The 288,358-nt window shown below is 40.9% G+C and overlaps 9 protein-coding genes, 1 long non-coding RNA gene and 1 pseudogene across 12 annotated transcripts; 5 read left to right on the top strand and 6 right to left on the bottom strand.

The window, feature by feature from the left end:
• Positions 1–5,936: 5,936 nt before the first annotated feature.
• On the bottom strand, positions 5,937–16,385 carry LOC117554358 (P2Y purinoceptor 14-like). Its single transcript, XM_034228763.1, has 3 exons — positions 16,302–16,385; positions 14,995–15,412; positions 5,937–6,910 (listed from the first exon to the last, which is right to left on the bottom strand). Exons 2-3 carry the CDS (start codon positions 15,408–15,410, stop codon positions 6,235–6,237), a joined length of 1,092 nt encoding a protein of 363 aa, XP_034084654.1. The 5' UTR covers positions 15,411–15,412; positions 16,302–16,385; the 3' UTR covers positions 5,937–6,234.
• A 9,307-nt stretch (positions 16,386–25,692) lies between these two features.
• Positions 25,693–28,527, top strand: LOC117554337. 2 transcript variants are annotated; one of them, XM_034228729.1, is made up of 4 exons: positions 25,693–26,242; positions 26,336–26,470; positions 27,449–27,653; positions 28,079–28,527. In XM_034228729.1, the coding sequence occupies exons 2-4, from the start codon at positions 26,378–26,380 to the stop codon at positions 28,381–28,383; spliced, it is 603 nt and encodes a 200-aa protein (XP_034084620.1). In that variant the 5' UTR covers positions 25,693–26,242; positions 26,336–26,377; the 3' UTR covers positions 28,384–28,527. The 2 variants fall into 2 exon arrangements, with proteins under 2 accessions (XP_034084620.1, XP_034084621.1); XM_034228730.1 differs by lacking the exons at positions 25,693–26,242; positions 26,336–26,470 and adding an exon at positions 26,630–27,000.
• Positions 28,528–50,028: 21,501 nt separating this feature from the next.
• On the bottom strand, positions 50,029–53,756 carry LOC117554232. Its single transcript, XM_034228557.1, has 2 exons — positions 50,548–53,756; positions 50,029–50,370 (listed from the first exon to the last, which is right to left on the bottom strand). Exons 1-2 carry the CDS (start codon positions 53,220–53,222, stop codon positions 50,094–50,096), a joined length of 2,952 nt encoding a protein of 983 aa, XP_034084448.1. The 5' UTR covers positions 53,223–53,756; the 3' UTR covers positions 50,029–50,093.
• Positions 53,757–60,590: 6,834 nt separating this feature from the next.
• Positions 60,591–121,244, bottom strand: LOC117554236. The gene is made up of 6 exons (XM_034228560.1): positions 120,317–121,244; positions 119,198–119,347; positions 118,608–118,688; positions 61,510–61,631; positions 61,127–61,318; positions 60,591–60,653 (listed from the first exon to the last, which is right to left on the bottom strand). The coding sequence occupies exons 1-6, from the start codon at positions 121,242–121,244 to the stop codon at positions 60,591–60,593; spliced, it is 1,536 nt and encodes a 511-aa protein (XP_034084451.1).
• Positions 121,245–124,970: 3,726 nt separating this feature from the next.
• On the top strand, positions 124,971–169,051 carry vsnl1a (visinin-like 1a). Its single transcript, XM_034228743.1, has 4 exons — positions 124,971–125,236; positions 134,820–134,986; positions 162,919–163,134; positions 166,916–169,051. The coding sequence occupies exons 2-4, from the start codon at positions 134,825–134,827 to the stop codon at positions 167,111–167,113; spliced, it is 576 nt and encodes a 191-aa protein (XP_034084634.1). The 5' UTR covers positions 124,971–125,236; positions 134,820–134,824; the 3' UTR covers positions 167,114–169,051.
• A 3,803-nt stretch (positions 169,052–172,854) lies between these two features.
• On the top strand, positions 172,855–173,234 carry LOC117554175 (annotated as a pseudogene).
• A 1,373-nt stretch (positions 173,235–174,607) lies between these two features.
• Positions 174,608–180,963, bottom strand: sf3b6 (splicing factor 3b, subunit 6). Its single transcript, XM_034228439.1, has 4 exons — positions 180,762–180,963; positions 179,692–179,810; positions 177,205–177,343; positions 174,608–175,152 (listed from the first exon to the last, which is right to left on the bottom strand). Exons 1-4 carry the CDS (start codon positions 180,789–180,791, stop codon positions 175,063–175,065), a joined length of 378 nt encoding a protein of 125 aa, XP_034084330.1. The 5' UTR covers positions 180,792–180,963; the 3' UTR covers positions 174,608–175,062.
• A 6,695-nt stretch (positions 180,964–187,658) lies between these two features.
• On the top strand, positions 187,659–191,865 carry LOC117554234 (ubiquitin carboxyl-terminal hydrolase 37-like). The gene is made up of 11 exons (XM_034228559.1): positions 187,659–187,703; positions 188,577–188,866; positions 189,855–189,923; positions 190,013–190,144; positions 190,392–190,515; positions 190,612–190,763; positions 190,893–190,992; positions 191,085–191,161; positions 191,293–191,401; positions 191,612–191,722; positions 191,860–191,865. The coding sequence occupies exons 1-11, from the start codon at positions 187,659–187,661 to the stop codon at positions 191,863–191,865; spliced, it is 1,215 nt and encodes a 404-aa protein (XP_034084450.1).
• A 9,847-nt stretch (positions 191,866–201,712) lies between these two features.
• tdrd6 (tudor domain containing 6) lies at positions 201,713–255,985 on the top strand. 2 transcript variants are annotated; one of them, XM_034228575.1, is made up of 18 exons: positions 201,713–202,046; positions 226,224–231,628; positions 231,728–231,804; positions 232,035–232,115; positions 232,219–232,264; positions 232,630–232,712; positions 237,785–237,839; positions 242,632–242,696; positions 242,788–242,851; positions 242,966–243,045; positions 245,196–245,250; positions 245,829–245,887; positions 246,029–246,080; positions 246,192–246,244; positions 246,328–246,391; positions 246,941–247,017; positions 251,477–251,534; positions 255,509–255,985. In XM_034228575.1, exons 2-18 carry the CDS (start codon positions 226,240–226,242, stop codon positions 255,592–255,594), a joined length of 6,444 nt encoding a protein of 2,147 aa, XP_034084466.1. In that variant the 5' UTR covers positions 201,713–202,046; positions 226,224–226,239; the 3' UTR covers positions 255,595–255,985. The 2 variants fall into 2 exon arrangements, with proteins under 2 accessions (XP_034084466.1, XP_034084467.1); XM_034228576.1 differs by lacking the exon at positions 232,035–232,115.
• On the bottom strand, positions 214,829–215,890 carry LOC117554249. Its single transcript, XR_004570249.1, has 2 exons — positions 215,702–215,890; positions 214,829–215,238 (listed from the first exon to the last, which is right to left on the bottom strand). It is a non-coding gene; the product is annotated as an uncharacterized LOC117554249 (long non-coding RNA).
• A 29,550-nt stretch (positions 255,986–285,535) lies between the features above and the next one.
• Positions 285,536–287,898, bottom strand: LOC117554233 (platelet-activating factor acetylhydrolase-like). The gene is made up of 3 exons (XM_034228558.1): positions 287,768–287,898; positions 286,403–286,551; positions 285,536–286,323 (listed from the first exon to the last, which is right to left on the bottom strand). The coding sequence occupies exons 1-3, from the start codon at positions 287,896–287,898 to the stop codon at positions 286,223–286,225; spliced, it is 381 nt and encodes a 126-aa protein (XP_034084449.1). The 3' UTR covers positions 285,536–286,222.
• Positions 287,899–288,358: the final 460 nt, after the last annotated feature.

Raw genomic sequence — 288,358 nt, 5'->3', positions numbered from 1 at the left:
ACAACCAACAACCCTGCATTCTTGGAATGCAATGTCCTTTTGCGTGGGGTATAATGAGATCTTCAAGATAGGATGGTGCCTGCCCATTAAGACTTTCATTTTTGATAAAGCATAAGTTAGGGCTGATTAGATTCAGCCCCTAGTTTTGCTGCTATATGCTTAGACTGTCGGGGGACACCTTACTTCTTCCTTCTGATAGAAACTAGAAGCCCTACTGCTAAATACATCAGAAAAGGGGAGAAATCTAGGCGTAGTTCTGGACCCCGACCTCAATTTCAAATCCCACATTAACAAAATTACTAAATCAGCATACTATCACCTGAAAAACATAGCCAGACTTAGAACATTCATATCTCAACAAGACCTTGAAAAACTAGTTCACGCATTTGTTTTTAGCAGGCTTCATCCATCCATCCATCTTCTCCCGCTTATCCGTGGTCGGGTCGCGGGGGTAGCAGTTCCAGCAGAGAGCCCCAAACTTTCTTTTCCCTGGCGACATCAACCAGCTCTGACTGGGGGATCCCAAGGCACTCCCAGGCCAGCGAAGAGATATAATCCCTCCACCTGGTCCTAGGTCTACCCCTTGGTCTCTTCCCAGCTGGACGTGCCTGGAACACCTCCCTAGGGAGGCGCCCAGGTGGCATCCTAACTAGGTGCCCGAACCACCTCAACTGGCTCCTTTCGACGCGAAGGAGGAGCGGCTCAACTCCGAGTCCCTCCCTGATGACCGAACTTCTCACCTTATCCCTAAGGGAGACACCAGCCACCCTGCGGAGAAAACCCATCTCGGCCGCTTGTATCCGCGATCTCGTTCTTTCGGTCATGACCCATCCTTCATGACCATAGGTGAGGGTAGGAACGAAAATGGCCCGGAAGACAGAGAGCTTTGCCTTCTGGCTCAGCTCCCTTTTCGTCACAACGGTGCGGTAAAGCGACTGCAGTACCGCTCCCGTTGCTCCGATTCTCCGGCCCATCTCACGCTCCATTGTTCCCTCACTCGAGAACAAGACCCCGAGATACTTGAACTCCTTCACTTGGGGTAAGGACTCATTCCCTACTTGGAGTGGACAGTCCATCGGTTTCCTGCTGAGAACCATGGCCTCAGATTTGGAGGTGCTGATCCTCATCCCAGCCGCGTCACACTCGGTTGCGAACCGATCCAGTGAGTGCTGAAGGTCGCAAAAAATCGGTTAAAAAACTTCAACTAATCCAGAACGCCGCTGCCAGAGTCCTGACCTAAACAAAAAGAGTAGAACACATCACCCCAGTACTCAGATCTCTTCACTGGCTACCAGTAGCTTACAGAATCGATTTTAAAATTGTATTGCTAATTTATAAAGCATTAAATGGTTTGGGACCCCAATATATGTCCGACATGCTGCCCTGTTACGAGCCACACAGAGCTCTGAGATCATCGGGGGCTCATTGTACTCATTGTCCCCCGGCTCAGAACCAAACACGCCGTAGCTGTTTTTAGTTTTTCTGCTCCCCACAAATGGAACAAACTTCCAGAAAACCTGAGATCTTCACCAACGCTGAGTTATTTTAAGTCGAGGCTAAAAACACTACTTTTTATAGCTGCATGAGCCTTTTAACTTGTTTTAGCTCCTACCGTTTACAATGTCGTTTTTAAACTATTTTGTATCTCGTTTATGCATGGTTTTTATGAATCTGTTATTCCATTATGTTTATTTATTGTGTTTCTTTCTGTTGTCTTACTATTAACTGATAATGATCGTGTAAAGCACTTTGAATTGCCTCTGCGTCTGAAATGTTCTATATAAATAAACGTACCTTATCTTACCTTCTCTCTCTACAGTATGTACCTGTGTACTCTCCTGTTTTTGTGTCTGTCTACGCCGGGATGCTGAGTCTTGCTGTGCCTGTTGCTGTGGTCCTGAGTCGTGGATCCTGAGTCCTGGCTGAGCCTATCGCTCAGCCAGGACAGGATTGTTGACATCCACCTGATGCATTGTTTCTTATATATAGACACATGCATTTGGACTACTTTTGTTGTAAATGTATTCTCTTTTTAATTCACACACAACATCTATTGCACGTCTCTCTGTCTCTGTGGGGTTTCTTTGGAAGTTTTTCCTTGTCCGATGTGAGGGTCCAAGGACAGAGGGTGTTGTATTCATATTCTGTACAAACTGTAAAGTCCACTGAGACAAATGTAAAATAAGTGATATTGGGCTATATAAATTAACTTTGATTGATTGGTATAGTTCTTGGTTTGGTAAATGCTGGCTCTCTTGAAATGGCATGGAACAAGACTAACTGGCAAAAAGGAAACGAGGACAAAGGGAGACGAGGACTATATATAGAAGAGTTAATGAGACACAGGTGGCAACAATTAAGGGTGGGGCTGACAATCACACTGGAGGAAAACACACAATGGCAAGAAGTCAAGGATTCTGAAACAGGATGGATAAGTAAGCGCAAAATGAAGTGCAATTAAAGACATTGCATGACGAGACGTAAGTGACTCTAACTTGACACGTGAACAAGAAATAATTAAACATAAATTAAATCTTAATGTGTACTAAAATAAACATTACACATATACCATTAACCTGCTAACTAAAAAACTAAACATGACATGAGTAAACAAGAACTAAACATGGCAACATGTTACATGTGTGACTTAACTAATTTGCCATCAACACGAAATCACAAGTATTTGAATTATTGCTTTTTCTAGTGTAATTGAATGAATGGGAAATGAATGCACTCATGTCAATTCCCTGTATTACCTTGGTCAGTACATAGAGTACATACACAGCTTTGACATGAATGAAGGTCCCACATAGTCGGATCCTCAGAATTAAATGCAATCAGCAGATCATAAATTCAATGAATCCAGCTGTGATAAACATGTGCAGTATTAATTAGGAAGTGCTATTAGAACCAACATCAGGTTGAAGCTGTTATTAAGTAATGAATAAGAGTTTAGTAAGAGTATTCACCACAGCGTTTCCCGAAGGGTTTAGCTCATTAAATACGATTTGACCTTATCAATAGCTATATGAGAGAATACCACTCGCTTTGGCACCATTTATTTACCACATATCCCAGGGGCCACTGATTAATAAAGGTCAAGTTACAGGGCTTCCATCACATTGTTATCCTTCATTTTGCTGAATATCACCAGATAACCTTAATCATGCTTAAGCACTGACTAAGTGAATCATAAGTTACAGTAAAAGTGTTTAAGATCAAGGACAAAACATGGCTATGTGGGGGAAGAAGGTGTACGTATAATGTACTGCATGTTGCTCCTTCTAATGATTATGAAGGTTGGCAGTTATGTCAGTTTTGTAGTGCATAGTTACAGAACAAAGGTTTAACTTGGCACATTGTGTGTATTTCTTCAATTCAGGAAGTACACTTTGTTTTTTAAGTATCTTTATCCAATTTTCAGACTATTATGGAAAGATAATGTTTCCCTCCTAAATATGGTATATTGTTTTACAAAATTGGCATCTTATTGTCTTATTACACAATCCACTCTCCAAAATCATGTTCCCATAATATAAAGTGCATTCTGATACAGTTTCGATGAAAACCTAATTGAGGTACGTATTTTATGCGGGAGATCCGTTGCAGTTTTTAACACATCGTTAAAACACATGGTTTTGAATGTAATCTAAAAATAAATTGTTATGTTAAGTTATGGATCAATGAGTATCTTTCGTACGTACAGATTGCCTGCCATGTGTAAATCGATATTAATAAATGTGGAATTGTTCTCCTGTAATACATTTCCATGTTTGCAGAATTCCGCTAACTTTGAGTAAAATGACAAAAATCCAGTATAATTTATATATATATAAATATGACAAATGCCAGGCACATGCAGAAGATGTTAGAGGGGAAGGGGCTCAAATGCTTAACAGGCCATTATGACAATTTGTTGGGACAGTGTTGAAGGATTATTGAAATGTATGTATTTCAAACTAACCCATGAATAAAGTTGGTTCAAACCCTTCATGACAGTTATTTATTCCTCTAAGCCAGTGGTTCTCAAACTTTTTCTGGCAGGCCCCCCCTTTGGAGAAAAAAAAAAGTCGGGCCCCCCCAACACAAATAGTCAGGCTCAGAGATTTCTTTTGGGGGTGCTGTGGGGTAGCTTGACGTTTCATAGAGGGTGCTCAAACATTTAAGGTTTCCCATTAATGTACCGGTCGCTACAGTGGAATTTTCTACTGCAACAATCCCCACGCATATACACAACGTACCCGCGACTGTTACAATGAAGGCTCGATAATCAGCTCACGGCATATAGGTGTAAGCAGGGGTAAAGTGCTATTTTTACAGGTGGTGTGTGGACCTCACATAGGGGGGTCCGGGGGCAAGCTCCCCCGGGAAGATTTATTTTTAAATATTGAAGTTAAATGCATCAATCTGGTGCACTTTGAGAGCAAAATGAAGAGATCTATGGAAACCTCTCTCAACACCCATATGAAACAGAACTGTTAACAGATTTACTTTTTCTTTATGGATATTTTACAAATCACCCTTTTAAACTTTATTCTTTTTTTATTGTCATATAGTAGGCCTATTTCATACCTGTTTTTCATTTATTCTCTTATTTTTGTATAACTATAATGATCTTATAAACTAGGGATGCTCCGACCGATCGGTCACCGATCGAGATCGGCCGATACTCACTCTCTACCGATCGATTGGTGCTCTCTAAACATGCCGATCGCGAGAGCCGATCGCATGACGTAAAATACATGACACTTTTCTCTGTGTGCAGCAAAACAAGCTCGCCAAAATGGCTTCACCGGTCTGGCATTATTTTAAGGTGTCAGAAAAAGACAGTAAAATAGCGGTATGCAACGTGTGTGAAGAAGAAATCCTGCAGCTCCGCCCGCCGGACCGGTAAGCGGAGCGAAACACACAAGAGTTAGACCTAACATACTTAGCTATTTGATCTACCTCTGGAACAAGCTAAACTAGTCATTATAAATATATGTATTCTTCACTGTCGGGTCACTCATTACTGGATCAGTGAGCTGCATGAGATACTGACAGGCTGTCAGGAGAGGGAGAGAGGGGGAGAGAGAGAGGGAGAGAGGAAAAGAGAGCGCTTCCGCTAATTTCTCCCGTGTTATTATCCAAAGTGAATGTAAACTTGAATAATGTATATCATTTGAATGTAATAATTAAGTTGATTGTTGTTTGTGGAAGCTCCAGTGAATGAGCCCCATTAACTGAGTTTTAAACATCACTTTAAATGGAAGATATAAAGTGATGTTTAAATCTTCCATTTAGGCCCCGCCCACTCGATCGGATCGGTGATCGGTATCGGTCGATACTGATTCCGGCGATCGGCCCCGAAATTGGCGACCTGCATATTATTTTCGAATCAATACGTTTTCAAATTATGTTTTTTTTTTTTTATTATGTTTTTTTTTGTATGTCTATAACCATTTTTCCTCCTGGTCTCTCGCCCCCCCCCCCCCCCCCTGGCATGCCTCTGCGCCCCCCACTTTGAGAACCACTGCTCTAAGCACATTCTCCATAATGGCATTAGGCATACTTGCTTCAGTAATAATAGGCATTAAAAAAATGCTGATATTTTATGCATTAGACACAGGTTATTTTGTTTTATTCATTGATTTAAGATAATTTTTACATAAAAGGCAAGCTAACACATTGTAACTTGACAACATATCATGTTTTTTGTTCTAAAAATATTTAAATCAGATTCACTATAAGAGGTCGCGTTAACCAAATATTTTCCGTCATTTTTTAACAATGATGGAAAAATCTGAAAGCAGTCCGTCATTTTTGACAGATTAGAACAAACTCGGAACAGCGCAAAAGTTTCCCCGCAGCGAGGCTCCAGTGTTATGCCGTGTTATGCATGCCCGCCAAAAAGGAAATGATACCGTTTCCAAACCTAACTTTGCTGTACAAATCATTGAAATGTCTGTGAGTTTTGGCTTTACGCTGTGAGCGCTCCCGCAAAGTGCAGTGGGCATGCATAACACGGCGCTAACAGTTCACGAGCGTAACAAAAAAATACATTGGAACTTACATTTGACAAAAATGTCCTTTCTTTAAATAGGGCAAAAGGGCAGGTGCTCAAGCCCTCTTTGGGGTCTATCTGTGCACGTGCCTGTTAGTGACTCTGCCTGGTCTCCCCCCTTTCCCCTTTTCTCATTTCCTCTCCTCTCTGCTCTTGCTGTCCCAAATATATTTTTTGATTTCCTCTCCTCTTTAGCCTCCTTCGTTTGTCTCCTCCCCTCCTTTCCTCACCTCCTGTCCCCCTCCTAAATATGTGACAGACTGACCGGTGGTATGTGACCCCTCCCACCTCTCTCTCCTCCCCCTTCTCCCTGAAAGTTTCCTGATCAGGGACTCCCTGAAGGTGCGGCACATGAGGAAGTAGATGACGGGGTCGAGGCAGACGTTGATGGCGGAGAGGAAGAGCGTGGCCTCCTTTAGCTGTACCATCAGGAAGCCCTTGCAATTCTCACACAGCGTGTACAGTAAGAGCACCACATGGTGCGGCACGAAGCACACGAAAAACACTATCAGGATGCTGAAGATGCTGCGCTTCGATTTCCGGCAGATGTCACTCTCGTCGCGGCGCATGCGGCGGTAGGAACGGTACAGATGGCAGGCGATGGAGGTGTAGCAGAAGAAGAGCAGAGACAGCGTCAGCCAGAAGAGGGCGTTGTTGAAAAAGACGGAGAAATCGTGCCACTGCTGGCCCAGCAACGTCTTCAGCTCCACGCAGAGTCGCAAGTGTGTCTCCTTAGCCGGCTTGCTGGTGAGCACCACGTTGGGCAGCAAGCAGAGGAACAGGAAGCTCCACGTGAAGAGCGCCAGCCCCTGCGCAAAGCCCACTCTCTGCAGGAGGAGCAGCATTGAGACCCTGCACCACCTCGACCTGCAGGAAGAAAAAACAAGTATCCTTTAAGAGTTTACATAGAATTCACCCTACTAAAGAAGAAAAGTTTAAGCTAAGGTTTAAGCTAAATATAGATTCAGCGGTAAAAATAATGTAAAGGTACAGTAAAATGGATTGGAGTGTAATAACACACTTTGGCCACCAGGTGCATTGTCTAAACATGCCTGTCGGCATGACTTAAAGGTCCCATGTCATGCTTTTCCGGTTATTACCCGTCCCCTTGTGTGTTATGTAGCTTCTGCAGATGGGGCTGCTGCAGCCCCCTCAGCAATCCCCCCCCCCCCTTCCCGCGTCCATTCGCGATGTCTCGCAGCAAGCAGGAAACCACACCAGTAAGCCAGCCAGGGTTGCGTTCCAATAGTCCATTTAGCTTAGGAACCTTCCTAACCAAGTGAAATGACCCGGAAGTACGTCAGTGGCAGCCATGATAAGTGCCGTTCCAATTCTCTAAAGCCTCATCCCAATACCCCTCCTCGACTCCTCTCTTCCCCTCCTCCGGGACTTGACCCGGAAATCGATCAAGACACGCCATGTTGAAGGACGTCCCAATAGCTGAAATGCACATGGAGGAGTCGAGGAGGGGTGAGGGAGGAGGGATGCGGGAGGAGACGAAAGGGAGGATACACGCGAGCAGACTACACGAAAGTGTTTTCACTACTTGCGTATAAAAGCCCCGCCCCCACCTTCACAGCTGGTCGATTTCAACAGAGGAAAACCGACAACTGGAAGATGAGGAAAAGCGTCACATAAATGTATAAGTGCTCACAGCTCCGTGGGAATTATTATGTGCAATTCATTTCTAAAAGGCTTTCACATTACTATAATTATATTTGTATTTAAATGTAGGCTACATTTTACACCAATACGGAACACAAAAGCAGGACCAACCATCATACATTGAATTCCTTGACTAACAAGAGAAAGATTCATTCATTTAAATAAATATTTAACAACAAATGGGCCGGTTCTAAGGGGTTATTCAGTTAAGCCCGATGAGAGGGGATACAGCTGTGCACAGGTCATCATTAACAGACGTCGTTTAAAAGTGACGTTTGAGTGAACGAGGACATCCCAATTAATACCTGAGGACTCCTCTGTCCTCGCGTCACCTCCTCGTGTCTCTCGCTCGCATCTTACGGAGGCGGAGCTAAGACGCAAGGAAGGGAAGCGAGTGAGGGAAAGGAGGAGTCGAGGAGGGGTATTGGGATGAGGCTTGTATGAAAGGAAAGGAGGTTTCAAACTTCCTTTATAACCTCCTTTAGCTTAAGAATCACTGGACCTCCCTTGACGAAAGGAGAGGAGAAAATGCTGCTTCACAATGCATTGCAGCCGCAGCATTTGCCGTCACTCAACAGTCGGCCGTTCACGGAAACAACCGATTATTACCCCCTAATCCCACCAGGAGCGTCTGCGCTGCGCTGCGCTGCGCTGCGCTGCGCTGCGCTGCGGCTGCGGCGTTTTTAGCGATCGCGGCCACTCTAGTCAATGGGTGCTATTCCACCAGACCCGCTGCGCCGCGCCAAAGCGTCCCAGAAGCTCCCGCCGCAAGGAATTTCTAAAATATAGGATGAATCCTATTTTTTACGCGGCGCAGCGCAGCAGGTCTGGTGGAATACTGCGAGGCTGCACACACGACGCTCCGCTTCCGCAACGTTTTGAAACGCGCCTGGTAGGTTATGACGCAGGAGGAGGTCGCGGCGCAGCCGCAGCGCAGACGCTTCCGGTGGGATCAGGGGGTTAGTGTTGCACGATAATTATCGTCCCGATAATTATCGGTCAGATATTAGGAATTATGACGTCATCCCGATAAACTCAATAAAAGTATTAATAGCCCCGATAATATACAATATATTTTTTGGGTAAAAAAAGAGAAAAAAATACTGCGGTGTGGGTGGATTGGGATGAGGGGCGCTTGTTTTTCACTCGGCTCCTCCCGTTTTGCCAGTACTGTGGTATTAGTGGTTTAGGAAGAGGGGAGTTTTTCACAAATCCAGCGCTCCCTAACTCATGCCTGGCTGTGACCATAGACTGTATATATAAATGGACGTAGTGTCCGTGACGTCACCCATAGGATTCTGCAGAGTTGCCGAGAAGCCTTTAGTAGGCGGAGTCGGCCACTAACGGCTCGACTGTGTGACGTCAGAGTCTAATCCCGCCTGCTCCAAATAAGGGCAAAGAGGCGGAGCCGAGGCGGGACCTGCTGCCTCCGAACTGGAAGTAAACAGAGCTAGATCAGGCTAAGAAGCTAAGCTAACATGACATACATGCATACCAAGTTACTAGGGTTGCCAACTTCCAGAAATGGAGAAACGGGAGATTTTCGGGTTTCTGGCGGATTTAGTTACTTTTTTTTGTTACTTTATTTCGGTTTTAGGGTTAGGGTTATGTTATTTAATTCTCTTGGGGGAGCCAGCCCCCTAGGGTTCGAGGGGTCAAACCCCCCAAAACCCTCAAAATGCATAGAAAACTATGCATACCTATAACACAATACAAACACAATGGTCTTACATCTGCATTAGGCTACTACATCACATTGTACATCAGCATGTTCAAATCGGATAGGTGGGCACTAGGACATCTGGGCACCTCGATGTACAATTGGCTATTTTGTCCAAAATGTTAAAAAATAAATATTTGAAAAATGGTATTAACTAATGCAAAGTATACATGATGTGAACATGCACGTTACATCATTATTAGACTTAATGTTATACCAACCATTCTCCAAGCATTTTCCCATCAATCAGCTGACTGACTCTCTCACACACACACACACACACACACACACACACACACACACACACACACACACACACACACACACACACACACACACACACACACACACTGTGTTTTTCTTCCACTGTTTGTTGTAAGACACAAGTATTTTCTTTTTAGAAGGGCCAGGGCCCAGAACCACATCCTCTCTCTCTTCTCCTCTTTCATTATCACCTCCTCCACCGGCAGTGCTCATTTCCCCACACAACTGAACAGGCTGACATGCCACACAAACAATGATGCTGCACCCGCGGCCCACCGGAGAAAATCTCACACACACACACGTGCGAGCATTGTGCCTGCCCTGTCAACTGAGCGATCCTAGTGCCCTTCGCATACAGCACACAAACACACAGGCATGCAGCCAGACACACTACATTGCGCGCAAACAGAAACATATTTTTTATTTTTCCCTTTACACGGGAGTCCGGGACAAACAAAGTCCTGTACGGGACATGCCCCTTTTGGCTCAAATACGGGGCGTCCCGGCTAATACGGGACGGTTGGCAACCCTACAAGTTACTGCTAACAGTGTAGTTGCCCTATATAAACGTTACATTCATAATCAAATGAGACAATCTGCAAGAGAATTAGCTATATTTTGTTATTCTTAATGCTTGTCATTCACACGTTGAGAAAAGACGGACTCCACCGCCCGTACCTAACGGAGCCGCAGTGGGCTAGCTCCGGGACGCCGGCTGGAGCAAGCCCCCTGCGGCTCCGTTAGCTCCGGCGGCCACCACTGGGATAATTGGGTCCCCAATTAACATTTGCTCCCGTTTAGCATTATGGGCGTCATAGCCATAGACTATAAAAGTCTTACCCAAGGCTGAATCATAAACTAAAATGTATATGTATGCATAAAGGGTTACGTCCTTAGCTGGCTAATAAGTAACAAGCTAACCTACCAAGCACACAAACACCTGCGAACGGGGTTAACATGTATAATATTATCATTTTAGACTTCTTGGAAGTTCTGTTAGTACATTCAAGCGCACAGCACGACATTTTAATTGTCTGGTATTTGTAACAATATTCCCGAAAAGGCACAATCACCACGAACACGGCTAAAGCTAAAGGGTCAAGTACAGTACTATGACTAACTAACGTTGTAGCCTCTATGGTTGTAGCCTAGCAGAGTGGACAAGTTGCTGTTAGCTGACAGTGAGGCATATACATGTCCATCAAAGTGACCACGCCCTAATTTATGCAAAAACTTTAAGACCTAATATAAATAAAAAGGTCGTGTTAGAAAACAATTCACTCACAGATTCATAATCATGAAGGTGGAATCCAACTATATCGATAATAATATTTATTGCATCCATGGGTAGAAACATGTTTTTTTCTGCTGTAAAGTTGGGCATTTTAATATGGGGGTCTATGGAAATTGCTCCTTTTCTGCAGTGTGTGGCACTTCCGTATTGGCGTCCCGGCTGTTCCCCTGAGTTTGCCGCTTGGCTGTGACGTAAATGGTGTGCGGACGTGAAGCCAGGACAGTAAACAAACATGTCGTCGGTAGTATGGGACTATTTCAAAGTTTCAGAGTTAGATAGTTCGCTTGCTATTTGTATTAACAAATGCAATGCAGAAGTTCCACGAGGAGGGAAAAAGGCAACGAGCTATAATACTTCCAACCTGATTAGTCACCTGAAACATCGCCATCGCTACGATGGTGTGTTAAAAAAGCGTACGAAGACGCCTACGCTGCTAAACTAGCGGCGAATCCAAAGGAATTATTTAAATATTTATATATTTATTATATAAATATAATATTTATATATTTATTATTTAAGGAAAATAAATATGGTCACTTTGAAGAGTCAAAACTGTTCTTGGCTTTGTTTTGTTCATAGTAGTAATGCTCATGTCATTTGCTCACTAGTTAGACCCTCCAGAAAAACGCGGGCAAAAATCCTTGATTATGCGATCAAACATGCGGGGTTTTATGTGATTTTATGCGGTGAAATTGCGGGAAGTTGCGAAATATGCGGAAAGTTGCGAAATATGCTAAATATGCAGAACAAATAAATATTGGGCTCTCGTATTTATTTATTCTCTCTCACACACAACCTGCCACTAACGTTAAACCCATTTACTATTCAATTAAACACATTCAATGTTTATTTATTGTAAAAGCACACACACTTCTCCGCCTCATTCTGTTTTCATTTACTCGTTCGTTATCTGACCAGCTTCAATCTTGTAGGCTTCTCACCTCGTTTCTTGTAGCCCTCGAAAGGGTTTTGGAGGTTGATGCCTCGGTGAACGTGAGTTGTTTGGCTTTTTGAATGAATCAAAGTGGGTCGTCACCGTCGATGTTCTCTTATGCTCCAACACACAGTTGCACGGGGTGCAGAATAGTTTCCCCCCACTTTCGTGCAAGACATCGGGGTACTGATGTTTGTCGGTAAATGAGATGGATTAGATTTTTTCATCTTGGTGTTTTCTCTCTCGTGTGAGTTCCACACGTTCACTCTACGGTGTTGTTTACCTTCTGTGATGCGCGAGCTGATGACATTGCGTCAGCATCATCATCACTTCACGTCAAGACGAGTTAAACATTTTTTTTCTCAACTTTGTGTGGAAAAATGCGGGGATTATGCGGCCTTTTGATAAATATGCGGCCTTTTAAAAATCTGCGCCATTTTGCTGATTATGCGGTAAATTCTGCGATCGCAGAATCGCGTTTTTCTGGAGGGTCTAACTAGTCTTTTTTTTACCACCAGGTGTGCAAAAACTACAGGTACATTTAATATATATATTATATTATTATCGGTTATCGGTATCGGTCTTGAGAAGCAGGAAGTTATTGGTATCGGTATCGGTTTCAAAAAACCAATATCGTGCATCCCTACCGATTATGACCGAGAAATTATATCATGAACGTTACGGTGCTTATTAAGCATTTTAAAACGTATGTGGTAAGTTGTCAAAGTGCTTTGTTCTGAACGTTCATCAGTATTATAATCAAAAAGAGAAATATGAACGTTAGTTTTTACTGAAATGATCAAATAAAGTCAACATTTCACAGTCTTTACTGAGCTGTGTGGGGTTTGTTCAACTTTTAAAAGATGTTTGAATGGTGATATACACAGTGATAGATGTTAAGGACTAACGTTTATAATAAATACATTTGTGTTGATTTTAAGATATTTTCATAGTTCATACAATCATACGTATTGGGATCATTTGTATTAATGTGGACCGGAGGGAGAGGGTGACGAGCATAAGTTTCACTTTCATTTCAATTCCAACTTTGGTCATGAAGAATATGTTTCTCTGTTGTCCACATTCATAAAGCATAAAGCAACAGAGCACGGTGCAGAGTCTCTAGATGAGTTTACAGTAGTCCCTCGTTCTTATTAAACATCCATGTTGTAGTCCGCTGTATAGAAAACTGTAGTTTCCATGGTTACCCCACAGCAGCAGACGCACATTCATGACGTCCGCACATCATAAACACGTCGGATAGTGAAAGTGCAGTCGGATTCTCTAAAGTACCGCAGTCTCTTCTCCTAAATCCTTTTGAATTCTCCTATCCACTATCCCTTAATCCCGTGACGTTTCACTCAGAGGTCAAGGAATAGGAGAGGGTTAGAATTTAGGAGCTGATTTTTGGATTATCGGAACGCAACCCAGCTCACACTGACAGCTCCTCGCGGCAGCGAGCTGACCAATCAGAGCACACTGGGCTCACAGGGAGGGGGGTTCCAACAAGTCGTTTAGGACAGAGAGTCAATACACATAGCCTACAATACAGAGATGGTGTATGAGAAAACCAATGTGAGTTTGGAAAATTGCACAATGTAAATCTATTCTAGTAGACCTCAACAATGGAATTATGATCAGTAGAAATGGCCATGTCACGGGACCTTTAAAGACTTTCAGAGAGCTGCAGGAGTGGGTCCTAAAATCTGAAAATGAGTCAGCATTTGAGCATTGCCTGTTCCCTTTTCTGTAAGTTAACAGTTTTTTTTATTGTGTTTTTGGTTAGTAGCCCGAAATAAGGTCAGTGGTTAACACATGCTGAATACATTTTAACTAGGGCTGTCAAGTTAACGGGTTAATACTTTTTTTTAATGCCACTAATTATTTTAACGTGCGATTAACGCATGTGTATTTGTCTTCGGCCTGTCCCGTAGTTTCAGAGCCCAAAGGCTTGACGTTGTTGTTAGTTGGATGGTGGGAGATTCTAGCGAGAGATATGGATACAAAAAAAGGTGTTTTAGACAGCAAGCCAAGCACACAGCTGATGCTGACAGCCCCGCTCCTGCCGCTCACTTGCGGCAGACCACGCTTGAAAGTTTGCCGGGGAGACACCTGGACAACAACAGCGATAGCTGATAACATAAAAATACTCCAGTAAACACCTCACTGGTGAATTTAACAACTGAATTTCCCCTTGTTGGGTAACAACGACTCATTCCTGCACTGTTATATTATTTCTGTTTTAAAGGGACACAACTATATTCGGAAGGGTTGTACTATTTAAAGGTCTTATATTATACTATTTTTAGGCATATATTATGGGTCTCGGATATATAGAAATATATAAAAAACATGTCTATGCTGTGTTTTGCTCAAAATACCAAACAGATCATGCATTTTAGACATCCCTCATATCCCTCTATCTCAGGCCTGTTAGAGAAGTGCTGATTCTGTGACTGTAGCTTTAAATTTGAACTCGGCTGATGCTGGCCCTTTGGAGCACGGCAAGGCAAGCAGTGAGGTCTCCTCTCTGCCAGCAGATTATCAGCTAAATGCTGCCATGATTAAATGCCATATTATGTTCCAAACCACTTCAGGGATTATTTCTGAAACAGTATGGAGTTCCAATGCTTTTTCTCTCACGGGTTTAACACAAGGTAGGTACCTTTTTATATCCTGCTTTTTACACATACTCTCTCCAGTACAGGTTAGCTTAGAGTGTGAGCGATGCTTGCTAATGTAAACAAAGACCATATTACTTCCAAAACACGTTGCGCATTGTTTCTGATAGCAAAGTTTCTGATAGGGCCGTGGGTGTAAAGCCAGCCCACATGCTGCCGATATGACGTCATATCGGCAGCAAATCTGGATCAGCTCCGTTGTACCCCCGTTTTTAGAGATTTGGGTATAGAGGAAAAGAGAGAGGGTTTTATTTTCTGACACTGTGAGTCTACTGACACATCGGGGACACATATGTATGTGTTTAAAAGACATAAAAAAGTGAATTTGGCATGATAGAAGACCTCTAAGGTAAATGGTGGTAAATAACGAAAATAAAAAATAAGAACCTGTACCTGCTGGAGGTGGTGGAGGAGGTGTGTCTGACGATTTTCACGTAGCGCTCAAGGCTGATTAAGCCCATGAAGACCATGCCCACATACATTGAGCAGTAGAAGAGCACGGCGGTATAGCGACAGGTGACCACATACATTTGCCAGCCCCCCAACCCCAGGTCTGCCGCGATCTTGAAAGGGAAGGTGAAGAGCATGAGGAGGTCAGCCACCACCATGTTCTTCAGGTACACCACCAGCCCTGAGTCGCTCGGCACCCGGAAGAAGATGCAGGCGGCAACGCCGTTTAGGGCCAGGCCCACCACGAAGGTGAGAATGTATAGCGACGGCAGCACCACACCACCACAGCACTGCCGCGGGAAGATGCTGCTATAATCTGATTGGTTAGTAGGGACGTGGCTGGTGTTCTGGTGATCCATCACTGAAAACACAAAAACACACTTTAATGTTCAGCAAGTCTTAATGCTTTTTTGGTTAATATTCTTTGGGGTAGTTGTACTTTACTTGGGTATTCCATTTCTTGCTACTATATATTTCTCCTCAAATACATCTCAGAAGCAAGTTTTTTTTTCTTTGAGATTCGAAATATGTTCTCCCTGTCTTAATGATATCATTTCCAGGAACAGTTATTTTATTATCTGATCCCTCTAATTATAACTGTAGTGCATGTGTGTGGGGGCGGGTAGGGGGAGGTGTTACTTGCTATATTGCGTTCCTCTGCAAATGTAACTTCCGTCTGAGTGCATTATAAAGGGAGCAGTTATTATAATAAATGTATATTTTCTTGCCTTGTTCAGTATTTAGGTTAATTTGGGCACTTGCCTTTTTTGTAATTTTACATACATTTTAATTAAATTAAAGTAACATTTTCTTTAACCTTCATATTTTATATTAGGTGCAGAAAACTAATGTTACAGCTCAAAAAAGTCTGAAGTAATTTTTTCACAATGAAAATTAGCAACTGGGCAAACAGGCAACTTTAAAATATGCTTCTTTCTGTTGGTGTTATGCAATATTTAAACTCTAACTGTTTGAAGAACTGGAGGAAGAAATGCACTTTTGAAATGTTAAATGACAACAGTCTTTGCACAGCACACTCACTGTTAATTACACTTCTCATATTTTAACAGTTATATTTAGTATTTGTTCAAGGTTCTTTATTGTCAAACTAACATAGCTACAGAGTAGTTATGTCGTTGAAAATCTTAGGTCACAGGCATCATCCTCTTAGTATATTGCCTCTGAAAGATATCTCTAGCCTAATGCAAACATTAAGATGTGGTGAAGTATAAAAAACCAACTCTACTCACCATACACACACTCTGGTTTCCACTCAGGTAGGTTTCCGATACAGATGACAGATCATTCAGATGATGATCTCTCATGAAGTGAGAGTCAGAGCGGAGAGTTCTAACTCTTCAGTCTTTGAGTACACTTCCACTTCCTCTCTCTGTTTCTGATCGTCCCTCTCTCTTTGTCACCCTTTCTCTCCCTCCCTCCTTCATGTCTATTTTTCACCTTTGGCTAACTTCTGAAACTGGATAATTTCCAGCGTTACATTTCCTTATATTTCTTCCTTTTTAACCTCTTTTAGTATCCCTTTACACTTTGCACATCTTAAACTCACACTATCTCACTGCATTTCAATGTTAATAAAACCAAAAATGCAACTATTCTGCATACTCAGTTTGGTATATTGTGGTGTGTTCCTACATATTTCTTTATATACATTATTTTTCTATTTTGTCAGTCTGTCTTATTTTGCTTCAGTATTAAAAGTGCAGTAGCTTAATCAGTCAAAAGAAACAAAAAACTGAGCAAGTAAACCCTACTGTATGTATGCAACGTTTTTATTTTCTCTCAAATGTGCTCTATCTACAACAGTTAGCTAATTGTATTGTTCATCATTTAATGATAATGTTGCTAACTTCAATATTTGTATTATATTTTTTATTATATTTAATATTTTTTCTAGTTCCCTCCTGACCCACTGCAAAAACCGCGACATAAAGACTGAATAATGACCTGCCGCCAAATCCCTCATGGCAGGATGAAATGGCTGCTGCATACACTTTAACTGTGGAATGAGCCAACCCCCTGTCCACCAGTAACTGTAAGTAGGACAGAATAGAGCCCAACGTACAAGATAGGGGCTCTAGACTCCGCTCCTCACACCATCGCTGGAATCCCAACCACTTTGGCCTGTAACAGGCTGTGGTGGATCCTGCTCTTGCTGCCTGGATAGTCTGGATAACTTTATCAGACAATCCCCCCTGTCTCAGCCTGTCCCTCTCAGGAGCCAAGCCTGGAGAGGTTGGCCCAGAGTGGGTAACGCCCCTATTGCACCTGCTTCCTGAGACATCGCCCCCCAGAACTGAGGAATCGCCCAGGGCTGGCCCACAAACATCTGTGTCATCTCTGCGAACCACGGCGATCTGGGGCCACTAGGATGACTGACAGATGCTCTCGTCTCACCCTCCCCATGAGAAAGTAGCTCGGCATCGTAGATCATCACGGTGTCGTCATCGGTGCTGTACCCCACCAGTCTCTGTGGGGCCTGGAGGGCGGCCTTTGTGATTCTTTTCATGATTAGTTTAACTACAGTGACTAGGCACGCTATCAGGATTAACACAGCTAAGATAAACATTGAAATGGTAACAGCAAGTTTAACCAACCCCGCTCCCCATGACCCAAATGTTCCAGATAAATCCCCAAATGCAAACCCATGAGTTTCGTGCAGTTCTTTAATTCCCCTAGCAGTATCATGAGCCATATCCATGACCTCAGGTGTAGCGTCGGAGATGAAAGAACAACACTCAGATCCAATCACCTTGCATGTGCCCCCCTGTGCTGCGAGCAGAAAATCCAGTGCCATGCGATTCTGTAATGCCACTGTTCTAACTTCCTGCAGTTCTTTGTGTTCAGCCAACATGGCTGTGTTGGATACATTGAGGTGGTTTTCCACTATCTTGGAGAGAGCTATAATTTCCTGCTGGGAAACATAAATGCCGTACCAGGGCAGGAGAGCGCTAGCCAGCTGCTGACCTGTTGTGATGGACCTACGATCTTTGTGTAGGGAGGGAAATATTGCTGCAATCTCATCAGTCTCTACTTTACGGATCAAAGGGATTAGATAGGCTAGATAACAGGTGCCATAAAAAGTGTCATAAGGCACACAACCGTAGGCTTTGTCCCCACAAACCATGTAAACTCTCTCTGGGAGGGGAGTTCTGGTTAACTTTACCTTTACTACAGTGTTACAGTCGCTGTGGCCCACATCGTGAGAGGGAAAAAACCCTCCTCCCCTCTGGAAGCAGATGGACACGTTCTTCCACTCATGCACCACAATTGGGGGGACATAAACTGAACAGTCACGTGTAGGGGCCTTTCCTAGGGGTATCGGCAGCGAACAGTCATGTATTTTAACTTGAACTGAGTCCACTGTTCGGGAGCCAAACCAAGGTACAACTGTTACCAAGGCTTCAACCAACAAAGAAGGTGTGTGTGGTTGAGGTGAACATGTTGGACTTGTAGAATTAGCTGAGCAATTAGTCTGGACTAGAGCTAATTGGAATCTGTATTCAAAAGCCAGATTCATGTATTTCCTCACGTATATGAGTCTTAGGACCATCAATCGTTTGAAACCGTCTGGCAGGTAATCTTTATTTACTGTGTCAACGATGAGTGAGATTAAGCCCTCGTACTGTAAATGTTTGTTCAGAGTCTATGGGGTAGGAAGGGGTGTAACAATCGTCTGCCTCATCGCTAATTCTGGATGCTATATCACTCCAGTTAACTAAACTGTAGTTAGCTTTTGTGAAAGGAATTGGGCTGAACATGGGAGAGTGCATGGACTCTGGCATGTTTTGGCACAGCCAACAGTTGCTAACATTGCATTCATGTGCATAGTCTAACATTAAACTCATTGCAGAATTGGTTTAAGTTTGCTTAGATGGTGTGATTAGGGCATCATTGGATGGATTTACATAATTTCCTGGTGACTTAATTGCAGCTCTATCTGAAATGGAGCTCTGTGGGGTGGGAGGATAACCAGGTTCAATATATGAGCATCTAGTGACCCCTGTGCCAGGGGCCTTGTAATTGGGTGACCATGTGGTGCATATAGGATCATTCTTTAACTGTCTTTTAGTGAAACACCACATTTCTGGGGGTACATTTGCAATGGTGTCGAGTGTTATTCTTACCATATGAGGCGAGACCTGGAACCGCTGGTACTCCGTCTCTGGATAGACGTTCCACGCCCACAAGCCTTTGCTTAAAAGCACAGGGAAAACAACAACACAGTCACTTGATTTACATTTCGTAGTCGGACATTCAAAGGAAATATTCTGTATTTCTGTCTTGGGAATGTTAACAGCAGGGAGAAGTCTTTCTCCATTGTTCACTTCCCTCCTTTTTCTCTCTCGCACCATACTGAATGTTTGTGTGGCGGTCGGAAACAACCTGAGTTCGTAGCTAGGCAATGATATGCCCGATGATTTGGGTCGGCCTTCAGGGTCCGGGCCCTGAGCGGTCAACCTGTCTGCGCTCTCTTTTATGAGCATCTTACTTTCTCTTACCAAGGAGCGAGAGCCCTCGCCACCTGGTGTTGGGAACGCCTCTGCTTCATCTAGCAGGGTTTCTTTGGTTAGGTAAACCAGACCCAGAACAAGGAGTATGAGGACCCCCTTCACACGCCAGTATCCTGAACCTCCCCACCGACCGGTGGAGGAGACAGACGGCATCGAGAAGCGTGGATCCACTCTGTCCTACCTTGGACTTTTAGGGCTGTTTTGGTCACTATTAACACCTGGAAAAGTATGTTTTCTGAGGGATGACAACTCAAAGTAATGGATTAGCACATTATCATTTAATTACAAAAATAGGATAGGCCCCTCGGATTGCTTTGGGAGCCTTCCTGACACATGCACATGCATTTTGAAGGTTTGTGTTAGTCATTTAACATGCAAGAATCATAAACTCATCAGTCCATAGCAGAGAAATTATATTGTAAATTAAAGGTGAGCTAGTCCCTGTGGATATAACCCCTTCTCAATTATTTTAAATGTTATATAAATTCACCATTTACCGTTTGATAAAATATTAGTTTATCAGAAATACATTTTCTCTTCCATAAAACATAGGTTTGAGAAATAAATTACCCAATTTAAAATAAATTACTCAATATAAAATAAATTACTCAATATAATTGACTCTTCCCTCCCTTTTCTTACATGTTACATATGAAATAATAACTTAGGAGTCTATTTAAGCATGGTGTAGTTTATAATCTATTACTCGAGAAGACTCAGTATCACCTGTGTGCAGCTTACAAAAAACAATTGTGAGAAACATATATTATGCAGGAAATGTATACATTTGTTGAAGAACAAAGCATATTTGATTTGGGAGCAAAAACTTCATCCCCTTAACATCTGACATATTACTGATGGCCTAGTATGAATGATAGTGGGTGTCTGAGGGTGTTATTACTGAGAAATGTCAAACAAAATCAAAACCTTAAACAGGTTTGCATTCCTCCACTTAAGGTGACGTTATCATTGGAAACAACAAAAGCTAATTGTTTTTATGTAGAATCTATAAATTGAATCGTTAGAGCAGAACAGAATGGTTGTATTGTAGCCTGAGTTTCGTGCAGCCTTTAGTTTTACTAGGTGGAAACATTGTCTATATAATGTGAATACATGTAGAACTAGACCAACCTGGTCTCACCAGAATACGTGACTCCACCACGACTCCTTAACACCGCAGTACGTGGTGGAGTCACGGACTCTGCTACATTTACGTGTCTGCACCACGGAAACAACCCCAATGTAAAGTGAATGAGGCGTGTCGTGGTGCACACACGCATTTCTACAACGTCCCGCAGTGAGCTTTTATTCTATAAAACGTTTTTAAAATCTACTTTATCGCTTGTAGTAACTCACGGGAGGCTTCTTTTATTTTATTTGTATTCATAATACATTTTATTTTTCGTCAGAATGTATTATGGTGCATTATTTACGAATTTTTGTTCTCAAAAAACAGTGCATTGTGTGTAATACAACTGTGATTTTTATTAAATGAAATGAGCTTCAGCTGTGTCAAATAGATTGTTCCCTTTAGTTAACATTATTTAAAAGATAATTATATTCCTATTTGATCATGTCCCCTTTATTGTAGGCCAATATTAGTAATTTAAAAAATATATAATGATGATAATGATGGTGAAAACCACTCCCCCAACATTGGAATGACAATGGCTACTGACTGTATTTCAAATGGATAACGGAGGATTTTACACCCGGAAGTAAATATTCTCCTTACTGTTGAAGAGAATTAAATTAACATATTATAGCAGGAAGTTTAATACAGTGTAATTTTTGGTATATTCATTTTAATGTCTCCTGATATATAAGAAGTGTGTTTTTATATATTCATGTGTGTACTTAATTACTTTGTATTTAATAGTAGCAGTTTATATTAACAAGAAGCTGGAGAGATGAGAAGTGAAAACTTCCCTGTCAGGAGAAGAGGACAGAGAGGAAATACCCTTATATAGACATATGCTATAGGCAGCACAGCAGAGAGAAGGGTGTGTGTGTTGCAGTAAGCCATGGTCTGTATAATAACTGCTCAATTATACTGGTGCTTGTGTTTTTATTGATTTCTTTCTGTTTCATTCTTTCATGTTGTGAGTACTAAATGGCCACAACTTTGTGCAGTCGTTGGCTTAAATGTGTTTGAATTACTTATGTGAAATAAGGAGCAGGTTGGCATGACAGGAGACTAAAAAGATGTGGGGAGAGGATACATTCTTATCTAAACACAGAATGCCAAGTAGCTAGAACGATACATGTCTAAAATATATGTGTGTGTTTAATTACTTTGTATCAATAATAATAGGGAGTTGGAAATATGAGGAGTAAAAACCATTATTTAAAGTAAGATGTGAGCAGGGGAATGCCCTTATTTGAAGATAGCTCAGATCTCTGAAATGAGTGTGCGTTCTCTGTATATGTTATGCAGGGTTCGTGCAGGACACCCAATGTGTCTGTGTTACCTTAAATGGTAAAAGAAGGAAAATGAGTGTGCGTGACACGACCTAAGGAAAAATGAGTGTGCGTGACACAACCTAAGGGAAAATGAGTGTGCGTTCTCTATAGAAGCTGATATTCTACTATTTTACTGCTTGAGAGCAGAGGTAATGTTTTCCTCGTTATTATTGATATTAAAGTAGTACATATATTGTTTGTATTAGTCAACTATAACAAAAGTATGTGAAACTGTGTGTACATTGAACTAAGGGGAGAGGGGGACCACAGAGAGGGAAGTCTCTGCAAAATGTGTGGGTGTGTGAAAGTACACCCAATGCGTCTGTTTGACCTTAAATGGTAAAAGACTCTTGTTTCTGTGAGTCCTCTGCTGGCTCGTCGCTTTTATATCAACCAATGAATGGACTCTATGGGAGGAGAATCCGGCACACCTCCTCCCCGTTCTTTTTGCATATAAGCAGGTTGTGTCTTTAGATCGCTCTCTCTTCTCCTGCTGGAATCTGAACAGCACGCGAACCAGGGCAGGAGTACTCCTTATTGTATTGTATTGCATTGTATTTTTACCTTTTATAATTAAAACAGATTATTGTTTAACTGGTATCCTGGTGTCTTCTGATTTCCTTCCTGTTTATGATTTTAAGCAGGCTCGCCAAAACGACACGCGGAGCCGAGGTGGGTTGTAAAAACCTCTCAGCTACAACACTGTCGATTGATTTGACAGTGATATCTGCACTACTCATCAACTCAAAAACACCAGATTATACTTGTTAATTACACAACATTGATTTGTTTAAATTGTGTACAATGCTTTTGTATTTTCCCCCTTCAATTCGGAGAAACAAATATTTTTTCGGAATTTAGGATGGCAGAAGACACTACACTAGACTGATCCTGTTGGACTCAGTACTACTGAAACTACCCCCACAAGTACTATGAAGTACTTACTGTGTACTTTTCCAGTAATCCTCTTTCAATGTCCCCTTCCGAGTAAGAATGCATGTTTTTCTTTTAATAAGCGTTAAAAAACCTTTCTTCCTGAGACTGATATTGTTGGACAGAGTATTTTAAGAGGATTGTAGACATGATATCACAGCAAGTCCTCCAACTCATCCGACCAAATGGGCTGATTGTTTAGGCCCTTATTACGACCAAATATGTTGTTTGTTCAAGCGCTTAATACGTCCTATAATTACGTTTGAAAGTTTTCGCTCTCTAGTGCTCCCGTTGAATGCAAACGTTACAGATGGTCGTTTATTCACAAATAACCCTCTCTGTAAAATCCTAAATTGCAGGATAGTCAATCAATCAATCAATCAATGTTTATTTATATAGCCCAATATCACAAATGTTACATTTGTCTCAGTGGACTTTACAGTTTGTACAAAATATCAGTATGACAATACGACACCCTCTGTCCTTAGACCCTCACATCGTACAAGGAAAAACTTCCGAAGAAAACCCACAGTTTAAAGGGAAAAATGGGAGAAACCTCAGGGAGAGCAACAGAGGAGGGATCCCTCTCCCAGGACGGACAGACGTGCAATAGATGCCGTGTGTAAATTGAAAAGATAATACATTTGCAACATAGGTAGTCCAAATGCTTGGAAATGCATGTGTGTATAATAGGAAGATGAATCCACGAGGATATCCATCCAGGACCTATGATCCAGGACCACAGCCACGACTCAAGATCCAGGACAGAGGAGCGCAGGATCATCCATGACTCCGGATCCCGGCGTATACAGACACCAAAAAGAAAGACATTTGGGGAAGCTGGGTTAATCGGAACATGAGAGTACACAGGTATAGACAGAGAGAAGGAAGAAGTAAAATGTCCCCCGACAAACTAAGCCTATATCAGCAAAACTAGGGGCTGAATCTAATCAGCCCTAACTATAAGCTTTATCAAAAAGGAAGGTCTTAAGCGCACTCTTAAAAACGGATAGGGTGTCTGCCGCCCGAACACAAACTGGAAGCTGATTCCACAAATGTGGAGCTTGATAAGAAAAGGCTCTGGCTCCCATTGTACTTTTAGAGTTTAAAGCGTAGCCACTTTTACTCCACTACATGTATTTAAAACCTTTAGTAACTTTACAGATTTGGATTAATTATGTGAAATGTATTCAAGTGTTAAATCAGACTTTAGTTCCACCTGGAGTAAACAAGCTACCCTGCAGTATACAAAGTCATTCAAACTAGCTGCACCTTTACCAGCTTTGAGAACACTTTCATGATCAATCATTATAAAACATATCATATATTATTCTGAAATGGACCAATCTGCACAATGACTACTTTTACTGTCGCTACTTTCACTATATTTTGATGAGAATACTTTTCTACTTTTACTTGAGGAACATTTTGAATGCAGGACTTTTACTGTAACAGAGTATTCCTACACTCTGGTACTTCTACTTTTACTCAAGTACTAGATCTGAGTACTTCTACTTTTACTCAAGTACAAGATCTGAGTACTTCTACTTTTACTCAAGTACAAGATCTGATTAATTCTACTTTTACTCCAGTACAAGATCTGAGTACTTCTACTTTTACTCAAGTACAATATCTGATTACTTCGACAACCTCTGATTAATGGTTGATTTCCAAATGTTCTGTTGGTGCGTGGATGATAAAATAATAGTGTTTGATTGTATTGCCTTACGTATTCAGCTATTTGCCTGTGTTTAGAAACATAATTAAACATACCATGGACACACATTCAAACAATTTTCCATTTATTGAACATTGCAGATGAACAATTAACAAGTCATACAGCTAAAGAAAACTACAACAATAATATTATGTATGATGATATCATGGAACCTGGAATTTGAACACACAGCACTTAACAATAAACATAACAATAAACGACTGAACTGCTGTCCACTTTGTGGAAAATGGTATAGGCAGAGAGCGAGTGCACGATTCCCAACTGGAAGTAGAGGTTGCTAAAGCAGCTGTTGAGGTGAGGTAGGCCTATGGCTTAATTCAGTGATGTAAAGTAATTACGTAGATTTACTCAAGTACTGTACTTATTAGCCTACTTAATAGAGTGGTGTAGTGAAGCGTCCTAAAACCCGGAAGTAAGTTCCTTCTGGTTCCCTCGACAAAAAAGCTATGCAATTTCGCCATAGGATTTTGGAAAATAGCTCGAAATAATGTCTGTGGTTGACACACATTTAAGAGACGGATCACGTTTTGTTCAGTCGGATAATCTCCACATGTCTACCCTACTTTTATAATTTTATAATCATAAATCGAATCGAAAGATTTATGATTTTAGGACGTGTCACTGCACGACTCTATAGCCTACTGTTGGGTTTCGGAATGCTGGGAGGAGTAATGGCCAGAAAGAATCCAAGACACTTCTTGTAAAATTGACAGGGTTTTAATTATAGTAAACATGACGTTCCTCTGAGGCTGCGACGGGAGAGGGGCCGTATAAACGTTTCAGCTCCGATTATAAACTCTCTGGTACTTCCAGTCTTCTCCCATTGGTTGGCGGCGTCATATTCCGTTGCCCTCTATTGACGTTGCTAAACATCCATTCATAAGCATTTAAATAGCTATATACATGATAGTTAACCATATAGTAACAGTTGATATGTTAGCATCGCTGAGTGGCAGTTGGAGACGGTGTGTTTAGTATGTAACGACACACGTTTGTATCCATCTCTTCACTAATGCTGCTTGATATGCTACATCCTACTGTGAATGCTAAAAACAATGCAACTTCCGGTTCCGGAAGCTACTACCCTCGATATTTGTCCGTGGGGGAACAATACATCAGTGGACTAAAGTTCCGGTTTCATTTGTATATTGATTATTCTCACAATACAAACAAATGTAACGAGCCCTGAATTATGGGTTTTCTTTGAGACGTAGGAGCTGAGTTGAGGCTTAACAATGATGTGACAGAAATACTCACTAATAACTTTGGACATAATTGTGTAAATAATAATGAGATAACTATTCTGGGGTTTTTTGGTTTCAATTAGAACTAAAAAACAAACGGTTAAAACGTACCGTGGTCCTATTTAGTTTTTGTTTTGTGTTTACAAATTCAGACTGGACCAACATATGGAAGAAAAATGATGACTGGTTACCTGGCCTCAAAAGGAATCCGAGCATCAGAGGGGCGTGTTGGTCGTGTCCTCAGAGAAACTAACCAGCCATATCATGCAGATCGGTATCGTGTAGGTATTATTAAAAAACATATAGATTTTCCTGTATTGTACATTGCTGTGAACATATTGTGAGAACAATAACATTGTGTTTAATTCCTCAGGAGATAAAGGAATTTAAATCCAGTGCCATACAGTGCAGAGTACATGGGTCACAAATTGCACATTGACCAAAACGAGAAACTGGTGATGTATGGGGTGACCCACGTCCTTGCCGTGGACGGATTCTCCAGCAACATTGTAAGCCACTCCACCATGCCAGTGAAAAACAACCTGACCATATATCAAGAGGTTTACCAGTAAGTTTCAGTGCCCTGTTTCTGTTATAATAATATAATAATAACCTAATAAACAGCAGACAGTAAATAATTTAGTAAACATTTAGCTAAATAAAAACACAATGGCTAAATGTAGCTTTATTTGAACAGTTTTATTTGGGAAAAATATTGTAAATCGAAAACTACTGACAGGTAACCACTGTATATTGTACGTTACTTGGTAATTGATTGATGAGATCAACATTTTAACTGCGTACACAATTCGCTTTAGCAATGCTTAGGTTGTAACAACAAACATGAAATTCTGTTACATGTCATAAGACTTTTGTATTGCTGTTTTGCAGGAGTGCTGTCCTACGATATGGAATGTGGGACCAAATCCGAGTAGACCATGGAAAATAATTCTACTTGACTCTTTTCATGCAGGAGAAATTGGCAGACTACCGGAATAACACAGGCAGACAGCCATACATGCAAACAAAGTCAACACAGGCGAGTTGTTTTTTTATCTGAATTGCAATCAACGTGTTCATACATTACATTACATGTCCCTTGTTAGACGCTTTTATCCAAAGCGACTTACATACATAATAAAAGACAAAAATGGCTATAGCCATTTTTGTCTTTTATTCCTCACTTTATCTGCTGTAATCATGTAAATTACCCTGTGGCGAGACAAATAAAAGATTTCTGATCTCATTCCATTATTCACCCAACTGCTAGCTGATAAAGCTGTCAATAGACCCATGGCGTTCACTAAACTTCTCTAGGGGACTGCTAGCTTTTTCCTATGACATAGGAGAGATACACAGTACTTTTGAACTGGATACAACATGAAATGGATCAAATACAAAGCCGGAAATTGGGAAATTAACAATGGGAAATTACAATGTGCTCTCTACATTTGACTCTTCTCATTTTTGTTTACTTTAAATTACAGAATCATATTATAGAAAGGATGTGGCCAGAGGTAAACAACAGGGTAAACTACCCTCTGAAAGGCGCACTCAACCACCTTGTTGACCAGGAGGAACTAAACCTCGAAGACAACATCACACGATATTGTGTGTCCACTCTTACCTGTCAGGTAGCCAAAATTGGACTTGACCAGATGGTGCAGTCCTGGCATGCACACAGAATCCAAGGTTTGTATAGCAGTTTTCAGAATGTTACTTAAGCCCCATAACAAATGACCTTCTTTATGTATTTTTATAAGTTGTACTTATATCCTACATTTGTTTCTCTCTGTATCCCCTTTTTTACACTAGGTTGATGGAAATGTTTAAATGTGGCATGTATATATTACAATATTTCAATAATTGTCTGAGTAAAGACATATCTACTATCTAGTTTATAGATTGCTCTTATTGCATGAAACATATATATCTGGTAAGTACATAAACAGTCAAATTAAAAACATACTTTTTAAAGTTTGTAAGAAGTGTACTAATAGCACAAGTACAATTTTTTGTAAGGGCAGGCTATGATTACACGCTGTGTGAGGTTCATTGATATGCATGATATGTAACATTACACTAACAATGGCTACTTATTTGTGTTTTTTTTTAAGGTAAGGGTATCCCAGATCAACTTGCTCATGGTGGGTGCCCAAAGAGACTGCCTGCAGATCTTTTGCCTGAAGCTACAGATGCTGCAGACGGCTATCATCAGGAAGTGGGGTCCTCTCTGACACGAGTGTCGCTGTTTGGGAGAAACCCATTTGCCACTGTGGAGCACCAGACAGCAGCTGAACAAGAATTTGCAAGGAACTATGCGGACATTGCTGAACTCTTTGAGCGTGCCATTCATAACGAGCCAGCACCATTCCAAAACGGGATAAAGGATCTCATAGGCATTGTAAGAAGATATGTGTAAAGGCAAGTGCAGGGATCAGGAGCCAGTGTATACGCAGGTTGCTGGACTGTCTGCAGCACTGGATGCTTTAAGGGTCCTACCCTAAAGTGGACAGCAGTTCAGTCGTTTATTGTTATGTTTATTGTTAAGTGCTGTGTGTTCAAATTCCAGGTTCCATGATATCATCATACAGAAAATTATTGTTGTAGTTTTCTTTAGCTGTATGACTTGTTAATTGTTCATCTGCAATGTTTAATAAATGGAAAATTGTTTGAATGTGTGTCCATGGTATGTTTAATTATGTTTCTAAACACAGGCAAATAGCTGCATACGTAAGGCAATACAATCAAACACTATTATTTTATCATCCACGCACCAACAGAACATTTGGAAATCAACCATTAATCAGAGGTTGTCGAAGTAATCAGATCTTGTACTTGAGTAAAAGTAGAAGTACTCAGATCTTGTACTTTAGTCAAAGTAGAAGTACCAGAGTGTAGGAATACTCTGTTTCAGTAAAAGTCCTGCATTCAAAATGTTCCTCAAGTGAAAGTAGAAAAGTATTCTCATCAAAATATAGTGAAAGTAGCGACAGTAAAAGTAGTCGTTGTGCAGATTGGTCCATTTCAGAATAATATATATGATATGTTTTATAATGATTGATCATGAAAGTGTTCTCAAAGCTGGTAAAGGTGCAGCTAGTTTGAATGACTTTGTATACTGCAGGGTAGCTTGTTTACTCCAGGTGGAACTAAAGTCTGATTTAACACTTGATTACATTTCACATAATTAATCCAAATCTGTAAAGTTACTAAAGGTTTTAAATACATGTAGTGGAGTAAAAGTGGCTACGCTTTAAACTCTAAAATATAGTTACAGAAAGACAGACAGACAGACAGACATCGAGATAGAAAGACATCGAGACAGACATATACATAGAAAGACAGACATACGGACAGACTGTCTTCTGTACTTGTATGTATGAATATAATAATATACGTATATTTGTAAAGGCAAAGACGTAGAACCTTTATTTTGACGAGTACAGCGCAAGCATAGGGCACACTAGCCAATCAGAAGCAAGGAGGCGCTGGAGACACACCCACTTATGGAAACGAAACATTGAGTAGTATACTTGTCTTAACAGTAAGAACAGAAAAACGAAAAAACGAGCTGAATTTCCGTTTTTTCGTTTTGGGGCAAAATTGAAAAACAAAAAAACGACCCGTTTCTGCTTTTTTTTTTCTTCAATTAGAACGAAAAAACAAACGGTTAAAACGTACCTTCGTCGATTGACCGTCCTCATCTGCGCTCTTATTTTGTAAGGTAACTTCCGGTAGCATAATATGAAAAAACTGTAGTTTTTTTGTTTCTGTTTTCTAGTGATTTTATTTTTTGTTTTGAGAAGTAGAAAATGAAAATCATCCCGTTTTTTAAGTTTAGTAAATCCCTTTTTGACCATGATAAAGAAAAACGCCTTGTATTTCAATTTTGGTTTTTCAATTTTAAAACGAAAATTAAATATCCAGTCGTTTTTTGATTTTGAATATCCATTTGGGAAAAGAAAATCCAATGACCAAAACATACACTGACCTAGATACTCACCTGTTCATAGATTGTTAACTAAAAAGGCAATTCTTGCCAAGGCTTTTAGTTTAATGGTGATTATAATGCCTTTTAACACTGAGCAAGCTTTTGTTGTTGTTCCATTATATGTGGCCTCAGATACAAAGACTAATAACCACATCTGATGTTATAGTAAATCTTAAATTAAATCTTGCTGCAAAGCTAATTGCCTGCTCCGACGGAGAAGAATGAGCCATTTTTCCTTTTGGACACCACAGCACGGGAGGCTGTGGGGATGATTTGCAATCATTGCTTTAGTTTTTTACTCCCTTAACCAATAAATCACAAATGCATTATGCAAACTGAATTAAGTGCAGTGTGTTATTGTCCTCATCTGTCATAACAAGCAGAATGAAGGTTCCAAATTGAATACTGCCGTTCTGGGAACAATTTGTACAGAGGTTGGTCGACGAGCATTCCATAAAAGAGAAGCAAAATACAGCTTTTTTAAAAGTAATTTCTACAAAGCTGGTCATTTCATTTCATAACTATGTATGTGCAGACTTTACACAGGCTTTATGTGTCACTGAGTGATATATTTTCCTCTCTAATTGATCAAACCTTTTAAGTTAATTTACTTACACAGGAAAGTGGACTGCAGTCAATTGTGATTGTGTAAATCTGCATTTAAACAATAACTCAGCCTTGCCATGACTTGAGATTACTTCCATTAACTCATGTGACAGATGCATAAGAGATATTGTAGCAGAGCTGTCACTGTGTACATTTGTGTTGAGGAAACCAGCATCCATGCAAGGAAACACAAGCGTACAGCAGTATGTGCACATTCTCCTTCTACACAGTTAGACACACACAGTCATGCATTCAGCTAAATCCTCCAGGACAACCTGTTCCGGTGAATTTGCAGCTCTATTCATTTCAGTGCAGCTGGCTGAAGGCCACCAGGGCTACAGGAAGAGAACAGAGTAGGTCTGTACAGTATGTCCGTGCAGCCATGGGCGGCGCCAGAGATTTTCTGTTTGGGGTGCTGTGGGGTAGCTTGCCGCTTCATAGAGGTTGCTCAAACATGTAGGGTTTCCCATTAAGGTAGCTATATGGGCTACAGTGAAATGTTCAACACTCCCCACACGCACATAAAGTAGGCTACACCCGCGGCTGTTACAATGAAGGCTCGATAATCAGCTCATGGCATATAGGAAGGATAAAGTGCTATTTTTTATAAGTGGGGGGCGGACCAGCCTCCTAGGGCTGAAGTTAAATTATTGAAGTTAAAAGCATCAATCTGGTACACTTTGAGAGCAAAATTAAGAGATCTATGGATACCTCTCTCAACACCCATATGAAACAGAACTGTAAACAGATTTACTTTTTCTTTAGGATATTTTACAAATCACCCTTTTAAACTTTATTCTTGTTTTGCTGTCATAGTATTTCATACCTGTTTTTCATTTATTGTCTTATTTTTGTATAACTATAATGATCATATAAACGTGTGCCTCGGAAATAATTGTGACCAAAACGTTTGAGACCCACTGAGATAACTTAGACTAAAGTTAACTATCTAAACACTCAGAGAGTCCTTTAGTTCAGTGATTCTCAAATGGGGGTGCGCGGACCGTGAGATAAAAAAAAAAAAGGTTAATTAAAAAAATAATCTAAGTAAAATAAGTTAAATAGAAAACACAATTTTATATAAAACATTCCTAAAACCACCAAGGGGGTCCTCATATAAACATGTCAAATGTGTGTATTGTATTTTATAGTTTTTTTTAATGCATAAAATGAAAATATCCTTAGTTTGTTGTAATGCATACCACGAAGGAGTTAATACATCACACACTGAGGGAACATCACTATATTGTAATTATTTATATAGGCTTTTTCGATCAAAAGTGTTCGGGATCGGTCAGGGGGTACTTGGCTGAGAAAATGTTTCAAAGGGGGTACATTACTGAAAAAAGTTTGAGAAGCACTGCTTTAGTTCACTGAGTCTCTCAGTGAGCTAAAGAGGACTCTCCTCCACCTTGTTGTTGAAAAAACTCCTTATATCCGTTAGCGTAGCTCGCTAGCACCTAGGGGTGTAACGGTTCACAAACATTTCGGTTCGTACGTACCTCGGTTTTTAGGTCACGGTTCGGTTCGGTACGTTTTCGGTACAGCAGAAACAATTATCACAAAACATAAAAAAAAAAAATATTATTAAACTGTGAATATTCACTCAAATAAATACAAAATATAATAAAATAAACATTAAGGTGCAGAATTTCGATGAACTGAAATAATCTGTATTTGAACTGTACTGTACTAGCACCTAAGCAGCCAGTTTGACATTAGGACTTGCTTGTCATTGTATTTTCATGTTTTTTAAAGAAAAATGAACTTGTCCACATTGCTTGCCGAAAGGGCAGATCTGCTGGCACTAACAATGTCTCCTGCTGTGGAGAACACCCTCTCGCTAGGGACAGAGGTACAGCCAGGTAGCGCTTTGCTAACATGGCAACATAAGGATATTTGGCGTTTGTAAAAGCTTTGGCTCGGTCTGAACTTGTTGCGAGTGGTGGAGGCTTACATGCTAGTGGGAGTTGGGTTTGCACTTCAGTCTTTTTTCTTTTGGAACCGGTGATATTCACGTTCGGGTGATGCCTTTTCAAATGAGTGTGCAAGTTTGATGTATTGCCAGCCGTGTAACCAATTTTAGTTGAACAATGCCGACAAACAGCTTTGGTTCGGTCCACCTGTCTTTGTCCGTCATCCTTGTACGTAACTGCGAAACCAAAATGTTCTCAAACCGGAGACTTCAATGATGCTGGAGGATTTTCGAGCTCAACTTTATCTGCGTTCACCATTTTGACAGTTCCTCAAATTACTGACTACATTTGAACGCATCCCTGTGACCAGCACTCATAGTATGCCTCTCGTCCAATGAAATGACTTGCTGGCTCTATGACGCGTTGAACCCAATGTGAGCAAATTACTCTGAATGCTGCGACGCAGCACCTGAGATTACTTCCAAAAAGTTGTTCACATTCTCAATTTTTTACGTTTAACGTTATATTCGTTCGGTACACTTCGGTACACACGTGTCGTATATACCGTTACACCACTACTAGCACCAGAAGCTAACAACTACGATCTCCGGTACCGGTGCGCTCTCTCTCTCTCTCTCTCGCGCACGCACACAAAATGGCTCGTTCCACACACACACAGAGCCAAGCTTTAATGAAACACAGAGACCCAGACGTAATAGTACTGTACTGTATCATATTATGTTCGAATTAATAATTTTTCAAATTATGATTTTTTTCAAATCTTTTTTGTTTTGTTTTTTAATAACCATTTTTTCCTCCTGGTCTCTCGCCCCCCCCCCCCCCCTGTCATGCCTCTGCGCCCCCCAGGGTTTGTGTGTGTGTGTGTGTGTGTGTGTGTGTGTGTGTGTGTGTGTGTGTGTGTGTGTGTGTGGTGTGTGTGTGTGTGTGTGTGTGTGTGTGTGTGTGTGTGTGTGTGTGTGTGTGTGTGTGTGTGTGTGTGTGTGTGTGTGTGTGTGTGTGTGTGTGTGTGTGTGTGTAATTCCTTTATATATACAGTCTATACTTCTCATTCAAGGTTATTTGTTTTAGCTTCAGCCATGCATCCATGTCTGTGCACAGTAACTAGCTGCTGCTGCTCTGTAATGCGCTCATTTGGCGAAAACGGCTGATAACACTGTCCTAGTCCCATGTCGGCATGTGCTTATCCTCTAGTTCCCCCACAGGCTAACGGTGTTAGCTATGTCAGCACTTTTAGCGCTGTTATCAGTGCTAACTGTGCAGGCACCGAAGTGAACAGTTATGAAGGTCCATTCTGTGATTTGGAACCTCTAAAGAATGGGATCTTCCTTTACCTATGATACAGCCCTCCACCAAGTTTCATGAAATGTAAGGAGTTAAGTAATGGCGCGTTTCCACTGCAGGCCTCGTTCGGCCTCGCTCGGTTTGGTTAGGCCTTATTAGGCCCGGCTCACTTTAATGCTGCGTTTCCATTACAGTTTAGGAACTGGGGCAGTTACTATAGTAACGCAGTGTAGGCGGAGCCGTGACGTCATCTTCAATGAGAGCCCCAGAAAAACAACACAGCCGTTAGCTGTTAGCACTCAGAGCTCACAGCTCTTCATATCTGTTCAGAAACTTGACAAAAGTTAAACAAGTACAAACCACAGACTGCCTGTGTCATGGCGAATACAGTCGCTGGTTTATTTATGTCTGTATAGGCCGTTGTTGTGAGTGGACGGTCGGAGCATATATAACGTTAGCTTAGCCAAGCTACATTTAGAAAACACGCATTTTAAAAGGATTTTTCGCCTGCCGTCTGTCTGCAGACTTGTCAAAGCATTAATTCATGGTTTTTACTAACCGGTATCAGTATGTTGTTACTTCGGCATCATTTTGAAACGTGTATTACAATTAATTCACGGTCAAATATGTTCATCTTGTTGTAGTTGTAGCCCCCTTGCCAGCGATTCTCTCTCTAGTTTAGCATACTCAGCCCGACTCAGCCTGGTTGTTCCTGGCCCTAGAACCACGATTTAGTCGGGCCAGAAAAAAGGTGAAAAAGTAGCCCCGGGCCAAAACTAGGCCAAGTGGAAACGCAACCAAAAACGGGCCCCGCACGGCTTGGCACGCTTAAAGTGAGCTACCCGCTGCAGTGGAAACGCGCCATAAGTAAGTTGTTTTTAGCTTCCCTGCTGAAATACCGACAGACATAACAATAAAACCTAGCAAACAATATAAACGCCTTGGCAGAATTAACAGACCTACAATGTCTTAGGAATCCTATTTTGGAAAATGGGAATATATTTCCTGTTGTTCCCATGTTCAGTTTGTAGCTCACATCAGCAGCGTATCACAGAAATGTACATCTTGTTTGGTCGTAATGCCAGTATTACAATGTCAGTCAGCTGATTCCAATGTTTATTTTAGGGATGCACGATATTGGTTTTTTGAAACCGATACCGATAACTTCCTGCTTCTCAAGACCGATACCGATAACAAAAAAAAATGTACGCCACTAATTATTTTAACGCAATTAACGCATGTGTATTTTTTTCCCTCGGCCGCCCCGTAGTTTCAGAGCGCATCGAGTTTAAAATACCATCTACAAGCTGATGCTGACAGCCCCGCTCCTGCCGCCCGCTTGTGGCAGACCACACTTCCACGCTCACCGGCAGGCACCGACTGGCCATCTGGAGGACCGGGAGGGTGTGTGTATGCGTGGCCCGAGCGAGCGAGAGAGAGACCTGACGTGCATTGTTGTTGTTAGCATCTGGTGCTAGCTAGCTGCGCTAACGGATATAAGGAGCTGTTTAAATGAAAACAGAGGAGCGACATTTCGCCACAACTGCGCCGAGCACTTGACTTTATGCAGGAAGCCAGACAGTGGGACATTGTACGAAAAGTCAGCACACTCAGCACGGATAGTGTGTGCAACATGATTGCAGCGTCCAGCTCCCGTTCGAGCATATGCCTTGAGTTGCACATAGCTCCAACGCCCATACCACCGACGACATGTTTGTTTACTGTCCTGGCTTCACGGCCGCACACCATTTACGTCACAGCCAGGCATGAGTTAGGGAGCGCTGGATTTGTGAAGAACTCCCCTCTTCCTAAACCACTAATACCACAGTACTGGCAAAACGGGAGGAGCCGAGTGAAAAACAAGCGCCCCTCATCCCAATCCACCCACACCGCAGTATTTTTTTCTTTTTTTTTACCCAAAAAATACATTGTATATTATCGGGGCTATTAATACTGGTATCGGGTTTATCGGGATGACGTCATAATTCCTAATATCGGACCGATAATTATCGGGCTGATAATTATCGTGCATCCCTAGTTTATTTTGATATGCCGAAAATGGGGATCAATTTCAGTCACTCTTTAAACATTTTTTAAAGTGTTTCCCCCTGGTAAATTCACACCACATTGAGTGCACACAGACTTAAACTGTCTTTGTTGTTCAGCTGCTGATAGACAAGCGGCTTGATGACATAGTTGTGTCACTACAAAGCCAAACAGTATTGATTTCACTGTGAGATCTTATTACACGTCCTGTTTATCCTGGCTAATATGTTTGCTTGCTTTGCATTACATTTGTCATACTACCACACCCCAGGTAAACATGTATCAAATGTGAGTGTGTGTGTGTGTGTGTGTGTATCAGAGAGGAAGAGGATGAAGGTTGTTTCATGTCTTGGACGTAATAAGTGACCTTTCTTCCTAATGAGCTCTCTTTGAGGTTTTGGTGAAGAAAACATTTCACCAGTTAGCAGCAGTGATAAGACAACTTTATAGTTTCTTATCGCAGTCAATAACAACACCGATTTCTTCTCAAACTGCACAGCGTGAAGCAACGATAATGCTTATAGATGGAGAGAAAAAGGAATAGATAAGCTTAAAGCAAAGGCCAGAGTGAGAGTCATGCAGTTAAATTCACTAATGATTGGCAGGTGATGTAATTAATAGAAACTAAATAAAAAACAAAACTGGTATTCAATTAAAAGGCTATGGCGAAATTATTTAAATTTGCATAATGTACATTTCAACACTATTTCTGTCAGTACAACAAATAAGGTACATCATACTTATAGTCTGTGGTCAGTGTCTGTATTTTAAATAAAAGATTTGCAGTTCTTTAACAGCATATACTGCCTAAATGCTGCCTATTTTAAGTCCATTAGGAATGCGAGGGAACTACAGAACGGCTTGGCGACACAAAATAAACCCAAGCCTTAGGCAGTAACTAAATGTTTTGATTTCGAAATAAGACAAGTTAATTGTTCCATTTAATGCCATATGTTTTACATCCAATCACAGTAATAATGTGTTAGTAGAGAGTGATATCCCAGCAGTCTTGTAATAAATCCAATTTGTCCTGAGACTGGGCAAAAATGCAATTGCAGAGACAAGACAGAGACCTTCCAAAAGTGGTCTTATACCAGATCTCGAGTGTACTAAATCCTGGTGGTAGTATGATATGACTAATGCTATACTTATAGAGTTGGTGCAGATTTAAATTGACCTTATCCGGTATTTAAGTGGTAAAATTGAAGATTATTTTAATCAAGCACTACCAGCACAGAGCATTTACAGCAAATTAAAATGGGATGACAAAAACCTAAAAGTCTTCGTCATCTAAAATAAACTCAAAAGAAGAACTTAAGGTGCCCCTCGACAAGTCATTTTGTAATCCCTGTCTTATTTTGTGACTCATCTCTCTCTCTTTCCTTGCAGAGTCACCATTTCCTTCCTCTGCTGTTCTTCCCTAATTGTTCCCCCGTTGTTATCATACCAGTTAGCCTCACCTGTGCCGCATTATCATCCTTCTCTGTGTGAATTTACTCTGTGTCCCCATTCCCATTGTTTCCAGTCCCTCTTTGAACCTCAGAGTGAAGTGATCTAGCAGTTTTTCCTTCATCGTGCACCTGGTCTTGCTACGTTTCCCTGCTTTTGCTCTTACTCTTAGTCTGTTATGGAATGACTGATCCACTGAGTACCGACCTTTTGCTAAGTAAAGACTGTTTTTTCAAACTAAAGACTTTGTCTCTGATTCCTGCTGTTTAGGCCCATTGCCTGTGTTCACTCCAAAATTCGTTTTAAGGACAGGCAACTTCTTTAGAATGTATTGTAGCGAACAATGCATTGAGAAAGAGACTCTGCGAGTTAGTAAAGTGAAAAAGTAATTTCTTAGCAAGTGACAGATCAGGTCAAATGAGGCAACTTAAAGTGAACAAAACAGCGAATGAATCACAGACGACCAACAAGCCATGGAAGTTGACTTCTAATGTCGCCCTGGGCAGCATCAGCCCCCCCCACTTTGTCTTTGAAATGGAAAAACCTGTTGCTTCCCTACAGGGAACAAGATAGGACAAGATATCACCACGCAGTGGCATTGATAGTGATAAATATTTATTATTTCCTCTGCGGGTATAAAATATAATAAAAGTGTGTGCAGTGTGTGTGAGTCTGTGCTGCGTTCCATCTAGTGAAATACACCCCTATACCTATCTTGTCAAAGGCAATCCACCCCGTCCATGTTTCAACTGGTGTTAAAAAAAGAGAGCAAGGAGAAGAGAGGGGAATAAAATGCGAAATGGTGAGACTGCCAGAAATAAAGAGAAAATTGATAGATAGGATATAGAGGAATGGAGATTTAGAGGGTCAGAGGGAATGATAGAAAGTCCAATAAAATGACTGAAAGAGAAAGAGACTGACAAAAAAGTGAGATGGGCGACTTTTGATTTCAGGCAGAGAGCAGAAGAGAGCAGAAGAGAGCAGAAGAGAGCAGAAGAGAGCAGAAGAGAGCAGAAGTGGCTCCAGTTGACTGCACAGAGGAGAATAATAATACAGGATGAAAGTAGCTGCTGCAGCTTCAGAGCAGAGTTACATAACGGATCACAGATCTTTCATGTCTTCCATTGAGGACAAAGCCTCAGGAAAAGTATATTTATATTTCTGCTCCCATTGAAGAGTGAAACTCCAAGTCTGAAAATTATTTATTTTAAAACTGTATAAATCATTAAAAGTAAAATGTCACATTTGTCATCTATAAGTAATATTAACGGAAAATAAACAAGACTGAACTCATGACTTTGACTTGATTGACAGTCCCATCTGAATACAACTTGTACTGAGCATTGTGTTAGAGATTTGGAGGGATAACTGGTCCGCTTTTCAAATATCCGCGCGTTCCTATGAAGCTGGTTATAATACAGGAAGGAATCCATATCTACAAAGTAACCGTTAACAATAATCTACTTTAATGGCAATATGACAATGCAATACAATCATTACAATACAACATGATATATTACAGTTATATTGTAATGCTTAAGGAGTAATACCGGCTTACTCCTGCCCTAGTTCGCATACTGCAGAGCTACTTTCACCCGAGGGCAGCATGTGAAGAAGAGGCCGAACGCCAGGGATCCACCGGATATATACCAGAGTAAGAAGGAGGGGTTTGGTGTTAGGTCAGCTGGTCATCTTTTCAGGTCATCTCATTGGGAGACGCAACGCAGCAGGAAACGCAGCAGGAAACCAAACAGGCTCACTTTCCAACAAAAGGTCTCAAGGCCTGCATACCTACACCTCCCCCACAGAGCAATAAAACCCTGTTTACTCCAACCAGCCCAGAATGTTTATAGCCATTTGTAGTCCTTACATTTATGAAAGGATAAAACAGAGAAATCAATATAAAACACAAACACAGGTATTGTTTGAACAGTATTCACTTAACTGCTACTATTGATAAGCACCAGAGAAACCCAAGGGACCTCTCTTAATATCACAAACCACTGTAGCTCGTTCTAAGTTGAATGCAAATCAGGACATGCTCTCACCTTCCCCCATCTTCCTTTGTCCTCAAAAACACATGTCAACAGGCCCCAAATGCAGCTCACAGTTTTACCCAAATTATTCCCATTTTAAGCTTATCCATAGTTTGCTAACATGAATAAATACAAATATAACTCTACAAATCCCCCTTTTTATCTCCTTCTCCAGAGATAAACTTAGACAAGGCATTTTGAAATATACCCACGGTCATTCTTTTCTACTGTGTCCGTAAATCCATCCGAAGCTGGTATTTAGAGTACTTGAAACCTTCATGGAGACAGAACACCACTTTCCATGGCAGTGAAGGAACCATGAGGGGGTAGCTGAGTGCTCCCCCCCCCCCCCCCCCCCTCGGAGGAATAGCCCACAAGGACAGCTAATAGGGAGGGGGAGATGCAGCTTTCCCTTCACGGGTAGAACTGATCAGAGCGAAGTAGACTCCTCTGCTGCCTCGACAAGTTCCCTGTGCCGTCCTGGCTTGCCGTGTCTTTGTCCCCCAATCCGCTGACAGCAGCTTCTGGGCTGCCTGCTAGAGAGATGTCTTCCTCCTCCTCGTCTTCCGGCCCGCTGATGGCGGCTTCCGGGTCGATGCTGTAGAGATGTCTCCAGGGTCCTCCTTCTCCAGTCTGCTGCTTCCGAGTAGTCCACGTCTGCCAGGGCCACGTCCGTCCTGATGTCGTCCCCTGGTCCTAGTAGGTGGTTTCCCCGCCGCACACTGGCTCCCGTGGTACGAGCTGTCCCCCCTTTTCTCCCAGGCAGACGGCATAAGAGGTCCGCTGGGTCACTCGGTCGGGGTCGGAGAGCCTGGGGTTTGAGCCACTTTGTCCTCGTGCTTCTCGGGGTCCCCCTTTTGGCGCCAGTGACCTGTGTGGAGAAATCTGATACAACTCCCTCAAGCCTACGCTCAGCTGTTTTGACCCACTTGGAGCCTGTTGGTGAGGTGTCTTGAAACAACAGACGTCTGTGAACAGGTTTTCCAAATTAATTGTAGACCTCCTATCTGCCAGTGCAGCTTCAGAATCTTAATACTTGGATTGTGCCAACTAAATAAGAACCCCAACATCTTTAGGTAAACTAAATAACATATTTCAATAGCTCTGAATTTCTGACAAGCATCCGTGTTTATTTTTAAATGAAATCCTATTTAAAATCCAAATATAATATGAACTGCTAATGTTTCTGGCAAAGAAACACACTAATGTTATGGATTCAAAAACAACCAAAATCACGATGCTAACAAAGTGAATGATTTCCTGGTGATACTGCTCTTACCTGTCAGTGCTTAGATATTATCACGCTGAAAAAATGAATACAGAATTCCAACAAACTGTCATCAAATGTCTTTCTATTATAAATTTAGATGAAATGTATATCCCCATAATGACCTAAATAATAAAGTATATGGCTTTTACTTCTTTACCAGGCTAGTTACATGATGTTGTCTAAATTAAATTCTGTCTCAATACACTACTATGTTTTAGCTTTAACTGTAATATGTTCTTTCTACATTTCAAACCTCAGTTACTCTAATGTCTGTTAAAATATTACAAAATTGTTTCATTATCACAGGTCAACTTCTTCGGTTTCACAGTAGCCCCTTGGCCACTGCTTCTGTGTTACCTGTTATAATTCAAATCAATATTTAGAAACATCTCAACATTCATCAAACAGTATCTTATCCCCAGATATGGAGCAGGTTAATTACATTCAATGCTCAGTTTGAACATCTGGGTTGGGGCGGAAGGTTTCTGTCAATCCTTAAAAGAAAAATTTAAATTGTGAATTTTACAGCCATGTTGACATTTATACATTATACTCACTCCCCCCTTTTACACATGAAATCATGTGTAACAAAACCCTGTAATGGGAGGGGAACAAAAACTGTCAGGTAATTGGTTAGGGACATAACGAACATTATTATCATTATTTCCACAGTGAACACTTCAGTGAAAAGAAGTGTTCCTCTCCGTCCTTCCGGCCTAAAAGAAACAGAATCTTCAGATTGTAGTTTTACATTTGCAAACCACCAACTCATGTGAGAGGAAAATATCACATGTGCGGTTTCCCCTTTTTGTGGAATTTTTAGGAAACCTCTCGTTTCCCTTGGAGCTCCAAAATAATATGTTAGTCCAAAAACATGCTTGGTTAGTTATTGTTTTAGAATCATGCAGTTACACTGATCACATGCCTGCATACATTCACACTCACACTGTCTGGTTGTCATGTCAAGTTTGGTCAGGTTCACCCCAGAGTCAGTCATCCACAGTGCCTTGTCAAGTTACACTGTCGGTCAGGGTCAAAGGTCAGTTGGTCTCCGTCTTTTTTGGCCATGTGTCGTGCTCTGCAGAGACTTTGACATTTCAGCATAGGCCAGTATCCTTTGTCTACAAAAATATGTCACGATTTCAACTATAATTTTCAAGATGATTCTCACTTGTCATTGGGACTTCCGCCTCCCACTTTTCCTGAAACTTGGTACAAAACTCACTTCCTTCGAGTACCACTACTACTGCAATCCAATTACACCTAATTAGTATTAAAATGTCTAATGATCTATTTCAGAAACTTGTGTACAATAACTATTATCTTGAGTCAAAACATTACTAGGATCTGTGTCGCTCTGCATTTCATAGCTCATTATAATTCTGGTCTACTTAAAAAACGATGTTAAACTCTTTAGCAGTGTGTGGAACCTTGGGTGTCCGAACATGCAACAATTACTCCCTCCTTTATCAAGGATTTAAAACCGAAGTCTGGTAATAACTATGCCACAATGGTGAAATCAACACTTTAGATTGGAATTTAATATGTGGCTTGGCACTAGCCATTAATACAAACAAAGATTTGTCCTATAGAGTGGTTCCTAAAACTATCCTTTTAATGGTGATCAATATTGTAACCAATGAGATCACTACTTTATTCACACGTGAATACAAATGTCTTAAAGAATGAATTGTTAACATGATGAAAATATTGAAGAATATGGTTATACTCTGTCAGTGTGTTTTAGGATGATTATCATTTTACTTTAATAGTTTCCTCTTTACTGCTATTTTTAATTTACCAAATGATTAATAAATCTTTCTGTCTTTATGAAGTTAATTCAAGTTATTTAAATGTGCGTTTCGTGAATAAGTGTGTTTATGTATAACTCACTCATTCCCGGTCTCCTTTCCTCCTCCCCTGGTTTTCTCAAGCCGTGACCCCGGCCTCCTCACTTCTAATCGACCATGCCAACTCCTCTGATTCTGTCTTCTCTTCAGTCCATCAGCTGTTGAATCCATCCACTGTAACTTTTGTAGGCAGCCATTGGCCCAGTCACATCTGCAGCCCCATCATGCCACTGTTGTTGCACTCCTCCTTTACAGTCTCTCTGCTGTTTTTATGGAGGGCGGATTCTGCTCTCATGTCTATTGTGCCAAATCTCGCGGCGCAGTTTGGAACTTCATGTCCTGTTTGAGGGACCGATGAGAGTATCTCTCTGTATGTCAGCATGCTGGTTTGGTTCTGGATGCCACAGGTGGAGATAGTTCTGGCTGCAGTCTTGATGTAGTCTTGTTGTTGTTGTTGGTTCAGCTCTGGTTCTCTGTCTGTACGATGGAGAAGGAGGAGTCTCCTGTTGGGTTAGGTCTCGTTGTCTGCTTGGAGGGTCGGGATCAAAGCCTTTCTAACTCAGAGGGGGAGTCCAGGTCCCGGTACACATTACCTATAAGAAGTCTAGCACACTGATGTTAAATAAATCCAACCCTTTCCACTCTGTCTCTTTCTAATCATACTATCTGTCTTAGTTGTTAAATGCCATCTAAACAACATAATTAATGTCTACTTATGATATTACAAAAACTCACTCCAAAAATTGTTTCATCCATTGTTACATATTTACCCAACACAACTCTGAAATACTTACATGTTTCCAGCATCACATATTCCACACACTATGAAAGAACATCTCCATATCTTCTCTCATTTTAAATCCCACTGTTACTTCGAACAATAGTAAACCTGCAGAGCACACCAATCGGATCACAGTAATGAAATTTGAATCAAGTGTAGGCCTATGTCTTCTTTCTGAACATTTATTTATATTGTCTACATTTGCAAACAGTTCGAGTGTAAAATGTGTTTTGCACAATGTATTTATACTCTACAGATTCTTGAGTTTACTCATCTCCTGGTGCTGTCGTTGTAAAAAATGTTCAATCCCTTATTGTTTTGTACCAGTTTACCAAAATCAGTTATAATTAATATACTGGGAACGTGCTTCCCGTCTTCAATACCGGCCAGCAATGTAATGATTAAACTCTAAGCTCGCATAAGTTTCAAGGGTGTGATACCCCCTTTCAGCCACTAGATGGCAGCAGCAGAAGTTTCAAGGGTGTGATACCCCCTTTCAGCCACTAGATGGCAGCAGCAGAAGTTTCAAGGGTGTGATACCCCCTTTCAGCCACTAGATGGCAGCAGCAGAAGTTTCAAGGGTGTGATACCCCCTTTCAGCCACTAGATGGCAGCAGCAGAAGTTTCCAGACAAAGGGAAACGCTCTACCTTGGTTTAATATATAACAGACCTCTGGCTTTAAGCTTTTAGCATTGGTCTGTTATTTAAACCCCAGTTTTAAACGGCGACTCGATCTGATTTATCGAGTTTCCAGGTTTTGCCGTGCAGGATTCAAACCTCGCATTCACACAAACTGCACCATCTCTACGCCACTCAGGAATAATCTACCTGCAGATCCACGCCAAACTGCTCTATTTTACGTCACGCAGGACTTTCGTCTACCTGTCGATCAACGTTTACGTTTTGTATATAACTTTCCTAACATAGTAAAATATGCATTGTATATTCCATTTAAACTATAAAAACACTGTGAAACGCCTACAGACAATCCTAAAGTTTTAGCGTATCCAATTACAGACAGGCGACTTTCATCGTCTGCTTACCTTATTTGCAAAGTTGCAGAGTCCTGCTGATTGTCTGAGATGTTTGAAAGCGTCTGAATTCTTCCTCAGCTTCGTTATATCTAGACGTCGGGTCACCATTTTGTTAGAGATTTGGAGGGATAACTGGTCCGCTTTTCAAATCTCCGCGCGTTCCTATGAAGCTGGTTATAATACAGGAAGGAATCCATATCTACAAAGTAACCGTTAACAATAATCTACTTTAATGGCAATATGACAATGCAATTGGCACTCATTTTGTGTTTGTTTCCTGTTCTTATCAGGTTAGTTTTAATTTTAGGCTGGGTGAAGATTTGCTGTCGTAGTTTTGGTTTCTGTTGCATTTAAATAGTTTCCACTCTGCAATGACATAAAACACATAAACATAAAGTAGCACTACATCCCTGGGTATAATGATAGGCATTTCTTAAGGTGCTTTACATTGAACTTTCATTACTTGCCAGTTACTAACGTTGATTGATTGATTGATTGAAAAGTTTATTAACAGCTTGTATATTGGGTACAGTACAGTACAGCTCAAAACATACAATTGTTAAGGGGATGCAGACCAGAGAAAGACTTTCGTCTTGTTTACATCAGGGTCCTCCATTTCCAATTCATCATACCATTTAAGACATATAAGACATATTTGACATACAGATGGCTTATTTACAATTTACATACAGGTGGTTTTTTACATACAGATTGCTTATTTACAATTTTCATTTTAGATTGCGTTCTAATACATCCTAACCGGACATTTAAGACATACCAAGTCTACAGATATACAGTTAGTAACAGAGTCTAAAATGCGAGTATATACATAGATGGGGGGGGGGGGAAGCTGTCCATTGAACGACAGGTTGAGATTTGTACCATTACCGGGGCCAGTTTTGCAATGATCTCCCCCGAAGGTGCTCTTTAAGAGAGGTTTTGAAGGTAAGTATAGTTTTACTTTCCTTTACAGTTGTGGGAAGAGCGTTCCACCTTGATGTGGCATAATTGCGAAACGTGTATTCCCCCTTTTTTGTGCCAAATCTGGGTTTCACATGATTTGTGGAGCTCCCTCTGGTGTTATGATCATGGTATTCCTTGACCTTTGGAAGAATTTTGACATGTACATGGGTACCATAGAGGTGTAGTGGATCTTGTAGACCAGGCCCATTGCAAGTAGCTGTACTCTGTCGTCTACTCTAAGCCATCCTAGGTTGTCAAAGTGGGCAGAGGTGAGGTGGGTTCTAGATGAAAGGTCAAGCAGTAGTCTGACCAGTTTATTTTGCGATGTTTGAAGTTTTATTTTTTAGCGCCTTGGAGGTGCTATGGTACCATGACGTGCAAGCATAGTCATAGTACCCTTGAATGAGTGCTCCTGCCAGAGTTTTCAGGGTGTTTTTGTTTACCAGAGAGGAGATCCGGTATAGGAATCTAGTTCTTTGATTGACTTTTTTTATTACATTGGATGCCATTTTGTCACAGGAGAGGTTTGCCTCAAGAATAGATCCTAGGTATGTAATTTCCTTCTTACTTGTGACAATAATGTCGCCCACTGCAACTGAGAAGTCGTCGGATTTGCTGAGATTATGTTTCGAACCGAAGAGAATGGACTCTATTTTACCCAGGTGTAATGATAATTTATTATCGGCGAGCCAGGTGCAGATTCTGCCGAGCTCGGAGCTGAGGGTTTTTTCAACCTGCAACCTGTTCCTGTCAGAGACCAGCAGGGCTGAGTCGTCCGCGAACAGGAACAAGTTGCAGTCACATGCTGATGACATTTACATAAATTAGGAACAGTAACGGACCTAATATGCTTCCTTGTGGAACACCACCACTGTAATAGCTGTACGAAGCGGCACAAGCTAGCAGGTGAGCTAGCCATATAAACTTAACTAACAAGCTACTTAAATCACAAGGTGTACCACTGTAAATCTGTGACGATTGAAACTCAAACTAATATAGACATGTGTTGTTAGCAGCAGCAATTTCTCTTTCATTTAAACCATCAATAAATGTCAAATTTGAGGCGAGTCCTTCAAAATGCAAGAAAAAAAGGAAGCTTTCTACAATAAAAATAACATCCACAGCAGAAGAGTGAGAGATACCAATTTATAAACCAGCATAAATGCAAATTAAGTCCTGAAATGATTTCAGCATTAAAAAAAGTATGAATCATAGCAGTTAAAGGAACGATTTTCTTCCTACGATACATAGATGTAAAAATGAAACACTTTCTTTGAAGAGGTATGGAAATGTGTCGTCAAAGCCTTTTGTGTGCGGCAGGAAGTTATTTCATTTGCTGCATCACTCCTGTCAAGTTTCATCCCTCAAAAGCACATTGGTTATTTCATCCATCGGGTTTCTGTGTGGGCAGCCGTCGTGTCCTTCCACTTTGCTGAGACTGGAGTGACAAAGCATTCCTCTGTGGCATTTCGCTTTGACGTTCAGCTCCAAACAAGCTGCTGAGTGGAGGAACCCAACGTTTTTTTTCATTGAGTGTGTGTGCCCTTCTGTTCCTGTGCCGAAAATAAACCATCACACGAGGAGTCTTGCTCATGATTTTAAAATGAGCAGCAAAAGGACCAAAATAAGGGAAGGGAGAGAAAGATGTTATGATACCAATTGCAGAATGTGAATGCAATGCTTTTTTGTTTTGGTCATGCAACTGGAGTAAATGCTAAATATCAAGAAAATATACAGATTACACACTAGCCCCTTGTATACTGTATAGAAGTTGATAGAGGGGTTGTGTGTGATGTTTTACTGTGTCTGTTTGTTGTTGTCTGATGTAATAGAGGGAGGTCATGGAAGGGAGCACAACAGGAGCGGTCGAGGTTAGCCAATCAAAGTGTAGCGCTGGTGGGGAAACACTCTGCTGACCTGCACTGTGCTCACTTGGTTTAAATGCATACACACATGCATAGGGTAATACAAATACATGCTGCACTGGCCTGCAGCCTTAGGGGCTGAATTGTTAATGGACAGACTGTATTTTTGCATTATAATGTTGATCTAATAGATCCATTAAAGAACACAGCACAGCGTTTGGCTTTCTAAAAGAGACTGTAACATGTGCACTTTGTAAAGTTGCCCGTGAGGAAGGCTATCATTTAGTTTGACCATGCATACACACTGTTATATATGTGGCGTCTCGCAGCCCAGTTAGTATTTATGACAAGGAGGGAAAAGGCTGTAAAAATGAAATTAAAAACATGTATCAGCAAACTGCTGGACTGCTGACTCTTCAACTGCTCCACGAAAAAACATATTCAAGTCAGCAAATGCAACACAGTTTACTCACAGTTATACAATGGCACAAGGTCTGTGAACCCCCCAATGCCGAAAGGAAAAAGGAACAAAAAACATTTGACACAGTTCACCTGTTCTGGACAGTGTGTGCTTGTATTTTCATGTAGAAATCTTGCACAAAAGGTAAAAGCTCCATTAAAATATTTTCTTAAGACACACATGCAGGCGCAAAGAGGTGCGTTCACAAAAGGCGTTTCAAAAAACTGATTGGACAAAATCTTCTACCATTGATTTTTACTTTTTGGTAAAAATATTCAGGAACCTATTGGATTTTGTTTCACTAGTAATTTATTTCAAGACATAAAATAAGGTCATGGTGCATTTTATTTTCAACAACTTTTCACAGTGACCTGAGAAAGTCTTCTTTTGTGGGAACAAATAACAGCTCTCAATGGGGTAACCTAAGGATGAATACATTGTGTGGCTGGATGAAGAGACAGAGGCTGTGCCTCAATTGTTGGGTATTTCTATATTACTTTGTAAGAGTAAACCCCAGCTCGGTTCAAATATACCAAAACCCAGTGAACAAAGATAACAGTACTCGAGTTTCAAGTTTACTTGCTGCAAGGAGAATCAGCGAGTGACAGGTTATGTCAACTCCAAAACCAACTCTGCTCCTCTTCTCTCAGTGCAGTCTCTTTATTACAAAAATACAGTTACAAATCATGCATGAGGAAGTGTATGTAACCAACGGCTTTATTTGTCAATGGGAGTCTTGTGACTCGCAATCATGTGTGTGTGTGTGTGTATGGTCCACAGAAAAGAGGAACAGACTATTCTCTGTTCCTCTTTCTGACTATGGTCTCTTTACAACATAAAATGACAACATATTATGAAAACACGTTTATCCTTCAATAAACTCTAACATTCCCTCCTGTTTTTCATAATTACTAGCTGGTTACAGTGTCTTTATTACTTTCAGAATTAATTCACTTGTTTTTGACATTTTCGAACCATTCGTCATATGACAGACAGTAACCTAGCTTTAAGTCTTACACATTGGAGGTTAGGTGAGTATATTCGTCCTTCTGAGAGGGGTCTGTGTCAGTATAGTCATCGTTATCTGTCTGTTGCAACATCGTATATTGGACAAGAGTGTTGGTAACTATTTTACCAACCATAGCTTTAACACATGGTATAATACAAGCCATAGCACAGCACACAAGGATGACAACACATATGATTGCAACAAATCCCATCACGAGCTTTTGAACCCAGCTCCCTGAGAGTAGCCAATTGAACCATCCGGTCTCAAGAGAGGCATGTCTGTCTTGGCCCATAGCTGTCTGTAGGGCTTTGAGAGTAGCCATTGCATCTGTCATGTTTTGGGAGTGGACATTGTCGGTGATATATGTACAACAGATTGTGTTCAAAAGGATACACGTACCTCCTACTGAGGCAGTGAGTAGATCAAGGGCCATGCGGTGCTGTAGCACCATGGTTCTGAGTGAGTCTAGTTCAAGGTTCTGTTGTTCGTTTACAACGATGGAATTATTTACAAACATGCCGAACCGGTAATCAAGGGTTTCGAGTCTCAACATGTTCTTCGCTACGCCTAAGGCAGGAGTCAATGCTAATATTACCTTTCCACTGGTGGACCAGTGTTTGAATTCATCAGGGACATCTTTTCCCCATACTGAATCATGTTTTTTGAAGGCAGGCATGGCATTTCTCCTCCTGCGGGTGTGGTTAAGGTGTGGTTCTATGTCTATCACGAAGGTGTGGTCGCTAACAAATATTGGTGCGCACGTGCCTGTCCAATTTATTGGCAGAACTGGATAAGCGTTGTTGCCACACAGCCACCATCCTCCTTGTACCCACCATGTACCATTAGATTGTTTGCTCAAATAGACTGGAGCCCCTTCGCCATTAACAAGTGTCTGATTACAACCAGTGGTGTTTCCCATTGGTACAGAACCTTCTGTCTGACTGTAACACATAGGGTGTATAGCTTCATTATTTGGCATGACTACCTTTTGTCCTGTCATTTTACGTGGCACTGTCATGTTAAAGTTCACCCAAAATATCTTATTACAAGTGCCATTGCTTAAACCTGGGGCATATGGATTCACATCGTTGACTTTTATCCCTGAGTGCTGGTATCCTACACCTCCCATGGTAGCAAAACATTTAGCTTGTGATTTACTCATCCTTTTACCATACAGAGTTACTTGTCCAGTTGACCATGGCATGTGGGAACAAACATAACAATTTGAACGCCCTGTCTTTGTAACAAGTTGATGGACATAGGCATACCAGGCATTTGTCATCCTAGGTGAGCGTGCAGTTTTGTCGTTGTGGTTCCATGGGTCATCGTTGAGTAATGACCATTTTTTCTCTCGATGGACCTTTTTTTTTGTTGAGGATTCCTCACTCAATTGTCTTATAGTCATTAGCGTCAGACCCAGCAGGGTCACTACAAACAACACCTTTCCCAACATAGTCTATTTGTGATAGTGGTTCTGTTGTTTTCTTCACCGGGGTTGAGACCAGTATTTCCTAATGAAACACCGCCCTTTGTAGCCGGACTTCCACCACTTATCCGTCGTTAAGTTGGAGAGGTATTATCTTTTTGCAGTGGCTCTGATGTATCCACGTAGTTCTTTCGGCGATTTTTAGTGCAGTCGGTGTTGTCAGCAGTACCGTGTAGGGACCGTCCCACCGTGGACAGTGCCAATGCTTCCTCTTAATCACCTTCACGAGGACCTGGTCACCAGTCTGCACTCGAGTGTCCTGCAAGGGAGTAGAAATGTCTGGCAGGTTATTTGTTCGAGCTATCTCATTGCTTCTGAAGAGTCTGCTCATCCATTCAGCTAATGTAGTCCCTGCCTCAGCATCATCCTCCTCCCTCACCTCGTCTGTGATTGGTAATCTGAATTGCCTTCCTGTTATGATCTCAAAGGGAGACAACCCTTTTGCCGTGGGCGTGATTCTCATGCATGTTTCTACTAGAGACACACATTCCACCCATGGTCTTCCTGTTTCTTCCATTGTTTTCCTTAGTCTTAACTTTACTGTTCCGTTTGTTCTTTCCACTAAGCCTGCACTCTGTGGATGATATGCACAATGGTTTTTTAATGTTATCCCCATATGTTCGGACAGTTTGGTAATAACCTGATTTACAAAATGAGACCCATTATCACTGTACAGTTTCTCTGGAATACCTCTGTTTGGTATTATTGTCTTGCATATGGCTTTTGCTACGGTAATAGCGTCTGCATGTTTTGCTGGGAATATTTCAACCCACTTTGAAAACGGACATATCATTACCAAACAGTATTTGTACCCTTGGCATGGTGTTAGTTCGATGAAGTCCATATGCATGTGTTGAAATGGGTATGTTGGTGGAGGGAACTTTCCTCTCTGTGGTCGCTCATTGCCTTGAGCATTGTGTCTGCAACATACTACACAGGCTCTACAAAAGTTTTTAGAAAATGTAATGTAGTTGTATGTATGGAAATGTTCATTTATTATTGTCACCATCCCTCCTGTTGAGACATGGCACGGCCCATGACTCAAATGAGCTGCTGTTTTGTAGAGACTAACAGGGAGTACTATCTTGTTGTTTATTCTGAATGTTCCCTCAGGGTCTGTGGTTGCTCCATCTGTCAACCATTTCTTCTTTTCTCTGTCGGGTGCGTTGTTCTGCATATCCCTTAATATCACAAGAGGTATTGGTTGTGAAACACTTTCCCCCTTCTGCAAGAGGATATGGAACCCATATTCGCCCATAGCTGCTAGCTTCGCTACCTTATCCGCGTGTGCATTGCCAAGTGTTACTGCATCCTTCCCACTGGTGTGCGCAGCACATTTGCATATAGCAATGCTTTTCGGCAACAACACCGCTTTTAAAAGATCAGTCAGCAGCTGTGCATGGGTGACTGGTTTTCCTGTTGATGTTTTCATGCCCCTGCGGGCCCATTGGGCTGCAAATATATGTACTGTTGAGTGCGCATACTGGCTGTCTGTCCACATAGTCACATCTTTTCCAACCCCCGCTTTGCATGCTTCTGTAAGAGCTACTAATTCCGCTGCTTGTGCAGAATATGTGTGGGGGAGTCGGCCTGCTTTTATGACCTGTGAGTGTGATACAACTGCAAACCCTGTTTGATTTTGGCCTGTTATAGATTTAGAACAGGACCCATCCACAAACCATGTTTCGCCACTGAGTAGTTGTATGTCTTTCAAATCTGGTCTTGGTTTGCATGTTCTGTCAGTCTCTTCTTTACAACAGTGTGGTTCTCCATCTTCTGCTGTAGGTATTAATGTGGCTGGATTTAAGATATTACATCTTTTTATCACAATGTGTGGTTGTGACATTAGTGTAGCTGTCAGTGCCAAATAACGTGCAGGTGATAAGAAAGCCATTTTGGTGTCATGTAACAACATGGTGACTGCGTGTGGAACCATCAGTGTGAGTGGGTGGAACAAAACTATTTCTGCTGTACAATGTACCGCCATTGCTGCCGCACATACTGCTTGTACGCATACTGGTAATGCTTGTGCTACTGGGTCTAACCTTTTAGAGTAGTAAGCGACAGGCCTTAGTTTTGTGCCGTGTTTTTGGGCCAATACTGATGTCATAAACCCTTTTTTGCAGTCAACTGTTTGTACAAATGGTTTTTCATAGTCTGGTAATGCTAACACTGATGACCCTACGAGACACTGTTTAGTCCTTTCAAATGCAGCTTCTGCCTCTTGTGTCCATTCTATCTTGCCGGACATTTTCATGTCATTGTCTGAGTATATGCAATCTAGTAGGGGCTGAGTCATTCCTGCGTAGTCTGGAATCCATGCTCTGCAATAGTTAGTCAGCCCAAGGAATTGCATCATTTGTTTTTTTGTTGTTGGCTTTGGTGCGTTTAACACCGTCTGTTTCCTCTCTGAGTGTATGCGTCTCCCTTCTCGGTTTAAATTGTGGCCTAAAAAGATCACTTCCTCTTTCACAAACTGAAGTTTCTGTCTTGAAACCTTGTTTCCTGTTTTGGCCAAATGTGTCAATACTTGTAGTGTGACTTTTGTGCTTTCTTCCTGTGTGGGTGACGCAACAAGAATATCATCTACATATACCAAAATCTGCGATGTGTCAGGTATCTGTAATGTAGCCAAACAATTTGCTATTTCTTGTGAAAAGATTGTTGGGCTATCCACATACCCCTGAGGTAATCTGGTGTATGTGTATTTTGTTCCTTCATGTGTGAACCCAAACCATCCTTGTGAGTCTTTTTCTACAGGAATGGAGAAAAAGGCATTGCTCAAGTCTATCACTGAGAACCATGCCATATTTGGCTTAAGGCCGTTCATTAACGTGTGTGGATCTGGTACTGTTGGGGCTGTGCTTTGTACAGCATCATTTACTGCTCTTAAGTCTTGAATCATTCTCCATGACTGCCCATCAGCCTTTTTTACTGGGAAGATGGGGGTATTGCATGATGCATCAGGGCACTCACGCAGGATCCCTGCTTTTAGCATTTCTTCAATTACAGGTTTGATGCCAACTTTTGCATCCTCTTTTAAGGGGTATTGTCTTATGTTAGGTCTGTAGTTAGTTTTTGGTCTAACGTGTACAGGTTTTGCGTTCACCATGCGACCTACATCACATTTTCCTTGTGACCATACGCATGGCGGCACCGTTTTCAGGACCTCTAAGGCCTCTTCACTTAGCATACATCATTGTTGTTCAGGGTCGTCTAGGTGGGCGCGTGGTGTCATCACTAGAGTAAACCCTAGAGTTTTGCGCTTTAACCCGCCTCCAGTTTGCCAACCGTTTTTGTCATCTGTCCATTTTGTTATCCTGTTACCTCTAGCCACTAATAAACCTAAGTCTCTCCATGAAGTCCCTGGGCCCCTAGCTACTGATATGTGTGGCGTGGAACCTGGTTCCATTATCAAGGCAGTGGTTGATGGGACCCTAGCGTCAATTACAACATCCCCGTGTTGGTTTGCATACATCGAGTGGAACACTACCCTCTGTGGTGTCAGTCGATGCACGAGCACATCATAGTCTTTGTCTGGGCCAGGGGTGTTCTTGTACTTTAGTGTAACGTGCAATGCGTCAGGTTTCATTACTTCTTGGCCATGTTGTGGGGTGAATAGTGTTAACAGGTGTTCACCTGTGTTTGTCACGTCAGGTTGTGGCATGTCTAGTGACCAGTAGTAGTTGGGGGTGTTTATGGATTTTTGAAGGAAGACCTGGTCTTCCACCTTTCTTCTCCGGGCCCCTACTGCTCGCATTCCCCCTTTGACTGGTACTACACTGATTTTTAACATTTCCATGCCGTCTCTCCCTAGCAAATTGACAGGGCAGTTTGAGATGAACACAAATTTGAGGGATGCCTGGAGGCCTGACCTTCTATCTTCCATAAAAAGTGGCTTTGAAATCGACCTCTGATTTATGTGTCCATTTGCTGATTTTACAAACATAGTGCCAGTTGGTGGCCACATTCTTTGGACCTCTTTGTTCACTACTGATGAGTCTGCACCGCTGTCACATCAAAATTCTAATTTTTCCCCATTGATTTCGATTGTTCTGGTAGGTTTAATACTGTTGTCTGACAGATTCAGTAATACTTCAGAAAGGTCAATGTGATGTGTGTGGACGTCCTCTTCTTCCTTTTCTACGTCTAGTCAGTTGTCATAACTATGTAGGTTATGTGAAGGGGGGGGGCCATGTCTTTCGTCTTTGTACTGTCCCTTTTGTCCCCCTTCTTTTATCTGTGACATCTGTTCCTCACAGTCCCTCGCCATGTGCCCCTCCTTTCCGCACCTGTAGCAGAGGAATTTGCCTTCTGCGTTTCTGCCTCCTCCTCTGCCTCTGCCTGCTCCTTTTATGGGCTTGTTCAGCCCATAAAGCTGCGACTCGCAGTTGAGCTTCTAACTTCTTTCTTTTCTTGCCTTGTGTTGTTCCAGCTGTTTCTGCTCTCAATTTGTCGCTTAATTCTCTTACTGCTGTTTTCTCCAACTTTCCTCGGAAGCCGTACAGTTTATACCATTTGCTACAATAACTGGTGCTGCCATGACTATATATTTCCATATATCTCATGTCCCCTGTAGCGGCAGGCTTACTCCCATTGGACCCCATTATTCTAGCTTTGTGTTCCTACTGGACAACGTGCCGGTCAGAACCTAATTCCTAATTCACCACTAGTGTACTTCAACAGACCACAGAGTTTTTGTTATCACCGTTAGGTTTCCACTCTGTGCGCTGATTCCACCTGGTGACACTTTTACACACTACTTTCACTCAATCACTCATAAGTGTACCCAAAGGCACGTCAATTTCTACCTCCTTAAATGGTGGAGAAACCTTTCTCATAAGTGTACCCAAAGACACGTCAATCCTCCTTAAATGGCGGAGAAGCCTTTCTCTACCTCCTTAAATGGTGGAGAAACCATGTATATCAACTTTTATCTTACCCGTTATCTGTGGTCACTGGTCCGGTTGGATTCCGTCAATCGTGCCGAGGATGAGGGAGGTTGGACATATAAGCACCGGCCCGGCCACGAATTCTGCGTCCCGGGTCTTTCTCGGGGTCGGCTGATGATCCCGGCTGTCGACAGACTTGCGGCGTGTCTTTTCCCTCCTCCTTCCCGTCACGATGTGTTGGATTCCGGCTCCGAAGGACCAATTAATGTTGGGTATTTCTATATTACTTTGTAAGAGTAAACCCCAGCTCGGTTCAAATATACCAAAACCCAGTGAACAAAGATAACAGTACTCGAGTTTCAAGTTTACTTGCTGCAAGGAGAATCAGCGAGTGACAGGTTATGTCAACTCCAAAACCAACTCTGCTCCTCTTCTCTCAGTGCAGTCTCTTTATTACAAAAATACAGTTACAAATCATGCATGAGGAAGTGTATGTAACCAACGGCTTTATTTGTCAATGGGAGTCTTGTGACTCGCAATCATGTGTGTGTGTGTGTGTATGGTCCACAGAAAAGGGGAACAGACTATTCTCTGTTCCTCTTTTCTGACTATGGTCTCTTTACAACATAAAATGACAACATATTATGAAAACACGTTTATCCTTCAATAAACTCTAACACAATTCAGACACTTCCCTTAGTACCAGTGTTGTAAAGGTCACCAATTCTCAAGTCCAAGTCACTCTCGAGTCCCCACTCTTCGAGTCCGAGTCCAAGTCTGAGTCACCTAGGAATAATCACGGGGGGTGTGTCTCTGCACATCTTTAAACTGAAAATAGTGGGGACGCGCGGTAAAGGAACTTGCGTTGCCGCTGCACTTGCCTGGGGCAGAGTACATCTGGACTCGAGAGTGACAAAACTTGCTTGAGTCGGAGTCCAAGTCCGATCGTCAATGTGCGAGTCCGAGTCCATCAGTGCACAAGCCCAAGTGCGCGAGAATTCACGAGGCCGAGTTAGAGTACATCTCTGCTCTTGTCGAGTCCCGAAAATTAGTACTCCAAGTCTCCGTTTTGCTAGCTAGCTCCCAACGTTATCGTTCATGGTACCAAATCATTACAGATGCTGCCTGATTAATTATTAAATAACGGTGGCTTGTTTTCAACACCATTATGTACATTTTTCTATTAAATAGAAAAAAACACGTGTTAATACGTTTTATTTGTATAGGGCGGTGTTCACAAGAGGAACCACAATCCAGCGGGTTGCGGAACCACAGCTAGCGGTCGCTGAGGGCAAGAGGTGTTCGGCATTCCAGACTCTACTTTTTTACCGTTATGAGTGCAACATCTGGGTACTCATACATTGCATTTTTGCCATACTTTACATTGGAGCGCACTTATGCATATTAAATTGCACATGGAAATCACCATCCATGGTGGCCCTCCCACCATGAAGGCTACATTTCACCAGCCAGCTCCAGTTTCTCAGTCTTGTAATTACAGCCGCAGCTCACCCCGGAGGACTGAATCTTGTGAGAGCCCTCATTCACATTTCATCGACAAATTAGACTCATGTGTGATTAGATCTGGCAATTTGGTGGTGTGTCGCTGCACACACTAGCTGTCAGGATCAATCTGAGTGACGGCTGGGCTTCTCTCACCATGCAAGGCTAGGTTTTCTTAACATACAGTGTGTGTTTAATGTATGCTTGGTGTGTGTTTGACACAGAGAGAGACAGATAGGGACAAGGTTTTGTTTTGTGAATTGTCCAGAACTCTTGTTAAAGGCATCTGGGCTCTGAAAGATAATTAGGATTGAAAGTCCAATGCTCGGTGAAAAAACGGCAACTTGGCTGTAAAACAATTGATAGGTTGAAAAAGGAAATTAATAGAAGATACAGAAGATACATTGGTTATTGAAAGCAGTGCTTAATCTGAAATAGTGGAAATCTTGGCTGGATATGAACCTTTTTGATTATTTTAAACACCTGACAGGCCCATACGAATGCAGGAGAGGTTATTTTCATCATCTTAAAGATGTACATGCTTTTGTTTCCCACATAAACAACTGCACACGCTGTCAGTTATATAACTCTGTAAAGGTCTCCTATTATACTATTTTTAGGCATATATTATAGGTCTCAGATATATAAAGATGTCAATTAAGTGTTTTGCTCAAAATACCAAGCAGATCACCCATTCTAGCCATGCCTCATATCCCTCTATTTCAGCCCTGTTAGAGAACTGCTGATTCTGGGTCCATAGCTTTAAACAAAAACAAATATTTAAAGAAAAAGAGCTTATGCAGGAGAATTCTACCCAGATACTCAGCTAAAGGCTGCCGCGATGAAACGGCATATCATGTTCAAAACCACATCAAGGATTATTTCTTGAAACAGTATGGAGCTCAAATGCTTTTTCTCTTGCCGGTTCACCACAAGGTGAGTTCCTTTTTATATCCTGCTTTTTTACACATACTCTTTCCAGTACAGCATTAGCTCTGAGTGTTAGCTATGCTTGCTAATGTAAACAAAGACCATATTACTTCCAAAACGCGCCGCGCATTGTTTCTGATAGGGCCCTGGGCGTAAAGCCAGCCCATATTTCTGATATTACGTCATATCGGACGCAAATCTGGATCAGCTCCGTTATACCCCCGTTTTTAGAGATTTGGGTACGGAGGAAAAAAGAGAGGGTTTTGTTTTTCTGACACTTTGTAAGTTCCCTTACACACTGGGGACACATAGTTATGTATAAAAGACATTAAAATGCATTTTGCATGATAGGAGACCTTTAAATGGTTGGATTTTTATGAAATATTGTCTTTGGATACTAATGTGACTGCAAATAAAGTTGCAGTTGAAGTCCTCATTATGTTAATAGTATATTAGGCTGGAAACATATTGTTGTAAAACTACCCCTAAGAAATAATCAATAGCAGATTTAATTTTCTGTTTGAACCAGAAAAGTAGTTCAGCCAGATGAGATGTGAGAATTAATTATATAAAGAGAATCAATTGTATAAATAAACCAAAGTACCCTTTTTAATCCGAGTTAAGACTTTGTACAAGTTAGTTGTTTGGAAAGTTATTCCACCCAATCTTTTCACACAAATTCAATGGATAAAAACTGGTCTGAAGAACTGGAGCATGATAAAGTGAAATATTTGTAAAGGTTCGCATTGGTTATGTATGTGTTCTCAAGTGAGGATCAACAACAGACGGCTAATAATGCTTTTTTTGGGTTTATAAAGTGGGAAAATAAAAAGAAACTTGAATCAAAGTTTTACTATTATTTTATTTATATAAAACATGATAACATCCAAATAAAGTTCTAAGAGTTTCTGAAATCAGAATTTCTTGAGTCTTTGGGACCAAAAGTGTCGACAGCATGTTTAATCATCAAATTAAATAAAAAATTATAATTTAGTTTAATTTTATATCCAATTCAAATGAAATAAAATGTAAACTTTCGTTAAGTGTATCGGGTGACATGCAGGGATTCTGAACCTGTCATTAGGAACCAAATGACAAACGTGGAGAACCCCAGGGAATAACCCTCGGGCCCTTCTTCATTAGGAAGACAAATTACCATATTCTACGTCTGCGGAAAGCTGGCTGCATACAATTCTAACTGAAGTACATTTGTAATGTTTGTTGTTACGAGTATCACTAAAAAGTAATACAAATGCTTGAGCACACCTGTTTTTAATCAAACATTAATTTAAGAATCAACCCCCAAAGTTTTTACAATGTCTACAATGACTTTACAGACATCCTTACAGACTGGGTGGGAGCCATAACGGCCCGTCCACACAGCGGCGTGCGTTGAAGCTTCCAACGCTTCTGCCCATTCACTTTGAATGGGGTGACGTCACTTTTAGCCGAACTGCATCGTGGGAAGCGATGCGGAGCGTTGCTGGCGTGGCTCGCTGCAAAAGTTGAGCAATGTTCAACTTTTGACGCCTCGGCAGAAGCGTCAGCCAATCGAATCATATGCCAGTACAAGCTCTAGCCAATCAAACCGCTGCTTGTGTGTCAGGGGCAGGAGATTCATGTGATTGGTTATTGGTCGAGTGTCAGACACGCCCGCCGGCAAGCGTCAACGCACGCCGCTGTGTGGACGGGCCGTAAGGATCTAGATTTGTTGTAGCCTTAAGAGCAGTCCCCAGACTCTGCTATTAGAGAATAATCCCGGGAATGAGTCTGAAAGCCACTGTGTAGGCCTGACTTTATAGAAACACATTTCAAATATCTCTCATCGATTTGACCCCTTTAATGATACACACAGTTTATTCTGAGAAGTCTACAGTAGCAGACACCCAGGAGGCTGGCTGCACTGATAAAAGGCCTCACCGGTGGTTGGCACATTTATAGTTGATTTAAGATACTTAAATTCATGAGTCAGGCAGAGAAATATTCTTATTGGTGCTTTGGGGTTTGTTTTAGAAACCTTAGCTGCAGCACCCAGGGAGAAAAACCGAAAGTGAGTTTTAACAGAAAAATCCATACAGTGATGACTCAATTCTGCTGTGTCGGAGAAGTGATTTTGTATGAGGACTACTTTGATACTAGTATTTAGACATTTTAAGAAGACTGACTGGAATTTATTGTGATTTGTTCAACACCAGAAATAATCATTTTGGCTTTTGATATTCTAGATAAGAAACAAGTTTATATACAAATAATACCAGCCAGGGCATTTATTATTGTGATTATGTGCAAGACTGTGAGGCTGTTAGCAACCAAGTAAAAAGCATAATTTCTATGTGTGTGCCTGTACTTTAAAGACATGTTTCATAACCATGTGGAAGCAACCAAGAGTAAAATGTCACAGTCTCATTTCCATAGTTTCTGATGAAGCGTAAAAATACAATACCAATTTCATTATGATGGAAGATGCAAAGAAATACCAAGTATGTGGATGTTTTTTACCACTACAATACAGCGGTGGCTGAAAAAGCACAATGCTCGGTCGGCACAATGGAATTTCTACAGTCTTCTAGGAGTCAATATGTTTTGGCTTTCTGCAGCACCTTATGATAATTGCTGCACATTTGAGCTGTTATGTGGTTTTCATTTGGATTATTGTATGTTTTCTTTTCTTTTAAATGTGCATCATTTTAGCCGTTGTAGCGTGACTTTCTTGGCCACTGTTCATTACACAGTGCTTCACCTTTTAATCATTTTAGGAAAACAGCATCTTTAACTGGATCTCCAAAGAAATTGGCAAGAGAAAAAGCAATTCAATGCAAGTTTTCATTCACTACTGCTTTGCAAATCATAGAAGTTGGGCAAATAAAGATTAAAAGCGTATTATTGATCTGTCTGTGTTAATAAATTGTTTATTTCAGATACAATCTTTTTGTGTTTTGTACCCAAAGTGCTTTTAGCAAAGGGCTAACATTTAACATCAATATTAAGGGGTGCTAGACACACTTTTAATGATAGTAGTGAATGGAATCTGTTTCAAAGTGTTCTGTTGATATCCTTGACTTTCTCTTTATATTACATTTCCACAGTGAATCATACAATTGAACCAAAAAAGCCAAAACGCATCTTCCAAATAAATGTCTATTTTCATATTCTGTTGCGGATTGATGTTACGCAATCATGATTCATCCAGTGGTGTCCTGAATCCATTAAGGCTTGAACATTTGCTATTCCGAGCACTAACTTTCATAATCCTCCACAGTACCAGCAGCGATGTGTTCCTTGTTTTGTGGCAGCAGCACCTGCGATCCGGCCAGAGAAAATAGGTTGTGACTAATACATTTTGCAATATAATTTTTAATGTGACAATTATACTTCAATGGACTAAATTAAAAAAAATCACGATGTTATAGTTTGACCCAGAAGCACTGTATAACCCTTTTTCTTTACACATTACAGAGTACAATGATACACTTTATGTATGACCAAACAAACATTATGATGTTTGTCATGCTGCTCAACAACGTAAGAAGGAGGCATTGTTCCTTTGGGATCACTATACTTTTTAATCTCTAATGGAAGGCCTTTGAGTACTTGTTTAAAACACAATATTTCACAAAATAAGTTTAAATATACTTTAAAGAGTTTCAGAGGAGGCATGACATTTGTTTTACTTAACACTTAAAAATAAGGCAATTTGTGTTAGATGATTTCTATGTTGAAAAAATGCTTTTTGGCAATAAATCTTATACCGTTGGAAAGCCTGTTTTGTTACCTTTCCTAATGGTGTCACATTTGTGAGAACAAATGTGACACATCTCCTCTGCCAATGCCAAACGGCAGCCACTCTCCGGTCTCGTACAGCTGCCAGGAGCCGGCCATGACTGCCCTTCACCGTCAGGCCCACATGCACTGGAACCTCAACATGTGGAGGAACATGATGTTCAGCGATGAGTCCAGATTCTGCCTACGGCACATGGATCATAGGGTCACAGTGTGGAGAAGATGCAGAGAATGCTTTGCTGATTGCTGCAACGTTAGAGTAGGAGTGGAGAGGATGGCATGGCCTGCCTGCAGTCCTGACCTCAACCCCATTGAACACTTGTGGGATCAACTTGGGCTTCTGTCAGAGTGACCAACACAACCACGTTGGCTGACCTGGGACAAATGCTGGTTGAAGAATGGGATGCCATCCCACAGCAGTGTGTGAGCAGGCTGGTGACAGCATGAGGAGGAGAGGCTGTTGTGGCTGTGTTTGGTTCTTCCACACGCTACTGAGGCTGCTTGTTAAATGAATCAATTGTTAATAAATCAATTGTTGCCAATATGTCTTTATTTATCAGACTTCAATCATCCAATCTACCATACAACACAAAACTAGAGTATGCACCAAAAAAAGCTGTTTGGCATTGGCAGAGGAGATTTGTCACCTTTTTCATGGGCGCACCCCTCATACTCGGCTCTGCTGCTCATCCCACAAATGCTTGTTCCTCCCAAATGTGGTACCATTGGAAAAAAGTAATAACACAGGCTTTCCAACGGTATAAGATGTATTGCCAAAAAGCATTGTTACAACGTAGAAATCGTCTACCAAACACAAATTGCCTTACTTTTTGGGTTAAGTTTACATGTAGTTTCGTCTTGCTAAATTAGCCATATAAGAAAAACGTATGGCTCTATGTTTGTTCCCTGTGGTGCTCCTCATGTTTTCATTAGTCTAAAGTGGAAGGTTTTTTGAGTCCATGCATATGTATTGCACAACCTGCCACCACATTACCCCAAACTGAAGTGCAAAACAATGTTTTACTGAAATCTAAAGACTTTAAAATCAAAATCAAATGTATTGCCAATTATATTTAAAAATCTAATTTTCAATTGTATTTGGTGTATTTACATAACATAAGGGGAGTAAGGGAAATTCAAAGAATGTTAATACATAAATACATTAAATACTATACAAATATGAACAAAAAGTAGTACTTTTTTGCCAACAGTTTATGTCACATCTTGTAGGAAGTTAGCTTTGTAATGCCGATTTGAAGGGACGAATTCTCCCGATAAAAAAATGTCTGTTTATGCATCACTTCTCTGTTTTCTCCAAGATGCCCTTGTATATAATTGGTAGAGCGCTGTGATTTGTATTACTTGTAGGGCTGTAATGGGGGTGTGGGCAGCAACGGAGATGTGCCTGACAGGGCTGCTGATGTTGGAGAGGGGATGGAAATTACCTCTCAGCAGCAATTGCACCGAGATCTCCAGGAGATCATTTATATTCATTGAACACATCACAAACAAACCACAACACTGACCGGAGTGGTAAAAAAATCATACATTTACAACATAGGTTGTGTTGTCATGTTTTTATTCTGGAAGAGGACCAAGGGCCAAGAGCAAGAAATATCAACAGAGAATGTGTTCCTGTTCGGTGCTTGGATTTATATGTGAGTTATCTAATGGGCCATAAATTGTGATTGAAGCAAGAAAAAGGTATCCCTCCATGTGCTGGTGTGTCTCTAGGGTAAAGAAAGATTCTATTCAATAAGAAAATATATTAGAAAAATACATCATATTGATATCAAATTAAGAAATGTATCTGTGAAGATTGTTTTTGGCTGTCTCATCACTATTCCTTTCATCTTACTTCAGTTTGTTATCTCTCCCTAGTCCCTCCTTATGTCAGCCCTCCTGTTCAATAGAGGGGTTTTCTCAATCTGTGTTAATATCTGGACTTGTGCTCTAACAGGCTTGTGAAACAGCATCAGTAACTGCCCAAGTACTTCCCCAATTGGGAAGTCAGCTTTAAGCCAGTGTTAGAAAGATAAGATAAGTTAAGATAAAGATAAGGTAGAAAGATGTGTTTTCCTATACAAAGAGAAATTGATTTATGGCATCAAACAAGCAAGGGATTCGGATGACGTTTGTCTTGCTGATCAACTACATCAGAAAGACAAAGGGCCCCAAAATTGTTCCCACCATAGTTTTTCATCTCCAAAGTAGGCCTTTGAGTTCTTACAAGTTACTTTCCACATTGACTTAAACTGAAAATGCAAAACAAAGTAAAAGAAAAACAATCACATTTCAGCAGAGGCATAGAAATATAGAAATTACTATATGTATTTCTGCTTATGGTTAATTAACCATAAAAGAAAAGGGTTGGCTCCTAGGAATGTTCCCTGTGGTGCTCCATTGGTTTTAATCAGTCTACAGTGGAAGGTTGCATGCATATGGCAGCCTGTCCTCCTACAAAAAACGACCAAATAGGTCGATTGTTTAAGCAGCTTAGATTACGACCCATAGCCACGTTTTAAAGTGTAGTGGTCGTGTAAGAAACAACATGCTCCCGTTTATTCGTGTATTCACAAATAACCCTCTCTGGAAAATCCTAAATTGTAGAATAGTTTGGCCATTAAAATGCTTTTTGATTAGATTTCTAGAGAGAAGTGTATATTGTACTTTTAGAATCCACGCCGAGTGGAGGTGTAGGATCTATAGTTTGATAGATATTACGAAGATGATTTGAGTTCTCGCCAGGATAACGTGTATCTTCCATGTAAAGTTAGCGTGGGTGAAAACAGTTTTTCCAGTCTCGAAGTTTTTATAATAAAACCGGATATATTCCCCTCACTGTCAAATGATTACACAGTGATATCTGCATTACTCATCCACTAAAAAACATCAGTTTATCCTTGTTAATTACACAATATTGATTGGGTTTAAATTGTGTACAATGCTTTTGTGTTTTTAACCTTCGATTCAGAGAAACAAATAGTTTTTTAGGAGTTTAGACACTACAGTTTCCGAAGACACTACACTACCCAGAATCCCCAGCTATCGTTTGGGACTACAACATCCGCCTTGCTTTACAAACCCCGTGATTAGTCATCAAGCCCTGTGATTGGATGTTGGAGTGGCAGTGCGACAAGGTTACGCTGAGCGTCAACAGTTCTTTGAAATGGAATGGAACCATGGCAGACTTTCCAAGACTGGAATTGGACGGGTCCAGCCCATACATCCATGTATTTTAGTTACTTTGCAGATTCTGATTAATGATGTGAAATATAAACAACCCTTAAATCAGACTTTAGTTACACCTGAGTCAAATTCAGGGAAGGTGATTGTCAAGTGCCAAAATAAACTATGCAATATATTGGACGTTAAGTACTTTGTCAGACTTCATATTTATCTGTGGATAACCCCAAAGTTTTTTTCTTATTCAAAAGAAGACCTTAACTTAAAGTAATCTTAATGTTTAAATAAAGCCTTATTAGTTTGTCTGTTTTTCACATCCTCCTGTTAATATCTTTGCACGTCCTGCACTAAACTGTTTTATTGTAGAGATCACTACAGTATCTTCTTGATATTTTCAATTTTGTATGTAGGCTACTCTTAATATTTAAATGTTTTCAACAAACAAAACGTATTCAACAACAAAATTCAATAACGTGCTTTAACTGTTAGGGAAATAATTGTCCTAGACTCCTAGATATGACGTACATGACCAACCCTGACATCTGTTATCTCCTTTAAGGAGATAGGCTGCTTCAGCCATAATGTTATTGTTCCCATTCTATGACCGGGCAACACTAGGTCACAGATGGTCTATTGTTGTGGGTGCACTGGGACACTTCCTTCTTTGTTGTTTGTGGAGTCCAAGGTATGAAATCTTCGAGGCCATAAGTGACAGATGCAAGTAACTCAGTGTGCCCAACTGTCTAAGCTATCTTATCAAAATATGTTGATTACTCTCTGTGAAACCAGTTAAATGGGCTAACGAGAGAGAGGCGCTCCAGAATTGACGTGGCAACTCTCCCCGTGCAGTCAGATCGTGACTGCTGTGACTTGTGATGTGAATCCTCCGGCCGAAACTCCAAATAAACCATCAGTGTTTGACATCAGAGCTCCTGCTCTTCCCGTGTCTCTTTCCTGAGTCGGTGACTCCCACTGCATTGCTACACAGAAGTTTCCCTTACATTAACCACTAGGCGGTGCGGGTTAAAAAACCAGTGGTCTAGTTAATAAAATATAATATCAAACATAATATGACTATTAACTTTATTGTGAAATTAAAACAGAACGGTAAAGGAAAATACCTATCGACCTATTTGGTCGTTTCAGTCTCTCGATTTGAAGCTTATGCATTTTACCATGAACCTGTATAGACCTGTAAGTCAACTGCATGAGGAGTTGGAAAGGTAATGAATTAAAATGTCGAACTCGGACTTCATTTTAAGGACATTTCGGCCAGAGATTTAGAGCTATATTTGTTTAACTACCGGATTGGCAAAACAGGAGAGTGTGTGCACCAGTCTGCCTTGATCTATGTATTCATGTCTGTGACACTCACAGTATCTGCTGCCCACAGCTGTATTATAGAATGAAAACCTCCTTCACTTCATGAAATCTCTGCAGCAGCGGGAGGCAGCGGGAGGGTTAACTCAGCCTCTGAGAAGATAAGCGCGCAGTGCCTTTCACGCACCGCCTTTCACGCACCGCCTTCACTGTGTTTACATGTACCTTCAGAATCATTAGAAAGGCTAAGAGCGACCACAGGCTGATGTGTTTTAACCACACACACCTCCACACACACACACACACACACACACACACACACACACACACACACACACACACACGACTTAAACGCAGACTTGTTCCTCCATGTTTCGTTGTTATCGTTTTACTGAGCGGACCCGCCCCTTTTTTCCAAACGCTCCCTTTTTTGGGTCCATCTGCGGCGGTAATAGGTTTTGTGTGCTGTGATGATTTGGCTGTACCTTTAGTAATGAATATTAAATGTTCATTTGATCATTGGTTTTATTATGAAAACGCCGAGACCGGAAATACTGTTTTCAACCCGTAACTTTACATGGACGCTGCTGCATACCTCAAATCATCTTCGTAATATCTATCAAACTATAGATCCTACATATCGACTGGACGTGGATTCTAAAAGTACAATATACACTTCTCGCTAGAAATCTAATCAAAAAGCGTTTTAATGGCCAAACTATCCTACAATTTAGGATTTTACAGAGAGGGTTATTTGTGAATAAACGACCATCTGTAACGTTTGCATTCAACGGGAGCACTAGAGGGCGAAAACTTTAAAACGTAATTATAGGACGTATTAAGCGCTTGAACAAACAACATATTTGGTCATAATAATTGGGCCTGAACAATCGGCCTATTTGGTCGTATGAGTTGGAGGACTTGTTGGAATATGGCCCAAACTGACTCAAATATTGACAAGTGGTACGTGAACTTTTCACAACCGATAAAGTACGATTTTTGTCACCCAAGATTCATATTTTTATATTGACCTATCTGTACCAGATGATTTCTGTCAATTTGGCGAAATTTCAAAATATTGTTCTGCTTTTCATCTGAAGCGCTATATTACTATTACCATAACATTAGGCAACTGTGAGCTGTTGTCATCACTATTAGGTAGGTTAACAGGATTGTTCATACAACGATATAATATGTTTATTCTTCAGTTTTATACACTTCAACATGTAGTCTATTTAAGTGTTGCCTCATCTTTAATGTGATGAAACATGGAAATAAGCATCCTTGGTCCAACCTGATCTCACCAGAATGCGTGACTCCACCACGACTCCTTAACACCCGCATTGCGTGGTGGAGTCACGCATTCTGATACATTTACGTGTCGGCACCACGCAAAAAAAACCCAATGTAAAGTGAATGAGGCTCTTTTGTCGTGGTGCACACACGCATTTCTACAACGTCCCACAGTGAGCTTTTATTCTATAAAACGTTTTTAAATCTACTTTATAGCTTGTAGTAACTCACGGGAGGCTTCTTATATTTTATTTGTATTCATAATAATTTTTATTTTTCGTCAGAATGTAAAAATTACATTAGTTACGAATTTTTGTTCTAAAAAAACAGTGCATTTTGTGTAATGCAACTGTGATTTTTATTAAATTAGTTAGTTTTTAAGGAAGGCCAGAGCTTCAGCTGTGTCAAATAGATTGTTCCCTTTAGTTAACGTTATTTAAAAGATAATGATCATGTCCCCTTTATTGTATTACGAGCGTCCATTCCCATTGGATAACGGAGAATTTTACACCCGGAAGTAAGTATTCTCCTTACTGTCGATTGATTTTACAGTGATATCTGCACTACTCATCAACTCAAAAACACCAGATTATCCTAGTTAATTACACAACATTGATTGGTTTAAATTGTGTGCAATGCTTTTGTATTTTTCCCCTTCGATTCGGAGAAACGAATATTTTTTCGGAGTTTTTGGATGGCAGAAGACACTACACTACCCAGAATCCTCAGCTATCGTTTGGGACTACACCATGTGCTTAGCTTGACAAACCCCGTGATCAGTCCTCAAGCTCTGTGATTGGATGTTGGCGTGGCTGTGCGCGAAGTTTACACGGAGCGTCAAAAAGCACCTTGAAATGGAATGAAACCCATCGACGGCACACTATCCAAAACAAGAATCGAACGTGTCCTACCCCCCCCCCCCCCCCCCCCCCCCCCCCCCCCCCCCCCCCCCCCCCCCCCCCCCCCCCCCCCCCCTAGGTCGCAGGCTCCTCCAACAGTGCAACACAATAAAACAGATTCACAGAAAAAATAGTGAAATAGTGCAATAAGAGTCTATATACAGATTGGAATCTTTTTTATTTTTTATTTAACCTTTATTTAACCAGATAAAAGCATTGAGATACAATCTCATTTTCAATGCTGACCTGGCCAAGAAGTTAGCAATGTTACACATAACACATAACACACACACATATACAAGAGAACATAACTAAGAAAACAAAAGACAAAAAAGCAGTCACTACATTGTGAATATGAAATATTAGATAAATAATTTCTAAGTATCAGCCAGATGAATGTTATGGATGTTGTTTCTAAGTTCAGGTGTTTCATAGTCTTCTGGCCTGTGGGATGAAGCTGTCCCTGAGTCTGGTGGTTTTAGTCCGGATGCTGCAGTACCGCCTGCCAGACGGCAGCAGACAGAACAGTTTGTGGCTGGGGTGATGGGGGTCTTTTATATTCCTGAGGGCTTTCTTTAAGGTTAACCTGGTATTTTTACTCCACTACATTTATTTTAGTTACTTTACAGATTTGGATTAATGATGTGAAATATAAACAACCCTTAAATCAGACTTTAGTTACACCTGAGTAAAATTCAGGTAAGGTGATTGTCAAGTGCCAACAATCAGGAGAGATATTTGATAGTTGGTGCTTGAGAAGACTAAACATTTATCTGCAGATCCGTATAAAGCATATTCATTACTCGTTATTCTCAAATCGTTCATTAAAGACTGTATATAATTGATATTTTGCACATCCCTTTCAAGATTTCAAGATTTTCAAAGGTTTATTGACATATCATATACACAACTACGGTGTAGTTATGCAATGAATGCAAAACTTGGGTCACAGGTTCCTCAACAGTGCATTACAATATGTGTGTACCTCCACCATTAAACTGTCATATTCTGCACATGTATTATTCTATCTGACATCTTATAAGAGTATAATAAATATGTATAATATCGGTTAAAATAAGTGCTTCAACATAGTTAACATTGCAGGAAAGTTGATTGTCAAGTTCCAAAACAAACCATACAATATATTAGACGTTAAGTACTTTGTCAGGCTTAATATTTATCTGTAGATAGATACCCCCAAAGCTTTTTTCTTATTTAAAAGAAGACCTTAGCCTAAAGTGTTCTTTAATGTTTAAATAAAGCCTTATTAGTTTGTCTGTTTTGCACATCCTCCTACCAGGCACTAAACTGTTTTGTAGATATTATTTACAGTATCTTCTTGATATTTTCTATTCTATATTTATATCATTGACCTTCTACTTTCCCACTATTTTGTATATACTCTTAATATTTAAATGTTTTCATAAGATATAACACATTCAAAAGTGCTTGAAAGACATTAAGAAAAAGGCATTTTAAACAGTCATTAAAAAGCAACATAATCTACCTGCATTGCAATGACTCTAAACGTGTAATAACGTGCTTTAACCAGTAGGTGGTTTGGGTTAAAAAAACTGTCAAGTTTACAGTGTTAACAAAATAAAATATACTGCTGTTTTTGGTTTAGTTGACAACGGATATATTTTTGTTATTGTTTTGATATTTGTAACATAAAAGCGATGGAAAACCCCAACAGCAACACAGAAAAGATGGTCTTAACATGACCCAGCGGTCTAGTAGTTAATAAAAAACAATAATATCAAAACAAATTATTACTACTAACTTTATTGTGAAATTAAAACAGAACGGTAAAATAATAGTTTCCGGTCTATTTTGAGGCCCGATCTCTGTAGATAAATAAATAACTACGACAGATGTGTAATATTTAATGCAGCAAAACCATTTATTACAATGCATTCATGTGATGACTTTCAAAGAGTAAAGCAAGCACTGCTGAATAAAGTATGATTTTATCTTTTACGAAACGTTTTTTATATGGAATGCAGTTGGAGGTCAACCAATCACAGAGCTTGAGGACTGATCACGGGGTTTGTCAAGCTAAGCACATGGTGTAGTCCCAAACGATAGCTGAGGATTCTGGGTAGTGTAGTGTCTTCTGCCATCCAAAAACTCCGAAAAAATATTCGTTTCTCCGAATCGAAGGGGGAAAATACAAAAGCATTGTACACAATTCAAACCAACCAATGTTGTGTAATTAACAAGGATAATTTGGTGTTTTTGAGTTGATGAGTAGTGCAGATATCACTGTAAAATCAATCGACAGTAAGGAGAATACTTACTTCCGGGTGTAAAATTCTCCGTTATCCAATGGGAATGGACGCTCGTAATACAATAAAGGGGACATGATCATTATCTTTTATATAACGTTAACTAAAGGGAACAATCTATTTGACACAGCTGAAGCTCTGGCCTTCCTTAAAAACTAACTAATTTAATAAAAATCACAGTTGTATTACACACAATGCACTGTTTTTTTTAGAACAAAAATTCGTAACTAATGTAATTTTTACATTCTGACGAAAAATAACAATTATTATGAATACAAATAAAATAAGTCTCCCGTGAGTTACTACAAGCTATAAAGTAGATTTTAAAAACGTTTTATAGAATAAAAGCTCACTGTGGGACGTTGTAGAAATGCGTGTGTGCACCACGACAAAAGAGCCTCATTCACTTTACATTGGGGTTTTTTGCGTGGTGCCGACACGTAAATGTATCAGAATGCGTGACTCCACCACGCAATGCGGTGTTAAGGAGTCGTGGTGGAGTCGCATTCTGGTGAGATCAGGTTGCCATGGTCCATCCCTTATTGTTTTTTAGAGCTATTCCTGTCCATAATTATCTATTTAAAAAAACAAAACTCTATGCACTGCAGTCAGGTGATATTGTAGTGTCTCCTATATGAATAATTGTATACATTTCTGGATATATAAAAAAAAAGTAGGTAAGTATTATGCAAAATAATTTTCCAACTTTGCTGTTTCATAGAAGGAAGCAATAAAAACCCATTTTGTAATTCCAACTATGAGTGCAAAAGGCACTAAAACTCTTTATTCTAGACTATTAAATGCTATCTGCGTTCTCTCCCTCTGGTTTGTGTTGGCTTTCAGGGTGCTATTCTGCTATATCTAAAATGTATCCTTTTATTGTATAAATGAGATGCAAATCCTTTTCACACTGAATTGTTATTGGACTCTTAACGTGATTTCCCTTAAGAAGAAAAAGCCCCGGCTGACTTATTCAGTAATATTCAGGGAAGCGGCTCAGAATATAAATGACTGCAGAATTCATGCACTGTAAAGGTATTATGCTAAGCCTGTTCAATACCCCTTGAGAAGAGGCCATGAGAACAGGCTGGAATAGTGAACCCTAGACCAGTGGTTCTCAACTGGTCAGGCCTCGGGACCCACTTTTTCCTTTGTCAATAAATCGCGACCCAACATTTTGCATGCACAGCGTTAGAAAATCGTGCCTTCAAAATAAAAGTTGGACTTTTCTTTCAATTTTTTTTCCCTTCACTCACACACTCGAAACGGGTCCGCGACCCACTTTTGGGTCGCGACCCACCAGTTGAGTAGCACTGCTCTAGGCCAGGGGTAGGCAAGTAAGTTTGGCCTTGGGCCAATTTTTTGCTGAGCCGCAAGATGGCGGGCCAGAACATAATCAAAGCCTAATTCAAGGAATTGATTTTGGTAAGAGGGCGCAGGGCCCCTGTTCCCCGGTTCAGGAAAAACTCTGATATCGCTGATAACCCTCCCATCAACACTCTGATGCACAGTCAGATCCGCTGATTGGTTCACTGATGATATAGGCGCCCAATCCAGAGCCTCTGGCTAGACCCGCCCAAAGGGAGGCTCGTCCTCTCTAGCCCCATTTCAGTCAAAGCCAGGGCTATTATCTGTATTTTAACAGACTTATCTTTTAAACACCGGTTACGTGTAGTGTTGTTGTTAGCATCTGGTGCTAGCTAGCTGCGCTAACGGATAGATTAAAAACTTGTTGAGAGCTAAAACCAGTCTTTGCTGCTGCCTCAAAGAGGAGCAGGGGGGGAGAGGGGGGAGACGGGTGAGGCTGGTTCAGGTGCCCAGACACACTCACAACTATAAATGAACCTAAAACAAATAAATAAACAAGTTTCAATGTTTTTTTCATATTGGATATGTTGTTATGGCCATGTTCTTATGATTTTATGATTATTTAAATGTATACAGTTCTGTTTCATATGGGTTTAGTCTCTCTTTATTTCGCCCTCAAAATGCACCAGATTGATGCATTTAAGTCCAACATTTAAAAAAAAACCGGGGCAGCATGCCCCCGGACCCCCCCTAGAAAATTTGAGGTCCACCTCCGCTTAAAATATGTTCACATGGAGGTTCCTAAATAGATTTGCACTTTTAAAAAAAAAATAGTAACCCATGTCCATATGTTTATTCTGGGGTAGTAGATTTAAAGTTTATGGCTATCACTATGGGCAGCAACGCTGTAAATATTGACAAATAAATCCAGGAAAATGGCACAAAAGAAAACTGGTAGTGGCCTGGCTGGGTGTATAATTCCCGGCCTGACTTATTGTCTCAGTCCGGCCCTGAATTGAGGTGTAGCCTATTAATTGTTCTCTTCAAAGTTTATTTTTCTCTGAAATTTTAGGGAGGATGGTCCTCCCTTTCCTCAATGGACGAGCCTCCACTGAGTAAAGTAGAGTTATTAACTAGGTAGCAGTGTTATTTAACATACTTTTATTCTGATAATTATTGTCAAGTTCTCTGGGTTTTTGGCATTTATTTGAGTGTTTTGCCCACATTTGAGAGGCTTGAGGGGCAACTCAACTGGAATCCTTTTCTTTATTTCAACTTTTCAAGGACACATTAGGATTCTTTCAGGTTGAAAACCTTTAAAAAAATACCAAAGGAAAAAATAAATCAATTACAGCAGTTTTGCTTTGCAATTTAATATATTAAAACCTAAATTAATCAGTAACCAAGTATTTTACTCAAACTCAATGTATTTAATAGTTAAATAAGTACTTTAATTGACCTGGTTCCCCACAACCACACATTTGCCATATGTGCTCTATCGAAATCAGTCGGAAGTCGCAACGGCTCATTTCAAAATAAACGTGGATTTGCGTAAAAAACTAGTTTTTCGGGGTTCGGGTGTTTTGTTTGATTTTAAATAAACAAAGTCTTGGCTTTCAGAATATGACATTTTTATTTCCAAAATCACACGATAGATACATGTTTGAACTAAGCTTGTAAAGGGAAGATGACAGCTCTCACTCGCCACTCTGCTCTTCCACAGCGCCGCTTCCCCTCCCTCCGCTGACATTATGAATGTAAGCGGATATTTCGGGACAGAATTTATTTTACCGGACACATTTGAAACTTACCGGTCATGTTTCAATAATAATAATAAGAATGGTGTAGCAGAGTTTCCGTTAGCAGGTAATCACCGGACTATGACCGGATATGCTGATGTTTAAAACTCAGTTAATGGGGCTCATTTTTATATTGCTTCAGTTTATAATCGTTACAGATCGAAAAGTTCAGATTCATTTTTCAATAAATGATTCCACAAACAACAAAAAACATAATTATTACATTCAAACAAACTACTTGTAGTAGATGAAGTACATTATTAAAAAGTTTACATTAACTTTGAATAATAACACGGGAGAAACGGATGCTCTCTTTTCCCCTCTCCCTCCCTCTCTCTCCTGACAGCCCGTCAGTTTCTTATGCAGCGCGCTAAACAATGGGCGGGGCTTCAGGCGATCATGCAGAGCTGCGTGTCTCCGTCAGACTCAGCAGCTGATCTGATCTCTCTCTCGGGTCCGGTTATACTTCACTCGCGTTTATGTCCATATCGATCAGATCCAGCTCTCCTGATCGGCCTTTATAGAGAGCACCGATCAAACTCGGCCGATAATGACCGGCGGCCGATCGATCGGCGGCTAACGGAAACCCTGATGTGCGACTGTTGTAAAAAAAAAAAAAAAAAATCTCAAAATAATATTTTATTTTTGATTCTCAAAATTACGGGCCAAATATTATTGCTGGCGGGCCAACAATGGCCCGCGGGCCGCCTATTGCCGACCCATGCTCTAGGCCAGGGGTAGGCAAGTAAGTTTGGCCATGGGCCAATTTTTTGCTGAGCCGCAAGATGGCGGGCCAGAACATAATCAAAGCCTAATTCAAGGAATTGATTTTGGTAAGAGGGCGCAGCGCCCCTGTTCAGGAAAAACTCTTATATCGCTGATAAGCCTCCCCATCAACACTCTGATGCGCAGTCAGATCCGCTGATTGGTTCACTGATGATATAGGCGCCCAATCCAGAGCCTCTGGCTAGACCCGCCCAGGCTCGTCCTCTCTAGCCCCATTTCAGTCCCAAAGCCAGGGCTATTATCTGTATTTTAACAGACTTATCTTTTAAATTGAGGTGTATTTATTGTTCTCTTCAAAGTTTATTTTTCTCTGAAATTGTAGGGAGGATGGGATGAGGGTGATCTTATCAAGCTCCACATTTGTGGAATCAGCTTCCAGTTTGTGTTCGGGCGGCAGACACCCTATCCGTTTTTAAGAGTGCGCTTAAGACCTTCCTTTTTGATAAAGCTTATAGTTAGGGCTGATTAGATCCAGCCCCTAGTTTTGCTGATATAGGCTTAGTTTGTCGGGGGACATCTTACTTCTTCCTTCTCTCTGTCTATACCTGTGTACTCTCATGTTCCGATTAACCCAGCTTCCCCAAATGTCTTTCTTTTTGGTGTCTATATACGCCGGGATCCGGAGTCATGGATGATCCTGCGCTCCTCTGTCCTGGATCGCGAGCCCTGGATCTTGAGTCGTGGCTGTGGTCCTGGATCATAGGTCCTGGATGGATATCCTCGTGGATTCATCTTCCTATTATACACACATGCATTTCCAAACATTTGGACTACCTATGTTGCAAATGTATTATCTTTTCAATTTACACACGGCATCTATTGCACGTCTGTCCGTCCTGGGAGAGGGATCCCTCCTCTGTTGCTCTCCCTGAGGTTTCTCCCATTTTTCCCTTTAAACTGTGGGTTTTCTCCGGAAGTTTTTCCTTGTACGATGTGAGGGTCTAAGGACAGAGGGTGTCGTATTGTCATACTGATATTTTGTACAAACTGTAAAGTCCACTGAGACAAATGTAACATTTGTGATATTGGGCTATATAAATAAACATTGATTGATTGATTGATTGATTGATGGTCCTCCCTTTCCTCAATGGACGAGCCTCCACTGAGTAAAGTAGAGTTATTAACTAGCAGTGTTATTTAACATACTTTTATTCTGATAAGTATTGTCAAGTTCTCTGGGTTTTTGGCATTTATTTGAGTGTTTGCCCACAGTTGAGAGGCTTGAGGGACAACTGAGGACGCATGGACAACTGAAATCCTTGTTCCTTTTCTTTATTTCAACTTTTCAAGGACACATTAGGATTCTTTCAGGTTGCAATTTAATATATTATAACCTAAATTAATCAGTAACCAAGTATTTTACTCAAACTCAATGTATTTCATTGTTAAATAAGTACTTTAATTGTCCTGGTTCCCCCCAACCACACATTTGCCATATGTGACCCGCTCTATTGAAATCAGTCGAAAGTCGCAACGGCTCATTTCAAAATAAACGTGGATTTGCGTAAAAAAATAGTTTTTCGGGGATCGGGTGTTTTGTTTGATTTTAAATACACAAAGTCTTGGCTTTCAGAATATGACATTTTTTTATTTCCAAAATCACACGATAAATACATGTTTGAAGCTTGTAAAGGGAAGATGACAGCTCTCACTCGCCACTCTTCTACAGCGCCGCTTCCCCTCCCTCCGCTGACATTATGAATGTAAGCGAATATGTCGGGACATAATTTATTTTACAGGACACATTTGAAACTCACCGGTCATGTTTCAATAATAATAATAAGAATTGTGTAGCAGAGTTTCCGTTAGCAGGTAATCACCGGACTAGGACCGGATATGCTGATGTTTAAAACTCAGTTAATGGCGCTCATTTTTATATTGCTTCAGTTTATAATCGTTACAGATCAACAAATTCAGATTCATTATTCAATAAATGATTCCACAAACAACAAACAACATAATTATTACATTCAAACAAACTACTTGTAGTAGATGAAGTACATTATTAAAAAGTTTACATTAACTTTGAATAATAACACGGGAGAAACGGATGCTCTCTTTTCCCCTCTCCCTCCCTCTCTCTCCTGACAGCCCGTCAGTTTCTCATGCAGCTCGCTAAACAGTGGGCGGAGCTTCAGGTGATTATGCAGAGCTGCGTGTCTCCATCAGACTCAGCAGCTGATCTGATCTCTCTCTCGGGTCCGGTTACACTTCACTCGCGTTTATGTCCATATCGATCAGATCCAGCTCTCCTGATCGGCCTTTATAGAGAGCACCGATCAAACAATTAAGAGTGAATATCGGCCGATAATGACCGGCGGCCGATAATGACCGGCGGCCGATCGATCGGCGGCTAACGGAAACCCTGATGTGTCGGTCCTATGTTGTAAAAAAAAAAAAAATAATCAAAATAATATTTTATTTTTGATACTCAAAATTACGGGCCAAATATTATTGCTGGTGGGCCAACAATGGCCCGCGGGCCGCCTGTTGCCGACCCATGCTCTAGGCTATTACCTAATTTTGTCATGCAGCTGTGGCTAAGAGAAGACCAAGGCTTTACAGTGAATCTTGATGTCTTCAATTTATCATTTTTCAGCTCAAAAAACTGTAGTATATTTGCCTCATTTACCAGTAGCTATGCTAGCTATGCAGACAGTTAAATGCATATTTACCTAAGTACATAGGTCTTTGATATATTTTATTCCCTAATATGATTAAGATAAAAACTGAAATTTAGTTGGAGATGCCCCTAGGATTGTAAAATTCATAAGCATTTTCCAAAATCTGATTTTCTGTAATCCAGAGTTCAACCTGTTATTATTATTGGCCTTGTTTGTGGTAATTTAGTTACAAATACATCTGAATTTATTTAAATACATTTTTACCAAACACATCTTAATCACAGGTCAACCAAGTTACCATGAAATACTGGCATTGTACGTTTATTTAAACCAGCTAGAATAAGGTACTGTATACTGAATAGATTTCTGGATGTCTTACAAGAAAGACCAGAAACGAGTGGATTGGAATGAGCTTTGTTCCAAATAAAACAGCTTTCTATTGCTTGTTAACATCGTAGAAACATTAGGCTCCATAATATTTACTGTTATGGTATTATGGACTTGTTTGCCTTACCCTGTGTTCCTGGACAGGTTCCATTAACATACTAGATCTAGGGCTATTTATAGCTAATGTCTTCTTTACCAAATGTTCCTGCATGTCTCCTACTGTATCCAACAGAAATTAAATAATAGATTCATACAAAAAATAATGAATTTAAAGTTGTTTTAATGTTCACTTGAAGAATGTAAAATCTCACTTTAAGCTCTGTTTTGGTCTCTCCATCATCTGTTAAAAAAAAATACATTGCCGGTTTACGGTGTTAACCAGCTAGTAGCTTACAGTTGCAGTTTGCCGTTTGGTGCTAAGTCGGTAGTTTTCAGTAAAGTTTTTCCTTTGCCTAATGCTAGGAATAAGATTGATGAGAGCTATAAGACAAAACCAACAAAGTAATCTAGCCGGTTGTTAACCGAAAACAATGAGCTGAAAGATGCTAAAACGTACTGCATGGGGAACTACAGTCAGGTGATAATTCTCTAATGGTTTGTCACTATTTGAGAAACTCTTTTCACATTAAAGATATTTATTTAATAAACAAATCGTGGTACGCCTTTGAAGCTGAGTTGTTGCAGAGCATGTCAAAGAACTGTAAAGTTTCTGGTTTGATTCCAGCCTTGGAACTTTCTCTGTCCCAGTTTCTACACTTTAATAAAGGCCAAATAATTTAAACTATATATTGATGTGTTCAGTATTCAGGCCATGATCAATTCATTCAATGTGCTTTTGGGGTACGTTTTTAAATGTGTAATTGATCAAATAACCACAAAGCATGTGGTACAGTGAATCTAGGACAGATCAAGGTTGAGAGCCTCGATCCAGTGGCTGGATTTGCCTGCTAAATAAACTTAAAATAGCATCATATTGCAATGGGACTATTTGCTCAGTTTACAGTAGTTTCAGCACAACTATAATCCCAGCGAGGATTGCGAATTATGCAGATAATAGAGCACATTGACATAGAAATATTTGGTAATTAACTAATTTGTTCAATTATAGGCCTCATCAGCATATGTGATTATGTTTAATTTATCATAGTGATTATAAGCAACATTTAGAATCACTGGTCCTCCCTGTTAATAAATATGCCACGGTTTCAAATGGTTTATAAACTGTCAAATTTGAAGTCACTGGCACATATTTAACTATGTTTTTCTCAATTTGCACACACAAACTGTAAGAATGCATATATTCCAGCTGACGAAAAACTAGATGGATGAGGTTAAGAAATGGCGGGCCTTATACAACGCACCTCCACTCAACTTAATAGGACATATTATGCTAAATGTCATCATAAATGACATACAAACCTCACTTTTTACAATAAAAGAGTAACCCTACATAGACAAACAAAAGACGCCCTCAATAAGAGCACAAAATTAGGAGAAAACTAACCAAATCAGTGCAAACATCTAATGAATTCAATTTGTTGCTAAAGTTGCAAAATGATGATGGTTGGGGAAAAGACTAGAACATACAGTATATTTATAAATGAGCACACATATCTGATAACTATTTATGTGATGTACTGAAAGTTCTGTTTCCTGGACAGATGCCTCGTTAGAGTTTGAGTTCTTAAGTTGCAAATCTGACAAATCTTTTCTGCAGAAAATAAAGTTTTTTAAGATTAGGGGAACATATTGGCAATCAGAAACTTTAGGCTAAAATTATCCCAGCATCAGCTTTTGAGATTCATACTAGATAGATTAGATCAAACACGCATTTAGTCTTAAACTATCATCATCCGACAAGTTGTTTGTATGTTTGACATCCGCTAGCATAGCCCTTATTTCCAACAACATCATTACTGATCATTAAAAGCTCATCAGGCGAGGATGTGAGCCTGTAACTAAAAGGGAAATGTATGAGCTGCGGCAGACGAGTCCATCCTTAATGAAGTTCGTCGTAAAGTATGCATGCATTAGCCAAAGATGGAAATGGCACTGGGGGGCATTGCGGGAGGGCCTGAATGATTAAATGATTTCTCACACAGATTCCTCTTTTGCTATTGATTACCGTTAGTGCACTTTTAATTTAGTGGTCCCAGAGATATCCCTGCCTTAATTCACATGATTTATGTGAGGTCAAAGCTGCAATCTGTGCTTACGTTTTATCCAGGAATATTCATAGTCTCTCACAGTAGATCTAATTTGCTAACTGTACTGTACATGTGTCAGAAGTGTATTCTGCCAAAAGACTTGTAACTAGTGCTGTCCATCGATTAAAAAATGTAATTGCCTTAATCAGGATTAATCACAAGTTTGAAATACTAGTATTTACTTGTATTTTGTAGGGATATAAAAAATGTTGTAATAAAGAAATGCATAACAAACTTGTAAGAGAGAGCAGAAGGTTCTTTACTATATTCTTTCACACACAGTGACGTCACGAGCTACCCACAATGCAACGCGCGCCATATATATATATATAAATACGTCATTTTCCTGGAGGTGCTAATATCCTGGAGGTGCTAATATAAACAGCTAGCTAACGTAGCCAGGCAGAGCGCACTAGGTTTTTTTTCTGAATTAACGACCGAAGAAATCGCTGCATGTCTTCGGATTACATCTCTGGACTTGAGGGGTGTGCTCTAGGTCGTTACCAGCGTAAACTAGAGCTGTGTGGGTTGTCGGATTGCCCTTACAGACTGCCTGCAGATGTATGGAAAAACGACTCTCGAAAGTGGCCTTCGGTCGATTTTGGCAGCATCTACGTCTATCTTCTGGAAACACCAGGTGAATACCCCACTTGTCACAATAATATTATCATGCCAATGCATATATGTGGTATTTTAGAGTTGACTAGATATTGATTAAGGCAATAGACTATGATATTCTGGTTGCACCTCGTGTGAAATGGCGGATACCGGAAGTACGGTGTCGCCCTCGGCCCAAAACCTGTATGTGTGTGTGAAAGAATCAAACTGTAACATGATTATGATTATTGGCATAAAGTCAGACAATTGTCCGACTTTAAGCTAAGAGAACGTAGTGACCAAGCCCCCAGGGAGTGCGAATATTTTTTTATTTTAACTAAATCAACTTCCCAGTAAAAGCCCTTACATATATTTCATTGGGTGTAAAAGTTATAAAATGCGCTATAACCGAATCCAGAGTGATTCGACCTCCCCCTTTGAATGAGCCGAGATCGTCCGTGAATCTGCGGATTGGAGGCGGGGCTTAACCAAAACTCAAATGAGCACGCTCTATGGCAGTGACCACCAACTGGCGGCCCGCGGGCCACATCCGGCCCGCCAGACATTCTCATCCGGCCCGCACGACGGGGGTGACTGCGGCGTGGTTACTGCGTTCGCAGTACTGTGTGCAGTACCGGAGTCCAACAGAGAGGCAGCAGCTGCGGGACAGTAGACTGCGTACTGCAAAACCTTCCCTGCCTTGAAGAAAAAGTGATCCTTCGTTGCGAAGAGTCTGGTTTGTGCGCTCCGCACCACAGCAGTAGCCCTGCTGCGACAGAGTCCAACAGAGAGGCAGGAGCTGCGGGACAGTAGCCTAGAAGCAGGGTTGGGTTAACGGAATACATGTAACGGCGTTACGTAATCAGAATACAAAAATCAAGTAGGCTAACTGTATTCAGCTGGCGTTACATTTGAAAAACGAGTAATCTGGTTACTTTCGTAAACCTGAAGTGAATACATTTTGGAATACTTATTGGAATTATTGGTGGAAAAATTTCCTCACAAAATGTAATATTCATTACCGGCAGAGCTCTGTGCACACTGCACAGCGCTGCAGCATGTCTGTGAGCGAGAGAGAGATGCAGCGCGTCTGTGAGGCTCCGCCCCCGCACGCAGATGAGAGAGATCGCTTTTAAAATATATTGAAAGTTAGAAACGGAGATGGTTCGATAAAATGTGCAAGATAACGTTTATGTAGCATTTCTTTATTGTCGAAATGATGACATTTATAACGGGATCAAATCAAAGTGAATGGCCTGCTGCTGCTGAATGCATGGGGCAAGTGACTGGAAAAAGTTTTAAAAGTTATAACATCGTTTCAGATAATACATAATAATGATAATTCATTCTATTTAGGGGCGCCTTTCAAAGCACCCAAGGACACCTTACAATTCATAACATATTCTAAGGAAAGGTTTTAAGACAGTACAAAGAATGCAGTCCGGGTGATGTTTTTTATGTGTGGTGCAGATGAGAGGGAGCTGTCCAGAATGACACCAAGATGTTGTGTTTGAGTTCTTGATAAGGCATTAAAACAGTAAAATATGTGTCTCCTGTTCACCAAAACATACCCATCTGTTATGGAAAAAGAAAGTATTCCAAAAGTATTCTAAAAGTAATCTGAATACGTTAAAGTAGACCCGATTCCAACGTTTAAGACACGTAACTGTAACTGTATTCTGATTACTTTCAGAGCCATGTATTCAGTATTTAGTAACTGATTACAGAACAAGAACACTCAATACCCTCCCCCCCCGGTCTACAACTTCAAAATTCTGGACTATATAAAAATCGCTGGCCCGCGATAGTGTCTATTGGATACATTTTGGCCCTTGGACAAATGTAGTTGGTGATCCCTGCTCTATGGGCCCAGATATACGGGTACTTTTGCCCTCGAGAGGCAGGTGATTTTGAGCAACTTTCATACGAATAAACGGTGTCCCGCCTCCAACGCTTTTTCAAGTGTCCATGGTAGACTCGCTGTGATTCCCTTCTGTATAATGTGCGCTAAACAGTGCAGATGCTCATATGGTAGTATTCTTGCTGCTGCTCTCATATTAGAACACTATCTATTTCTACATTAGTGACTCTGTCCGTATCTCCCACTCCTGTGCAACTTCAGGAACCTGGCTGACGCATGCTTCAGGTAGCTACGTAAAGAATGAGTGCAGAACATTTGTCAAGGATAAGGTGTGTAATGTTTCTTACTGATGTCCAGTGTTCTCCAGTCATTGCAACACATGTAACTTCTGCCAACTGCTTTTTTTCTTTGCCTTTTCACTGCCTTGCAATTCATGGTAAACACTGGAAATGGAATAACGGGAGACAGAATTGGTCAGTCAGAGGGGCGACGATTGAGAGACTCAATGAAGGTCCTTTCATTGATTTGTAATGTAACTGAGAAAAGATGCTAGGCCTAGCACAATAGTAGACTGCCTCCCACATCAGCACCCAACACTTTTCAGCAAGATCTGATAGAAGACCGGCCAGGGCAAACGAACCTGCTGCCAAAAGCTGTGAACACGATCCGGAGGGATTTGATGCTTTGAGAGGAAAACAGATCTTTTCTGGCTGACTCATAATTTGCTTTAGGGCCATCCTGTCTCCGAGGCAACATCTATACATTCATTGTGTCTGTAGGATTGTGTGTGCAGTTGTGTATTTGCCTCTGTGTGAGGTTATTTGCTGGAAAAATACACCTCGGAAGAGCTGCTTTTTTTCTTTGTGTCCATCTTTCAGCACACTTAAATATGGTTCGCTCCACTGAACACAGCATCATTTATATGGGATTATTAAATGAATGCACTGTTCCAAAAACAATGTCTGGATATTTGACTGGGAGGCATGTTCGCCTCATATTGTAAACACATCAAAAGTTAAAAGAACATTTCAGCAACTTTGGATATTATTGTGTGCTCAACCAAATTAATTGAGATCTGGGGTATAACCAGTTTAATAGTCAAACTCTTGATAATTTTAGCAGTTACTTTTCTCACTGACATTGTGTTTATGAGTGACTTAAAATAACCATAAAATTAAGATTGACTTTCTATTAAACTGAAATTTCCCTGCAAAGATTAATGCTGATGATATGAATTACTGTTCAGCATTGTTGGTGTATTTTGGTGCCTCTGAGACTTTCAATGTCCACATCAACAAGCCATTATTATAAGAGTCTCATGTTTCCATAATACTTTTGTCAAGGTCGCTGCAGTATAGTTTGAGTCTTTCGCACATCAATTGTCCTGCATTGTCCTGAATGTATATAAATCTTCAGATTCATCGAAAAAATACAGTGTTGTTTTAACTCTTTGGGTACTGTTTGCTAAAAACTACAGCTTTTGAAGTGAGATAATACTTGTTTTAAGTAAATATTTGTTTTAATTTCCATTGTCAACTTTAAAATATATGGATTTTCCACAATATCATCGCAACTAGGCTACGGTAAAGATTTTTTAAGGATTGTGGCTTGGCAAATAAACTATGGTTTTACTTAGGCAATTAGAACAAAAAAGATAGTGGTAACAGGAAAAAAAAAAAGTAAGGACATTACAATTTATCGTCACATTTGCCTTGCAAATTTTAACAATCAACAATTTGTATGTATTCAAAGGGTCTTATAACTATTATTTATAAATCATTGTTGAGTTGTGTACTCATATCATCCCAAATGTTCCCTCCCAGTCCCCCATTTCTATAGGCTAAATGGTTAAAAATATCCATTCATTGGTGCAGTATTAAGGCCATGATCGATTTTTTTCAACATGATTTTGTGAACCCTATTCTCAAACAAACTTGCATCAAAGAGATAATGTTGTTGAAACTCTGAGAAATCCATCATTTGAGTCAAGGTAATATTTCGTTTCATTTGGTCGCCTATAATGGTGTCATATCCACTTTGTGCATGCGTCAGTGTTGTGTTTGTCTGCCAGAAGCTAATCATAAGGCGCTTTCACACCGCAGTACTTTTCCCACAAAGGTTAATCAGAACTTCATGAGAACTCTTTAGTTCTCATGAACTAATCTGGGCAATCCGCCCAGCCAATCAGAAATAGGAACCTTTTTCTCCCACGAAAGTACCTGCTCTCTAGGGGGGTAAAAAGGTTCTCATGAACTAATTTTAGTTCCGGATTTTTTTGGTGTGAACGCAACATTTCGGAACTATATCGGAACTAAAGTGGGAAAAGTACTGCGGTGTGAACGCGCCTATTGATTTACTTTTCATCCAGTTCAAGCCACATTTCTACAATTCACTTTTGTGAAAATTGGTAATTTTACTACACAATGTTACTAAATCTTGTTATTGTTTTGCTTGAGAAACCCTGAGTTGCAGAGAGTGTTACAAACTGTGCGTTTAAAGCATTAGGAGTCAGTGTTGTTTTATTGTGCCCTAAGTGACACTTTTAGCAAACAGAATGATGATTGCACCAATTATAACTGAATAAAATGATGTAAATGAAAATTGTGCAGTGCCCACAGGTTGTGGTGGGGGGACATTTGGGAAATGCTAGTAATTAGTTTCACACACATGCTAACATAATGAGGTTTGGGAGATGAAAAAAATACAAGATGGATGATGAGGGGCTGAGAGACAGGCTGCAGGTCAGGAGAGAGGGGGGTGGATTGTGCTGTCTCACTCCTTTTCCCCTTGAGAGAAGTGAGAAAAATGCCTCAGAAAGAGCAAACATCATGCCTGGAGAGAAGAAGAACCTTTCTTTATGCAGGCTAAATCACTCCCTCTCTCCTCCCACTAAGGAGCTGTCCAGGTCACGGTGAGTCATCGAAAATATCAAACTGACACAGGGAGAGATGAACATACAAACAGACAAAATGCAAAGCTATACACCATGCCTAATGAAGAAAAGCTGTGTGCTCGATTCAGCTATTACATGCATCAATCAGCCATACATTTTAGGACTGCAGATGGCTAGACTTATAATAAATGAAAAATGCACACATCTTTATATGAATACATGACAGTTTTGTATCCTTGACTGATTCCATAGGCATGAGGGATAGATAACATGAATCCATTTTCCACTCAAATTAGCTCCGTTCTAGTGATGTGCTAGTGCTAGTGCTAGCTTGGTTTGCAATTGCTTCAAAATGGCAAACCACTTAAGAACTAGTTTGCTTCTCCACTGACCAGAGCCCTGTAGGAGCCATGTCATAACGTTACTGTTTACGGAGATGCTTTTCTCAGCAACACTGCATGATCAACATTAACAACAACGGACTGAGTCGGAGCTGTGCTCATGCTGCTCTTTTTCTTCGTTCTAGACAATATGTGTTCTTGGCGCTACTGCTTAGCAACAACTTTCTTCTCTTATCTTATTTCTCAGGGTAAATTCACCACATGTCATAAGCCTCCGACATTCGTGGGTCTTGGTTATTGGTGCTGGGCGAGAAGATTGTTGGGGCCAGAGTTGAACCAATTGTGGTTTCCCCTGCTTTGGAAATACAATGAACTAGTTTGTGTTCGACCAACCAGAGCATTGTAGGAGCAACGTCATGACAACACCATATGTGTTGCTGCTTTTCTCATGCCAGAGTGAATATCACTCACAACAACAGTGTGCTGCGTCAGAGTTGAACACGGGTTATTAGCGTGTTAGCATGCTGATGCTAGCACCACACAAAGAATAAAGCTGAGGCTGACGAGAAGGCCGTTATTTTGGAGGTCTTTCACCTTAATGTTAAGATTGGGGATGGAAATAAAGCAAAAACTCCATTCGATATTCACTATGTGCATTCTTCGAGGTTTAATCAGCCCCCATCCATCTTTATTATCACTCCTCTGTGTTTACTGCCTAAAAAAATAGCAGAGATAACAACCTCTTAGTACAAAGGCCCGCTGAGATCACACACAGCCACAATGCACATTTGTAAATTGTCTGTGCCCTGACGGTGCTTCCCTACCAACTGTCAGCCAAACAAGATGAATGGCTGCCTCACCCAGATGGGATGTGGGATCCATGGCAACAGCTGTACCACCTTTTAAAAAATGCTGTTGTGTGTTTCGGTATGATTTACTAATCTTGGCTCAATCTCGTTGCCATTACATTTACCAAAATGTAAAACATATTTCCAGGCCAGACAGGTTCCTAACCTTAGATTAATGCTTAATTAGTGCTTATCTTTTGGATCTGGGTAAAACCGCCAAATAAATCGCTCTTAGGGTGTTTTGGGAAATGTAATAAAAATTATATTGTACTCAAAAGACACATAGAGGAAAATAAATCCCCTGAAAAACATCTGTGATTCTAGTTATGAGAAGTAATATTTCCTAATTGTATTATATTCAGACTATAAACTGGCAAAAGAGCAGAGAATTTAGAGAGTTTGTAGCAGACAGATTGCTTGAGTGAATGCTAATAGCTAATAACATTGTAAAATATGTATAGTTCTGTTCAAAATCTTGATTCGGTGCAGTCTGAGAGGGCTACTCTGAACATTTAAATAATCTGGAATGCTTTAAGGTTGTACAAAATCCTCTTTATATGTACAAATGAATGTTACTCTGCATTAGGGTCGTGCTAAAAAGCATAGCAGTACAATGGTTCAACCAGAGTGACAATTCAACATTGAAATGCTATTTTGGTTTCAAAATTACAAGCCTTCCTTTCCTTTCCTTAAAAAAAAAAAAAAAAAAAAAAAAGAATTACAAGAAGTAACTGAAACAACATATAGTAGTAGGAGGGGGTTCACTATACCTTAATGAACAACTATGAAATGTTTTTAATAGATGAACTTAAACAATAGCAAACAAACAGTACGTTTGGTGGTTTGGAAATTTGATCAAAGGACCACAAATAAGTTATAACCCTAACTTTAAATGTAACCAATAACTTTATAGTAGAGTTATAGCAGCAGTAAGGAGTGAAATATGCGCAGTCAGTGTCATGCAGGATAAATGGACTCTCTGTCTGGAGGATATGTTCTGGGTTTCAAGTATTGTTGAAGTGAATAAGTGAATGTCATTTCATGCCTTCCTCCACGAGATGAACTTCTGTTTTAGAGAAAATGGGCCAGGAAATGAAACATGTCAAATGTGGATTGGTTGACTATTTTTATAGAAGCATAGACTTGATAAATGACTAACATAGGGATAGTAGGATTTTCTAAGTCACACACAGACTTCAGATTTACTCATGTGCTGGACAGAATAATCAATAACTGTTCAGCAGGATATGTGAAATAGTTCATAATTTTAGCGCAAAAATAGCTGAAAGAGCTTTGGGTTAGGGTTTCAAGTTTTATGCTCCAAATAAAAAAAACTATTACCAAAATGTGATTATTTTTTCTCCGATCGTCAGCACCTTTCCTCCCTAACAAGTGCACATCTGAGACTTTGAGTCATTTGCCCCGACTTCTGGACCAAGTTCAGAGCCTCGAGATTCAAGCCAATTGGGTTTCTTCAGGTTGGGCTGAGAGCTGGTGATCTTTTGCAGGCCCAGAGGGATTGATGGAAGTGAGTGGAGAAGAGAGGGAGCAGGAGGGAGGGCGCAGATCGATGGTTAGTCGACCCTAACAAAGTGATGAAGAGGTGACCTCTGAATGCAAGCCAAGAACACCCCGAAGAAAAAACAAAAGAGGGTAAGTAATGGAGAGGAGAAAAGAGCTGACAAACACGTTTAGACACTACTATCACTCTCCACATCTTTCCAAAGTCACATTCTTATATGTACGGCCCAAACCACAATGTTTATTGTATAGTCCAACATTTTATTGAGCAACCATATTCTGAATATATGCAGATGACATAAAATCTACCAAAATTATTGACACATGCTAAATCTGTTTATTGATCATTAGAGAGTAAAATACTGTAGGGCTAATTTGACAAAAAGGCTTATGTCTGCTAAACCTGTGCAAATCAGAAAAAATTGAAACTTTAATTAAAGCACCTAAAAAGGTGAAGTGCATCCTAATTGTACTGCAAAGCAAATACATCATGGTCCTTTCGTGTCATTTGCAAGGATTTAAATTAAGACATATGCACATAATTGGTGCTAAATTGTCACTTCTAAGCAAAATAACCTCTTTGCAAAAGCAGTTGCGCTGGTACACATAGGGTTTCTTATGTATTTGAATCAAGTTATGTAACAAACAAGGTTTTTTTTAACAAATTATTTAAATGATGGATATTTTCCTAAACCTAAGTAAGTCGCATTGTTGCAACCAAACCAATGTGTTATTGAATGAGTTGATCTGCCACCAATAAGGATGCTGATTTAGGAAATGTTCCTGCCATATTAGAAGGTAGGCACAAACAACAAACAATAGGCGCTTTCACACCGGAGTACTTTTCCCTGTACTTTTCCCTTTTAGTTCCGATAGTTCCTGGGATTTTGCGTTCACACCAAAAAGAGAACTTAGTTCATGAGAACTTTCCCCCCCTTTTCAGTCCCTGCTAGAGAGCAGGTACTTTCCTGGGGAGAAAAAGTTCCAATTTCTGATTGGCTGGGCGAATTGCAAACCACGCCCCGTAAAACTCTGAAAAGTTTTGTGAAGCCGCCATTGTATTTGCTGGCATTAGCATTAGCATTAGCCCAGCGCACCAACAGAGAGAGACTAACTTATGGCAACACAAACAAAAAAAACATGGGAGCGGTGGAGTGATGAGGAGGTGTCGGCGTTCTGGCGATTTACTCAGAATGCTTCAGTAGAAACTGCTGGGAGTCCCAGCAGCTTCTACTGAAGCCAGTTCCACCCCAACTCCGGGGACTTCCGGCCGGGGACTTCGGGTGGCAGTATACGCCGTGAAGTTGTTTGCGGCCTGCCAGTAAACCCAAAGCAGAAGAAGAAGAAGTGACGTCAGCGGCTTCATTTGCGTAATGTTCCCTCAGGGAACTTATTGAACGCGATCTGCTCTTAGTTCCATGGGGGAACTAAGAGATGGGAACTAGAGATGTCCCGATCCGATCACGTGATCGGGGATCGGAGCCGATCCCGCGATTTTCAAAAGATCGGAATCGGGAGAAAAAAATCGGGGATTGTGAATTTTTTTTTTTTTATAAAATATTTGTTTTATTTTATTTAATGTTACAAAACAAAAATGACCATGTTCACGTCTTAAAGTCATCCTGAGGACTTAGTTTTGGTTTAAAATTACACAACATCATGTATGTGTTGCTTCTGTTGGGCTTGTTTTCACCTGGTTGCTTATTTCTCTCAAATCTGGCAACAGAGTGGGCGCAGTGTCTAATAGTAGCAGTAAGCTAACAGGAGGCTACGTTCAGCTGGTGACTCGGGAGTCGGGACAGAGAAAATGTCAGGAGTTTGGAAGTATTATAAAATTGAAAGCGAAGGCAGTGTAACAGCCAGATGCAATGTTTGCAAGGCGGAGGTTCCGCGTGGTGGAAAGAACAGAGCTACGTTCAACACGACCAATCTAATACGCCACCTGAGAAACAAACACCAACAACAACACGATGAGTGCACAGCGGCCACTCAGGTAACGGCACTGAAACAACCGACACTTTCAGAGACTTTTAAAGGGAAAGAGAAACTGCCCCAGAACAGTGAAAAGGCCAAAAACATAACAGCCAAGATAGCTGAATTCATCGCGTTGGATGACCAGCCGTTATCTGTTACCTTTTTTTTCTCTTAATGCATTGCATAAAGATCGGATCGGGAAAAATCAGTATCGGCAGATTGTCAAAACCAAATGATCGGAATCGGATCGGGAGCAAAAAAAGGTGATCGGGACATCCCTACTGGGAACTAAGTGCTGGGAACTAAGTACAACAAAGTACTTGGTGTGAAAGCGGCTATGTCATCATATGGGTTGAGGACTTGTCAAAAATAACAAGTTAACACGCTTTTTTCAACATTACTGACCTAACTCAATATTAAGTCATTTTACTCGCAGGGTATCCAACTTTTGAAGTTGTGGAACACAATATAGGTTATGATTCCTCTATTTTAGACTGTCTTTCTGATCCTCCAAAGGTCCTAAATGTCAAGACTCTGAATTTGAGGAAGAGTATGATAGCATCCACTTCGGAACAACATCAAATAACCTTTTTTTACTTTTACATTTTGCCAGTTTTCCAAAGGTTAAAGTACAGTAGTTCAAACAACTTAAAGGTCCCAGGTCATGGCCATTTCTACTGATCATAATTCCATTGTTGAGGTCTACTAGAATAGATTTATATTGTTCAATGTTCCAAACTCACATTGGTTTCTCACAGCATCTCTGTATAGTATGTGTATTCCCTCTCTGTCCTACACGGCTTGTTGGAGCTCCTGCCCCCCCTCCCTATGAGCCCACTGTGCTCTGATTGGTCAGCTCGCCCACTCTGTTCTGATGAGTCCACCACCGTTACAGCGGAACAACAGTGATTATGTTTTACAATGGCGTTTGTTAGCAACCAGAAAATGACACCAGTAATGACAAACAGATGAGAATGCTGCGTGGGGTCTGGGTGCCGTGTTGGCGGGACGTTGCGCGGCTCGCTGCTGCGAGGAGCGGACAGTGTGATCTGGGTTCATTTCCTGCTTGTTGCGTGGGATCTGCGAGACAGCGAGACATCGCGAATGGACGCGGGAAGGGGGGAACGCGAGGCTCCACTAGCATGCATAAAAACCTTCATAACACACAAGGTAATAACCGGAAAAGCATGACATGGGACCTTTACAGACTTCTACTAACCTTGGCTGACAAGTTGGAAATAATATAGTTTTTTAAGTAGCAGCCTAATTAATGTTCACAACCTTTACCTACAACCATAACATGACACAAGCAGTGTAATATATGAAATGTTAATGAAATGGATCTGACATTTAAAGGTGGGGTAGGTAAGTTTCAGAAACCGGCTCGAGTGCACTAAAATTTGAAAGTACACAGCCGAAAAGAATCCGCCCCTTCCTTCAGACTTCCTTACAGAGCACCTCCTCCAACACACATGAACGCGCACATGACGTCAGCAGACTGGTGAAAGTGGCCACCTGTTGCTGGCGAGTCATGTACTTTTTACAGTATTACGGCTTCCACAGATGACATTTTTGTAGGGATTTTTTGTCAAAGCACTTAAGATATTCATTGCTATCGGGATGTTAAGAGCATTCCATGGAATATAACAAAAAGTGTATCTCGAGCCGGTTTCTGAAACTTACCTACCCACCTTTAATGAACCGATGAGCCCTACTGTACTTCAGCAGCTTCATACTCACGGCTACAGGAGCTCTTCAGGAGACAGAGTGTAACTGTACGCTGCCCTGCCTCTTCGACCCTCAATACAGTATTAAACCAGCAACTGACAGGCTCATCAGTAAAAACAGGACAGGGACACATCTAACATGACACTCGTCTTCATCTTCAGCTCCACGCGGAAACAAAACCTTGGTCCGAACGAGGACCTTATTGGACGCTGAAGGCAACATGTTTAAACTGTGTGACCGGGGCTCGGTTCTCTGCTGTTTCTGCGTGTTAGCTGAATGACAGATGAAACGTGCACCCCCCATGCAGACTCCAGCCAATCCCTATCTCCAAGGCCCCTGAGACTGTGCATTACCATGCAGCAGCAGCAGCAGCAGCAGCAGCATAACTTCATTAAAGTTTCATTGTGTCTTGGAGCAGCGTGACGGGAGCTCTGAGCTGCCGGCCTGCATTCCACCGGTGACTGAAAGTACAAACGGTCCTCTCTCCGACTCTTCCTTGGTTCTTTCTCCTCATCTATCCTCTCCCCCCTCCTCTCTGATCAGGCCAAGTGCTTGTTAAATAACATGCAAGCCCCTTGAGATTTACCCATAAGTCTGCTGTTGAGCAGATGGGCCTCAGGACTCACTTACTCACTTATAGCTGTCTCTTCTGCTATCAGACTTAACATTAGGACTCAGGAGAGAATGTAAGCAACGCATGAAGCATGCAGTCAGCTCTATACTACAAACTGAGATAGAATATGTACCACAGAGTAGGGTTTGGGATTAATTGTCTAATACATTTATGAAAAAAGTGATTTTGACTGTTTTACTCCTAAAAAACACTAGACTAAGAGCCAATACACTTCGCCCTTGCTTACTCCGTAGCTACTTGATAAATAGTCGAGTGTCACAACTCTGTCTAATAACATTTGGAAACTCACAAAAAGCTGCATGATAAAACTACAATTATTTTTTAAATCTTAATTATAAATTAGAATTGGGGCTTACCAACTGTTAACTGGGTCACTCCACTGAAGACTAGTGTGCCTTCTCAAAATTAGCATGAAATAGCACTCTGATAACTCATTGTTGTATTTATGACCCATAATTAATTGATATCATAAAGTTAAAAGAAACAGATTGTGTCAAATGGGAATATAATATGGTCTCAATGCAACAAAATAGTATATGCAATTTGAAAACGTGGTCTTTTCGGCAATTATTACAATTATTAAAAATATTGTATTGTTGCCAAAAAAAAGAGATATTCAGATAAAACTTGTTATGTAGCCTTAGGCACTACTCAAATACATGTACATTCATAATATATATGCAATAACCTTAATGAATAGCTAGTAAATGTTGTTGTTGTTGTTGTTGTAGATGTTATTCAATGTGGAAACAATATCTAAGCTTGCTTGATTTTCACATGTTATGTTTCCACCATAATGCACTCAAAGCGGGGGAAATGGTTATATAATAAAATATCGGTACCAAAAAAACAAAAAATTAAGCATTCAATAAATGTCATTATAATTTTGACATAGATCAATCGTTTTAACTATGCCTACACCAAAGCAAGTAACCTTTCTATCTTTGAATTTTCAGAAATTCAGCTGGGGAAATGTATTAGGGAAAAGCCACATTCATAAAGATATCAGCTAATGCTTTTATGTGGTGTGACTGGTGTGACTCTGGAGTACAGCACCACTGCAGCTTTTCTGAAGCTTTGCAGCAGTGGGTGTGTTTGCACCAAGTCAATCTGTCGATGGACTTGAAAGGTTCCTTTGGCTAATGCAATCTGGAATCAATTGGAGTTTCTGGTGGCAGGATTTGTAGCACAGGGTTTATATAGCTGCTCTCTCTGTGTGCTCTCTCTGCAAAGGGGTTTTTGTTTCAGCTGCTGGATATCCTCCGAGTCAACAGGAGATATTCATGAAAAGAAGAGGGCAAGAAACTCGCAAGCAAACACTCTTATGAGATCAGGTTTATTGTTTGCAGTCCTTTTGAAGCAGTTGTCAATATTTTACTCGCTAAGTGTTTCATGGCTTTTGAAGCTGCAGTAAGACAAGGATCAAGGGATCCAATGCTCTATTTTTAAATGCTGCTGGATCCACAAACGCTCAGTATATGAAGTATTTTTTTACTTGCCATCTGTAAATAATATATTTAATTGTTAGGTGATTTTGTCCCTTTTCCCAGCACGTTGTTATATTCTTAATAATAGTAGCACAACAGTGATGTTTGTGTTCCTTTTTTGGGTTAACCTTGAATAAAGGTCACATTTGTAAAACGGAATTGAATAGAGGGTACATGGGGCATTTTTTGTATGTGTCTGATACTTTGCTTCTCTCAGGCATTTGTAAATATACAGTGAAGCTCTGTAGGTGGTGAAGAAAGCATTCTCACCAACCCTCTGTGACCATGGATGTGATGGTGAAATGTAACAACTATTATTTGTTGGCTTTTTCTGAAATACCTGTATTAAAGGTGGGGTAGGTAAGTTTGAGAAACCGGCTCGAGATACACTTTTTGTTATATTCCATGGAATGCTCTCAACATCCCGATAGCAATGAATATCTGAAGTGCTTTGACAAAAAATCCATAAAGAATTCATCTGTGGAAGCTGTGGCGCTGTAAAAAGCACGACCAATCATTTTAGCCGGCCCGGCTAAAGTAACTGGATGGCCTACCTGCCTGTCAGCCTTCCATCTGTGCACAAACTTATCTCGTGCCCTCATTGGTCATGTGCGCGTTCGTGTGTGTTGGAGGAGGGGCTCTGTAAGGAAGTGGCAGATTTATTCCGGTTGAGTATTTTCAAATTCTAGCGCACTCGAGCTGGTTTCTCCAAAATTACCTACCCCACCTTTAACAGTGAAATGGTTCCAAGCACAGGTTTGCTACCCTTTTTCCCAAAGTTGAACATTACCTAAAGGAGCACTTTACCGATTTTACACATCAGTATCCAGCATCCGAATAAAAGCTGTTTAAGGTTTTCGGATTAGTTAAATAATATAAATTCAATAGACAATGTTGTCTTTGCCGTTATTTCATTACCTCCAAGTGTCATGGTTTTGGATTTATGTTTTCATTTTCCACCTTTTATTTTGAAATGTTTTCCTCCTTGTGTCTTGTCTGATCCTACTTCCTGTGTTTGCCTTCCTGTCTTTAGTTGCCCTCCTGTGTCTGATTGTCCTTGTGTTTCTGCCTCCCCTGCCCAGCTGTGTCTTGTCCTGTGATTACCCTTCTGTGTATTTAGTCTTGTCTTCCCCTGTGCTCCATGTCTGATCGTCGTCGTTTCATGTCCATGCTCGTCTATGCTTGTCCATGTCACCTGCCTGTTCCCGTCTGTAAGTTTGTTCCTGTCTGTCGTGCTCCCCGGTTTTGTTTATGTTAATTTGTTTCTTGTTTTTCCTGTCTTCGGCTTTTTTTTAATAAAGCTCGCTTTTCGTTACCAACCCTTTTTTGTATTTTGAACTGCACTTGGGTCCTATTTTTCACAACCTGACATCAAGTAGGTAACACAGATAAACCTAGGAAGCACACAAACCAACAGTAGGCTAATTTTGTCAAACAAGAAGAAAGTCAGATAATGCAAAAACTGTTACATATTGGCAAGAAGAATGATCATCTAATAAAAGAAGAAAATGAGACAGGAAAAAAATCCAGAGCGCTAAATGGCTGCTATTACAGGACTTAGTTGAAAACTCAATTTGATTGGTCAATTTGGACATTCAGCGGTCAGTTTTGTTCGATAGCAGACCGCTGCTAATGATAGCGGACTGTTGTCAAGAATGCTCTAATAAAAGGGACCAAGTGCTGTTAATTTAGCTGTGGCCTAAATTACAACATGGAATCTTTTTTTTAAAAATGGAGGGCTCAAAACAACTGTAAAGAAAAGAAAAAGAGAAAAGAGGTCACAGAAATCAGCAGAAGACATACAGGAATTAAACACAAAAGTGATGAAGGTATGGGCTCCGGCAGTGTTTAAAGACTGGTTAATGGAAAATAAAATGTGAGCAGACTTGGACAGTTACAGAAAACCTCAGTCAGTGCTTCCATCTTTTTATTTACACCTTTACTTCCTGTTTGTCTTCTTCTGCCATTTTTTTGTTCTCTAGCTCTGTGTTTAACTTCTTCCCCTTCTCTTGTGGTGCTTTCTTTTATTTTTCTTGACGACAGTTCAGCCATCATGAATCCATCGCACTCTCCACAATTATAAAAATGAATAATCAAAAGTATTCCATGGTGTTTTCTGACGGTGGTAAACATGTTTTTTTTGGCCAAAGCTGAAATTGACAGGACTTTCTGCTTGTAGATTTGGCTGCAAATAGTCCCTTTATCAGAGCGTCCTTAACAGCAGGCTGCTATCAAGAAGGACACAAGTGCATTTCCAAATTGGCCAATCAGAATTGAGCTTTCAACTAAGCCATGTTATAATTACATTTATTATTGATAGAAATAAGAAACGGTATGGCATCGTTTTAGGTGTTTGCTTTGTTAGTTGTTATGTAATTCATAGAAAGCTACAGCTCAATTAGTTTTACTGCCCCGGTTAAGGCTTGAAACATAGAGACTGAAGGAATTGTCTGTCTTCATTTTCTACTTTCTGTCCCTCTTTTTATCTCCCACCTGCAGAGGACTTTCATCTCTTGAACATCAGCATCAATGTTTCATCACCATAAATCAAATCCACCAACCTGTCAGACACATCAAGGAGAATTATGAAAAGAAACTCATGTCAGCAGGTTGTTTAACATCGCCAAAACGAGCGTCTTTCAACAGCACAGGATCCGACTTTGCCTCTATGAGCATAAGTTACGGCAGTATGAATATAAATGAGAGCTATGACTAAGCGTTATCTCACTGTCAGCACACAGTAAACAGCAGATGACAAAGAACTTGTTCTTTATTGTTAGGCAGCATGCATCCGCCTCACAGCGCGGGGGAGAAGTCAGGGAAGACGAAGTTAAGAGAGTGAGAGGAGACGCAAAGAGGGAGTGAGAGGAATTTCCATGTCAAGCCGTTAGAAAAACTGGAATTAATTTATGTTCTGCAGGTCGACATGGGATTCATTGCCATGGTAACAGGCCATGTGCCACACCACCTTCCATCTCCACCTCCTCCCTCTCTCCTCCCCTTCCCATCACTCGTCTGAGGCAGATGACACCGGTTTCTTCCCTCTGTCACTGCTGCTGTGTGAGAATTAGCGTTTGATGTTGAATTTTCATCACCCACCACAACATCCAGGGGACCCTCCAACTCTCCATTTGTCTCACTTTCTATCCATCTCTCACTTGCCATCTGCCACCATATCTCTCTTTCTCCATGTGTTGACACAAGGATGAAATGGGGCCGCAGCCCAGAGAAGGATGCTTATTTCCCCGCTGACTATTTGAATGATCACAGTGTTGCCTGTTGATTGCGTGGCCTGTTTGTTGCTAAAACAAGTGTTTTTAAAATCCTTCAGGTAGAGAGCTACTAATTTCAACAGGACAGATTTGATAGCTTGTGGTTAGCCGAAACAGTAACAGTTAATGTTGGCTCAAGAGTAATCATTGGTAATTATAATTATCTTGTCACATTGACAACAGTGTAAACAAGGCATGACATACGACCACACGTTTGAAATTGCTCTCCTGTTTGTGTGGGCAGAGTTTCAAGAGAACAACGGGACCTACAGCCCAGAAGACATTCCTTTGAAGGCATTGGGCCTTTGATCTTCTCCCTATTGCAACAATAAGCAACCTAGTACCATTCCTGACATAATTATTTTTTATTCAAAAAAGGAATACGGAGCCATAACGTGTAAAATACTTCTCTCAGCAGTTGGTGGAGACCAAAACATAGCTAAAAATAGTAAATATTGGTCTTCTATTTGTCACAGGATCAGTGATGGGGTCGTTACTCAAAAAAAGTAATGTATTACACATTACTAATTACTTTAAAAAAAGTAATATATTACTTTACTTATTTACTTAAACTGGTTACATTGCTCTTTACATTACTTTTGCTTTACTCAGCAACAGTCTATAGCCAAAACGTAAAACTTAGGCCTACATGTGCACACATATAACAATTACTACTGCAATAAGGAAGAAATAACACAAGTCTTTCTTTTATGCTCTTTAAGATGTCTAAACCTTCAAACGTTCTCTTAAAGATCCCATGTCATGCTTTTCTGGTTATTACCCGTCCCCTTGTGTGTTATGTTATGTAGCTTTTTATGCATGTGAACGGTCTGCAGAGTCACAAACCCTCAAAGTACACCCTGTAGGGAGTAAAACTCTAACACAGAAAAGACCTGTCTATGCTGCCCCAGAACGACTCGTTGGAGATTTTTCTTTTTCCATTTTTTTCTTCTTGGGTATAGTGACGTATTTGGGTATAGTTACGTTACGTCCACGGAGCCGTTAAGTGTGTGAGAAAGGACTTTCTCACACACACACACACACACACACACACACACACACACACACACACACACACTCAATCTTTTCTCAGCTGCAGCTCTGCCGATTTCTCAAACTGAGATGGCGGGACGCGGCGAGGCTGTGAGTCTGTGTGTGAGCACACACACAAACTCCCAGCCAGGCTGCGTGTGTGTGTGTGTGTTCGGGCTGGTTTCGGGCTGGGTTTTGCTGTGTCTCACTGTCTCGCAGACGGCCACTGGGCTCACAGGGAGGGGGGGGGGGGGGGGCAGGAGCTCCAACAAGCCGTTTAGGACATAGAGTGAATACACATACTATACAGAGATGCTGTATGAGAAACCAATGTGAGTTTGGAAAATTGCACAATATACATCTATTTTAGTAGACCTCAACAATGGAATTATGATCAGTAGAAATGGCCAAGACATGGGACCTTTAAGTTCAGTGTCCATTGTCTGTTTCCTGCTATCTGTATTTTTGCTCAGTATATCTCGGAAAGATGGTGATTCCACTGTGCAAATGGGAAACATTTCCTCTACTATAAAGGAGGCGACAAGCCTATCCATCTCTATTTAGTTTACCGGTGAAAATTCTAGTTTTTGCTGCTTGTTCGGAGTCGGCACACACTCAACATCCTCACTCTGGGTTCGGGGGTCTTTAGCTACTAGCTTCATGTTAGCATGTTGCCTTTGCAGGTGCTTGGAGAGGTTTTATGTTGTGTTTGCAGCAGTGGATAATAGCTTCTGGCCTGGACACAGTTTGCACCTTCCCATCACATTCCTGTCCTTTCTTCTGACAAATTCAAAATAATGGGCATACCTCCACCCAGGGGTTACATTTGGCCCGGGCTGTCCCGGCACATAGGACGATGCTCTGACGTCATCACCCTCGCACATTTGTCATATGTTTACAAAAAACGATATATATGTTAAAACTTTTCTCGTTCTTAATATAGACTATATTTAGGATCGATATGTGTTGACTTTACTTTAAAATAGCAGATCTCTGTGAACGGATATAGGTTTTTCGGCTTAGTGAGCGTGTGTCTCTGCTCCGATCAGGATCTGCAGCACCGCCCGGACCCCGCTGCTCCGCGTAAAGAGTCTACAGCGGTGCCGCCAAACCACCGACCCGTCTTGTAATCCCTCTAGACTGTCAAAGGGAGAATCTAGTCATTTTTTCACGCAATGTTAGTAACTGTAGTGTGATTACTGAATTTATAACAGTAACGCGTTACATTACTGCGTTACCGAGAAATGTAAATGGTTACAATAAAAATCAAGATGTATTCAAAGTTCGCAAAAGTTTGCTAACTAGTCATTTATATCAACTTTGCAAGGCCATAATCTTTCAAATGTATCAACTACTGTCATGGGAACTACCACAAAATCAGTTTTGGGTAGTTTGCCAGGGTGCCTATATCATTCTATCCATATGTTGTGACCATTGAAAGCGTGTCAACTGTGCAAGATACAGGGCCTCCCACATTTAACGCAACTGGACACATTTGGCGTAATGGCCATGGATGTATGAAGAGAACTGGATACAGTGTTGGAAGCAGGGCTTTGTCTATTCCTTTGAAGGTTGCTCAGAGGCAAATAGCTAGATTGGCCTGACTCTCAAGAACAAAAAAAACCCAGACTGTCTGGATATCTGGTCCCAAAGACTTGCGTTTACCTTAAGCCCTGCCCCTCCAATTCGATGCGTCATGTCCGGTCTCCGAACAGTCAAATAAATGGAGATCAATATCCTGGATTCGGCTTCTAGCTAATTCTACAACTTTTAGAACCAATAAAGTATGTTTTGGCCCTTTGACTTCACAAACTAACAGAGAAGTTGTAGTAGCACCTTTTGGTCACGACACAAATGTGACATGTGTTTTAAAGATTAATTTTTTTTTTTAATCTTCAGACAATAAAATGCTAATAAAAGGAAAGGTGTGGTATTTATTCGTAAAGAACCTCACTTACATACCAACATCTGATTTATGCTTCTTATCCTAACATTACTTTTACTATGAGGTATGTCATGAGTATTTGAGTTTGTCCTGTGGATAAAGGAAAGTATAGTTTCTTTACTTCTCTTTTCAGTATGGCAGAGGTGTCCTTGGCTGAGAATTGCATGACAGCACTTTGCATAGTTTGCATTTGAAAGCCCGGAGAAGTGTGGTTGAACAACATGTCTTGAACGGAATACCGTATGTGGTAAAACCTTGACGGGAACAAAGGAAATCCTTGATCTGTACTGCAGCTTAGCACGAGCATTGCATCAGTGCAACAGGGCAGTGCAGGGAAATTGTTGTCCAAGTATATCATAATGTATATAAAGTATATCATGAATAATAACTGTCCACCATGGCCTTTTGAGCTCTGATGTTAAAAGTTATTGTGGGTTTTATAATAGATTCCTTATATAATAGATAAAGTAAAGATACATGAAGTGGGAAAGTGGAATTTCTATGAAGTTGTTTTTCATTTTCTTGCATGCATGAACGGTAATTCATTTTAACGTCTGGCCACAGAGAAAAACGAAGGAGAGTCTATGTCTCGCAATCACAAACGCTTAATAGATTCTCGTGATTTGTTTTGCTGCATTGCAGCAGTGGTTCCCTTATGGCCCTCTCCCTGGGAAGGAGGAAGAGTGAAAATAGAAAATATGGCAGCCTAAATCTTAGTTCAATTCCTCGCATTATGCACACCACTCCAACACACTCGCGCTCTTAGCTCGATTGATCTGTTGTTCTTATTCTGAAGAAACACAAATGTTCAGATGATCCGGGAGCTTTTCTGCTTTTCATGCTCTCATACCGCATTCACACCAACGGTGTTTCAGGGCCGGTTCGGAGCTGGAGCTTGAAAAGCACCGGGTTTTCCTCTTCACACAGCAGCGGAGCAGCCTCTTAGCTCCAGAATCCGGTTCGTTTCAAGCACCAAAAAATTGTCCGGCCAGAGCAAAAGCACCACATACGTCACGCTTACGTCGAGGCGGGGGCAGGGGCAGAGACAGATCAACTCCTGAACAACAACAAAAAGCCAGCGTTTTATCCAGTTTGTACACAACGATGGAGAAACTTAACAAGAGTTTCAGAGTTTCAGTGTTTCTGCCATATACTGTATATATAAAGGTTTCTGCTCATGGTGAAGCAACGTGTCTGCGTGTTAAGGTGGAACCTGAGCATTCACGTTGATCACCTCTCATTATAACTCATTATAAATCTATAAAACTATAAATATTCAACTTTACTTCACGTGTTCATTTGAGAACAGCTGTTACATACCTGGGTGAAGGTTACAGTTCATTTAAATGAAAGATACAACGTTACTCCACACTCATGGTTCAGTCCACCTTAAGAAATAAGACCGACCTCGGAAGCAGTTGTGTTTTAAAAAAACCTTTATTGACACGAGTACACTTTTTTATAAGAATATAACTAAACCACAGAAATAACTCCGGAAAAGCTGCAGATAGAGCCATAAGAAATGAATGCAACTGATTTCATCCGCGCGGTTTGGCTTTATGAAGCAGGCACGCAAACGATGACGCAACACGCATTACCAGTCGGACTCTGGGCGGTGTGAAAAGAGCCAGAGCTAAACCGAAGAACTGGTTCTGAACCTGAAAAGCTCTAGCACGGAGCTTGAACCGGAGTTGCGTTGGTGTGAATGAGGTATCACTGGAGGAGGAAGCTGTTTTTCTGCTCTTCTATCAATTCGTTTTTTATCATCCACCTTCCAATCTACACTGAACAAAAATATAAATGCAACACTTTTGTTTTTGCTCCCATTTTTCATGAGATGAACTCAAAGATCTAAAACATTTTCTATATACACAAAATAACCATTTCTCTCAAATATTGTTCACAAATCTGAAAAAATCTGTGACAGTGAGCACTTCTCCTTTGCCGAGATAATCCATCCCACCTCACAGGTGTGGCATATCAAGATGCTGATTAGACAGCATGATTATTGCACAGGTGTGCCTTAGGCTGGTCACAATAAAAGGCCACTCTGAAACGTGCAGTTTTGCTTTATTGGGGGGGTCTGGGGGGTTCCGAAAACCAGTCAGTATCTGGTGTGACCACCATTTGCCTCATGCAGTGCAACACATCTCCTTCGCATAGAGTTGATCAGGTTGTTGATTGTGGCCTGTGGAATGTTGGTCCACTCCTCTTCAATGGCTGTGCGAAGTTGCTGGATATTGGCAGGAACTGGAACACGCTGTCGTATACGCCGATCCAGAGCATCCCAAACATGCTCAATGGGTGACATGTCCGGTGAGTATGCTGGACATGCAAGAACTGGGATGTTTTCAGCCTCCAGGAATTGTGTACAGATCCTTGCAACATGGGGCCGTGTATTATCATGCTGCAACATGAGGTGATGGTCGTGGATGAATGGCACAACAATGGGCCTCAGGATCTCGTCACGGTATCTCTGTGCATTCACAATGCCATCAATAAAATGCACCTGTGTTCGTCGTCCATAACATACGCCTGCCCATACCATAACCCCACCACCACCATGGGCCACTCGATTCACAACATTGACATCATAAAACCGCTCACCCACACAACGCCACACACGCCATGCCATCTGCCCTGAACAGTGAAAACCGGGATTCATCCGTGAAGAGAACACCTCTCCAACGTGCCAGACGCCATCGAATGTGAGCATTTGCCCACTCAAGTCGGTTACGACGACGAACCGGAGTCAGGTCGAGACCCCGATGAGGACGACGAGCATGAAGATGAGCTTCCCTGAGACGGTTTCTGACAGTTTGTGCAGAAATTCTTTCGATATGCAATTGCAAACCGATTGTTGCAGCAGCTGTCCGAGTGGCTGGTCTCAGACCATCTTGGAGGTGAACATGCTGGATGTGGAGGTCCTGGGCTGGTGTGGTTACACGTGGTCTGCGGTTGTGAGGCCGGTTGGATGTCCTGCCAAATTCTCTGAAACGCCTTTGGAGACGGCTTATGGTAGAGAAATGAACATTCAATTCACGGGCAACAGCTCTGGTGGACATTCCTGCCGTCAGCATGCCAATTGCACGCTCCCTCAAAACTTGCGACATCTGTGGCATTGTGCTGTGTGATAAAACTGAACATTTTAGAGTGGCCTTTTATTGTGGCCAGCCTAAGGCACACCTGTGCAATAATCATGCTGTCTAATCAGCATCTTGATATGCCACACCTGTGAGCTGGGATGGATTATCTCGGCAAAGGAGAAGTGCTCACTATCACAGATTTGTTCAGATTTGTGAACAATATTTGAGAGAAATGGTTCTTTTCTGTATATAGAAAATGTTTTAGATCTTTGAGTTCATCTCATGAAAAATGGGAGCAAAAACAAAAGTGTTGCATTTATATTTTTGTTCAGTGTATAACACTTTCATAGATTCCCCCAATTCACCCATATCATTTCGTCAGTAGCACTAAGGCCCCGGCCACACGAGGACGAAAACGGTCGTTTGCGTTACTGTTTAGTGTCATATAGACCGTTCGGCATCACGAGGACGACCGAATATGGCACTAAACGACTGCGGAAACGATAACGGGTCCCAAGGTGGATAGAACGGCATACGCAACGCTCTGGGGGGTCCAACGGCTCCGTGTGTACACCCTATACGATCATTTTCTGATAATGATGAGGCAATAGCCCCGCCTCTCCCCACCTCTGCTGCTCGCCCCCGCGTCAAAGTAAACTGCACACTGAATTCAGATTATTTATCTTTCTCTCGATATGGACATAAACGCGAGTGAAGTCTAATCTGACAGGACGGAGACACCTCTCAAACTACCTAAACTAGTTATAAATATGTTTATTTTTACTATTGGCCCGGGTCACTCATTACTGGATCAGCTGCTGCATGAAACAGACACTGACGCTGTCCAAAGAGAGGGAGGAAAAAGAGAGGCTCCGTGTATTTTATTATTATATTATATAGATTCGTTATTCATTTGTTTTAAAGCTCAATAAATAACAAAGAAGACCTTTGACCGGCACTTTTATAATTTTGTCCGGAAGATTTAAACTTTAATACACGTTGACTGGCGAAAAACTCTGCCCGGTTCCCTCGGCCCCCACCGCGGGGAATAAACAGAAGGGCAACCATGACAACCATGCTTCTTCGCTGCTTTTGTGGAGGAAGTTACAGCGCCACGTACAGGCTCGGCATATGTCATGCAGCTTCTCCAGCGGTTGGAGCTAAACGGAGCTGTCTCGTGTGGACAGACACTATCCGGTGAATATTGCGTGTGGACGGAAGCTTTTTTTCGATTGCGTTTGCGTTAATCCTATGCGTTTAGCCGTTTTCGTCCTCGTGTGGCCGGGGCCTAATAGCCCTATTGTCCCTGGCATTACATTTCTCTGACCAGATCAAAGCAATGTATTAGCCTCTGCGCCCACACGGACATCAATTCCAAAAACATCAATATTATTCTGTGGAAGGTGCTGCATGCTTCTTGATGATTAAGACAGCTTTGCCAATACTTTATTTTCTTATGTGGCAAATCAGCTAAAACCTGTAGGGATGTGTGAGACGGCTGATTGAGGAGAAATTATCTTTGGTCAGAATATTGACAAACTCTCTTGCAGAGGTCAAATATTTTTCACACAAGACACTGAAAGGGACTACTGGGACAGAAAAAAAATAAAGCACGAATCTAAGGGAAATACAAATCACACTTTTTTTTTCAACAACAGGTAAATAATAGACTCTGCATTGATGAATGTGAGCAAGTATGAAGCAGACTACCTATAAGCAGAACATTCCCACTGAAAGCATTTTCATTGAAATACTTAGTTCTACTTTTTATAAAATACTCAAACATGTTCAGTATTTATTTAAGTAACCGTCTTAAAGGAAATACACGATTGCCAGGAGTCAGATGAGAAGAGAGATACCGCTGTCATGTCTGTATTAAGTTCTTAGCTAAAGGTAGGAGGCAGTTAAACAGCGGTCTCTCAGTTAAAAAGCAATTGAGCCAATGAGCGCTGTCGGGGGACTAACAATTGTGAAAATAGTAAAGAATTACTTCACTCTACAATGAGCCAGGAGAGGCTTAACAACCTGGCAGTGCTTGCCATTGAGTGTGAACTGGCTAAACAGATGGACTTTAATGACATTTTAAAGGACTTGTCAAGGCTAACAGAGTCAGGAGGAGCCAAATGCATGAGGCAGGAACTTGGAACAGAAAATACTTTTACTTTGAGGAAATTCAGACAGGGCAAGGCAAAACAGAAGAAGGCTTTGCAATGAACCACATAGAAGGATCCAACTAAAAAGCACATGGACTTGAATACAGGCAGAACTCATCACATAGACAAGACACAGCTAGAGAGGGCAGCAAAAACACAGGGAGATTAAACACAGGTGGGGAGAATCAGGGCGGGCGAGACAATCGAAACAGGCGGGAAACCCAAAGACAGGAAGTAAAAACAGACATAATACAGGAGGAAAAACCTTTCAAACTCAACAGGAGACACAAAAAACAAGATCATGACTTTTCCTCCAGGATCCCACAAAGAGGAAGTCACAGAGGTGAGAAACAACAGGGGGAAAACATCTGTCTGATTTCAGGCAAGGTTAGCGTAGCTTAGCATAAGGAATTAAAGTAATGGCAAACAGCTAGCTTGGATCAGTTCAACATTCAAACACAAATCAAATAACTTGAAAATGAAATGTATAGGTTCTGCTCCACATATAAATAAGATATGCATTTAGTAGGGGGATTGAAATGATTCTCAGAGCCTTTATGCTAAGCTAAACTGGCTTGAGCCTCACATTTAACAGAAAATTGACGGTGTTGTGGTTTATTTATATTTAAAGTGTGTCTAAAGAGTGTAAATAAAGTGTTAAATATGTTATGTCAAATTAAAGGAGATGGAGGGGCTGGATTTTTTAAAGAACTTGACTACTTTCAATTATACTAAGGTACTGTAATATAAACCTATCCTGGCTTCAGCTCCACAATTATGCACTGAACTGTAGATGTATTTATCCCTAAACTCTAAATACTGGCCTACTAATAATACATCTGTTCTTTACCTTTTTTAATTACCTTTGCTGAATCATCATTTTACTTTGTGAGTTTATACTGTATGCAAGTCAATATACTGTACATTAACATTTTGATATAATAATATCAAATAATAATAATATAATAATGTAATGCAAATACAGCTGAATGAATGGACACTGGACAAAGGGCCTTGATGTCTTAATGTTAGTACTCTGCTTTAATGAAGCTGCAAAGTGCTTTGTCATTAACTTAACAGACGAGAGAGAGATTGGATGGGACCATTTGGAGCAGCTTAAACCTTTTGGATTTTAGGGAGAAAGACTGTAATGTAAGTGGCAGGAAAACTGTTTCCCAGCTGGGTTGCCTCACATAAAAAGGCTGCTTTGTGTTCTGCAGCAGCCATAGATAACACTTCAGTTATAAATTCTGTCGTCCAAATGTTAAATTATCCACTCAGTGCATCGATTCATTCTCAACGAAAAGATCTCTGCGGCAATAGATTTCCCGGACTGACATCGCAGCAATGTTTCCATGCTCATATCAATCAGTCATTTCCACCTTTCCACTTTATCTTAACTGTCTCTGCTGGCCACCAATCACCTGTCATTTTAGCACGTCAATATGTATCCAGAATTCCTGTGTGTTATCAATTGTATGAGAAGCAGCTCGGCACTAACAACTGCCTAAGAGCCCAAAGCCTTTTTAGTCATGACTCTTGTGGAACAGCACCCTGGAGATCAATGAGAGAATCGGCGTGACACTGTGAATCGAGGGGGTTGCATGGAATGAGAATTAGTCTGGAGGATCAATGCACTATAAACTATTTCACTGACAACACGCTCAGCCCAATCTCCCCTCACACAGCTATAATAAATACACTTAATTTAGCAGCAGAAGGAATGCTGACTCTGGCCAGACACATTTAAACAGAGCAACAGATATTATGTAGTAGCTCTGAACAAATCAAATGTCATTGATCAGGATCAATACTGTTTTTATTTCTGCCATGTCAGCACTGATGTTACCCCAAATCTGAGAAGGTAACTCTTATCAGATTTTGTAACATTTCTTATAATTTGTGTTGAAGTACTCTTTACAGCCCAACAGCAATTCATTAATTAAATGATCCGACATAAAAATGTTTTAAAAAATCAAAATAAATATGTTATACCTATATTATGATGGCAACATAGCATCTTTCATGCTGTATCTACCACATTTTGGAGTTAGTACGGCTAGCTACTGTTATTGGGAAAGAGTTGGCAATGTTAGTGTCTACTTTACTCTTGCTGGGTCGATTGTGCTTGGATTTTTAAATTAGAACAAAACATAAAACACAACAAAACTATTTGGTGAAGTTTGGTATAACATCTTGTTTTGGCTTGAAATACATTTGTAATGTCTTTTTTTTCCGGATGTTGATTAAAATAAACTAATGTTAACTTTGGATTTCACACAGAAAACACACACATCTCGTGCAGGAAAGTATTGGTTTATCAACCTTTCTCCTATCCATGCAGATTTCTGTTAACTTCAGAATCGTAATTGTGATATGTCAAAAATAAAATTGCAAGAAAATGGGGAGTTTCGTCATGTGGGACGACCAGTCAGAATGTTTTTATGGCAATCTATCCAGATATTGTCAGGATATTTTACTCCGGACCAAAGTGGTGTACAACTGGCAGCCCTGGATCCCAACCATTAGTGTTGAATTCAGACCAAATGCTATCATTTTCTCCACCACAGAGGCAACAGCAAGCAGAGTTAAGTGATGTTCACAAACACACATTTCACATCATTCATCAGAAATGAGGAGCAGGTCTGGCACATTTATGGGCACACTGGCATATATTCTGAAAAATAATGTTTTACAGTGTGTGAGGAAATGAAAATGCAAAATAATATTTATTTTTACTTGACGTGCACTACTTAGCTTCTGCTTACTGATGAGCCGAGTCACAGAACTACAATAAACATATTTATTTTCATTTTACTGGTACAGTGAAATGGGTGACATAAAATATTTCGATAACACTTCCTAGGAAGTGAGCAAGGAGTTGAAACAAATTAGACAAGAAGCCAAGTGGTGCTACTAACATATCAGTCGCGTGACGTCATTGGGCACAAAAATACTTTTTCCTATTGACTAACATTGGGAGGGAGCCGTCTGTAAATCATTGTATGTTTGAATTACGTAAATAATTAGCATTAGCCAAGACCAGACATGATGCTGCCATGACGGAGCGAATTGGAGGCGGGGCTTCAGGAAATATAGTAGACAAGTTCGCACCCAATGGGCCCAATGGATGCAGAAGAACGGCAGAAGATCAAGGGAAGATTTAGGTGTTTTCTTCATGGGCCACTGCAAATGTATCAGGCCCCGCCTCCAACATTGTAGCCAGTTCTCTTTATACATCCATGGATAACTCTATCTTGTAATAGGTCATTGCTACAGAGCAAGAGGTTCAAAAAGATGTTGTCACTGCTAAGAGAAGCTTACATGTTCTGCACAATCTGCTCACATTTGAGCTTTATTAGGCAGTTCCCTAATTAGAAGCTCATCCCATTGAAATACTCTGAAATGTCTCTAACAGTCCACAGAGCTGTTCCAGCACTAGGATGTACCCTATTCTTTTTTTCATTAAATGTGACTCATCTTTTTAAAATAATAAAAAACTTAGCAGCACTGCTGTTTTTAAACAGATTAAAAAAGGCACAAACTGCTCCAATCTACGAGGAGGGAACAAATCCCTGGCTAGTCCTCAGATTAATGCCCACTCCCATCATGCCTCTGGGGTTAGCTGAAAAGGCTGACACCATTAGTCACAGGGAGCAGTGAATTTCTGACAGCGCCTCATTTTCACGTCAGCTCAGTGACTGTGCTTTAGCACTAGGACACATTTTAAATAACTTATTTTTAATCAGCCCAATGTGAACATTGGAAACCTTATATGCAAATCAAAAAGCTTTTTCTTAAAGGAATAACAGCATGATTATTTAAATGTTGCATATCTTGAATAGCAATGTTCAGTATTTCACTTCAAAGCTCAACTTCAGAGACAGCTGGCGTACAAAAGGCCAGTGTCCAGAGTGTGGGTGGATTAAAATGGTTCTGCTGCATGTACGTAATGAAGTACCATAATGGAATTATGAGAGATTTTGGCATTTGTTTATTCAGGTCATTACTAAATGGCCCCACCCACGTTCTTTGAGCTCATAGCCCTGATTCAGGCTCCAGACACTCAGCTGGACTTCGCCTCACTAAAATAACTAACCCCATCACTCAGCGGTACTTTTTACTGATGCCCACAACAGCATCTGATGTTAGGGACCTAATAATGATTTATGGCTTGGCAGGAGCTGTCTGGATCTGACCTACAAAGCCAACACACTGTAACTGAGAGAAATAAGCCATAATCTCACTCCCTCCATCCATAGCCACCTGTGAGGTATATGACCTGATAGCAGTAATTATAACTGTACAGAAGGAGATCTTAACACAAATCATAGCCTTTGACATGTACAACAGCTAGTTGCCAGAAGAAGCACCACACTGTAGGTGCTGCATTAAAGGATTTCTTGAAGATATGTAAAGGTGAAAACGTACTTTTCTCCATTGATATTCCCGCACATGCAGTCATTGGTAAGAGGAGTTTAATTATGTTCATGTGTAGCCATCTGCACCTGCTCATACTTGGCAACCTTGACTACAAAATATTTAATTCAGATATTTCCAATACAAGGAAAGGTACCAGAGTAGAAAAAAACATGAATACAGATGCTTGCATAATGGGTTGATGAGTAAGAAAAAACTGTTACTATTGCAATATTAAAATCACAGGAAGCACCATATTTCTTAAAGGTTCAAATATAATTTTAAATGAAGTGTTGTGGAGCTGCATATATATTCTATAGACTAAACAACAGATATGGCACAGATTCTCTTTAAAGAAATATTTTTTTAAAGTAAACTTACATTTAATACTTTTTTAATTCAGCTGTACTTTACTTCACATCATATTGGAGTTATTGTAACCTTTACAGTCTCTGAGAATTAAGGATATACAAATAAGCGTCTATAAAATCTATTAAGATCTATAAACCCTAACCCTAAAGAGTATCCTTTTATTTGAGCTTTTAGTTTGTGTTTTTTTTTTAAATAGTAACCCCTGTCCAGAGATGGGGTCGTTACTAAAAAAAAGTAATATATTACATATTACTTTTAAAAAATAATAATATATTACACTACTTCGTTACTCTCTACATAAAGTTACTTTACTCGCAGGGCCGGCCCGCCCCTCCCTGCAGGCAGATCACGCAGACTGCTAAAGTTTCAAATGTTCTCTTTAGTTCAGTTTCCATTGTCGCATAAGCCTGATCCAGATCCTGAATGTTTTCCTATCTGACCATGGCTGTCCTCTGTCTCCTGCTATCTGTATTTTGCGCAGTATATCTCTGAACGATGGTGATTCCACTGTGCAAATGGACAACATTTCCTCTACTATGAAGGATGCTACAAGCCTGTCCATCTCTGCTTTGGTTACCGGTCCTCCAAATTCAAATTTTTGCTGCTTCGGAGTCGGCGGCGCACTCACAACATCCTCACTCTGGGTTCGGGGGTCCTTAGCTATTAGCTTCACCTTAGCATGTGTTCTTTGCAGGTGCTTGTTGAGGTTTGACGTGGTGTTTCCAGAAGTGGATAACAGCTTCTGGCCTGGACACAGTTTGCACCTCACCCTCACATTCCTGTCTATTCTTCGGACGAACTCAAAATAATGGGCATACCTCCACCCCTCGAGAGTTATCGCTGACTCAGCCATGTTTATGCAGCACTGCACGTGGAAATGTGGACGCACAAGTCGTGCAGATTACGTACATATAAACCTGCGGCGGAAACCCCTCTTGTCTGTCAGTGTAACGAAGTAACGCGTGTCGGGGCAATGTTAGTAACTGTAGTGTGATTACTGAATTATAAAAGTAACGCGTTACACTACTCCGTTACCGACAGAAATAATATTATTACTTTGTAACGCGTTACACCCAACTCTGCCCCTGTCCATATGTTTATTCTGGGGTAGTAGATTTAAACTATAGGGCTATCTACGGAGCCCCCTAGAGGACATGGAGAAGAAAAAAAAAGGGGTTTTGCGATATCTCGCAAAGGTTTTGCGAGATCTCGCAAAACATTTTTTTTTTTTTTTTCTTCTCCATGTCCCCTAGGGGGCTCCGTAGCTATCACTATGGGCAGCAACACTGTAAATATTGACAAATAAATCCAGCAAAATGGCACAAAAAAAAACTGGTAGTGGCCTGGCTGCGTGTATAATTCCCCGCCTGACTTATTGTCCAAGTCCGGCCTTGTGTAGGTCCATCTTCTGTCACTGATGACACAACATTTGTATTTATAAGTTACAGAAATCTTAAATGTACTTCTCTCTATACAGTGAATCTGTATTTTATACTGTAGTTGGTCATGACTGGGCAGAGGAGGGATCACGAACATAGCCGACTCCCATAGTTTATTCCGAGTTGAAAGGATACAGTAATCTCTTAAATCTTCAGGCAGCATATGGTGTGAAGTGTAAACAAACATATGAACTGGCATTCGTAGAGCAGTCTTGTTGACCATTCTGTGTGCAGGGCTTTAATAAAAGCTCAGAACAGCTGTCCGAGTCGCCCCCCTCATCCCCACTCCCCCACCGCGGAGTTGATCTAGGCTCCGTCAGCGGCTGTTTATTAAACCGACACTGCTGTTTGTCGAGCTCACACGGGTCTCTGTTCAGTCGACGCCAATTTAATTAAAGATTTTCAGGAACAGGCTAAACAATATCGCAAAGTTGTGTCGTAACACTCGACTGTGAAATCCTCTTATTGCCTTTTTTCTAGACTCGCTACGTTGCGATCTGCTTGGGACCAAAGTAGAGATTACTGTGCGTGCAGACCTGAGCAAATCAGCAGCGTCAATATTTCAAGTTTTCACAAATTGTCCACTTTTAGGTGTTGGGCGAGATAAATCAAGTGTGATTCAACAACTTTGAAATCATTACAACCCACACTGAACACTATACTTGTCCAAAATCACAGCCAGAGTTGGTTTTCCACGATTTATCAACAGATTAATAATGTGTATCATGCACTTATGACGGAAGTATCCATGAAATGACATTTGTAGAATGAAAGGGGTTTAGTTCTGGTCACTTTAATGGCATCACAGTGAAGCATTGGACTCAGCAGCCCGCTAGGCGATAGATATTCCAGAGTATTTTTAGTCTCCGGGTCGATCATCTGATTCTGTTACTGTGGCCCGGTGATTGCTATTGATCTGGAAAATGCAGCAACTACATGCAGGCTTAGCTTCTGTAAGGGAGTGTGTGTATGATTGAATAGACATATAGTGCTGTAATGTGTGTGACATTGCCTTTCACACACATTCTCTTAGCTTAAGCCCTGCATGTTTGCTTTGGAGAGACGTCTGCTGCCGACAGTGTGATACAGCTTCTGCTTTGATAATAATACAAAGATGCATCAGCATGTACTGTAGTGAAATGTGGCAGACAGATACCTTAAGATTGTTTACTCAAAGTAACCGTGGCACTATAAAGATGTTTTTCTTTGCACAGGAAAAACAAGCCATTATTTTCCTATTTGATCAGATGTTTTGCTTGTTAATGTCTGCATGGCTGACATTTCTGGAGGAAGCATGGGTCAAGAAGAAGTCGAAATTTGAGGCATATTGTGTGATACGCATTATTATCCAGACCTTTCCAATTGTAGGACAGTGTTTCTTTCTGCACTGGCGAACCATAGAATATGTTCAAGGGGTATTCCGCATTTTTAAGGTCTCTCCACAAGCATAGTAACGTTACTCGGACTCTCATGCTGGGAATATGCCCAGTTTACCCCTAATGAAATAATCAAATGAGTGCTGCCTTATCCCTTTAATTTTAGTGGTGGGGAAGAACTAAAAACAAAGGAATGTAAATCCCTGTCAGGTTTCATTTCTCAAATTGTTCAACATCTTGAATCCCCAGGTTATGCCGTTATATCATCATTTGCAGTACGTGATTTATACAGTGGTGCTTTTGTGAAAAGGGAGAGGAGTCATTTTGGAAGAAAAGAAGAAGCCTTGTCCCTGTTTCTAAAGGAACCCTGACACATCTGACGTAAATGAAAAAAAGAATTATCAATGTAATGCATGAACTATGATTTATTATTTATTATACATCTATCAAAAAGCGGATCAACCGTAACACATTTTTCTGGTTGCTTTTGCCATTTAGACCATCAAATGTATGTTTTTTGTAATCTAGATGTGTCTTCCTTCTCTACCCATTGGGCATGTTGGACCACACAAACACACATGCTGGCAGGGGTGGGGGTCTGTTTCGTGGGAGTGTGGGATAATATATAAAAGTGTCCTTCGTAGCGCTTCTGTTTTTCAATATAGCGGAAGAGTAACTGTATATTAATGTGTGAACATTTAAAAAGTCGTGTTAGGTCCATATTGCACAAAATGCCGGGCTTAGTAAAAAAAGCTAGAACTGGGCATGGGTCATTGTTAAACCTCAAAGTATTTCTCCATCAGTGAGTCCAATGCACATTGTTACTTAAAGTCAATAAATGTAACAGTTTAACATAGAACGATAAAAGTATTTACGGAAATCCTTTTAGTAAAAAATATATTATATATATATATAAAAATGAAAAAAAATGAAAACGCACTTAAGAGTTGTACTTCTGCACAAACACTTACAATGATATTGCTTGTTTGAAGTAAATATGTCAGCACTGTTCTTGTTGTCCTTAGTTTGAATCTTTATGGTTTATTGCACTTATTGTAAGTCACTTTGGATAAATGCATCACCTAAATGCTATGTAATGGTAAACATTATACTTGCTTTAAATTAGCATGTTAGCATGCTAAGGTTAACATTCAACTTCCACTAGTGTGGAGCTGTGCCACCTGAAACTCCCTCATTTGGACAATCAGAAACACACTACAATGTAAACCGAACAATTCAAAGTGAAAGATTACATCGCGTAAGGGTTACAAACTGTTTTAAGCAATCAGTTATTCCTGGTGCTAATTATGTTGCAAATATATCATTCTTTAAAAATGACCTCATCTTTCATCCACCAGCTGCAGCAGTTGGAGCCTTTCCAAATTCACAGTCTATTTTCCAATGTACCTACAGTATGTAGGCCAAGTACTTTTTTAGGACAGAGCATACCTCCTAATGATCAGACTGGCTCGTTGACTGTATAACGATCTGGAATTCATTTGCCACCCTCATTACAAAGCATGTTGTAATGCCTCATAATGCTAATTTTGAAATGTGACAATTATGTAAGAATAATGCATTGCTTACGCACTCCACTGCACTGCAAGTGAAGTGTTACTAAAACAAAAGATTACTGGCCTGTGTGTAATTGATATGAAATAAAAATGGATGGAATGAATTTCCAGACGAAGCATGGAACATTAAGTTAGTGTATATCAATTGTTTTAGAAATAAAAACTGTCTTTATCCATGGCCGGGGGGAATAGGCTTTCAGCTACAGAGTGAAGAAATATCCATATCCATCAAACAAACTAAATATGGGTCAGATGCAACTAGCATTGACAAATTCATTATTACCTGGGAAAAAAAATCTAATTCAAGTCCTTCAGCTTTCAGACTGATGCCTGATTAAAAAGGCAGGCTGAATGCGTAACGTCTGAATCCAATTATTTTTGGAAAGCTGCACCTTGAATGTTATATTCACAAGAAAAATAAATCCAACCATTTTGATTCAGATATGTGATCAGGTGAGAAAAAAGGAAAGAAGTTTGAACAAACATCAGTCAATACAAGAATGGTTCAATTGCTTTGATAAAATACACTGAGGGGGTTCCTGCTGACAAAAAGGGAATCATTGGAGATAGATTTAAGAGAACAATCCTAATTGGTCTTTGAGAGAAGTATTTTGTACATTTGTATTTTGGTCTTTAACAAAAAGACTCAATAAAACACCTCAAGTTTTAGATCCTCAGTTACAATGCCAGGTTTAACAGGCAGGTGATTGAAGTTAATTGTCTTGTATTCTGCTGTAAGGCTGCACAATTAATCAAAATGTTATCGAAAGAGCAACACAGACAAATGCAAACGCAATATTTGGTAAAGGCAACATATGTGAGGATATCTGATTCAAGTATTGTTGCACTGCAGAGAAGTCCCAGCCTATAAAAACAAATCTAGAGGGGGGGGGGAGATACTCCGCCTGGAGGGAATTTGGGGACTTTGGCCATTGCAGACCATTAACATGCACAACAACCTATATGACACTCTAGAAAAAGTAGTATACTGTAATAGTAGTCTTTAAATAAAACATCCTTGTATGGTACAGATCCTAATTGTAATTCATTTGTTAAAGTACCCTTCAAAATTGAAAATCATATCGCAATTGCATTATCACTTTCAACAATCGCAATGAGTTACTTGTCCTAATCTTCCAGCCCTACAACGCTGCTTTGTAAACAACCCATAAAGAAAAGTAAGCACAGAACATATAGCTCTGCTATTTATTCAAACAGATGCAGTCAAGCTGTCATTGTTTTCCTCGCTCTACCCACTGGATCTGTCTCCAACATGCACTCTAGTTTGGAGAAGAAACCGCCTGACTTAAGAACAAAAACAATCGCGTTTACTTCACACTTAGGGAGCTGCGGTTTGCAGGAAAACAAACCCAAACAGAGCTTGATACCTTCGTTATAAATGGACCTGAGGTGCCACTGCCTCCAGCCACTAGGACAAGAGCTGAATCTGTGTTCAAATCAGATGAGTATCTATGCACCTGTTGTATGGGAACCTGCTCAACGTTTAGTGAGGTAAACAGCATTCATGTCAGACTAGCAGTCAATAGCTTCATCAGAGAGGTAAGAGATAAGGAGGGTTTCATTTGAAATCACCTCAGTAGTATTTATTGTTTTGTTGTGCTCCAGCAGTGGCAGGAAGTTACTTACATTTAAATGTGTTAGTCTGTCACTATGACAAGAAGTACATTTAGTTGAGGATGTTTTTGAAAAAGAGTGAATCTAATTAGGATCGATGTAGTTTTGCCGTGGAAAGTATTCAATCATTTCAGGAAATATCAGCCCACAGCTGACAAACTACTTAGACAAAGACATATGTTGACTATCATTGTTTTCCTGAGAAGTACCTTTGTCAAGCATGTATAGTACATAAAAACACATTTTATGCAATTATTTAATTCAACAGTGAATAGGCTTTTTCAAAAGCTACCCTCCCACAGAACTGCTCAAGGATATGTTGCATACAGTACACGGGAATCTGTTTAATGGTATACAAACACCACAACAGTAACATGGCAAACTCTGCTCATTGACTGACTGAGTCCGCCCACACAGAACAAGTAGAATACGGTATCAATACAGAGGAACACATAAGAACCAATTCTATATAACACACCTGGGAACAGCGGATGTATTTTATATAACGCAATCATTTTAAAACTAGTATTGATCAATATTATATAAATAAAACCCAAATCTAGGTTGGAAAGAAGCCAATACATTCATAAATAAATAGATATATAAATAGACATAAATACCAACATAAACATTACTAGAAATGCTTATTTTTAAAGATGAATATTTTCCAGGAGGGAAAATATGAACAGGAAGCAGATTTGCTTTTATCAACAAATACAAATCAGATTTTGGGCAAACAGCGGCAGACTGTGATTATATGGGAACCTCAAACTAGAAGATGCATATACATTTTGGCATTATGAGGATTCAACCCTTCCCTGGATAAACAGGGAGTTCAAATGAACAGGAACAACTCAACCAAGAAAGCATAGAAGAAGAAATCCATGAACGATATACCAAGCAGAAAATAACATTCCAGCGATTGAACATGGCAACAAAGGAAAGCTTCATAACACGCATGTACATCGTCTTGATTGCTTTGTGAACGCTCACTTGTAAGGGTGGGGGCGATGTAGGTTTTTGGTCTTGGCTCTCTTTGAAAGTCCGATCCGGAGGGGCCTGCTGCATGTTCTCAGGGGCTCCAGTCTCTTGTATTGCTCGGGCTGTCCTGCAAACATCAAATATGAGCTAAGCGTGTCAAGTGGTGGAAGACAGTGTTGATGACCCAAGTGCAGGTACACAGAATCACTCTGTAGAAAATACATGTGGATAATCACAAGAAAGAAAAGACACAAGGGTAGCAGGTGAAAAGAATCAGACAATCAAAGAGGTGGGAAAACACAGAGACAGGAAGTAAAAACAGACATAACACAGGAGGTGTTTCTCAATGTCGAGGAAGGCTGCTCCAGAGCCACTATTTCAAGGATGCTACGTCATCGAGTGCCGCCGAAGGACTGTTCCAATGTCCAGGATGCTTGGAATTCTACCGAGGCTGCACATGTGTAGACTCCGCGGTCTTAAAATCCCCACAATGCTTTGACCAATTTCCAAATCTTTGGCGGAAATCGCACTCTATTTAAGGCGGGGCCTCGCATATGACGCACACCTGTTAGCCTGTTCCACAATTCTTCGTTTTCCGAGGCTAGGAAGGATTCTTGCATCGCTTCAAAAGGATCTGACTCGGAGGGACTTGTCCTACCAAGGAAGCGCCCTCGACATTGAGAAACACTTTTCAATATAAAACAGGAAACAGTGCCACACCATAACAAAGCGTGATTTCAATCAGGAAGACTACTTTCTCACTCCTCCAGCTGCCTGTAATAAGCCAATCATGGGCGTCCGCTCTTTTAGATAACCAACTTCATTTTGCAATGCCTTTGAACAGCCAATCATTGTGCTGCTGTTAAACTTTGAATACGTTCGCTTCTCTCCTGCTATCAGCAAGCTTCAAAAGTCCACTCCTCGCCAAAACCAGATCATCAGTGTCCTTTTCATCCCATCTACATTACAACAAGTGTTGGGTTCTATTCTACTTACGTCTAAGCCTCCCCTTTCAAATATATGACACATCACGATGGGGTCTAATCACCAAAATCTATTTGCATGTCTATCATTTTTTGCTCAATCAAAATAAGTCTCTCCTGATGGAAATAATCTAGGACTGTGAGCTTGCAATTAATCAGGAAACCTTATTGCTGAATGTTTGCAATGGATTGCATGGCATTGAGGAGGCAGAGAGCGCGTAGAAATGAGCACGATCTACATGTGATGAACTAACTCTAGATCACTGGATATCCGTGAGAACTGTGACTACCTCGGTGTAACAGCACAACTATAATTGTTCGCTTTGTGATTAAAAACGGAGGAAGAACACTATGCGCCAGTTTCTTAAGGTTGCACAGTGGTGGGAGATTGCAGTGAGGACACTACTGTAGGAACAGATAGTGCTGGCAGTACGAGATATTATGCCCTGTGTAGTGCACATTACACAGAGGGGAATGTTACAGTGGCTTTGTTCATGTTTTAAATGTCGTAACATTGTTGGACTTCAGGCCAATAACCTGTGATTAATCCTTCTTGATTATGTTTAATCTCAGATTTTTACTGTGATACATTTTTCATTCGATTGACAGCATTCAAATAAACACAATATATAGCAGTCCTGTGTGCCTGGTGCCCTGCATTGAGCATTTGTTTGGGCCCCAAAGCCCCACAGAATATTCTGGCTCTTGGTTTCTGTTAGAGGTTGTAAAGAACTAATGGTGATGGTTTATTTTCCTTTCCAAAGCTGACAAGATTAACATAGTCCTTCTCAATGTGCGGAGACAGAAGGCATGCTATTAGACTTGATTTATTTCCTCATTCTGACAAGGTGAACACATCTCATCTCCTGGTACACAGGTTGTTAGCCTGATGCTCCTTTTAAACATTCAGAGGACAGCACACTTAACTCCCAGCAGACACACTGGGGTTTATAATGCAGCAGAGAGCAGCTGCTATGCTTGCTCACATACTTTTGTTTTTCTTTCTTTTACGTTCTCAGTTTACTTTTATGTCACAATATGGTCAAAATACCATACTCTGAAAAGTCACTACAATGATTCATAGAATGGTCAACTAACAATATGGAAGGACATTAAAAACCTTTCATATTATTTTTAAAGTGGCCTTTCTTACAGAATCTTGAAACCTACATTCTATCAATAAAATGCTCAGGGTCTTTTGTCTGCAACTACAATAACAACTCACTGTGGCTCAGTTGATCCACGAGCGGCTGACACCCGAAGGACGGGGACCACATTATCTTTTTCTGCTCCATCTCCCGGGTGTCTGAAAAATAAACACATTGACGGTTAGAGACAGCGAGACCTGCTAAGTCTGTCTTTTTTATTTCTCTGTTTATCCTTAAACAACATTCATGCCATTGTTTTCGTTCAATGGCAGCTAATTAAGGGAAATTAATATTTGAACATTAATGACAGGAAGCTGAGTCAATATGAAAAGACAAATCAATAAAAGCAATTGTATTTCCTCAATGAATTAACCTAGCTGCCCTTTTGAAAGCCTGTCACCCGACAGTCTGGAAAATAAACGCGGTACTGCAAACACTGGAACAAAAGAACACTTAGCTCTAATTAAAGCAATCTCAACCACCGTTTTTCAGACTTTAATTGAATTGTTTATTTTTGCTTCAAAGAAGTTTTCCGGTCGACCGAACACATTTGAATTAGTTTCACCCTTGTTACGAACACTGATTACTGGGACGCTTATTTTCTTCCCAAAGACATAATACACTTTTTTTGGCTGACTTTAATCTTTTGAAAAAGAAAACAACAAACCTTTCTGTTTCTCTGCAGGGCGCATGGATGTTTCCTGGCCCAGGTGGCTGCCGAGGGGCACCTCCTGCTCCCCGCCCCAGGGGCCAGAGGGACGAGAAACCACTGCATCACCTCCACACATCTCCAGGCTGCCGGCTTCATCCGCATCATCTGAACAGCATGCAACACACAGCTAATCATTAGTATGGGAGCAGTGTGTGATGCTTGAGGTTTCTCTGGCATTTTGTTTCCACATTATTGTGGTGTCAAAAAAGACAAATCAAAAAACTGACGGTCTGTTCTCTATCCTATTGTCATGTTTTATCTGAAATGTGTAATTATTCAAAGAGGACTTTGATTTCTAACTTTTGCTGAATTGACAGTGTTGTTTATTACAATTAGTTCTGTGCTTAAAATGTGACTTGACTCTATTGAAAATGTAAAGAATTGTTAACATTTTAAAAGAAATGTTTACAATATTATTAAAAAGTAAAATCCTATGGTAAAAAATATTTGCCTTGAGTTACATTCAAATATTATTATATTTCCAGTAGCAAGCAAAAAGTTGTGGTTTTGTCGGGGGTTACTGGATGCATGATTTTGTTAGCAGTCACTTCCTGGAGGGTTGTTGTGACCATGAGGTTTCCAAGCAACCAGATAAGACTCTCGGCATCAAAGCAAATAAGAGTTTTCCCCCCCAGAAAAGTCAAAATATTGTTTTAAGATTTGCTCACAGAGCTACAGTTCTACTTCAGTTTCAGTATCTATTGCACTGTAGGAAACAAATAATATGTTTACTTAAATCATCAAACTATTGTGTTTATAATCGATATACTTATTTATCTGTTTGTATTTGTGAGTAAAGCATTTGAAAGGCAGCAACCGACTCGCAAAGAAAATGATGTTGGGAATGTCATATGATGTTTGTACTGAACACATTGTGCATATTAATCAAATATGAGGTCAACAATAAATAATACAGCGGCACTTGTAATTAAACATGGATAGCCATCAATCAGAATGGTCAAAGAAAAGTTTCTTTTGGTGTTTACAGCTGTACCTCATAACTGATGTCAATACTACTGGAACCAGTCCTTTGTTATAATATGGATGCATTCATTGTGTTCTGCTTGCAGTTACCTGATGATGTGTCTCTATAGCTTCCTCCTTCTGGGCTTCTGAGATGTTCTTCTTTGCAGATTGAAGTGTCATCCTTCAGGGCTTCAGTTATATCTATAACCTGCTCAGGTGATGATGCTCTGCTCTCACTCGCCAAATCACCCAGACTGATTTCAAAATACAAGTTCAACTCTCGCAACACCATGTCAAACTGTTTTTTCATCTCAAACTTTTCGTCGTTCACATCGGAGGCTAGACTGTCGCTCTTGGAGGGAACAGGGAAGGGCGTTGATCGTGAGTCTAGCTCAACCCCGAAGCACTCAAAGGAATTCAAGGATGATTCACAGTTAGGCTGTTGCTCTGGACGACCAATAGCAATGACATGGGCTGATGATGCTGGGATACATTTTGGGAATTGATTATAACTGGTATCTTGACTTAAAAATCCCTTTGCCATGTTCTCAGTGTGACATTCAAATACATCCATCTCCTTCTCCTCCTCTTCTGGTACCTCCTCCTGCTCATTGCTCTCTGCCTCTGGCATAGAGTGTTGAAGTTGTTGCTGCCCGTCTAGGCTTGTAAGGAGAGGGCTGTTGCTCAGGCCATCCTCATATTCAAGTGAGAGCTGGATCTTTTCGAAAGTGTCAAAGCCCCCCGGCACACGGTCGTTGAGAGTTAAGGCAGATGGCACAGGGGAAAATCTGTCAGTAGCGTTTAGGGCTGTGGGGTTGCTGTCAGCATTTTGTAAATGGTGTAATTTATGAGGACTTGGCACAACTGCATCGCTTGTTGGGGGGGAAGTGAAAGCCGAAAGGTCCTCTTTATTTTCAAGCATGAATGTCTCAGCTCTGTGTTGGTAATCAGAGAAACAACTAAGCTTGTTTTCTTGTTTCTCGTCGATTTTGCTTGTTTTGTCCTCTGTACAATTACTGATGCATTCCTCAGTCATGTCTTCTTTCTGTTGTTGATCATGCTCAGATTTCTCTAATATCTCTAAATATTGCACATCAGTTTTAACACTTGCCTCTTCTCTTTCCTGTTCCTCTGTTTTCCCTTCCATTGTTGTTATCACAACATTGTATGAGTGATCAGAGAAGTATTCAACGTTATTTCCCAATTGCTCATCAAGGTGTGTGAATGTGTTGCCATGTTTACTTATATTACCCTCTGTCCAGTCGATGTATACCATGCAGTCACCAGTTGGTTCTTCAGTTGCGTGTTCTATGTGATTTTCTATTTTGTGCAGAAGATTTCCCTCCATGACTGGTGAGTTTTCAGTTCTTATTTCTTCTTTGAAACTTGTAATTCCTTCTCTTTCCTTCATCTCAGTTTCCCCATCCATTCTGGCCATTTCATCATTTGTTACAAAATATTCAACCTCCTGTGTCTTCGGACTGACAGGAAAACAGCTTGACTGATCCGGCTCTTTCATCTGATCTTCCTCAGTGTCATGGTTTTCTTGTGTTCCACCCCCTGCAGGAGGAGGATGGGCTGGCCTACATGGACTTCTGCAGGGGCTGGATTGCCGGTGACAGCTGCCTTCGTTGCCAGTCGTTCTGTGTGTTTCGTCTGTGGTGAGTAAACAAGCCTGTGGATCTGAGTGTGACTGCCATGAGATTTCTTTTTCATCTCTGCACTCTGTTCTGTTTTGGTGATTAAACTGGTCAGGAGCTGAAACCTCCTGTGACAGCCCGAGGTCACAACAGAGCGTAAGCTGTGTTTCCATCTCGCAGACTTTTTCCGATGCAAATAATTCCACATCTGCAGTGCTCTCTGAGTTTCGACGTTTCTCTTCAGCCTCCTTGTCAGTTTCAATCCAGATTGCAGGGTCAATTACACTGAAAGGGCTTGCCTCATTATCTCCTCCAGTAGGCCCTTGACTGATTCTTGCAGGCAATGGAGTGTCTGTTGTGTGATCAGCCGTTTCACTCCCGGCTTTCGCTATCATCTTGCCAGCAGCATGCTCTCCTTTAACCGCACAGAAGTCTTCGGCTTCGTGACTCACACTCTCAATTGCAATATTTGTGGCTAATACCACATCATAACAAACAATTGATCCTTCAGCACATTCAGCAGCAGAAGGGATGGAGCTCTTGCTCGTGGCATTCTCATTATCACTGCCTTTTGTTTCCTCCTCACAGACGGCAACATTTTCCTTATCACAGATATGCAATTGTAATATTTCTTCCTCATTTTTTACACTTTCTGCCAAGATCCCAGAGGGATGCTCTTCAGGGTAAGAGCAGAATAATTTAGAGTCTGTATAATCAGGGGAAGATGTTGCGCTGCAACCCTCTGCCTTTTCTTCAATGAGAAGGATATTCTCACTAAATCCGAGCTCACCCCTCTTCTGATTACTCTCAGATTGGCTCCATGTATCGCAGAAACCTGTGTCATGTGGCACATCTTCAACATTGCAATCAGACTGACATCTGACCCTCTCAACACTTGAACTGAAGGTGAATGCTTGGATTTGACTGACACTGTTTTGCACCTGTATCCCATCTTCGTCATTACTTGCTTGAAGACTGCAACCACCAGGGGGCTCGTCTTCAAGTGATTTCCCCAGCCGATTGCAATCAGGATGACTGGACGTTTCTTTTGAAGTGAAAGACTCTGCTAATGCCCCACCTGCATCATCTTCCATGTATACACTGAGTGTGTTAGTCTCAGAAACTGAACCCTGCTCATCCATCAAAAGAGGTTTGGAGCTTATTTCAGCAGAGATCACACAGACTTCAGATGATCCTGTATGTGCGTCGTCAGTGTGTGAAGTAGTCAACCTACTGATAGGGGTGACAGTCAATTGAGTGTCTTTAAAATCCCCACATTCTGCCATGGATTCTAGGCCCGTATTCTCCTGCAAGATAGTTGTTGATGATGGAGAGCTGATGGCTTTCCTAAAAGTCAGAAGCTCTGGGAAGTCAAACCTGCTCTTGCCACTGTGGTCGTTTGTCATCGTGCAATGTGTCCTTGGTCGCTTGGGGGAGGGAGGTGCAGTAAGCTCAATCTGGGTTTGTGGACTTATATCTTCTTCTGTGATTGTATCCATCTTCTCCAATTTACTGAACCTGAAATAGAAACAACTGGAGTGTGAACACTGCATCAAAAAGCCACACTGCTCAGATCAATAATTATCACTCTATCAAAAGAATGGAATCATGTCAATAATGTTTCCAATGCACTGCTTACTATTAGAAGATAACATTTCTAGAAAACCAATTCCACGGCTGAATCTAGTGATTCAAAATAGGCTGGTTAATGATGGTGTTGTAATCTTCAGCCTGTACTATAGTCCATGATTTGTCTGTATTAACATAATAGCCTATGTGCAAGTAATCCCACGGCAAACCACAACAACATAATATGCAGTCCGTGGATTTCCTATACCGCAGCAGATTGTTACACAGCATGATTCTGATTCACTGTGCAGAATACAGAGATGGCACTGTGGCACTGTCACTGCTCTGCTGCCTCTCTATTATAACACCCCAATCAGGAACTGCTGGGAATCCGTTTTTGACAATGCTATCTTTGTTACACACATTAGGCCATTTAAAAATCAAACGTGCTGACTTGATAGAAACTCGATAGAAAAAAAGCACAGGTGTTTCTTATCACATAGATGATAGATGTTTCAATAAAATGTCCCTGTGAGCCATGACTGTGTTTCTGTCAGCTGTTTAAATACTCTAGTCTAGTCAGTACTTTACAGTGTGAGATTTGTTGAGCTATTTTTGATATATCAAGCAATAAAGGATATCATAACAAAATAATAATACACAAAGCTCTCTCTTAAGACAAATAAATTGCAGTGTTAATGCAGTGTGGACTGATAAGTTTCACCAATGTTACTATGGGCAGCTATTGCTATCCTTAGATAAAGGTGTAAGATGTTCCTTTAGTTATCTAGCCTATATGCTAGATTTGAGCCAGCAAGAACAAGTGTACAAAATGACTGAAAAAACAACAGTATTTTAAGAAATGTATGAATTATATTTTTGAACAAAACAATTTCCATAACTTAAGCCACTAATTCGCCATTTAACGTTTGATAACCTAAAACAAATCATATGCAGCTAATGTTAGCATAAGCAAACCTTTTAAACTCAATAACGTAATTTGTAATTTCGGATATTAAAGATAACAGTCGCTGATATTTTAAGCTAGTAATATATTTTACTTAACATATATATTTTTAAGCTACTTACCTTCTAAATAAATCTATAATAGAGCTCAACATACCTAGCCAAGTATCCTGTTGTGGCTATCGTTAGTTTCTGGTCCTGACGTTTCCCCGGTGTCCTGTATGTGGCGCCAAACTGCTGCCGCGGAACAAAGAAGGACTCCCTTTACGTTAATTAATGGTTTAGCTAGCTAACATAGCCTTCTTGTATTGTCTCAGGTTAAATAAATTAGGAAAAGTTTATATATTGCTGGAATGTGCAGTAAAATCAGTTAACAAATAGTTCAATATAAGTGTCGAATATGAACACTAGTAGGCTATTTGTATTTGTTATTCCTGCTGCCTTTATTTGTAACTTATTGTTTGCGACATCATGCTAATGACATACGGTCTTTGGCTAATACTCAACCAAAAACAGGGAGCGAAAGAGACAGAGATGCACTCCCCTCCCTCTCTCTCTCTCTCTCTCTCTCTCTCTGTATCGGTCTCCTCCTCTCAGTACATCAGCACCAGTGTGTGTTTAGCAACATCATCCTACGGACCCGCACCGCTTACTTTCAGTCGAGACTGACTTTTGTCCCACAGCCCCATAGAATTAAACAAAACACTCGACAACATTATAAAGCTACTAGTGGCTCGACAGAAGAGCAGTTTCAGATCTTTTGAATCGCTTATTTTTTCCCGTCCTCGCAGGTTTCTTGGACCACTCCAGACATCAGACCAGACTTCTCCCGTTGACTCGGCACTCTCTCAAGGTAGGTTGGTTATTAAACTAGAACTCTTTCTGTGCTTGAAGAACATATAAACATAGTATTGCACATTGACATGCATGTTTCAACCTGCAGTGCGTCACCCTTTAGGCTAATTTATGGGTTAATTAGAGGACTAAAAATACGCAAATTACAATAACGACACAAAATTCAAAATTCAGCCTTTTATATATTGCCATATGCACGTTTTGCACGTAAATCTTGTCTGCATTGGATAAACATGGTTATCTCTTGCTCGGGTGACTAACTAGTAACTAATCATACACACATAGCCTACACACCAGGATTTAGATTCAACTACTAAAGTGTAAAGACTGGGGTACATTTGGATTGGTGACGTCTGATTTATGCAATTCATGCAGACTGTGAGAATTCTGTCGACTAAAATTGTGACTTTTGCGTGGGATGTCTGCTTGGCACGACGTGGTGTGATTCTGGTGTAGTTTGGCACTGGTGCTGATGTTGCAACAGGGTGTGTGTGTGTGTGTGTGTGTGTGTGTGTGTGTGTGTGTGTGTGTGTGTGTGTGTGTGTGTGTGTGTGTGTGTGTGTGTGTGTGTGTGTGTGTGTGTGTGTGTGTGTGTGTGTGTGTGTGTGTGTGTGTGTGTGTGTGTGTGTGTGTGTGTGTGTGCAGGTGGGGGTGTGGTATGTCCTTTAGCCCACATCATCCTCACAAGGAAGCCACTTTTTTGCAAATCAATCATCCACCAGCCTCTACTGTATGCTTGTTGTGCCCCCACCTCTCATACACACACAAACACACATTCATTCACATACACAACACACATTTCTAGACAATAAAGGCAGCAGGATTACACAGAAGTCTCCCAGATTTGCATGGATCAAACCCTCTAACTGCATTATTCCTATCTAATGTTGCTTCTCTTGGCTGGGGCTCTGCCTGCATCTCAAGGTCATCCCCTGTTTGTAAATGCTGGTGAAGGGACAGATATATATTAGCCATCCGCCCGGCTCGGGGGCAGGTCTGGCTGTAACAGGACTGTAAAATGTGTCAGTCCACACCTGTCTGCAGATACAGCTATGATTTATTGTCATTGTGTCTCCCAGTGGGCTAGAAGACAAAGGGTAATGACTCAGGTGTGTTGCTCTGCTCTGCATTGCTCTGCAGCCTAACCAAGTGTCTCGTCCCAGACTCTTTTCTTTTTTTGGCTAAAATGAAGCACTGACATCTGCTGATAATGCAGCTTGCTGCTTGCTTCCCCCCCTTGTAGAAGTGAGTAACTGGTGCAAACCATTCCCATCCAAGCATAGAATTAAGAGCTAACAGGGGGGAGGTAGGGGTGTGTTCAGTGTTGTGTGCAAAAAAGAGTCATGCCTCTGAATCCATGAAATATCATGATTTTTTTCACATCACTTTCCTAGCATTTATCCTTTTAACTGTGATTTATGCAGCTTATGCTTGTACATCTTTTACTGCTAAATAATTTGTAGCTGGATATATAGAGGGGATTTCATCATTATCACATTTGCAGGCTGTTGATTGTCAAGCAGTTGCTAAGGGGGAACATTTGTTCAGTTATCAAACATTTAAAGATGTTTCTCATTCCATTCCTTCTTCTATTGCAGTACAAGGTTGATGCATGTTCAAAAGAAAAATGAGAGAGGCTCTCGCATAGCTCTGAAAATTGACAATTAGACAACGGTCTGATATGGAAGACAGATTTGATGGGATCTTGCGAACCTGCACACAAATGTGTATTCTCTTTGTGCCAAACTGACCGTCACACAACTCAGATCTGTGAGGACCGTCACAAAATGAAAGTCTTTACAAAGTAAAAGGCGTAGGAAGATGATGTTGTGAAAGTGCTCCGCCATACCATGTTGCCACTTGCGTCACTTTAGAGGTTGTGCAGTTGCAGGTTTTATATAAGCAGAGCTGAGTGGGCGGTATTAAACAAATGTGTGATTTATTTAAGTGTTAGTTTTCTTTCTGGTACATCCTAAATAAACACTGGAGATAAATGATTGTGCAAGAAGTAAAGTAATCGCATCTTATCATAATAGCAGTTTATTGTATGATATGGAAAGAAATATCATGGATGGTGACGTAAAGCTGGGCCACCAGACATTATACAGATATCGTTTTGCATCTTTCAACGTAATAATTCCCCGGATGCTTTTCGAAGTTGTGTATGCTGACAATATGCTGATGTATGCTTGTGATGCCTTCAAATGCACTACTTTAGATTAATACTTAATGATGATTTCCGTAGGTTGCACACAAATACCCTTACATACTATGAACAATTGTATACATTCACATACCTGCTGTTTAGGTACAAACGGACGTGCACACACACACAGGCACGTTATGGCAGTGCACATCTCTCGGGGGACACACCTGTCTCCCTCTGAAGCTGCAGTGCCCAGGCTCAGCCCACCCTGTCTGGCAGCCGTAAGAGAACAGTGTTGGCAACTTGCTGTCAGGCCTCCTCACTTTCACTGCAGCACTTAGGGACGTTTCATGTAGCAGGATGTTTCTGATCGCTACGCGCAGAGAAAAGAGTTGACATATTCAGACAGTAAAGTTCAACCCATAACTGCATGGTAATTAGTATTGCTGCAGGTCTGATATTCTAATTTACAATTCTCTAGTCAGTGCGTGTTTGTTAACCCTTGGGACAGAAGCTGAACACTGGGTAGCATACTGACTCATGCTTCAGGATCATTCTAATTATTCCATTATCAAATTATTTTGGCATATTTTTGTTGCACTCACTGGAGTAACAAAATATTTGTTGGAACACTAGAGAGGTGCAGGAATGAGTCCTTAAACCGAGATATGAGTTCGCATTTTAACATCTTTTCATTGGATGCCTGTAATAAGATCTGTGGTTAACACAAGCTGAAGAGATGTTCACGTTTTGTTCTACGACATCATTTACGTCAGTAATTACCCCAGTGATTATTGTCTAAAGCTTCTGTGTGTCATAAAAACAGGAGTTGCTAACAATTGACTGAGTTCCACTAGGACCCATCATTACGCCTAACATTAGCTCCCTTTAGCTTAGTCATTCGCCAGCAGTCAGCCTACTGTGACGAAGTTCGTTTAGCCTAGCATTAGCTTGTTACTTCTAGTGATGCCATTCTTATTCCCATAAATCTACCATAAATGGTTTTAGTATCATAAATGTTTCTTATTAAATCATGTTGAACCGAAGAGAAAATTGTCAATTCTACCAAGAAATAAAGCATTTACTCAAATGACAAACACTTATGCAAGGGCATGCCAATGTTTCTGTCCTTCAATTGATGTGTTCGCATCATTTTCACATATCAAAGACACATATTCTGAACTCTAGACGAACAGTTATGCTGCTGAATCATTTTAGTTACTGTTGAAACATTTCAGAACACCACTTGTTTTGTTTTCCACACTGAAACACACACAGGGTCAGTTATGGAGGAGGGAATTGTCCAACTTCCTCTCCTTTCTTTTTCAGAGGCTTCTGAATGCACTTGGGCTGCTCTGCAGGTCACATCAACACACGGCTGATTTCTTTGCTGCCAAAAAGCTTTGAGAGGTGCAAGGTTTTAATCTGAACACTTTTGTGCTCATATTACTGTGGCATAGTTACTTTACAGAGAATGATCTCCTCACACACAGCATGTTATTAGACTGCATATTGGTCCAGAGGGCTGCACATCTAGGGGAGAAGTCTCTCTCTAGGTGTCTCTCACCTAAATAAATTACCCATAATTCGTGGCAAATGTGTTTCGATGATATCAAGATTTTTTATGTCAAGTGTCCATTTTGAAATGAAGGCTTTTTAAGCTCATTATCATTGTCCTGTATTAAGGTCCTTGCTTCACACAAATGCAGGTGACCGAAAATGCTGCATATCGCTTAATAATTCATCAATACGTGCTTGCGTGCTTGCGTGCATGCGTGTGTGTGTTTGTCTGTGATTTTTAGGATTTTTAAGCTATTACATTTAATAGGATTCTTTTTTTTCTGTTTTTAAATGAAATTGTTGCATTGTTTCCCTGATTAAATAGCGTTTTCTATGCACCGTTATCCAATAAGTACATGCCTTATTAACATAAGAACAACGTAGCTATTGTCTTACCTGCAGTGGTTTGATTCCTAACAAATGAATCCCTACTTTTGTATTGAGCCTTTTAGTATACATGCAGTATGGAAGCATGTTCAGTCATAAGGTGCATTTCCGCTCTGTTCATTATGAGTCCTTGGTGAACCCGGGTCAAGCCTGGCTCAAAGCAGTTTTTAAAATTGGATTTCAGCCTCAGGACAAAGAGTCTTAGACAAATGGTTTCCAAATTGTGGTTCAGGGTCTGTCTGAGCTGCTTGGAAAGGTTCTAAGGACTCTTTGTGAAATGAAAAATTGTTTATTTTCATTTTCTCTCAATTCACAAAGGACAACTTTTCTGATCGATGGGGCAGTCTCTGTACTGCTCCGCTTCTTTGTCAACAACGCAGATAACTAAAAATGAGATCACATAATAGCCCACACACACACACACACACACACACACACACACACACACTGAACTACCTCATGCCTCCATTCCACAACTTCCCAAAAATAGTCTGACCCCTGTGTATATTGATGCCTGTATGAAAAATACACACACATCTCTTTATTACAATAAAACAAACACTACTCCAGGGGTACTCAAATACAAATCTTAAAGGTCCAAAATAAATGTTTCAATAAGACAAAGGTCCGTTTATTACGGTCATTCAAACTTTTAAACAATTGCAACAAGATTCTTAACACAAGGTTGCAAAAACTAAAATAATCTGTATGCAGCCGTTTTCATTGTTATTGTGTCTGTGCTTGACCCCTCAGAGTCGCAGTGTAAGAGCTGCACAGTTATGAATAAAGGCAGCTGCACCCTCTTTCATTCAGCATTCCCATTATTGCTTTATAAATGTATTCCCCCTTGTGTGTCCACTGAGGTTCGTCAGGCCCAACACATCTTCAACAAACTCCCCCTTTGCCTCATCATAACAACTCACAAACACCAGCAACTGAGCATTGTCAGTGGTGTCAGTGGACTCACCCACAGCTAAGGAAATGCACTGTGCATTTTTTATTCCATCACAAAGCTGATTAATTAAATCACCAGCCAGTATTTATGTTCTTCTGGTTGCTGTGGAATCTGAGAGGGGATTTGCTTGATTTGACCTGTTATTTTCTCTTTTTGTTTGCCTTCAACATGGTCTCCATCAATTCAGTCATGCATTCTTTTATACTGCAGTTATTATCCAGTGGAAAGTCCTTACCTGCTGGCCTAGTTCAATCAAAGTGGTTACTTTCTGTTGGCTGGGCAGTGTAGTTTTACACACCGTCTGATTTGACTTTCTCAGGACTTAAAACAGTTTTTTGGGGGCAGACCCCCTCAAAGAAAAAAATATATTTACACACGTAAGGTCATCATCTTAATAGTTGTGTATGCTCATCCGTGAGCAGAGCATCAAGTTGACATGTCTATTACAGCTGAATGCGGCGATTACCATTTTGTTCAGCAAAACGCCTCACAAACGTATTAAGATCAACAGCTTTAGTGCGTTTTGATTCAATGCTGAGTACAGCCAAACTGACAGTCTCTTCTCTGTCAGACCGCAAATACCTCATTCCTTCAGTGCTTGGGTCCGAATGCTTCTCGTTTTGCGCCGTCCAGTTAAAAATGAAATCGCCGCCAATCGTATGTCCACGCTCGCGCCAGGACCGGGGGAGGGGTTACATGACGTGCATCTTGTGCTGCATTCACTTGCACTCGGACATTAGAGACTTTCTCTCATAAATGTCCGATGAGCCACAACTTTTCTTTCAAAACAAAGCTGCCAACTGGGGTGGCAGCTGGGGTGGCAAGGCCTATTTGTAGGGTGTCAGTTGCCACCCCGGTAGGTGAAACTAGGCTACTAGCTACAGTACAGATGGAACTAGATGAGATTTTTTTTTTTAATTCTCGCTCTGACTTAGACAGGTTCAAAGAGACACACACATTTTTCCCACCCGCATTCCGCGAAGACCCGCCCTACTGTGCCTCTGATTCGTAGATTGTTTGGGGGGAAACGCTGACTGGATGCTGAATGTGATTGGACCAAAGCGTTGACACACACAGGTGGAACACAGTGGAACAGTCAGACATGCAGAGCGCTGTTTGCAGTGGACATAGCGGAGAATTTTGACTCGTTGCGAATGCGTTGTGGCGATGTCTCACATATAATACAGAGAGATAATACATATGAAAAGTATAATTTGCTCAGAGTCCGGAGACAGTGGTGGTTCGGTCCGGATCCGGACCGGAGTCCGTAGTTTGAGGATGCCTGCACTACTCCCTCCCCAATTCCATCCAGATAGAAGCCTAAACAAATAGTTTTGCATTTTGGGGAAATAAGCTTATTTGGGTTCCGGCCTAGAGTTAGATGAGAAGATTGATCTTGACTCTCCGAGGAGAGCGCCATCGATCCTCTCATCTAACTTTCATCAAGAAAGCAAATAAGGGTGTTTGCCAAAATATCAAACTGTCCTTTTAAAGCTCTATACGAGAGGTATAGCACGTTTTATCTAATTAATGACAAAATAAAAGGGCAATCAGTGAGCGAAGAATTCCGTTTAGGCTGTTCCAGTGAAAATGTGTGCGTGTATTTGCCACGATTTGGCTCAACATTTGATTGGTTGTTCCATGCCGCACCCTTCTAAGTTTCATTACATTTGGATCTGTAGTTTTTTCGGAAATCCTGCCGGCAAACTGATAACCACCTCAAATAAATATATTTTCTGTTACGTATCAATGTGCGAAGTTCACTTGACATTTTATATTGATATCCTCACTTCCAAATCCAACTGCTGGTTTTCATTCTTTCTGACCTTACTTCTTTATTTGTATGGCGCTGTCTTACTGAACTCTATTTTTGTTGTTCTGAGAAGGAACCATTTTGGAAAACCACCTTGGTGGTGAGTTGTTTCTTTGGCATCTAGTGTAGATCTATTTTCTGTGAAAATGTGGTTAATTCATCCTGTGACACCATAAAGCCCTGCAAAAGAAAAATCACTACACTTGTAGATGTTTCATTTTTAGTCTATTAAGTTATTCCTTGCCATGTAAATGGTGCGCTTTTTTTAAATCACCACTGGGAAAGTATTGAAAATAGTCATTGCACGTAACCTCATGCAGCAATAATGTAACGTCAAAAAAGGCATAAAAGTGATGCAATATTACAATACAATACAACTTTATTTATAAAGCACTTTAAACCTCCAGACCAAAGTGCTGTACAGGCAAATAGATAAAACAAAGCATATAAAAAAGTAACACAGCTCAGCTCACACACCATAAAACAAGTACAAGTAAAAACAATTTAGATGCAAAAAAGCAACATTCTGAAAGATGTTGAAACGCCAAATGTTAAAACGCTAAGGAGACGAGGTGGGTTTTAAGAAGCGATTTAAAAGCAGGCAGTGTGGAGGCCTGTCTGATCTCCAGGGGCAGAGCGTTCCACAGGTTGGGAGCCGCTACAGAGAAGCAACGGTCCCCTCTGAGCTTTGACCTGGTTTTAGGCACATTCAGGAGCAGTTGGTCCGCTGACCTGAGAGGGCGGTTCGGCGTGTAATGCTGTAGCAACTCAGCAAGGTATGGTGGGGTCATGCCATTTAGGGATTTCAAAGTCAATAAAATAATTTAAAAATGGATCCTAAAATAAATTGGCAGCCAGTGGAGAGAAGCTAAAACAGGGGAAATGTGGTCATACTTCCGTGTGCCAGTTAAGAGCCTTGCTGCGGCATTTTGCACCCGCTGTAGTCGTGCGAGGGAGGACCCACTGACCCCCATGTAGAGAGAGTTACAGTAGTCCAGCCGGGTGGTGACAAAGGCATGGATTACTGTTATTATTACTGTTATTACGGCAATATTAGTCGCAGGTGAGCTTTAGGTGTTGGCATAGTTTCTTTACTTGGCGTATTGTAACACAAATGAAACTATTTTCAACCTTGAAGGTACAAAATCAATCTAAAAACCTATATCATGCTTTAAAAACGTGGTCGATTTAAACAAGCATCGTTAAATGATGCTTTGCAAAAACCAATGCAGCATGTCCTCAGTATATGCTTACCCGGGTCCCTCACCTCACCTCTGTGCACACCACACACACTGCTGCTGGCAGTCTGTCCCATAAGAGGTCTAACGATCCTCTAAGCAATGAGAAATAGAAATGTTTCCAAAAACTCGAACCATCTTTTGCTAATTATGATCATTACAGATTGGTTAATGTACTCAAGGAGGTGAAGTGGCAGCATCAGCACCGTGCCGATGCAGACAATTAACACTAAAACACATTTCAGTTTTTCTCAAAAGTCACAGAGAGCCAACTATTTTATGATGTCATTATGACCCTTTCCACATTCAAAGAGTTTCATTTGGAAGTGAGATTTTCTCCATTTGGAAAGTAATAAGCTTCCATCCATCCATCCATCTTCTCCCGCTTATCCGTGGTCGGGTCGCGGGGGTAGCAGTTCCAGCAGAGAGCCCCAAACTTTCTTTTCCCTGGCGACATCAACCAGCTCTGACTGGGGGATCCCAAGGCGCTCCCAGGCCAGCGAAGAGATATAATCCCTCCACCTGGTCCTAGGTCTACCCCTTGGTCTCTTCCCAGCTGGATGTGCCTGGAACACCTCCCTAGGGAGGCGCCCAGGTGGCATCCTAACTAGGTGCCCGAACCACCTCAACTGGCTCCTTTCGACGCGAAGGAGGAGCGGCTCAACTCCGAGTCCCTCCCTGATGACCGAACTTCTCACCTTATCCCTAAGGGAGACACCAGCCACCCTGCGGAGAAAACCCATCTCGGCCGCTTGTATCCGCGATCTCGTTCTTTCGGTCATGACCCATCCTTCATGACCATAGGTGAGGGTAGGAACGAAAATGGCCCGGTAGACAGAGAGCTTTGCCTTCTGGCTCAGCTCCCTTTTCGTCACAACGGTGCGGTAAAGCGACTGCAGTACCGCTCCCGCTGCTCCGATTCTCCGGCCCATCTCACGCTCCATTGTTCCCTCACTCGAGAACAAGACCCCGAGATACTTGAACTCCTTCACTTGGGGTAAGGACTCATTCCCTACTTGAAGTGGACAGTCCATCGGTTTCCTGCTGAGAATAATAAGTAATAAGCTTAAGGCTTGAAAAACAAGTGGCTAAAAACGATTTTGTGAAATTTCATTTGAACATGCTATGTAAATATTAGGCTAACGAAATAAAAATAAAATAGGGCAAGCAGCGGATCAAAGGAAGACAGAAGTTCTATGTGTTTGAACTGACCCTTTCCTCATGAAGAAATAACAGTACTGGACTAACCATCATGTGAGACTGTCCCTGTTCATTAAATCACACTTATTTTTAGATTAAAGCTTTGGTTCGCACTTTTAGAGTTCTCTAGGAATCTGTTTTTAGCATTCATAAGTCACTCTTCCTTCCACCATCCACGCTTCTAGTTTCATCACTTTATAAAAAGGTACCTCCTGTATTCTGAAAGGTGCTTATAATCATGAACTAATCTGTTTGTTTTTGATGTGTGTGGCCTTTTCGCAGGCAAAATGGGGAAACAGAACAGCAAGCTGACCCCTGAAGTGATGGAGGACCTGGTGAAGAACACAGAGTTTAATGAACATGAGCTGAAGCAGTGGTACAAGGGTTTCCTGAAGGACTGTCCCACCGGACGCCTGAACCTGGAGGAGTTCCAGCAGCTGTATGTCAAGGTGAGACTCCACTGACTCACTTTCACCTGATGGATGAACACACAGACGAGACGGAAGAGAATATACACTCCTGTTGATCTGACTGGAGTTCATCAGAGGACAACAGCACACAGTTCCTACAAAGCTGCTGAACACACACTAGTTTGTTTTAACATGCTGACTGGTAAGATTGATTTCATACAAACAGATTACAAAAAACCTTAGATAATGTTTTTTTTGTCATAATAGTTTATTGACTGTAAAACGTATTCATCAGTAATAGGAATGTAGTACAGCAGACCATGTATTCAAAGATGTACAAATTCATGTTTAATGAAAAAAAGAAAAAGTCCATTTAGGGCTTGTGGAATAAGCTGTAAACACAGAATTTACATATGATCACTGTATGGTTAGCGTGTTAGCAAACAGTTGCAGACACAAAGAAGAAACATAATAATTTATTTAAAGTTATGTTTCATGACCCCTGATACAGTAAGTCCAATATGTTCTCCTTTTCCTCTGTGTTGGTCTCCGCCTCCTAATAAAGAAAATATCTGGCTTTTTAGTTTCTAAATGCTCTACTAAGTTCCTAGCTAGTTGCTAACTTCTTACGTTTCCTGTTTGATGCTTGTTCGGTACCACACAGCCCATGTGTCAGACTTTTTTTGCTGAAATCAAAATAAGGTTGATAAGCGTGGCAAACAAATTCCTGAAAACCAAAACAATTAGCTAAAAGACACTTAAACTCTGTAGAGCTGAGGGAACTGCACAATAGATTATTGTAGGATTTAAGTGGTGGTTTAGCTTAACTTAAAAAGTACCAGGTGAAACCTCTAGTAGTATTTGTAACTCAGAGTAATAGTCATAATGGTAGTATTAACACCATGTTTTGATTGTAGAAGTATTAGCAGAAGACACAACATGAGCACTAGTAATAGTAACGAAGTATCACGGTCAATAATAAGCCATCTGTTGATTCGGAAAATACCATTCTCAGTTGGGATTCCCACAATGTATATTAACCGGGTTGGTTAGGGTCACATGATTACACTGGGAATCACCACAAAATCCTCTGAGGGAAAATGCATTCCTATTAAAACCCCTGCAAGATGTTAGCAGGCACCCTGCCACATTCCCATTCGCCACTGCCGTATCTGGGCAGAAAATGAACAGAGGCAGATATCAGAGGCGCTCAGATGATTATCTTCTACTGCTAATAGGTAACCTATATCTCATTACCTCTGACAGAGAAGTGTGAATATATTCCATAATGTATTCATTAAGTCTTATAAAACAGGCAGAAGCACTTTCATGAAAACGATGATGGTCTTTTAATGATGGGAAATTGTGATAACATTGCTTAATAAGTGGCTATGAATAAAGTTTACTAATATAATAAACCTGCAATTGTTAACTACCATCTCTGCTGGTTTAATCAATTAGATCTGAGCAATAATACTGTATAAATAATCATAATGTAGGACAGGCTTATCTTGTGTCCTCTTGAACACCTCAATTTCCTTAGAGTTCTTAAGAAAGCTCTCTGACCATTTTAAGAATAGGCATTCATCTTTTATCACTGGTGCTGGGAAATGCCTCACTACCAGAGGGGCTGTCGTTACATAAGACACTCCTTGGAACTGAGGGCATGGGGGCACTTCCTCTAAATGCCACCGGAGCTCAAGCATCGGCTAAGACCAAAAGAGAAAGTAAAAAAATCCCAGAAATAAATTGAGGGAGGGCTGACTGGATTAAAAAAACAAGACAAAGCACATCTGTCACCACTGGGAATGACGTTTTCAGTTTAGCCAAATGTATCATGTTAAAAAAAACGAAATGGAAAAGCATCAAATTGAATTGAGTTCAAATTGAACTACAAAAGAAACCTGGACTCCTGGGAAATAAGGTAATAAACGAGGGACAAAAACACCAAATAAAAAAAAAAATCTCTTTAGAGCACAATACGACGGCACACAAGCAGCAGATGCAGGGAAATCTGAAGCCGCACAAAGGGGGAAAGGCAGCTAAGATCTAAAGGGGTCTTGTAGGCTTCTGGGTAAATTCTATTATTGATGCATCTTATTGTGTTTCTAGGCAACAGTGTATCAGTGATAGGGCTTTATTTAAATCCAGAGAGCTGATAAGTGGAAAAACGGTCTGCTGCGACCTCACATTAATGGGACAGATTGTTCCTGTGAAGAGTGTGTGTGTGTGTGTGTGTGTGTGTGTGTGTGTGTGTGTGTGTGTGTGTGTGTGTGTGTGTGTGTGTGTGTGTGTGGTGCGTGCGTGCGTGCGTGCGTGCGTGCGTGCGTGCGTGCGTGCGTGCGTGCGTGCGTGCGTGCGTGCGTGCGTGCGTGTGTGCGGGTCATATGTTCAGTGGGAGAAAGAGGGAGACGGTACAGCGTGTTTTGCGTTGGTTGAAAGCGAGAAACACAGAGGGACAGAGACAGGAAAAGTAAGCAAAGTGAGGAAAAAATGGATTTGTGAGAAACGTATGAGAAGAGTTGTGTGTGTGAGAGTCTGCCTGATAGAAATAGAATAAGAGCGGATATTAAACTGTTTGACGTGGTCATTTAATTAGTTCAGAGGAAAATGGCGCTGATCACTTTGCAGAATTATGCTGTTTCTCAATTTGTATACTTCTGTACTCTGTGTACTATTACATTACATTGCATTTAGCTGATGCTTTTATCCAAAGCGACTTACAATAAGTGCGTTCGACCAAGAAGATACAAACTTGAAGAAAACAGAATCATATAAGGTTTCATAGAGCTAAAACATTTCAAGTGCTACTCAACCGGCTTTAGATAAGCCAGTCCTTTATTAGTATATAAGTGATTTGTTAGTAATTCTATCGCTCGAAGTGGAGTCGAAAGAGATGAGTTTTCAGTCTGCGCCGGAAGGTGTGTAAGCTTTCTGCTGTCCTGATGTCAATGGGGAGCTCATTCCACCATTTTGGAGCCAGGATAGCAAACCCACGTGTTTTTGCTGATGGGAACTTGGGTCCCCCTCGCAGTGCGGGTGCAGCGAGCTGTTTGACTGATGCAGAGCGGAGTGCACGTGCTGGGGTGTACGGTTTAACCGTGTCCTGGATGTAGGAACATAACAGTAAAAAGTTGAGTATGGAACGCCGCTTCCTACCCTCAACAGCGGCCATCTTGGCTACCAAGTACCAACCAAAGATGGCGTAACCGGCTGCAATTGTGGTTACTTTGGTGGACACAGCACTATACAGATTAAAGTTATACCTGTTTTTTTTCACAAAACTTTAAGAGAAGCCACTGTTCTTGATTATTGGCTGATCAAAACTGTCTTTAATGATTTGGTACCGAACCATAACTTTGCTAGCTAGCTGGCCAACACACGTTTATGATACTTAACAGTTCAGCAGGATAATCTCCACATATTAACACCATTTTATAATTTTTAAAGGGTGAAGCTAACATTAGGCTATTAACAAACTACATCAGGGTCGCAATCCAACTGCAAAGCTAAAGGCGTTTAGTAGTCTCATTTAGTCACTCACACATTGAAGCTGAAGAGATTCACGAGTTCTGTATTTACTGACGTATTTTATGTCGCAGAACAACACGTGAAAATCTCTTTAGCTTGTGGTAACCTTCGACCTTATTTCAGGCTTCTTACCAAAAATACGTTTAAAAAACCTTTGACTAGGGCTAAAATGCTAACTCAATTCTGGGTTTTGGTACCAATACTGCACGACTCTATTCTGATTCAAATCATTCAAATAGGAATCTTTCCTATTCTGTTTCTATGGTCTGTGTCCTCCCTGTGCATGCATGCGTGAGACAGGCAGGGTTAGACTTACATCTGTGCACCTATATCTTTATTTTTCTGCTCGCCCACACACTAACACAGATCTGCACCTGCGACAGTCGCGGGGTGCAAACTGCAGTTACCTCGCCTTCGGCTGCCAGCCTGGATCTAATGTACTGTTTTGGCTGTACATAAACGCGTTGTTTTTTCTTCTTATTCTCTGTGCTCTGTCTCTCACTCCTTTCATTTCCACTGCCTTTGTGGAGGTAATCATCTCTTAGGCTGCGTAAAGGGAGACAGAGGAAGAGAAAGTGATAAAGAGGGAGAGTTGAGAGGCATCAAAGAACAGGAAGAGAGGAAGGGAGGGAAAGCAGGTGTAGGATGTCGGCTGGAAATAATAGAATTATACTATTTATTATAATGTGCACAAGGGCAACCACACACAATTAATAAGCACTGTTTCACAAAATAGACAGCACTAGTAGTAGAATCTAGTGAATTCATTCATTTTCCCTTTTAGTGGCTTCCGTGCCTGTTCACACAGCAGCGCCTGTATGCTACGGCGTGTGACGTTTCTCAGCGCTGACACGGCAGCCGCTCTAGGAGCCATTTGTAACAGGATAACTACACTGAGATGTTAAGGTGATAGATTTAGTCACTGGATTTTTTTTTCGAGAGATTGACGCATGCAGAGACAGCAGTCACACTGACAGATAGCCATGAACACACACACACATACATTGAACAGTGAGCTATTGAAATATGGTTATAATTGACTTGTTCTGTTATATAATATATAAAATGAGCACCAATATTGTTGGTCTACTGCCAGGTGGTGTTCTGTTGTTGTTAGTGTGATGGGGTAGCGTTTCAACAACTCGATAATGAACCTCATTATGTTTTTGCTAACATGCAGCATCTCTCTGGCTCTTCCACTCATATTACTCTGTTATTGTTTCTATGGAGAAATACAGGAGTAGAAAAAATGTATTACAATAGAGTGGTGCAGTAATGATGTATATTTGTAGGCATACCTGGAAGTAAGCAACTCAACGGGTCCCTTCGACAAAAGACAATGTGATTTTTCCCCTGGATTTTCGAAATATTGCAGAAAATAAGAACTGTAGAAAACATACCTCATAGACACATTACATTACATTGCATTTAGCTGACGCTTTTATCCAAAGCGACTTACAATAAGTGCGTTCGACCAACAAAATACAAACTTGAAGAAAACAGAATCATATAAGTACATCAGGTTTCATAGAGCAAAAACATTTCAAGTGCTACTCAACTGGCTTTAGGTAAGCCAGCCCTTTATTAGTATATAAGTGCTTTGTTAATAGTTCTATCGCTCGAAGTGGAGTCGAAAGAGATGAGTTTTCAGTCTGCGCCGGAAGGTGTGTAAGCTATCTGCTGTCCTGATGTCAATGGGGAGCTCATTCCACCATTTTGGAGCCAGGATAGCAAACCCACGTGTTTTTGCTGATGGGAACTTGGGTCCCCTTCCCAGCGAGGGCGCAGCGAGCTGTTTGGCTGATGCAGAGCGTAGTGCACGCGCTGGGGTGTACGGTTTAACCATGTCCTGGATGTAGGAAGGGCCAGATCCATTCGCAGCATGGTACGCAAGTACCATTGTCTTGAAGTGGATTCTAGCAGTTATCGGAAGCCAGTGAAGGCAGCGGAGGAGCGGCGTGGTGTGGGAGAATTTAGGAAGGTTGAAGACCAGGCGAGCAGCTGCATTCTGGATGAGCTGCAGAGGTCGGATGGCACATGCAGGTAGACCAGCCAGGAGGGAGTTGCAGTAGTCTAGGCGTGAGATGACGAGAGCCTGGACCAGAACCTGCGTCGCTTTCTGGGTCAGCTGGGGACGTATCCTCCTGATGTTGTAAAGCGTGTATCTGCAGCAGCGGGTTGTAGCAGCGATGTTTGCAGTGAAGGACAGTTTGTTATCTAGGGTCACACCCAGATTCCTTGCAGTCTGAGTCGGGGAAACAACTGAGGTGCCGATGTTGATTGTTAGGTCAAGAGTGGGACAATCTTTTCCCGGAAGGAAGAGCAGCTCAGTCTTGTCAAGGTTGAGCTTGAGGTGATGAGCAGACATCCACTGAGAGATGTCAGCTAGACAAGCAGAGATGCTTGCGACGACCTGGGTCTCTGAGCGGGGAAAGGACATAATTAATTGGGTGTCGTCAGCGTAGCAGTGGTAAGAAAAACCATGCGGGCTAATGACTGATCCGAGCGAGTTTGTGTACAAGGAGAAGAGGAGGGGACCAAGAACAGAGCCCTGAGGGACCCCTGTAGTTAATTGACAAGGGTCGGACTCAGACCCTCTCCAAGTAACCCTGTAGGTGCGGTCTTTCAGGTATGAGGTGAGGAGGGAAAGTGCAGAGGCTGAAACTCCAAGTTCTTGGAGAGTGCGAAGGAGGATCTGATGATTCACCGTGTCGAATGCAGCAGACAGGTCCAATAGGATGATGACAGAGGAGAGGGAGGCTGCTTCAGCAGTGTGCAGTTCCTCAGTGACAGCAAGGAGGGCAGTTTCTGTGGAGTGACCTGCCTTGAAACCAGACTGGTGCGGATCCAGAAGGTTGTTCTGATTGAGATAACAGGAGAGTTGTTTAAAGACAGCGCGTTCAAGTGATTTAGACAGGAACGGGAGGAGAGAGACAGGCCTGTAGTTTATAACATCAGACGGGTTGAAAGTGGGTTTCTTTAGGAGAGGGTTTACTCTTGCCTCATTGAGACTGTTTCGAAAGTGACCAGAAGTTAGAGAAGTGTTGATGAAATGGGTGAGAAACGGTAGAATATCAGGAGCGATAGTCTGAAGGAGGTTTGAAGGGATAGGGTCCAGAGGACAGGTGGTAGGGCGGGCAGAGGTAATGAGGGTAAGAACCTCACTTGGAGAGAGAGGGGAGAAGGAGGTTAGTGTGTGGGTGGAAGGAGGGTCTGGTGACCCAGTGGTGAGTAAAGGTGAGTCAGAAAAAGAAGAGCGAATATCATCAACCTTTTTTTCAAAGTGGTTAACAAAGTCGCTTGACAGAAGGGAGGAGGGGGAAGGGGCTTTGGGGGGATCCAGGAGGGAGGAGAAGATGGAGAATAGTTTTTTGGGATTGGAATAGGAAGATTGGATCTTATCTTGAAAGAAAGTGCTTTTTGCCTGAGAGATCGAAGCAGAGAAAGAGGAGAGGAGAGGAGAGCCTGATAGGTTAGGAGGTCGTCACGGTGTTTGGATTTCCACCATTTCCGCTCTGCTGCCCGAAGGACGGTTCTATTAGCACGCAGTGCATCATTTAGCCAGGGAGCAGGAGGGGACTGACGAGCACATCGTGTTGCGCAGGATAATATCCTACTTTTATGATTTTTGAATTAGAAAACAAAGCACATCATGGTAGCATTGCTGCGCATCATCACCGCTAAGCTAAAGGCGGATAATGTTTGGTGTGATGATGTTGAGTAGTTTTTTTTCAGTCACGTTTTCATGACACAAAAGCTTCGAACATTCAACAGTGGGGTAATTATTGACATATATTTTGTTTTTGTGTTAACCAAAGACCTTATTTCAGGGATCTAACAACAAGCACATTCAAAAAACACTTAACTTGGAGACGAAAGGAACCCAGAAGTGCTCAAATACTAACTTGCTTCAGGGTCTTAGGACTAATTCCTATTTTCAATTTTGAACTTGCGGGTGCTTTCATGGTTTCAACAAAGGCATAAAACATATGAAAAAGTATTCTATTATGCCTTGGAATTCACTTCTGTAAACTTTATACCATCCTACATTTGACATTTTGAAATGAAAAATCTGAACACTTTAATCCTGGTTTGTTGATTAGAAGAGAAGCAATATTAAGGGGAGAGAGGACGGCGTTGTTGTAGATTGGAAGCATTGTTGTGACACTGGCCCACGCACACAGACACACACACACACAGATGCTGACCTGAATGTAGATGTATGGATGGATTCCGCTCGGTTGCGTCTCGCTTGCATAGCCTCAAGGCTTTTGCTGATGACGGGTGTGTGTGTGTCTGTTTTTGTGTGCGCACCGCTGGCTATCCAGCAGCACTGACTGTGAGACTCCCCAGACAGAGAGAGACAGACAGACAGACAGACAGACAGACAGACAGACAGACAGACAGACAGACAGACAGACAGAGTGATAGGATTGTTAATGAAGCGACAGACAGACACTGACATCATCTGGTCAACAGTCTGTTTATGTGAGGAAAACATACGGCGACTGATCACAGGAGACAGAGACTGACAGAACAGATAGAGATGCGTCAAAATTATTTTTAATTATTTGGAAAAAAAATGCTTCTGTAATAATACAGATAGATGTGCCACAAAGTGGAGATAAGCCACTGCAATGGCTGACTCATGCATTAGAGATGATAAAGAAAACATGCTAATTTGCACTGATGCTGTGTATTGACTCCAATTCACAGTTCAAATAAATGAACGGTTTTCCAATGTTCTGTTCTTTATTGCATCAGGCAATAAGTCATTTTGTATTTTTTTTACGTACAATGTACTTAGAAACGACACACTCACACATCAAAATCTTCTAAAAAACAATGCTTATAATATCGTACGTCATCCTGATAATTTTACAATGCAAGTAAAACTATTTTTAAATGTTTAGATCACAAATGTTCCTAGTACATAACAAAGTACAGAAAAGTCAAATATTATTTAGATCCAAATGTATATGATTTTCTAAATCCCAAACTATTTTACACATGGACCGTCAATAAAGATATATGTACATGTACACACGTTATTAAGAAAGAGTAGCAAATACAAACATAACCTTAGTCCTCAAAGATTTATTATTTGAAATATACATAGATGTATTCTAGAAGCAATTATGGTCTCAGAATATATTCAGTATAACATGTGGAGATACAAATTGGACAAACTGGCTTTAAAAATCATAATGGGATTTTACTGAATGTAACTAATTATTTTTGCACTCTGAGAAAGGAGCTGGGTTCGATGTCTGAGACTTTTTTTTTTTCTTAACTTAAAAGCTTGAATTTTATTGAACAAATGAATTGATTCCCCTTCAAATTGGCGACCGGCCTTATAACACTCCACCGTTGTCTTACTAAACGTCACTCTCTCTTTCTCTTTCCAACCTCCTTTTTCCTCTTTCGCTCTTTTTCTCTCCCATTTCTCTCTTTATCCATTTCCTCTCACCTCCCTTCCTCTGTCGGGGTCGGCTCGCGGCTGCCATACACTAATAATAGCTTCTGTCATTTCAGAAGCTCCCATGCCATTCTCTATCGATGTCACAACACAGACACACACACACACACACACACACACACACACACACACACACACACACACACACACACACACACACACACAGAGCTACACACAAAGTCTCCTAAAAGGCAAGGAATTCTGTCTGTGTGCTTTACAAACATTTTTTTGTGAGTTGCTCAAATATAGAAAAAATCCAGATTCTTTGCTCTGAAGATTTGAGTCAAATGGTAATGATGAACTCGGGAGGGGATCTGACACCGAGTAAGCAGACTGTAATTTTCTCGAAGACATGAGTGTTTTTCTTCGCCGTGGAGGTTTTACCATCATGCCGAGTAATTACCAAAAGTGTTAATTGTATCTACAGTATTTCAGTATTTGCAGTCGAGGTGCATCGGTAATGAGCTGTTACAGAGAAGACAGACACACAAATGCACTTAGAGAGGCAGAAAGGAAGATAGAACAGACACAGAGAGAGGTAACAAAGGATTGATGAATTGTTTTTGACCTATCAGCTGCTCAATAGCCTCTTTGCAATATCTCGCTATGGACCTTGAAGCTGTAATTGAATTATTCAGCAACTTTCATAAAAGTCTCCCCAATGCTTCGGCACAGTGAAAAGAGGAAATGGGAAGCTACTGAGTACCTTTGGATGCACAGCGTAAGATAATAGGGTCTGTTCTGGTGGGAAATCATAATCAGATGAAGCTGTGTATAACCATTAGCACATCCTCTGTGAGAATAAATCAGTTATCATGGTTGAGTAGTGAAGGCCAAAAAGCTATTAGTCTCACTGTGCAGGTTAAATCCCAAATGCATTAGGGTGATACTGAGGGTGACCTTCATCTGGTTAACAAGGGTTCAAGCTACCGTGTCAGCAAATACCCACCCATGAGAGAGACGCTGAGTCCCTATCAATGGACAGAGACAAGGAAGGAGTTTCTTTACAGAAATCTGATGACATTACTGATGTGTTTGAATAGAAAGATGAGGGCAAAACAAATGATGATACAAAAATTAGGCCAGACTCATGTTGTGTATGCACTCAATGTCAAGTCAGTTTAGAGATGTTCACAAGTCTTTTTTTGCAAGTCCAAGCCAAGTCTCAAGTCTTTGGTCACGAGTCCAAGTCAAGTCTCAAGTCTTTGTGGGGTGAGACTTGATCAAGTCTCAAGTCTTTGGTCACGAGTCCAAGTCAAGTCTCAAGTCTCTAAAAAATAAAAGTCTCATGTCTCTTCTGGTTGTAATAAGCCTTCTATTGTCTGCTGCTATCCAGTCTGTTAAGAATACTGCACAGCTATATCTAAGAAATTCAAAGCATTGACTGTATTATTATCACTCCTATATCTATTAGCATACAGTATCAGTACTGATTAGTTGTTTGTTATATGTTCACTTTAAACAGGCTATTGCAATATGAGGGAAAACATCACACTTTTGCTAAATGCAAACAACTTATAAGCAAAACACTTCAGAATCAGAAATTAGTATCACAAATACTTTATTAATCCCCCGCAGGGAAACTGTGTTAAAAGTAAACATTTGTTCTGTGCCATTTGCAAGTAAAAAACTATTGCTGCAATATTATCTGAAATATACTGAACTGGTGATATTAAAACATGACCTGTTCCAAAAGAGATATCTACCATTAACACCATTTACCAGCCAGATGCTGGTAAATCATGCAAGTGGCTGGTTCTGTATGTTGCACGCACCAGCCAAACATAACAATGGCAATCTATTGAGTGGCTGGTAACATTTCAACATTCACTAGGCTAGCCATTTGGCCAGTGGACAAACATGTTAAAATGTGACCTCTGCAACCGTATTGTTTAATTACACTGGGTCTCTAATGACATCTTTTAAGTCTACTATAAATAAACATATTCCTCTATCCTCTCACTCAAACCCAGTGTAATGGTAACCTGATAAACCTGTAACATTAACGTTACGTGGTCAACAATAAACCTGTAACCTGCCTATCAACCGACAGATGTATTTATGTATGTAACTGTATTTTTCTACGTTTAACGTTAGCCAGTAGATGGTGGCAGCGGAACGTAATGATTAACGTTACCGACCTTTTTTATGTCATGTCAAGAGTTGGATGTCAACGCCACTCAACGCAAACAAGTGTGACAAGCAAACATTCACTCGTCTTTTCAAATATTCAGTTACAAAGCTAGTAGCAAGCTAAGTTCACATTACATAGCTGATGCTGAGCTAAACATGTTTGCTAACCGTCCATAAGTGCTTTGACAAAAAATCCATTAAAAAATGTCATCTGTGGAAGCTGTAGTACTGTAAAAAGCACGACCAATTATTTTAGCCGGCCCGGCTAAAATAACTGGATGGCCTACCTGCCTGTCAGCCTCCCATCGGGGCACAAACGTATCTCGTGCCCTCATTGGTCATGTGCGCGTTCGTGTGTGTTGGAGGAGGGGCTCTGTGAGGAAGTGGCAGATTTTCTCCGGTTGTGTATTTTCAAATTCTAGCGATCTCGAGCCGGTTTCTCAAACTTACCTACCCCACCTTTAATACACCAAAAATAGAAAACACAATGATTGTTCACGAGTCCCAAAACACGAGTCCAAGTCGAGTCCGAAGTCTTTTGAGCAGGAGTCCAAGTCAAGTCTGAAGTGTTTGTGTGTGCGACTTAAGTGCGACTCGAGTCCGAGTCACAAACTCGAGTCCCCATCTCTGAGTCAGTTCATCTTGTGTTTGTCAGAGTACTCTGTAAATAGATGTAAATCAGTGGAGTGGTACTCTTCTTGCCATCTTGTAGTGCTTTGGATAGCCGATTATTAGGTTAGGGGCCTGGCTTTCCCTGTGCTCTCCTTATCTTAATATTTGCTTTCTTTGTTTTTCTCTCTCTATCTCTCCTTTACAAATAGAATGAGTAAAACGCAGATTCTCATATTAATGAACACAGCTGGGTGTTCAGATGGCAGCCATTTTTATTTATGCTGACATTTTTAAGCACTTGGTCCATTACGGGATAACTTATTATATGATTTCATCCAACAACTCAATGTCTTTTTCTTTCTAATGTTACCATATCTATATGCTAAATATGAACATATAGCCAGGGACGTTTAGCTTATTTAAAAAAATCTCAGCACCTGTTTGAATGTGTTTGTTTAATCTGTACACAAACAATGTATGCAGGTGCTCCTCAGGGTTTAACATGGGGTCCCCTTTTATTTTTGAATATTGGGTTTCTGTGCTTCTGCCCCCCTGATCCTGCCTCAATTTTAAATAAATGCTAAGTAAAGTTAAGTCTTAATTCCCGCAACATACTCTAGTGTCTCTTTTGCTTTTCCACTTCTATTCTTATGCATAAAACAGTTTTGACACTTTCAGAAAAATTCGGGAACCAGACACTGCTATCTGTAGATGAGCACATTATTAACAGTCTTGAGGTCACAATAGACCACATAATTGTCTCCTATTAATCATTCCTAAAAGTCGTGGCAGACAGCTTTTGTTCTGACGTTTTGTTCTTTGCAGTTTTGTCATTTGTCCTCACTGACCCAGCTGTCCGATTAGCATAACTTAACATGACTTTACTGCCTGAAAGATTGAAACTTTTCTCAAGACAGGAAAGCAGGACAGCTAGGGAAGAGAAACCGTTAGAGGGATGACAGCCAAAGGCTTGTTTTGCAAAATTATAGCTTTGTCCCGGTTCAGAAGATGATACCTGCTTCTATATTATTTGAACAGTTACATAAAAGAGCATTAGTTAAGTTGTCAAAGTGTGGAGAGCAAAAAAAGCCTACATTTTAAAGTTGTTTCAGTTTCTTACTGTGACACGGATCACTAACGTAGCATTCAAGCTACCTAAGGCGTGTGAGAATTGGATAAAGAGAGGGGATTAAAAAGATTGGTACAGTTCATCTTAATGGAACACAATAATTCACTGCATAGCCATTTGAGATCACTGATAACTACATAGAGCAGTCAGCTGGCAAAACTACAATCTGCTATTAAAATGGCTCACAGGCCTGTTTGTGACCTTTGAATCCCCCTTGTCAGGAGAAAACAGATATCTCTATATTATCATGCACCTCACGGTAAGAACAAATCAGGCTATTCTCATTCACTGTTCGTACTTCTGTGAAAAGCAATGCACGATAATTGTAATGTAGAATTAAACAGACAAAGTCTGCATTGGTAAATAGTTGGGGTGGATAGACCTAGGTCAAACAAACCTAAGTCTTTAACCCAGAACACTGCTGTTCACGTCATGTATGAAACAAAAAGTCAATGTTTGAACCACAATATTATCCTTAACCTAACTAAGTAGTTTTTTGGCCTAACCCCACCCAAGTAATTCAAACGTATGTATTTTAACCCAAACCACAGTCTTTTCCTTAACCTAACCAATTGGTTAAAAAATAACAGTAGGGACTCCGGCAGTAGGGAGCACAAACATGTGAATGATTGCATGCGCGCTCAGACAGAGTTATTTCATACACATGCACACATGAAGGATGTCAGACATGATTGAGCAGCCATGAAGAATGAATTGATGCTTAGGGAGCTTTGATGAGTCACGTAGAAAGAGATACAGCATGAATAATGAACCATATGTGGACATTTAAAGAAAAGTGTTCTCTGGCTCTCCCCTCGCTTCCCTTGCCTCTCTCTTCCTCCTCTCTTCTTCCTCCCTTCCTCCTCTGGTGCTGTGAGCACGAGAAGCTTGCAGGCCGATTATAAGCTTTTTAAAAGGTGGCTTAGAAGTGTGCTGCTGTGGATTTATCTTGCCAAGCACTTTAGAGACCAGCCATTCTGGACACACCACTGGCAAAAGAAGATAAAGGGAGCAAGTCCTACCTTCTTTCTCTATTATTCTGCCTCGCTTTCAGCTTCGTCACATGGCAGAGGGTAGCCCTCTGGTCTACCTGCCAGACCTGGCAGCCAGCAGTGAGTCATGCTCTGCTTCCTGCCCTGCTTGGCAACCTTTCTGTTTCTGATTTAGATCAGAGTTGGCATCCAAAAAGGCACTGGTGAAATGCGCCAGGCATTGTCTTTTTTGTGCTATTTGAATGATATCGTTATCACCATAACACAACGTTACTGGACTGGGTTATTAATAGGAAAATTGCTATTTAAGTACCATTTATTGCAGCTGGCTATTCTCTTCATCCCTCAATGCCAATAACTATTCTCCTCACCATCCCCTCCACTCAATGGTGCCATCTGCTGTTGTGTTGTCATTTACACTCCTGATGCCAGATGGGTGTTTTGTAACCACAGATAAACCATGTTCAGGGACAGGTCTGCTTCCAATACCAATTAAATCACAGGCTGAATGATTGTGTGCAGTCTAGGAAATCCAAACACAGCCATTCAGGACAAACAGCAGCAGTGATATCTAGTCAGCCATTCAAAGCAGGTTGAATGTCATCTTTGTTAATCTACTGTACGGTTTTCATGTGGTGTCAAACAGAAGAGGATTACCACGCTTCAATATCTGCTCCAACACATACAGGACTTCTTACACTCATGATGCACGGTTTATGTTTGATCAAGTGAACCGTCTTCTTGAAAGTCTATTGTCCCACTGAATCAAAGGCTCATCCCTCAAGGCAAAAGCAATCGTACAGACCTTGACCGTAAACAAAGGTCACAATTGTATTAATGCATTCTTATTAGGCAGCAGTAGTCAGAGACAGATGCCTGCGACTTTCAGCCCACTTTGTGAACAAAATGCACCATTGTTGGCAGTGACATAAAAATACAATGCAACATCCGACACACTCTCCCCCTGCCTGATCGATTGGACTCCTAACCCTAACTGAACACCTTGTTTTAGCTGAAATCGCCTCCCTCACACATTTTACTTCAGGTCCAGGGATATTTGTAAATGTGATAATTTTTTACTTTTAATAAGAATAATTATAGAGGATATCGATGAAATTATTCTCAGGGATAAATTACTTCAAACTTGCACAAATATCACAGGAGACACCCATCTGAGAATAACATGAGGATAATTAATAATGCATTTCACTGTGCAGAGGGGATTGAGTGTGTGTATACGTGTATATGTGTGTGTGTGTTCTGTCTGACAGATCCTGAAGGCTTGGAAGCAGCAGTGCGCTGGCTAAGTTTCTGTTGCTGCCTGGCATGTCACTGAGGGTTTATGTAAGAGTACATGCAGGCTCTGTCTCTCTCACGCAGACACACACGTCACACTCACAGTAAATAACCCTGTGATGGATTATGCATGTATTCCCTTTCTCTCTCTCTCTGCCTCTCAAGCAAATAAAGTAGCATCTTAGATATGCTTTGATGAAGCAATGTAAACAGTGACCGTCAGTGCTGTCATGCCAAGGTCCTGCTCGTGTGTTCCTCTGAACGCTTGACTACGTATGACAATGTTAGCAAATGGATGCATGAAACAAAACAATTACTTAAAGGGGCTCTATTATGCTAATTTCAGATTCATATTTGTGCCTCTACTGAGACATGTTTACATGCGTTAATGTTCAAAAAAGGTCTTTATTTTTCTGCTGCAGCACCTCTTTTCACCCTCTGCCTGAAACCAGAGCCCAGTCTGCTCTGATTGGTTGATTGGTGAACTGGCTTCGTAGTACAGGCCTCAGCTCTGTTATGATTGGACAACCACTTCAAGCTGTCCCACCCCTTAGCCTATCACGTACAACGTGTTGTAGTGCTACCCAATAGAAGTGCGAGTGTTATGTAGCGATGCCGTTATGTAGCGATGCCGTTATGTAGCGGAAGTAAACAAAGGAGTCCAATGAAGGCGAATCAGGCCGGGATCTGGGATTCAAGCCTTTGCAGAACATTTACATGCACAAAAACCTGAATAACACACTGAAAAACCCCACAAAATCATAAAAGGGCCCCATTAAATAGCCCTGTAGTGCCACAGTAAAAAACAAGTTATTTTTGGAGAAAAATGTAAGTGCTTTGAAAGGCAATTGAAATCCTGACTGACCTCTAAAAACCTGTGCTTGTACGCTGTGGAGATGAATAGCCAATAGAAAACCTGCTACGAATTGTTGACAACATTGGATGCAGTGTTCTGTATGACCCTTAAGCGAGGAGACGTGACCTTGTCGGCTTTATGAATGGAAACAATAATAGACTTTACACCATCTATTCTCCTAGCTGTACTATTGTATAATACTCTATGATTTTCCACTTGTTTGTTCAGTGGTCATGGTGAAGAATTAATTTTTCTTTCAGTCCTGCAGGTAATGAAAACATTTATACTAGGGATGCTCCGATCGATCGGTCACCGATCGATATCGGCCGATACTCACTCTCTACCGATCGATCGGTGCTCTCTAAACATGCCGATCGCGAGAGCCGATCGCATGACGTAAAATACATGACACTTTTCTCTGTGTGCGGCAAAACAAGCTCGCCAACATGGCTTCACCGGTCTGGCATTATTTTAAGGTGTCCGAAAAAGACAGTAAAATAGCGGTATGCAACGTGTGTGAAGCAGAAATCCTGCAGCTCCGCCCGCCGGACAGGTAAGCGCAGCGAAACACACACACAGGGAGAACCAGACCGCAGTTAATTTCCTCATATTCCAAACGAGAAATTACGGTAGCAAATCACCCGGTTCTTTACGACCAGAACTATTAACGGGATACAACCCGGAGGAACCAGGCATGGAGGGAGGTGGCAGAGACAGTGGGTGAAACTGGTAAGTTTTCGCCTGTTTGGGGAGTTTATATACAGGGGTGCACATAACTTTTTTGCCCTGGTTCTCAAAGGAGCACCTGGAGATGTTGCTTGGTGCTCATCCTTAAAATGAAATAAACTGTAACTTTTGAGGGGGTCATTATTTGCCAGACACACGGCACTGAACACAAATGCAGAGGTGAACACAGAACACACATGCAGAGGTGAACACAAGACAACATTAGCACGACCAGTAATCCTACAAGCTGTCATCACTACCCTCCTGACTATTTTCCTCACTGTCTTCCTCTGTCAGACATGGTAGCTGATGATGTAGGTCTACTTATTTCTCTCTGGTTGAGTCTGCGATTAGCTGCTTGCATCCACAAGTCAACAGCTGGGTTTGGGTCGAAAGTATCTGTTGTCATCTTAGACAAGTGGATGTAATCAAATAAGTATGTGAACATAACCAATAACCTATAGCCAATAACAAATGAATGTAACTTATTTTATTTGTGTTGTTCATCAGGGGCGGCGACAGGGGGGAGCTAGGGGGTGCTGAAGCACCCCCCAGGATTGCCAAAGCACCCCCTAAGCACCCCCAAGAAATATGTGTTTTTTTCTTTTTTTCGAAAATTATTATTATTATTTTTATTAAATTAAATTAGAAATATTATTGATTACATCAATGCATATGTGAAACAAACACATTTTTGACCAAAAACATAAAGCCAACACAGGTGATATGATTAGGCCAATGGTCAGCACCCATTCGATTTTTGACCTACCCATAGGCTAAATTACTTTGTGACACTTGATTGACTTCCTGTTAGCTAGAGCGCCAAATGATTTGCTAACAGCAAAGTGAAAAATGGATCGTTTTTTAGTCCTTAAACGACCACGTGTGGACACTCAATCAAAACCAATTGAAAGCGAGAGGGATTCTGCACATAATAGGCCTCGTGAGTACAAGTAGCTTACTTCTGGGTCTCTGTGTTTCATTCAAGCCCTGCTCTGTGTGTGTGTGTGTGTGTGTGTGTGTGTGTGTGTGTGTGTGTGTGTGTGTGTGTGTGTGTGTGTGTGTGTGTGTGTGTGTGTGTGTGTGTGTGTGTGTGTGTGTGTGTGTGTGTGTGTGTGTGTGTGTGTGTGTGGCACGAGCCATTTTGTGTGCGTGCGTGCGCGAGCGAGCGAGAGAGCTCGCCTCGCGCACCAGTAGGTATCTACCGGAGATCGTTGTGGTTAGCATCTGGTGCTAGCTAGCCAAGCTAATGGATATAAGGAGCTTTTTCAACAACAAGGTGGAGGGAGAACTCTCTCCTGTCAGACGGAGAGTCTCAGGTAACCTCAACTCAGGTGAAGTAAAGGACTCTCTCAGTGTTTAGATAGTTAACTTTAGTCTAGTTATCTCAGTGGGTCTCAAACGGTTTGTTTTAAAAGGGGAGTGATTTGTAAAATATCTATAAAGAAATAGAAAATCTGTTGACAGTTCTGTTTCGTATGGGTGTTGAGATGTATCCATAGATCTCTTAATGTTGCTCTCAAAGTGCACCAGATTGATGCTTTTAACTTAAATATGTAACAAAAAATCTTCCCGGGGGAGCTAGCCCCCGGACCCCCCTAGAGGAGGTGAGGACCCTCCTAGAGGAGGTGAGGTCCGCTCCCCACTTGTAAAAATAGCACTTTACCCCTGCCTATATGCCGTGAGCTGATTATCGAGCCTTCATTGTAACAGTCACGGGTGCACTGTGTGTGTGTGCGTGGGGAGTGTTGCAGTAGAAAATGCAACTGTAGCGCTGGTGCATTAATGGGAAACCCTAAATGTTTGAGCACCCTCTATGAAACGTCAAGCTACCCCACAGCACCCCCTAGAGAAAATCTCTGGCGCCGCCACTGTTGTTCATTCATATCTTATTTTACCTTATAATTTTTTTTTTTTATCTCTCCAGTTTTAAAGGATATTTTTTGGTTACTGTCCTATAGTATACATTGGAATGATTTCAAACCTGTTTATCCCAATAATTATAAAGGAGTGCCTTGGAAATATGTGTTTACATAAATTGTGACCAAATCGTTTGAACTTAGACTAAAGTTAACTATCTAAACACTCAAGATTACTTTACCTCACTGAGCTGTATTATCAGCCTCTCAGTCTGACTGGAGAGGACTCTCTCTCCACATTATTCTAGAAACATCTTCTTCTTATATCCGTTAAAGCAGCTAGCACCAGATTCTAATAACAGCGCCGGTACCGGTGCACCCTCCCTCTCTCCCTCACTCACTCGCATTTTGGCTGTGAGCTGCGGGCGCCAGATAAGCCAACATCCCCCATTTTCATCACTTACAGCGCCCATCGTACAGGGCAAATGAAACGTGTAACCGGGGTGAAAAGGGTGTACATTTACTTAATTGTGAATATCGTTACATCAAGGCCGAAAATTAGGATGAGCACCAACGGTCAAAAAAATGGTTTTCCCTCCCAAAACTGCCAGCGCAGCGCCTCCACAGATCTGGCGCCCTAGGCGAACATCTATTACGCCAGCGCTACGGGCCGGCCCTGAGTTCATATGCAACTCGCAAATATCTTTCTCTCTTCTCTCTCCTCTCTTCTCTCTCCTCTCTTCTCTCTCTCTCTCTCCCTCTCAATGTTGGTGCGCAAATGCGCCTTTTTTCAAATGACCCGGTGCTCTTTTTTTAGCGGAGGTGCGCATGCGCACCTGCGCACCAGTTATGTGCAGCCCTGTTTATATATATATATATATATATATTGCTCGCATAAAATCCCCGGGGTTTTTTGCTTTGTATGTCGGGGGCGGGAGATTCATGTGATTGGTTGTTGGTCGCGTTGCTCGCAAAAAATCCACAAGCTTTCAGACAAGCCCAGCTCCAAGATTTTCAAGATTTTTGAAAAGCTGCTGTGTGGACGTACCGTAAGAGTTAGACCTAACACACTTAGCTATTTTATCTACCTCTGGAACAAGCTAAACTAGTTATTATAAATATATTTATTCTTCATTGTCGGGTCACTCATTACTGGATCAGTGAGCTGCATGAGATACTGACAGGCTGTCAGGAGAGGGAGAGAGGGGGAGAGAGAGAGGGAGAGAGGAAAAGAGAGCACTTCCGCTAATTTCTCCCATGTTATTATCCAAAGTGAATGTAAACTTGAATAATGTACATCATTTGAATGTAATAATGAAGTTGATTGTAAGTTAATTTATACCATCCATATTGCTTAAGGCGAGGAAGGCGATGCACATATGAGCTCTGAGGCTACCAGAGTGTGTGTGTGTGTGTGTGTGTGTGTGTGTGTGTGTGTGTGTGTGTGTGTGTGTGTGTGTGTGTGTGTGTGTGTGTGTGTGTGTGTGTGTGTGTGTGTGTGTGTGTGTGTGTGTGTGTGTGTGTGTGTGTGTGTGTGTGTGTGTGTGTGTGTGTGTGTGTGTGTGTGTGTGTGTGTGTGTGTGTGTGTGTGTGTGTGTGTGTGCATGGTATTTCATCATGTGTCTCTGGACTATGGAAGCAGCAGGGAGAGCAGAAAGATACGGAGAGGGATTGATGTGGAATCTGACACCATCAGTGGAAAATAGAGGTACAGTACACACGACAGAGCATGGAATCGCCATGGCAGCGATCCAGGAGAGACATTATGGGACAGTGAGCGCACGGATGATCACACACCGGGTCATGTCCTGGGAGATAGGGAGGACAGGGAGAGGACTGCAGCCTGTCAGTTTTGCTGTCTGTTGTAGGGTCTTCATAATGTTATTTAATCAAGATAGAATCGCATAATTAAACCTTTAAAGTTATAATACAGCAATTAAAGGTGGGGTAGGTAAGTTTCAGAAACCGGCTCGAGTGCACTAACATTTGAAAGTACACAGCCGAAAAGAATCCGCCCCTTCCTTCAGACTTCCTTACAGAGCACCTCCTCCAACACACATGAACGCGCACATGACGTCAGCAGACTGGTGAAAGTGGCCGCCTGTTGCTGGCGAGTCATTGAAGTACTGCTGCAATGCACGCCCAATGAGGGCACGAGATACATTTGTGCGTGCACGAGATGGAAGGCTGACAGACAGGGCGGCAATCCAATCCGTTTAGCCGGCCCGGCTAAACGGATTGGTCGTGCTTTTTACAGTATTACGGCTTCCACAGATGACATTTTTTTATGGATTTTTTGTCAAAGCACTTCAGATATTCATTGCTATCGGGATGTTAAGAGCATTCCATGGAATATAACAAAAAGTGTATCTCAAGCCGGTTTCTGAAACTTACCTACCCCACCTTTAATATTTGTACTGAATATATATTTGTTTTATTTATCAAACCCATTTTGGTTCTCTAAATGCTTGCATGACTCTGTATAGTGGCTATCATTGTTACCGCCTTTCCTGTGTTTAAAAAAGTCATTGACAGGAATTGATGTAGAGCAACATATGGGCTAAACCAGGCATCCTCAAACTACGGACTCCGGTCCGGATCCGGACCGAACCACCACTGTCTCCGGACTCTGAGCAAATTATACTTTTCATATGTATTATCTCTCTGTATTATATGTGAGACATCGCCACAACGCATTCGCAACGAGTCAAAATTCTCCGCTATGTCCACTGCAAACAGCGCTCTGCATGTCTGACTGTTCCACTGTGTTCCACCTGTGTGTGTCAACGCTTTGGTCCAATCACATTCAGCATCCAGTCAGCGTTTCCCCCCAAACAATCTACGAATCAGAGGCACAGTAGGGCGGGTCTTCGCGGAATGCGGGTGGGAAAAATGTGTGTGTCTCTTTGAACCTGTCTAAGTCAGAGCGAGAATTAAAAAAAAAAATCTCATCTAGTTCCATCTGTACTGTAGCTAGTAGCCTAGTTTCACCTACCGGGGTGGCAACTGACACCCTACAAATAGGCCTTGCCACCCCAGCTGCCACCCCAGTTGGCAGCTTTGTTTTGAAAGAAAAGTTGTGGCTCATCGGACATTTATGAGAGAAAGTCTCTAATGTCCGAGTGCAAGTGAATGCAGCACAAGATGCACGTCATGTAACCCCTCCCCCGGTCCTGGCGCGAGCGTGGACATACGATTGGCGGCGATTTCATTTTTAACTGGACGGCGCAAAACGAGAAGCATTCGGACCCAAGCACTGAAGGAATGAGGTATTTGCGGTCTGACAGAGAAGAGACTGTCAGTTTGGCTGTACTCAGCATTGAATCAAAACGCACTAAAGCTGTTGATCTTAATACGTTTGTGAGGCGTTTTGCTGAACAAAATGGTAATCGCCGCATTCAGCTGTAATAGACATGTCAACTTGATGCTCTGCTCACGGATGAGCATACACAACTATTAAGATGATGACCTTACGTGTGTAAATATATTTTTTTCTTTGAGGGGGTCTGCCCCCAAAAAACTGTTTTAAGTCCTGAGAAAGTCAAATCAGACGGTGTGTAAAACTACACTGCCCAGCCAACAGAAAGTAACCACTTTGATTGAACTAGGCCAGCAGGTAAGGACTTTCCACTGGATAATAACTGCAGTATAAAAGAATGCATGACTGAATTGATGGAGACCATGTTGAAGGCAAACAAAAAGAGAAAATAACAGGTCAAATCAAGCAAATCCCCTCTCAGATTCCACAGCAACCAGAAGAACATAAATACTGGCTGGTGATTTAATTAATCAGCTTTGTGATGGAATAAAAAATGCACAGTGCATTTCCTTAGCTGTGGGTGAGTCCACTGACACCACTGACAATGCTCAGTTGCTGGTGTTTGTGAGTTGTTATGATGAGGCAAAGGGGGAGTTTGTTGAAGATGTGTTGGGCCTGACGAACCTCAGTGGACACACAAGGGGGAATACATTTATAAAGCAATAATGGGAATGCTGAATGAAAGAGGGTGCAGCTGCCTTTATTCATAACTGTGCAGCTCTTACACTGCGACTCTGAGGGGTCAAGCACAGACACAATAACAATGAAAACGGCTGCATACAGATTATTTTAGTTTTTGCAACCTTGTGTTAAGAATCTTGTTGCAATTGTTTAAAAGTTTGAATGACCGTAATAAACGGACCTTTGTCTTATTGAAACATTTATTTTGGACCTTTAAGATTTGTATTTGAGTACCCCTGGGCTAAACCAATCTTTTTATTCTATGCTCATACATAAGTCTTCCAATGAATCTTCAAAGTGCCGTCGTCATATCTGATGACATCATCACCCTAAAAGATTTGTCTTTATTACTAAATCCTCAATTTCAATAAAGTGATCAACAAATTAAGAAGTTAGTTTCTTTTACATAAATCTACTTTTTTCATGGCTATAACTTTTCAGTTCCTTTTATATAAATAATACCAACACAATTATTTACTACAATATTAGTTATAGCTTGAAAAATATTTGGCATTATGGTTATATAAATGTGATTCATAGTGCCATTAGATTGCTGTTTGACCACACTGTAAGAAGCCTCAAGCAAACGGTGTTATCACTGCAGTGAAAGTTATTTTGAAAGTATGAATGCCAATGAAACTGATAACAACAGGTTTAGTAGTTTGCAAATGTTAACATCTCTCTTTTTTGTTGATTTTTGGATGTGCTAATTCCATGCTCTGGAGATATTGGACATTTTTAGATCAACAACACAATCCTACAACCCACTATAGCAATCTTCTGCTACAAATAGTATAATAATAATATTAGCATAGTCTAATCTTTATCTTCAACTGTAGATAAAGCAGCTTTGATCAGAATGAACAAGCAAGCAAGCAAAGAAAGAAAGAAGCTGATCATCATTCATATGTTGATTGAGCTTCAGACTGTTGAGTACAGCTAATCCAGAGAGTACATCAACCTGATTAATATTGCTTTATTACAGCAGGGTGTCTCAGTGGGTGGGGGGGGCGCAGCCTTTACCTACATCATCATGATGCTGCAGACTGCCACAACTGTTTCCTGTACTCCGTCTCAGATCATTTACACTCATAGAGGCTAATATCTACCATTTTGTACTTTTCTTTGTACTTAGATATCAGAGTAATCCAGTTCCATGCAATCTGCAGCTGCCTAAACTGAAACACACTGTCGTACAGTAAACAAATCTTCATGACATTTCAATCCTGACCCTCGGCATTTCATCGCTGGAAGCTTTTAAGCCTCAAGATGTCGGTCCAGCTTAACTGTTATCTACTGCAGGCAGGGCGACGAAACACCAATCCGGAATCGAACATTCGCGTTAAACAACTGAAGTTATTTTGACGTCATTTCTCGCCTTTTATTGATGAGCTTCTCATGTGCTGTTGAATCACTGCTTCGTGTTGTTCGCAGCATTATTATTCATCTGTTCTCTGATCTTGTTCTGTCAGTGTGAAATGGCCTTGTTTGAGTGTGACTCTCTATATCTCGCTACTTCCTCCTCCCTGTTTTCCTCCCTCTCTTCCCCCCTTCCCCTCTCTCTGTTTCTGGATCAGCACCAGTGGCAGCTTGCAGCCCGCTTATGAAGGCTTTAATGTTCCATTTACAGGCAGCATGTTTGGGTCCTGTGTGTGTGGGTTAGTGTATCTTTCCTAGTCGACACAGACAAGGACGTTAGCCTTTATTAAACCAGCTGTGCCTGCCCGCTCCTCCCTGAGTGGACACAAAGAGTCTGGCATTCAGCCTGTCCTTTGATGGCCGACCCCAAATGACCATAACGGCCAATTCAGGACAGGAAAAAGCCCTCGTGGTGAAGTTAGGGGCTAATATCCGTAGCTGTAGAGGCGAGAAACAAGACTTTGGTCGTCATCTATTGAATGTTTCCCGTGCTTGACAGCATGTTCTTATGTGACCGAGAAAATATGAACCAAATCAACTCAGATGGAAGACTTTCACAGACTCATCCCCTTGCCCCACTTTCCCTCTTTCTTCTCTCCCTCTTTACGTAACAAAATGTTTCATAACTTGGCAGATTGTCGAGAATCCGCAGTGGCTTTCTCTCACCTTCCCACCGTCGACATCTCGCTGCATCCTTTCCCTGTCACCTTTACTCCCCCTCCCCTCCTCGAACTCTCCCCCTCCCCCCTCCTCCTCTTCCTCCGAGCTATGTGCAGATGAGCTAAAGCGGGGCCATACAGGGGCACGAAGCCACGCCGCATTCGTGCAGAAAACGTCCTGTTCATCCTAGCAGATCACTCGAGCCGCCCTCCCCTCTCCCAAACCCCCCCGTCCCCAGGGGGCTTCCTTCCTCAAATGAGTTCTCCAGAACAGAAGGCCAGATAGGGATGGCTGTCACACTCCTTCTAACACTCTCCCCGTCACTCTCATTTAAGTCTCCTCCATCTTTTCACTTTTCTGTCTATTCTCATCTATTTGTCTCATTTATCCTCCTCCTCTTTTTTCTTCTTCGTTACTTTCCCTCCCTCCCTCATCGCTTTCTCTTTTTATCTCCCATCCTCTGCACTCTCTCGCTCCCTTTAGGATTCATGGCCTTCAATTCCCCTCCGTCTTCACTCAGACAGTTTGTGCGTGATGGGGCAGTTACTTTTTGCGTCCTCGTCCTTTGTCTGCAGCACACATGAACAAGGACACGGTGTAAAACAGTCTCGTAGCGCCTGGAACACAAACACACGTGTGTCTGAATACTGAACATATTTCCCAACTGCTTTTAAAGTTCTGGATGGTTTTAACTTGCTATCATCCTACTTTGTGTACATTAATTATGGATGAAATGTGTGTTCTTAAGTCAAATGGGTTGCTTTTAGGGATTAAACCGCAGACAAGAATGAACTTACCGTGATGTTCTCCTCAGGCGGTTTACCGAAGTTTTGAGGGTATTATGCGACCTGCAAGTATACTGCTTTGATTCACTCTTACAGATCTTGTTTACATCCTTTCTAGATGCAACACATCTCAATGTTTACTAGCTTTCCTGCAGCAAACTGCAGACAGAGAAAGTAATCAACTAGCTGGAGAGTGTAGCTAATCATTTAGCAGCTAAAGTTGTGGAAGAGACTAAAACCGAGCTAAAAGATAAAGTGTAATATATTACTTAAATTCACAAGAAACAAACTACAAAGGAACGCTAATGTGTTGCTACACAGCAGTTGGATGTTATAGGCAACTGTTAACCTTAAAAGCTGATTAAATGTCAAAATGGTGTTTACAATGTGTTTTTGCTGTCAAAAGGTGGCCCAAAAAAATGCCCTTATTGCATGTTCACAAAGAGCCCGCCTTACTCCTGAGACTTGACTTCCCTACTTCTGATTAGTTCATGAGAACTGTCAGTACCCTATGACTTAATACATTCATGCTTGCAGCGTTCACTGAAAATAAGCAAACAAAATCCAAAGAGGCAAAACAAAGTTCCCCTCACTCATTTTTCACCGCTTCCGTCATAGATCAAATATGTTTCATTTTCTAGTTTAAATACATACAACCAGGACTGAGTTGTTTTTGTGAGATAAGCACCAGACAATCCTTCACATACTAAACCAGAATGGAAAATCTCCCCCGGTTTGTTTCATTTCCCTGATGAAGGCTGTTACTGGAGTCCTCAGAATGCTGCCTCGCTCAGCCTAGATTACCCACCGGCTCTACGAATTTTTAGCGGAGAGGTCAAGTGGAAGGTCACATCTAATGAATCACTCGGCATCTGACGGCCGCCCACAGGGGTCACGGTGTTCGGTGGATGAGATCCGAGCAGGGGCTCAGTGGTCGCTGCATTAGCCTCTGACTCGGTGTACATGTAGCGCGGGGGTGCAGAGAGGACGTGGATAAACTGCCAGCGCACAGCGGCTTTACGTTTCACTCTGAGATCAGGGCTGATCCATACTGGTTACTGTAGGAAAACAGAAGGCAAGGCAAGTTTATTTATATAGCACTTTTCAACACAAGGCAATTCAAAGTGCTTTACAAAAAACGAAAGACATTAAGAAAATGGCATTTAAAATCAGTCATTAAAAAGAAAAGATAATAAAATAAACATTAAAAGAAAAAATACAAGGATAAAAGTTACAGTGCAGTCTAAGATATGAATAGTTCACATAGTTGACAGAGGATCCTAGGGCAGTGGACTTTGGCGTCATCACACCATAGCAGATTAATGTCAAGTGTAATCCATTTCAAGCAACCTTTGACAGGCACAAAGGGCAAACAAAATAAACACATTTTATCGGAACCTTTTTCACTTTAACTCTCCGACTACTTTTTCCGGTTGATTTGAATTTCTTAATTCTCCTTCACTATAGTCTTATTAAATACTAGTATTGGTTTGGTAAATCATATTGTAGGGAACATTTATTTTATGATTACTTTTAGGTATAGTTTCCAACATTTTGTGATTTTTAAAATAACATTGATATAAGAGCTGATAGCTGTGCTAGTTTCACTAAGCTGAAAGCTAACATCAGCATGGTAAATGCATGAAAGGCTACAATTCTGATGATAAACAGATTCAATGTTTACCATGTATATTATCTTAGTTAAGCATTTCGACATGCTAATGCTTGCTAATTAGTACTTGATACAACGTGCAACCGAGGCTTATGGGAATGTCATTCGTTTTGCGAATAAATGAAAGTTATTGGACAGCATTTTTATTTTGAACTGATGATGTGGTGGAAGTAGAAATATTTGGTGACAGTTAAAGTCTTTGAATCAAAGGTTAATTAAAAGTATAAAAGTTACGGTAGAAGTGTAAAGAAATACTCCAGTAAATTACAACTACTTCAAAAATGTACTTGAATGTGACAGACTAGAAGTTGATGTTAAGATTATTTAAACCACCTTGCAGTATAGATGATTATGCAAACACACACACACCAAATCACAGACCAGTGAAAACATTAGCAAAGCTCGAGCCTTAAAGCCCTGATGAGAATAGACAATCAAAGACCCATTCACTACTGCAGGTAATCAGAGTCCATTGATCAAAATACAAATGATTCATTATATTCCCGAACAGCACTGTCTGTTTTCACTCATCTTCCCTTTTCACTGCAATGTCCCAACATTTGGAACGACCTGCATTGATTCTTTAATCTAAAGCTCTTATTCCCAGTGAATCATTTTAAGGTTTATAACAAATGACATGTTTTGGATGTGTAGAGGTTTCTCGCTGAATATTGATGTTCTCTTGAAGCGTATTACTCTGAGTAAAAGTTGATTTAATCCCAAGGAGAGCCAAAAAATACGCAATGCATAATTTCCGAACTGATCTTGATCTTGTGAAGCAGCTTTACTTATCTTTGTACTCTCTTCTTTTCCCCATCCCAGTTCTTCCCATACGGCGATGCGTCTAAGTTCGCCCAGCACGCCTTCAGGACCTTCGACAAGAACAGCGACGGCACCATCGACTTCAGGGAGTTCATCTGCGCTCTGTCCATCACATCTCGAGGCAGCTTCGAGCAGAAACTCAACTGGGCCTTCAATATGTACGACCTGGACGGAGACGGCAAGATCACACGGGTGGAGATGCTGGAGATCATCCAGGTAACACAGCAAAGATTTGTTTTTAAACACTGGTCATTTTGTTTTAGTGGAACAAGAACATGAGAACTGTGTCTCAGCAAGCGTAGCAGGGTGGACCCAAATGCAGGGCACTTACCAGGAAGACTTTACAGAAATATACCTTTTATTTCAGGAATCCAGGGCAGGGAAAAAGCAAACAGAGCTTTGTAAGAGACAGCATAAAAATGATCCGACAAAGACCAACAGGAGACCAGTGGGAAAGACAGGAAGTAAAAACAGACACAACACAGGGGTAGACAAACGTTTCAAAACAAAACAGGAAACACAAAGACAGATCATGTCAAGCAGGGGTAATACAGTACAGCTCATGTGTTATATACTGTATCATTATATTGTTTTGAGTCCCAGGAAGAACGAGGGGTTTGAAAGAAAACACAAAAGTGCATTTACCTAAAGTTAATAAGTCTCAGTTCAACTAGTCCTCAAGCAGAATTAAACTCAGTATTATGTTAAGACATTTAGCAAATACACATAAAGATCCAGTGTAAACACATTGGAGGTAATAATCACAGAAAATAAATTAGGGAATATTTATATACTGGTGAACCACATACTTAAAGTTAAGAGAATAAATACAATTTCAGAATATCAATGATTTCCTGTATTTCTACGTGATATCCTCTATATTCATAAGTCAAACATATTTATAAATAAATATGTGTTTGTGAGTGCGATGTTGTGGGGGGAATACCAATATTTCATTATAATATCCATATTATTAGGTAAAAATAATTAGTAATTTAAATATTTTTTATATATCTACAGTATCTTGAAATGCCTCAATTAAGTAGCACCCCACGTTTAATGGCAACAGCGTTTTATTTCATAACATATTATGGCATACTTAGAAAGTAATCCGTTGGCAGCAAGTGCTTTGTTTCCTGATGCCTGGTGCGACCCGCTGAGTCACAGAGAGGCAGCGCTTGATTTTCCTGACCTAAGTCAAAGGTCATACAGCCGAGTTCTGAGCCTGCAGCGCTCTGACACAAATGATTTATAAACACAAATATATTATGAAACAAGCAACAATAAGGCAGAGGAGCATGTTCTGAGCAGCTCATCGAGGATGTATGGTGCTTTGTCTCTGCCTCGTGGAGAGGATTACATTCAGGCAGCGCGACAAACACGCTTTGATTCACTGCGATACTGAGATCTCTGTGCCTCATGTAACTAGAGGTAATGTTAGATATATTAACAAAGGCTAATTTCTGTTCAAAATCATAAACTATTTGAAAAGATTATAAGACATGTTTTATAAAAGCAGGATTACAAAATAACAACTTTACAGAATATCCAAACATGCAGATGCAAATAGGGTTAATCGGTGTCTACTAATCAAAGAGTCCGTGGTTCAATCCCTGTAACCTGCAGTCAACGTGTTAATTGCTCCTGTAGATCCACGGTATTTACATTTTACATTCGCTTTGGATATGTCAGCTAATGACATGTAATGTCAATTATTTAATAAATGTATGTATTCAATAACAGAGCAGCAACGCCCACTAATAAACTGTACAAAGCAAAAAGATCAGGGGCCTCATTTATAAAGCCTTGCGTAGGATTCACTTGGGAAGGTTGCTTACGTAGGACAAAGCAAATAAATACGCACAGACATTTTCCGATTCATAAAAGACTGCGTACCGGCGCAGGACTTGCGTACGGCACTTCCTACGCCGGTTTCCCTTTATAAATCACAATCAACTCGAAATGCGGGGCAGCTTTTGCGGGCTTCACGTAACGCCCATATTTGCCTATAAATAGTCAAAGAAACGCCCATTCATTCATTCTGACTGACTTTATGAAGAAGATCGCAGGAAATGACGACAGAACAGCTAAAAAAGACATCTCACACCGTGTCAGATTTTGGTTATTTTGGGGAGGTCGAGATAAATCATATTGTTTGGTGGATGCAGTTTGAACCAGAGTAGCAGCATGAAGGTCGGATCGTCACCAAAATAAATAAATAAATGGTCCGAAAAAGGTTAATGACAAAAACAATACACATAGCCTTCCTCAGGCAGTGTGTTTGTACCGGGGACAGGAGACACCCCCTTGATGAGAGACTGTAAGAAATGATCGGGGAATCCCTCCGGAGAGGAGTCATGACGACTGGATCTGAATTATTTGTTTGTATTTGGTGGTTTGTGTTCCAGCTGTCGATCAGCAACTATATATCCATAATCCACCAGTTAGAGGAAATACAACTAATGTGTTGTGTTATATTAGCTGTACAATTGACCACATATGGTGTTCTTAGCTTCCATACCTCCTGTGTTTTACGAGCGACTTATCAAGTCTTGGCAAACGGCATAAAACACGATTAAACATGATAGTATATAAAACCATACTCGTATCTACAACCTATAGAAATGCAAAACGGCGTCAGTTTAGACGTAATTCTGTCCTCCTGCTTACCGCATAATTTATGAGAAAACATTTCATAACATTAACACAACATATTCGAGGTGGTTTTAAATAACATATCCGTATTTATTTATTTCTCCAAGTTATGTTTTTGTGTGCACTGAGGAGTCTCAAACAGGCGTTTGTTTAATCCTTTTAAGATTGGCTTTAATCAATGTTTGAAAATGAATTCTTCATATATGATAAATGAGAGGTAACATTTTATTTATGGTATTATTTCCACATATTTCTCTCCATTCTTCCTTCTGCCAACGGTGTCGCAGTTTCTCGTCTCTCCCGTTGTTGTGCTTAGTGCGTATGCATGGGTCAGAGTTTTCGTGGAGCACCGCACGTTTTCCCGTCAAGTTTGTTTTTTATAAATCGCAAACATTGCGTAGAGACTGGCGTACGCCGTCGTACGCTGTAGTTACTGTGCTTCTCTATTGTCATTTGGACAGCACATCACATTATCTTTTGAAATACACACACCAGGGTATGAACACACACATATAGAGCCGCTGACGGCCTATCCAGCTGTGCTCCATCTGTGCTGCCACAGAAACTGAAACCTGGTTCCAACACGGAGACATTTCCCTTGTTTTGAATCTCAGGGAGAGACACGAGTGAACATGGACGCATTAAGAGACTTCAGATGTAGTGTGTGTCTTCTCAAATAAATCCCTCTCTTTCTCAAAAGCAAGGATTCTTTTGTAGCACGCATTCTTCTTCTCTGATCTGATTATTAAGCAAATGATCTCAAGCAGTGCGAGCATGTGCTGAAGACCAGGAGTTTCCAAAATGTGTTAGTGTGACAGAACCCCACAATAATATCAGATGAACTCAAACACACCCCTGTTATGATTCAAATGTGATTCTGTCAGTAGAACTCCAAACAGATTTGAAGTAACACTACGAAAAGGCTGTTATTCAACAATTACCTGAGGCTAATTATATCTGCTTATTTGTGATATTTTGCTGTTTATCAATTACTTTTAGCTCAATATAAAAAAAATGCATCACTTCCTTTTAGCAATTATTTCCGTTGATGATCCATGAGGCTTATTGTCTATCTATGTGCACTCTTAGCTAATTCTTTCAAAATGGTATCTGTTACTTTTGCAACCTTTTGAATGTATATCCATTACTTTTAGTTAATTACATGAATGTTACCTTACTATAGCAATTGTTTATACAAACATTTTAACTCATAATATCAAGTATATTATCTTTAATTATTTAAAATGTTTATCCATTACTTGAAGCTCATTATTTCACCTGTTTTCCCAATACTTTAATACTTTAGCTTTACTTAATTTCTTCTCACTTTCTCCCCCTGCAGGCGATCTACAAGATGGTGGGCACGGTGATCATGATGAAGATGAACGAGGACGGCCTGACGCCCGAGCAGCGAGTGGACAAGATATTCTCCAAGATGGATAAAAACAACGACGACCAGATCTCGCTGGACGAGTTCAAAGAGGCGGCGAAGAGCGACCCGTCCATCGTACTACTGCTGCAGTGCGACCTCCAGAAATAGAACGGAGGGCAAGCGGAGCTCCACCTGCCGCCACGGACTGCACAGAAAGAATTTCATGTTCCATTCAGTTTGCAGCTATTTCCACTGAAAAAAAATTATATATATGCTTGGACTACCTTTCAATGGATCTGCTTCTTGTGTTTGAAACACTCGTGTGCATGAGAATGTTATTTGCTATAAAAAAGATCTACACACAACATACAAACAGTGCAAGTGCACAACACACAAACACACACACACACATGTCACTACATAAGAACACCTCGCACAAATAATATATATATAGATATATATGAATATATATTTAAATTATTTAAAGATCAACTGCCAAAATGTGAAGTGTGCAAAGTATTTTCCATACAGTTTCATTTTACTGGAGCTTGGCATCATGGATGTGCCACGTTGAATTTGCCGCTACTCTATTTATTGTTCCGAGTTTACTGACGCTAGCTGTCTGTGTTTCATAATACCGAGTAATGTCGACTGAACCAAATTCCTATGATAATGTATCTGCCTCCAATAACACTCGATCCATCGTCTCGAAATATTAGCACTATTAGAAGAGATGGATTATAGCGTACGTCCAACTTTTCCTTCTGAAACATGCCTGTACTGTCGGTTAAAATATGTAAATGTAGTTAATTTGCATGCCTTTAGGTTCTGCCTTAAAAAAAATCTCCTAATTTTGCATCCTGTAATCGATGACAGAAAGCCTTATCGAAGCAGCGCGTGACACTTTGGAGAATTTGGGAGAAAATATGTTTACTGAATAGGGAGCAAAAAAACATTGAAGTAGGTCCTTCTACAAGTAAAGGGTGTCAATGGTGTGATATGTCAAGGCGTTTCCTTTGGACTGCTTTAACTGTGGGCGCATGTTCCCTTGTAAAATAGCTGTAGTATATGTTGTTAAGAACTAAAACCCTGCCCCTGTGCATTTAAACACACTTCTTACAAAGAAGTAGATGTTCGATGCAGAGGAACCAGTCATTTTGAACCAGTCATTTTGAACCAGTATTGACGATAGAAAGTGAAGCGAGATCAAACATTTCCATCAGGATTCCCTGGAGAACGAATGAAGCGTCCCTCAGCTGGAGATGATTGGATTAGAAGGAAGAAATAAGAATCTATAGGCGGAGAGCATTGTTATCGAACCTACCATCACATCTACTTATTTTCCAATTAGCCTGCAGGTTGCATATCAAGAAGACAAACCCAGAGGAGTTATTTTAGAGCGTCAAAGAAGAGAAGAAATAAGGCCCGTGCAGCATTTTCCTGTTTGTGTTTTTTCAGTGGAAGTAAATGAAGTAGTGAGAGGAGCAGTGAATGTTTTTTCATTGTAACTAGTAGAAGACAGCCCTTCCTGTGAAGCCATGTGTTTAGTAAGTTGGACGATTCTCCCTCCCCAGACCCTCGACGTAATTCCCTCTTAAGAATCAGTCAATCTTTTTGTACTTTTTTACTCCCTTCTCTCACCCATTGTACACGTACTCAGACATTCGAAACGTAGAGAAGTTCGGTGGAGTGTGGTGTCTCCTACTAATGATTTGGAAATAACCCGTGCGCCCACTTCAACAAGTTGACCTGGTCACGTCTGAAAGCACCGCAGACACATTCCAACATGCATCAACACTAGCAGCGGAGGCTAAAGCAGATGTGATATGTCGTAATAAACAGTATTGCAATAAAGATCGAGCATACCAGTCCATTGTCTCTCAGCAATGTCACTTTGTATTCTGAACTTCTTTACATAAACATCTTTTGGCCAAACAATGTTTTTAATTCCAACTCTGTTATTAATATTATTGCTATCAAGATACCAAATGTAAGCAAAAGCAAACGTGTACAAGGATTCTTTTGTAGCATGTATTGTGTCCCTGACGACATGGCTGCACTACTCCCTGTGTTGTGATTGAATCTAATAAAAGGAACTCTATGGGCTCTTGTCTGGTCTCTTAACTCAGCAAATCATCTCCTCAAGCAGCATAGGGGTTTTTTCCCCAATGTGGTTGCTTGAAGTACACCAAACCATTCTATTAGATTAGCTCAAATACACCCCGTAATGTTCCATGTGCTCATTGCATTAGATTTTACTAGATGTAAATTAACGCTTTAAAAATATGGATATTCATTTTCATACAACTACATTTTAATGGCTTAATTTGGTTTAGTTAAATTACACTCTGCATTATTTCACTAGATTAATCCAATTTAATATTTCAGAGATTACATTTTGAAACATGCTCCGTATGATATAAATGTTAATAGTCTTTGGTGATTAGACCCTGGTGATGATGCTGAAGATCTGGATTAATGAGGAGGTGGGATGAAGAGGATGCTGAAGATCTGGATTAATGAGGAGGTGGGATGAAGAGGATGCTGAAGATCTGGATTAATGAGGAGGTGGGATGAAGAGGATGCTGAAGATCTGGATTAATGAGGAGGTGGGATGAAGAGGATGCTGAAGATCTGGATTAATGAGGAGGTGGGATGAAGAGGATGCTGAAGAAAGTACTTTAAACTGGCTATTTCAACTGTTTATTTATTACTTTAGCTAACTCCATTAACTGTAGGCTACCTTATAACTATTCAAACGGTTAATCAACCACATTTGGCCAACCTGATCTCACCAGAATGCGTGAGTCAGCTGTTTCTCATTTATTTGTAAGTTAATTTGATCCCCGTTACTTTTAGCTTTACTTTGCCTCGCACTTGCCAACTACATGCCTTAGCTTTCTGAAGACATAAGACCAGGGCCGGCCTTAAGCGACATTGTGAGATGAGCCCCCCCCCACCGACAGGAGTGAAAAAAATGTTTTGGAAACAAAGGACTTTGCAATATAATTCCTGTTTATTATTATTATTATTATCAACACAGTTACTTTTTTATACAGTGAGGTAAATGGTAAATGTGCATGTATGTCGTTCAGTATGCGTTTACAGGTGAATACGTCTGCATTTCCTGCCAAATACTAGCCTCAAAAAGATTAAAATATAATTAATGCAAATAAGCTATACTTCTACTAATAATAATAATCATAATCAATTCAATAATATAAATACTATATTATTTTATATATAATATAGTCAAGACAAAACATGCTTATGACATGCTCAAAAACTGATATTTCTTAAATCTGTATCCCTCTGTCAGCAATGTATCAACAACTACACACACATTTCTATCAGTATTTCTCTGTGTTGTGGTTGACATGATGATGACTGTTAGGAGTTAAGGGGAGAGGCTGAGCATCACCATGATGATGACTGTTAGGAGTTAAGGGGAGAGGCTGAGCATCACCATGATGATGACTGTTAGGAGTTAAGGGGAGAGGCTGAGCATCACCATGATGATGACTGTTAGCAGTTAAGGGGAGAGGCTGAGCATCACCATGAAATGTGCAAATTGACATAAAAATGAATAAAAGGGGAAGAAATGCTCCATGTTTTTAGGCTGTAAACTTTAACTGTTATGTAAGCCAACTAGACAGACAGTGTATCACTCTTCCTCCTGTACATAGCAGATAAAAGGCATAACTTGAATGAATGGTAAATAAAGAATGCTGGAAATAACTGCATCTCCATTAGCCTGTATGCTCTGCAGAGACTGCCTTCTTCATGTCGTGAATTGCAGATGCTGAGAGCTGCGCACAAGCCGAGCTCAGAAACCGAGGCGCCCTGCGCGATGTGAGGCCCCATGCAGCCTGCATGATCGGCCTGTAGGGAGGGACGGCCCTGAACCTATTAATGTGTCATACCCACTTAACTGGAAGAAACTCAGCTACCTGACGATATGAACAATTCTTACCTAAACAAAACACAACTCTAACGCCGAGCGTCTGAATCAGCACTAAGCGAAAGACTGCTAACGCACTTAGCACATAACTTACAGTAGAAATATGTTATACTTCATCGGATCTGTACAAACTAGATATCACATGGAAGCTGAGATTCCACGGATTCCAATGGTATAAGTTTCACTGTGCGACCAAAACTGAGCAAAGACACAGTTCAAGTTAAGTCTAAGTTCAAGGGCTGACATTTTGGTTTAAAACTTCAACGTTTGGCGCTGTTCACATCTATACTAGACTGTTAAAATCCTATCAGGTGCGGACAGGAATATGGTAGTTGTGCTGCAGGTGCTAAGGTGAAATGTTGTAACTGTGGTGGGGAACATAGTGCTGCGTATCAGGGCTGCGAAGTGCAGAAAAAGGCCAAGGAGATGCAGAGATACAAAGTACAAAACAAAGTCTCATTATGCTGAAGCAACAGAACAGGTTTCACTAAACATAGCTAGGAAATCCCAAAGCAGCAAGTATATTCTCTTCAAAAGATTTTCCCAAACTCCCACAGGCAAAGGAAAGCTCCACAATATGTTCACATAAGTGTGTGATAGGAGAGGATGCATTGATTGTTAATAAGTACAAATGTGTGGCCTTTATTGGAAAAGTGGTGAATGTTGCTTTGCAACAAATAAAAAAGAGGTCAAGACTGAAAACAATAGTGGGAGCAGCAGGTGAATGTTTGAAATGCTACATGATATGCTAGCCCCCAATAATGATGATTCACAGATTAGTGAGTGGAATGCTAGAAGCTTTATTGCAAATGGACAATAATGTAAGACCTATATATCAGTTAAAAGAAAAACCAGATGTTATTTGTATTCAAGAAACATGGCTGAAGACTCATTTGGACTTCATTATTGGGGGATATAGTGCTATAAGACAAGATAGAAATGATGGTCAGGGAGGGGGATGCGCAATCTTTATCAGAGAAGTAATGTCTTGGCTAACATTTAAGAACAGTCTTGATTTAGAAGTAGTGGGTGTAGCATCTATACTGATACAATCCTATCAGGTGCACTAGGGTCTTAATGGGCATGTTTTAAATCTGAGGATTGTGCTGCCATCTGCTGTTGAGGTTTTATCAGCACAAGTGGGAAAGATGATAATTGTGTCAGGCCTACATCCATCTTGATTTATAGCCTTCAGTTGATTTTAGATCTTAATTTAGAGTGAAAAAACAGAAAGAAACAGCTCTTACTTTACTTCTTGTTCTTAGTTACAGACCACTTCACTTTACACAAACAAATCTTGCTTAAATTGTACCAATGTAATCTAGCACATTTGGGATCTCTAAAGTTTGATTCATTAGGAGGTTGTACTTCCATAAATGATTTTAATTAAATGTTCCACTAATTTAAACAATATGTGTGTGTTTAGGTAATTCTGCTACCACTAACAGCGCATACATCTAAAGCTAGAAGTGATATTTTTGAGGCTGTTATTGGGATCTAGTTCACAAAGGTTTTAGTTTGGTACTTAGTGTGTGAGCATTAGCATTGTCTGGTTTAATTGAAGGACATCCATGAAGCAGAGGGGCCAGGTGTAATCAATCAACCAATTACTGTCTGTCTCACATAAAACCAGTAGTCTGTGGTTCAGTGTAGCTCCTGTCTCAACTTGAAGGAAGTGCAGAATACTGGTAAGTGTTCATTTAGGTTTGATTTTGTTCTACAGCAAGAGTTTTGAGTATCTTTTGTTATGTTGTGCTTTATAAGATGGTGATGGCTCTAATGTTTAAACGTTCCAAGAGGTCCCTAGGAAAGCCATTTAGCCTTATGACTCAACAATTCTGTAGGTCTTTATTTTAGACAGCACGTCTTTGTTAGGGATCTCTAGTTGAAGGGGGATATGTGTTGATTTGAATTGACTCTAAACGTTTCTCTCAACTCCAGATTAAAGATGTCTGGCCGTGGAAAGAAAGCTGTGTCCAAACCAAAATCCGTGTCCCGGTCTTCCAGAGCAGGGCTCACTTTCCCAGTGGGCCGCATCCACAGGTTGCTGAAGAAAGTGTGCAGTGTACCTCGCAGCAGTCCTGGAGTATCTCGGTGCTGAAATCCTGGAGTTGGCAGGAAACGCTTGCCGTGACAACCAGAAGCATCGCATTACTCCACGACACATCTTGTTGGCAGTGAGAAACGACGAAGAGATCAACATACTGCTGGCAGAAGTCATAATCTCTGAGGGTGGTGTCCTCCCAAACATCCATGCAATCCTTGTCCAGAAGACCAAGGCGCCCGGACGAGAGTCCAGCTAAAGATGTTCAGTCGCAAGAGTTTTAATGATATACATGTTTTGCTAATTTTATTATAAAGTTGTGTTTTTTTAAACTGATGCCTTATTTGACACTTAAATAGCAGATAAGCAAATTTGGTGGAATGCTAAGAAAAGTGCTCAATGTATTTCTTCCTAGCTAAGGAAACTGGAGCGCTTTGAGGAATCCCAAGTTTCACTGATTATTTGTAGGATAAACTCTGCCAACAGCAACCCTAAATATGTACAGGTTGTGATTTTTAGTTTAGGATAAAGATGCAATTCTGTCTGCAGAAATATGTCGCTGTCCAACTAGCCACATGCTGTTGAGAAACGAGTGGCAATGCTGCAGTTTACAATTAGGCACTGCTCATGATTTACATTTCTGATCAGTAACAACTGTGAACAAAAGGTTGACCTGGCAGTTCAATTTGGATACATCTCCAAACTTAAGAGTTTCTCATGTGAAGTTATTGACTTTAGTCTAAATACGCATGCTATTCCAAAAGTATTCATTTCAACCTGACTTGTTTTGGCTGTTTTATGTAATCAGACCTTAAACCTTACTGGGGAGGATTTTATACATTTTCTTTTTGTGGAATATGTCCAATAATATGATCAGGGCAATGACGCATTTCAGATGGCAAGTATAAGAATAGAAATTAAGCATCACCCATAAAATGGCTCCTACACTGTCCTTAGTCTTTTTGTAAAAGTTGGAATTAATTAAATGTAGCAATACTTAAATTTTAAAATAGAATTGCCACGTTAAGCCCGGAGCCCCCGGGGGCTAAAAACAACAATATTCACGAAACTGTGTCTCAGGGCTTAACATTTAACAACCTAAGACTTTAATACGTTACAACTGTTAGGTGTTAACTGACGAACCCTCAATAAACGATGAATAGTACAAAGAATAGACGATTCATTGTCGTAGGCTACTGATGCAGTGCCTACCGTTAGACATTTCTAAAATAATGCCCCTGTACTGCCACCAGATGTCACTGTTGAGACATTGTTGTACTATAGGAGCAAGTCTAGATTAACAGTATATTTTATGTTTCTCTATGGAAATATTATATTTGTTTTTGGGTTACCATTGAAAGTAACACTAACATTTGGGCATGGAAAAGTAAGAAATCCTGCAGTGTTTACCCATGACTCTTTGGCACAATACTACTCATCACACAGGGTCCAACTGGAGGCTTGTGCCCTCACGGTACACAGAAAACTAAAACCCCAGGGACTGCAACATCACAAGCTGTTTGGGGCTCAGGCAAAATGAGAATCAGGTGACTCCCAAACCCCTGTGGAAATGTATGCACTGTCTTATTGATCTGAATGGGTTCACACAGAGGACATCCTCTGTACTTCACAGAATGTTAAAAGGGAGGAGACAGGATCTTTTAGCAAAAGAACATTTATTTTACAGAAATCGTAAACTTCAGACAGTCGGTTGATCGTTGCAATTTCACATCAAACAGCTTGGCCATCATTAGCTTTAAATTAAAAGATGACCCATGAAGAGATTAACAAAGAAAAAGTGAAAAATACTCTGGGAGATTTAAAAAATGTATCATGAGGTGAATACAAGCAGTCATCTTAATGTTGGGCAAACTTTTATTATAATAGCTTTGTCAGGATTACCAAGCGAGGTTTGGAAAAAATCAACGTTGACTTAATAAAAACAAAGAAATTATCTAACACCTCCTTTAATTCAAATCATCAAAAAATGACATGTTGAACAGCTGTATCAGTAAAAGATTACCAGCATACATCAATGAACACGTCATGTCTGTAAAGACAGAAAAGAAGAGGGAGGTGAAAGGCGTGGAGCTGGATGGGGTTTCTGGAATGCTACTTCGGAGGGTCTGTGTTGATGCCGTATTTTTCTTTTAGAAGCTTCAGCTGTTCCTCTTTCTTTTTTGTGTCCATCTTCTGGAAAGCCTGAAAAAGAGTTGATAAACAGAGAAACACATTAAAATAAAATCATTCAAATATGTGCATTTAGTCTTGTTGAACCCCAATGCATTTTGTGCACGGTTGGTGTTTTTTCACTTGTAATGTTTCTGTATAATATAGGGCTGTGCGATTATGGCAAAAATCATAATCACGATTATTTGGGTCAATAATTGATATCACGATTATTTTGACGATTATTCATTGACCATTTATTGAACTTTAAAACAAATAATATTTTACCAATAAACAAGATCAAATATGTTGGAGCGCACTTCCAAAACCATACTAAACATATATTATTAATATGATAAATAAAAATAAATTAGACCAAAATAAATGAAATCAAACATGTTGCAGTGCACTGTCACAACCTACTGAAAACTCCTTAACATATAGCCAACATTTTGGTAAAACATATTCAACATATTCCACTCAGTTAAACGTTGAAGGCTGGCCCACCGTCATGGTCCAGAAGTAACAGGAAATAAATGTTGAACTACAATTTAAGACCAAATAAAAATGTTTAGGCCACCGTGGCAAATGCTGGTAGGGCTGCTCATGTCATCTCTTAAAGATTGAGCCTGTTTACATGGTCTGGTTTCAGAGATGAGCGCAGGCAGGTGACAATATTGCCACCTGTACTGAAGACCCTCAGCCACGCCCCGACACATGGGGTGACGCCGGCCAATCACAAAGCTTTGATGCGTTCAAGTGCATTATTCTGGCACAGGAAGATTATGTTACAGGACATTAACGATAAAACAGAATATTGTTGTTCTATTTTTAGACACATCTCGCGATCGACTGGTTGGGCACCCCTGGGCTAGACCATAGGTCTGTTGTGGTAGCAAAGTAGTCAGCTGAAGCCACATCTCTCTCAACTTCCCCACGGCATTTGTCATATAGCGCAGGCAGCGCAGACCTGCTGAAATAATACCGAGACGGCATCGCGTAACGCTTGTCCAACGTGTTGACAAGTTGCTTAAAGCCCTCTTTGCTAACAGTGCTAACTGGGCACATATCTTTAGCGATGTGAAATGTAATGGCACCTGTAATATCTCTGTGTCTCTGCGAGCTCGTCGCGTAGGCCGTTGCTCTGTACAATGCGTCCAGAATCGATGACTGTGATGATCTGGTGGATGAAGTCGAGCGGGCATCTGCTTTTTGTTGTATTACTGCCCGGTCGTATTGCACTTTGTGGTTGTATTTCAGTTGATTAAAGAGATTGGTTGTGTTAGCGTGTGGTGCCAACACAACCTGGTAACAAATCCTGCACTGTACTTTATTTTGCTCCACGTCGGACCCCTGAAAGCCAAAGTACTTCCAAATAGTGGAAATAGTTGTACCCTTCTTTTTAACGAGTTGCTGCTCTTGATCTGACATATTCGCTCGCGCTGAACACTCACAACACATGTCACTCCCACGTGGCCGAGTGGGCTTTTAGGGAGGGGCGAAAGCGCACCCAGCAAAAATAATCGTATTTTGTCAATTATGCTGTTTTCATAATCGTCGCAAGCCATAATCGTAATCGCGATTAAAATACGATTAATTGCACAGCCCTAGTATAATACATGAACTCTCTATCCAACTTTAGATCTGTTAGTAATACCATTTCGGATACTTTATTGGGGTGCCCCATTTCTCCGTTATGTCTCATGATTGAAGTTGTATTTTTAAAATGTTTGTAAATAATGAACTGAATTTAAATGTATCTAGAAATCAAATATCAACTTTGCACACTCGCAAATGCACATCGTTTTTCGTTAGACAAGTTTGGTACAGTGGTTTGTAAGGAAGAACAAGAATGTCAATGGTTGTGATAATCTGAGGTTATTTGGGAAAAATTGAGGAGAGGAGCCGTGTCTCCTGTACATGAAATTTGAAGATGCCTAGCAGGTGTGATTTGGTTGAAATGGTGTGGTTTGCTTATCCGAATTCTTTACTTAAATTTCATCCATAAAGAGAAAGGACGATGCAGGTAATTATGGTCAGTTTCTACTGCCTGAAAAACCCTGATACTGTAACACTGATACATACTCTGTTTGCATTGTAGTAGAGGACCACCAGGTAGCGGTTGCAGACGTTGAAACCTGACAGATGGTCGCAGGCGTTCTTGGCGTCGAAGATGTCTTCATAAACCACGTAAGATGTTCCTCGTGATTCAGGTGTGTTCCCTCTGAGAAGGGAGAAACAGTAGAAACACAAGAGTAGTGAACATTAGACCATCATGTGCAGATTCCCACTGGCATGAAGGGAAAATAAGTGGTACATAACGAATGTAAAATGTTGTAAATAATCTAATGACATACTCTGCAACCTAATCATAACAATCATACCTTGTATACATATAAGCAATTTAAAAAAGCATCCTTAAAAGGCTGATAAATGTATACTTAAATGAAATAGCTTTAGTGAGATTTACATAGGTAAGGAATCAGATTGATAACAAACCAATACAAATGATAAAAATGTCAGTCTATCTCTGTGTCTATAAAAAGCAGCAGTGAAATATGTCAAAGCTTGAATTACCTAGTAATATTTTCTATGTTTGTGTTTATTATATCTTACCTCATTTAAACCAATGACTTATTGAATACATTCAATGGAAACATTTAGTAGTTTAGGTTAGTTTTCCGTGTTAGTTTATAGTTTTTAATGTTTTCTGTATAAAAACTTGAACCATCTCAAATTCTATATCCCATTTCACATATCTCCATTCTGTATTATGATAGTACCAGAGTTGGGTGTAACGCGTTACTGTAATAATATTACTTTTGTCAGTAACGGAGAAGTGTAACACTTTTATAATTCAGTAATCACACTACAGTTACTAACATTGCCCGACACGCGTTACTTTTATAAAATCAGTAATCAAACTACAGTTAGCCTACTAACATAAAGAATGACTAGATTCTCCCTTTGACAGACAAGAGGGATTACCGCTGCAGGTTTATATTTACGTAACATTTGCGTGACTTGCGCGTCCACAGGCAGTGCATACATATGGCTCAGTCAACAGCGATAACGTTCGAGGGGTGGAGGTCTGCCCATTATTTTGAGTTTGTCCGAAGAAAGGACAGGAATGTGACGGTGAGGTGCAAACTGTGTCCAGGCCAGAAGCTGTTATCCACTGCTGCAAACACAACGTCAAACCTCAACAAGCACCTGCAAAAGACAACATGCTAACGTGAAGCTAATAGCTAAGGACCCCCGAACACAGAGTGAGGATGTAAACAGGGCAGCCCCCTCCGTCCGCAAAATGAAGCACCCTCCGCAGTCTGCGTGATCTGCCTGTAGGGAGGGGCGGCCCTGCGAGTAAAGTAACGCGTTTATGTAGAGAGCAACGAAGTAAAGTAATATATTACTTTTTTTTAAAGTAATAAGTAATATATTACTTTTTTTGATTAACGACCCCATCTCTGGATAGTACTTATTACCATTATAATGGAAACCCACCGGTTAAAAATAAATGTATGATATTGTATGCAAGAATAATAGTGCAGGGTTCGACATTAACGACTGCCCGGGGCCATCTAGTATTTAGCTCGGGCAATGAAGCCTCACCTGCTGGTTGCCCGATCGGGCAATCTATTATGCCAGTATCATGTAGCTCGGGGATCAGTAATGAGTGACCCGACAGTAAAACTAAACATATCTATAACTAGTTCAGGTAGTTTGAGAGGTCATTAAAATAGCTACGTGTGATATTCTAACCTGAAGTGTGTGTTTTGTCCGCTCACCGCTGCAGGTGATCATGCAGAGCTGCATGTCGAGTCTCGACTCGTCAGCAGCAGCTGATCTCTCTCTCCCGTCAGATTAGACTTCACTCGCGTTTATGTCCATATCGATCAGATCCAGCTAGTTCTAGCTAATGATATGACTACCTGCTTATTAAAAGACACCTAAACAATAAGAGTTGCTATGCAACTGGGTGAGGCCACAAAGTATAGCGCAGCATTATGCATTTGTTTACATGCCCACCGGAACCCCGAGACATTACCAACAGATCAACGCACAATCAACCCATCCAGGACATCTCTTTCTCCATATTAAGTGTTAGACATTAGAATTGACTATTCTTGTCTGTCACATAAGTGGCGCAACTGAAGCGGTATTGCGCTAAAGGGAAATTATTTTGACCGAAGAGATTTAGATTTGCCGGCTAACGGGAACTCTGACGTCGCCATTTTGTGTGCTTCGCGGATGCGCTCGGCTCCTCTCGACTGCTGCTCGGTCAGCTTCCGGATGAGGAGGCATTCGTTCGACCAACTTACAGTAGATAACATTACAAAAAATGTTAACAGGGGCCATAATAGTGTAAATAATGTTTGTTTTGGCAGTTATAACTGAATGTAATGTTTTCTACTTGTTTTTTGCACTGTAGTGAGATGTGGCCTAATGTCCTATCTGTTCTTAGATCTGATGCATTGTCAATATTAATAATGATCACATTAAAGTACTTCCTTTTGCCATGGTGGTAATCAAAAATCCTGCTGAAAGCTACCTTGTATTTTAAACACTTACGTTCTGATTTGACGTATTGGTCCATATTTCCCAAAGATATCATACATTTCCTCAGCTGTGATCTTGTAGGGAAGGTTTCTGATGTACAGGATTCTGTTCACCTCAGGAGGTAATCGTATCTGAACCGCATAACAAGAAAAAACAGAGGAGTTAACGAAGATGTATATAATAGTTATAAAAGTAGAGAAGTAAAAGCAGATGTAATGACATTTAATAATTGAAAAACCGTCAAACTACTACTGAAGCAATGTCAACCCGCTCATAAAGTTAATCTTCTTAAGTTTCTCCTCTTATAAAACAGCTATTTTGCACAATTGTAATGTGTATAATAGAATCCAATGTCTATAGATTTATTTTTCTGTAGTATATTTCTGTTGCTTGATGAAATTGTCTTTTAAAGATTATTCAAATGTATTCAGTATTTTCTTTATATTGTCTATTATTTATTTTAGATCCTCTAGTGATATGTTTTTTCTACCGTGAATTTGTATATACATGCTGTTAATGTTTTATTATATTCGTATCTTATTCGATTTTTGAAATATATTTAAAAGATATGTTAGTCATGTGTAATGCAAAGAACACCTCTGCTGTGACGAAATAATGTCTGTCTATCAATTTATCGAATTGTAGAGTTTTGTAACGTAAACATTATTATAATGTAACCTGTAATGCAACACTTTGTTGTAGTTATTTGTCTCGCTTCTGTGATAACTCAAGCATTCCCCCATCTATATATGAAATAAACGTTTCGAAACACAATTCTTAAAACCCCATTAACCACATTTAGCAAGCACATTGGCCATTTCGAAACACTGACTTTGAATGGTTTAAAATGTTCATGTTTACATTTCCTAAACATACGTTTTCAAATCGCACCAAATAGGTCAACGTTTTTGTAAGAAGTAGAAGTGTAAATAGCAAGAATGTGGAAAGTTTTAACACAGACAGTGTGATTGTTTTCAATCCGTTAGCATGCTAGCGCTGGGTGTCGCTAACTACTAGCCACACCAAGCTAATATACATAGTTATATTCCTCAGTATACAACAGCCAACTCGTTTACACTTACATTAGCACGTTTTGCTGCTTGCATAGCCATGGTGAAATATGTAATGTGTAAATAAGACCGCTAAAAGAACACACACGCAGTTTTCCGAGCTCGCTTCTGAAGAAGTCAAAATGGCAGCGTTGTTCAGTCGATGATGTTATTCCGGTTTCCGGTTGAGAGACCGGCCAAAAGTGAAGTTACGTTTCTTCTTCTTCTTCTTCTTCTTTAGTGTTTATTGGCGGTTGGCAAACCAACTTGCATTACCGCCACCAACTGGACTGGAGTGTGGACAAGAGACTATGCAGAAAACAATAAACAAAAGAAACAAAACAAAACAAAGGACCAAAACTCTAGTCTAGATTATTTTAAATGTATCAATTTATTTTAGCAATGTAATAATCTCGCAATATATATTGCCTGATGTTTTCCCTAACAGCCCTGATAGCGACAAGTCATGGAATTTTGCTTTCTTCAGTGTGTGGAAAACATAGGTGGAAAAGCACATTTATCTGAGGAGGCCTGCAAAGCAGTAAAACATGCTCAACAGTTTCTGGCTGGCTACAGTGTATACACTTTCCGGTTGGATGCTTTCCTATTATACTTAATGTATGATTGAGACCTGTATGACCTATTCCCATCCGAGAAATGACATTTTCCTCCCTTCTTTTAAACCCTACCTTCCTTCCATCCCCCACATACCTTTGCATTTTATAAAGATGTCTTCCTGTATCACTAAGATCCCAATGTTCTTGCCATGTTGTTTGTGCATATTTCTGAATTAATGTTTTAACCTCCGCTTTGCTGAGTGGAACTTCTATGTCTATGTTCATAATTCTGAGTGTTTGTTCGGCCAGAATATCCACCTGTTCATTACCCTCCACACCAACATGAGCAGGAACCCAGATGAAACGAGTTGCTATGCCTTTGTTTTGCTTTTTATATAAAATTAGAAATATTTCATTTATTATGTCCATTCTAAATGAAGATCTGCCTGATCGTATACTTGATAATGCTGAAAAGCTGTCAGATGCAATTACACTATTATGCAGAGGTGTGGACTCGAGTCACATGACTTGGACTCGAGTCAGACTCGAGTCACACATTTTATGACTTGAGACTCGACTTGACAACATCACAAAAGACTTGCGACTCGACTTGGACTTGAACACCAATGACTCGGGACTTGACTTGGACTTGAGCCTTCTGACTTGAGGTGACTTGCTACTTTAATTCAGAGGTCTCCAACACGCCGATCGCGAGCTACCGCTAGAAGAGCAGACTCCCGTCGGGGAAAGCAGAATCTTCAGCCGCTCCTACTCTTGCTGAGAATCCTTGCAGGCAGGGGCGGGTCTTTATTTAGCTGGGCCACCATGCGGCCAATCATATGCGAGGACACACTAGGATCATACCATTATGTGAAAGAAGGGTGGGGGCACAGCATGTGCAGAGCGACGGGGAGACGGGGAGCCGGATTTAAATGCAAGTGCGTCGGAAAAAGTCAAGAAATGAGCGAAAACCGAAAAAAGAAGCAGCATCTGGTTGCTTTTCAATGATATTGGAGAAAGCAAAGCTGAGTGCAGGATTTCTAAAATGAGAATAACCTTCAGAGCAGGGTAAACACTCAGGATTTATTGTCAGAGGTGGGAGAAGTTCAGACAATTAAAAAAAGTTACAATCAGGGTTCCCGCGGGGTCTTAACAAGTCTTAAAAAGTCTTACATTTGATAATCAGAATTGAAGGCCTTAAAAAGGTCTTAAATATGATTCAGAAGGTCTTCAAAATTATCGGATTTGAAAGGTACTTCTATGTTGCCATAGCGTCTAAATGTGTTTTGGGGAAATGTCCGGGCTGCAAAGTAACCAGTACGGTAATAGCCTTTCAGTTCCCCCCAACAATTTGTATTGAATTAAATCAACATGGAACCAGTAATCACTAACTTTGTTTCCCCCGGCCCCTTGTTGGAGAACACCCAGCTAGTAACCTAGCAACCAAGCTTCAGCTCATGTAGCCTATCTTCGAATCTACTTACAAATAAATATGGGGAAGTGTAAGTTCAACCGTATTTGGTTGGAAAACATCTAATTTAGTGCTTGGTTGAAACCAGTGGAGGGAACGTGTTTGAAGCCCGCTGCATCTTTTGCAAAAGAAATAGTGTTTGTTTTGCTAGTGGAGCGTTAGCTAGTGCAGCGTTAGCTAGTGCGGCAGCAGCTAATGCAGCGTTAGCTAGTGCAGCAGCAGCCAATGCAGCGTTAGCTAGTGCGGCAGCAGCTAATGCAGCGTTAGCTAGTGCAGCAGCAGCCAATGCAGCAGCTTCCGCAACAACACCGGGGGACCTCCGGGCTAAGTTTGGGTCTACGTCAACCCTAAAAGCGGAGGTGCTGTAGACGCTAAATACCGTAGCTAAACACCAATCATACAACAGCAACGATGAAATAGTGTAGCCAAGGCAGCAGAGCTCTGAATATAGCTCTTGTCACTCTCTCTGAGACACACACACACACACACACACACACACACACACACACACACACACACACACACACACACACACACACACACACACACACACACCACACACACACACACACACTAGGGCTGCTCGATTATGGCAATAATCAAGATTATGTTGGTCAATAATTAATATCACGATTATTAAATATGATTATTCATTGACTTTGAAAACATCCATTTATTGAACTTTGAAACAGATAATAATTTGAACAGTATCTTTTTAACTGTTGATTACCCTGAACGTATAATTCAACTGAAAAACCAATACAAAAATTTATTAAATAAATGATACATTACTAAAAAATTAATTAGATCAAATATGTTGTAGTGCACTGTCACAACCTAGTAAAGCAAAATAATCGTTTTTTACGATTATGTTGTTTTCGTAATTGTGGCAGGCCAAAATCGTAATTGCGATTAAAATATGATTAATTGCACAGCCCTAACACACACTCAAGCACACACAGACGCACACACATACACACACTTTTTGTCTAACACGCTAACACAGTTCTGTACTGTTACGCTGTTGTGTTCAGTCACTGTTCTTATGTTGAACATGAATACATTTACTTTGTAAGTGATTATGGGACATATTTCTTCTTTATATACATTTTCCTTCATACTTTATTGCCGTGAAATAGGTCTTAAATTCTATTCAAAGTGGTCTTAAAAAGGTGTTAAAAAGTCTTACATTTGAGTTGGCGAAACCTGCAGGAACCCTGTACAATAAAAAGTCCTGCATTCAAAATGTTACAAGTAAAAGTACAAAAGTATTAGCATCAAAATATACTTAAAGTACCACCTGCAGAGGGATCTAGATTCAGGTGTTCTTTTCCCCATAGAGACCGCCTCGCTGCACATTATCCCTTGCATAAAGATAGATTGTGGGTCCCTTATAACATGTTGTACACAGTAGAAATAAACATTCTGGTTACCTCAACATCAGGGATCTTATCCATTAAACTCCTTCTGAATCAAACCGTCACGGTAGCCTTACCTTACTGATCCCTCTTAAATTAGAAAAACACACGTTACTTTACCAGCAGAGAGAAAATGGATTATTAAATTATTAATGTGACTAATAAAGAGCAATTTGATTATTAAGTATTATTCTGTTGATCGATGTCATTACATTTGGTGAAAAACACATAATGACTTGTTTATGACTCGTTTTGTCAAAGTTTAGGACTTGACTTGACTTGAACTGGCCCATCCTGACTTGAGACTTGACTTGGACTTGCAAAACAATGACTTGAGACTTGACTCGGACTTGAGCGCAAAGACTTGAGACTTGACTCGGACTTGCAAAACAATGACTTGGTCCCACCTCTGCTATTATGTATTTCTTTCTCCTCTATCCATTTCAATGACAACACCAATGCCAACAACTCTGTGGTGTATACTGACACAAGTTACGTTACTGTGCTGATGACTGTATGTTAGTTAATACAGTACTTCACCGTGATGCCACTAAAACACAACCTAACATATCACGAATTGCTAATACTCAGTCTTTGGAGAAATACTCAAATCCTTTACTTAAGTAAAATAACACATAGGCTACTACTGTCTTCAAATGTGTTAAATGACTTAAATTGTCTTGTAAAAGTACGAAAGTATTAGCATATAATGTACTCCTACTGCAAAATGGCTAATTTCAGAATAATTTAAAGCAAAATTAAGGAAGAATTATCAGCTAAATGTACTTCAAGCATCAACGGTAAAAGTACCTGTTATGCAGGATGGATAATTTCATTATGGTATATTATTATAGTTATTATAATATCCTTTTTGTAAAATGTAAGAGCATTTTAGAATTGTACTTCGTCAATGAGGAGTACATTTAGATGCTTAAAATACTGTGTAGATTAGTAATACAGTACTGAATTGTATGTAGTTTTAAATGTAGCCAACAATGTAACTGTGACTATTAAATAAATGTAGTGGAGTAAAAAGCTAAATATTTGTCTATGATATGTAGATGAGTTGAAGTATAAAGTAGCAATATATAAGTAAAGTACAAATATATCCCAAAAAAGTACTTAAGTATCATACTTGAGCTAATCTACACACATCATTCACCTCCATACACTGCCTGACTTTTAGAAATTAGATCTGTTCTTCAAATCTGCATGAAAATCTTTCCAGATATAAATCTATTTTCACAGAAAGTTTTCACTGAAGCCAGTTAGATAACTGTGGGACAAAATCAGCAATGTACATAATACAATTAATGATGGCTTAATTTAATTTGGCTGCTATTGGTTCAGGTATTGTTCACTGTCACCCTGACCCTGTCATGGCAATAATATAAAAATTAAATTAAATGAACGGAAAAAATACAAATGAAATACTCAGGACATTTGACCAGAGCAGAGCCATCCTTAATGTCATCAGTAAAACCTGTGCTTATGACTTACAACATTTCCCCTGATGTTTGAAAATGTCCCGTAGTGGTAATATATTGTTTTCATGGACAGCAGTACTATGACCTCCTCCAGGCTGACTCTGAATTCAACAATTGGTAAGGATCATTTTGAAGTGCAGACTTGTATTATTTTACTTGATGTTCATGACATGTTGAGCCTAGAATGGCAACCAACATATTGGGAGTGGAGCTAGCCTACAGCGAAACACAAATAAAAACACCTTCAATAAACTCAAATAATATAATCTTTCCGTGTTATGTATGTTATGTATTAATTACTTTAGCAAGCTAGCCACAATGCTATACGGTGTCTAGCTAGTGGAGTGGTAGCTTCAACTCTTAGTAATGAAAAGTTATTTGTTTGTATTTATACATAAGAAGGAAAATCAAGATTGAATCAGCTTTAAAAGAGTTGGAAAGTGTAGTTTTCAAATTGTATTGGAGCTAAGCTAGTTACTAGCTTCATATGTGAGCTAAGCTAGGCTAAACAAACATAGCCTAAGATGACAAACAATATGAAAGTGTTTATTTTAATAACATTTTAAAGGACGCATTGGAGTGTATTTCTATATGTAATTTAGATTTATTTAGGCATATAATTGGGGATTTACAGTATCACATTACATTTCTATTCACACACCATGTGTATGTAATTACATGCTTGTAGAGCATTCAGTTTGTGCTATCTATATCTGAGATATCTTCTTTTTTTTGCTGTAATATGGCATTTGACATTTTTTGTGAATTTTTGTATAGGTGAGACCGAGCATTATGTGTTTGTTGTGTTCTAGAATATTTAAATGACGGAATGTGCCTTGATCTATGGCCTTGATACATCATTATTCTTACATTCTATAACTATATTTATCCTGTGCCCAGGTAACATTCAGTCTTAGTGAAGATTCAGTTCAGAAACCGAACGGTAACAGAGAGTTGAGTCTAACTTCTGGTTAAAAAAAAAAGAATTGGAAAAATAACCAAGATGTTTAGCGTAGATTGGTTCTGTGGTGCTTTTTCTTGCCTTTGTTGGAACAAGGAAAAGCAAAAACATGCCACAGATGATGTGGCTGTTGACAGCAAACACTGTCTCAGCTCACGTTGGAGGTAAGAACATTGTTAAAAGTTCATTTAATTGTGTCCTAACTAATCATTTATACACTCAGTTTAATTAGCTACCATTTTTAGTGTTTTGATGGATTACATTTGTTGTATTTAATCATTTAACTTTCATAAAAATAATACTTGCATATGGATAATGCTTTATAACTGGCTAAACATTTCCATCTGTGTTTCTCAGTAGAAAAAGTGCTGCTGCTTCTACAGTCTCAGCAAATACAGTGAAGGCTAGTAAGAAGAAGTCAAAGGAGAGTAGGTGTAGCGAGGTATGTTTGACAGAAAGTGTCAGAGCTTCATGTCCTTTAAGTCGACTCTACCATTATTATTTAGATTAGTTTATTTGTAAGTAACCACAATAACCAATATGTCTGACATTGTTTACTTCTTATTGTTGGTCTTTTCCCTCTACAGAAGAAAATAAATGTTGGAAGAAATGAAAGGTACGAATTTTCATCCTATATATTTTTTGTTCAGTTTTTAAATCATATTTTGTCTTAACTAATGTATTTTAGTAAATTATTTTACTCAGAAATCCCTGAGAGAAATGGTTATAACATCTGGGCATCAGGAATCCTCACATGTTTCTCCATCCTATTTTGTGACTATTGTGAACAAGTATTTAGTTTTACAATGACATAACCAATACTTTTTCTCTCTAGATCTGTGACCACCTTAACGGCCTCATCTACCAACACAAATGGGACAGCCAAGAAGACACGTTGGTGGAATAAGCTTTTTAAACGGGGCAAGGTATGTTTCACAAACACAGCCAGAACTCAACACTAACCAGATAGTTACTAGTCACGACTAAATGAGAGTAAAATCTGATACTGAAGTTGGTTTTTCCTCCAACAGGGAAAATGTCAGGTCTCACCGGCTACGGATACCAGCGCAGAACAGAGGAGGTAAGTACAATTATTTTATACTGCTTTCACTGTCTGTCAGTGTGAAGCTGACCGTTGAGCGGCCCAGACCAAGCAAGGAGGCAGAGGCAGAACGTCCAAAAATATAACCCGACGTGGGCATTTATTCAACTTGAGCACAGGACACAGGACACAGCCTCAATCCTGCTGTTCCTGTGCACACATCCTACCAATCCTGCTGTTCCTGTGCACACATCCTACCAGCCACAAGGATCTCACACACTACCCACCTCCCAACAGACAGGGAAACAGAGCCTAAATACACACACTAATCAGCACAACAAGACACAGGTGAGGGGGGGAGGAGACAACACAGGACACCAGGTGCACACAATTACCCGGCCTGAAGCAGTCAGTCCATAGTGACGAAGTTACCTTCGTCACAGTCAGGAACAAAGAAAGCCAGTCTTCAGCTCCCACACATAAAGTAGTGCTGAAAAGATTTGTCGTAAAATCCAGCAATTAGTCAGCACTTTTTGATCTTCCTGTTCCCTCATCGTGAAGTTAATTCGTGTTTTTGTTAATGGATATTTAGTTTGATGGCTGAAAAAAGGTCTGCATTTTACACAAGCTTAAAAGATATTCAAGTTTTGTTTTGAGACGTGAAATACGTACACTTGTGAATCTGTAATCTTTCTCACTTGGACATATGATCAATTGTACAGTACTTGGGTACACATGACGTCCATCTCACCTGGTTTAGATTTATTCTGGAAGGGATTCAATGTAATAAAGGACATTTTGAATTTTGTCACTGATTGTACCAATAACGAATAAAACATTACATGTCAATCTGTTTCTTCTTCCAGCAGCAGTCCAAAAGCACCAAAAGAGTCGAGCTCGTTTTCCCACCAGGATGAGGTGATGCCGTTTGTTCTGGATGAGGAGTTTTATGATCACCTATTTGATAGGGGCTTGTTGCCTGAGCCGCCATCCAAAAGCAAGACCAGCAGCAGACCTGCAACCCCTCAAGAGACAAACAAACAGGAGTCAATCTTAGAGTCTCATCAGGATGATGTGGTGCAGTTTGAAGACGACCCTTCTGAGCTTTCCGACAACCTTTCGGAGCTTTCCCACGACTCCCAGACAGAACTTTCCTGTTGCAGTCCTGGAAAACCTTTAATTTCTGCTTCAGAGAAAATGTTGTAGAAGAGAAGAAGAGTATATGGAATGTTAATGAAGAGTTCATTACCACGTGAATTCATTACAGAAGTGGCCTAGCCATGTGTGTTATATTCATGTAAAATGCTATTGTGGTTAACTAAGCACCTTGCTAAGGCTAATTATAAATGTTTGATTAGTTATGAGGAACAGTTATTGTGTTCCTTTATTCTGTGTAACTTTATAAGGAATGAGTTTGTAATAATTAACATGTAAGGTATATGCAGAATATACAGATGACTCACCTTATTGTGTAAAGAAAAAAGAATGTATTTAAGTTGATTTATTTCAATTTCAATTTGAGAGTTAATCTTGCATTTCTATGTCTGGCTGCTTCCTAAGTGATAGTACCCAAAATGTTCAATGCTACTCTGCCACGATTTCTACAGTGTGAAATAACAGGATGGGACTGTTATTCAAGTGATTATGGACCAATCCGCGGAGCCGTTATGTTTTTCTCAGCTGCAGCTCCACCGATTTCTCCGCCTGAGACGTCGGGACGCGGCGAGGCTGTGAGTCTGTGTGTTAGCACACACACAAACTCCCAGCCAGGCTGCGGATGTGTGTGTGTGCTCGGGCTGGTTTCGAGCTGGTTTCGGGCTGGGTTTTGCTGTGTCTCGCTGTCTCGCAGACGGCCACTGGGCTCACAGGGAGGGGAGGCAGGAGCTCCAACAAGCCGTTTAGGACAGAGAGTGAATACATATACTATACAGAGATGCTGTATGAGAAACCAATGTGATTTTGGAATATTGCACAATATACATTTATTTTAGTAGACCTCAACAATGGAATTATGATCAGTAGAAATGGCCATGACATGGGACCTTTAAGAGGCAAGATGTTTTTACTTATTCTTCTCCCTGATGGTTGATTTGCTTCAACATTATTCAGTGTGTGTTGTGTTGATAAAGACACTTTTCAAAGCGTCTTGTCATATTTATTGACCGTGTGGTTGTCTTTTTCCCTTACAAGAACCCCAAAAACTCCAGATGGCATCGGTGATGCTGTGAAGGCTAAACCCACCAACATCAACTGCTTGGGGTAGGTAACAATTCCGTCAAAAATGGGCTTTAGTTTATGATTTTTCAGAGAAGAAGAGATAATATTGACTGCTCATGTTGCGTTTTCAGACTTCCAAACCTCTCAAACACGTGCTATATGAACTCCAGCCTTCAGGGCCTCCTGACACTGGAGAACTTCGTCCAGGACTTACAGCACCAGAAGCAGGTCTGGGATCCATTATCTGACGCCCAACTGTTAAGGTACAGCACACACACACACACACACACACACACACACACACACACACACACACACACACACACACACACACACACACACACACACACACACACACACACACACACACACACACACACACACACACACACACACACACACACACACACCCACACACACACACACACACTCCTGTCCCCTTCAGGTTACCCAAATCCTGTGGAAGAAAATGGAATACCAGATCCAACCCTTCTATTTTTCCTACTGCAGAGAATTCCTAGCGATCAAAGACGCCCACACCTCCAGCGACATCAACAGTAAAAGGAGCCTCCTGTACTCATTCAAGGACGTGGTCTCTGTTCAGGCTCCAGAATTCTGCGACTACGAGCAAAAGGTGAGTCAGCTGGTTTCGTGTTTGATTATATCACCTCCTCCTGATAGTTTCTTCTCTGTGTATTAACCCCTCTGTATGTGTTCCGTGTTTTTACAGGACGCTCATGAGTTCATCACATCAGTCCTGAACCAGATGAGGAATCTGTCCCCACTTCTGCAGGACATCGCAACCTGCATGGGACAAACATACACCTGCCCTGTGGAACGCAACATGGTGTTCCAGATGGAGAACATCAGGACATGCAAGAGGTAAAACTATACAGAAAAATATCACAAAAACGTTTTTCCCCTAAGACACGCCCTGGTCTGGTTAAGCAGGTGGTTGTGTCTTGACCTCTGTGGCTGTATTTTTACACAAGTTGTTCCTTTAATATGCAGATGCGGAAAACAGTCGAGAAGAGACGAAGTGTTCACAAACCTGTCCCTGGATCTGTTTCCTGGAGTCTCGGTGGAAGAGATGCTTCAGGAATACCAAAAGGTAAGACTCGCCCGTCAAATCCTCACAGCCTGAACACACACGTTATGTTATTTTGTAATGTGTAACACTGTTGTGTTGTGCCTATCCTGTAGGAGACCAAGTTGGAATACAAGTGCGAGTGCGGAGGAAGAACATCTGGCCAGAGATCAACTTTTAAGACCATGCCAAAGTGAGTGACATCATCATTAATCATGAAAAACTGCGCCACACTATCCCAAATAAATGATTTAAGTTCATGATAGAAAACCGATTAAAAAACATAGTGATCGATCCTTAACCATCTTTTTTTTTCTTCTGCAGAGTGCTCATCTTGCACCTGAAGCGTTTCTGGTTCACTTCCGACTACAGGATGGAGAAGTTACACTACGCTATCAAGCTGCAGAGCAACCTGCAGGTGTCTGGCAACGAGGTAAAAAAACAAAAGTCACCTGAAAACAAACAGAAGCATCAGGCCAATTGGGAAGTGAATACATGTGTTTTTGCTGCTGTTTTATGTGTGTGTGAAACTAACTCTGTGTTTCTTTCTCAGGTTGACACTTGCTACAGTCTGGTCAGCACTGTCAGTCATCTAGGCTCAATGTTTGAACAAAGATCTCTCTCTTTCTCTCTATCTCTTTAGGACACTACATCTGTGACAGCGTTCATCCCGACGACAGTCCAGACAAGCCAACCGACAGGTGGCTCACCTTCAACGACTTGGAAGTCTTTAAAACAACAGGAGTATCTGTGTGTAAGCAGCAGAAGGAGTCGGCCTACATCCTGTTTTACAAAAAACAGGTAAGAAGACAGCACTGATCACAACCTACAATAAGGTCCAGGAGATAGAACCCATCAGTGTATTTACTCTGAGTGTTTCTGTATTCTCAGGAATAGGAGGTGGTCCAGCAGGAGTGCCAGCGCCCACAGATCTAACGTGGGGCGGCAGAACAGGTGGAGCCAGGTGCAGACAGATCAGCGTCTTATGGATGTCCACCGAAGGGGGTTTGCAGTACCTCGTGGATTGGGAGGGATATGGTCCTGAGGAGCGTTCAGCCTGCCCCGTCGTCAGATTCTGGACCCTAGGGAGGGATTTCCACGCCTCTAACCTGAACAGGACACAGTTGGGCGCTAGGTGGAGCTCATAGAAAGGGGGGGTGGGGGGGGGTACTGGAGTCTGAGCAGCCTCCTACCAGCTGAAACCCTTCTTTACGGACACAGAAAGTCACAGGAGTAGTTTGAAAAAGGTTTATTGTAGAGATAAGGCTGGGTGGATCAGAGCTGAGATCGGAAGTCCGTGGTGTGAAGGGGAGCCGGATGGAAAGGAATCTGGATCTGATGTAATGGGTGGGGTCTGAGCTGTCTACAGGGGCTGGAGTAGAGCAGGCAGGACTGCAAGGGAAGAAAAGACAAACAGGATCAGGCAAGTAAATAACGAGGTAAGACACAATCAATGATCATCCTGTGTATACTGTCTGGCGTCTTCTGGATGTTCGCTGTCGGGGCTGCAGTTTGCAGTATCTCGTGAATTGGGAGGATATAATAATAATCATTATAATACTACCTGACACTTATATAGCACTTCTCTAGAAACTATATATATATAGATATGGTTCTGAGGACTGTTGGACGTGGGCGCCATGAGGCTAATAATAACTGGCTTGATGTATAGACCGACGAGAAGGTTCTACGATATGGGGGTAGGAGGCTGGTAGGAGGCTGCTCTGACTCCAGCACATCTGCAGAGAATCAAAGATAGGGAGAACCACTCAAGGAGTGGCATTGATAACCCAGGGTAGTGAGTCAAAAGTAGGTCAACAGAGTGGATGTAACAGTTTCCCCCCGCTCTATAATAATAATAATAAATTATATTTCTATAGCGCTTTTCTTGAACCCAAAGACGCTTTACATTTGGGAGGGAGGGAGACAAACAAAACAAAAACAAAACAAAAAAAGAAACAAAGAAACAAAACAAAACAGAAAAGCAGTCAGGAGGAAGTTGGTTGAGAGGGGGGGGGCTTATGGATATACAGAGTTGAAGAGATGGGTTTTGAGGCGGGACTGGAACAGGGTGAGGGACTCAGACTCACGGAGGTCTTGGGGGAGGGAGTTCCAGAGCTTCGAGGCTGCCACAGAGAAGGCTCTATCCCCGAAGCTCCGGAGTTTGTCCTTGGGGATGGAAAGCAAACCGGCTGAGATGGATCTGAGGGACCGGGGTGGTTGGTATAGGATGAGGAGGTCAGTGAGGTAGGGGGGGGCCAGATGGTGGAGGGCTTTGTAAGTGAGGACCAGGAGTTTGTAATGGATGCGGTGTGAAACGGGGAGCCAGTGGAGTTATTTGAGGACCGGGGTGATGTGATGCCATGATTTGGTGTGGGTGAGGAGTCTGGCGGCTGCGTTCTGGACATGCTAGAGTCTATTGAGGGATGTAGTGCTGATGCCGTAGAGGAGTGAGTTGCAATAATCAAGGCGGGAGGAGATGAAGGCGTGAATGAGTCACTCAGCTGCAGGGCGGGTGAGAGAGGGACGGAGTTTGGCAATATTGCAGAGGTGGAAAAATTTGATTTTTACAACTTGACGGATGTGGGGCTCAAGGGAGAGGGTGGGGTCAAATATAACGCCAAGGTTGCGTGCCTGGGTGGAGGGGGAAACAGGGGTGCCATCAATGGTGAATGTCAGGTTGGCGGTTTTGCTGAGGGTGGATTTGGAGCCGATGAGGAGGAGTTCAGTTTTATTGCTGTTGAGTTTGAGGAAGTTGTGTTGCATCCAGGATTTTATTGCAATCAGACAGGATTCGATGTGGGTGAAGGGGGGGGGGGGGGGGGGGGGGGGGTTTGTGGGGGGATTTTGTGCTGAGGTAAATCTGTGTGTCGTCAGCGTAACAGTGAAAGTCCAGGTTGTATTGGCGGAGAATCTGACCAAGGGGGAGGATGTAGATGATGAAGAGGAGGGGGCCGAGTACTGAACCTTGGGGAACACCTTGGGTGACTGAAGCTGTGGCAGAGGAGTGGTTGTTGAGGGAGATGAAGTGGGATCTGTCAGAGAGGTAGGACTGGAGCCACCTGAGTGCAGTACCTTCAATACCAATATCCTGGAGTCGGGTAAGCAGGATGGTGTGGCTCACGGTATCGAAGGCTGCACTCAGGTCGAGGAGGATGTGGATATTGAGGGAACCAGTGTCAGCAGAGGTGAGGAGGTCAATGAGGACTTTGATGAGTGCTGTTTCTGTGCTGTGGTGGGGACGAAAACCAGACTGAAGGGGTTCAAAAAGCTGGTTGGTTTGGAGATGGCGGTGGAGTTGTTTGGAGATGATGCGTTCTATTGTTTTTGAGAGAAAGGGGAGGTTGGAGATGGGGCGGAAATTACTGTTGAGATCTTCATATTAGAATGAATACTAAAAACGAAAGTTAGTTATAATCAAATATAATCAATTATATTCTTGTATAACCCACAATGAGAATGCTTCATATTTTAGGTTTTTCTATATTTACAGTATAAACAAAGTGGTGTGTTAAGTTGAGTGTAAGGCAAGGCAAGGCAAGGCAAGTTTATTTATATAGCACTTTTCAACACAAGGCAATTCAAGGTGCTTTACAAAAAATGAAAGACATTAAGAAAAAGGCATTTAAAATCAGTCATTAAAAAGAAAAGCTAATAAAATAAACATTAAAAGAAAAAATACATGGATAAAAGTTTCAGTGCAGTCTAAGATATGAATAGTTCAATTAAACATTAAAAGAAAAAGTACATGGATAAAAGTTACAGTGCAGTTTAAGATATGAATAGTTCAATTAAAAGCAGCGACAAAAAGAAAAGTCTTCAGCCTGGATTTAAAAGTAGTCAGAGTTGCAGCGGACCTGCAGGTTTCTGGGAGTTTGTTCCAGATATTTGGAGCATAATAACTGAACGCTGCTTTACCATGTTTAGTTCTGACTCTGGGGACAGAAAGCTGACCAGTCCCTGAAGACCTGAGAGATCTGGATGGTTCATAATTTAGCAGGAGGTCAGAAATGTATTTTGGGCCTAAGCCATTCAGTGCTTTATAAACCAGCAGCAGTATTTTGAAATCTATTCTTTGACACACAGGAAGCCAGTGTAAAGACTTCAGAACCGGAGTGATGTGATCCACTTTCTTAGTATTAGTGAGGACTCGAGCAGCGGCGTTCTGAATCAGCTGCAGCTTCCTAATAGATTTTTTAGTGAGACCTGTGAAGACACCATTGCAGTAGTCGAGTCTACTGAAGATAAAAGCATGGACAAGTTTTTCCAAATCCTGCTGTGACATTAGTCTTTTAATCCTAGATATATTCTTTAGGTGATAGTAGGCTGATTTAGTAACAGTTTTAATATGACTGTTGAAACTCAGGTCAGAGTCCATGACTACACCTAGATTTCTGGCTTTATCTGTTGTTTTGAACATTGCAGACTGAAGCTCAGCGCTAACTTTTATACGTTCTGACTTGGCTCCAAAAACCATTACCTCAGTTTTATCTTTGTTTAATTGGAGAAAGTTCTGACACATCCAGTCATTGATTTGTTCAATGCACTTACTCAGTGTTTGAATTGGAGCATAGTCTCCTGGTGAAATTGTTACGTAAATGTGTGTGTCATCTGCATAGCTATGGTAACTTATTTAGTTGTTTTTCATTATTTGAGCCAGTGGTAGCATGTAGATGTTAAAGAGAAGAGGCCCCAAGATGGAGCCTTGAGGAACCCCACATGTCATATTTGTCAACTCAGATGTGTATTTACCTATAGAAACAAAGTTGTTTCTGTCCTTTAAGTAGGATTCAAACCAATTTAGAACTGTTTCCGAAAGTCCCACCCAGTTTTCCAGTCGGTCTAGTAATATGCTGTGGTCAACAGTGTCAAACGCAGCACTGAGATCTAATAATACTAACACTGAAGTTCTGCCACTGTCTGTGTTTAAGTGGATGTCATTAAAGACCTTTACAAGAGCAGTCTCAGTGCTGTGGTTTGGTCGAAAGCCTGACTGGAACACATCTAAACAGTTATTTAAATGCAAGAAATTACTCAACTGTTGAAAAACAACTTTTACAATGATTTTACCTAGAAATGGGAGGTTTGATATGGGCCTGTAATTGTTCATTACTGAAGCATCTAGATTATTCTTTTTTAAGAGCGGTTTAATGACTGCAGTTTTCAGGGCCTGTGGAAAAATACCTGAGTGAAGAGATTTGTTTACTATATGAAGTAGATCTGAGGCCATGCAAGGCAAAACATCTTTAAAAAATCCTGTTGGAATAATATCAAGGCAGCAGGAGGAGGATTTCAGAAGTTGAATAATGTCCTCTAGGTTTTTATCATTAATCTGATGGAATTGTGTCATGGTGTTTGAATTAATGTTAAGTGGACATAGAGACAACACATTTGCTGTTCCTGATGCAGAGGCACTGACTGCTTGTCTGATTTTCTGAGTTTTGTCAGTGAAAAAGGAGGCAAAATCATTGCACGCCCTGGTGGATAGAAATTCAGAGGCTACTGACACTGGGGGGTTAGTTAGTCTGTCGACGGTAGCAAACAAGGCACGTGCGTTGTTTTTGTTTTTGGTAATGATGTCAGAGAAGAACGATTGTCGTGCGTTTTTCAATTCCAAATTATAAAGGCCAAGTCTCTCTTTATAGATTTCAAAGTGAACCTGGAGATTTGTTTTTCGCCACCTGCGTTCAGCTTTTCGACATTCTCTTTTTTCTGTTTTCACACTCATGGCCTTTCTCCATGGAGATATTTTCTTGCCAGACACTTCCTTTACCTTAGTTGGAGCAATGGCATCTATAACATTTTTAATTTTTTAATTAAAATGATCTACTAGCTCATTTACTGAGATGTTAGCAGGGGCAAGTGTGGAAGAAAAATTCTGAGTAAACATTTCCCTAGTATTTTCAGTTAAATATCGCTTTGTGGTTATCTCTTTTTGAACATTTTTGTGAACAAAAATAGAGCTCTCAAAGAAAACACAGGAATGGTCAGAGAGTGCAACATCAGTCACCACAACCTTAGAGATATTCAGACCCTTTGAGATAATTAAGTCCAGAGTGTGCCCCTTATTGTGCGTGGGCTCCGTCACATGCTGAGTCAGTCCATAGCTATCAAGAACACAAAACAGTTATTTTGCCCCTCTGTCCTGGGGGTTGTCAACATGGATGTTAAAATCACCAACAATGACTAGACGGTCAAAGTCAATACACACTATAGACAGCAGTTCAGTAAAGTCATCAAAAAAGCTTGCACAGTATTTGGGTGGTCTATAGATATTTAGGAACAGAGCTCGAGAGGAGCATTTCAGCTGAAGGGCCACATATTCAAAATAATCAAAGTTTCCATACGATGTCTTCCTGCATTGAAGGGAATCATTGAACAGAATAGCAACTCCACCTCCTTTCTTATGCATTCTTTCCTGACTCATAAAACTAAAGTTGGGAGGGGTTGATTCGATAAGAACAGCTGCACTGTTATTTTGTTCAATCCAAGTTTCTGTTAAAAACATCAAATCGAGATTTTGCTCAGTGATAAAATCATTGATTAAAAATGTTTTTCCTGCCAAAGACCTGACATTTAATAAAGCTAGTTTAAGTTTGTTTGTAAGGCCTATAATGGTTTATGGGTGTCACTGATAAGGGAGAAGGCAGTTTATTCCCTCTCCCCTCACAGCAGTACACAAGGAGGGGGGCTCCTGACTTAAGGAGAAATACATTGAGGCCTCAAAAAGGTTATTATGTCATAGCCGAGAATAATATTTTGCAAGTCCTGCAGAGTAGGAATATGCCATTGAATATGTCTGGTCATGTCCAGTCCTGTACATCAGAGGCCATGCCCAGTTTCCACAAATATGGGTATGGAGGAGGTGTCTTAGGTTTTTCTATCCTGTTTTCGAGCATAAAGACACTGGCGGATGGGGAGGAACTTTCTTTTTGGAGAGAGCAAGAGAGAGGGGGGGGGGGGGTTCCCCTGGTGTACTCTCTCCCGGTAAAAGCTCTCTCCCTCAGAGCTGGGTTAATAGCTCTCGGTAAGGTTCTCTCAGACTTAAATATCTCTCGAATTACTTGAATGAGTGGAATGAATTGATGTGTGTTTGTGAGTATTAGTAACCGCCACCTGTGAGGATCTTCCTCCGAATACCTGCGGGAGATAGGTGTGTGTTTGTGAATGTTAGTACTAACCATCTGTGTCGGATAGGAGTGTGTTTGTGAGTATTAGTTACCGCCACCTGTGAGGATCTTCCTCCGAATACCTGCGGGAGATAGGTATGTGTTTGTGAATGTTAGTACCCGCCATCTGTGTCGGAAAAAAGGTATGGAATTTATGTGAATTGATTTGGTGAATGAAAGGTTGAATGAAAGGCTTTTTATTATCACCGGTCTTTTATGAGGAAATACCTCTAAATTATATCGGGAGATTTTAAATGTCACAACTGAATTGGGCAGTTGAAGTTACAAATTATGGTAATAAATGTAAAACTGTGGATTAAAGTTTCATATTAGAACATTATCACAGCATGATAGGTTTAGTATGATTATAATGTTGTAAAGAGAGAGAAGGTAAAAACCCTGTATTAGTTTGGACCTATTTTTCTTCAAATAAACTGATCCCACCTTTTGGATTGGGACAACTTAAAAGACATCTGCGCTCTCCTCTCCTGCTTCAAAGGTAAGATTGCACCCTGCCACGCTCACACTTAGGTAGGGCCACACCTAATTTACTGATATCAAAATCATTCGGGATCACTTAAACAGATTTAAGAGAGTTGTCTGAATTGAAACAGCAGTTAATTGAACCTGGTTCTTCGGGGAGTTAATAGAGGTGAGTGTAGTAATAAGGATGCCGCTTAAATCACATTAGTATGCATACAAAGTGACAGGTGGTCCCGCCCCCAATTATGCTAATGAGCTAAGTCCCGCCTCCCTTTATTCGAGGTGTTATCACATGTAGGTGTGATATCACAGGTAGGTGTGATATCCTTTGATGTGAGGGGCGAGGTGTTATCACAAGGCGAGTGTGATATGCCCCCCTGTAGTAGCGCCTTTGTTGTCTAATCTAATTAGCCTTAGATGTCTGTCCTTTGCCCCTTGTAGTAGCACCTTTGATGTTAATCTATGTGTTAATTAAGGCAGTCTCTTTGAAGTTGTGTGTGAGACTGTCTCGCACCCCGTCCCCTCGCACCCCCGTCCCCCTCCCGCCCCTTCCTGTCACCCCTTCCTGTCACCCCCCCCATGTGAGGGGTGATGTGTTCCCATGTGTACAGCCTTTGTTGTCTAATCTAATTAGCCTTAGATGTCTGTCCTTTGATGCACCCTTGCAGTAGAGCCTTTGTTGTCTAATCTAATTAGCCTTTGATGTCTGTCCTTTGATGTGAGGGTTGTTATTGGTGAGTAAATAACAGTGTGTTATTTTGAAAATAATAACAAATTAGAAGGAAAAAAAGATTTAAAAATACAGATTTCAGTATTCTGAGGCTCTGAGCCCCATTTATTTTCCTCACAGACGGCAACAAAAGTCCGAAATTATACGATTTAAAATAAAAGCAATAATTGTGGCTTGATATTGAGTAAGAACATGTTTTTATGAACCACACAGCTTCCGGTCTTCCACGACCCGACCGGAGAAAAAGACGTGCTGCAGGCACGAAACACATTACCAGTAGAAATACATTGCTTTTAAAATCGTGCTGTGCAACACGAAACAAAGGGGAAAATCGTGTTGGTGAACACGAATCAATAGATTAAAAATCGTGTTGGTGAACACGAAATGCCATGAGACTGGGTTGAATTGTGCTCATCATGTTGATTCGGCCACAACAGAAAAAAGAAAAACAAACTCTCGCTCTCTCCAGAGCGGCAGGTCAGCCAAAAAGGCCAAACGGGCCGTTGCCCGGGCAACATTAGCCCGTACCTGTGCACGTCCCTGCATACACCTGAACATCAGCAGGAGAGGACTCTTTAAAGTAAATACACCATAAGGTTAAAATAAGATATATATGTTTAGTTGTTTATGATGAACAGGGTTCAAGGACTTTTGGTGCTTCAAGTTAAGCTCCATATTTTTTCTAGCTATTTAAAAAAACAAATTTTTTCACGATTTATTTTATTATGAAGATATAGGAACAATTCTAGAGTCTTTTATAGTGTGTATCTACTATCTACATGTTTGTAATGTGTATATCTACATATTTTTAATGTGTATATAATATATAGGCCTAGTAGTTATATCCAGTCAGCTTTATCGTATGCACATATGTATAAAGTGTATACATGCTACTAGTACCCTCAGTAAACCATCCCGACGACAGATCTGTACCTTCACCACTCTATGGAGAGTTTCACACAAACAAATGTGTTAGGCCTACTTCACAGTTTTACGACACATTTTGATTTTTTTGATTTGCAAAATTATCTTTTAAATTGACAAACATCATATGTGTAATTCGTGGCACAATTCAAACGGGATCGAAAGATAATCTTTCTCTCTCCATTGATGCATCATTTTTCCGAAATAAGGTCCCATGGAGGTCCACCGGAAGGGGAGGGACTTCGCCACTCTATAAAGGTGATTTAACAAAATACACCTGCAGAGCCTCAAGAGCCTTTCTTGTGCTGGCAGACACATAGAAACAATACACCTGTACCCTAGTAGCATGTATACACTTTATACATATGTGCATACGATAAAACTGACTGGGTATAACTACTATATATTATATACACATTAAAAATATGTAGATATACACATTACAAACATGTAGATAGTAGATACACACTATAAAAGACTCTAGAATTGTTCCTATATCTTCATAAGAAAATAAATCGTGAAAAAATTTGTTTTTTTAAATAGCTAGAAAAAATATGGAGCTTAACTTGAAGCACCAAAAGTCCTTGAACCCTGTTCATCATAAACAACTAAACATATATATTTGGAGATGGGACAGTCCTCAGTCGCTGAAATAATGACTGAGGACTATAATACTGAAATAAATACAGGAAGATTCTTTTGGCTAGTTGGGACATTTCTTTCCTGAACAATAAAGGATTTACCTTTTAAAATCAAATATGTATAGCACAAATGCGGCAGATATATTAAGGATTAATATTGAATATATTTCACTTTCACTCAAGAAAGCAATTAAAGCTTTAGTGTTCATACATAATATATTAGGGAGGATATATTTCTTAAGGGCCAGTGATACATTATTTGTTTTACTTTTCTCAATATTATTGTAATTATTATTTACTATATACCCTTGGTATGGACAGTTTATGTTACATAATATTAATGTCCATGTTTTCTTGAATAAATACATTACAAATTAAAAACGGCTGTTACTAATATAAATTCACTATGCACTATAGTACGCCAACATTGTGCACCGATTTTTTGATTATTTAATTAGATAAACATATGTGGTCTTAAAATCTCTGATAACGTCGAGTTAAAATCAATGTATATCTCCTATCTGATGTTGCGTTCAGGAGCTTTAATCTGCTTCTGGAAAAAATTGATATATGATACATTTTAGCTGGGACTAGCCTGGTCAAACTATTGATCTGCACTATCAGGATCAGAGTCATACTTTCATTTGTCAGGACCTCTGGCTTGGGGAAATAAATGTTATTTTTTGTTAGCTAAGGGTTTTAAGTGTACGGTTTATTGTGTGAGTTATTACATTTCCTATTTAATTTGGTGATGGTGAGACAGCTAACAACAACGACACATCCGGGTCAAAGATGAAGATAGGGGAAAAAACGTTGGGCGTTGTCAGCACGTGCATGGTGTTAAGCTAAGCCAGCAGTTGCTAACATCGGTTTGCTGTGGAGTCAGTTTAATTTGAGGTTCCGCTTTAACAAATCCTAAACGTCTGAACGGCTCGTCAGTCACAACAGTGTACATCAGTAGAAAAACACCGGGACTGGACACATGTTGGCTCTCTAGCTTGATTTTATAAAGTGAAGGCGGTGGGAATAGGTTAGCGCCAACGTGGCTGTGTGGATCTGCGAGGTCAACGTGGTAAACCTGTGCTACCACAATCATCGTGAGACTAGACGGGCTCTTCTGAAATACATCGGGTAAGTAATGTTTTGCTTACTGCTAGCTATTTACCGCTAATTAACTGTGTATATCCGTAATCTTGTTTATCTGCAAACAGTTTTATACTCTAATAAACCTACAGTGCCGAATTATGCTAACAGCAGATGCTAATTTAGAGAACGTTAGCTTTTTACATTTGAACATGAAGGTAGCTAGCAGAGGTGGAAGAAGTACTCAGATCTTATACTTACGTAAAAGTAGTAATATCAACATATAGGAATACTCTTTTACAAGTAAAATTCCGTTATTCAAAGTGTCACTCAAGTCAAAGTACAAAAGTCTTGAAGTTTTAATATACTTAAAGTACAAACAGTAAAATACTCATTATTCAGAATAATATATATTATAATAATTATTGATGCATTCATGTGTTATCAAAGCTGGTAAATGTGAAGCTAGTTTTAATGACTTTGTATGCTGCAGGGTAGCTTGTGAATTTTACTCCAGGTTTAAATAAAGTCTTATTTTAGTTATTAATTTATTTCACATCATTAATCCAAATCTGCAAAGTAACTAATTACACTATTTAACTGTGGTTTTTAGTGTAATACTCAAGTAAAGTACAAGTCCCTCAAAATTGTACTCAAGTACAATACTTCAGTAAGCAAGGGACTATAATTTGCAGCGAGGCGGTCATCATGGGGAAATGAACACCGTTCAGGCTGATTGGGTGTTATTTTCCCCATAATGACCAAGTCGCTGCACATTATCCCGCTTATTATACGGACAGATACTAAACAAACTAACGACTAGACTCCCAATATTATTTGAAATGATTTTATTGACTTAAACATTATAGTATTTCTTCCACTAAGAAAAAAACTCCGTTACACGGCGCACCAACGGCTGGAACTGCGACAAACAACAACTCTATGGCTGCACTGTCCAAGTCTGTTTACCGCGGTGAAGTTAGTTTTAAGTTGGATATTGGATATTCGACTGCCGCATCCAGCGACTCAACGTCTTGCAGTTTCCACCGGATTTGGCAGCATGAAGCCGGTTAAAGGTGGGGTAGGTAATTTTGGAGAAACCAGCTCGAGTGCTCAAGACACACAACCGGAAAAAATCTGCCACTTCCTTACAGAGCCCCTCCTCCAACACACATTAAATCAAATGTACCCCTGTTTTGACTAATGATTTATATGTCTACACATATATATATATATACTGTTTTGACTAATGATTTATATGTGTACACATATATCACTTATTCAAATTATTCAATACATCCTTTGTACCAGGCCCGGGAGGACCGGGAGGTTTCCCGATGGCCTGGCCTGTTAAGTGGCCTGCTGGCCTGAGGATTTTTTTTTTAATGTGTGTATTGTGAACGCACCCCTGCGCAAATGTGGGTCTGACTCTGCCTCACAGAGGGTGACTGGCTGTATACATGATGTGGCCTGCCGACATGGCCACTTTCATACAGATCCTACTAATGCCCTCGATTGGTCTGTGTGTCATTCAAGCTCGGGAGGGTGTGTGTGTTAGTGTGGCGCGATAAAGCGCGCGCACCGGTTACGTGTATTGTTGTTGTTAGCATCTGGTGCTAGCTAGCTGTGCTAACGGATATAAGGAGCTTTTTCAACAACAAGGTGGAGGAGAGTCCGCTCCTGTCAGACTGACGGAGCCTACACACGGCGGCGTGCGTTGCCGCTTGGCGGTGGGCGTGTCTTGAGCTTGGGGAGTCAACGCGACCAACAACCAATCACATGAATGTCCCGCCCCGGACATACAAAGCAAAGCATTCATGCCACATCCATGCTGGCTAAATATGTTTTAACAACATGTTTATTTATTGACTTTTCATTCCTGTATAATCATTTTGCGCAAAGATGGCACTGTTTGTCAGAGCACTTCATCCTTCTGGGATTTCATGAAGAACAGCTCCAACGCCTGTGTGTATGGGAACGCCTCTGGTGCTGGTCCATTAACTGCCGGTGTTTCCCACAGATCTGAAATATACTTGGGGGAGGTGGTGGTAGCGGGGGGGGGGGAGTTGAGTTGACGTGCAACAACATTAACATTAACCTTTCTGTTGGTCGCTTGTTAGCAGACCCTTCACGCGATGGCAGAGCAAACAGGTACAGGCAGGGCCCATAATGATAGCCCTATAGTTTAAATCTACTACCCACAGATGAACATATGGAAATGGATGCTATTTAAAAAAAATCAAAGTATTTATAAATGTATTTAGGAACCTATACATGTGAATATTTTTAGTGGGGGTCGACCTCAAATCCTCTAGGGGGGTCCATGCCCCCCCGGTAAGATTTTATTTTTTATTTTGGAGTTAAATGCATCAATCTGGTGCATTTTGAGGGGAAAATAAAGAGACTAGATCTATGGAAACACCTATATTAAACAGAACTGTATACATTTCAATAATCATAAAATCATGGCCATAACCAATAACATACCATTTCCAATATGAAAAAAAACACTGACACTTGTTTATTAATTTATTTTTGGTTCATTTATAGTTGTGAGTGTGTCTGTGCTCCTGAATCAGCCTCTCCTGTCTCCCTGCTCCTCTTTGAGGCAGCAGCAAAGACTAGTTTTCTAGTCTTAGTTTTCACTATTTATTTATTTATTCATGCATATTTGACTAATTACATTTAATTTAGCTGACGCTTTTATCCAAAGCGACTTATAATGACCGATTACAGGGACATTCTCCCTGGAGTAACTAAGGGCTAAGTGCAGTTTGCGAAATACCCGTCAATAATCTCCCGTTTATTGCGCAATATACCGGTCGAAGATTTCTCAATATGCAGTAGGCCTATGCAATATTTCATGGATGCAATCCAAGACAATCAGTTGTAGCAGCGTTTCTCAACCGGGCGCTGTCAAATAATTATATATTCTAACGTTCATATGAATGAATACACGACCGTTAAAGAGCCATCTGTTTTCGATTCTATGCGAGGAAATGGGAGCAGAGCTGGTCTCAGACACACACACACACACACACACACACAGTCTGCGTGCTTTGCGTGTAGGGAGGGGCGGGCCTGCACGCACACACACACAGTCTGCGTGATCTGCGTGTAGGGAGGGGCGGGCCTGCACACACCTTCACACCCACGCACAGTCTGCGTGGTCTGCGTGTAGGGAGGGGCGGGCCTGCACGCACACACACACAGTCTGCGTGATCTGGGTGTAGGGAGGGGCGGGCCTGCACACACACCTTCACACCCACACACAGTCTGCGTGGTCTGTGTGTAGTAGTGCTGTAGCGACGATGTCGACGCGTCGACTTCAAAATATCGTCGACGACATATTTCCGCGTCGCTACACACACGTGGGTCACCCAAAGCAACAAGTCAAGCAGTTCGCAATCGCACTTCAAACACAATGGAGACTGAAACGGCTACCACCTCCTCCTCACAGGATTGCGCACGAAGCCCCCAAACGAAAACATCTCGCCCTAGGTCTTCAAAAGCATGGGAATATTTTAAAGTTAGTCCAAAACGCAAAGATATTTATATATTTATATCTCACTGAGACTGCTGCATAGCCTAGCAGAAGCAGCAGCTAGCTGTGGTGGCTACCATTAGCAGCTAGCATTTGCTCTCCGATTTTTTACATAAAATGGAATTATGGATTATACATAGACGTTAAAAACCTATGGATTAACCGATTCAGCCGCGTTTTTTCTCATTTTAATGCCATTGAACACGTCTTTTGATCAGATTTACAGCTACGGTGGTGAGACGATCTCCCTAGAAGCTCTGTGAAGGTACGTGTTGTGATGACTGTATTTGCTTCCCCTGTCGCGAGTCCGGATCACTCAGTGATGATACTATATACCTACATAATCTGTGGAGTCTCAGCTTTAATTGGATATATTGTATGTGCAGCTACGATAAGTAATAAGGGTACTTTTATCTTGAGTTCTGTGCCAATGTCCGTTGGCATTTTTCGCTCAGGGGTCATTTAGATGCTTCTTATGAGACTTGTGTTTTGTTTTGGTAAACATGGTTTGTATCGTTAATTAGCTGAGATTATTTCCGTTAATCTGGTATAACACATTAATAGGTTCTTGAATATTAAGATCCCCTGAGACACAGTATCGTGAACATTTTTTTTTTTACATTACGTTTTTTTTACATTACGTTTTTTATGAATTGAACAACAGAAAAATAATCGTTAGATTAGTCGACTAATCGATCAAATAATCGCCCGATTAATCGTTTTCAAAATAATCGTTTCCCCCCAGCACTAGTGTGTAGGGAGGTGCGGTCCTGCACGCACACACACACACACACTAACTTGAACGCCAAGGCTAATTATGCTATTCTTAACCCCGGAATCCACACAGGACATACGCACACGCTCATCTTATGCACAGCAAAGATTGAAAAAATAGTCTTTTACCTTAAGTGAGAATAGACAAAAGATGCCTTGGCTCGACTTCTTCTCGTTGCCGTCCTGGTTTCCAAGAAGAAGAGAGACAATGTCCTGCTTTAATCCAGCTTTTCACGAACGGCACTGGGTCGAATTTGTCCAAAGGGGGTCCGTTTAGGTCCACAAACAGAAGCGAAGACAGGCTCTCCTCGCGCAACCTGTTGCGGCTCTGGTTGTCGGTGTTATTCACGGCGGAAAAGCCTCTTTCGCACTCAGCAAACGTGGGGAGGTAAGTGCGACTTGCTATGCATAGCCGTTCCAGTGTTTTGCCCGGTGGAGTGCCCTGCCATTTCCAGTCTCTAAACTGCTCCACGGCCTCCCCGGCTGGTTCTCCGAGCGATTTAGCCAGACGGTGCACTTCTTGTTCGCCAAACAAAGTCAAGTCTTCCTGCTCTCCAGGCCAAAAGCGCTTATCAAGAGCTTTGAGCGTCTGGACCAAGCTTGACTCCGGTAAGCGCTTGGTTAGAGTAGCAACCACCGATTCATAAAAACGAGGCTTGTTTATTTTCCCCCTGCCTTCTGTCAGCTCTACGTCCTTAAAAAAGCCTGATGAGACGCCCTGTTCAGCCTTCTTCGTTGATCTACCCCTGGTCGTCTTCATGGCGGTCAACACAATTATGGTTTGTTTCATGTGGACACTTGAGTCCACAAGTGTCATTTCTCTTCTCTGCAGCTTGAGAGACAGGCTCTGGAGTTCACGCAGGATGTCTTTCATGACAGCCAAATCTTCCACGAATCCTGAGTTGGTTAGGTGCTTGAAAAGTCCCTTGTATTTTTGCCTCTCAAGATCATTACGTGATGCGTTCTCACTGGATGTTTTAAAATGGAGTGCTAGTGCGGGGAAATCTTTCCATACAGCTTTTACTGTTTTAAAGCTGCTGGCAACCCATCTGATGGTGAAAATTTGACCTATTTTCAGTATTTCCATGTTGAGCTCGGCCGCTGCTTCTTTCAGCAATCTGGAATTCCTGGTTGACTGATTGTAGAGTGAGTATAAATGTGAAATAAATATCTCAAACTGATTAGTGCCACCCACTTCATTAAGAGCATCTTTGACTGACAGTTCTAGTCTGTGCGCCAGGCAGTGTACAGACTGCACGTTCGGAAACTTGTTTTTGAGCCTGACGACAAGCCCACTGGCTTTTCCCGTGAGCACTGCAGCCCCATCGGTGGCTATGCTTATTAGGTGCGTCTTCAAAAAGTCATCATCCATTCCAGCTTTATATAGACTCGCCATCATTGAGTTATAAATTGATTCAGCATCGACCCCATCTGTAAGTTCCACTATATCCAGGAACTAGGGGTGCACCGAATGGGAAATTCTTGGCCGAAACCGATACCGAAAATAGGAAACAGTTGGCCGAAAACCGAATGCCGAAAGGCCGAAAATGATTAATAGAAATATATATATATATATATATATAATGTATACATTTTTTACCAATGTTGTTCAGCTACCTGATTATGGAAATAGACATGATTATGGCAAAACTTCACTTAAATAATAATCACTATTATGGGTCCATAAAACATTTATTCAGCACTTTTGAATGCATACAGTACATTTATATATGTCATGTATTATTGCTAAAAAACATGATATCGCAGTCTTAGTGTCGCCAACTCGTTTCTAATATGCAAAGACAACAAATGCGTCTATGATGTATTTTCGATCAGACGAGATCTCTCTCCCCCGTCTGTGTGCGAGGGGGCGGGGCAGTTTACACACACGCAGCTGCTACATGCAGCGGAGCACACTGCGGAGATGGCGGAGAGAACGCGCTCCGAGGTGTGGTTAAACTTTACCTGTCTCGATGTGGAGAATACTTGTTACCATAAGTGCAATAAGAGTTTAGCATGTAAGCACGAGCAATTTGTCTAAACATTTAGCAAAAGTGCACCGCATGCAGACGGAGGAATGTACCGGGTTCGACCGTCTTTCTAGCAGCTCTGTAGCTCCATCACGAGTAACGTTTCCACGTCAGGTGTTATGTATGCTAGCAGCAACACACGGAGTTAACTACATGATACAAACATGGGTTAATGGTTAGAGGAAACTGAGTTATTTAGTTTGTTAAAATTTCAGCTATTCTGTTTACAGTCTGTCATCAGATTATTTAATACGATTTGTTAAAGGCTCAGGGCAATCTCGATGACAAAGGTCAATGTTCCCCCCCCCTGTGAGCTAGCCGCGAGCATGGTCGTGTTCCCCCCCCTGTGAGCTAGCCGCGAGCATGGTCGCCGCGTCTTTATTACGTCATCACAACAACACGTTAGGTTACCAACGTAGCCTGTTCTGACATTCGGTGATATTTTTTCGGTGCAAAAACCCTTTCGGCCGAAAGGGCCTTTTTAACCATTTTCGGCCGATAATTTTCGGTGGCCGAATATTCGGTGCATCCCTACCAGGAACACATTATCTACATCCCCCTTACCACTAGGGCTGTGCAATTTAATCGATCCTGCGATATATATATATCGATATTTAGTTTTCCGAGAAAATATCGATATTTCAGCCGCGGGTATCGATACATTAAGTCTGATAACTGTGTTCGTTATTCTCGCGTCCAGGAGAGAAGCTTTAAAAAGGAGACTAATTGAGTCTCTGAGAAGGTTCAAATGTATACTTTAATTGATAAAAAGCGCGGTAATGTTTACAAGCAGAAGATGGTTCAGTCAGAAAAACAGCTGTGTTCTGGCTCTCTGAGCGAAGGGAAGAGAGCAAGCTCCACCTTTCCAGCTGTTAAATATCCTCTGCTGGCTCCTCCCTGTTGGCGCTGCTGGGGGCCGGCCCTCCACGTCTCCAATGTTCGTTGTTGCGCATTACAGAGGATTCAGACATTGTACATTAAATGTATAACTAAACACGCCCTTTCTCCTCCTTATCTCTTACATGACTTTTCATTTAATACATTTTAAACGCTGTAATCAATACTCCAAAAATACCTCACGGCTGGTATCATTTCCGGTAGTTCCGGATGTTGTCTCATGCTACCCACGTCTGTAAACAAACATATTCAAATAAACTGTATCTTCATTTAATATTCAGCAATAATAATATCTCGACGTCTATAGTTGTAGTGTTGAAATCAGTAGGTTTCGGTGTGCAACACTCCGTGTCATATCGCCACTAAATTCACCTCTATAGTAAATGGTATATTAGCTAGGGATGTACCGATCACCTTTTTTTGCTTCCGATTCCGATCATTTGATTTTGACAATCTGCTGATACCGATTTTTCCCGATCCGATCTTTATGCAATGCATTAAGAGAAAAAAAAGGAAAAAAGCATTCAAGTTGTCCCTTAAGGTTATTTTTTTATTTAAATGACAGTACCCAAAATTATCCATTCTATCCAACATGGATATTGCTTCTTTTTTTCACAGCAGCATTGGATCAGTTCAGTTGTGCAGCATTGGATCAAAACAAAATAAAGCTTATCAGTGGTCCACCACAAAATAACCATGTAAACAAATTGAGTGCAGATAGTGCAGTAACAAAACAAAAATAACTCTACTGGAAAGAGGTAGCTTGACTAGCTTCACAACTTCACATTCAGTCACAAATAATAAAATAAAATAAAAATGTGGCTTATTGCAGAATTCTAGCCTTAAGACTAACTAGTCTAGTAATAATGCAATGAACAACAGCAGCTTAACATAACATGAATAAACAAAGTATTATATTTCCATCTTACTGGAGTAACACAATTCAATAGTAATCAGCAGCAAACCACTTATTTTTGTTATTCTACAGTATTGTTGTTGTATAGTTATTTGTTAATGTAACCCAATTTGTGTTCTTTGAAATTGAAAAGGATATCGCATTGTGTTTGTTACTTTCGTTGCAGTTGTATATGTCTTAAGTGTAATTTGGCTCGGCTTCCTATTTATGGACATGCTTTTATTTTGAAGGAGAGGTAGCGCTGTTGACAGGAAGTTGTTGTTGCTTTGGAAACAACGTGACGGAGATTAACGGAGAAAAGTAATATCTACATATAAAGACGGTGAAAGTAAATGATAACGTTTATGGTTAAGTGTTAGCACCCGTCGAAGAGGCACAAGCTCTTACGTTGATATTGGAGATTTCAATAAATTCAATTTGAAAAAAAAACGGGGGGGAAAATGAAAAAACAAACAATCTATTAGATTGGTTGTGTTGAACGTAGCTCTGTTCTTTCCACCACGCGGAACCTCCTTCTTGCAAACATTGCATCTGGCTGTTACACTGCCTTCGCTTTCAATTTTATAATACTTCCAAACTCCTGACATTTGCTCTGTCCCGACTCCCGAGTCACCAGCTAAACGTAGCCTCTCGTTAGCTTACTGCTACTATTAGACACTGCGCCCACTCTGTTGCCAGATTTGAGAGAAATAAGCAACCAGGTCTATGAAAACAAGCCCAACAGAAGCAACACATACATGATGTTGTGTCATTTTAAACCAAAACTAAGGCCTCAGGATGACTTTAAGACGTGAACATGGTGATTTTTGTTTTGTAACATTAAATAAAATAATTTTTTAAAGGATTCCCAATCCCCGATCTTTTTCTTCCGATCTTTTAAAAATCACGTGATCGGCTCCGATCCCCGATCACGTGATCGGATCGGGACATCTCTAATATTAGCCACATGCTAAATGCTAATCGGAGATTAAGGATTTTCAGAATAAAAGCTTAACAACTGGTTGTGCACAAGAACTTCTGATTTTTAAGTATAAAACAGTATTTAAACTGACGGTATGTTTAAGGTACTTTATGCCATCAAAACATTGATTTTAATTTCTAACAAGTCCCATTCAAATCCCCCGTGTTCCGCCACCTGCTGCACCTTTTAATTGTCCATTGTGATACTGCACTTTATGTACTTACGTTTCAAAGGCTTGTAAGCTACAGTTTGCACTGTTTCAATAAATGAAACTAATTTTCTCACCACATCTTTTGATTCATTTTGTCCAGCATTTGCAAGCTGTAGACCAGGGGTTCTCAAAGTGCGGCCCGCGGGCCAATGGCGGCCCTCGGAAATGTTTCTGGCGGCCCGCGATAGTTAATGTGACACGCTGAAATGCATGCGTTATATTTGAATCCTCCATGGTTGTATCTAGTAAGAATTAGAATGAGTAGCTTTCCAGCGGTATCTCCTGTGAGACTGTAACCAGGGCATAGCAGCCAATATGGCCGCTCAAAGTAGCTTGACTTTACACTGTGTGGGATTGGTGGATTTGTGTGTCCGTCAAGGAAATCTCGGCCGGCAGCCATCATGGTCTGAAATGACCAATGGACATCGAGAAATCACTATGGGCCTACCCATCAAGTAAACAAAACATAAACCACGTGTCTCCCATCAGTTTACATCTGTGAGGAGAGAGAGAGAGACAGATAAAATGGCTAAAAAAAACTTTACAGTTGCCGACTTCGCTAGAGATTTTTTTCGCTAGCAGCAGTGAAGATAGAGCCTCAGAACCTGAATTATTCGACTCTTCTGAAGAAGAAGAATACAAAGACAACTACAAGGATCCATTTGGACATGGGTAAGTGTAAATATTACAGTAATAGTGTACTGGCAATGTGTGGGGAATACCGCGAAAATGAACAATAGGTTTATTGATATATATTTTTTATCGATAGTCATGAACTTTTTATTGGAACAAAATAGACTCCATTAGCAAACGTTTACTCTGTGTTAACGTTATTTTGGTGTGTAAAAGTGAGATTACATGTGTAGATTAAATTAATCATTTATTCGTCCCACAACGGAGACATTTACAGTGACATGTTTTTGCCATCGATTATTTTATCATACTGTTCTGTACAGATGAGACTTTGTCATAGATTTATTTACATGTGTGCCTGTTATTATTTTACCGTCCTGTACAGATGAGACTTTGTATTCAGATGTAGCCTATGTGTGTCTGTGATTTTATACTGAATGTAAAGTAACTGGAAATACCTGTGTGTGTGTGTGTGTGCGCGTGTGAGAGAGAGAGTGAGATCGAGAGAGACTCCTTCTGCAACCTCCCAAACTCTCCATCTGCGGCTGCCACCAGGTCAAGATACACCTCAGCACAAAGGCTCCACCACAGCCATCACCTTCATCCCAGCCAGCAAGGAGGTCTCGTGGAGGTCTCGTATAGCACTTGTACACCCCACCTACACAGCAGCCCATGCGCCATCACCCCCACCTACACAGCAGCCAGACCCACTGTCTTGGAAGACAGACAAAGACCTTGACACCGTCTTGACATTTATAATGAATAGTTGGTTGAAAGTTCTGATGTTCAATATTGTAAATAGTGAGATTTTCCAGTTTCTTATATTTATATAAATAGTTGGTTGAAAAAAACATATTTATAATAAATTGTTGGTTGAAAAAAAAAGGTTGAATGCTCAATTTGTATTTGTACACATCACATGAACCTTGGTATGTCATATGAAGTCATTATTCAGTCCTAATGTATCTCAGTCACTGCTGTGGTGAAAGTAGAGTGATAAATACCTATTTTACTCAAAATTTGAAATTAATGTTTTTCATTTTAGACATGAATAACACATTTATATACAGTGTAATTCAAATATTTCACTGCTTTTGTGATCCCAGGACTTTGGTAACCAAATCTAAAACACCAAAACAATTCGATCACATGAGTAAATTTGAGTTTTGAAGATTTTCCAAAAATTGGATTTCACATTTTAAGCTTTTGAGCTACTTATCTCATCAAACAGTGCTCTAAGGTGAGCAATATGCATATATAGCAAGACCAGAGATTGTCCTGGACATTTTGATATTTAACACATGGGGTGCCATGTTAGAAGAAATACATTTAAAAGGTGATTTAAGAAAACATCTAAAAATCGAGAAAATACCCTTAGACTCCAGAGGGTTAAGAATGGTAAAACTGCGCCCCCTGGGTTGTCATTCCTAAATTATGAATGACAGCTTGTGGAAAGTTTGCTAGACTACTGGTTGCATGGCAACTAGGCATCTCGCGAGTTGCGGTAATTGGTTAGTACAATAAAGAAAGGATTTGTTTTGGAATTATTTTGTGTTCCGTTTTTTCTTGGGCGGCCCTCAATCCAATATTGGGTACCTAAATTGGCCCTCACTCATCAAAACTTTGAGAACCCCTGCTGTAGACTCTCTGTCAGAGCCATATATTGTATAATTGATGCTTTCAGTTTTCAGTTGAATTAATTCAATCCAAGTCAATGGAACACTCACAAGATGTCACCAAAATCACACTGTCCCTTTAAAATCTTTCAGAAAATGGTATATCGTATCGAATCGAATAGTATTGTTGGCTGAATATCGTGATATATATCGTATTATGAGCTGAATATCGTGTATCGTATCGTGAGATTAGTGTATCGCTACAGCCCTACTTACCACTGACATCACATCTTACTTAACCCTTAAAGACCTAGACGGAATTTTCGCCTGCCTGACTCTCCTGTATTTATTTGTTTCTCCTAACCTGTTCTAACCTTTTCTTGCAGTCAGCATCAAGTGCCTTACCTCATTTGATTCAGGAGAACCTCTAGTTCAAGTCTGGCTAATTTGAAGTCCAAATTTTACCATAACTTTGTGTGATAATGGCTGAATTTACCAGCACTTTTCAAAAACGCCAGTACAAATGTTGTGTTTTTTCACTGTTTACTCCGCCAGGAACATAGGGATTTTCTTTTTTATTATTTACAAAGCTGCATTTAGATGTTTTAGGCTTTCAAATAAAATTTCATCTGCATATTATGTTCCCTGAGCAAGTTACAGCTATTTATTACAATATTATCCTAGGCGTTTTTCACTGAAAAACGCCTAGGATCATATGGAATAATTAAAACGAAATGTATTTCCATATTTAAATGACTGATCATGTTTCTTCTGTCAAAAAAAGGTTGAGAGAGTAAACAATTAAACCATAACAGATGACATTGCAACAAAAATAACTTGTTTCAGAGATATATATTATAATTTGAACATTGAAATACAAACACAAACAGTGAAACAAATTCAAAGTGCAAATTAACAAAGTGCAAATTATATTAAAACTATAAACAAAGTATTAGGAATATATAGAAAGTGCAAAAGTACAAAGAGCAAATGATCTTCAAACTATAACCAAAATATTAGAAAAATATATAAAGAGCAAAGGAAATGTATCAAGATTCATCATGGTCTGGGTCGCTCAGATGTACAGCTCTGCTGATTGCCATGAACCTGTCTCTTGTCATGACAGAAGCAGGAAAGAGAACACTTAGGTGTGATCCCTTCCTCTAGTAGTCTCTTACTTTGAGCAGTTTTAGAAGTGCCATGAACATCATAAGGCCGACATACATGAGGAATTTTACCGGCTTTCCCAAACAAACTTTTCCCCCTTAGCCTGCTCCTTTTCAGCATTTTTGTTTGTGTTCTTGCAGATGATATTTACAGCTTGGTTGTTAAAACAATTTCTAAATATTTGTGCAGGAGTATACTCCACACCAACAAAACCTTGGACTCCACGGGCTCTTTTCGGGCAAAAGTGTGGTAGTTGTTGGGCAGTATCTGGCACCTCAGGTCCGTTCCAAACAGCTCCTGGCTCTTCTGGGGTCAGAGATGTGTTTTTCCCTTTCCCTCTTCCTCTCCCTTTCACTGTCAGGGGGGCTGGCATTGGTTTGGCCTTTTTTCTGGATGCTGCACCCTCCTGGCCACATTCTTTTCCCTCTCGGTTTGAAGGAGGCCTACTGATGGGGACAGTGGCTTGTGCATCCCCTCTCTCATCCTCTGTACTAAAATAAAAGGGAGGAAAATATACAGATATAAATGTCTGAATTTATTTTATTTCCTTTATTGCTTTTATTTCTCCAGTGTCATCCTATCTGTTTTCTAAACACAGTCTCAACTTTTGATTTGATTCACACTTTATCCCTCTGCTAACATTACTAGTTGATGGAATCAGTAACTGAATTGTAATGCAAAGAATATAATAACATTAGACCTCATAACAAACAACCAAAGAGGGCAAGCGGAATGAGGCAATAAATGAAAGGTATTGCTTGACGTTTTTTTACTGAAATAAATAGTAGCCTCTATTGATAGTGAATCTTGAGCTCAGGACTTCACTTTATGACACAATTACGGCAAATGGCCATCCATTATAAAAACTCTTAGGACTAATTATTTTCGGCGTTATACAGCAACAACAACCGATAAATGCAACACAAACAATAAGAAATAAGCAAAGTTACTCACTTTTTTATCTTCGAAGGGATCAATCCCGTGATCATACTCCTCTTCCTTGCCAGTTGTCAGCTTCAGAATCTGAGGAATCCACCGCTGCATCGCTAAGCGGTCCGCCAGACAAAATACATTCTACGGTTTCTTCCGTAGTGTAACGCCGTTTTGACATGTTGGTTTGAATTTGTCTTGGGATATGTGTGTGTGTGTGTGTATGTATGTGTATGTATGTGTATTTGTGTGTGTGTGTGTGTGTGTGTGTGTGACTGTATCTAGATATCTCGTGTTGTATTTATTTCTCTTACGCTGGCAGAATTACTCTTCTTTAGTATTACTCTCTCGTCTCTCTGTTTCTCTTTGTTTATCTCCCGCCGCCAAAAACATACACAGCAACCTATGTTGATTGGTCGAGAAGATGGTAGCATGGGCAGAGGTTTGCCTGGACCTTTACATTTTAAACCTATCCGGACACAGGGGGGTGGGACTTAGTCTAAAACCTTGGCTGTTTGGCTCAGACAGAGGGGCCGCGTGGGTCTCCTTGACGAATCAAGGCTGTAAAATGTGATAACGTTGCCCCGATCACGTCGGAGCCTCTAAATCCCGGAAAAGGACATAGTGATACCAGCAAAAAGCCTAGAATAGCCGCTTTACCTCACTTTTTAAATCAGATGGATAGAATTGGCGGTTAAAAAGTTATTAAGCATTTTAGAACGCTACCTCTTTGAAGCCGCGGGCGGCTCGCTCGGCCTTTAAGGGTTAAATGATTAGATAGGGACGACCGTGAACGGTACTTTCATCAATTGTGATTGATACCTTTGAATCCATTTCTTTCACATTAGAGACAAACTTGCGGCGCATTTCCTTTGCAATGTGACTTATTATTTCTGCGCATGCATAGTCAGATTTGTGGATATTCCCAACTTCGGCTCCATTCAGCTCCTGCATTGTCATGAGGGGGTTGAGCTTTTTATAAGATAGCCTTTCCTTTGCTACGGTGTAAGCTGTTCTAAACGAGACTGTTGTTTTCTTGAGTAAATCGGACTGTACATCAATGAAACAGTTTGGGAGGGTTTCTTTGTCATTCATCTGTACTATTTCCACTGACCTCGCGTGGGCCTGGCTGTCCCTGTGTTTGTAGATCTTCTTTCGTAGCTGTTTTGCATCAGGGCTAGTAACATCACCATTGATCCATTCTTCCGCGAGGTGTAAACCCGGTCCCTTTAGCAGCAACGTTTTTGCTTTCCTACACACTAAGCATCTTAAGTTTCCAGCCTTAATGTCAAGCCAGGGGTCGCGGTCTTTCCATTTGCCCACCTGCTTCGTTGTCCAACCAGCCGGCGGAAAGTCACTAGCAGTAGCAGCTACCTCCGCAACTGCTGCGTCTTCTGAGCGCTCTGCCTCAACTTCACCTCCTTCTGGGGAGTGACTGGGCGGGACAGGAGCCTCCGACTCGCTAACGGTTCTGGTAGCGAGTGCTGTGCTAGCTGCTGCATCATCAGCATCATCTCTGGGTGTCTCTTGGTCATCTCGTGGTGTCACTTTTTTGGATGTGAACCCAAAGTGCGCAAGTGAAACACTTTGGTTTAGCTTTCTCTTAGACATTGTAGTCCTCTCTAATGTAACGTCTTTCGCTCCTCTTTGCCGCGCGTGGCTAATTTGCGTCCGCGTCACGGCTTTTGACAGCCAAAATAAAAGATATTTGTGAATAAATGTTTTGAATTATGAATACTGGACATAGTAAGCTTAAAAACATTTTAGTGACCATTGCAAGTGACAAATACATATTATAATTTCAGACCCCCCCCTAAATTTAGCTGTTGAGGCTTTCAGGGGGGCTCAGGTGTTAATCGGGGGGGTCGAGCTCCCCCGGACCCCCCCGTATTTCGCACACTGGCTAAGTGCCTTACTCAAGGGCACACTAGTGGTGGTGTTCCTGCCGGGATTTGAACTCACAGCCTTCCGATCTTCAGCCCACCTCACTATCCAATAGACCAGGGGTCGGCAACCCGCGGCCCTTTAAGCCCTCTGCTCTGGCTCCCTTGAGCTTAGACAAAAATAAGAAGGAAATAAAAGTATTAGTAGGACTATTTATATTTTGTTGCATCGTTGAAAATGTTTCGTATCTTGTATTTTGAGGTGATACTGTGACACATAAATAAAAAACAAAACGGTTTTAATTAGGTCAACTAAAATATGCGTCACATCCTGCTACGGTCCCGCGCGAGCGCCTTTTCTTGGAGGCGAATAACCTGACCCCCGGCTCGATGAGTGAACTATGGATAAATCAAAGAAAAGTACCGGAGGAACACAGGATTTAATTCTGTGTGGACAGAGTTATCTGCTTTCACAGCAAACGATGCTGGTTTACCGGTATGTCTGATATGTAGAGAGAAGTTGTCAACGGTGGTGCAGCCTTTACGTATCGAGGAACAACAAGGGAGAGGAAGACAGCTGACTATCTTCAGTCATAATTCAATGGGGTATGTAATTTATTTCAGAAAACAGTTTTTGTTATATTCCATGGAATGCTCTTAACGTCCCGATAGCAATGAATATATTAAATGCTTTGACAATAAATACATACAAAAATTAATCCCTGGAAGCCGTAGCGCTGTAAAAAGCACGACCAATCATCTGAGCCGGCCCGGCTAAAATAACTGGATGGCCTAACTGCCTTTCAGCCTTCCATCTGTGCACAAGCTTATCTCGTGCCCTCATTGGTCATGTGCGCGTTCGTGTGTGTTGGAGGAGGGACTCTGTAAGAAAGTCTGAAGGAAGAGGCATATTTTTTCCGGTTGTGTATTTTCAAATTCTAGCGCACTCGAGCTGGTTTCTCCATTCTTACCTACCCTACCTTTAACTCTTTTTAGGGTGCAGCTATATGTTTTATTTATTTCAAAGTGGGCCCATTTTAATAAATTGTTTTCCTTCAAATGTGCAGAGGACTCCCCAAGTGCTGTGTTTAATTTATTTTAAAGTAGGCTTGTGTATTATTTGTAATTCTCCTTATAAGAGTTCTTCGTTTCTTATTAGAGGTTAACAGTTTTATATCATGTAATAAATGCAAAAAAACTGTAGTTTTTGTCTATAACAATAAAAAACTATGAAATATGTTTTGCGGCTCCAGACAAAAAAATGTTTTGGAAAAAGGAGCAAAATGGCTCTTTAGGTCAAAAAGGTTGCAGACCTCTGCATTAGACCAATCATTACCCTCTCAAATGGAAATATGTGTTTACATAAATGGTGACCACACCGTTTGAGACCCACTGAGAACGTAGACTAAGTTAACTATCTAAACACTCAAGAGTCCTTTACCTCACCTGAGCTGAGGTTATCCCGAGCTTGAATGACACACAGAGACCAATCAAGGGCTTTGATTTATGATCTGTATGACAGTGGCCATGTCGGCAAGCCACATCATGTGGACAGCCAGTCACCCTGTGTGAGGCAGGCCACTTAACAGGCCAGAAGGAGGCGAGATCAGAGCAAGGGAGCGAGGGATCATTGTCCACAAGTTAATCGATCGCAGATGGCATCGTGGTCACGGACGAATACAAAAAAAACAAAAAACTAAATGGGTCGCGAAATATACTTGGGCGGCCGTTAATATACCTGGGCGGCCCGCCCAAGTATAGTCTGTGTGGGAAACCCTGGGATTCTAGTACTTCTATTTAATATTAATATTTTAATGAAAAATTCAGTTTATGCTTTCAATGGCTTCTCTGTCATTTTACCTAATGTCTTCAAATCACTTTTAGAAACGAATACTTGTCTGTACACTAGGGCTGTACCCGAATATTCGTTCGTTGGAGTACTATTCGGGTTTCAATTTCGTTATTCGGATATTATTTTTTATTTATTGAAATCTCCAATATCAACGTAAGAGCTTGTGTCTCTTCGGGGGGTGCTAACACTTAACCATACACGTTATCGTTTACTTTCTCCGTCTTTATATGTAGATATTAGGGATGCACAATATTGTTTTTTTGAAACCGATAACTTCCTGCTTCTCAAGACCGATACCGATAACCGATAATAATATAATATATATGTTACCTGCTCCATCGAAATCAGTCGCATTGACCCAAAGACACATTTTGAGTTGTATACACTGTTGGAAAGAGGATATTCCTAGCTTTCTAATGATATCAAGATTGTTGTTCTACTCCAAATATTAAGCGAAATATGTCACATTATATAATGACTGTCACAGTCATCATTTTGAGAAAAAGGCCTTCAAAGTTTTCTCTTCTCTGGAATCCATCGATCTGATTATTAGTGGAGCAAATGATCAAAATACTACGGAGGGAAGATATTTTCGTTTGGAGGGGAAGCTTGCGAGTGTGTGTGTATACGTGTGTGTGTTTGTGTAATTTTGCGTTTGTGTGTATTGTGTTTGTTTCCCGGGGAAAACACTCACGAGAAACACCGGCTGTTGTTATGCCTGCTGTGACGTTAAGTTACTCCGTTCTCCGCTTGTAATTATGCCATTACAAGCTTCAAAGTTGTATTTATCATCTGAATTTGACGAAACAAGTTTAATATTCTGAAAGCCAAGACTTTGTTTAATTTAAATCAGATGAAAACAAACTGTAACGGACCCTGCCGTGTTATCTATGATTACTATACTCTTACATTCATAATTTCAGCCGGAGGGGGAGAGGCGATGCGGAAGAGCAGATTGCGAGTGAGAGGTGCCTGTCTTCGTCCCTTTACAAGCTTCAGAATTTATCGTGTGATTTTGGAAATAAAAGTTTCATATTCTGAAAGCCAAGACTTTGTTTGTTTAAAATCAAACAAAACACCCGAACCCCGAAAAAATAGTTTTTTACGTAAATCCACGTTTATTTTGAAATGAGCCGTTGCGACTTCCGACTGATTTCGATAGAGCGGGTCACATATATATATTAGGGCTGAACGATATACCGTGTCATGGCGATAACCGCGGTATGCGCATGCGCGGTATTCACACCGCAGGGACGTGCGGTTTTATTCATTTAAAAAAAAAAAATGCTAACGCACTTTAGCACAGAATTCAAAATAAAGATACCCTTATTACTTATCGAAACTGCACATACAATATATCCGATTAAAGCTGAGACTCCACAGATTATTAAAGTATAGTATCTAAGCGATCCGATCTCGCAACAGGGGAAGCAAACACGGACATCACAACACGTACCTTTTACGGAGCTTTTACGGGAGATCGTCTCACCGTAGCTGTCAATCTGATCAAAAGACGTGTTCAATGGCATTAAAACGAGAAAGAAAAAACGCGGCTGAATCGGTTGATCCATAGGTTGATAATGTATCTGTGGCTTTGAAGCAATTGTTTATAATCCATAATTCCATTTTTATGTAAAAATCGGAGCACAAAAGTTAGCTGCTAATGGTAGCCACCAGAGTGTATGCAGCTTCCGGTTTTGGCTACGCGTCACTCTCACTCCTTATTTGTTCATGTGTTGGTGTGTGTAGAACTTCCCCTGCATGCACAGCAAACCACCAATCACAATCATTCTTGATCAGATCACAGCAGGCCAAGACCGGAAGCAGCAGCCACTCTGGTGGCTACCATTAGCAGCTAATTTTTGCTCTGCGATATTTGCATAAAAATGGAATTATGGATTATAAATTAAATCATTTTTTTATACTGAGATGTTAAAAACCTATGGATTAACCGATTCAGCCGCGTTTTTTCTTTCTCGTTTTAATGCCATTGAACACGTATTTTGATCAGATTGACAGCTACGGTGAGACATCTCCCCTAGAAGCTACGTAAAGGTACGTGTTGTGATGTCTGTGTTTGCTTCCCCTATCCGAGTTCAGATCACTCAGTGATGATACTATATACCTAAATAATCTGTGGAACCTCAGCTTTATTCGGATATCTTGTAAGTGCAGCTACGATAAGTAAGCTGCACTTGTAAGGGTACTTTTATCTTGTTCTGTGCCAAAGTGCGTTAGCATTTTTTGCTCAGGGGTCATTTAGATGCTTCTTATGAGACTTGTGTTTTGTTTTGGTAAAAATGGTTTGTATCGTCAGTTAGCTGAGATTATTTTTCGTTAATCTGGTATAACACATTAATAGGTTCTTAAATATTAAGATCCCCTGAGACACTGTTGTGAAAAAAAAAGTAAAGTACCCGCCGGGACTTTGGGGTTTAAAAGGTTAAAAAACCGAAATATATATACCGCAGGGGGGGGGGGGGAAATCGCGATGTCAGTTTTTTCAATACCGTTTAGCCCTAATATATATATTAAATGTATCTGTAGTTTTTGCACACCTGGTGGTAAAAAAAAGACTAGTAGTGAGTAGGGGTTTCACAACTACCAATATTTACTAGTCGACGCGTTTTTCAAAATAGCAGTCGACTAGTCGTTACGTCATAATAAAGACACACAAAGAGAGGTGTTCAATTGTATTTTATATCGGAACTCATACAGTTACATTAAACACTGCATTTTAATTTGTGTTACATGGCTGAGTAAATAACAAACAGTAACTGGACTTAGTAAATAACAAACAGTAACTGGACTCACCAAAATCGACAGCAAAAAACTCTGTTTACTGAAATGCCACGTAAATCCAGTGCGCAACAGCGCATTGCGCAACACTTTACTCGCTGTCCTCCACGATAACGTCCACCTTTCCAGGTTTTTGGTTTGCGTTGAGGAACACCAACGCATCGACATGTGAGGGAAGGAGGCTTGACCACTTTCGGGTGACAGCGTTGCCTGCCAGGGAAAAAACCCTCTCACTCGGGGTGCCTGTGGCTGGAATAGCCAGGTAGCTCCTCGAAAGCTTGGCTAAACGGGGGACGCGGTGCGCGTTTTCTGCCCACCACTCCAGTGGGTTATCCATTGTGGGGATATGCGGTGTCCGCTGGCAGTAAACCCTAGCTCATCATCCGCATCACTGTTGACCCGTTTTTTCTTGCTGCTCGTCTGCCTCTGTCCTGTGCTGACGCCGGTCCGTTGCTCACTGGTGCTAGCATTACTGCTAGTGCTAGCTGTCGGCAGCGGGTGTCTCATCTTCAGATGGTTGCGCATAGCAGATGTATTTTTGTTGTACTTCAGTACAGCTGTACACAACTGACACTTCACTGTGGAGTTGGTTACATCTTTGTTGAAGTACTGCCATACATAAGAATGTCGGACGTGTTTTGAAGCATTTTGCAGCACCTCGTTTACCTCCATTTTTCACACGACTAGTCGACTAGGGCCTACAGCGCCGACTAGTGGTAAAGGTAATTGACTATTCGAATAGTCGATTAGTTGGTGAAACCCCTAGTAGTGAGCAAATGACATGAGCATTACTACTATGAACAAAACTAACCCTGGGGTTGTCTCTGGCAAACTTCTTGCCTTTTTCAAAAAGCCTCGTCGATAGATAAAAGCCCCGGTGCCTTTGCAGCTGGCTTTGGATTCGCCGCTAGTTTAGCAGCGCAGGCGTCTTCGTACGCTTTTAACACACCATCGTAGCGATGGCGATGTTTCAGGTGACTAATCAGGTTGGAAGTATTATAGCTCGTTGCGTTTTTCCCTCCTCGTGGAACTTCTGCATTGCATTTGTTAATACAAATAGCAAGCGAACTATCTAACTCTGAAACTTTGAAATATTCCTATACTACCGACGACATGTTTGTTTACTGTCCTGGCTTCACGGCCGCACACCATTTACGTCACAGCCAGGCATGAGTTAGGGAGCGCTGGATTTGTGAAAAACTCCCCTCTTCCTAAACCACTAATACCACAGTACTGGCAAAACGGGAGGAGTCGAGGGAAAAACAAGCGCCCCTCATCCCAATCCACCCACACCGCAGTATTTTTTGTTTTTTTTTACCCAAAAAATATATTGTATATTATCGGGGCTATTAATACTTTTATCGGGTTTATCGGGATGAGGTCATAATTCCTAATATCGGACCGATAGTTATCGGGCCGATAATTATCGTGCACCACTAGTAGATATGACTTTTTCTTCATTAATCTCCGTCACGTTGTTTCCATAGCAACAACAACTTCCTGTCAACTGCGCTAACTCCTTCAAAATAAAAGCATGTCCATACAAAATAGAAAACCAAGCTAAATTACACTTAACCTGTTTGGCCCCAAGCCTGTTTTTCAGGTTTCAGGCTCGAAAATGACATTCCCAGAACAAATGACCATATCTTCCCTTCTAAAAGGGTTACATTAATAATCTTTTTTCTCAAAGTAATGATAAACCTGTGAGTTGGATGTAGAAAAGTCAGAATCAATATAGATATTTAAATTTTTAAAGAAAATTCAGATTGAACATGGTAAAAAAACTGTAAATTATAGTGTCCTTCCAAAAAACATTTTGTACTTATAGTGAAAACTAACCTTGGATGATGGGTTAGTAGACTAAAAGCTTTAGGAATCCAAAGTACAACATATAATAAGTACCCTGTATCAAGATTGATGCAAAACAAGTGATATTTGACCTTTTTAGACAGATTTAGCAAAAACAACCTTCTGGGGCCATTTAGGTGGGTTTTCCATATCTCTGGCCCCCCTTGTTCGATTTTGACATGTGACATCTCTTTCTGACCGTTAGAGCCAATAGAATCCAAGGGAAATCGTCCCACACACACTCATGTTAAAAAAAAAAAGGTAGCCTCTCTGCGCATGTTAGCTTGCAGCAGAGGGGAGAAATATATAAATATATTATATAAAATAATATCAAGCAACGGAAAAGCCGTTTTATTGCTTATGGATTATCAAAACATTTCAAAGGGGACGCAGTCACATTGGATTAACCTATGGATTAACTACACCATCGTTTTTATCGTTTTAATGCCATTGAAGAACAGTTTAGACCAGACGAAGGTAAGCCATGTTAGCGTTGTGGGCTACCTAGCGCCACGTGTTTTGATGTACGTTTTTGTTAACGTCGCGAGTTTGTATCTTTCAGTGTTGAGGTGGGCACCGTTAGATTCTGTGTCTCCTTGCGATCATAAACGATGTGTTGGATGTGCACCTAGGATAAGTAATAAGGGAGCTACGAGTAATTATCGGTGCAGTAATAGGTTAGCATTTTTCGCTCGGGGCTAATTCAGAGGCTCACTGTTAGCATGGTGTGGTTTTTTTTTGTTGAAAAAATATATGAAAAAGATCAGTTAAATTAGTTTTTCCCCGTTATATGGATATAAAATATTCATAGTTTATTAAATATTAAGGTTCCTTAGACGTTGTTTCCTGCAAATGATGCGATTTCGGCCCCGGAACCGGGTCCGTGGGGCTTAAGAGGTTTAAGTGCATACCGCCACCTCCGGAGTCGGCTTGACTCGGTTTGCATTTATAAAGAATGCACAAATGTGTTTAATCGTTAATGTCAGACATGTACCAAGTAAATACATTGGTTCCTGCTCAAGATTAGATTCAACTTTATTGTTATTGCACATATTACAGGTACTGAGACAACGAAATTCAATTTAGCTTCCAACCAGGAGTGCAAAGTAATGTGCACAATCTACAGAATAAAATATAGAATGAATTGAATGATGAATAAACAGTGAGGGGTATGAATACACTAGATATACACAGCAGCCTGTGAGCAGTATGAACAGTGTGTATGAATATGCTAAGATATATAACGTATGAAAACGGTAAGCAGTATAGTATACAAATATATAGATATTAATTTCATGATGATAAACATTGTGACACAAAACAACAAACTTTTGCCGAGCCAATGGAGAATTTCATCACCAGCACGGGGTAAAAACCACCAATGAGCGCTCAGCTCGAGATACCAGCGAGTCGTTTCCCCATCAAGCATTTCGCTTCCGCAGCCCGCGGAGAGAAACTGCGCCGCTCTCAAGTCTGCGGGCGTCTTTGTCCCGCGAGATTTCAACGTCTCATGTAGGTGAGCCTCCAGAGCAAGTCGGACAAAATCACTAACCATCATGCAACGCACTAGCAAGAGGGCGATCGCAATTGCGTCGGTCTCGCTCGTCTCAAATTGCGTCGGTCTCGCTCGTCTCAAATTGCGTCGGTCTCGCTCGTCTCAAACAATTTGGAGCCAATACACAGATCTGTTTTTGGAAAAAAACAATGTTCTTAAGATTTGTTCACTTACATTGTCAAAAACGAGAATGTTTTGCGTTTATCCCATACGTTATTGTATACAGTGATATAATACCGTCGGCACAAAAAAAGATACCTTGTTGTGGTAAGACTTGAAAAATAGTCCAGTTATAGACTAGAAGATTAACAGAAAAATATTGGCAAGTGTTATACCAAGTATAACAATTTGTTTTCCTTCTTACACTTCCATTTTAAGGATTGCTGATTGTATTTTCTTTTGTGAAATAACTAAATATCTTGAGTGTTGATTGGGTAAAACTCACTCGTTGCTATTATTTAGTGTTTTAGAATGTATTATTTAGAATTGTATTCATTGATAACCCGAATCTGATCTCTATTTCAAAATACAGGGGAACAATAATTATAGGATTGAGTTTCAATGTTGTGTTTAATGTGTTCTTTTGTTTTCTGTTTGTATGTTTCCCAGATAACATCCAGTGCTTATGAGAGGTGACAAATCATGGGCAGCTGGGATTCATGAAAATGCCAACATGTCTTCAATCCTTGGACTCCCTGCACGAGGGTCTAATGTAACTGTTCTCATAACTAAGGTTCACTTGAATCCCTTTTGTGCTCTTGTGGAATTATGGGGAACATTTGACCTAGAGAAGACAGCAGATTACGAGTGCCTTTTCAAAGAAATCCAATGCCCTGGTAACTCATTTCAAGAGTTTGAAGGAAATCCTAGTGACCAGTGCTTGGTTCAGATAGATGCTACTTGGTACAGATCCCGCATTGTCTCAAGGAATGGGTCAATCTACAGTGTGTTTCTCATTGACAAAGGGACGACATTTAACACCACCAGAAACAAGCTGGCATGGGGTAGGAAGAAGCACTACCAGCTGCCACCCAAAGTGGCATTTTGTGTACTAGCTAATGTGTTACCACTCTCACTTCAGAACAGATGGTCTCCTGTGGCTCTGGAATTTCTGGAATCTTTTTCCGGTAAGTCACTGAAAGCGCATGTGCAAGATGTACTTGTGCCGCACAGAACATTACTCCTGCACATTCCATGCATCTCCAAACAAATGTATGAGATGGGGATTGCCAGGAAGCTGTCTCCAGATGTGTTTCAGGACTTTGTTCTCACGTCACTGCAGTCCCAAAATGCAGATGAAGTGTCTCCGGTGATTCAAATACCGATTGAAGCAGGTGAGCGACTGCACAAGAAAGAGGTCTTCCTGTATCCAGAGCTGCCGAACGGAACTGTGGAGACCGTCATAGTCACAGAAGTCACAAATCCGCAGAGGATATTTTGCCAGTTAAAGGTTTTCTCACAAGAGTTAAAGAAACTTTCAGGGCAGATCACACAGTGCTGTGAGGGCAGAACAACCAATTGCATTGTAGGTCCAGAAATGATTGGGTTTCCATGTGCTGCACGAGGAAATGATGGCAGGTGGTACCGCTCTGTTTTACAACAGGTCTTCCCGTCCAACCAAATGGTAGAAGTATTGAATGTTGACTATGGAACAAAACAGTTTGTTAAAGTGGAGAATGTTAGACCTCTGGGTGCAGAGTTCTTCAGGATGCCCGTTGTGACTTACATCTGTTCCCTCCATGGAATCATTGACGAAGGGGGTGGATGGACAACCAGCCAGATTGACTATCTCAGGACCCTTCTTTTGCACAAAACGGTGATTGCCAAATTTGAGTACCAAAGCATCTCTGAGGGCGTTCACTATGTCACACTGTATGGGGATGAAAACACAAACATTAACAACTTGTTTGGTTCCAATCAGAGCTGTTTTCTGGAGAGTGAGAAAACACTTGGAGATTATGCCATCAGCACTGCACACAGCCGCAAGCATAAAGCTCAGCAAGAAACAAATCAAAGAAAGATGCTAACTCCTGGACAGGATGTAGAGCACAAAGATGGGAAAGGAATCATACAAAAGTTGCCAGCTGAAGACCTTTCTCTCAACTCCTCCCATGTGGCTTTTGTTCAGCACGTATCTGACCCATCAGAGTTTTGGATCCAAACACAGAACTATGCAAATGAGTTGGATGAATTGATGGATGGTATCTACCATCTGTACAAAGATTCAGTGAATACAAATGTGGTGACAAATCCAACTGTTGGGCTGTTCTGTGCTGCCAAGTCAGAAGATGGTGACTTCTATAGAGCAACTGTGGCTAAAGTTGGCGAAATACAGGTCAAGGTGTTCTTTGTTGATTATGGAAACACTGAAATGGTTGACAGGAGGAACATCAGGACCCTTCCTGATGATTTCAAAAAGCTGCCATGTCTTTCTCTGAAATGTACTCTGGCTGGTGTCAGGCCAAAAGATGGAAGATGGAGTCAAAGTGCTTGTGAGCTTTTCATTAAAGCAGTCACAGATATAGAGCTGACTGTACATGTGACATCAAGGTACGATGATGGCTATGTTGTTCAACTAACAAATCCTGACGCACAGGGAGAAAGAGATCTGAGCGCATTGATGTGTTGTTCTGGCCATGCTGAAAAGGCTGAAACACAGACACAGCCCAAAGCCCAAATGACCTCGCAACCTGCCATCCTACCACAACTTACAGATGCTAGCCTCTCGGGTGTAGGGTACAGGAGCAAAGAAATGCTTTTCCAGTCCGAAAACACAGTTCTCCCTGCTGTGTATGAAAGAAGAATTTCTAAATTTAAGGAGCACATGTTTCCCATTGGAAGTGTCCTTGATGTCAATGTGCTCTACATTGAAAGCCCAAACGACTTCTGGTGCCAACTGGTTCAAAATGCAGGGCATTTGAAAATGCTCATGCGTGACCTACAGGCTCATTATGCAGACACTGAGTTTCAGCCCCTTGTGGAAGCAGCTTGTGTAGCTCGCCATCCTGAAAATGGAATGTGGTACAGGGCCCTTGTAATTCACAAACATAAAACGTCTGATGTGGATGTGTTGTTTGTTGACTATGGCCCAAGGGAGACAGTCCCCCTCCATGACCTAAGGAGGATTAGCCCACAATTTCTTGTTCTGAAAGGCCAAGCTTTCCGATGCAGTCTGTTAAACCCTGTTGACCCTACGTCTGCCATAAATGACTGGAACGAAGAAGCAGTAGCAAGGTTCCACAGCTTTGTGGAAACTTCAGAATCCGACTTTGTGATTTTGAAGTGCACCATCTATGCTGTCATGTACAGTGAGCAGAAGGTTCTTTTCAACATTGTGGATCTAGAAACTCCCTTTGAGAGCATCTGCACAAGTATGGTAAATGTTGTCAAAAGTGCCCCTCCAAAAAAAGCTGCTTCGCCCTCTTTCCGTCTGGACACATACTACTACTCGACGCACAATGTCAAAACTGGAACAGAGGAACAGGTCACAGTGACATCTGTAAACAATGTCAGTCAGTTCTACTGCCAGCTCGAGAGAAACGCTGATGTGATGAAAGATCTCAAGATCAAAGTGAACAATCTCTGTTTTCAGCTTGAGAAGGCAAAGCTCCCAACAGTCTTTGGAACTTTGTGCTTTGCAAGGTACACTGATGGACAGTGGTACAGGGGACAGATCAAGGCCACTCAGCCGGCAATTCTGGTTCAGTTTGTGGACTATGGTGACACTATTGAGGTGGACCAATCAGACTTGCTTCCTGTTCCCAGAGAAGCTATTGACATCATGTCTGTTCCTGTGCAAGCAGTTGTGTGTAGTCTCGCAGATGTCCCTGCCAAGGTTCCCAGTGAGGCAAACAGCTGGTTTGAAACAAGTTCGACAGAATGCACATTTCGAGCATTAGTGGTGGCCCGAGAACCAGATGGAAAACTGCTTGTTGAGCTGTATCAAGGAAACACTCAAGTTAATTCAAAGATAAAGAAGATGTTTCAGATTGAGATGCAAACAGAAGGGGTGGTTGTCTGCCAGGGTTGGAGAGCACCTGAGACTTCAGCAAATTATGACCAAAAGACTGCAAATATTTTCCTAAAACAAGAAAAAATGGAAGATCACACTCCAACCATCAAAAATGTGTCTGCCCCAAAACCAGCCCGCCAAATGAGGGATGCTGACATAAATCTTCAGTCTTCACCAAAAACTGGTCGGAAGATCAAAGGTCTCTACATACTTCCACACCTAAGACAAACTAGACATGTCATCAAGTCCAAATCCCCTGACCCTGAGAAGGAAAGCAAAACTGAAACATTCCCTAAACTTGCAGACCTGCCGACAAAATCTATCACATCAGGTATGGAAGCGGATGTTTATGTCTCGCACTGCAACAGCCCTTTGAGTTTCTATGTCCAACTTGTCAGTGAGGAGGATGACATATTCTCCATTGTGGAAAAGCTAAATGATCCCAAATCCAGCCCCCAAACTGACAACCTCAAAGACATGAGTCCAGGTGACCTTGTGCAAGCGGAATTTGCAGATGATTCCTCATGGTATCGAGCAGTTGTGAGGGAGATCCATGGCAATACAATGGCTCTTGTCGAGTTTGTTGACTTTGGAAATACAGCAATGGTTCCACTTTCAAAAATGGGCAGACTCCATAAGTCCTTCTTGCAGCTTCCCATGTACAGCACACAATGTTTGCTGAGAGAGACTACAGGTCTTGGAAAAGAGGATGTGCTTGCCCCAGAAGTGGTGTCAGCTTTCAAAGAAGACATCGGTGGTAATGGAGAAAAGACGCTCAAGTGCCAGTTCTTCAGGCAATCAGGGTCTGTTTGGGAAGTCAGTCTTGAAGACAGCGGCGTAAATGTAATTTGTAAAGTACCTACAAAAGGTTCAGCGGAAATCCCCTCTGAGAAACTTGAAGTCAAGGAAAAACCTTCCAAGGATTCCGACCTTCGGAACATGCCAGAAAACTCTGAGAAATTGCTGAACTCCTGCTCTCTAAGCTACCACCAACAAGATTTTTCAGAAGGACAAAAGTTAGAGGTCTACGTCACCGCTATAGATGATGGTCAAACCTTTTGGTGTCAGCCTGCAGACTCAGAAGAGCTTGATCAGATAACATCAAGAGTCTCTGAAGTGGGGGATGCGGCCGATCACAAACCTATTGACGCAAGCTCTCTTTCCCCTGGCAACCCATGTATTGCTCTATTTTCAGACGATGGTTTTTGGTACCGTGCACAGGTCATTGACAAAGATGGGGATGAGCTGTCTGTTGTCTTTGTAGACTATGGAAACAAGTCCCAAATCAACAACGCAGATGTAAGGGAAATGCCCTGTGAGCTGATGGAAACTCCTCCACAGGCGTTTAGGTGCGAGCTGGAAGGCTTTGATGCCTTACACGGGTCCTGGAACAGTAATGCAGTTGATGAGTTCTCTGCACTAACAACAGACAAAGTGCTACAGCTGACTGTCATCAGAGTAACTAGAGAAGGAGAAAATGTGAAATGCCTTGTGCGGATGGAATGTGAGGGCCAGGTGCTAAACGAGGCGTTGAAAATCTGGTGGAAGAGCTCAACGACAGGAAACCAACCTGCAGTTGGACTAACAACTACATACAGTACACCACTTCTTAGTGACTCCACAGTGAAAGAGACTGCACCTCCTGAGGATCAACTACCCGAGGATGAACTAGGTGAAGAAATCGATGCTACTCATGCACACATCGACCCTCAGAGAGACTACCCTGAAACGCAGAGCACTGGCAATCTCATTGACTTCCACGCAGATGTTTTGGCATCTGGTAGTCGCTCAGCTGAAACAATGTTATGTCTATTAGATAACGAAGAGGATAAAACATTTTTTAGCTGTGACACAAGTGTGGTTGAAGCTGACGAAGACAAAGAAGAGGGTTTTTCAATGACTGGGCTATCGGATGAGAACCCTAGGTCCATAGATGAGTCAGAGAATACCACTACCGACTTGGAGTCTCTCTCAGGAGAGATTAATAACAACACTGGTTCTGGTAAGTAAGAAATTAATATCTCCTCACATATTTTTTTCACCTGTTGATTGTTATTGTGTGACGGTAATAATGTCCCTTTTTTTTTTAATGTATTTCCAGGTCCAACTGAAGGAGATGGGGGCAAGGTTACAAAGGAAAGGGGAAATTATTCTACCAGTACAACAAAAGTGAAAATGGTAAATGATGTGAAAAAATCGTTAGCAAATAGTATGTATGAAGGTGCTTTTATATATATATATATATATATATATATATATATAGATATATATATATATATATATATATAGATATATATATATATATATATATATATATATATATATATATAGATAGCACTGACATGAGTACACTTGACTTGAGTACATAGACTTGATTACATCTAATGCAGTGTTGTGTTCTTCTAAAGGTTTCTCGTGAAGCTGTTAGTCGCAAGGAAAACGTTGATCTGTTTGAGACATATATTGACATTTCTGAATATGTGAAGCAGGTACATCACGTGATAAAAGGACCCAAGATAAAAATCTCCTTTATCCTCTTCTGTTGTTCCTAATTGTTTTTTTCTCTGCTTTTTAACTTTTTGGATTTTGTAGATTGAGGCTGAACTGATGCTGCCCTCCTGTGTGCTTCCAGCATTTGGTGAGGGATTCCTTATTCTGAATGATTGTAGCTTTAGGTTACAGATTATGAATTGAAAGTAGTCAGAAAATATCACAATAATATTAAATGAAATAAGAAAGAACCCTGCTTCTTCCTGTTGTAATTGTTTTTATATTTAATATCTTTTGAGCTTTTGACTGACAAAACCTGGTCTTGCGAATCTGCGGTAGACTTTTTATATACACAAAACAAAAAATTAATGTAATGGATAAATAAATAATTGCGGTTTCAGCCCTTCCTTCCTAATCAAGGTTGTGCCTGTGAGAATGACATTTCATAGCTGAAACAAGTTTAATTTGTGATACTAAATGCACTGAAACAACATTATCTTGAAATCCCCATAGATGCTCCCTCAGGGCGGAAGATTGACACTGTGGCAGACGGTGTCTCAGAGGAAGAGCTGCCATGTGTTGCCACACATGTTGAGGTAATGTTGTGAAAATACAGTATTTTGGATGATGTTGTTTTCTTTCTTGTGCAGAGTATATAATCAAAGTCTGCACAAATAACTACACTGAACAAAAATATAAATGCAACACTTTTGTTTTTGCTCCCATTTTTCATGAGATGAACTCAAAGATCTAAAACATTTTCTATTTACTAGGAGTGTCAAGTTAACGCGTTAACGCAAAAAAAAATTAACGCCACTAATTATTAACGCATGTATTTTTTTTTTCCTTGACCGCCCCGTAGTTTCAGCGCATCGAGTTTAAAATACGAGCATCGAGTTTAAAATACCATCTACAAGCTGATGCTGACAGCCCCGCTCCTGCCACCCGCTTGTGGCAGACCACACTTCCACGCTCACCGGCAGGCACCGACTGGCTATTGGGAGGACCGGGAGTGTGTGTGTATGTGTGGCCCGAGCGAGCGAGAGAGAGACCTTACGTGCATTGTTGTTGTTAGCATCTGGTGCTAGCTAGCTGCGCTAACGGATCTAAGGAGCTGTTTAAATGAAAACAGAGGAGCGACATTTCGCCACAACTGCGCCGAGCACTTGACTTTATGCAGGAAGTCAGACAGTGGGACATTGTACGAAAAGTCAGCACACTCAGCACGGATAGTGCGCAACATGATCGCAGCGTCCAGCCAGCTCCCGTTCGAGCATAGCCTTGAGTTGCACATAGCTCCAACGATCCAACACACACACACACACACACACACACACACACACACACACACACACACACACACACACACACACACACTGTATTGTATTATTGTATGAGAGAGGTTCCAGGTTGAATTGAGGCGAATATTTGTAATGTTCAGAGGTTATTGTGTTTAATATTCATGAGAATATTTGTCATTGTTCAAATGATAATAAACATTAGCATAGAGCATATTTGTCATGTTTGGTGGTTTGTTACTGGACTTCTGTGCTAGTCATGGATTGGCCATAACAAACACCATGTTCGAACATAAGGATGCTCATAAGTGTACGTGGTACCAGAGCACCCTAGGCAGAAGGTCCATGATCGATTTCGTTATCGTATCATCGGACCTGAGGCCGTATGTTTTGGACACTCGGGTAAAGAGAGGGGCGGAGTTGTCAACTGATCACCATCTGGTGGTGAGTTGGGTCGAGTGGCGGGGGAAGCCTCTGGATAGACCTGGTAAGCCCAAACGTGTAGTTCGGGTGAACTGGGAACGTCTGGAGGAGGCCCAAGTTCAGGAGGCCTTCAACTCACACCTCCGGCGGAGCTTTTCGGGCATTCCTGTGGAGGTTGGGGACATTGAACCAGAGTGGTCGGTGTTCAAAGCCTCTATTGCCGAAGCCGCGGCGGGGAGCTGTGGTCTCAAGGTCCTAGGTGCCTCAAGGGGCGGTAACCCTCGAACCTCCTGGTGGACACCGGTGGTCAGGGAAGCCGTCCGACTGAAGAAGGAGGCCTTCAGGGATTTGTTATCCCGGGGGACTCCCGAGGCAGTTGCAAGGTACCGACAGGCCCGAAGGGCAGCAGCCTCATCCGTGGCCGAGGCAAAGCAGCGGGTGTGGGAGAAGTTCGGAGAAGACATGGAGAAGGACTTTCGGGCGGCACCAAAGTTGTTCTGGAAAACTGTCCGACACCTCAGGAGGGGGAAGCAGGGAACCATCCAAGCTGTGTACAGTAAGGATGGGACGTTGTTGACCTCAACTGATGGAGTGTTAGGGCGTTGGAAGGAACACTTTGAGGAACTCCTGAACCCGACAACTCCGCCCTCTATGTTAGAGGCAGAGCTGGAGTATGACGGGGGATCAACACCAATCTCCCGGGGGGAGGTCACTGAGGTCGTCAAACAACTCCACAGTGGCAAAGCCCCGGGGGTGGATGAGATCCGCCCGGAAATGCTGAAGGCTCTGGGTGTTGAGGGACTGTCATGGTTGACACGTCTCATCAACGTTGCGTGGAAGTCGGAAACAGTGCCGAAGGAGTGGCAGACCGGGGTGGTGGTCCCCCTTTTTAAAAAGGGGGATCAGAGGGTGTGTGCCAATTACAGAGGCATCACACTACTCAGCCTCCCCGGAAAAGTTTACTCTAAGGTACTCGAAAGGAGGGTCAGGCCGATTGTCGAACCTCAGATTGAGGAGGAACAATGCGGATTCCGTCCTGGTCGTGGAACGACGGATCAGCTTTTTACTCTCGCAAGGATCCTGGAGGGGGCCTGGGAATACGCTTATCCGGTCTACATGTGTTTTGTAGACTTGGAGAAGGCGTATGACCGAGTTCCCAGGGAGTTACTGTGGGAGGTGCTGCGGGAGTATGGGGTGAGGGGGTCTCTACTCAGGGCCATCCAATCTCTGTACTCCCAAAGCGAGAGCTGTGTCCGGGTCCTCGGCAGTAAGTCGGACCCTTTTCCGGTGAGGGTTGGCCTCCGCCAGGGCTGCGCTTTGTCACCAATCCTGTTTGTAATATACATGGATCGGATTTCGAGGCGTAGTCATGGGGGAGGGGGTCTGCAGTTCGGTGGACTAAGGATTGCACCACTGCTTTTTGCAGATGATGTGGTTCTAATGGCTTCATCGGTCTGCGACCTTCAGCACTCACTGGATCGGTTCACAACCGAGTGTGAAGCGGCTGGGATGAGGATCAGCACCTCCAAATCTGAGGCCATGGTTCTCAGCAGGAAACCGATGGACTGTCCACTTCAAGTAGGGAATGAGTCCTTACCCCAAGTGAAGGAGTTCAAGTATCTCGGGGTCTTGTTCTCGAGTGAGGGAACAATGGAGCGTGAGATGGGCCGGAGAATCGGAGCAGCGGGAGCGGTACTGCAGTCGCTTTACCGCACCGTTGTGACGAAAAGGGAGCTGAGCCAGAAGGCAAAGCTCTCTGTCTACCGGGCCATTTTCGTTCCTACCCTCACCTATGGTCATGAAGGATGGGTCATGACCGAAAGAACGAGATCGCGGATACAAGCGGCCGAGATGGGTTTTCTCCGCAGGGTGGCTGGTGTCTCCCTTAGGGATAAGGTGAGAAGTTCGGTCATCAGGGAGGGACTCGGAGTTGAGCCGCTCCTCCTTCGCGTCGAAAGGAGCCAGTTGAGGTGGTTCGGGCACCTAGTTAGGATGCCACCTGGGCGCCTCCCTAGGGAGGTGTTCCAGGCACGTCCAGCTGGGAAGAGACCAAGGGGTAGACCTAGGACCAGGTGGAGGGATTATATCTCTTCGCTGGCCTGGGAGCGCCTTGGGATCCCCCAGTCAGAGCTGGTTGATGTCGCCAGGGAAAAGAAAGTTTGGGGCTCTCTGCTGGAACTGCTACCCCCGCGACCCGACCACGGATAAGCGGAAGAAGATGGATGGATGGATATTTGTCCACTCATATGTTGATAAGAGTATTAAAAACTTGAAAAATATTCCTCTAAGGTACATTTAGAACGGATCAAAAATGTGCGATTAACTATGGACAATCATGCGATTAAATATTTTAATCGACTGACAGCCCTTCTATTTAAACAAAATAACAATTTCTCTCAAATATTGTTCACAAATCTGAAAAAATCTGTGATAGTGAGCACTTCTCCTTTGCCGAGATAATCCATCCCACCTCACAGGTGTGGCATATCAAGATGCTGATTAGACAGCATGATTATTGCACAGGTGTGCCTTAGGCTGGCCACAATAAAAGGCCACTGAAATGTTCAGTTTTATCACACAGCACAATGCCACAGATGTCGCAAGTTTTGAGGGAGCGTGCAATTGGCATGCTGACGGCAGGAATGTCCACCAGAGCTGTTGCCCGTCAATTGAATGTTCATTTCTCTACCATAAGCCGTCTCCAAAGGCGTTTCAGAGAATTTGGCAGTACATCCAACCGGCCTCACAACCGCAGACCACGTGTAACCACACCAGCCCAGGACCTCCACATCCAGCATGTTCACCTCCAAGATCGTCTGAGACCAGCCACTCGGACAGCTGCTGCAACAATCGGTTTGCAATTGCATAACCAAAGAATTTCTGCACAAACTGTCAGAAACCGTCTCAGGGAAGCTCATCTGCATTTTCGTCGTCCTCATCGGGGTCTCGACCTGACTCCGGTTCGTCGTCGTAACCGACTTGAGTGGACAAATGCTCACATTCGATGGCGTCTGGCACGTTGGAGAGGTGTTCTCTTCACGGATGAATCCCGGTTTTCACTGTTCAGGGCAGATGGCAGACAGTGGGTGGCGTCGTGTGGGTGAGCGGTTTTCTGATGTCAATGTTGTGAATCGAGTGGCCCATGGTGGTGGTGGGGTTATGGTATGGGCAGGCGTATGTTATGGACGACGAACACAGGTGCATTTTATTGATGGCATTGTGAATGCACAGAGATACCGTGACGAGATCCTGAGGCCCATTGTTGTGCCATTCATCCACGACCATCACCTCATGTTGCAGCATGATAATGCACGGCCCCATGTTGCAAGGATCTGTACACAATTCCTGGAGGCTGAAAACATCCCAGTATTTGCATGGCCAGCATACTCACCGGACATGTCACCCATTGAGCGTGTTTGGGATGCTCTGGATCGTGTTCCAGTTCCTGCCAATATCCAGCAACTTCGCACAGCCATTGAAGAGGAGTGGACCAACATTCCACAGGCCACAATCAACAACCTGATCAACTCTATGCGAAGGAGATGTGTTGCACTGCATGAGGCAAATGGTGGTCACACCAGATACTGACTGGTTTTCGGACCCCCCCCAATAAAGCAAAACTGCACGTTTCAGAGTGGCCTTTTATTGTGGCCGGCCTAAGGCACACCTGTGCAATAATCATGCTGTCTAATCAGCATCTTGATATGCCACACCTGTGAGGTGGGATGGATTATCTCGGCAAAGGAGAAGTGCTCACTATCACAGATTTGTGAACAATATTTGAGATAAATGGTTATTTTGTGTATATAGAAAATATTTTAGATCTTTGAGTTCATCTCATGAAAAATGGGAGCAAAAACAAAAGTGTTGCATTTATATTTTTGTTCAGTATAAATTGAGTGTGACAGTGTGTGCTGGTCAGTGATGGATAATCTGTTCTCTTGTAGGATGACTTGATGACTGGAGAAGAGACTCTGGCTCTTCATGAAGACAAATGTTCAGGTTTGACATCCCAAAATATTTTGTTTGCTAAATTTGATTGTTGGGTTAAACACCTTTTTTAGGCTTCGCCCGTTCATTTTGGCATTAGTGTTTACATATGCAATATGAGCCCAACTTCAAACATTTGGTTTGATAAGTGCTATGAACTAGGGCTGCTCGATTATGGCTAAAAACATAATCACGATTATTTAGGTCAATATTGATATCACGATTATTAAATACAATTATTCATTGACTTTGAAAACATCAATTTATAGAACTTAAAAAAATATATATATATTAACTATCTTTTTAACAGTTGATTACCCTGAACTTTAAGTATAACTCAACTGCAAAGTATACAGCTGAAGCCACATATTTTTCAACTTCCCCACTGCATTTGTCATATAGGGCAGGCAGTGCAGATCTGGTGAAATTATGCCGAGATGGCATCGCGTAACGCTTGTCCATAGTGTTAACCAGTTGCTTAAAGAGCCTGTGACAGCATCCCAACAACTGTTGTGCAATGAAATATTGGGCTACTAGTCATCTCGAACCGTCAGTTTAAAAAAGAAGGTGCGATACCGTTCCGATAAATATCAATGATTTCGAACATCGCGGGGAAATTCCTTCGACTCATTTTGAAGTTTTGGGGAAGCTGGAAGTGACGTCAATGCGGGAACGCTTCACTGTGCGGCGAGAGAGCCAAACACGGACAAAGTGTGTTGTCATGCGTAGAAATTGTGAATTACTGAGTTTAGGCACGTTAATAACGTTTTAATGAAGGTGACTACAGTATATTCATATTTGTCAGTGCTTTCACGTCAATTCGGCGAACATAAACATAAATGATCGTGGTGAAGATGATGATTAAATTAGGATTAAAAATCGGTAGTGAGAGCTGCTGAATTTCCTCCCGTAGGATGTGATATAAAAACAAATCGATTATTTTTGTAGTTGTAAACTCAAGTGGATGAAACTACATTTATTAGTGCTTTCATGTCAATTCGGCGAACATATGCAGTGCATGACATTAAGGATTTTGGGAGTTGGCCCTGTGGGCCATCTAAGCTAATTTACAGATGGCCCTGAGCCCAATAGAGATTGCCCTGAAAAATGCGCGCGGACGAAATGGCACGAAGGGTTTGGGGGGCCTCCCGCTAGAACATTTAGATTTTTGCAGGTGTTAGATGCTGTCTGGTGCATTCTCTAGACTGAATTATAAGATGAACCACCACAATATTATATTGTACAATTTCAATTTTATTCTTCATTTCACTTGTTTGTTTGTTCTTGTTTGTGCTTGCTCGCTTGCATGCCCTGCATAGCTATAAGAAATACTTAAGTTGTTGATCAAGACACTTTCCATCTGATGAAGGCAAATGCCTTCCCAGATGTAAAAAAGTAGAAAACATTACATTCAGTTATAACTGCCAAAACAAATATTATTTACACTATTATGGCCCCTGTTAACATTTTTTGTAATGTTATCTACTGTAAGTTGGTCGAACGAATGCCTCCTCATCCGGAAGCTGACCGAGCAGCAGTCGGGAGGAGCCGAGCGCATCCGCGAAGCACACAACATGGGACGTCAGAGTTCCCGTTAGCCGGCAAATCTAAATCTCTTCGGTCAAAAATAATTTCCCTTTTGCGCAATACCGCTTCAGTTGCGCCTCTTATGTGACAGACAAAAAGAGTATGTGACAGACAAGAAGAGTCAATTCTAATGTCTAACACTTAATGTGGAGAAAGAGATGTCCTGGATGGGTTGATTGTGCGTTGATCTGTTGGTAATGCCTCGGTGGGCATGTAAACAAATGCATAATGCTGCGCATACTTTGTGGCCTCACCCAGTTGCATAGCGACACTTATTGTTTAGGTGTCTTTTAATAAGCAGGTAGTCATATCATTAGCTAGAACTAGCTGGATCTGATCGATATGGACATAAACGCGAGTGAAGTCTAATCTGACGGGAGAGAGAGATCTGCTGACGAGTCGATACGCAGCTCTGCATAATCACCTGCAGCGGTGAGCGGAACAAAACACACACTTCAGGTTAGAATATCACACGTAGGTATTTTAATTGCCTCTCAAACTACTTAAACTTGTTATAGATATGTTTAGTTTTACTGTCGGGTCACTCATTAATGGATCCGCGAGCTGCATGATACTGGCATAATAGATTGCCCGGTCGGGCAACCAGCAGGTGAGGCTTCATTGCCCGATCTAAATACTAGATGGCCCCGGGCCATCGGGCAGTCCTTAATGTCGAGCCCTGATATGATACATTAAATGATCGTTAGGATGATGATTACAAATCGTTTGTTTGAGCCGGTCTGCATTTCCTGATGAGAAACCAAACCGATGCTTTTTGTAGTTGTAGTACACCAACATGGATTAAACGTGTGTTTTTTTTTTTACCACAATGTTGGGGAAATTAATGGATAAAATGCACGGATTATTATTATTATTATTCCCACTCCGATCGGGACACTAGGTCCACCGTTTCCCCGCAGCGAGGCTCCCCCCGTTGACAGTTTACGTGGGCTGGGTGCAGTGGCGGACTGGCCATCGGGACGAATCCCGATGGGCCGGTACCGAAGTGGGCCGGTCGGATAAGTCACTATAGCACATCCCCCCCCATAGGCGGCGCGTGAGGCTCAGGTTTGGGAAGGCTAAATAACTTTTTTTACCTGACGCTGCCCGCCTCCGGCGTCTATAGAAAAGAGATCAACTCAGTGTGCGGAGTTTAAATCTCTCAAGTCATATTACAGGATAAAGGAAATACAGTTTAAACTGCCGTATGCAGAGAAGACGCCGACGTGTCGCACTTAATTATCATTCATATTACATCATCAATCATATAATATCATAATATATCATATATTTCCTTATCTGAGTCAGCTTCTCCAGCCGTATCTGGCCGTGCAACCCTTACAGTGTCACATACCAACCTGATCTCACCAGAATGCGTGACTCCACCACGACTCCGCAGAAGTATTATTTTAAGCAACACATTATGTTGACGAAACACTCGAGTCAAATGTAATTAAAGTCAGATCCACTCGTGTCTTAGACGGGGCAGTGATATCATAAAACTATACGCTTTCAAACACTCTGTAGGCCTAGTTATTTTTTAACCAGTTGTTCTGTATTCACCTTGCAGGTGCAACTCTGTGGCTTGTATCCTGGATTATATGTTTAAATCATGGATGTTTAAAGCTCATATTTGTCTAATATTAGTTTACATTTCATTAATGAAGTATGACGCTGCGCTGTCAGTACACTTGTCCCTGTTTGTGATTGGTCAAATGTAGCTAACCCCGCCCCTTTCACGTGAACGTGCTCTCAGCTGGAGAGAGAAACCCTGGCTTGATTTACCGAGTTGATAACCAGCGTCGTAGGACCGCTTAGCGAGATCTCGTTTGTTAGTTTGTTGTTGTTAGTTTGTTTGTTACTCAAACATATCCAGGGTATGTTGAACTGGCTTCGTAGTACAGGGCACAGGTGGCTAGCAGCGTTAATGTCAAAGACACAGACATTATACATTATATTTGTATTTTACCAGGATGCGGTGACACAAATATTTGGGAAGGCTTAGCCTTCCCTAGCCTACATCACCTGCCGCCCCTGACATCCCCCACTCCCCCCGTTGACAATTTACTAGCGGTACCGAAGTGTGCCGGTCGAGAGTCCTGGGATGATTTTTAGTCCCATTCCACCACTGGCTACATGTCCGTATGATAGCCCATATTGACGCACCTAATTCCTAAACTTCTAACAGATACAACATAAACCGATCCTTCAGCCTCATATGAGCTCTCACACGTTCAAAATTAAACTGTCATCGCTGTCTGAGCTTGCTGCTGTGTGCGCCATCGTGCGTTTACATGCAGATGCTGGGATCCTGAATGGTGCAGCTGGAGCGCTGTGCCCGCAATGACGTCACACATAATTTGGCGGGACTTGAAGAATCCCCGACAAGATCCAGAAAATGGTCAACATTGAAGGGCAGATTAATGGTTATCAAAGTACAAATATCCAAAATCAGTTCAGTAACGGTTTTCAAGGGGACAATATTTACTCAAATTGATGGGTTTGGATGATGGGGGAAACTCGTGTCACAGGCTCTTTAAACCCCTGGTTGCTAACCGTGCTAACTGGGCACATGTCTTTAGCTATGTAGAACGTGATGGCATCTGTTATATCTTTGTCTTTGCAAGCTGGTTGAGTAGGCCGTTGCACTGTAAAGCGCGTCCTTAATTGATGACTGATGTGGTGGATGAATTCGAGGGGGCACGCTCGTGAACTGTCAAAAAAGGAAGCCAGCCGTCTGTGATTCTCCAGAACACACAGATGGTCAGTCCGCCCCTGCTGCACTGTACTTTTTTTTTGTTCCACGTCGGACTCCTTAAACCCAAAGTATTTCCAAACGGGAATTAGTTTTACCTTTCTTGTTCACGAGTTGCTCTTGTTCTGCCATATTCGCTCACGCTGAACTCACAACTATTGTCACTCACAACCTGGCAGAGAGGGCTTTTAGGCAGGGGCGAAAACGCACGCATCATTTTATTTCGATTACGTTTTCGTAATCGTTGCAAGCCAAAATCGTAACCAAGATTAAAATACGATTAATTGCACAGACCTACTATAAACACCATAGTAGGAAGGGTATTTCTTAATCTAATAAAACCATGAAAATCATCGTTATCTCACCCTGAAATAGTGGCTTTTTGAACTTCTTTCCTAAGCACTTATAAGCCTTTTGATTACACAAATAGTCTGTCCAAATAATTTGTCTTTGTATGTGCAGCCCTGCCTCTCTCTGGATCAACAGACAGTGAGCAACGGACCAGCACAGCTCCCTCTCAAGATTTGGTGAAGGATTTAAATCCACACAATTCTCAAATCAAACGACAACATTTGTGACTTTTAACAATTAATTTAAGCTTTTACCTTTATTGCTCAGGGTGACGAGGATGAAGAGGGGACCTGTTCTGAGGAAGAGACTTCGCTGACAGATGTCAGCACAGGTACCAGACTTCACTGAATGAACGAACAGCAAACAAAAACTGACAGTATTTGGCATGGAGGCAGCAGCTTTCCATGTTCTGTAGTATCAGTGACTTCTTTTCTTTGCACCGCAGATCTAAATGAGCCAAGTGATGACTCCAAAGTGTCCACCGATAAAGAGGATTGTCTCGGCAGTATGACAGCAGAGGAAACGGTAGTTAACATCAAAATATATTTCCCTCATACAGTGGGGAAAAAAAGTATTTAGTCAGCCACCAATTGTGCAAGTTCTCCCACTTAAAAAGATGAGAGAGGCCTGTAATTTTCATCCTAGGTATACCTCAACTATGACAGACAAAATGAGACAAGAAAATCACATTGTCTGATTTTTAAAGAATTTATTTGCAAATTATGGTGGAAAATAAGTATTTGGTCAATAACAAAAGTTAATCTCAATACTTTGTGATATACCCTTTGTTGGCAATGACAGAGGTCAAACGTTTTCTGTAAGTCTTCAGAAGGTTTTCACACACTGTTGCTGGTATTTGGCCCATTCCTCCATGCAGATCTCCTCTAGAGCAGTAATATTTTGGGGCTGTCGCTGGGCAACACAGACTTTCAACTCCCTCCAAAGATTTTCTATGGAGTTGAGACCTGGAGACTGGCAAGGCCACTCCAGGTCCTTGAAATGCTTCTTACGAAGCCACTCCTTCGTTGCCCGGGCGGTGTGTTTGGGATCATTGTCATGCTGAAAGATCCAGCCACGTTTCATCTTCAATGCCCTTGCTGATGGAAGGAGGTTGTCACTCAAAATCTCACGATACATGGCCCCATCCATTCTTACCTTTACACGGATCAGTCGTCCTGGTCCCTTTGCAGAAAAACAGCCCAAAGCATGATGTTTCCACCCCCATGTTTCACAGTAGGTATGGTGTTCTTTGGATGCAACTCAGCATTCTTTCTCCTCCAAACACGTCTAGTTGAGTTTTTACCAAAAAGTTCTATTTTGGTTTCATCTGACCATATGACATTCTCCCAATCCTCTTCTGGATCATCTAAATGCTCTCTAGCAAACTTCAGACGGGCCTGGACATGTACTGGCTTAAGCAGGGGGACACGTCTGGCACTGCAGGATTTGAGTCCCTGGCGGCGTAGTGTGTTACTGATGGTAGCCTTTGTTACTTTGGTCCCAGCTCTCTGCAGGTCATTGACTAGGTGGCCATGTGGTTCTGGGATTTTTGCTCACCGTTCTTGTGATCATTTTGACCCCACGGGGAGAGATCTTGCGTGGAGCCCCAGATCGATGGAGATTATCAGTGGTCTTGTATGTCTTCCATTTTCTAATAATTGCTCCCACAGTTGATTTCTTCACACCAAGCTGCTTACCTATTGCAGATTCAGTCTTCCCAGCCTGGAGCAGGTCTACAATTTTGTTTCTGGTGTCCTTGCTCTTTGGTCTTGGCCATAGTGGAGTTTGGAGTGTGACTGTTTGAGGTTGTGGACAGTTGTCTTTTATACTGATAACGAGTTCAAACAGGTGCCATTAATACAGTTAACGAGTGGAAGACAGAGGAGGCTCTTAAAGAAGAAGTTACAGGTCTGTGAGAGCCAGAAATCTTGTTTGTTTGTGGGTGACCAAATACTTATTTTACCGAGGAATTTACCAATTAATTCATTAAAAATCCTACAATGTGATTTCCTGGATTCTTTCCCCCCATTCTGTCTCTCATAGTTTAAGTGTACCTAGGATGAAAATTACAGGCCTCTCATCTTTTTAAGTGGGAGAACTTGCACAATTGGTGGCTGACTAAATACTTTTTTTTTGCCCCACTGTATATGTGAGGTATATGCACCTGCAGTGTTTTTTAACAGTTACTTTTTAAGATTTGAAGGGCAGCTTGAGCTCAGGCTGGGTATAATAAAGACAAAAAAATTACTTGATAAGCTATTCAGAGGCAAATGGATAAAAGCCTTGTCACAAATACAGGCAAGGTTAGAAAAAAAAAACAATGAATGGTGGTTGATGCTAAAAAAGTGAAAATACTGACCACTTTGCTGTTCTCAGTTTCTCCCGTTTCTAATAATTGGAAGGCTTAAAATATGAATGTGAAAAATCTGCTGAGCGTATTGAGTTGCATTGACTGTATCCTGGGTGTGAATTTGTGAAAAACTCAATTTGAGTAAAAGCAGGGTGAAGTGAGAAGGACTTCTGGACTCGCAGAGGTGGAAAAAACATGCCTTACTGAATTGATCAAAACAACAGGTTAACTTAGAGGAGGTTAACTGGGAAGCGTCTCATACAGTACTGTTAAACTGATGTCTAAAGTTGTTTTTGTTCAAATTGTGTGATTTCTTACATTTTAGGTCCAAAGTGAATCACAGCCTCTGTATAAAGAGCTTCTTTGTGAACTATTTACAGGTGAGTCATTTCTAACAAATATATTGTATCTTATTAAAATAAGCTTTGTGGCCAACATGAAACTTACATGTTTTGCTTAACAGGATAAACTCAACATATTAACACCACTTTTATGATATTAGAAGCATAAATGCAATCGCCTGAAGTAAAAAGCTAACATTGGGCCATAAACATCACGCTCACATTGCTGCGCACCACCATAAGCTAAATGCGGCTAATGTTTGGCGTGATGGCGTTTAGTCGTCTGGTTTAGTGACTTTATAGCAATCGCTGTTTTTACAACACATTAAAGCTTCGGACATTCACCAGTGGATTATTTACTGATGTATAACAACACGTGAAAATCTCTAGCTTGTGTTAACAGCAGATCTTATTTCAGGCGTCTAACCAAAAACACGTTCAAAAAAACTGAGACAAGGGAGAAGTGGTCAAATGTCAACTCGCTTCCTGGTTTTAAGGACTCCTTCCTGCATCACTAAAGCTTCACTTACTAACTCTAAGGCTACAGATCAGTCTACAAAGCTCCTGTGTTCCTGAATGATGTGCAGAACATGATTGTGGAATAATTTTTTTCACAGAAGCTCCGTCAGAGCCTGAAATATTCTTCTCTCTACAGGATGAGGCCATGCATAAAGAGGTAAGGTAGAACCCACTTTCTGGGGAAAAGAACACATTTTCGAAGCAGTTTGATCATATATGTATCATAATAAATCTGATTTGCTTTGAAAGTTGCTTTCATTCGGCTGTCTCTGCTATTTGTGATCGGTTCTGTTTTCAGAATAACTCGGATGAAGACGAGACTTCAACTCTTCATGAAGATGAGCTTTCTGGTTTGTTATCTTGATTATTGTAGTGAACATTCATTTCCTCTTTTTGTTTTTATTTTGGTTAACAGTTAATTGAAATGCATTGTAATTTAGGATATTTGTGTCTGTTTGCAGCTCTTTCCTCTGACTCTGAGCCACAAGCCTCCTCAGCTCCCTGTCCAGATTTGGTAACTGAGATCTTTCCACACAATTCTAAATGTAATCTTTAAAACATCACTAAGAAGCAAATGCTGTCTTTATTGTTTTTCAGAAGAAACTGGTTGAGGAGGTGACCTGTCTTGTGGGAGGGATCCATCTGACAGAAGTCTGCACAGGTATCACAATTACTGAACAAAATGTGCCTGTCATTTATTTGATAATACATTTCTAAATCAATATTAAAATGGCAGAATAAGTGCACCATTTTTTTGTTTCTTGATTTCTAAAAGGACATGGATGTATGAAAGGGATTTAAAAAAAATTAAAAAAGTTTAAAATGTCATCAGTAATGTAATACAAGTATCACAAAAGTAATGTAACTGATTTACATTTGGATACCTTGATATCAAATGCAATGCAAATAAAAAGAAAATAAATAACATATGTTTTTATATCGGACAACTGATCATATAAAGATTATAACATGTGGCCTTTTATTAAGCCTAGTCTATAGACCAACAATATAAATGCACAACACATGATAATTTACTAGAGTTTAGAATAAGAAATATTTGAACAACAGAAACGATGACCTGGAAGATAAGCTATGGTTTCACTCGAGAAAATGTATTTTAATCCTGCTAGTTATCCTGATCATGTAATCTGTAACGTGACTGCAGACACAGATATTCTGCTGGGTTGTAATACACATTTCTTTATTTCAGATCAACTACAAGAAGCTGAGGAGGAGGAGGAGGAGGAGGGAGAGCAGCCGGTGGGTTCCCCCCCCGAGGAAACAGAGGTAACGGTTCAGGGGAAAAGGGGAAAGATGAAGGTGGTCTAACGGCATTTTAATCCACAATCGACGTCTAAATGTGTTTCGATAGACTTTAAATCTAAGTGTCAAACAGAAACCTTTATGACCAGTGGTGGAAAAAGTATTCAATATCCTTTCTTGAGTAAAAGTACTAAAACTACACTGTAAAATTACTCAATTTCAAGTCCATAGTATTTAAAGAATTAGGAGTTAAAGTACTGGATGCAGAAAAAACTCAAAAGATCTGTAAATATTTTAAAGAAAAGCAGCAAATCTTCACATAAAAGAAGCTGGAACTAAAACTTGCTGCCAATACATTTTTGTTCACCGACTCATAGTTTAAATTACTTAACCTGTTTTTTTTTCACGACACTGTCTCAGGGGATCTTAATATTTAAGAACCTATTAATGTGTTATACCAGATTAACGGAAATAATCTCAACTAACTGACGATACAAACCATTTTTACCAAAACAAAACACAAGTCTCATAAGAAGCATCTAAATGACCCCTGAGCGAAAAATGCTAACGGACATTGGCACAGAACTCAAGATAAAAGTACCCTTATTACTTATCGTAGCTGCCCTTACAAGATATCCGATTAAAGCTGAGATTCCACAGATTATGTAGGTATATAGTATCATGACTGAGTGATCCGGACTCGCGACAGGGGAAGCAAACACAGACATCACAACACGTACCTTTACGGAGCTTCTAGGGAGATCGTCTCACCGTAGCTGTCAATCTGATCAAAAGACTTGTTCAATGGCATTAAAACGAGAAAAAACGCGTCTGAATCGGTTAATCCATAGGTTTTTAACGTCTCTGTATAAACAAATTATTTCATTTATAATCCATAATTCAATTTTTATGTAAAAATCGCAGAGCAAAAGTTAGCTGCTAATGGTAGCCACCAGGGTGGCTGCTGCTTCCGGTCTTGGCTATGCGGTAGTCTAACACACACACATTACCAAATAAGGACTAGGTGGGAGTTCCCCTCGATTCCATTGGCTCTGACGGTTAGAAAGATATGTCACATGTCAAAATCCAGCAAGGGGGGCCAGAGATATGGAAAATCCACCCAAATGGCCCCGGAAGAGGTTTTTTTTTGTTGCTAAACCTCTCTAAAAAGGTCAAATATCACTTGTTTTGCATCAATCTTGATACAGGGTACTTATTATATGTTGTACTTTGGATTCCTAAAGCTTTTAGTCTACTAACCCATCATCCAAGGTTAGTTTTCACTATAAGTACAAAATATTTTTTGGACGGACACTATAATTTACAGTTTTTTTACTATGTTCAATCTGAATTTTCTTTCAAATAAAAGCTGCAGCGCATGCAAAGTCAGGGGTGGAGGAGAGCAAAATAGAGCGAAATGAGGCATGGCTAAAATGCATGATCCGTTTGGTATTTTGAAAAAGAAAACTTATAAATATACCTTATATAGGTATGGCCCTACAATATATTATTCAAATATAGCATGATAGATCTCCTTACCCGAGGTCTCAGGTCTCAGGCTCAAAAATGACATTCCCAGAACAAATGACCATATCTTCCCTTCTAAAAGGGTTACATTATCTTTTTTCTCAAAGCAAGGTTACATCTGTGAGTTGGATGTAGAAGTGTCAGAATCAATATAGATGTTTTTATTTTAAAGTAAATTCAGATTGAACACAGTAAAAAAATGTAAATGATTGTCCGTCCAAAAAAATGTTTTACTTGCAGTGAAAACGACCTTTGAATGATGGGATGGTAGACTAAAAGATTTAGGAATCCAAACTACAACATATAATAAGTACCCTGTATCAAGATTGATGCAAAACAAGTGAGATTTGACCTTTTTAGAGAGGTTTAGCAACAAAAAAAACCTCTTCTGGGGTCATTTCTGTGGATTTGACCTATCTCTGGCCCCCCTTGTTCGATTTTGCTGATTGACATCTCTTTCTAACTGTCAGAGCCAATGGAATCGAGGGGAACTCCCACATACTCCTTATTTGTAGTGTGTGTGTGTGTGTGTGTGTGTGTGTGTGTGTGTGTTAGCCAAGACCAGAAGCAGCAGCCACTCTTAGCAGCTAACTTTTACCCTCCGATTTTTACATAAAAATGGAATTATGGATTATAAATTTTAAAAAAGTATTACCCAGAAACATTATGGATTAACCGATTCAGCCGCATTTTTTCTCGTTTTAATGCCATTGAACAAGTCTTTTGATCAGATTGACAGCTAAAGTGAGACGATCTCCCGTAAAAGCTACGTAAAGGTACGTGTTGTGATGTCTGAGTTTGCTTCCCCTCTCGCGAGTCCGGATCACTCAGTGATGATACTATATACCTAAATAATCTGTGGAACCTCAGCTTTAATCGGATATCTTGTATGTGCAGCTACGATAAGTAATAAGGGTATCTTTTATCTTGAGTTCTGTGCCAAAGTGCGTTAGCATTTTTCGCTCAGGGGTCATTTAGATGCTTCTTAGACTTGTGTTTTGTTTTGGTAAAAATGGTTTGTATCGTCAGTTAGCTGAGATTATTCCCGTTAATCTGGTATAACACATTAATAGGTTCTTAAATATTAAGATCCCCTGAGACAGTGTCGTGAAAAAAAAACAGGTTAAGTAATTTAAACTAGGACCCGCCGAGGGGGTACAGTACTTGAGTTAATGAATGGACTTAGTTACTTTCCACCACTGACATCACATGGTGGTAATTAGGTACAGAGGAAGTACTAGAAACTGCTGGGTGTTTGCAGTAGACATTTCACTATGAAGGCTGAGTGGGACTGCAGGCCCCCACCCCCACCCAATATTGAATCCAGTGTGATTTCATCAGCAGTATGGTGCTCGAGTCTTCCTGCCTGTCGGCTCTGCTCATGGATGTATAATAAGGCTCTGCTGCTCCGCGATGATTGTCTAGCTTCAGCAGCTACATTACCTACGGGTGCGTTCGTTAATATTAACTGTGTGGTCCGGAGTCACTGTGGCACAGACTGGACCGCTGGTGAACAGCTGTTAGAACGGACCGTTCAGGTATTAAGAGCAGAGCTCCCTGTCGGAGCGGCAGAGCGTGATGTGCACTGAAAAGTTTTTCTTTCGCAATCGTTGAGCTGGCTAACTAACATACATTGTCACTATCTGCTAACGTTAGCTTTAGCCTTCGTTTTCAAATCGGTTTTTTCATAGGCTATAAACGGAGGTGGTATAAGTATAGATCTTGTACTAGAGTAAGAGTAGAAGTACTCAGATCTTGTACTAGAGTAAAAGTAAAAGTACCAGAGTGTAGGAATACTCTGTTACAGTAAAAGTCCTGCATTCAAAATGTTCCTCAAGTAAAAGTATTATCATCAAAATATAGTTAAAGTAGTGATAGTAAAAGTAGTCGTGCATATTGGTCCATTTCAGAATAATATATATGATATGTTTTTATAATCATTGATCATGAAAGTGTTCTCAAAGCTGGTAAAGGTGCAGCTAGTTTGAATGACTTTGTATACTGCAGGGTAGCTTGTGAATTTACTCCAGGTAGAACTAAAGTCTGATTTAAGAGTTAATTATATTTCACATCATTCATCCATATCTGTAAAGCAACTAAAGGTATTAAATACATGTAGTGGAGTAAAAGTACACCTTTTACTTCTGAACTGTAGAGCAGAAGAAGAACAATGTAGCAAAACATTGAAATACTTAAATAAAGTACAAGTATCTCAAAATTGTACCCAAGTATAGTACTTGAGTTTATGAACTTAGTTACTTTACACCAGTGGCTATAAAGATAGAAAGACTAAGCCTTGCACAGAGGCATGAAAATGCATTTTCAAAATGCTCAACAGTGCTGCCAAAATTATAAACTGACTGCTACACAATTAAAATAAATGCTTTTATATATTTCTATTAGATGTGACTCTTTGCCGTTTCTGTTATTATTACCTGCTGCTTTAGTTGTTCTGACTGCTAAAATCCTCTGTTATTCCTCATTTTAAAGCCGATATTCCGTGGGGTCAGGGGGTTCGGATCCTTGTCACCTTTATCATACCTGATGAGTTTGCATCCCTGAACACTAATCCATTAAAACGTTCAGAAATACAAAAAAATAGCAATACTTTATTAATACACCTGCTCAACAAGCATAATGAGATAGAAAAGTGACATTTCTGTATTCTCAATGAGTTTGTCCAGTGAGATATTATTGACTTTATACAGTGACTGCTGTTGTAAAGGTTACTGTTGATGCTGCAGAAACAACATGTAGTTACCATATGATTACATTCTAATAATTATTTTTCAAAATAACATTAAAATATCAAATAAATTGTTCATTCTGCACTTTTCTTAAACTTTGATACGGTCAATAATAAAAACGTGTAATAGTCACTATGATGTTCTGGGTATGCGTTGCACATGAGCCCCATTTCCTGGTTGAGGTTAAGAGTTTGTGGATTATTTTCCAGGATGTCAGCAGCAGTGAGCTCAAAGAACAACAGTCTTCTTCTGCTGATGACAGTTTTGGTAAGTGATATTAATAATAATTCAAAAGTTGAGTTGAAATCAAAGTCATTATGGAATGTAACTTTAGCGGGATACACCAGTGAAAGTTGTGTAGATTTAACCATGGGACCGCACTAAGGACGTTTCTGACTTTTAAATGTTTTTGATAGTTCTGGCTGTATTAATTGTTGGGCAGAAATACTGTGGAACAATGTACGTTATTCAACATTAAAACAAATGTAAATGTTCGCAAGTTAGCTTAACCCTCTGGAGTTGGTGGACGCGCCGGCGCGTCCAGGTGCGCATAATTTTAACGTAATTAATCATATATTTTCGATTATAAGGAGTAGAAATATGATTCAGATATCCGCAGAATCGCTGGAAGAGTAGCTTTCCAGCGGTATCTCCTGTGAGACTGTAACCAGGGCACAGCAGCCAATATGGCCGCTCAAAGCAGCTTGACTTTACACTGTGTGGGATTGGTGGATTCGTGTGTCCGTCAAGGAAATCTCGGCCGGCAGCCATCATGGTCTGAAATGACCAATGGACATCGAGAAATCACTAAGGACCTACCCACCAAGTAAACAAAACATAAACCACGTGTCTCCCATTAGTTTACGTCTTTGAGGAGAGAGAGCCAGAGAAAATGGCTAAAAAAACTTTACAGTTGCCGACTTCGCTAGAGATTTATTTCGCTAGCAGCAGTGAAGATAGAGCCTCAGAACCTGAAGTCTTCCACTCTTCTGAAGAAGAAGAATACAAAGACAACAACAAGGATCCATTTGGGCATGGGTAAGTGTAAATATTACAGTAATAGTGTACTGGCAATGTGTGGGGAATACCGCAAAAATGAACAATAGGTTTATTGATATATATTTTTTATCGATAGTCATGAACTTTTTATTGGACAAAATAGACTCTCCATTAGCAAACGTTTACTCTGTGTTAACGTTATTTTGGTGTGTAAAACTGAGATTACATGTGTAGAGGATTAAATTAATCATTTATTCGTCCCACAACGGAGACATTTACAGTGACATGTTTTTGCCATCGATTATTTTATCATACTGTTCTGTACAGATTAGACTTTGTCATAGATTTATTTATATGTGTGCCTGTTATTATTTTACCGTCCTGTACAGATGAGACTTTGTAATCAGATGTAGCCTATGTATATGTGTGTCTGTGATTTTATACTGAATGTAAAGTAACTGGATGGTGTGTGTGTGTGGCTTGTGTTTGTGTGTGTGTGTGTGTGTGTGTGTGTGTGTGTGTGTGTGTGGTGTGTGTGTGTGTGTGTGTGTGTGTGTGTGTGTGTGTGTGTGTGTGTGTGTGTGTGTGTGTGTGTGTGTGTGTGTGTGTGTGTGTGTGTGTGTGTGTGTGTGTGTGTGTGTGTGTGTGTGTGTGTGTGTGTGTGTGTGTGTGTGTGTGTGTGTGTGTGTGTGTGTGTGTGTGTGTGTGTGTGTGTGTGTGTGTGTGTGTGTGTGTGTGTCCTTCTCCAACCTCCCAAACTTTCTTTTTATGTGTGCATTGTTATTTTTGCTTGAGCAACATTTTACTTGAACTTTATTTCAATGAAATTAGTTGTAATTATTGTCCTACATTTTAATTTGTTTTACAGAGATGTTTCCCAGCTGCCTGGGCCTAGTGGCCCACAGGCGGCATTTATCCAGCAGCCAGAACATCCATCTGTGCCGGCCCCCAGGTCAAGATCTACTGTGGCTCAAGGGCCTTCACCAGAGCCTTCACCACCAAGGACCAGCAGACCATCATCACTACAGCTGCCTCCACCTCCATCTGTGGCTGCCACCAGGTCAAGATACACCTCAGCACAAAGGCTCCACCACAGCCATCACCTTCAACCCAGCCAGCAAGGAGGTCTCGTGGAGGTCTCGTATAGCACTTGTACACCCCACCTACACAGCAGCCCATGCACCATCACCCCCATCTTCACAGCAGCCAGACCCACTGTCTTGGAAGACAGACAAAGACCTTGACACTGTCTTGACATTTATAATGAATAGTTGGTTGAAAGTTCTGATGTTCAATATTGTAAATAGTTAGATTTTCCAGTTTCTTATATTTATATAAATAGTTGGTTGAAAAAAACATATTTATAATAAATTGTTGGTGGAAAAAAAAGGTTGAATGCTCAATTTGTATTTGTACACATCACATGAACCTTGGTATGTAATATGAAGTCATTATTCAGTCCTAATAGGCGCTTTCACACTGCGGTACTTTTCCCACAAAGGTTCATGTGAACTCTTTTATCGCGTTCACACCAAAAAGAGCCGGTCCTAAAATTAGTTCATGTGAACCTTTTTACCCCCTCGAAAGTCCCTGCTAGAGAGCAGGGACTTTCGAACGGCTCTTTTGTGAGAAAAGAGCTACATTTCTGATTGGCTGGAAGGATTGCAAACCACGCCCCGCAAAACTCCCAAAAAGTTTTGTGAAGCCGCCATTTTATTATCCTCGCATTAATATTATTAGCATTAGCATTAGCCCAGTGCAGAAACGCAGAGAGACTAACTTATGGCAACACAAAATAAAACATGGGAGTGGTGGAGATGAGGAGGTGTCGGCATTCTGGCGATTTACTCGGAAGGCTTCAGTAGAAGCTGCTGGGACTCCCAGCAGCTTCTACTGAAGCCAGTCCCTAACTCCGGGGACTTCCGGCCGGGGACTTTGGGCGGCAGTATACGCCGTGAAGTGGTTTGCGGCCTGCCAGTAAACCCAAAGCAGAAGAAGAACAAGTGACGTCAGCGGCTTCATTTGCCTAATCCACCCCCAGGGACTTTTTCCAGTGTGAACGCGATCTGTACTTAGTTCATGCGAACTAAAGAGTTCACATGAACTAAGTTCACATGAACCTTTGTGGGAAAAGTACCGCAGTGTGAAAGCGCCTAAAGTATCTCAGTCCCTGCTGTGGTGAAAGTAGAGTGATAAACACCTATTTTACTCAAAATTCTAATACATTTTTTTTCATTTTACACATTTATATACAGTGTAATTCAAATATCTCACTGCTTTTGTGATCCTAAGACTTTGGTAACCAAATCTAAAACACCAAAACAATTTGATCACATGAGTAAATTTGTGTTTTCACAAAAGTTTTGAAGATTTTTCGAAAATCGGATTTCACAATTTAAGCTTTTGAGCTACTTATCTCATCAAACAGTGCTCTAAGGTGAGTAATTTGCATATATAGCAATACCAGAGATTGTCCTGAACATTTTGATATGTAACACATGGGGTGCCATGTTAGAAGAAATACATTTAAAAGGTGATTTAAGAAAACATCTAAAAATCGAGAAAATACCCTTAGACTCCAGAGGGTTAAAGGCTGGTTTTTTATCGGCAACCCCTAAGTCTGATGTTGTTAGGCATCTTAGAATAATCTAAAAGAATGCATTTATAATGTGCAATAGTTCAAAACATATACAATAAAGGTAAAAAAATAAATCATATTTTGATTAAACCAAAATACTAACCTAAGTACAGTTAATAAAAAAAGTAACTTGGTTAAATTTGAATATAATATTAGTGTGTGTGTGTGTGTATATATATATATATATATATATATATATATAATTTTTATAGCGGTTTTAAGGTGGAAGGTAACAATTTGGAATATTTTAATTTATTAAATCCACTAGAGGTTTATTTAAATTTCCATTTATTTTTCCAAATAAACTAGCATTTAAAAGGTTCAAATATATTTTATAAAATATATTTGGTGATGATGAATCAGGACTTGTGTTGGAAGAAGTAGAAGTGGCAACAAATATTAATATATAGTATTCTCTTTGTTGAAATATGTTGACATGCAGTATGTGCCCTCTTAGGATGCATTTCAAAATAAAATAAATCTAAAGCCCATCTTTATGTTCACCATTGATGGTTAAATACCTTCATTAAAATGATCAGCCATTTTGAGTTGTGTGTCCTCTGTGATGTTGCATGTGATGAATAACCTCCGTCTGTTGTTTCAGAGGCCCAGCTGTCGATGATCACTCATCTCTCTCTGATCATAAACGACAGTCCTGCTGACCCTTGTCTCACAATGCCTGAGGAGTAACCACTTTATTTACATATCAGATACTTTTATTTAATATATGCTTTAAAAAGACAAGTTCAGTCTCTTTGGCCATTTTGAGTTGTTACATTAACCAGGGATCTTCATCCTTTGGTGTGGTTTAATTTGAAAGGAAAAGCCCTGGTTACAGTTTCATAGTCAGCGTCTGTGTGCTGGCCCAGTGTCACTGCAGCAATGTTGTTACAGTATCTGTTCTGATAAACGGCCACACAATTATTTAGAAAGTTTTAAATCTTTTGTTGAAAAAGATATAAAAAAAGCTGCTTTATATGTTTGGGAAACGCAGCCGTTTTCAAGTGTTTTCTGTTTTGTGTGGATACATGCATGTGTTGAATTTAATGTTGACAAAATAAATATCTTTTCAGATCTACAGCGATGAGTCCTGGTATTCATTCATCTTGTTTGCTGCATCTTAACTATAACTTAATGTGTGTAAAATGTCTGTAAATCTGTGATTTTCCTTGTTGGCAGCCCCGAGTTTAGTTTAAAGGGGAACTATCATGCAAAATGCACTTTTGTACGTCTTTTTATACATGAATAATGTGTCCCCGGTGTGTCAGCGAACTCACCAAGTGTCAGAAAACACAACCCCCTCTCTTTTCCTCCATACCCAAATCTCTAAAAACGAGGCTGCAACGGCGCTGATACAGATGAATCTTTTTTTGAATTTGTCTGACGGCAGAAAAGGGGTGCTCCGCCTATATGGGCAACTCTCCACCTATAAGGGTAATGAGACCGCTCGAAAGCGCTGGAGACACTGTAGTACATATGCCAGGCCTGTAAGTGGTGCTGTAGTCTGCCACAAAAGCAGCGAAGAAGACTTCCCATGCATGGTTGCCATGGTTGCCCTTCTGTTTATTCTCCGCTGTTGACGCTCTGGCTCTTTTTCTCCCTCCCCGAGGCAAGCATTTGCTCCTGCTGCTGTAATTCTCTCCGGTAGTCTACCAGCAGATGACAAACACCCACCTCTCCGCCTCCTCCAAGGGACGAGGGGACCGTGCGGCAGAGTTTCAGTGTGGCCTGAGGCCGTGTCTCAATTCAGGGGCTGCACCCTTCGGAGTACGCAGCCTACGCGGTCCACGGAGGACCCAGCCCACATAGACCGGGTAGGCTGGACCCAGAGCCGTATAATAGAAGAGTTATGACATCTCCGTTCACTCCAATGGACCACTTTTGTTACAGCAATGGCGGATCGTGGAGCCTCTCATTCGTTCCCCGGAAGTTAGCGCCAAGGCTAGCAGAGCGGTAGAGTTGCAGCATAATAACCGTTCGTGACGGACTTTTAAAGGTAAGAAGAAGTTTAAAGATTTATATTGCGGATATTATCAGTACATCTGATTCAAATTAACATGTGTATTAAAGGATGTCAGTGGATTATCCCTAAATCAGTAGATTTAGGGAACGTTTACAGATAACAGATCAAGCTAGGATACCGAAGCAAGTTAGCAACAGACGTTGAACAACCTTTTAATTGTAAATTCCGTTCTCTTAATGTCATTTGGTCCAACGTTGTTGAATTAGAGAAGAGGGGCTTCTAAACGGGATTGTATGCGGGGGGTGGAGGGAGTTAAATATTAGATAAATATAACTTTGGTGCGTGTAAGAGTGAGTGTTTTTAGCAGAGCCATATTGTGTCCTTGTGATTATGTTGATTATTACCTGCCTGTATAATGTTGCAGCTCAGCTGATTTTGGATTGATGGCAAAGGGAGAGGGACTTAAGTGAGTGTGAAAACACAAGGTAAGTTTAATACTACTGTTTTATATAAGTAAGCATACTAAACATGTATTCTATCACTGTATTATATAAGTAATCTTGTTAGTAACCTACTGTATGGCAGGTGGAGGGGCAGTGATGTTACAGGTGGAGGAGCAAGACTGCAAACTCACAGAGAAAGACAGAGAAATCAAAGTTTGTTCTCCAGAGAAGAGGTTGATTTCACTTCAATTTTTTATTTCATATTTTCTAAAGATGTGGAAATGGCAACAAAAAAACACGTGAGAGCTGTAACAAAGACAACTGTAACAACAGGAGTAGAGAGCCACCAAGGTTTTTCAAGTCCCTCTCTTACTCCATTTTGCCAATCCAAACTTCCAGGTACATGACGGGACACCTTGCTTGTTTTTGTTGTTTGCTCTCCTCTGGCTGGGTGCTGGCAGGTGGAGGGCAGTGATGTTACGGGTGGAGGGGCAGTGATGTTAGCTGGATGCTGGCAGATGGAAGAGCAATGTTTAGTCCAAATATTTCCATTGCAACGGCTAATGGAAATGATTGCAGCTGTGGATCTGTTTGGGGGTTGCTGGATGTGGTAGCTTGGCTGCTGTTGTTCCTTTTCACCTTTTTGGATTGGCTCTTGCTTCCAAAATGGCCATCTTTTAATTTTATTTGTAATTGTTGTAATAGATCTGTTTGAATGGCTGCTGGTTCCCTCGTATGCTGACTGGCTGCTGGTTCCCTTGTATGCTGACTGGCTGCTGGTTCCCTCGTATGCTGACTGGCTGCTGGCTGAGTGGTTGGTGTCCGCCCTCCCTGTCTCTCCTCACTAGCCATGTCCTCTCTTTCTTCACCCTCACTTTCCTTTCTCTCAGTCTCCTCATCCCTTCTTCCCTCAATCTTTGAGACTAATGTAAGTAGAAGACATGGCACTGTAAATGTTCGAACATTTAAAATATTATACCACTTAAAAATAAGAAATATTACTTTTGTTACTAAGAGTTCATACTTATTATACCTGTGTCACCTTTCACACTATAGCTGTGATCATGAGCTATGGGCTTTGTAGATACAGGTCCCGGGGTGAATCGTGGTGCAGGGGCCCTTCTCTTTTTGACCACAGGGCGATGCACGAAGATGGTGGGTATAGCCTCTGCTCTCAGCCTAGTCTTGCCCTTTTTTGTCTTGACAAACTGGTCTGCATCAAAATGTGCCTGCGGAGTGACTTGAGGTTACTTCACACACAGAACAACTGTGTCTGAATCTTGTCTGCCCACATACATATTCCATAGTGGTTGAATACACAGTATTAGGAAACACTTTATACTTACTGGACATGTTATACTCATTACATACTGTATATAAAATATGACCAAGAATGTGAGACAACTTTATAGAAATTCATATCACATCTGTTACTGATGCCATTTGTCATACTTTATTAAATTCACAAATAATAAAGTTCCATAACTTCAGTTGGGAACAAAGACCACACCTTATCTCCCCAAGGCAATTTCCCATCCAATAGGTGTGCTATATAGGTGTGTATAACCCTTTCTCCTGTCTGTTTATCCCTCTTTCAGCACAAGAACCAGAGGGGGATTCAATGGAGCCTGAATACCTGCACTGAGACCCTCACCCTGCACCCTGAGTCTCAACTCTCAGTGTTTTTCAAGCCTTTCCCTGTTTTTTTGTATTAAACAAAACATTAAGCTTTCCCAATGGTGTGGTTTTCGTTTTGTGAAAAAGTGCAAATGCAGTGTTTGTATATAATTACCTCACATATTTTTTTGCTGTTGGTTGTGAAATTGCTCCTGCTGACTTGAGCCAGCCATTTTTTCCTCTGCTCTGTGTCAGTGGGGAAGCCGTACATTCGTACTACTTTCTCGGAGCGATTTGAGCATCCCCAGGCAGCACAGCAAACCATGGTGGCGACTGGGAGGCAGCACAGCAAACCAGGACAACACGGAGGAAAAGGCACAGACAAACTGCATGATATGCTATTCAATTTTTATTGAATTCCATGTATTTGCAATGGATGTTCCTAAAACAACACATTTAACATCATCATCATCATGCTGCTGCTGCTAGTCCTTTGATAGTCACCTGTCGGTCTCCTGTCCTTTCTGAAAGCCATAAAGATGACATTAGTCATTTAGATAACTCGTGTCCTCAATTACCATGGGATTACTGAAACTACCATGAATTTAAGAAAATGGTAGACATTAATCGAATCTGAATTTTAAAGCATTACTTTAGATCCCCTCCCTCTAAATATATCAATAAACATTAGAAAGTGATGCTCCTGACTACCATACAAGTTTAAGAAGATAATATTGGTTTTAAAGAATTCAAAGCTATAAATAAACAGCAACAGGCTCTTTAACCAAGGCACTGTTAGCCTACCATGTAAACTAGTTGTTCACACTAATCCTAATATTATCACTTAATATTAGCAAATTCTATTTTATTTTTTAAAACATATTGATGTAAATACATACACATATCGATTTGTTGTATAAATATTGCAAATCAAAACCTTTATTCACTAATAATTACCAAAAATCGTAGTTCTATCTCCTGTTATCAGTGCATTCACATTGCCCGCCATGAACTTCCGGGGAACGATCCTCGTCTACATGAACCACGTGACGATAACCATTTTTGGACTTCCGTTGTCGTAACTCTTCTATTATACGGCTCTGGCTGGACCGAGCGGCCTACAAAATTAGACGGTCTAGCCTACGGAGCGCTTCGTATTTACGTCACGTGATATGCGCTGTTCGGTTGCGCTGCTCCAGCAGCCTGCTAGCAAATTAGCTTACAAGCTAACTCAGCTGAAAAGGATCCAGAATCTTTACTTTTACATTTTACATTTTTTGGAGATCACCGTCGGCGATTAATTAAAGAAGACCATGTGGCTAGGTAAATAAGATGAAGCTGTTCCTTTAGCCCCCAGTAATGTTACATTAGTAAGTTAACAAGTAAATTATATATAGCTGATGTAATTTAATAATATTATTTCATATTTAAAATAAGTCTTAATTGTTCTGTACTAATAAAACAATGTTTTTTTAAATGAACAAAAGCATGTTGTATAAATTGATTGTTAACAATATTAGTGTTCTAATCTTAATAGCTGTGATTATAACAGTTTATATTCTCCTTCTTCCCCTAAACCTGCCCAGATGATGTCCCACTGACCCCAGGTCAGCACCTCTAGGTCCAGCAGCACCATGCCCCCCCGCTCTGCTGAAATACACAATTAAACATTTTCTGACCTATTTTTTGTATTAATAAAATTAAACTGAAGACAGTTTAATGACCTAGAGATACCCTATTATTCCACTGCTTATGTACACATGTTGTAAATAATGGTTAAAACCTCAGTAAATGAAATAAACAATCTGTTTAACAATTACAATTTAATATTGTATTTTCATCTTATCACAAAGTAGAGGTAAGAATATATCCATCCTCTCTGCAGCTTCATGTCTTCTATTATAACTTTCATCATTGAGACAGAGGAAATCAATCATGTTTAACATCACCGGCAGTAACACAAATATCAGCAAAAGTGTGTTTATCAAGTTGTTTATTTGTATTATATGTGCAGCAAGTATATAGAAGCAGCTGTTTGGGGAATCAGACAGACTCAAGCTATAATCGTTAAATATCTATTAAAGAAAGGACACATACAAAATCTAATTCTGAAAGTAAGACACGAGTCTGTAGGACGGCAGTAAGCAGAGGTCTGGGTGGAGGATGTGAGGCATGAAAATCACTCACCTTTCGGCGAAATTCGCCGTTTTGAATCCAAAATAGGTCGTTTGTGTGATTCATGTAGATCTGCAATATAAAAAAATTGGGGTATGGGGGGGTCTGGGACCCGGAGTAATCTGCGGCCGCGAGCTGTTATGTGCCATCACGACACGCATGGTGTTCTTTTTTTTATATATTATAATGCAGCGCGAGCTCTGTGCTCGAGTCTTCCTGCCTGTCGGCTCTGCTGCTCCGCGATGATGGTCTAGCTTCAGCAGCTACATTACCTACGGGTGCGTTCGTTAATATTAACTGTGCGGTCCGGAGTCACAGTGGTACAGACTGGACCGCTGGTGAACAGCTGTTAGAACGGGCCGTTCAGGTGTTCAGAGCAGAGCTCCCTGTCAGGGCGCAGAGCGTGATGTGCACTGAAAAGTTTTTCTGTCGCAATATTATCGTTGAGCTAGCTAGCTAGCATACATTGTCACTATCTGCTAACGTTAGCTTTAGCCTTCGTTTTCTAATAGTTTTTCATAGGCTATAAACGGAGGTGGTATAAGTATAGATCTTGTACTTGAGTAAAAGTAGAAGCACTCAGATCTTGTATTAGAGTAAAAGTAGAAATACTCAGATCTTGTACTTGAGTAAAAGTAGAAGTACTCAGATCTTGTACTTGATTAAAAGTAGAAGTACTCAGATCTTGTACTTGATTAAAAGCAGAAGTATTCAGGTCTTGTACTTGAGTAAAAGTAGAAGTACCAGAGTGTAGGAATACTCTGTTAGTAAAAGTACTGCATTCAAAATGTTCCTCAAGTAAAAGTAGAAAAGTATTCTCATCAAAATATAGTGAAAGTAGCGACAGTAAAAGTAGTCGTTGTGCAGATTGGTCCATTTCAGAATAATATATATGATATGTTTTTATAATGATTGATCATGAAAGTGTTCTCAAAGCTGGTAAAGGTGCAGCTAGTTTGAATGACTTTGTATACTGCAGGGTAGCTTGTGGATTTACTCCAGGTGGAACTAAAGTCTGATTCAATACTTGATTAGATTTCACATCATTCATCCACATCTGTAAAGTAACTAAAGGTATTAATACATGTAGTGGAGTCAAAGTACACCATTTACCTCTGAACTGTAGAGGAGAAGAAGAACAAAGTAGCAAAACATTGAAATACTTAAATAAAGTACAAGTATCTCAAAATTGTACCCAAGTATAGTACTTGAGTTTATGAATTTAGTTACTTTACACCAGATGCCATAAAGATAGAAAGACTAAGCCTTGCACAGAGGCATGACAATAGATTTTCAAAATGCTCAACAGTGCTGCCAAAATTATAAACTGACTGCTACACAATTAAAATAAATGCTTTTATATATTTCTATTAGATGTGACTCTTTAGCGTTTCTGTTATTATTAACACTGCTGCTTTAGTTGTTTTGACTGCTAAAATCATCTGTTATTCCTCATTTTAAAGCCGATATTCCGTGGGGTCGGGGGGCTCGGGTCCTTGTCACCTTTTCCATACCTGATGAGTTTGCATCCCTGATAATACTTAGTAAGGAGGCCATAATATTTTTGACTCATGGCTGAAGTTAAGTTTCTCCAGCTCTCCCCAGGTTGGCAAAAAAAATGCATCTCAAAATGCATCAGATTGATGCTTTAAAATATGGAATATTCAAAATGTTCTTCTGGGGGGAGCATGCCCCCGGACCCCCCTAGAGGGATAATATCCTTCTCACCTTTTTCACCCCTGACCCGTTTTCATGCCTGAATGCTCCTGATCGCCGTTTTGCTTTCTCCAGCACCTCGGGGGGTCCAGGTGGATGGCAGCTCTATCCTGATGATCCGCTGGGCACTTTTCAGATTAGGGGTCCTTCTCCAGCAGATCCATTTCTCCAGAATTGTCCTAATTACAGAGAAAAACAATACAAAAGTGAATTAATCATATTAAACACAGGGTTGCAGAAGTATTATTGCAAAATGTAACTCAGCATTTCAGACAAACAATCCCTAAAGGATCATTTAAAATGATGTACTGTTCTGGTTTTTAAAAAACTAAAGAGATGAAATGACAGTAACACGTGCATCCCTTTGACAGCACAAACTAACATCAAGCTAAAGGATGCTGTCTATTTGTGATTGTCTTATTATTATGGGATTAGGATCAATTAAATACACTTTAACCTAAATAAAAGATGATCAAATCTGGTGGAAATATTGAAAATAGGCTTTTTTTTTGCCGTATCTCAAAGCAGCATGAGCTGAATAAAAAGGTTGTAATGTTGTCCCAAAGTTCAATAAACAGTACAACATTGGAACATGTCATAAAAATAAATAAAGCTAACGGCAGCTACACGTCAGGGTAGCGTTTTATAAATCCCACCGCACTGTAGGCTATACCGGTCTAAATGTTTTCACTTTGGTCTATTTATGTAATATAAAGTATAATTTATCTATAACAGAGCCAAGATCTCTATGACTTTACACTTATTTTTTATTCAATTCAGAAGTTTAAACAGTGCAGTACGTCCAGCTATAGTTAGCGTCACATATTTATCCGTATTATTTAACGAAAATGTGCGTTTTAATGCCCCTTGGGTTTGACGTGTGTGACGTTAGTTAATTTAAAGTAAGTTAAAACCCAATACTCACATTTATTAGTGATTCCTCCGCATGCTGCTGCTTTTAAATCCACTCTGCTGGGGAGACCGTAAGCCATTTCATTTGAAAAAAACTCCCTCTTCCCTGCGCGCATTGCACCCTGGAATATGGTTGGCCGCGGAGTGTACATCAGATGTATCCTTCAAATTGGGGAAAAGTAGGCTGCATTCGTGGGCCGCATTCGGAGGAGTCTAGTCTTTTTTTTAAATTGGGACAGCCTTCTTTCGGCGGAAGTGACGTAAGCGGTCTACGAATGCACCCTTCGAAGGATGCAACCCCTGAATTGAGACACGGCCCAGTTTCAGTTTTTTTTGCCGGTCAACATGTCCGTTAAAGTTTAAATCTTCCGGACAAAATTAGAGAAGTGTCGGTCAAAGGTCTTCTTTGTTATTTATTGAGCTTTAAAACAAATGAATAACGACTCTATATAATAATATAAGAATAATACACGGAGGACGGAGCCTCTCTTTTCCTCCCCCTCTTCTGAGAGCCCAGCAGCTGATCTTTGAGCACACTCCCCTCTCCTGCAGGGGGGCGTGGTAAACTGCATCTCATTTGCATTAAAGCTACGTCACAGAATCAGCCCTTGCAAAAACAGGGCTGGAAAAGAGCAAATAGAGCGAAATGAGGGATGGCTAAAATGCATGATCTGTTTGGTATTTTGAAAAAAAACACTTCACAGACATGTTTTATATAGGTATGGCCCTACAATATATGTTTCAAATATAGCATGATAGGTCCACTTTAAGAAAGAAGAAAACGACTATAAATGAAATATGATATAGTATTTCCTGAAAGTAAAAGTGGTCAACATTTAGTTTGTCTCTTTGTTTCACACACAACCTGCATTGACTTGATATTGTTCGACTGCTAGAGTGTTTATGATTCTGATGTTTGTCCATTTCCTTTGCAGCTGGAGATGTTGTGAATGGGGGGGGGGGGGGGGGTTCTGCAGTCCGACCTGCTAGACCAGGGGTCGGCAACAACCTGATTTCACCAGAATGCGTGACTCCACCACGACTCCTTAACACCACATTGCGTGGTGGAGTCACGAACTTTGCTACATTTACGTGTCTGCACCACGCAAACAACGCCAATGTAAAGTGAATGAGGCTCCTTTGTCGTGGTGCACACACGCATTTCTACAACGTCCAGCAGTGAGCTTTTATTCTATAAAACGTTTTTAAAATCTACTTTATAGCTTGTAGTAACTCACGGGAGGCTTCTTTTATTTTATTTGTATTCATAATCATTTGTATTTTTCGTCAGAATGTATTATGGTGCATTAGTTACGAATTTTTGTTCTCAAAAAACAATGCATTGTGTGTAATACAACTGTGATTTTTATTAAATTAGTTAGTTTTTAAGGAAGGCCAGAGCTTCAGCTGTGTCAAATAGATTGTTCCCTTTAGTTAACGTTTTTTAAAAGAACATTATATTCCGATTTGATCATGTCCCCTTTATTGTATAGAGTGGCGAAGTCCCTCCCCTTCCGGGGGACCTTATTTCAGAAAAATCATGTATTGAAGTCAATGGAGAGAGAAAGATTATCTTTTGATCCCGTTTGAATTGTGCAACGAATTACACATATGATGTTTGTCAATTTAAAAGATAATTTTGCCTGTAAAAAAAATTAAAATGTGTCGTAAAACTGTGAAGTAACACATTTGTTTGTGTGAAGCGCTCAATGAACTACAACTCTGGTCTTGCATATGTCACCAACACCAAGACGGCCGTCACGTTAGCACATTTCACCTCTTTCTTTCAGAATGAAGCGAAAAGTATTAAAAGAGGTGAAAATCACTCCAAGTCTGGCCATGTTGAGACCTGTACATACACACAAGGGGAGTTAGTCGGTTCCGTAAGAGTCAGCATGCGGGACCGGCTTTACAAGGTTTCGGTGAATAACACGAGTGTAATGTGTAACGTTCATGTCAGCTAGCTAAATTCACATACTCTGGGATTTGTAGTCTTTCTAGTTTTATATTTCAACAGTTTTAAGACAAACTGTGACTTTTTTGACATGGAAATTATTTTTTAAGATTGACAAAAATCATATGTGTAATTCGTGGCACAATTCAAACGGGATCGAAAGATAATCTTTCTCTCCCCATTGACTTCAATACATAATTCTTTAAAAATAAGGTCCCATGGGGCGGAGGTAGATGGGCGTGACTTCGCCACTCTATTACGGAGAGCAATGTGAGCGTCCATTCCCATTGGATAACGCAGGATTTTACACCCGGAAGTAAGTATTCTCTTTACTGTCGATTGATTTTACAGTGATATCTGCACTACTCATCAACTCAAAAACACCTGATTATCCTTGTTGATTACACAACATTGATTGGTTTAAATTGTGTACAATGCTTTTGTAATTTTCCCCTTCGATTCGGAGAAACAAATATTTGTTCAGTTTAGGATGGCCGAAGACACTACCCAGAATCCTCAGCTATCGTTTGGGACTACACCATGTGCTTTACTTGACAAACCCCATGATTTGTCCTAAAGCTCTGATTGGATGTTGGAGTGGCAGTGCGCGAAGTTTATGCCGAGCGTCAAACAGCATTTTGAAATGGAATGAAACCCATCGACGGCACACTATTCAAAAGTGTCTCCTACCCCTGATCCCAATTTGGGAAATAGTTTTTGTTGCAGCAGCACAAAAGACAAGGCATTTTACAATAAAACAAAACTACAAATAAACAAGAATAGAAAGAAAAGAAAATAGAAAATATACTTGTTGAAATAGAAAATATACATGTAGATATTATATATATATACATATTATAAAAATATGACATATGGAATATTAAATATTGAACAGATTATATATGTGTAAAATGTACAGCGAGGTTTTATTCCAAGAGAAACTATGGAGCAGAGAGTTCTCTTCCAGCCAGAGGTGATTTATTGTACAGAGTTATGGCAGTGGGCAGGAATGTGTTCCTGTATCGGTCCTTGTGACAGCGGAGCTGCAGCAGTCTGTTGGAGAAGGAGCTCCGTTGACTGTCCAGCTGCAGGTGGAGAGGATGGGTGGGGTTATCCATGATGGACAACAGCCTGTTCAGTGTCCTCCTCTCCACCACAGCTTCAAAGGGGTCCAGCTTGATGCCGATGACAGACCCAGCTTTCCTGATCAGTTTATTGATCCTGCTGGTGTCACCGGCTCTTATGCTGCCCCCCCCCCCCCCCCCCAGCAGACCGCAGCAAAGAAGAGTGCACTGGACACAACAGACTGGTAGAAGACCTCCAGCATCTTGCTGCACACGTGGAAGGATCTCAGCTTCCTCAGAAAATAGAGTCTGCTCATCCCCTTCTTGTACACAGCGTCAGTGTTGATCCTCCAGTTCAGCCCATTGTCTAAGTGCACGCCCAGGTACTTGTAGTCCTCCACAACAGCCACATCCTCTCCTAGAATGCGGCTGTTGTGCCAGACGGCAGCAGACAGAACACTTTGTGGCTGGGGTGATGGGGGTCTTTTATAATCCTGAGGGCTTTCTTTAAGGTTAACCTGGTATTTTTTACTCCACTACATTTATTTGAGTTACTTTACAGATTCTGATTAATGATGTGAAATATAAACAACCCTTAAAGCAGACTTTAGTTACACCTGAGTAAAATTCAGGGAAGGTGTCAAGTGCCAACAATCAGGAGAGATATTTGACAGTTGGTGCTTGAGTAGACTAAACATTTATCTGCAGATCTCTATAAAGTATATTCATTACTCGTTATTCTCCAGTGGCGAAACGTGTCTATCACAACTGGAACTTCTGTAGACACACACACCCCCCGCCGCGGCATTATAATGTCCGTCTTTTCACTGAATTGTCGTCTTGAAAATGGTACTCACAACATTTCCGCAACAACTTCATCTTCACCTGTTGCACTTGTCATTTCAACGTTAAAAACAATAAAACGGCATTAATTGCTTCGTCGCATTCATCTATCCTCTGTCTCGAGCCAGTTAACTAGTGGGCCTTCTAGAATACCCTGGAACTGGGGGAAACTCTGAAAGAATACGCCCATTGGCTATACAAATCAATTATGATTGGTTGATCAAACTCAGTCCAAACATACGCTCTCATTCAGTGCAACGGCCAGGGCATTCGATCAAGGATGTAGAATACCTTGGTTGAAGGATATTCTACCCAGAGACCAAGAACAAGATCTGATTGGTTGCTTTCTTTTCTAACACAAAACCACTGAAATGCGTAGTGCATGGTCCGAGAAGGACAAACAAATCAACGTAACACTGTAATATTACAGATCAACAGATCAATTCTCATTTATTCATTTTATATACATTTTATTTATATAATTAAATCCATTTTCGATCAACAGTGCATTACAAGACATCTATCGATATGTGTGTACCTCCACCATTAAACATATTCTGCACATTTCTTATTCTTTCACACACAGTGACGTCACGAGCTACCCACAATGCAACGCGCGCCATATATATATAAATACGCCATTTTTCTGGAGGTGCAAAAATCCTGGAGGTGCTAATATAAACAGCTAGCTAACGTAACCAGGCAGAGCGCACTAGGTTTTTTTTCTGAATTAACGACCGAAGAAATCGCTGCATGTCTTCGGATTACATCTCTGGACTTGAGGGGTGTGCTCTAGGTCGTTACCAGCGTAAACTAGAGCTGTGTGGGTTGTCGGATTGCCCTTACAGACTGCCTGCAGATGTATGGAAAAACGATCCTCGAAAGTGGCCTTCGGTCGATTTTGGCAGCATCTACGTCTATCTTCTGGAAACACCAGGTGAATACCCCACTTGTCACAATAATATTATCATGCCAATGCATATATGTGGTATTTTAGAGTTGACTATATTGATTAAGGCAATAGACTATGATATTCTGGTTGCACCTCGTGTGAAATGGCGGATACCGGAAGTACGGTGTCACCCTCGGCCCAAAACCTGTATGTGTGTGTGAAAGAATACTATCTACATACATCTTATAAGAGTATAATTAATGTGTATAATGTAAGAGAATATTTTAATCCGATCTGTGTATTTAGAGATTCTCAGTCTTTCTTGCATGTTCCTGTGTAACTTCTCAGGAAGACACAGGTCAAGAGGTCTTTTGCCTTTCCTGTGGGGGAGGGGTTTGGGCACATGCGGAGTTGCAAAACAGAGGTGCTTTGTTCCGATGCCTGGTATTGATTAGAGGAAAGGCGGGAATATAGGCCCCTCCTCTTCTAATGTATAGATGTGTTCCTGTCTCCTTTGTCTCCAGAGTTTGCTTGGTGTCTCATAAAGAAGTTGTGAATATACCTTGTGAATTCTCCGGCCGTATTATACTCTTAATAAATATCAGCATTTGACTAAAGCAGCTCCAGCTTCCATCCTTTCTGCACAGAAGTTTTCCTCACATATAATATCAGTTAAAATAAGTGCTTCAACATAGTTAACATTGCAGGAAAGCAATATATTAGACGTTACGTATTTTGTCAGGCTTAATATTTATCTGTAGATAGATACCCCGAAAGGTTTTTTCTTATTTGAAAGAAGACCTTAACCTAAAGTATTATTTAATGTTTAAATAAAGCCTTATTAGTTTGTCTGTTTTGCACATCCTCCTATTAATATCTTTTTTTAATATCAGGCACTAAACTGTTTTATTGTAGATATTATTTACAGTATCTTCTTGATATTTTCTATTCTATATTTCTATCATTGACCTTCTACTTTCCCACTATTTTGTATGTACTCTTAATATTTAAATGTTTTCATCAAATATAACACATTCAAAAGTGCTTTACAAAAATGAAAGACATTAAGAAAAAGGCATTTTAAAACAGTCATTAAAAAGCAACACAATCTACCTGCATTGCAATTACTCTAAACGTGTAATAACGTTCTTTAACCAGTAGGAGGTGCGGGTTAAAAAGCTCTCAAGTTTACAGTGTTAACAAAATAAAATATACTGCTGTTTCCGGTTTAGTTTACGACGGATATATTCTATTATTGTTTTGATATTTGTAACACAAAAGCGATGGGAAAAAAAACCACAGCAACACAGAAAAGATGGTCTTAACATGACCCAGCGGTCTAGCAGTTAATAAAAAACAATAATATCAAAACAAAATATTAACTTTATTGTGAAATTAAAACAGGAAGGTAAAAGAATAGTTTCCGGTCTATTCTGAGGCCCGGTTGCGTTCGGATAGTTTAAAAATCAGCTCCTAAGTTCTAACCCTATCTCCTATTCCTTGACCTCTGAGTGAAACGTCACGGGGTTAAGGGATAGTGGATAGGAGAATTAAAAAGGATTTAGGAGAAGAGACTGCGGTGCTAGAGAATCCGACTGCACTTTCACTATCCGACGTGTTTATGCAACACATCCTCACTCTCAGGTCGGCCTATGTTGACGTTATGTCAAGTCCCCTGTGTCGGCTTTTTCCAACGCAAGGGGAGGGGGCCCTTAGCGTACATTTTCAACTTTCCGGGATGTCCATAGGCTTCTATATAGCTCCCTAAACGTATGTTGTAGACGACTTGAGATCGCGAGCGAATGCTACCCGCAGAGCCATTCTCACAGCGTTTATCAACCTTTTTCTTACTCAATATCAAGCCACACTTATTGTTTTTACTTCTTTATTTTAATTGAATAATGTAGGACTTTTGACACACTCTCACTCCATAATCGTCCATGAGCGACGTTTGGTCAGTGTCCGTGGCGTGCAGTTGTGACGCTCCTAGGCTCCTTCAGCTTCATAAAGGGACGCAAATAGCTTTCAACTGATTGCAATGTATTCCCATCTGCGGCGGGATTTGACTATCATGGAAGCACGGCATTTGTTTGTGTCGACTGCCCTTAAAGGCAATGTGAGCGTCCATTCTCATTGGATAACGGAGAATTGTACACCCGGAAGTAAGTATTCCCCTTACTGTCGATTGATTTTACAGTGATATCTGCACTACTCATCGACTAAAAAACACCAGATTATCCTTGTTAATTACACAACATTGATTGGTTTAAATTGTGTGCAATGCTTTTGTATTTTTTCCCCTTCGATTCGGAGAAACAAATATTTTTTCGGAGTAAAGGATGGCAGAAGACACTACACTACCCAGAATCCCCAGCTATCGTTTGGACTACACCATGTGCTCTGTTTGACAAACCCCGTTTTTTTTTCACCATTAATTCCAATGGCTGGCGTCTATAGAGGCTTCTCAATACTCAAATTTCCCCTCCTCGGTCCTCCGGTAGTGACCCGGAAATGAATTTCAGCGTGCCATTTTGAAGGACATCTAATTTCTCTAAATGCACACCGAGGATCGAGCATCGAGGAGGCTCTCTGGAGGAGTTATAACCGAGGATACACTGATGGTTCCTCCACGGCTCCTCCACGGATGCATTTCCGGGAACGGAGGAGGCGTGACGAACGGCCGGACTTATCTCAGCCAATGACAGCTCTGCATGCATCCCCTGGGCCCAAGAGTTCAAAACTTTTAATCTCAATCAGATCCGATCAGATTTTGAAATCCCATTTTTTGTGATCCAGGATCAGACAAGTCCGCCAAATTTTGTCCCTGGAGTTCAAAGCAATTAAGGATAGGATCAGCCTGATCCAGATTACGACTTTTCAAGATGTCTAGATCCTGAATATCAGTGCTTTAATCCTACCGAGCGCCATCTAGTAGATATGAAAAATACTACAAGGAAGACAAGAGACCACATTGCAGAGACATCTATAATGTCTAATTATAATTTTTTATTTGAAAGGTGATGACAGATGATGGACTTTTTTTTTGTTGAAGATATTTTTACTTTAATCTAAATTACATTTGTGATTGACAATCTTTGCTGTGATACTTTTATGAGCATAAACATTTATGTCATCGACATTTGGTTGAAAACAAAATAGGCCACCACAAATGTGAGCAACAAATGGAAAAAATAAAATGTATGTCCCATGAAGGCTAATAATTGTGTATTATTTCAGTTAACAAACTTTGCCATCTAATTTACATTGAAACATATTTTTAAATAAATTGTACAGTACATTTTGCTCTGGTAATCCACTGGAAATCCACCCCTCTGGTGGGATCAGGATAATCCAGTTTTTTGGGATCAAACTGATCCCAATCCTGTGTTGTCGGTTTGAACTACCCGTTTTGAAGATTTGATCCAGATTAAAGCTTGGATTGGATTTCCTGATCTGATCGGATATCAAAGTGATCCTCATCCTGTTTTTTGGTTTTGAACTCCCCAAAATCCAAATCTGATCTGATCAGATAGGGATTAAAAGTTTTGAACTCTTGGGCCCTGGATATTATTATAGAAACTGCTCTCATCGCGTGGCGATGTTTCCAGAGAGAACAGCTGTGAGGTCCGTGCAGAAAGCAGAGCAGTGTGTATAATATATATCACTGAGTATAACAGGCCTACTCTCTTTATTTGCTTTAGTTTAGTAGATAACTACAAACAAAGAGTCGATATTTTTCTAAGACCATTTAGTGCTTCACATAATAAAATACACAACGGCTGTAGCCTGATATGCTTTAGGAGCTGTAGGTGTGTGTGGTACAGTGTGTAGGTGTGTGTGTGTGGTACAGTGTGTGTTGTACTGTGCGTAGATGCGGCGGACAGACGGGTCTCAGTTGGTTTGGTGTCCTCTGCTTACTTTTAATAGGCTACTTGTAAATACAACTTTTGGCCCGTAATTTCAATTCCCCATTTCAGCGACCAGAGAGAGGGGGGGGATATATCCAGTCTCTGATTGTGTTACGTTATTATGAGAGTGCTGAGCTCTCATACTTTAAATTGTATATATTTATATAAATATATTTGTGTGTGTGTGTGTGTGTCCGCATCTGTAGCCTGTTATTGTCTCATTATACCGCACTCAATGAATTCAAAGTAAATATGTGGGGGAACAATGTTCAGCTGATCTAACAGAGATTATAAAATACAGCGCTATGACAAAACACTCGACAGCTGATGCAGCTGTTGCCATGTAATAATGAACGGACGTCGCTTTAATATGACCGCTCAGAGGAGAGGAGTTCTCATTTCTTTAAACGTCTGCTGCTTCCCCTCCTCTCTCCTCGGTCCTCTGCTCGCATCTCCTGTGGGCGGGACTAAGTCTCGAGGAGGGGAAATTTAAGAATTGAGAAGCCTCTTATGTCACGTGATCTTCAAATGTCTCCCTGCAGAAAAAAAAACATCGCCGAACTTCGTTTTTTTCTCGGTGGAAAATGCCTATTTTAAAGTTAGTTTGGTCATTAAAATGCGTTTTGATGTCATTTGATGCGAGAAATATGAGTTGTTATTTCAGATTATGTGTGCAGTGGATGTACATGATCTTTAGTTTGCTAGTTATTACGAAGATTACTTAAGGAAATTGCGTCCATAGAACGTTTTCATTGTTACCAAGGTGGTTGCTAGAGACGCTGCTATCGATATTATTTATGTTATGTTGTGTAACTGTTTAATGGTGTTATCTTTATTGCTACCCCCTTCCCCGTCAATGTATAGTGTTGGTCCACAGCGCAAACATATTAGTTTAACAAAATCCGCATCTAAAGATAGCCTACGTTATTTTCCCCTGTGCAATTCCAGTCTCACATCTCACAGCACATCGTCATTAACAAATACCGGAAACAGACCGAAAACATTTAAAAAAATAAAATAATACTTTATTCCGAGTGTGCTTGCTTTTATCTTTGAAGGCAAGGCAAGGCAAGTTTATTTATATAGCACTTTTCAACACAAGGCAATTCAAAGTGCTTTACAAAAAATGAAAGAGATTAAGAAAATGGCATTTAAAATCAGTCATTAAAAAGAAAAGCTAATAAAATAAACATTAAAAGAAAAAATACATGGATAAAAGTTACAGTGCACTCAATTAAACATTAAAAGAAAAAAGTACATGGATCAAAGTTACAGTGCAGTCTAAGATATGAATAGTTCAATTAAAAGCAGCGACAAAAAGAAAAGTCTTCAGCCTGGATTTAAAAGTAGTCAGAGTTGCAGCAGACCTGCAGGTTTCTGGGAGTTTGTTCCAGATATTTGGAGCATAATAACTGAACGCTGCTTTACCATGTTTAGTTCTGACTCTGGGGACAGAAAGCTGACCAGTCCCTGAAGACCTGAGAGATCTGGATGGTTCATAATTTAGCAGGAGGTCAGAAATGTATTTTGGGCCTAAACCATTCAGTGCTTTATAAACCAGCAGCAGTATTTTGAAATCTATTCTTTGACACACAGGAAGCCAGTGTAAAGACTTCAGAACTGGAGTGATGTGATCCACTTTCTTAGTGTTAGTGAGGACTCGAGCAGCGGCGTTCTGAATCAGCTGCAACTTCCTAATAGATTTTTTAGTGAGACCTGTGAAGACACCATTGCAGTAGTCGAGTCTACTGAAGATAAAAGCATGGACAAGTTTTTCCAAATCCTGCTGTGACATTAGTCTTTTAATCCTAGATATATTCTTTAGGTGATAGTAGGCTGATTTAGTAACAGTTTTAATGTGACTGTTGAAACTCAGGTCAGAGTCCATGACTACACCTAGATTTCTGGCTTTATCTGTTGTTTTGAACATTGCAGACTGAAGCTCAGCGCTAACTTTTATACGTTCTGACTTGGCTCCAAAAACCATTACCTCAGTTTTATCTTTGTTTAATTGGAGAAAGTTCTGACACATCCACTCATTGATGTGTTCAATGCACTTACTCAGTGTTTGAATTGGAGCATAGTCTCCTGGTGGAATTGTTACGTAAATTTGTGTGTCATGTGCATAGCTATGGTAACTTATTTTGTTGTTTTTCATTATCTGAGCCAGTGGTAGCATGTAGATGTTAAAGAGAAGAGGCCCCAAGATGGAGCCTTGAGGTACCCCACATGTCATATTTGTCAACTCAGATGTGTATTTACCTATAGAAACAACGTTGTTTCTGTCCTTTAAGTAGGATTCAAACCAATTTAGAATTGTTTCCGAAAGTCCCACCCAGTTTTCCAGTCGGTCTAGTAATATGCTGTGGTCAACAGTGTCAAACGCAGCACTGAGATCTAATAATACTAACACTGAAGTTCTGCCACTGTCTGTGTTTAAGTGGATGTCATTAAAGACCTTTACAAGAGCAGTCCCAGTGCTGTGGTTTGGACGAAAGCCTGACTGGAACACATCAAAACAGTTATTTAAATGCAAGAAATTACTCAACTGTTGAAAAACAACTTTTTCAATGATTTTACCTAGAAATGGGAGGTTTGATATGGGCCTGTAATTGTTCATTACTGAAGCATCTAGATTATTCTTTTTTAAGAGCGGTTTAATGACTGCAGTTTTCAGGGCCTGTTGAAAAATACCTGAGTGAAGAGATTTGTTTACTATATGAAGTAGATCTGAGGCCATGCAAGGCAAAACATCTTTGAAAAATCCTGTTGGAATAATATCAAGGCAGCAGGAGGAGGATTTCAGAAGTTGTATAATGTCCTCTAGGTTTTTATCATTAATCTAGTGGAATTGTGTCATGGTGTTTGAATTGATGTTAAGTGGAGATAGGGACAACACATTTGCTGTTCCTGATGCAGAGGCACTGACTGCTTGTCTGATTTTCTGAATTTTGTCAGTGAAGAAGGAGGCAAAATCATTGCACGCCCTGGTGGATAGAAATTCAGAGGCTACTGACACTGGGGGGTTAGTTAGTCTGTCGACGGTAGCAAACAAGGCAGGTGCGTTGTTTTTGTTTTTGGTAATGATGTCAGAGAAGAATGATTGTCGTGCGTTTTTCAATTCCAAATTATAAAGGCCAAGTCTCTCTTTATAGATTTCAAAGTGAACCTGGAGATTTGTTTTTCGCCACCTGCGTTAAGCTTTTCGACATTCTCTTTTTTCTGTTTTCACGGTCATGGCCTTTCTCCATGGAGATATTTTCTTGCCAGACACTTCCTTTACCGTTGGAGCAATGGCATCTATAACATTTTTGAATTTTTGAATTAAAATGATCTACTAGCTCATTTACTGAGATGTTAGCAGGGGCAAGTGTGGAAGAAAAATTCTGAGTAAACATTTCCCTAGTATTTTCAGTTAAATATCGCTTTGTGGTTATCTCTTTTTGAACATTTTTGTGAACAGAAATAGAGCTCTCAAAGAAAACACAGGAATGGTCAGAGAGTGCAACATCAGTCACCACAACCTTAGAGATATTCAGACCCTTTGAGATAATTAAGTCCAGAGTGTGCCCCTTATTGTGCGTGGGCTCCGTCACATGCTGAGTCAGTCCATAGCTATCAAGAACACGAAACAGTTCTTTAGCCCCTCTGTCCTGGGGGTTGTCAACATGGATGTTAAAATCATCAACAATAACTGGACGGTCAAAGTCAATACACACTAGTGTTGTCACGATACCAACATTTTGGTTTCGATACCGATACCAAGTCAAGAATTGCGATTCCGATTCTTTTTCGATACTTTTCCAAAAAAAAGGGAAACAGTCTTAAATGTAATTATTGTGCTTTATTTCACACCAGAACTATAACCATAACACACACTTTTAAACAATGAGAACAATAAACAAAATAAATGACAATAATTCGTATTAAATCAAATTAAGCATCATCTCGAACAACTTTTTTGTTTTATTAAATATAATTTTTTTAATATTTTATTACATGTAATATGTAGTAATATAAATAATTATTGACAAAATGTATATTGCAGATGTTAGCCACATTGGTAAGTTAGCTAAAAAGATAGCCATATTAGACAGTTATCCATCCATCCATCCATCTTCTCCCGCTTATCCGTGGTCGGGTCGCGGGGGTAGCAGTTCCAGCAGAGAGCCCCAAACTTTCTTTTCCCTGGCGACATCAACCAGCTCTGACTGGGGGATCCCAAGGCGCTCCCAAGGCGCTCCCAGGCCAGCGAAGAGATATAATCCCTCCACCTGGTCCTAGGTCTACCCCTTGGTCTCTTCCCAGCTGGACGTGCCTGGAACACCTCCCTAGGGAGGCGCCCAGGTGGCATCCTAACTAGGTGCCCGAACCACCTCAACTGGCTCCTTTCGACGCGAAGGAGGAGCGGCTCAACTCCGAGTCCCTCCCTGATGACCGAACTTCTCACCTTATCCCTAAGGGAGACACCAGCCACCCTGCGGAGAAAACCCATCTCGGCCGCTTGTATCCGCGATCTCGTTCTTTCGGTCATGACCCATCCTTCATGACCATAGGTGAGGGTAGGAACGAAAATGGCCCGGAAGACCGCGAGCTTTGCCTTCTGGCTCAGCTCCCTTTTCGTCACAACGGTGCGGTAAAGCGACTGCAGTACCGCTCCCGCTGCTCCGATTCTCCGGCCCATCTCACGCTCCATTGTTCCCTCACTCGAGAACAAGACCCCGAGATACTTGAACTCCTTCACTTGGGGTAAGGACTCATTCCCTACTTGGAGTGGACAGTCCATCGGTTTCCTGCTGAGAACCATGGCCTCAGATTTGGAGGTGCTGATCCTCATCCCAGCCGCTTCACACTCGGTTGCGAACCGATCCAGTGAGTGCTGAAGGTCGCAGACCGATGAAGCCATTAGAACCACATCATCTGCAAAAAGCAGTGGTGCAATCCTTAGTCCACCGAACTGCAGACCCCCTCCCCCACGACTACGCCTCGAAATCCGATCCATGTATATTACAAACAGGATTGGTGACAAAGCGCAGCCCTGGCGGAGGCCAACCCTCACCGGAGGCCAACCCTCACCGGAAATGGGTCCGACTTACTGCCGAGGACCCGGACACAGCTCTCGCTTTGGGAGTACAGAGATTGGATGGCCCTGAGTAGAGACCCCCTCACCCCATACTCCAGCAGCACCTCCCACAGTAACTCCCTGGGAACTCGGTCATACGCCTTCTCCAAGTCTACAAAACACATGTAGACCGGATAAGCGTACTCCCAGGCCCCCTCCAGGATCCTTGCAGTTGAATATGTTAGAGATAAACAATGTCACTCCTGACTTGTTCAGGCAAACTCCATTTGCCTTGAAAAGATGTCTGCGATCCCATAAAAAGTTAAAATTGTCAATAAAATGAACAGAATGGTCAGTACAGGCAGTTGAAAGCCAGGTGTTCAGTGCAAACAATCTGCTGAATCTCTCCACTCCTCTTCTGACTGGCGGTAGAGGGCCACTGATGAACACCTCTGCATTTAGAGAGCTGGCAGTTTCCAACAAACATTTAAAGTCTTCTTTCAGCACTTCTGACTGTTGTTTCACAACATAATTTGTTCCAATGTGCAGTACCACATTCTTCACAGTCGGATGTTCAGCCCCAATATGCAGGATCTTCTCAGCCAAGTCAGAGACCACATCCTTGGGAAAACAGAGTACTTTGGTGTTGTTCTTATTACACAGACCTTTTACATCTCTTACAGCAGAGTCACCCACAATCAGAGTTTCAGGCCCAGTTGTTAGCTTTCCCTCTAGCCTTTTGCTTTTGGAGTAGCTATTGGTCCTTACCCTGCTGTGTGAAGAGGACAGGTTATCCAGGTCATCAGATCTCCGGTTCTCGGTCAGCGGAGCGTATCTGTTCTGGATTGGCACACTTGATGGTTTAGGAGGATTGTTTGTAATTCTCCCTTTAGCAGCTGTCCACGGCTGTTTCCTAGTATGAATAGGGGTTGAAGAGGCGCTTTTCCTGGGTGATAACAATGCAGGCCAGCCGGTCGCATCACAGATTTCGGAGCTCTGGGCTCTGCCTGTTATCCGTCCTCCCAAATCCCATGGAAATGGTTTACTCTTAGGCTTTGCACCCAGAGAGTTCCAGGGAGGACTACCACTTGTAGATTTATTACCCGGTACACAGCCTTCCTGTTCCTTGGAATCCTTGTAGCTGCTAACTAGCTGTGAGTTAGCATACCCTTCTCCATTATTTTGCAACACTGGTAAAGTGGTGTCATTCCCACGACATAGTCCATTCACTTCCACGTTAACTTCCAACCGTTGCATTTTCATTTCCAACACAGCCATCTTCTGTATAAGTTTCTGGAAGTCATCTGTAGAGAACGGAGGCATTTTGCTACCAACTAGCTAAATAGCATGCAGTAGCCTACCAGGCTTTAGCTGTTGCTAGGCCACGCTACTGTAAGACTGACGTCGTCGTAAAAATGTTGAAATATGGCTGAAACCCTCCGTCTATTTACGAAGATGAACTGTCCCAGTGATAAGTTAATGTCCAGGAGCTGCTGCTCGAAGTTTTCAGAGAATAAGAATAGGAAAATCAGCATAAAAAGTAAGCAGAGGCAAGAGCAAGCAGAAAAGCGTCTGCACTGTAAGAAAGATAAAAGTCATCACATAACGGCATTGTAATACACGGTTCGGCTGCATTAAATATTACATATCTGCCGTAGTTCTGTATTTATAGAGCCCTGATGAGAAGACTTCTAGACAAACATGAGGAACTGAAAACGTGACGTGGATCATAAATATATCAGCCATTAAACAACATCTTACATTTCTTTTCACACAATACGTCTCCTTGCAGTATCAACACTAATTCGGCTGACTTTTATATTTGATCCAATTGGTAGATAGGCTGTATTTACACCATAAAGGTGCACAGCTGATATAAAGGGACACCTAGTGGTTAAAGCATGTTATTGAATTTCATTATTTTTATTAATAGATATTAATAGGATCCCTATAAAGTATATTCATTACTCGTTATTCTCTACTAATAGTTACTTTTGTATTTAAAAGCTGAAAAGTAGATAATGAAGTAGACTTTGTGTCCGTAGATTTCGTTAAGAATCTTACTCTAAATGGCAGTTTGTGATTTTGAGGCTATTTCAGTGAAACAAGGCTATTTTGAAACATTTGACAGATTTATGCTTAAATTCTCTGAGAAAGTTACTGAAAGATACACTTTTGTGTATAAAAGCTGAAAAGTAGATAATGAAGTACTTTGTATTAGTAGATTTCGTCAAGCATCTGACTCTTAATGGCAGTTTGTGATTTTGAGGCTATTTCAGTGAAACAAGGCTGTTTTGAACATTTGACAGGTTTATGCTTAATTCTCTCGAAAAGTTACTGAAAGATACACTTTTGTGTATAAAAGCTGAAAAGTAGATAATTAAGTACTTTGTTTTAGTAGATTTCGTTAAGAATCTGACTCTTAATGGCAGTTTGTGGTTTTGAGGCTATTTTAGTGAAACAAGGCTGTTTTGAAACATTTGACAGATGTATGCTTAAATTCTCTGAGAAAGTTACTGAAAGATACAATTTTGTGTTTAAAAGCTGACCACTACCATGAAGTACTCTGTTTGAGTAGATTTCAGCACACAGGGTCTGACAGAAAAAAACATAACATTTTTAAGTATCTAATAATATACTATCCACATAATATACTAGTTTAACCCCTACCAAAAAAAACAAAACAACATTTAATAATTACATGATATTATAAAATAAAATAAAAAAGTACTTACCAGAGTTTTTCAAGATCAGATACAGGTCAAGAAAATGCATAGAGGAGGTATGGTGCTGGTTCATTAGCCCTCTCACTCTTCTTAGAATGATCCTGTGCAATTTTTAAAAAGTTGAACTCCTATCCCCTCATAAACCAAAATAACAATAGCCCTTAATTAACACTAATAATACAAAAAAAAAACATACATCTAATTTAGAGAGGACAACTAAAAGTGTAAGGTTTCTTTTAAAAAAAACTAACTCCATCCCCTCGCTTCTCACCTCACAGAGAGTGTCTTAATCAACATATAGATTAACATCCCAGGCTTATCTCAAACCCTCACATCAAAGGCCAACTCCAACGTGTGTGTGTGTGTGTGTGTGTGTGTGTGTGTGTGTGTGTGTGTGTGTGTGTGTGTGTGTGTGTGTGTGTGTGTGTGTGTGTGTGTTGGCAGGAAGAACAAACAGGCGGCAATAGTGGTGCAGGGTCTTTTTTTGTGGGTTGTCCTAAAGTTAGCATTGCAAGGGGTTCTCTCGACAAAAAGTAATGGTGTTTTTCCATTGGTGTTAGAAATATTGTAGAAAATAAGATCTTTGGCAAACACATTTATGATACTACGAAGTGTGTGTGTGTGTGTGTGTGTGTGTGTGTGTGTGTGTGTGTGTGTGTGTGTGTGTGTGTGTGTGTGTGTGTGTGTGTGTGTGTGTGTGTGTGTGTGTGTGTGTGTGTGTGTGTGTGTGTGTGTGTGTGTGTGTGTGTGTGTGTGTGTGTGTGTGTGTGTGTGTGTGTGTGTGTGTGTGTGTGTGTGTGTGTGTGTGTTAATTGTTCTTAAAGGTAGGGGTAGGTCATTTTGGAGAAACCTGCTCGAGTGAGCTAGAATTTGAAAAGTACACAACCGGGTGGAAATCTGCCACTTCCTCACAGAGCCCCTCCTCCAACACACATGAACAAAAGAGGGCACGAGATAAGTTTGTGCACAGATCTTTCGGCTGTAGGCGTCTGACCCCCGCACAGATGCTGCATTCGTTTCTTGACTGGCGCTCTGGACGGATGGCGGTAAGTTGTCACAGGCCTCTCGCTGATTAAAACCCATATCGAGGCGTCTCTTGGCAATTTTTCTTTTTTAAAAGGTGACTTGGTAAGTGGAAATTACTGTCTTTTTATTTAGTTTGATCGTATTTCTATTTTCACCTGATTCCACCCCCCACTATTTGCTTGCGTCATAGCCAAAGGAAGGGGTGGAGAAAAGGGGGAGAGGCCTGGGCTGGGAGGGGGCGGGGGGGCTAGACAGTCTCACGCATAACTTCAAAGAGACACCTAGATTAACATCAAAGGCTTATAACACACCAGTGTGAAATCACACCTGCCTGTTATAACACCTCACATCAAAGGGCAAACATCAAAGGCTAATTATATTAGACAACTCTGAGGGGACAGGGGCCAGACAGCATAACTTCAAAGAGACTGCCTTAATCAACACCTAGATTAACATCAGAGGCTTATATCACACCTACCTGCTATAACACCTCACATCAAAGGATTAGACTACAAAGGGGTGTGAGGGGACAGGGGCCAGACAGCATAACTTCAAAGAGACTGCCTTAATCAACACATCAAATAATTAGACAACAAAGGCACTACACAGGGGGGCTTTTCACACCTACCTGTTATAACACCTCACCCCTCACATCAAAGGATCTCGAACAATGGGAGGCGGGACTTAGCTCATTTGCATAATTGGGGGCGTGTCACCCGTCACTTTTTCATGCATACTAATGAGATGAAAGCGGTATCATTATAACTACTACTATTCTTTTACTCCATCACATTTCAAAAAGAAATAGGCTATTGTTATTTTAACTCCACCACAGTAATCCATCATCAGCTTTACTTTTTAGATAAAGTTTTAAGTCACAATTGATCATAACAGGCTTCAACATATACATTTTTATATATTACCAAGTGGTTTCATGTACAACCCACACAAGTATCATGCTAAATGAAGCTCTGTTGCTTGGATATCACTAGATCCTGATGTCAGCGTAATATAAAAGTACATAACGATTGATGTGTAACTTAGCATAATTTACTAGCTAGCCGCTAGCTGCTAACTGCCGCCTCGTTAATATAAATCCAGTACCATGCTGTCATGAACGCGCGGTGCTGTTACGTGTACGCAAATTCACGTGCTTAATGTGAACGAGCCTTTTGGGCGGCGTGGTTAAAGTTGCACATGCTCTATGAGTGCACATACGGGTACTTCTCAGGCATGCCGGGTAATCTGCGACGTTTCGCTCTCTCAAAAGTTGGGCCATTTTGTCCTCAAGCGCCATTGAGCAACTCTCATAGGAATGAATGAGGCCCCGCCTCCCACGCTGTATCCAGTTCTTATTATACATCCATGAGCTAAATGGACTATTCGACTGCAGCCCCGAACACATCTGGTACCCCGAACACATCTGGTACCTACACCGGAGCCGCGTTCTCGTGCTCTCCGGCAGAATTACACCCCTGTCATACGAGACATATACCACGTGATGACACGTTAGGCTCGTGTTGTGTTCAAGGACCATGACCGTTGCCAGGAAAAACAGGCACTCGCTTGTTTAATTATTTTGTGGTCTAGATTTCTTTAATTTTTTTTTTTTATTACCTCGAGGGCCATACCAAATGGTCTTGCGGGCCGTATACGGCCCGGGGGCCGGAGATTCCCCACCCCTGTTCTAGAGAATTCGAACAGCACTTATCATGGCTGTCACTGAGGGACTTCCGGGTCATTTCACTTGGTTAGGAAGGTTCCGAAGCTAAATGGACTATTCGACTTCAGCCCAGATCTCTGTAGATAGATAAAGAACATCGACAGATGTGTAATATTTAATGCAGCCGAACCATTTATTACAATGCATTCATGTGATGACTTTCAAAGAGTAAAGCAAGCACTGCTGAATAAAGTATGATTTTATCTTTTACGAACCTTTTTTTCTCATATAGAATGCAGTTGGAGGTCAACCAATCACAGAACTTGAGGCAAAGTGGAACAATAGCTGAGGATTCTGGGTAGTTTAGTGTCTTCGGCCATCCTAAACTGAACAAATATTTGTTTCTCCGAATCGAAGTGGAAAATTACAAAAGCATTGTACACAATTTAAACCAATCAATGTTGTGTAATCAACAAGGATAATCTGGTGTTTTTGAGTTGATGAGTAGTGCAGATATCACTGTAAAATCAATCGACAGTAAAGAGAATACTTACTTCCGGGTGTAAAATCCTGCGTTATCCAATGGGAATGGACGCTCACATTGCTCTCCGTAATACAATAAAGGGGACATGATCAAATCGGAATATAATGTTCTTTTAAAAAACGTTAACTAAAGGGAACAATCTATTTGACACAGCTGAAGCTCTGGCCTTCCTTAAAAACTAACTAATTTAATAAAAATCACAGTTGTATTACACACAATGCACTGTTTTTTTGAGAACAAAAATGTGTAACTAATGCACCATAATACATTCTGACGAAAAATACAAATTGTGAATACAAATAAAATAAAGAAGCCTCCCGTGAGTTATAAAGTATAAAGTAGATTTTAAAAACTATAAGCTATAAAGTAGATTTTAAATTTTAAAATTTAAGATTTTAAAAACGTTTTATAGAATAAAAGCTCACTGCTGGATGTTGTAGAAATGCGTGTGTGCACCACGACAAAAGAGCCTCATTCACTTTAAATTGGCGTTGTTTGCGTGGTGCAGACATGTAAATGTAGCAAAGTTCGTGACTCCACCACGCAATGTGGTGTTAAGGAGTCGTGGTAGAGTCACGCATTCTGGTGAGATCAGGTTTTTGATATGAAGTGCCATTTAAAAAAAATAAATAAAAAATGTATCAGCGTGCGACGATCGTGAATTAACAACGGGGGGGGGGAGGAGTTGGGAGCTCGACGCTCGTGAACTGTCAACAGGAGGGCGGGGGGAGCCTTGCTGCGGGGAAGCAGTGTGTGGACCTGTCAGCGCAACTTACATGATGCCGAATTTAACAATAAAATGTAAATAATTGGTTTAAACGGCATAATAATAAGGACGATCGTCCGTTCTGTGATTCTCCAGAACACACAGATGGCCAGTCCGCTCCTTTGTAGCATATTATTTTTGATGAGAGTTTAGCAGATCCCCACTGGGCGTTCAATTAAAGACTGACACAGCCACGCAAAAACTGCGGCATTTGTACAGCTCCTTATGGGTACTGCAATTTGTGAAGTGCTTTCCTCTGTGGTGAAACGATCCGCACTGCACCACGGAGGGAAGCGGCAGAAAGTCGCCTGGAGTTAAAGAGAGCGGGCTGCGTTGCGTGCATGGCTTCCTTCTGCAGGTAACGGGGAGACGCGCTCTGGCGGCGGTCTCGTTCAGGATCCGAAAATAAAATGTAAATAGTTTGCACAATTATTAGGAGTGTGCCACATGGTTACGGTGCCGCGTGCCAATGGTGGCACAGGTGCCAGGGGTTGCCGACCCCTGTGCTAGACAAAGGGACTGATTTAGGCTAACTAGTGCAAGGGCTTGTGTTTAGTTTGCTTTTGTTTCATTGAAAACAAGTGCCGGTATCACATCGGTTTTCCTCTGGTTTTCTATTTAAAATGTGGTGGGTTAGGACGAAATTGATGGGGTTTGTGAAAATGTCTCCTAACTGAAGAGATTTTCAATAAGCTGCAGGTTTCCAGCTCCAACACTAACACTGCTCTAACGATTCTCATTCAGCTTTACCCCGTTTCTCTCAGCAGTTACATTGTAAGATTAGGCTAGTCTAGGAAAAAAGGGCACCTAAACTTGTCCATGGATTATGTTTACTAATACGCATCTCCATTTGGACTTCAGAACATCACTTTGATTGGTCGTTTTGTCGTGCTGGCCCTATGGGACAAATGAGAGCCGTTTCCCTGGGGTCTGGCACAACAATGTAAATGCATCAAAATTGTTTTTACACCTAGCTAGCCACACCTTCAATATACAGAAAAATGGTTCTCCCAGAAAGTATTTTCCATAAAAAAAAGAATAAAAAAAAGGCATTGTGTTAACAAAAAATGTAAAGAAAATAAATAACTTTTTTAACTTGGAAAATAATCTATAAGATTGAAATGGCAGCTTTGGGAATTTTTGTCTGGGTTTATATTTGTTAGAAATGACACTGCAGAATTTCTTTTTTACATGCATCAAAATTAATGTTGCTATTAATTGACTTTCAATTCCCCCCTGGCATTTAGTATACCACCAATTCGATTTTCATTTAATAACTAGGGCATGTAATAAAATATTTGGGTGTGAGGTAAAATAAAATGAGGCATAAAGGGTAAATGAATTGGCAAAAGCTGGATTTGTATACAAAGCAGATTTATTGGATTTGTGTTACATGACATTTAATGTATAAAAGTGAAAGGCTGAGACCCAGGAATTACAGTACTGCGAGTTCAGGCACATGGTATCTCAATGCAGCCTATTAGTGTTAAAGCTTTTAATGATCTCTATTTACATACTGTGTAGCTGCTCCTGTTGAATCAGGAAGGACACATTTAGTTTGATATCATGATAGGTTAATAATTTATCTAAAATCATACAAGTCTTCAATCTTGTTAACAATACCTATTGGTTGGCTACCTCATTGTAGACGTTTTTCCGTAATCACACTGCAATCAAAGAGTAGCTGGTCTCTTTTGGAAGGTCACATCCAAAGAGACATCATTTAAAATGACATCTCAATTTGTATACACTCTAAAATTATGGAAAGCCTATATCTACAGAAATGGCTGCTAATGGTGAAGATGTCACAGTGAAAAGAAGAAGTGTTCAGCAACATTCAGACCTCAGGGAACAAACGCTGGTACGCTGAGTGAGTGTTTTATCCATGGAGGAAAACAAACCCACTCTTGCTGATGAGGTAGAGAATATCCTTGCTATTGATTCCTTCTCCAAAATGTTGATTCTCTGTCCGTTTGGAAAGCTTAGTAGACCTGGCTTGAAATCGTTTTGGACTGATCAGCTGACTACCAAGGTTCAGGGGTGATCAGATGGCAGACTGAAGCACGGTAACGTTAGTTCCTTGAATGAGGTTTGGATCTTGCCCGTCGATCAGAGCGTCCCACTGATCGAAGTTCTTATGTAGACCTGCAAAATCCAGAGTTCGAAAAGGGGCTTTAACAATTGATACACCTGAGACACTAGATGGGGTTGTGCGTGTCCGTACCTAGATGGCGCTGCAGGAAGGCTAGTGTTGCTTGGTTACACAGGTCCATGGCGATCTGCGAGTCGATCTCTCCCTTCAGCTTCATCAGCTTACCGATCCAGTTCCCCGTCAGGAAGGTGAAGTCCGGGAAACTCTGGTGGACCGTGCCCCTGCAGAGGGACCACATCGGGTAAGGAAACCACACACTTTTACAAGGGCTGTTAATGCATTAAAAAAACATAACAGAACAGAGTTTGACCCCAATTTCCTCCATTAATACCAGCATGCTTACTTGTCTTTGGCGTCCTTTTTTAATGCTAAATTGTTTCTTAAACATACTTATTTTGTATTATCCTTATTTCCACCTACTTTACAATTTTTTTTGAGATTGCTCATGTTCGCACCACCGGATACCAAAGCAAATTCCTTGTATGTGTAAACGTACCTGGCAATAAACTTGATTCTGATGGATTTTTACCATGAATCGCAAAGAATTCATGGAAGCGGACTGGCACACGCTACATGTGATACACCGACTGGAGACCACTGGACATCAGTGTGAATCATCACTACCACGCTGTAACAGCACACCTGCACTTGTTCGCTTTAGTTGTGGTGAAAACGGAAGAAAGGCCTTTTGACAAACCATCCTCCAGTTTCTTGAAGATATACAGGAGTGGGACATAGTGGACAGATAGGGCTCGGCTCGCAGTATGATAGTGTCAGCAAGGTTACTACCGCAGCATCAGGACAACAGCCACCAGACTCAGAGACAGTTTAATTCCACAGGCAATAACACTATTAATCACCTGAACTCTGTAAAGTGCCTCCATAAACATTCATCTGTTGCATCTTGCCATATATTTATATATCATATTCCATTTACGTGTACAGTATAAAGACTTCTTGCACTATTTCAATTGTATTTGTATTTACTTGCACATCTTTCAACATTCTCTTGCACTATTTTATTTCTTTTCTGTTATTTATTTCACAATTGTATTGGTTTTATTTGTTTTATGTGCTATATTATTCATGTTACATTGTTGGAGGAGCCTGGGACTTCAGTTTTTCATTGTCATATCTACACTGTAGCTACTGTTCATATGACAATAAAGCCTTGAATCTTTAACATACGAGCATATGGCCCGTGTAGCACACATAATGTGCTTTGTCAATGCTTTAGCTAAGCGTTGGAAAAATTGTGGAACTTCCGGGCAAACGTTCAGAAATGATGTCATAAGGTAAAACATCCTCTCATGTCTCTAACCTGTTTGTCATGCATCTGTGTAGTACAACATCACACGTGTATTCGTTCTTTCTCCCCCAAAATGATTAATCTAACTGATATTTTTACAGATCACCCTGAGTTTCTGTTGGTTGTACCTGATGGTGATCATTTTCCTCTGAATGACGGCTGAATCCAGCTTCTTCATTCGGCTGATGTTTCCCGCCCACTGGAACTTCTCTGAGTTGATGAAGAAGATGGGCTGCTTCAACCCGGGGAAAGATCTCATCGTCCAGAGGGAACATCCAGGCGTCCAGGGCTACGCCACACCTGACGGAGGAGAGATGAGAACGTAAGGTTACTGAAAATACTGAAAAATGATAATGTAAAGCAAGCAATAAGTATAGCAACAGTAAATGCACTGGCAGTTCGGAGATACGCTTCAATAACATGTCTTCTTTCAGATTAGTGTAAAGAAAACATCCATCACAGAAATGTTTCTATAACTTACTTTGTCTGTAGATTTCTCCTTAATTCATTTTCGATTTGCTCTAGATAATGCTCTGATTGCATATTAAGACATTACATTTCAGAAAACGTGTGATATGAGAAATACTTGTCTTAACTAATCAATGGCTGTTTTCTCTGATTTATGGAGTTATACAAATTAGTTTATAAAATGTCTTCTGACTTTAAAATGTCAACAAAAGGAAACCTTAATAAATGTTGAACCTGGCCTATTTGTAATA

This window comes from Gymnodraco acuticeps, unplaced genomic scaffold (genome assembly GCF_902827175.1).
Source record: "Gymnodraco acuticeps unplaced genomic scaffold, fGymAcu1.1, whole genome shotgun sequence".
NCBI classification, from domain to species: Eukaryota; Metazoa; Chordata; class Actinopteri; order Perciformes; family Bathydraconidae; genus Gymnodraco; species Gymnodraco acuticeps.
The sequence above is the reverse complement of the archived record's forward strand: the minus strand, read 5'-3'. Positions and strand labels throughout refer to the sequence as shown.

Excerpts from the sequence above, each read along its gene's own strand:
- LOC117554358 (XM_034228763.1), bottom strand. The coding sequence starts at position 15,410 with ATGGATCACCAGAACACCAGCCACGTCCCTACTAACCAATCAGATTAT. Across the intron at positions 6,911-14,994 it reads TCCTCCACCACCTCCAGCAG|GTCGAGGTGGTGCAGGGTCT; the intron begins GTACAGGTTCTT and ends TTCTTCCTGCAG.
- LOC117554337 (XM_034228729.1), top strand. The coding sequence starts at position 26,378 with ATGGGTCACAAATTGCACATTGACCAAAACGAGAAACTGGTGATGTAT. Across the intron at positions 26,471-27,448 it reads ACGGATTCTCCAGCAACATT|AATCATATTATAGAAAGGAT; the intron begins GTAAGCCACTCC and ends TTTAAATTACAG. Across the intron at positions 27,654-28,078 it reads GCATGCACACAGAATCCAAG|GTAAGGGTATCCCAGATCAA; the intron begins GTTTGTATAGCA and ends TTTTTTTTTAAG.
- LOC117554232 (XM_034228557.1), bottom strand. The coding sequence starts at position 53,222 with ATGCTAAGTGAAGAGGCCTTAGAGGTCCTGAAAACGGTGCCGCCATGC. Across the intron at positions 50,371-50,547 it reads AAGTTAAGACTAAGGAAAAC|AGCTGAATGGATGAGCAGAC; the intron begins AATGGAAGAAAC and ends AGGGACTACATT.
- LOC117554236 (XM_034228560.1), bottom strand. The coding sequence starts at position 121,244 with ATGACTGAGGAATGCATCAGTAATTGTACAGAGGACAAAACAAGCAAA. Across the intron at positions 118,689-119,197 it reads CCCTGCAGAGAAACAGAAAG|ACACCCGGGAGATGGAGCAG; the intron begins GTTTGTTGTTTT and ends TTTATTTTTCAG. Across the intron at positions 61,632-118,607 it reads CGTGGATCAACTGAGCCACA|CCTCAGTAGCGTGTGGAAGA; the intron begins GTGAGTTGTTAT and ends TTTAACAAGCAG.
- vsnl1a (XM_034228743.1), top strand. The coding sequence starts at position 134,825 with ATGGGGAAACAGAACAGCAAGCTGACCCCTGAAGTGATGGAGGACCTG. Across the intron at positions 134,987-162,918 it reads TCCAGCAGCTGTATGTCAAG|TTCTTCCCATACGGCGATGC; the intron begins GTGAGACTCCAC and ends TCCCCATCCCAG. Across the intron at positions 163,135-166,915 it reads AGATGCTGGAGATCATCCAG|GCGATCTACAAGATGGTGGG; the intron begins GTAACACAGCAA and ends CTCCCCCTGCAG.
- sf3b6 (XM_034228439.1), bottom strand. The coding sequence starts at position 180,791 with ATGGCTATGCAAGCAGCAAAACGTGCTAAT. Across the intron at positions 177,344-179,691 it reads CCAATACGTCAAATCAGAAC|AGGGAACACACCTGAATCAC; the intron begins GTAAGTGTTTAA and ends CTCCCTTCTCAG. Across the intron at positions 175,153-177,204 it reads TCTACTACAATGCAAACAGA|GCTTTCCAGAAGATGGACAC; the intron begins GTATGTATCAGT and ends ACTCTTTTTCAG.
- LOC117554234 (XM_034228559.1), top strand. The coding sequence starts at position 187,659 with ATGTCAGGTCTCACCGGCTACGGATACCAGCGCAGAACAGAGGAG. Across the intron at positions 190,516-190,611 it reads TCTGCGACTACGAGCAAAAG|GACGCTCATGAGTTCATCAC; the intron begins GTGAGTCAGCTG and ends GTGTTTTTACAG. Across the intron at positions 191,162-191,292 it reads ACTTTTAAGACCATGCCAAA|AGTGCTCATCTTGCACCTGA; the intron begins GTGAGTGACATC and ends TTTCTTCTGCAG.
- tdrd6 (XM_034228575.1), top strand. The coding sequence starts at position 226,240 with ATGAGAGGTGACAAATCATGGGCAGCTGGGATTCATGAAAATGCCAAC. Across the intron at positions 237,840-242,631 it reads TCATGAAGACAAATGTTCAG|CCCTGCCTCTCTCTGGATCA; the intron begins GTTTGACATCCC and ends TTGTATGTGCAG. Across the intron at positions 251,535-255,508 it reads TTCTGCTGATGACAGTTTTG|AGGCCCAGCTGTCGATGATC; the intron begins GTAAGTGATATT and ends CTGTTGTTTCAG.
- LOC117554233 (XM_034228558.1), bottom strand. The coding sequence starts at position 287,898 with ATGAGATCTTTCCCCGGGTTGAAGCAGCCCATCTTCTTCATCAACTCA. Across the intron at positions 286,552-287,767 it reads AGGAAAATGATCACCATCAG|GGGCACGGTCCACCAGAGTT; the intron begins GTACAACCAACA and ends GTCCCTCTGCAG. Across the intron at positions 286,324-286,402 it reads CTTCCTGCAGCGCCATCTAG|GTCTACATAAGAACTTCGAT; the intron begins GTACGGACACGC and ends TGGATTTTGCAG.